Genomic DNA, 265470 nt, shown 5'->3' with positions numbered 1-265470 from the left:
TTTAAACACGTCTAATTTCCTCGATATCAGTCCATGGCAAAGTCACCAAGATTCACTTTCCATTCACCCTTTCCAAAAGTGGCCGTTTCCACGCAATGACAGGTCGTGTGGGGAAAAGACGGGAAATACCCAAATACCCAACCCAACATGAGCGAGGAAAACCACCAATAATAGAGACTAGTCTAGCCAGCAGCCAGTCATACATATCCCACCCCTGTTACAGTAGGTCTCACCAGCGCGAAGCCGTGTGCTCGGCCCTTGTGGATTTTGTGGAAACTTCAACCCCGGATGTTCGCCTTCCCGCGCGGCGGAAGCAACACTGCCGACGCTAAAACGGATGGCTTATTGAACCTGGACCGACGAGCCAACTGGCGTCGCGGTAATGAAATCCCTTGCACGACGTTTCTCGGTAATTGCTCAAGTGCTGGTTTGTGGCCATGGTCAGGCGTTGTTTGCGCGGGGAGTGCGGACCGAATTCAACCGCGTCTGTCACACGAGCGACTTTTCTTTGTTGTGAAAAAGAGCCGCGTTTGCTATTTTGGTAATAGCTCTCTATCGACCGAGAGCAGAAGTTCGCCTCGTAGTGCCCACGATGGGCATGGACGCACCGGCTTGTTGGGGCCCCCTTGCTGCCGTCGGCACGTTTTGTACTGGTTTGAGGAGAAAAGAACTTTGGATCCCCATCAGCCGTTACATATGACCTCATCATATTGTAATTGACTTGTTGGACCGCATCGGGGGGCATATCCAGTTGGCATCGTGGCTAATTGCCGTCCAGGTTCCTCAGCTATCGACACCAAATACTGAGCCAATATGCCGCACTGTCTTCTGGGAATCCCGCGCATATTATGATGATGTCGCCTTGGCAAAAATACTAGCGAGATGTTCTGGAACGCTCAATTACGGTCGTGTATGTATGAGTATGGACCGTCTTTGACGCGTGATACCACCACGCGCAGGTCTATCCCTCCAGACCAAAAACTACGAATGCTTCATAAAGATCGTCACCTCCCTCCATCGGTCGTTGTGCGTCTGATGAGTAAATTAGCACGCCATTTCTTCTTCTGCTGCTGTGTTTGAGGCACTTCTTTTACTAGCATAGCACGAATAGCTGGCTCTTGCTCTCCGCGTGGACCCTGCATTACACCCAAATGTAATCTCGCGGATTTAGATAACGTCGATTGGTCTAACCTCATTTACATATGTTGTGTGCGGCCATTTTGAGTTTTCAGAGCAAGTCACTGGCACAAACTATATTTTTACTTCCATACAATAGCTGAGGCTATCGCGAGATAGCCTTTGCCGGCGCGCCGCGATGAATCACCAGTTTCACTAGCTTTTAACGCATTGAGATGCATTTATAGTATATGACGCGGTTTGTTACTGTTCTTTGGCTTAGGTACGGCCAGGCACATGGTGTTACTTGTTGAGGCACTACCTGATGCAGTGCTTGCACGACTATCAAGATGGGTTAAAAAAAATTACAACTCAATAAAAAATATACTAGTTTAAATACGTGACTATTGAGTGCTTTCTGCTAGAAGAGTATCCCAAATACTAGGCATAGGTAATAATAGTGAGGCTCGAGCCTCGCAGCCTGGCATTCAAGCCCTTGTATATTTACTGTCAGCTTTGTGTCTGTGAGATATTAATTGAACTCGATGGGTTTATAGTATTGCAAGGCACTCTATAGTCCCTTTAATCCTAGCGCTGTGTTACGTCCCAAATGAGACATTGCTTCACCTCTTGCACAAAGAGGTAGACTGACATGCTTCAATTACATTACATTCGACTTTACTTCACCAACTAGCTGCAAGATATATGCCTTATAATACAACATCTAGTTCCGTGGCGTCTCAATACTCTCGTGTTTGAAGCCCAAGTTCTTACCATTTGCTTGTCTTTTTAAAATACGTTAACTTTATGAGAGTTAGCACCCCATTACTATAACAGAGAATTGAAGGGGGAAGATGTATCATCTATAATCAGTTAAAGAACTCTAGTAACCCGCTAATAGTAAAGTCACGGTCTGTACATGTTTCGCGCCACATCCATCTTATCAGGGTCCTGCTACTCAAACACACCAGGGACTTGACCTCACCGTTATACCCATCGAGTGTTTGCTGGTGTGCCTCTGTAGCTATATTCCCGGTTCGGATGTACAATTATCAGAGGCTGGGGCAACCAAGGAACTATCGGGGGAAAACCGGATGCTGCAGTCGCTTGGCCGAGGCGATGATCTTGCCATCGGGTGAAAAGGCGACCGCACAGATATTCTCACTACGCCTGGCGAGCACCCACCGGCATGCTCCCGTGGCCGCACCCCAGAGCCGGACAGTACAGTCACCGGAAGCCGAGGCGATCATGCCGGCGGATGAAAGTGCGACAGCCTTAAACTGGCCCCCATGCCCCTCGAGTGTCTGCCTCCGAGCGTCCCGGTGGTCTCTTATACCTGCAACTGTCGGGATGAAAGGCAGCCTCTCTTGCCACTGCGCTTTTCTGACCAAGCTTTCCATGGGACTGAACACGAGTGCAGAGCCAACCGCTTGCAATGGGGCTCGTTCTATGATGGATCCGTAGCTACTGATAAACCTTTCAGCATCCCCCAAGAAGGCTGCAAGCTCAGAACATGAAAACGACTCCTGGACGCCATTAGTTACCAGGAATAGTGATAACAGTCTTCCTCATACCTGGGCGACGTGCAAAAGCCTCCTCCCTAACAAAAATCCGTCCAAGAGCCTTCCTATTAGTGACAAGGCTGCCAGCCAGTGGAGGAAATGCACCTTAAGAAATTCCAGCACTGGCCCTCTACTACACTCAGACCCGAGGCGCTCAACATTCTGCCCAGAAGATGCACGCGCACCTTATTGGAACTGGAGGATCTGGCTGGGGTGGCATCAGGTTTCAATTTTTCTGGTTTCAAGCCGTGGTCGAGCTCGTAAATGTCCTGTCGGAGCACCGAGGACATGGTTTCGATAGAGCGCTTAGCGATGCTCACATGTCCCGGGACATTTCCAGCCAACTAAAGATTAAATGTCTCTAGCAAATAATCCCTGGCCGACTGGTGGATTAGATGCACATTGTCATCTCTCGTCCTCAGAAACTAGGGTGTAAAAGGTCCACGGGTACCCGTGTGGGTTGCTTACCCGTGGGCTTTAGGTAGGTATAGGTAGGAAAAAAAGACTTAAATGGATTTATAAGGGAAAATGGAGTACCTATAATTATTTATTAAGAATATTAAGTGTTTTTAGGTACTTAAATAAAACCTATATAACTTACTTTCTTTATATTAAATTATAATAATTATTATTATTAATTAAGTATTAAAGTATTATATTTTACTTTATATAATACTTATATAAGTATAACTTAAAACCTTTATTATTATTAATTAATACCTTATAAGAGTCTATTAAGTTATACTTTATTTCTTTATTTAAATATATTAATTCTTATATTATTTACGTTAAGTGTATTATTATTTAATATAAGAATATTTAACTTACTTATTACTTTAGCCTTTTAAGATAAACGTAATTAATTTAAGAGTATATTTAAGTATATTTATTAAGTTTTACCTTATCTTCTTATTTTAAGATACTAATCTCTACTAGAGTATTAATAAAAAAACTACACTACATATAGTTTTTTAGTGTAGTTTTTAGTGTAGTATAGTTTTTGTAGTTTTAGTGTAGTTTAACTATACTACAATTATATTTATAGTGTAATATATAATTATAGAGGGAAATTTTAATTATAAATATAACGTTAATTATAAGACTTATAAGGTTATAATTATTATACTTAAATAAAGCTAATTTAGCTCTTTATAATGCATTAGTTTTTATACGTATAGCTTATAAATTAAGCGAGTTATAATAGGTGAAATCTTAGCTAAAAATTAAGATTTACTTTTTAAAATAAGAGATTAAAAGCTTAATATCTCGCTTAATATTCACATTTTAAGGTTAATTTTTAAAGATTTAAAATCACGTGATTTTTAACTTTATTTTAATATATAACATGCTTATATAAGCTTTTTTTTAGTAAAACTTTTTTTATAATAAAATTTAAAAATAAAAAAGTTAAGTAAGAAATATAAAATCTATTATAATATAAGAAATGATATATATAAAAAGAAAGTATAAAATATTATTCTATATTAAAAATTTTAAGGTATTCAAATATATTATTTATAACTTTAATGTATTTCTTATAACTTTAATATTTAATATTTTATATTTAAGTTATAAGGTAATACTATAAATATTATTATTTTATAAGATATTAATATGTAAATAATAGAAATTTTTAAATTTAATATATTTAGAATATTTCACTTATAATAATAATATAAAATAATACTTGCTTACTTAGTATAATTCCCTTATAATTGCCTTTTATTTTATTTTTATTTTATTTTTATTAGTTTTTTAATCCCTATTTTTAGCTTATTTAAGCTAGCTAATCCCTACTTACTAATACTAATATTAGTAAGTAAATTTAGCTCTATTTTAGCTTATTAATTATATTAGCTAATAATAGCTTATAAATTAATTAATACTATATATTACACTAATTTTTAAAATGTAATGTAGTGTAGTAAAACTACACTATACTACACTATACTAAAATTCACTTAAAACTATAAAACTACACTACTTCTAATACTCTAATCTTTACGCTATTTACGCTAAGTATATTATTATTTAATTTAAGAATACTTAAATTACTTATTACCTTTAAGGTAAACGTAATTACTTTAAGAGTATATTTATTAAGTTATATAATAATTAATTATAATAATTATTTTATTATATTTCTCTTTATTATAATAACTCTCTTTTAATTAGCTGAATATTCCTTTTAACTTATATACGTAATATAATAAATACTAGATACTTTATATATTATTTCTTTTATATATAAGTATTTTAAGCTAATATTAAATTAACTAAATAAGATCTTCTTAACGTAAAACTTATTAAGGCTAAACTTTAACTTAATAATTAAGCTTTAATTTAATCTCTTAAGCGCGTAATAATAGTTAATATATTAAGTGTATTAAGAGAAGTATTATTTTTATTTTATACTTTAAGGTTTATACTTTAATTAATTTCTTAATACTTAGCCTTAATTATTAGGCTAAAGGGCTTTAAGGTATCTTTAAGGGGTAATAAATTATAATACCTTATTATATATAATTAATAAAGAAGAGAAGTTATATAATATTTAACTTAGAATATTAAAGCTTTTTATTTATTATATATATAGCTTATTCTCTTTAAGTTAATTTACGCGTTAAGTAAGTAATTTCTTATTTATATTATAATTAGCTTAATTTAAGTAATAAATATAAGATAAATACTTATATTAATATTATACTTATTTAATAAAAGATAGCTTATATTATTAGGCTTATCTAGTATATTTAAGTATTTAAGCGCCTTTTATAGCTTATATAAGTATTATTATTATATTATTACTAGAATATTAATATTTAAGAAGTAGTCTTTTAATAGTAGTAATTATTAGCTACTCTTATAACTATAAATTAATATAGAAAAACGGTTTATTAATATCTTAATTAATAAATAATATTAATTATAATAATTAATATTATAATAAACACTTTAAAGGCGCTTTAATAATGTAACACTTAATTAAATAATAAGATAATCTTAAGCTATTCTTAAGATATTTTAATATAAAAGTTACTTTAAGATTTATTATTAAAAGCTATAAATATCTTTTAATATATTCTAATATTTATAAAAAAAAGCCTAATAAATAATATAAGAATACTTAAAGTTTATTACTCTTATTTATAAAATATAATATTATTAATAAAAATAATTACTAAAGATAATTCATAAAATAATTATATCTTTTAAGAGCTAAAGTTAAAAACCTTAATAAATAACTTGCTTATAATATATAATTATTAATAAGTTTTATTATAGCTTTAATAATATATTTTTATATACTCTTATATAAATACCTTTTAATAATATAACTTAATTATATTACTTAATTATTTAAAAAATAATAAGCTTAAATACGCTTAATAGTATTAATTTATATACTTAATATTAATTAAGGTAAGTAAAGCTATAATAATATATATATCTTTATTTTTATATAAAAGAATATTATACTTATTAGCCTTCTTCTTTATATTATTAATTACCTATTATAAAATTATATATAAGGCTTTAAATAAGCTAGAATTTTATATATTAGCTTAACTTTATATAATCTCTTAAGTAATATTAAGATATTAATATATAAATTATATTATATTTTAAGAGTTTAAAAGTATTAAGTTATTATTATAACTTATAAAATTTATAAGCTATAAAAAAATTACGTTAATATTAATAAGATAATTAACTTATTTTTAGTTTTTATTATTAAATTTACTCTCTTAAAAAGTTATATTAGTATTAAAAAAAGCGTTAATTAATTAATAAAGCTTATAAGCTTATAATAATATTAAAGTAATTAAATTTTATTAAGTAATAACGTTACGTATTAGCTATAATAAAGCGCGCTTTAAGCGTAAGTTACCTTATATATTTATAAAGATTACTTACGTTTTATTACTTTATTTATTTATTTATTTGAGTACCCTAGAGCTATTATAGCTATTCTAGTACTTCTACATGTAGTTCGAGTGGGAAATCCCTTTATATAGGAAGAAAAACCCCCTCGCTTTTATTTCGGGTTATCCCCGCCCCGCTATAACCTATAGTTATACAGAGCGTGTTCCAGATCGTGTAGGTTAAAGGTGCCTACTAGGCTAGCTATCCTAGTGGCGGTTCGTTGGAGCGTGTGTGGTAGAGGTCCGGGCTCGTTTTATTACTTTAAGAAAGATATAAGGTAAGATTTTAAATTTATAAAAGTATTAATAAAAATAATTAATAAAAATACTAGATTTATAATAATAAGATATATAAGAGTATAAATAAATATCTTATACCTTGAAAATAGTAATTAAAATTAAATTTATATGTATTTTACTCGTACTTTTAGTAATATCTTAAAGATAACTTTTAAAGTTATTATTAAGCTTAATAACTTCCTTTATTTTAAGCTTATAAGTATTATTTTAATAATTTATACTCTTTTTAATTATTATTATCTTAATAGTATAAGTAATCTTCTTAATAATAAGATTTAAAATATACGTAATATAATAAATAAAGTAAATCTTAGATTATTATTATTTAAAAGAAATATACTATAAAATAGCTTTATAAAGGCAGAGCTCTTACGGATATAGTAAATACAAGTGTATTATGTATTGTATTTTATATTGTATTATATTTTCGTGTATTGTATTTAAATATAATACATTACATTCTTAAAATACCTATAAATGTATTATTAGGGAAAAACGCTAGTAAATTTTTTACTTATAAATATAAGGCTAATTATAAGGCTTATAAGAAATATTTTTATGAAGTTAAATAGAGCTATTTTAGTTCTTTAAAATGCATTAATTTATATTATTATAAGTTATATAATAAGAGAGTTATTTATATTTTTATTATTTAAAATATATTATTAAAAATTTAAAATATAAAGTTTAAACTTTAAATATATAAAATTTATAAAATGAAATACTTTAAAGCTATTAACGCGTTAATTCATTATATTACTTAATTATTATTATTTTTAAGTCCTTTTTTCTTAATTTATATAATATTAAACTTAAATTTTTAAGCTTTATTATTTAATATCTTAATAATTATTAAAAATATAATAGTAAATAATATATTATTATAAACCTTAAAATTATATTAATATAATACTATTTTTAATATAATTAATTCTTAATAATATATCTAAAAATATACTATAAAAAGACTTAAGAGTAAATGTTAAATTTAAAAAAATATAAATGCAAGTAACTTTTTAAATATATAACTTATAATATTAATATAAATATCTTTATAAAGCTTAAGCTCTTCTTATTATTATAAAATTCAAAAAAAATATTAAAAGCTTTATTTTATACTAATATAAAGCTATTATACATTATAAATATTACTATCTTCCTCTTCTTCCTTATTTTTAGTACTATTTATAAATTTAACTTTAGAAATAGCTTTATTACTACTAGAAAAAGCTGAATTTTCATCTGATTTAGATTTTTCTAAATTTAAGCTAGAATAAGAGAATAAATTATAATATTTCTTTATTTTAACTTATTTTTCCTTATTTTTAGCCTAGTTTTTTAATAATAAAATTTTTTAAATATTAGAATGTATTAAAGAGATTCTTCGCTTACTAATAACGTTACCTTCTTAGTTAAAATTCCCTTCTATAGCTCTTAAAGTAGCTAGAATAGCTAAATATTTTCGTGCTATTATTAAAAGAATCGGAAAAGCTTTAATAGAATTAGCCTACTAAATAAATATATCTTTCTATTAAAAGTTAGTATTTATTTTTATATAATTAAGCTTATAAATATTAAAAATACCTTATTATCTTTTAAATTAAGCTTATAATAACTAGAAATCTCGTTTTTTTTAGTTTCTTTAATAGCTTTATTTTTTTGCTTAGAAAACAAGTTATTAAATAAACTAGGCTTTAATTTAAGCCTAGAATCTTTATAAGATGTTAATTTCTTAGCTAGTTATTATAAATTAATTATTACTTGATTATTTAAATTAGAACTAGAAGAAGAATCTTCTTTTATTTCTATATTTGGAATAAGCTTATTTTTAGGGTCTTTTATATATAATTTATATGTTCTAAGATATAATTAGTTATAAAATATTAAAAAAAAGGTTATTTTTAATAATTATTTATACTTACTCTTAATATTCTATTTTTAAATTATTTAATAATAAATGTAAAGTAATTAAATTTATATTAAATTAAGTTTTAACCGTTTTAATATTAAATCTAGGGTCTAATATAGTAGCAAATAAATAAGGCTTCTAAAAACTATAATTACTATTAATATCTTTTAGAAAATAGTAATTTAGTTTCTTTAAACCTGTATTTAAAGCTAAAATAAAAGCTCTAGCTAACGAATTATAAGCGGTTTTCTATAAATAAGTTAAAATAGTTATTATTTTAATATAAAAAGTTTAAAAATATAAAAAACTTACGTTTTTAAGCTAACTTTCTTAATCTTTTAATATATTTTTAAGAAGAAAGTATATTTTAAAGATATAAAAAGATACTAAGCTTATAGTATTATAAGCCTAGCTTTATAATTTCTTTATAAGCTTATTAAAAACCTTTAAAATACTTAATAAAGTCTCTAAATTAAGCTATTCTTACGTTATTAAATTAGTATCTTTAAAAGCTACTATATTTGTAACGTTTTATAATAATATAATAGCTTTTTTAAGTATAATAGTCGTATTTATTATTCTAAAAGTTGAATTCCATCTTATTACGTTTACTAAGTTAAGTAAAAATAGTTAGTAATAATTATTAATAGTTTTAAATAGATTTTTAAGGTTTTAATAGAAATAAAAGCTATTAAATATATTATATAACTTACCTAATAGTATTTTTATAATATTATTATTTTTAGCTATAAAGCCCTTAGATTTAGCTTCTTTTAAAGCTTTAATTTATTAAGAATAAAGTTATTAGTTATTTTTAAGAAGAATTACTACTTTTTTAACTTTTCCAATAATTCCTAAATAATAATTAGCTTAAAATATATATAAATATAATGAAAAAAAACTTAAAATACCTGAAAGTAAATTAGAAAATTATTTTTATTTTTTAAAAGATAATTAGTTAAATTCTTCTATTAAAAAGTATAAAAGCTCGCTATTTTTATATTTTTTAATATTTGTAAATGTTATTAATTCGGTAATAAACGTAAATATAATATCTTTAGTAATAATATTTAAAATATAAGCTATATAACGAATATTAAAAGGTTTTAGGTTTTTTTCCGTATAAAAGTTTAACAAAGAGGTAAGAAAAGTATTATTATTAGAGCTATTATCTCTAGTAAAACTATAATTTAAAATAAGTTAATAAAATATCATAAAATATCATAAAATAACCTTATAATAAACTTACCTTAATATTTTTTCTAGTTTTATATTATATTCTAATAATAATTAATTAAAACAAAGATTAATAGAACTTTTAGTGTAAGTATTAGGTAAATATTTAAATCCTTAATATAATTAGTTTAAAAAGTTAAATAATAATATAATATATAATAAAAATAATAAACTAACTAATTAAATAGTATTTTAAATTAAATTTAGAGTTTAGCTAATTAGCTATAACTCTTAAATAAGATTTAGAATTAATAGAAGTCTAAATATTAAGTTAAATAGATATATAACCTAATTTATTAACTTAATTTTAAATTATATTAATTATATTCTTCTTTATTTTTAAATATAAAATATCTATATAAGAAAGTATATTTTAATAGTGAAAAAAGCTCGTATCTTAACTAAAATAAGTTAATATTATTAAACATATAATATTATATTATTAAATATATAATATTATATTATTAAATATATAATATTATATTATTAAATATATAATATTATATTATTAAATATATAATATTATATTATTAAATATATAATATTATATTATTAAATATATAATATAATATTATAAACTTACTTATTATAATAGCTTATCAGCTTTTTAAAGCTTTTACTAGTAATAATAGTAAAAGATAGGTTATTTTAAAGCATAAACTTAATAGCTAGCATAAGAGTAGTATTCTTAGAAAATTCACTAATAATAGTATTATTTCTAGGTCTTTTATTGCCTCTTTTACTGCTAGATATACTAGATTAAGCTAATATTTCGAATAATAAAGGTAATTCCGTAATAATAGGCACTATATATTAATAAATTAATAATTAATATCTTTAAAGTATTATAATATTATATTAATATATTAAAAGAATAGTTTAAAGATAATAACTTACACGTTAATTTAGAATTTTCTTCGTTTTTTAAGGTTATAATAGAAGGATGTTTTTTTTTATAGTATATAACATTATTAGAAGACTAAAAACGCTTTACTTTACTATAAAAAGTAAATAAATAGTTTTATTAAGTGTAAAAACAATAAATTAATCTTTCTTTATTAAAATTAATCTCTAATAATCAAAAATTAAAGAGATTATATTAAAAGATATATGATTTTAAACTAAATTAATAGCTCTTATTATTTTAGGGTCATTTTAATATTCATTTAGCGTTAAAAGACTTATAATAGAGTTATTATTTGTAGATAAATCGGGTTTAAAATTAAAGGGACTTTCAGCCATTTTTAATAATAAGTAAGATAGGGTTTTAAGGTAAAAGAAATAGTTATTATATACCCTAAAAATAGGGTTATTTAGTGAAAGAAAAAGTTTTATTAAAAGTAAGATATTAGTTAAGTTATAAGTGTTAAAGTGTTAGTATAAAAAAAGAGAATTTTAAACTTTAAAGAGGGATAATACAGTTAATATATAGAGTTTAAATATAATGAAAGATATTATAAAAACCTTAAATTTCAGGCATTTTTTTAATGCTTAACTTACCCTTAAAACGTGTATATTCGTATAAAAACCGGTGAAAAATTTGCAAGATAAAATACAACTATTATAAAATAGTAGAATATACTAGTGTAATTATAATGTATAAAGGGCTTTCTATTATATTACGTTAAGGCGTTTCTTTACCTGAAACATACATATATATACTATAAGAAGTATTTATATTTTTAAACTTTAAGTTAATATAACTTTCATAATATTAGGCTTATAAAGATACACCTAGTATATAAAGATAAAGCTTTTTAAGAGCTATTAATTAATTCTATTTTTATTTATTTTAGTCTATTATTAGTAGAGATATTCTAGTTTATATAATATAGCGTTTTTACTAAAGTAAGGTTACGCGAGGTAACTTAAATACTCTACTTTCTTTATACTACTAAATACCATATATAATATCTCTATAATTATTAATTAAAAATAAATAAAAATATTATTTTTAAATAGCCGAGATTATAAGCTTTTAAATAATATTAATTTTATAATAAAATTCGTTTTTTTTATAGAGTTATAATAGATTAAATATATAGTATAATAAAAGTCATAGAATTTATTTTTAATATATATATATATATATATATATTATAATATATATAAGTATATATAAATATTTTATAATTATAAAATATATGAATAAATATAAAAAAAGCTAAAGAATTTTATAATATATAATTTATATATAATTCATATTTTATTAATAAAAATATTTAAAATATAAAATATAATAAATAATTTAAATTAGTAATAAATAAAGGAAAAATAAAAAAAATATATATTATTAAGGATATATTATTATAAAATTATCTTATATTATATATATATTTTTATTTATTATTTAATAATATTTTTAAAATAATTAATATATATTATGTATTTTTTAGTTTTTTATATATAATATAAGTAAGAAAAATTATTTAAAAAATATTTACTTAATTTATATAATATAATATCTTTATAAAGCTTAAAGAAAACCTTATTCTTTAATTTATTCTATATAAAAAGTCATATAATATTTTATATTTATTTTATTTTTAAAGTGAAATATTTTATTAATACGTAGACTTTTAAGTATAATTTTTATATTATTATAATGAGAAAAAAGTCTATTATTATTATATATTTTTTAAAATTTATTATTAAATATTCTGATTATACATTTATAGGTATTTCATTTATATATTGTATTATATTATATTATAATACAATATAATATAATATAGTATAGTAAAAAATACAAAAAATACAATACATTTAGAGGTCTGTATAAAGGCGCTTTAACTTAAGGTAAAAGCTATTATTATTAGTAATAAATTTAACTTTCTTTAATAGGTAATATAATTATAAATTATTCTATTAAAGGTAATAAATAATCTTTTAATTTTACCTTTCTTTAAATATATTCTTAAATATATTAATTAAATTAAAAGTAATTATTTAAAGATTTTACTTTATATTAATAAAGTAATATAATATATTAAGTATTATTTAAGTTTAAATATTTTTAGTTTAATTATTAATTATTAATAATATTTATAATTCTTTTATAATATATTATAAAAGAGATTATTATATTAATATAATATAATTATAAATGTATTTTATTATTAATAAAGTATTAAGAATTATAATACTTAGGTAAAGAAATTTAAGAATATTACTAAAAGTAAAGTCTATAATAATATTTATAGCTAAGTGTATTTAAGTAATAAAAACTAATAACTTCTTTTATATTTACTAGTATTATTTTAATATTTTAATCTATAAATTAATTAATAAAATTAATATATATAAATAATATACTACTTACTTTAAATTCTTATCTTATATCTTTAAAAGGGTTTAATAAGCGGTTAATTTTATAAAACCTAACTTTAATAAGATATTTTAATATAATAAATATATTATTATTAGTTTAAGAAGTAAATAAATAAGTAAGTATAATATAATAATAATTATATATAATTATTAATATACTATTTAACTATTACGCGCCTTATATAAAGGACTTTTATATATAAAACTAGTAAGAGAATTAAAATATTCTTCTTATAGCTAAGCTTAATAATAAAGTTATTAAATAAGTAATTATTTATTATTAATAGAATTTAATTATTAATTATTAAGTTATAAAGTTTAATTATTAAGTAAAGTCTCTTATATTATATAAAAGATAATTAATATTTATAATTCTCTTTAAATTAATATTTAATAGGCGAATTATTAATAAATAAAGAAGAGAAGAATAAATGCTTTTAAATATTATTATTAAAATTAAAATTTATAATAAAAAGAAATAATAAAAAAGATTTAATCTTAAAGCTTTAATAAAAAGGTAATAAGTAAAAATAATATATAAAATTTCTATTAAATAAGAATAAGCACGTAACTTATAATAAGGTAATTAATAGATAATTTCATGTAAAATTTTCTTATTATAAGACTACGCGTTTTTATTTTTTATCTCTTTTTACTTTTAAGTTCTTATTTATTAAATATAAAATAATAATCTTACTTATATAAATATTAATTAACTGAAGTAACGTATAAGTAAGTATTATATATTATATTTCTTATTCTTTTAATTATTTAAAATAAGTTTAATTATAAAGTAAAAGATTAAAATATATTATTATATAATAAAATTTAAGTTAATATTAAATTATAGAACCTATTAAAAGCGCTTAAAAGGTAAGTAAAATATTATATATAAGTTTACCTTATATATTTATTTAATAAATAAATATTAATATTTCTCTTTTTAATAAAACTTATAATAAATCTTCTTAAAAAGGTATATTAAAAGACTAGTATTATAATTAAGTTTATTTTAATATATTATTAAAAGAATTATATACTTAATTAATTCTATAATAAAGTTTCCTATAATAATAATATATATAATTTATAATATACTAGAATTATATAATATAATAATTATTACTTATATAATTAAGTTAAATCTTTAATAATAAGCAGAGCATTAAAAGTAGTGTAGTTTTGTAGTTTTTAGTGAATTTTAGTATAGTATAGTATAGTGTAGTTTTATTATACTACATTATATTTTAAAAATTAGTGTAATATGTAGTATTAATTAATTTATAAGCTATTATTAGCTAATATAATTAATAAGCTAAAATAGAGCTAAATTTACTTACTAATATTAATATTAGTAAGCAGGGATTAGCTAGCTTAAATAAGCTAAAAACAGGGATTAAAAAACTAATAAAAATAAAATAAAAGGGAATTATAAGGGAATTATATTAAGTAAATTAATATTATTTTTATATTATTATTATAAGTAAAATATATTAAGTATAATAAAATTAAAAACTTCTATTATTTATATATAAATATCTTATAAAATAATAATATTTATAATATTACTCTATAACTTAAGTATAAAATATTAAATATTTAAGTTATAAGAAATATATTAAAGTTATAAATAATATATTTAAATACCTTGAAATTTTTCATATAAAATAATATTTTATACTTTCTTTTTATATATATTATTTCCTATATTATAATAGATTTTATATTTCTTACTTAACTTTTTTATTTTTAAATTTTATTATAAAAAAAGTTTTACTAAAAAAAAGCTTATATAAGCATATTATATATTAAAATAAAGCTAAAAATCACTTGATTTTAAATCTTATAAAATTTGCTTTATAGCGTTATTAATAAGTAAGTTATTAAGCTTTAAATCTCTTATTTTAAAAAAGTAAATCTTAATTTTAAGCTAAGATTTAAGCTATTATAACTCACTTAATCTATAAGCTATATATATAAAAACTAGTGCATTATAGAGAGCTAAATTAGCTCTATTTAAAGATATTAATTATAACCTTATAAGTCTTATAATTAACGTTATATGTATAATTAAAATTTCCCTTTATAATTACACATTACACTATAAATATAGTTATAGTGTAGTTAAACTACACTAAAACTATAAAAACTATACTACACTATAAACTATACTAAAAAACTACATGTAGTGTAGTTTTTTTGTTAATACTCTAATAATAAGTAGCTTAAAAAGAGAAAAGGGTTATTTATATTACGTATAATATTTCGTATTACTTATAAGCTATAACCTTATAAGATAATATAAGCTAAGAGTTATTAAGTTTATACTATTAGAAAGCTAAGCTAATAATTAATTATTAAAATTAATTAATAAAAATATACTTATAATTTATTTATTATCTTTAATATTTTTATTTTATAATATTATTAAGAATTTTTTACCTTTAGCTTTAAATTAATATTTAAAATAACTTTCTTATTTTATTTCTTAAGTATTTAATACTTTATATTTTTTAATTCTTTTAAGAGTTACTTAAGGCTTTTAATTACTTTAATAATTTAATTATTAAATATAATAAATTAAAAATAAGCTAAATTAAATAGGTTCTTTTACTTTAAAAACGTAAAGAGTTAAGTTATATTAAGGTTATATATATAACCTTAGCTATAAATATTATAGATTATATTAATTTTACTTAATTATTAATATAAATAATATAAGTAGCTAACCTATACGTATTATTTAATTAAGAACTTTTAATAGATTTTATAATATTACCTAAAAATAATTAATAAAAATAATTATAATAATTAATTACTAAAAGTAAATATTTTATTACACTTAATACTATTAACTTAACTTATATAATATTTTTTTATAATATAAGCGGGTAATAAACTAGTAACTTTACTAGATTAAATATCTTTAAAGTATTAAGTTATAAGAGGCGTATAAAACTAATAATATTAAATATTTATTATAGTATTTAATATAAAGGAAACTTACGTGATATTAAATTAAATATACTTTAAAATAATAATCTCTCTCTTATAATTAAGCGAGTATATATAAAATTATTAAATTTTAAATTAAATTATCTTTAATATCTTAATAGTTATATTATATATAAGCTTAAATATAATATAATTATTATTTTAAATTAATATTAATAAATTAATATAAATAAAATAATATAAATAAAACTTACCTTAATTTTTTTAATTTAAATATCTTAAAAGCTTATTTTTATCTCTTAAATATTTACTTTTAAAATACCTTTATTAGAATTTCTTATTATATTTATATAATTTATAATATTATTATTAATATTCTTTTAATTTAAATTCTTATTATCTTTATTTTATATTAATTTAATAAGTATTATATTATAACTTTAATTTAAATGTAATTACTTCTTTATATTAGATTAATTAATATAAATAATTATTATAATTAAATAATACTTATTATTTTACTTAAACGTATTACTTAACTTTTTCTTTAAAAGTATTACGTATTACTTTTAATACTTTCTTATACTTTATAATATTATATAATTTTTTTAATTTATAATATTACTTAATAAGTATAATATTTCGCTTATTTTCTTATTTACGTTTAATAAAGGTTAATTATAATTAACGTTCTTTTACTTACTTTATATATACGTTTTATAAAAGCTTAAACTTAACTTTATACTTTTTATTATTTAAATTAAAAGGTTAATTTAATAAGTAAAAATAATTAATATAATTGCATATATATTATTATAAAAAATACTAGAATTAATTACAGCTATAATATTAAATTAATATAATATTATATTAAAATAAAACCTTAAAAAAAAGAATTTATATAATTATAAGTATAATTATTAAAAATAATTAATAAAATTTATATTTTATAATAAAAATAATATAAAAAGATATATTAAAAGTAATAAAATAATATATAAAAAGTTAAAATATATAAAATCTAATAATAAGGTAAATATAAGAGTAAAGTAAATTATATACCTAAAAACCTTACTTTTAATATAACTTTTATTAGCTATTAAAATTATATACCTATAAGCCTTATTTTTAATATAACTTTTATTAGCTATTAAAATTTCCCTATTACCCTTTTTTTTTTACTTTATTACCCTTTATTATTAATTTTTCCCGCTTATAACCGCTTTAATAAGTGTTTTTATTAGTTATTTTTATTAATTATTTTTAATAATAATATTATAAAGTATTTTAAGTAAAAATATAATAATTACACGTAATTAATCTAAGAAAATAATAGGTAAAAGGCTATTTAATTAAGTCATTTTAATTAAAAGACTATATTACTTTAAATTTAATAATAAGTATATATAATTATTATAAATAATTATTATAACTTTAACTTTAAATTAATTATAATACTTTAAAAAATTTAACGCTATTAAAGAGATATTTTACTTATTATTTTAAGGGTATTATTTTAGCGCTTAATAAAAGAGATTATTAATAATATAAGTATTTTTATTTCTCGTTAAAATCTTAATGTAATTTAAGTCTTATAAGAGTTAATTAAAATAATATTAATTTAAATATTAATTAATATATAAACTATATATATATTTAATTACTTATTTACTTATTATACTTAATTATAAATATTTTAAGTTAATATATAAAGCGTATTATAATTATATTTAAGAACTTTTATACTTTATATAATATATTAAATATCTTTTAAAAGTAAAATATTATCTTTTTATAAGATTATATAAAAGGTTTATATAATTATATTTATTTATAATAATTACTTATATTAATTATTTTATAAGTAATTATAATAGTTTATAATAAGATAAAGAATTTAAAAATAAAGCTTATATAAAACGTTTATTAATAAATAAAAAATAAAAATATAAAGAAAAATTAAATAATATTAAAAGAGAAAAAATACTTAAACTTATACGTATAAAAGAAAATAAAAAGATAATAATTAAGTATAAGAAATATTAAGAATAAAAGAAAGAGAGAAAAGAGAGAAAAGAGAAAAAAGAAAAGAAAGTAATAATTAATTTTATTAGCTCTTTAATTAACTCTTTAAAATCTAATGATTAAAGTTATATTAAATATTAAAAGATAATACTTTAAACTTAAAACTTATTATAAATATAATTAAATATTAAAGAGTTAATATTAATTATTATAATTAATTATTATAATTAATTTAAGAAAATTAATTTATATTATTATATTATATTATTATACATTTTATAGATATTTATAAGGTACTTATCTTTTTCTTAGGTTACTTATAATATACCTAAATTACCTATATAATAAAATAAGTAGCCCACGAATAACCCAAGAAAAACTTAAATACCCACGGGTGCCCACGGGTACCCGTTTTTACACTCTATCAAAAACGAGCTAAACTCCTCCATGATTGTCAGGAGGTCAATCCCAGGTTCGACACCAGCTATAACACCAATTTCGGAGAGCGAGAGCGGGCAGAGGTGCGGCAATCAGGACGCTTGCAACACTGGTCATCTGTTCCCATCTCTAGCTTCATCAGTTGCTCATACAGCTTTGGCAACCCAGGAGTCGTCTCTTTAAGGATACTCGCGGCGTTCCACCCATGCTCCGAGTCGAGCATTTTAAAGACCAGAGCCACCGGAAGAAAACGGTTCTCGGCTCGTTCACGAAGTAGGCCCGAAAGTATGGCCATGATAATGTCGGTATACCCTTCTCTGCTCCCAAGCTTGGAGAGCTTGTGGCTAATATACTCGTCAACAGGAGCATCCAGCTTTTGAGCGTCAAGCTCAACCGAGAAACATGTCGTGCTCGGAGCCTTGAACTCGAGCACCGAATGACTGTTGACAATCCATTTCACTTATTGCACAGTGTCAGGGAAGCTGAATAAGTTCAACAAAATCACCTCGCCCTTCCTGGCACTCGTCAAGCCCTTCCACTGCGAAGATAGCCGCGAGAGGTAATCAAAGATCGCAGGACGGCTGTAGCACTATTCAAGACTGTGTCTGTGCAGAAGAAGTACGAGAGACTGGGTGCTAGGATAGCCGGCTGAAGGGACAGCTCGCGGACGATGCCAATCATGAGCATTGTCTTGCCCGTGCCTACATGTCCCTTTACCCACAGCAGCCGACATGGTGAGAGTTCGGATCCGGCACCGTACCACTTCATGAATGATCCGTCCGAAAGATCCAGTTGTACGCACCGTCGGCTGCGTCCATTCCCTGCAGATGACTTTTGCAGAGTGGCAAAGCATTGCAGAGTCTGGCAAATGTTGCCAAGCGTGCTCTCTTGGCAAGTTCCCCTAGACCCCCAGAGCATACTCCTCGCGCAGCCCGTTGAACTGATCTGAATCCTTTCGAAGCGATTTTTAGCGGCTCTAATGGACTTGAGATCAGCTTCCCAGTCATGCAGAATTCACTGCCGAGCCAATCCCTTCATGCAATTCTGCGGAATCATGTAGGCCGGCCCCGAGAACGTGCATCAAGATCTTGACAAGCTTTTCCGCATCACTCCCCTTCTCAAAACTTCCATATGCAGGCAGCAGCATGCCAGAGTCTTGGCATGTGGACATGGCGGCTTCAGCCTGCTGTTGTTGGCATTCGGTTACAGAGAGCCCGTTGATTCGAGGCTCAACGGACGGCACAAGCACGGCCACCTTGGCTTCCGTGTTTGTGCCTGGCGCAGGAGATGGAACACGGCTGGCAGACCGGGTGGTTACGGCGAATGGCCGTGCTGAGCGATCCGATCCAGATCCCTCAGTCCTGCATGGCATACCCGGCTGCCCCGAGTCTAGAGAGAGGGTGTTGGGGAAGTGTTGAACGTTTGCGATGGTCCTCCGCCTGGCTACCCTCTTGAAGATTCGCAGCGCCACCTCCTCGATTGCATGCTTGAGCCTGCCATCTACCGTCTCCAACTCGGCAACAACACCAAACAGAAGCAGTTGCAGGATGCCGTCTTTGACCACTGGCTTGTCTGTAGCTTCGTGGCTATCCAGCGGTGCCGCCAGCGTCTCGGGCACCAGCAGGAAGAGAACTGTCCCCAAGGGTCCCACGGTAGCGGAATGAACCGAGAACCGGCCTTTGGATTGTGTAGTAAATACAAATCTCTTACCGAGCGTGTGTTTTCAATGGAAGTAAGTTACAGCAGTGGTGATGGCTACTAATCCGCCTCGGGACGGCTGCAAACTTCTCACCTCTTTACACGAGACAATTCTATCCTCTCGCCGTCCATCCAATTTCGTCCCAAAGCAGAATTCCAGCCTGTGGGAAGCTGCAAAAACTAACAAGTATCCGCAACGTCTTTTCTCGTGTGTCACTACATGATAGTACAATATCCTGGCATCATCTTGAAAGGCGAGATGAAAACTACAAGTACTCTACCAGAAAGCTACGCCGCCGCATAAAGCCAAGCAGACTATTTGCAATAAACACACGTCAGAATATGTCACTCTCGGTGGGCATATTCAAGTCCTCATACTATACCGGCATTAAGTATCTAATGTTATAATCACGCCACCTCTCCACCACGTCACGGTTCATGTTTGCCAGCGCCAAAGTACCCGGGAAACTGTGAGCGGGGACCAGATCATCGTGGAAACGGCCTCTACTCATTTACCTCATTTGTTATCGAACCCTTGATTTGCGGTTTTTTTTTTTTTTTGGTTTTTTTTTTTTTTTTGTAAATACAGTAGCGCTACTGACTGGTCCGGACCGCGGCACAGATTCTTTGACCGTGCAACACGATTGGTCAAGATACGTTTACGTGGCGATACTCTCGTCGTTGCGCTATTAATTACTCGTTAAATGGCATGGCCAGAGGCCGCTCTACATGCATCTTGTACACCCCCGTCTCGTGTGACATCAAGCTTCAATGCTCTCATGAACCGCAGCCATACTCGGATACATACTATTACGGAATTGAGTCCTAGCGAGTCCAGACGTCACCAGGACCAGTTACATTCCTGTCTACAGGGCCGAGATGGACATCATGGCCATGGTAAGTGCCATGGAGTGGAATTTGTCCCGTCGCTTACACGCCCCAAAAAAAGCGGTGCTAAAACCAGCAGCAAACAGTGATACATGACAATCATCAGCGAGGTCTTGCATTGTTCAACTAGAATTGACTTTTCAGGGGTACATGAACCAATCGATCGCCCGCTGTCGTCGGCTTCGGTAGTCGTCCTGCCCGGATATTAATCTGCAACGCATAGTGCATCAAGCGCGGCTCTTTCAAGGTCGCGTCTCTCTTACTCCTCCAAGTCACAAACTCCTCCTGCGAGGTCCCGTCTTTGAGGTGTTTGTTCTGTTCCCGCTGCTGACTGACCGTCATGGCCGAGATGGCACGACCGGCCCTGGCCTCGGGCGGGTAGTCATGTCCAGTCCATATCTTGACATGCGACCCGTGACTGAGCAGTTTCTGGACAGAGTTATACAGCTGCGTCGCATCGCCGCCGGGAAAGTCGCAGCGTGCAGAACCGACGTCGGCGTTGAAAAGGGAGTCGCCACAAAAGATGTTATCTTTTCATGTATGACTTAGCAGTCGGGACTACCTTGACACCGAGTTGCGACTTGCCTTGAATCTTGTATCCAACGTGATCCGGCGTGTGGCCGGGTAGGTACAGCACAGTTGCATTCAGGTTGCCAATCTTAAACTCGTCATCGTCCTCAAATAGCCTGTCAAAGGCATTTTCATATTCGGCCTTGTTCACGCCATACCTATCCCCAAACCGCTTTTGCACCTCGGCTATGCGCTTGCCGATGCCTATTTCGGGTCGAGAGCCTTGACTTTTTTCAAGCTGGTCCTGCAAGTAGGCTGCGCCAGTGAGGTGATCTGCATGGGCGTGCGTCTCCAGGATCAGGTCTACTTTGTAGCCCTTGTCCTTGATTAAAGCGAGCAAAGCATCTGCGCTTTTCGTACTGATGGTGGCGGAGGCAGGGTCAAAGTCCAACACGGAATCGATGATAGCCGCGCTCATCGTAGACGGGTCTGCGACGACATATTGCCAAGTTCCAGTATTTGGCTCATGAATATCGTGAACCGCGATCATCTGATCCATTTTTGCTGTACTGTATGATGATGCGCTTTCTGTGGTGTAATGTTGGAAACAAAATCCCGCGACAGTTGGGAGTGCAGAAGTGTTTTGCCAATGCAGGTCAGCTGGGCACCATTTTCTTGGTGTTTATATATATGGCGGCTTTCAAACATGTTCAGTGGCCGCTTGGGTACGTCCTGAGACGGGCAAGACGTCAAGGTTCAACACCATCAGTCGCCGAGACGCCATCATGATCGGCGACCACAGAAGCAAAGGCTCGGAAGTGCCACGCCACTCCAACACGGCTCACCCACCGATGGTCGTTGAAAACGCTCCGCCAACCGTGACCCAAGGTGGCCGTGGTGGAGTCAGATGAAGACCGATCTAGACAGGAAGCCACACGGTGGCTGGAGCTTGAAGTCCTCGTCGGGTAGGGCACACGAGGTTTCCGATACCCAGACCAGATAGGTTACCCAGCCCGATTGCCGTGCATGAATGGGAGACGGCGCGACTACCAAAGTGAAGCGTGAAGCGTGTTGGCCATGGCTGATGGGCGTGCGACAAGAGATTATCAGATTTTCCCCGCGACACCGTACGTCGTGTCCATGACACGTCTAGTGGAGTTTTGTGGTCAACAAAGAAACCGACTTCGGCATACACAATGTGAATCGTCTCGTACTTGCCTTACCCTACAATGGGGCTTAACATTCGACCCTGACCGATTCGCAGCTGCTAGGCATCCCCAATCTGACTAGGTCCTACCTGCCTGATCCTCTGGTCTCGTATTATTGGATGATCCCAAAACAATGACCAAACTCGCAACTTGGAAAGGGCAGCTCCTTCCCAATTGGGCCAGATATGACCACGAAGACTTCAGAGTTTTGTTACATATTGGTCTCATGCCATCTACAGGCAAACAAGAACTTGGACACTTGGACCTTGTAGCCAGAAGGCTGTGTTTGTGAAAAACAAATCAAGTCGGAAGACTTGCTCTCCAGATAATGCGAATAGTCCTGGATATACAGCTGTGGCAATGGCCCACGTCGGCCGCGGAAAGCTAGGGTGGGCCATAGGGCAAGAAGAAAAAGCCTTCATCCTCGCCGTGTGTGGATTGCTGTGACGGGGTATGCTCAATCACGAGACATGCCGATGGACTTGCTTTTTTTTCCTTAGCAACAGTAGAGGCTATCGTGGTACCTGGTACCTTGTAGACGACTGTTATGGACACGGTATCTACCTGCTTAGGTGTAAAAGTATCCATACATTTCCCGTCACCGCATACTTCCGCGGCTCCACGATCGGATACCCAAAGACAACAAACGGCACGTCTTTCTCAGTGCCTAAGTGTCTTCTGGGCGACCGTTTTCTTCTCGTTACTGTCTTTGAATCGTTCCATGTTGTAACAGATTCTCTGTTACGCAAAGGGCCGTCGCTACCCCAGCTCGAAAGGGCTCGCTCGCCAACCGGCCGAATGCCTCTCATCACCGCTATTATTTTGCAACCACTAAATATCCAACACCTTTTCCCACGATGAAGTTCTTTGCAACCGTCTCATTCCTTGCCCTTGCCGGCCTCGGTCTTGCCACTCCCACGGAGCAGGCTACCTGCGCGACTTGCAGGCGGGCATGTCTTCGCGCCGACACGGGTGACTGCTATCCCACTTGGCCAGAGCCCGTCTGTCACACTTACCACATGTTTCTTGGACAGGGATATTTCACAGTGTAAACGGGAAATGACGATGATCTGGCAAGTTTAAGTGATACTTTCTAGCAAGAACGAATATACCATTTCGTCTAGGTACTACGTCTAGTCTTTACAAAAGAAAAGAAAACATCCATCTTGAGACTCTGAATCGCAGCGAATCCTTTCCATTCCGAAGCGAAACTTCCTGCACACAACTCATATGTAATCTTTCACCGCATCGTAGAATGCATCCGGATCCTCAAACATGGGGAGATGCCCCGTTGAAGGCACAATCCTCAACTCGGCGTCGCCTTGACCCAACAGCCCCCTGAATCCCTCCATGGCCTTGACAACTGCACCTTTTGCATCAGTTTCCCCCACCACGAACAATCCAGGCACACTGCAGCTCTTCATGTCCGGCTTCATATCGTAGTCCCACAGTGCCGTGCAGCTGTTCGCGAACCCTTCAACATCGTTTTCTACCAACATATCTATCATTTCCTGCGCGGGATTCTTCTTGTCCATGGTAGTAGGGTGAAACCAACGCTCCACGGTTTGAACGGCAAGTTTCTTGATACCCTGCCCGGCGTCGCCTTGTGCAATGGCCACGCGATCCTTCCATGCTTGCGTGTTGGTCGGGCTGGATGTAGCGTTGAAGTCGCAGGCGATGAACTTGCCCAGGCGAGTGGGGTACTTGATGGAAAAATTAAGCGTAGTTGCGCCGCCCAGGGACACACCGATAAGGGCGTGCAACTTGGGAATTCGGAGAGAATCTAGAATGAATTTGAAGTCGTCCGTGATCATGTTGAGTGTTGCAGGAACGGGCGGTTGCGGGATGGCGTGTCGTCCGCGGGTATCGTAGCGGAGAATACGAAGATCTGGCCGGTTCTTTTTGAGAATAGCAACAAAAGAGTCCCACATGTGGAGGGACGTGAGGAGGGAGTTTGAGAATGCGACGGTGGGAGCGGTAGGTGAGGAGTTGCCTTCGAGGAGGTAGGGAATGTTCAGGTAGTCCTTGGTTGTGACGTATGACGATATGACCGCATCGGAACCAGGCATGGTTGTTGTTTTTCCGTCAGTGGACGTAAAGGCTGCAGACGCAGGGAGTTCCGATAATGAGGCAAGGTCCCTAGGGGCAGGTCCAAATACATAGAACAGAGACCACGTTTGCCGTCCTTTTGAGACAACACATTTGCTGAACACCTCTGTGCGCCACTGCGTATCCATAGAAGCTTTGTGTTCCGCGCCTCCCAAGCCGTTCTGCTTTGTGTAGTCGTGTAAACAGAAACATACTACCTTTCCAGGATCTTCTAGACTCGACGTCTTGAACAGCCGCGATCGCAGCCAGCCGGGTACTTTCGAAATCAACTCGGCATGCTCTTGGACAAACCACTTCTGATACTGGTCTCCTGCTCCGTCGGCCTCGGACACAGTGATATCCACGGCCACGGTAACTATGCCCTCGGCCTCCTCGTCTGTCAGAGTCTCAATGGGTGTGAAGAGAGGCGACTGCTTGGTGTAGAGCAGATGATAAAAGTAACGCTTGACATCAACCTGGCTAATAGTGTTTGCTTCGCGGCTAGAGCGGTTTTCTCTCAGGGTAGTGTAAGTTTCCGTTTCAAGGTGGTTCATTGCCGTGACATCGTATACTGCCATGAAGGCAGGCTGATCATCAGAAGTGGCCTTATAGCGAAGACCATTGGGAAATATTTTGGGAAGCCGCAGACGAGTCGGACCGTGTTCATTATTGTACCACTCGTGGAATTGATTCAGTGAGAGACCCGGCTTGGGGGTCATGGTAACGAGCAAGATACCAGGAGGAGACATTGTGACGCTTGAGGTTTGCTAGATGAGTTTGATTTGGTCGAGTACACGAATACATTCGTACAAATAGATGGAGGGGGCGATGTGAATTGGCCTTTGTGATGTGGTTGAAGATGAGATTCATCACGGACCTGGACAATCCATCTCAGCCAGCGGCAGTGGATCCGATGGATCGGGGTCGAAATCGGGTCGGCAAGCGATGTCGGGTTTGTCGTCATTGCTGGGAGTTGAGGTGTGGAGGGGTGGAGGGGTGGAGGGGCAGAGGGCAGAGGGGCAAAAGATTTACCCCACGCGTCTGGTCAAATCTTCAAATGCCTGCACATGTGGCAATTGATCCCTTCAATATTGGCACTCACCCTGCAACTGCATGCTGTGCAGGCCGAGCCATGTTCATGTTGCTCATTGTTGTACTCACCAAACTTCAAGGTAGACTTCAGGCCGCCACACACAATCCGTCACCGTGGGACAATTATGGCAAACCCTGCGGAGCTGGAAATTGGCCATGCCCGTCAGGATAATATTCGATGAACCATCTACCAGAAGCTTACTGCGAGACCAATCAGCTCTGCCATTGGGCCGAATAACACGAGATTGGATGTGATCCGCCGTGGCGTGCATGATTGCTTGAATTTATCACAGAATGACAAATTGATGAGTATCGGCATTTCAAGATGCTTAGTGTCTACGCATCGTCGACATCACTGAAGCGGGCAATCATCGTCGTGAGTCAAGAGGCGGCTATCGGACTAAAGATGTCAACTGGTAGAGCGAGAATCGTGTATTGCTCTTGTTTCCTTCTAGTCAAAAGCGCACTTCATTTCAAACGGGGCATCATCAGCAGCCGCCAACTCGCTGCAGATACGCGTTCCAGCCCTCGTCCCTGTACCTCTTGGCTGCGGCCACTGCATCTCCCGCTGCATAGATGCCACGCCCAGCAATAATAAAGTCGGCGCCCCGGCCGACTGCCTCTGCGGGAGTTTGGTACTGCTGGCCGAGCTTATCCCCACGACTCTCCAGATTAATCCCCGTGGTGAAGACGACAAAGTCCTCGTAGCGCCCACCATCCTGGGGCTGCACCGTCGTCAGGGCACGGGTGGCCACGAATCCAAACGTGGATCCGGGGTGGCTGCGCGCCAGGTCAACGCACCGGCTTGTGTACAAGCCCGTCGCCAGGCTTCCCTTGGACGTCATCTCGGCGAGCAGCAGGAAGCCGCGCTCGCCGCGGAACGGGAAGCCGGGGTCTGTGATGGTTTGCGTGAGAGCATCGACGATGCCGTCGCCGCTCAGGATGCTGAGGTTCACAATGTCTGCCCACTCGGAAATGCGGAGAGCCCCGTTGTGATACTGCTTCTGCACCGTGCTGCCAATGTCGACGAGCTTGCGGTCTTCGAATATCATAAAGTTGTGCTTCTTTGCCAGCGTCTTTAGACCTTGAATCGTGGCGTCACCAAAGTCTCTCACAACATCGATGTGCGTCTTGAACACGGCGATGTACGGACCTAAATCTGCGCGTCGCTCGCATCAGCTGCCCAGCTCTTTTTCTTTTCTTTTTTTCCTGCAGCTGAATCAAGTCTGTCTCATCCCGAACGAACCATCTGCGCATTTGAGCAAGCTTTCCGTGTCCTCGAGATCAGCGGAGACGACCAAGTTGGATTTCTTGGACTCGGCGATTTCGAACAACTTCCGCGCAACGGGGTGCTGATGCGCCTGGCCTCTTTGGGCGTACGATTTGCTTGACTGCGATGCCATTCTGTGTGTCGTTTCAAGTTGCTGGCTCGGGATGCGTGCGTCTGTTTTGATGTAATTGCTAAAACTGAAATCGAGTCCGAAAGAGAGAGTATATTCAGTGGAAATTGCAAACTTGGCAAGGAAGGGTACAGTGAGGCAAATAACTTATTTTGGTTGGGTCCCTGATTTGGCAAATTTTTGAGTGCGACGGCCTTGTGCCACTTTTTTGTGGACAACTAGCGTCTAGTAAATCCAGAATCTACCTACTTAAGTAGTCAGGCAGTGAATACTACAAATCATTCTATTGTGAAAATTTGCAGCATTCGCCATCTGGATATATTTCGAACGCCCTTCTTGCTCCTCTTTGCTTCCATTTAAGCCTATTGTGTAAGGTAGCTTTTCAAAACATATTTACACTATTACCGCGCTCGATGGGCAGATTGCCTGTTTGCCAAGAATCTAAAAATGTTTATTCGACTTGCGCAACCACTTCAACCAAAACTCCCACCGACGCAACTCGTGGAACTTAATTTCCTTGTTTCACGACGGTCCTCCAAGGTCTATTGCCTGGAAAATTCAAAGAGGAGTCTGTCCCATCTCATCCGCTGCCTTGCAAGCTGTGAATCGCATCACTTGAATCGCTCGTCTGGGTCCACACTAACGCCATTCGAAATATCCTAAGCCCGGGAAAGACGAACGCACAGAATGAGATTTGTGACGCCATACACTGCCATGGGCGACAGGTATTCAAGTCACAAAAAAGCTATTATTGAGTCGGACATTGATCTCTTATAATGCGCCCGGCAACTGCGTCTGGAATAACACGGTCAGTTCCATCTATTTTCTTCCGAGGCCTCTCGATGACATACGCGTAATTGTGTGAATAATCTGAAACACATTCCCTGTTGTCTTTCCCCGTCTTTGCCAGTTTGTGGCTCGTTAACAGAGAATCGAATCGATATTGCCCTCCTTATCATCTCTTTATCTTTAATAACCGCGTTCACTTTCTTCACGGGATCCTTTTCTCCTCAGTGCAGATGATATGTCTCGCGATGCCAATAAAGCTCACAAACTCCTTGTAGCGAGTGTGAGTTTGTATTCTTAGCATGATGAATGAATTTCCCATTCGGAATTCATTGGCTGATTTAAGCACAATTAGGCGAGATCCAAAAAGAGGGAATCGTATAAGAGCCAGGTCGTCTATTGCAAGTAGCTCGCCCTCAGAAGCCTCAGGATTCTATGCACCAAGAAACATCGATCATAATTAGCAGCCCTGAATATTGAATTGGAGATATTCCCAGTAAGACAAGTAGCCCAGCAAGACAAAGTCCGTATCCCCGAGACAACAGCGTCAGGTTCAGTTACGCGCAGATGTGCTTATTGAATATAAAGACAAGTTCGAACGTATTGCGATTGTGAGATGGATTAGGTCATCATGTCGGAGAATGCAACCGTGAAAACGGCTTCTACATCAACTGCAATAGTATGTTAGCTCACAGCGACGGCAGATTTGAGAGCTCTCGCCACCATTTCGCAGGCATCGTAGGTGTGCTTACCCTTCATTCCACGAATAGCTTCGAGCACATTTGCAAACCCGTCCAAAGTTGCTATAACGTCCTGCAGAGCGTGGCGGAGTTCGTCCACCCGGCGCTCGTAGCTCGTCGTCATCATATCGCCAGCCTCTTGTTGATGCCTCAGATATAGTCGATAGAACTGCATCATCATTACGTAGCTGGCATGCATTGCACAACATAAGATGGTCGGGGTCATTCGAGCTGGAACAGCAGCAAGGCTCTTGTCGGGGTATGGTAGCTTCTTCAGTTGCCGAGACACTTCCAGCGCCGATTCTACGCAGACTTCCGCGGCCTCATCAAATGTAAGAGGCGATGATTCTGGCGGGTTGGTTCGTGGAATGACATTGTCCGTGTCAGGAACGAAGTCTGGAGAACTCAAGTCGCAATGGTTCATGCTGAATAAAGGTATATCCGAAAATGCGTGATATCTATGCAGCCGAATTCTAGCACTGAGACAAGTTTATGTCAGCATGGGCTGAAGCCGCGGTGGCCTATTGAAGTTGGGTTATTTCCTCCCTTCCGACGATCATACCTGGAACTCCTAATGGCTGCAATACTGCGCATCGTTTTGGCAACAAGCGGCTCGCTCGCTGGGTCTCCGTTGGTAGGAGACGCTTTGGATCGCAGGCCGCTCTTAGCACGTTCAATCAATTGTACGGCTCGAGCGTCTAGTGCTGCTATTTTCTCAGACTTCGAACGAAGCAAGTCTGGGTCAGGCTTTGCGCATGGCGGTACTCTGGCTGCTGCAAGCCGAACAGTCGCGAAAGACACCTGAAGAGACTCGATATACAACGGCCAGACCTGCGAGATTATATTTAGTGCCTACTAGGACGTGACTTTGTGGCAGTCAAGGCTCACCTCGGGATCACCCTGTATGGTGGGATATGGGGTGGTGTAAAGACTATCATCCTCCATGATAACGGATGCCTAGTGAGCGGTCATTTTAGCAAGTCGGGAAACGGACAATCGGCAGCAATCGAGGAACGGAGACAAAACTCACGCTCTGTCGAACAACGGAGCACAGTTGGGCTCGAAAGTACTGTGTTATGTCAGTGGAAACACCTACAATGAATCCTTGGATATAAAACATACACTCATCCACCAGGCTCTCCTTTTGGCTTCAGAATATTCGTCCTCATAGCTGTTTAGTTGATGGAGAGACATATTTTTTGCCATGATTAAGGCCTGGCTAGCTCTTGTGGTCATTTTAAGCATATTTCCTCTTTGAGTATGCTCGTAGTTGCTTAGCAGCAGTAGTGCAAGCAGTCCTTCGAGCATCACTGGAGTTCGAGGATGTAATGGAAAGCGAGGGATTGGTTGACCTTCGAAAGGGATTGGACTTGGGTGGCCGCCAGGGGTGTCGTCAATAAGTTCGGAGTCTGACTCCACACGTTCCAAAGCCATTTGGGCCAGTTTATGAGCTATTGATCTTCTTAGAGGTTCCTCGGCTGACATTACGGGTGTGGGTTCCTGGTCCGGAAAGGGGATCAGAGCCAACATGGCCGATATGGCCAGGGCCAGTGGCGAGGTCAAAGTCAGGGAAAAGCATCCCTCAAGACTCGTGATCCGTATCGGATTATCCGGGGTAACAGGCCTAACGGGAGGCGGGAGGATTGGAAAGTACTGATGTAGGTAAATGTAGTAGGCATTCAATCTGTTCAGGGGTCAACAAGGTTCTTTCCGGTGCGTTGGTGACAAGACGTAACCAATAGTACACATACATAGCCTGCTCACTGTCATATATTCTGACAGCGTGTTGCACGAAGTCCTCAGCTCCAGAATCACTGGTTCCGAGACTGCCGGCACCACTCGGCAGATTGATCTCATCAAATGAGAGCAGTCTTAGTCCCGCGCCAGGTGAGGTAAGGTGATCAATCTCGCTCAGAGGAGGAGAAGGGAAAGCTGCAATTTGAGATTAGTTATTAACTCCCGGAGTAGGGATGGGCGATAAGTCTTGAAAAGCACTTACCGAGATCAGGTTGTTCATTGGTAGTTGGTTTCGCAGCCACATTTCTCTTCTTACGTGAGCCTCCTCGGCGACTAGGCGTGTACGAGCATTCCCGGTTTCGAATTCGACACTAAAGCGTTCGTAAATTAGCATATTGAACAAACTGACACTGGGGAATAGCCATGAGGCTTTGACGCACCCCGTGGCACGGCTGGTCCCCATCGCAGCGAATTCTCGATACGCGACTGTCATGTATTTGTTAGTACAAGGCTGATACAAGCCCCCGGGTCCGACCTGAGTCTACAAAGAGAAAACGAACCAAGCCAGACATGCTAGTTTGACAGGTCCGCGACCTGACTTCCGCTCCGGCTGTCCCAACTTTGGCATCGCGAAGGGCTGAGGTATCCTAATCGAATAACTCAGATCAATATCGATGGTGGTTTGTAGAAGTCTCAGTTCGTCGAATGAGTCGTCAGATATAGAGGCTTTGTCAGGATCTGAGTTCAAACACCGCGGCATTTGGCCATCAACACCTGACTGGCCAAATGACGCATATATGTGGGGCCCTGCTCGCCCAAACGGGCACGGCTTGTCGGCCACGCCTTCCGGTCAAGATGGCCTGACATCTGGGCCACTTTGAATCAAACGCCGAATCGGTCTTACGATGTGATGTCAACATTGATTAAATAGTCTTTTTTTACGAAAACGTTCATTATGCATTCCGATCTTCGATTCAGTCTATTCAAGTTCCAATGGATAGATTTGCCGCAATGTCAGAGGCGCAGGCGCACGAGAGCTCCATCACGAAACCTTTGCCACGGCTAGACTAGATCAAAGATGCACAGCCGGCCTCAGCTTTGGAACCAGAGAAAGAGACGCAGACAATCAACCCCAACCTCAACTTCAAGTGTCAAGGGCTGATCCACGGCTTTTTCAAGGATTTTATCCCATTGTAAGCGAACTTCTTCCGCGACTCATGACACCAACCATCACTAACAAGCGGGGGCTCAAAGATGGTTCACCAGACAGCAAAAAATTACACCGGGTATCGCTTTCCACCTTCGCACTGAATTTGTTGCTATTTGTTTTATTTCTCATCACAAAGATTGCCCGATACCTTCTATACTGAGGATTGTGGGCAACTAAATGATGCAACATCCGGCTTTGCCTCCATTTTTGGGCACTATACCCATGGGACTCGCTAATATTATCACAATGATTGTACTTGTGTGTACAAACATAGGGGTACTCGGCTCTCATACTGGTGAACCATCATGGTGAAGTTGACCCCCTAATACCATGTTGGCGTGGGTGCTATGATGGATCGATGCTGTTGTATCCGTCCTGGTACGCTATTTGGTGTCATTCGTCATGTAAGTTGGTTTTGATATTTCTTTTCAGCCAGCTATTACAATATGGCAAGCATGCATGTCCACGACCCCAAACTGCCCTCCACAACAGCAGTCTGGTTGCGACCAATCGCTCCAACAATTGCGGCATTCGGCACCGGCGCAAAAATAGCGCAAGCTTTCACTGGAATGGCATACATCCTTTGGGGTACAACGACAATCCCCTTATCAATGACTTGCCGTGTATTATGCTTCCATCGCCTCACAATGCACAATCCGCCGCCTCGCGAAGCCATCATCTCGGCCGTTATTGCCGCTACACCTCTAGGCGAACGCTTTCGCCATCTTGCAGCGCGGAAAGGGTTTCAGCTCAATTACTCCCGGAGACGAAGACCCTAGCAGCCTTCGGCCTCGCAGCTTCATTTGGCCATGTCTTGTATGTCCTTGGTTGGCTGGTCTGTCTAGCAATGTGGGCATATGGCCTAGCATTGGCTCTTCTTGGCATTGCTATGCATCGTGAGGTATCGAAAAATTTCCATTCAAAATTGGCCGGTAGGGATTCCCAATGGGTATCTGGACCAGCGCGACGTTATCATTGGATAACGAAATGGCTTCAAACTGGTTCAGCTCTATTTTGGGCACAGTACGTATCTAGCCAGTGGTACTATTGCTTAACTATTTTCCATTCGGACTACTTGTTTCTCACCCTTTGAAAACATGACGAATTAACTTATTATAGGCTGCACTGTGCATTGTGACTTTGCTTTGGTCCTTGCTGGTGTTCTTCATTCGCGGCTCCATGAACGGCCACATTCTCGTCGCACCTGATCTCGATAAAGGACTAAAAAATAACTGCCGCTGAAGAAACTCTCTTAGATTATGAGATATTAACTTTTTTTAATCGTCCTATCACAATGCTCGTGCAAGCACGACCTCAGGTAAGACCCAATGAATTGAACACCGTGTGCCTGGTTGTACCAAAACCAGACAACTATGATATAGCGAGTGAGACACTGTAGGCGCATCGCGATGCGTCTTGGAAGGTGATATTCACGTCTTGAGAACGACATCATTTCAGCCTTTGCGGACCCTCGATGAAGGGCTGCCGCATAATGTCGAGTGCAACATCGACGCTCACCTAATGCAATCGGCATCTTGCACGTACGTTTTCTTTGCATGGCTTGAAAGATTGAAATTTTTCGCAATAAAACCAATACCGTACTGGGTTCATCGGAGTACCCAGTAGATTATGGCGCATAATAAGGTCAATCTAGTGTTGTATAGCAGCAACTCGAACTCGACGATATGATCAACTTGTCTCTATATAAAAATACAACGACAGACGATAAATCAAGTTAGGCAATATAAACACTACTCATTATGCACATGTTACGGATCAGGGTTTCATATCTCGTACTAGTTTTCTACGACACCGCGACAAAATTTGGGTACGTGCTGCGCACAACACAGTTCATCATGACGGGTCTATAATGACGTCATATTTCCAATAAATGATGCATCATAAGTACCTTGCCTAAGGTTGGGTTGTCGCAAAGACCGCTCTATGCATTTTACTATCCCTGGGGCTTCCCGCCGGCGCTGCTTTTCGTCCCGTCCGCCACATCTTGAGCAGGACACAAGCAATATACGCAGCGGCAACCACCGCAACTACGACGCAATACACAACAATAAAGGCGTGGTTATCAACAGAGAGGCCAGCGAGCTGCAGTCCAAGACCGCCATTGATTCATTCCCAGAATGATGAGCGAGCGGCCGTACCAGATGTGGAGGTAGCTGACGATGCCACGTTGCTTATTCCTGAGATAATGTCGGTGGTGGAGGTAACCCAGGAGGGGTTGTAGACTGACGAGGCAGACCAAAATGATGCCAAGTTGCGAATGACATTGTTTGAAGAACTGTGACGCCGGCGTCAGCCCAAATGTATGCGGACAAACTCGAAAAATGGCTGTCGGGGAGGGAGCATACCAGATCAGTCCGACGGGCGAGAGTGTAACCAACTCCAAAGCCTGCCCACATGGCCAAGAATGTGACGAGCTGCCAGCCTGCATGGATAGCCCATCTGCCCAGGAGCGACATCAATATCGCGCCGATGGGATAGCCGAGCACGAAGACGACAGCCATGACGATGCCGTGGGCGTACATAAGCGTCTGGATGGGGTCGTCTTGCACGACGACAACTACACCACCGCCAGGTGCTGACCCTGAGCCAGAGCCAGATGTAGAATCCCCGGCGTTGTCGTCACCGCCCGCAAATGGGTTCTGGTCCGACAAGATAGTCGCCTTGGAAAAGTCCACCGAAAACAAGGCATTCCCGTCATGGTAGCCAATCTGGGCGTCAAGGTCCGTCGAGGCCAACGAGCGGCCATGCTTCCACGCGCTCAGCCACGCATTTGACGAACCCAGGGCCAACTTGGAGCAACTGCTACACTTTACATTAGCAACCATCTGGCCATTCATTTCGCCCGACCCGGCAAGCAGCTCAACGCCAGCATTGGTCTTGTACACGGGCATGACATGGTTCAGGCCCCGTCTCGTACTGAGCGTCACGTTGCCAGCGCCGTCAGCATACATGACAAACATGTCCGCGCCATTCATGTGGTCGCCGATGCCCAGGCCAACCCACTGGTAGGACGCTTTCGCGCGGATCTGGATGTAGACGCTGCCGGAGCCAGTAGAGGCAGCGGCTTCGGGGACGCCCCATCGGAAACAGATTTGGCCAGAGACGGGACAGTAGGATGTTGTTGCGGCATAGGCCGTAGCGGCTTCTTTTTCGTTATTTAGTCAGTACCATTGGCCGGCTGGAAAGGAGAAGAAACGGAGCTTACGCAGTGCGGCGAGCCCAGCGACGAGTGCGGTGTCTCTCATGGTGAGTCTCAATGACAGTGCGCTCTCTCTCGCAAATCACTTTCTTTCAGAAGGTTTCGTCGCGATCAAGAAGAGCAGAGAAGCAAGGTTGTCACGGCAGTCGCACAGCCTAAAAGTCGGAGTACTTGGACAGTCATAAATATCTCCCGGTCTTGCGATACTCATCCATCGGCCCCAGCGCAAAGGCAACACAGCAGACTCTGGTAAATTCCGAATCTTCATTTCTCGATTGGCCACCCATTTCTACCGCTAAGCTTGCTTCCGCTACGGCAATTGGTGTTCCGGGTTGCCCCCCATGATAGCTGTGCTTCCTTGGGTGGTGTTTGCCGGGCCAGCAGGACGTAACTATTGGGTCGTTGCTTGTGTGCGTCTCCCGCGACGCTCTAGACTCGGGATTCAGTATTGACCCGCGCTTGGCTGGATTGGCTGCGATGAACAGGCTAGGTTCATCCGTGCCCGGAGCAGCGTGTTCCCGGGGCATTGGTTTTTGTCGTCGTGGCGCAGCGAACGTACGGGTATTGGGCCAATTCAGCCACGGGAATATGGAATAGCGGGCGCTGGAACGGGGACAGCCAGCGTAGGTGGTAGTTGTTTAGAGCTGGTGTATCGGGTGGGTTGTGTTGTACCGACTAGTGGTTTCCGCCGCTCGAGCAAACAAAGTCTGTCGGAATCGACGACGCAAGTAGCACTCGCTGCGCTTGCTGGCATGACTCTTGTGCTTCATCACAAGCGGATGACTTCAGCCGATCATTATCATTGTCGGCAGCCGGCTCAATCGACGGCTTGAGTTGTCCCATGGTGGCAGTGAACTCTACAGACAACTCGACGCCAGAAACCCATCCTTCACTAATACAGGCCGGTGTAAGAATCGATGCAACGCAAACTCCAAGGCTACAACTCGACAAGAAACAGCGCTAAAGGAATAGTGTCTGTACAAAGTCTCGCCGTGTCCCCCGTTTATGTTTCAATATTGCCGAAGTCAGCACAACTACACCACATGTAGGACGCTCTAAGTAAACACCAAGGGAAAGCAATTCCTCTCTACCACGACGGAGGTAAATGCTGTTCTCTCTAGCCTCTTTTCTCTCATTAAAAGCCTTTCTTCCCCGTGAGAACTGACAGAATTGGTTCAGCAAAGGATTTGTGCATTTAGACGTCAAAGCGTGCATCCGCCTACGACGGCTGGTCGTGCACATGGCCGTTGACTCTTTTTACTGGCATTGCCCAAAGTCAAACGGTAATAACAGAAGGGAAAAGTAAAAAAAAAAACCTTCACTCCATTTAGCCTTGAGAATCGTAAACGGCGGAATTTCTCCAAGACACACACTCCAACCCTGTTCCGTGGCCCCGGGATAAGACCGCTAGCCGACGGGAGGAAGCAGAGGCAACGACAGCGCAAAGGGGGAAAAGGCTTGCTGCATGAAATCCTACGTAAATTTATCCTCAAGACACGGCTCAGAAACGCTTGCCGTCTTTCTTGATCCCCATCTGTGCGCCTCTTCTTCCCGCAATGTCTCATCCAGCCACACAGCTATCACGACATTTCTCACGTACCGCCTGCATGATTTTTGACCCAGTGACTTATCATTTACTTATCTGGACCCGGATTGCTTGCTTCGTACACTGCTCAACACCAGTCTCACTTGGATGCTCTGTCAACCTGTCTGAGAGAACATGCACTCCCCATTGCTCGACATCGTATGGGCTCTGAGGCAACACATCAATGCAACCACTCTGAATTATCAGCTGAGACAACTCGTCCTGATTTGTCTTCTGCAGCCTTGTTCATTCATTGGGGTTGTGTGCTGCGATGATGGGCGCAAGACATGGCCATCAACATCGCGGGTAGAGGCTAGAGCTGCCTTCCAATGCTGCTCACAAGTACCATGATTGCCATCATTTCTTCCGTAAATATTTGGCTCATGGAAATCACAAGATCTAGTAAACCTGGTCGGCACTTGCTGGGCCGCAGGGTTTACAAATGCCAACCGACAAATTGGAAACGAGCCTGTCCGTCGGGGGCCAGTTGACCGTTGCGATGCATGGCTTGATTGATACATTAAACTTCGAGCTTCATCTCCAATACTGCGATGACTGCACCAAAGGCAGGGTAGCGTCAGTTGAGACTTCTAACCGTCCAGTCCAAAAAAGGTGTGTTTCTCCCAGTGAAACATGATGGCCGCCCATTTGTGCCAGCTTCTTATGCTGCACGTACTTGGTTCGACCATTCAAACGATATGTCTTGAGTTCATCGAGGACATCACTCATTCCAGCAAGTTCCCCGCGTGTTGGGGGCCGCAGGTCCGAGGGCATTACTGCGGCGCTCCACGCGACATGAAAGATGAAGCATCTGGATGGTGCCCCGGCTAGAACCTGAGCTGGACTTACAGGCCCAACACCATCTCTTACATGGCGCTCAAGGACCAGCCGTCGATAATCTTTCAGTGCTTCCGGTGCATCAGGGACATCTGGACCTGCCCATACGGGAATGGAAAATCTATCTCCGTTCCAGTTGGCATCATATGTGACAAACTCTGGGTTGTCTCGGTCAGATCCAGACGCCTGGCTACCAACTGCAGCAGGACTGTGTACAGCCACCCTTTTGGAATGCAGCACTCGTCTAGCGGGAGATCTCGACCAGCTCTCCATTCGTTCATCTTCAAAAAAACTGAAGACCTTTTCCCCACTGTTCATCAACTCCTCTGGGTCAAGATCTTCTGACGTCAAAAAGCCCTCTTCCATAGAATCAGGTTCGAATTCTAGCCTCAAATGTCTCAGACCCTGTAAGACGCCAGGGCTGCGCCGCGTCGATGCGCTGAATGACGCGTCTTGGATCCCGCGCTCTTGGATGGCCAGTAGTTCGAGGAATTGAAGTAGTCGCGAGATCAACGGCCCGGATGACCGACGAGGAAGACAAGTCAAGGTTAGAGATAGCAGGCGTGGGTTCATATCTGGTATAAATGTTTGGGGATAGGTCGTCTCTACACGTCGTAGAATGGTCGTTTCGGCCAGAAACAATCGTGCCAAGGACGACAATCCCACCACTTGCAAACTCGGTATATTCGTTACGAGAGAATGGTGAATTCTGAGCACACGGAGGTTGGACGAAAATACTGGCCTGAACAAATGTGCTGCGCCCAAAATACCGTACAGGTTAGAATTAGGTGGCCAAGCCTTGCGGTAACTCCCAACGTTGGGGAGCAGAGGCATGGAATCGCAAGTTAGGTCCTCTATATGACCGTTGGATACACGCAGTAGTTTTTGTATGCCATGGGCGGAAAGGCGGTTATACGATAGACGAAGATGAGTGATGCCTGTGGAAAATAGATAGTCGTCAGTTCCTAAGCGGCTTTGATGTTCCTCCGACATTGTTTCTTTCGCAGCGTCAGCACTATCTCTTCGCACCGTTCTGTTTCCATCCAACCTAGGAACTTGATATTCCTGCAGCGCCATGTTAATTTCACTGATATAAGCCGGGGCGTCGACAAAGTATCGCTCTGGGTGACAAAATGATCCACTAAGATCAGACTCTTGTATGCAGAGAAAATGCCCGTAGTCAGCTGTTCCCCAAGACTGTGTAATTATTTTTCCTTCAATCTGGAAATGGTCACTGGTGCGCAACTGTGAAGCAGACAAGCCCCAGTCTTTGAAAATCTGGACTGCATCGTCTGAAATTTTGTTACTGCCCACATCCAAGCTCCAAAGCTGAGGTCCAAATCGCCTCATTAACAGACACAACGCCGAGTCATCCAGTTCTCTTCCTCTCACTTTTAGTATTCGCAGAGCCGGCAGTAAATTCGACTGGAGCAGCGAAATTAGCGAACCCGGAAGATTGGATATGTCCAGATATATCAGTTTTTGGAGATGTGGGGTATTGAAGAACACGTTGGGGAGCTGACAAGAGCAGTCTTTGATTGAGAGAATACGAAGATTATTCAGACCAAGAGCTGCCGAAGACTGGGGCCCTAACAAGGCTGCATGGTCGATATCAGCATGACCATCAAGAAGAATGGTGTTCACATTAGGCAGTAGTGTTAACGCCCGCTGCAAACTGCTTGTTAACGTTCTTTCGTCTTGGTCTGATGAGAAGTCGAAGGCGTCCTTGGCAAAAGATCTTGCGTCTAGAGCTTGAACAAGGTCTCGAGTTGCATGCCCAACTCGATCAAGCTTATTGAATACAAAGTCAAACCACCAAGTCAAATCTAGAGTTGAACAACCGCGTGGTCAACACTGAGTTCCGCCAAAACGCTGAGGAAAGGACATTTTCCTTGCCTGTAGCTATAGTCGCTGGGATATTCTACACACTCACCATCTCCCGGATCAAGACCAATGCGTCTGACCGAACACAAGAGGTCGCTCCACAATCGTGGAGCAAAGATTTGTCGAAATCGATGACTGACCAGACACAAGGAGCGGTAGTCATCAAATTCGCAGAATGGAGCAACCAAAAGGAGCCAATCTGTTTTGGCGGTAGCTTCTTGATATGACGGTAAGAAAGACATGCCCACACGCCCACAACGTATCAACAATACTTTATGCACCAAGACCAGTGGCAGGGGCAGGGCGTACTGGTGAGTCAACGCCCTTGGACAACCGTTTTAGACGGTCTCGGTGTCGTAGGTACTACCGTATTGGAAAGAGGTGGTAGACGGTCTTTGATCAAACGCCAAGTCCCCGTGTTGGACGGAATCAAACATCGTGTCCCCCTGTCAGCTCCCGAGGCCATTCGCCATCAGCCAGTAGGGAGCCGCGGCAAAGGCAGGCAAATGCAAGTGATAAAACTGCAAATGCATAAAGGAAAGAACAGGCCCTGGGCCTTAGCAGAGGCGCATGGCTCTGTGGAGCGTGAGCTGAAGTTTGCTGAGGCACACGTTAACTCGCTGATATGAACGGTTGACAGTTGAGCGAGGGCGACGACGAGGGGCGTCGAGATACAAGCTCGGAGCGTGGCATAAAGGCGGCGGCGTTACGTCACTTCGGACACAAGTCGCCATAGTCCGTCGGTCTACTTTGTGCACTCGGCTTATGCAAAGGCGGAGCTTGGAAGTGGGTCTTCGCCATGTACGGAGTATTCCAAATCGACATTTTGTACTACGTACTAGTTACCTAGGTATTATAGGTGCGCATGAAGTGTGCCTCTGAATTGCACGGCAGGCCGACACCTGGCGGCAAGTGGAACGCACCGGAGTCTGCGGCCGCGGCCGCGGCCGCCAGTCACCAAGCTAAAAGGCAAGCGCGGGTTGTCTCAAGTGCCCAAGTGGGCTGCGCCTGCAACTGGCTGCCTGAGAGTTGCATCGATGTCAGCTTCACCGGCCCCTTGAACAGGGCTTGTGGCCACTTGAGCAGCTAGAATGCAGGCAACTTTGCTCTGTGCAACGCTGGTTATTTTAACACTTTGAGCATCGCTGCAGGACAAAGAAAAGACGGTGCTCGTCATACCGGACTCAGATGAGCACCACACGCTGCGAACCACTGATCGACCGATCTGCCACCCATGTCCCAGGCGAATATCTAATCCACTCAATCGAACTTTGTCGATCCACATACAGATAAAGCACGGCTATACAAGCAAAATTCCATGTCGCAACATGGGAATTTTTCCCGATGGACTCTGCAGGTATGAGGAATTCTCGGATTCTTGAACGAGCGCTAAGCCAGACTATGATAAACTATAAATGATCTGGCGATTACGATTTACCCGGCTCAGCTGAGGCGCTCACGCCCTAAGCCATGGCCGCCCTTCGTCACCACCGGAAATGTGACAGGTCCGATTTGAAGCTATGGCCAGCATCATCAGCATCCGATCTCGAGTTCCCGAGGCTGCCGCAGACCACTATCCAGTCTGATAGATCCCACGCCTAAGTGGATCGCCCGATCAAACCTTTGGATTGTGACTCGAGATGCCAGCGGACTATTAGCCCAGCCCCGGTTCGCCTGATGCCTTGGACTACGGCGTGGCGTACCTGAATGCCTATCCAACTCGAGATGAGAAACACATTGACAAATTCTGACCCCGTTCGGGAATGACGAGCACCCACAAGTGCCCTCGCAAAGGGGAATATCCAGCGAGATCGCCGAAACACATCCATCTAGTCTTCTGCCAAAGTGGCCACCTTGACCAGACGCCCACCTACCAGGCGGATGGCGCTTTGTGATCTTTGCTGCCGCTCCGTACCTAGCGGCACGGCCCTGGAGCACATACTCCCGCCGGTTCAATCGCGGTCACTGCTGTTAGTTCGGGCGGACCCTCGTTCCCGTCCGTCTCCACGAGGAAGCGGCCGTCTGGGTCTTTGTCCTTGCGCCGATGCAGTACTCCGTACTGTCCAATACCCGGACCCCGCTGCTCGAGAGGTTTCCTATCCTGGCGGTCACTAGTCGGCCAACTGGCTCATCAATTCCATGCACTCAAGGTGGGGAGCAGGATGGTTGAATCTCTGCTCCCGGGTCTTGGGGGAAACTAAGCTGCTACAGCAGATCAATCAATCACTGAGAATTGAAACGCCATTGCGGAGATGTCAGGCACTGTCCTCGTTCAGATTTCTACTCCATTTTTCTCAGTGTGGCGTTCGCCCAGGGGGCCTAGTCAGGCTAGGTCTCGTTCATGTTGTGCATCTGACAACAATCATTTTCATGTTGGGTGATGGCATATGATCAGGGTTTCCCCAGATTTTCTCTCAGCCGCCATCGACGGTTCAACTAGCCAGAGCAATGGTGACACAACCGTCAACACTTGGGGTGTGGACATGCACCGTGAGGTGTAGCGGCATATTTTCGATTCAACTGAGAGGAAAAGCCACCAAGGGGGTGGTGCGGTGATAGACCCTGTACCAAGTACCGAAGTATACTATCGTTGCTTTGCGGGAGCAGTACCGAGCATTCTCGCCAGCCCGGTAGTCTGGCACCGGGAAACACATATGCAGGTTTAAATGCCCTTTCTGTGATGGATGATAGCCGTCCAAGTTCCCAGAAAGGGCTCAAGTGCAGAATTTGTTTGAAACCACTACAACTCCAGGAAGGGCATATCAACACACTGAACCCTGCAATGTGCCTCTTTCTGCAGCTACGATAGGACCAGGAACGCGAGCCATTCGCCACAAAAGGGTGGAGTATATTGTCTTTGCTGCATTGGGACCTGCGTCTGGCGCAATATGCTGAGAGACAGAACTGCGGAATTGGGCTGGGTCTGACTCCAGATGGAAGTTTTTTTTCTAGTCAATATGTCCCGATTTGCACAATGAGGCAAAACTGCAATCCTTCTTCCGTACACCTCTATACCACCAGCATTCAACAATATTTTGCTTTTTGGCCTTGATTTTTTTTTTTTCCTTCTAGGAGAAGGGCAGAGCTAAAACCATCATTTCTTTTCGATCACACGCGTAAATACAATAGCATTCGTGGCGCGGGAGAAAACCGTATTCTCCACTGTCCCCTGCAAGCTGGATGAAATTGCCAGAAACAAGCAAATATGGCGAACGGCGCTAGTTGCATCTTTAAGCCACTCGAGCGACTCAAGCAATCTGCCGCGGTTCAAAAGAAGGTTGCATCACCGAATACTTTCAAAGTCAGAAACAAGAGAAAAAGAAAGGTGCAAAAAAAGCAAGTAGATGGAACAAATGCCGGGTCGATGGGACATGCATACACTGCACACCCCCAGCTTTCCACACTTGTTTGTTGCCTACGGGCTCCGATTAAGAATCCCAAAGCAGACTGGGTTGTTAGTTTCCTCCTTGTCTTCATCCTTCTCCAGAACTAGTGCAAGTAGGTTGTTTCAGTCATGGAGATATCTTCTTACAGCTTATGGCGCTATACTACTGGGACTGCACTTGAGAGGACTTGGTATAAACCGCACGGTCACGACGATCACCGACTCGGAGTCAACTCCCCGGAATCCAAGTGGCCACTTGACGGTCTTTCGTCTGCCCCCCTTCTCTCCGCTTATCTAAACCCCGTTACTTTTGGCCCCGGGCGCAACTTGACAGAAGCAAAAATGCAGTTTGTTTCTAATCATGCATGAGAAAACTGAAACCTACCCGATGGCTTTGTTCTCCAATCGAACCCCAAACAGGCGGCAAAGCGGTTAGCATCGATGCAACGTGGGGCTGTTGGAAAACGTGCCTTGGGTTAGACCTGATAGCCCCCCCCCGCCTTTTTACGCCCAGTGATTGGGCTTGTGTTACCGGCCTACTGTGGTGTATCATGAAACCCGTGGTTATCAGTTCCTTAATGCTGGGTACAGAGTCCGGCTGGGCTGTGCGACAGATGTCCTGACGCGGTTCTGCTGCCTGGCGGCAATGAGTGGTCGAAGTACGGAACACAGTATACCGTGGCATGTAGATCTGAGACACTATAGAGAGCCCGCGACTTGTGCTTTCAAAGGAATTCTTGACCCAAGGCTGAAGCTGAATGATCACCAGTCTCCCGCCACTTATAGCCTGATGCACCGACGTTGCATCATGCGCAATGGCAGACCGGCCTGTTGGACTACATTTGACAACTCACACACTAAGATTTCACCTTAGGGAGGAATATGTTTGGTCGAGACTAGATTACATTGTTTGTATACTACAGTACAATACGTTTATGTCGGTGCCCTTTGTAAAATACACTTCCACACTTATGGCACCAATTATGGCCATCAGGGCTGCCGTTGAGGCAGCGTGGCTACCTGTACAGAACCCGGCATTATTCTTGCTTTTCCCTTTGCTTCCACCATCCCAGTTCATTTCCAGCGTTAAAACATGATGTCCGGCCTCGCGCTATCCTCGCAGCCGTGTATTGAGGCTCAATCTCCCGGGTCTCTCTTCCACTGGCACATTGCCGACCCATATGATAATGATGTATGCACCAAAATTGAAAATTAAAAGGAAAAATTCTCTCCTCCTCTCCCGCCTAGGATATCAAAATCAGGCCCCATTCCGCCCAGTTTCGTGAAGGTCGGTACGAAACCCGTAAACAAAACCAAGATGCGCCGAAACATGTGACAAGGTTTGCGAACAGTCAACTAGAAAGTGTAAAGAGAAATAGAAATGGAAATAGGTCAAGAAGTCAAAAGTGAGACAAGGTCGACGTGCGGTCAAAGTGGCGGGGTCGTTGTGCATGTATTGCAGTATTGAAAAGAACATGGTTCAGCCGCACTATGATGATTGCTTTGCTGTTGAATGACCGTTGCAGCACAACGGTTGGAAGAAAGGTCTCCAAGGGTATCTATCCTCCATGACTGAGCAAGTAATGACCCATCGCGGAGCCGTGCAGATTAGCTGCTGCAATTAGATCGACCTTGTTTCTTTTCTCGTCCAGCCTCTATCCTGAACGAGACGACGAAGTACGCTTTAGGCTGCATGTCTCGGCATCTACCCCACAGAGTGGATGCCGAGCCAGGGACAGGGGGTATGCATCATCTATGTAGCAACCTGGCACACGCAAAAGGCAATGGAGAAAAGTGAAATCAGTAGTCATCGCCCCGCTTATCGGCTGACTTTGATTTCGGTGGCGCTCTGCGCTTGCGACTGCGCTCCTCCTGTTCGATAATGGGGACTGCGGCGGGGATGAATTCGACGCCGCGATTCCTGCTGTTGGGGCGGGCGTGTAGCTTGCGGTGATTGTTCAGGTTGTCTTGACGGTTGAATTGGTCTTTTCCACAGAATTCGCAGGAGAAACGGTTTGGTCCCTCGCCGTGGAAGCTAGGTGACTGTTAGTGAGGTTTTGTAAGTGGGTTGGCAACTCGGAATACTCACGTCTGCTTGTGACGTTTTAAATGTTCGTTACGGCGGAAAGCCTTGTGGCACCCGGGATAGTCACATTTGCACATGGCTCGGCGAACCACATCAACGCCACCATCTGACTTGCTGCCAGATGCCTTGCGTGAAGCCCGGATTTGGGCACGTTGTAACTCGTTGGTCTTTCTTTGAATCTCATGTACCATCATTTTTCGATGGGCGCGCAGCCGGCCGGGAGAAGGTGGTGCATGTAAGTGGTAGGTACCAAGAGGAGACTGAGAGTGTCTGTCCATATCTAACCCCTCAAGCTCCAAGGGGCCAAGGCCCTTCTGGGAGAAGAAAGAGATAGGGCTCTCGTTTGAACATGACCATGATGATGTGGACTCAGCAACCTCGGATCCGGACAGGCTGTGAGTTGGTGTCATCATGAACGAAGTAGGACCCATTGTCGTCGGTGAGATTGTGTACATCGGATAAGATCCGGAAGGTGTAATAGATCCAATGGAGTGTCTTGATGCCAGGTTCATCTCGAGCATGTGGTCGTAGTCTGGAGTGACCATTCCATCCAACTTCTTCATGGGAGTTGTTGGAATCGCCTCATTGAATGACAGATGTTCTGGTTCTCCCTTGACAGGACCTCCAAACATATACTTGGACATGTGACCAGAAGGTGAGGTGAGCTCGCTGTGGTGAGCAGCAAAAGGATTGTATGCGCCATCGAAATCCAGGCTGAGTTCATTTGGTGTAGATCGTCGTGATGTAGGAGTAAAAGGCTCGTACGCAGAGGATGCTGATGAGAAGCTTGTGCCAGCCGAAGGGCAGGGCAGGGACTGACTGCACATGCTGAAGCTGTCGTCCATATCGAATCGGAAGTCCGACTCAAACTGCATGATGATGATAGTTGTGGGCGTTGCTGTGATTGTTGGTGGGTGTTGTGATTGGCGGTGTGGTGTTGTTGTTGTTGTTGTTGCTGTTTGCAAACAAGAGAGTAAAAAGAGTGAAATTATTCTCGGCTTTCACGCTCGAGAACAGGTCTAAGTAATGCTTACCGGTAACTCAAGGCAGTGTTGAGAACGGTATGTAAAATAAAGCAAGGTGAAAGGACCTGAGGGCAGACAAGGAGTGGTTCTGGTCGGGAATGTTTTTTTCAACGGAAAGAGGACGGACGCCCCTGAAGATATACTGTCGAGGTGGAATGAGTTGTGGAGGAATATACCGACCGAGTGAGACAACCCAAGGTGCAGATCAACCCCAGTCGATCGAGAGACCTTGTGGTGCTGAGCGAGAGACGCCGAGAGACAGATGGTGTATACAGTCTGTGTGGGAAAGGAATGAATGCAGAGATAGTCGAAAAGCCAACAAATCTCGATGGTAGGTCGATCAAGGAGGGCAGGCAGAAAAGGCTCCACAGGAACTATCGCTGGTATAGATTTGATGTTTTGGATATTTAGTGCCTTGTTTCGTCATCCCTCAAACTCGAACCATCCGACAACTGACAACTGATCTAAGGAGGAAGAGGAAAGAGGGAGAAGTGCTCGCAGAGTAGATATATAGGAATCCAGGTACAAGCTTGGGAGTTGCCGCCTCAATTTCAGCATCCACGTATTGTACGATGCCCCATTCGTCTTGGGGCCGTGGATGACTGACTATCGCTGGGATGCATCGTGCAAAAAGAACAAAGATCGTTCGTGCGACTAGGTATCCCAGCTGTGCCTGGGTACCTAGGTATGCTAAACTGGGCAGTGTGGATGCCACAGGGCTCGGGTGGATAATAGCTGGAAGTGGACGAGAAGGTGGACGAGATGTGGACGAGATGTGGACGAGAAGGTGGACGAGAAGGTGGACGAGAAGGTGGATATGTGTGTGGACTGAGGACGCGGGCCCACTTGATGGGATGGTTCGGATAGGGAAGATGGGATGGGACGGGGTGCAGGGAGTAGCCAGAGACAAGAGGTCCATGTCCCATGTATGGTAAAGTTGAGGCCAGGCCAAGAAGAGGTTTTGCGAGTCGAGGGTCTAGAGAGTTAAGAGCCGAGAGTCGGGCATCTACCTGGTCGAGGGGCGTGGCTTGGAGGTGTGGCGTGGGTCCAGCACCAAGTCGCAACTACTGGTCAACCTGGCTGCTTTGAACTTTGGCGGCTTTGAACCTGGCGACTTTGAACCTGACGCTGGCGACTTTGAACCTGGCACTGGCGACTTTGAACCTGGCGCTGGCGACTTTGAACCTCGCACCTCGGAATGTTCACGCCCTACACCTCGCGACATTTCACGCATCACGCCTCACGCCTCACGCCTCCTACTTCCCACCTCACTTCTCACTTTTCAGTTAACTCCCTTCCGTCCGAAAAAGTCCGCCTGTTGCAGTGGGCGTCGTGTCGTGTCGTGTCCTTCGCTTCCCGCTTGCCGTTTGCCGTTTTAATCCCATCTCAAACGCCGTCCACAGCCTCTGTCGGATAGTGCCACCGTTCTGATCTTGCTGGCCCTCTAATCATCTAAACCGGCATCTCTCCGTCTAGATCCATTGATATCAGCTCCGCTCCTGCGCCGTGATCCGCTCAGCAATGCAGCACAAAGCAATGCAAGGCGAGGCGAGGCACGCCTAGCAGGCACCGTACCGCTCGCTCTGCACTACTAGCAAACCGAGAAGAAATCAAGCGTCTTCCTGTGCTTTTTTTCCTGGGTATTACTGTGGGCGGCGCTCCTACGTATGCATTCCGGATGGAGGCACCACATAGAAAATGATATTTCACAGGCAGCTTTCGTAGCCCGACCAAGGCGAAGATTGATGGCGGCTTTTCCCCCACAGTCAACGGAGAATATGCCCGCAAAATTTTACTTCCGCCGCTGCAAGGTCCGTCAATACATCATCGCCCTGCAGTCGCTCCCCTTGTGAACTATGAATTGGCGCACTACATCCCCGCCGTCAATATCAGCGACTATACGGATAGATTGCCCGCTAGCCAGTCCAGGAACACACGATCGACACCCATGGGCCATGGCTTGCTCGGAACCCCATTGGCGAGCCCAATATCAGGGTACCAGCCACCTTGACCGGAGAACCTTGGGGCTACATCAGACGATGTGCTAGAGAAGGCAAGAAATCAATGGTGGTCACTAATGCTCGATCCTGCGAACAGACGGCGTTTCGGTCCGGCCCCGGCGCACAGTTCTACCATCCGGTCTCCTCGCTTCCAAGGGACGAGAGTCATATAGTTCGCGGGACCACAACCCACATCTGGGGAGACCTATTATTTCCTCGGTTTGTAATCAGGGCCTTCATCGCCCAGCGTCAAATTGCCAGTCTGGGCCAGATCTACCCACTATAAAACATTGACTAACACGGTGTGGGTGGCGGCTCAGCAAACCAGTAGGTGGTTGTCAGTGGAATGGAAAAGATGGCAAATTGCACTCCAAAACATCGAAGGTTGGTGAGACATCCATATCTCACCGGAGGCACGTCTCCGTACCGGGTTGTGAGCCAAAAGAATAAGGCCAGCTCAGATAAGAGAGTTTGAGTGTAGTCCAGCACTTGCGTACTCGCTCATGATACAGTTGTAGTCTTCATGGATGTAATACAACATGAACGTGCCTGCACCAATGCACACCACGCCAAACTTGCCTCGAAATGCACACAGAATCATGTGAGCACACAAGCCGATTTCTTGCAAGATTCGCCTTTGCCTGACCTAGGGGCAAAAAGCAAAGAGAGTTTCGCACTAGCGCAAGTCTCACACACTAAGAGGGTATCCAGAACTGTTTCCTATGGGCTGCCGCCTCGAACCAGCAAGCCAGGAACATGTTGTTTTTTTTTTAAGGAATACTGCTGGAGACGGTCTACGACGCTGGTCAAGTATTCCATCTCCTTCAAACGCCAACGCGGACGACAAATCTCATCACAGACTTACAAGTGGGCCTCAAGAGTTGAAGAGCTGCACTCTTGCCACGGCAATGTTTCGCACCTCATATCAGCCAAGATACCTGCAGTACTCATGAGTTGTTGCTTCATGTCCTGGAAGGCTCGGAAAGTAGACGTAATATGAATATCCCGGTCTGACAAATCCATTGTCTATAAGAGCTGCGTCTCTGGGGATCCGTATTATGAAGATGCGCTAACGAAGTGTGTTCCCCAAACCACATATATGAATTAACCCACACGCAGATGGCTCCAGTTCTACCAACCAAGGGTCTAGCTGTGTAGGGGTTTCTGATAGAGTAATAGAGGTTGTAGCGGCTGTGAAAGCTCAGGCTATACAAACCAACCTCCACATACCCAAACGCTCTCCCTCCCTTGACAACAATTTGCTTCTTTACCAACTGCTTCGCGCAACCAAACCATATAAGAAGAAAGATGAAGCAGATCTATACTTGATCTATGCTGGGTCAATCCACCGCAATAAAGATTACAGAGGCCACGGCCGATTCAAGAATCTAGCACCTTTGAGGCAAAGTTTACCTTCCAAGTCGAGTCGACGTTGAGGCACCTCTCTTGGCGCCGCCTTGGATCGGCACGTACCCGAACTCCGCTGTCCCCAATGGCTTTTTATGACAGGCTACTGAGCAAGCAGGGAGGATCAGTTACGATGGGAGACGACCACTCCATACTGGTGCCATCTAGTGGAAAGATCCTTGTCAGTGGGCTCGAAGTGCCTGCTTGTCACGCTGCTGTAATAAGTGGCCATGCATACATATTCAGTCTTGAGGCTAAGCTGATAGTCGAGCAGCTTCCTCTCGAAGACCTTCAATTAAACACTGACGCTAGATCACGAGAGACGGGGCGCCCAAGGGCACCAGCGCTCCTGAATAGGGCGTCACACCCTGTTCTTTGGATTTATTTCCTACTTGTCTTGGCGACTCCTTTGGTCTTGATAGTTCGTGTTCATGGAAACTGTTAGTCTGGTGCCCACGGCAACAAGGAAGCCACCAAAAGGTGCGGCTGGCGATACTGCATGCCATACATCACGTCGAACCTGTACGCATTTACCCATTTTCGCGCTTACCTGCGCTCGCCAGCCAAACCTGCAGGGCAGCCACCCAAACACCATCTCAGACGGTGGTACACCCTTTCTCCGATCAGCCCGATATCCAAATCATCGGTACTGCGCACGTGGTATTTAATTAATACTTGTGAGCAGACTCTCAGCCTCGACCGGCCACCATCAGCTTGGCGGCACCACATGATGTCTCCCCGAGATGCAGTCAAGCAAAGACAATGTTCCCCGGGCATATACTGTCCGATCCTGTTTACTCCGCGGTCTACCTTGTACTATACATGGAGCTATATCGTCGCTGGAGTGACACGTATTGAAGGAATTCAGCCATGCCGGGTAGAAAATCCGACCCTCGACTCAAATTTATATGATCAGTCACTTGCAAATCGGTCGTAAGTAATAGACTAAGCCCCAGCAACCAGACAGCCTCAACTCAGAATGGACCTTGCGCCATCAGCTTGGACGTCCCACAATGACAGGGTGCAACCGATCTGAACCGAGGACAAGGGTGCTCCCATTATGAATGGTGCAAGAATTCATTGGCAGGCAAAAGAGGGAGGAGAAGACCGTTTCTGAGTGTATGGCATCCTGTTTTGAAAGCATCCCTGAATGGTGGTGTTCCTGATCTGCGCTTCCCGAGGAGCCACAAATGTCGGCTTTAGCGTATTCGCCATCTGTATCGCTTTGTCACCCATCCATGAACGACGGTATTTTTCCAAAAGCCGCATCGAGAAAAGTCGAGGCTTATCCCTTGATTGTTCGTCAAGGGCCCGTCATGATTTGACCCTGCAGGTTCATAAGGCTTCCCTTCAAGGCCCTCAATAAATTCGCCGACAGGTTTACGACTGGATAAAACTTATATTGCCAGACAGCAGACTCTAGACTTTTTTGCAAGGGAAGGAAGGGACTGCCTTGGGAGAAGCTGAAGTGGAGCTCTGGGTATTGCTTGCAATCTCGTAGCGAGTTGTCGAGTTCCAATAATAACTATCCCGTGGTTCGTGAGATTTGCTTGCTCTAGGTTCGTCGTCTGGGAATTCTAAAAGGTAAAGGGTCAACTTGGCATCCGCTGGGCGCGTTCTGCGACTCGAGACCATTTTCTGTGCATCAAGCAACTCACTACGTCACACCTGGACACAATGAGTCATGTGGATAAAATATAAGCCCATTTGATTAATTCTTGATGCAGGACTCGTTCTTGGCGGACCACGGTTGAGCTCTTTGCTGAATCTGCTCATCTTCCCTACACAGGGCGTAGGGATACCTGGTCTCCGCCCCCGCTCATACTCACAAGGAGGCCAGGTAGCTACGTTTGTTTTTGTTTTTTTTTGTGCGTGCGTGCGTGCGTGCGTGCGTGTGTGTGTGTCTCTGTATGTTTTTGGTGTTGAAAGCGGGCACAGAGAGCGATATTGCAGACGCCGGTAAGCGCGTGAAATATATCTGCACAAGGTAATTGAAAGGTTACTGATTGGATACAGGAAAACAAAATGGCGCCCAAAAAGTTTGTTTGGTATGCGTCAGACCCAATTTGACCTCATATGGCGCAAAAGATGGAACAAGACGTCATGTCGCCCTCACGACTCTCTAGCAATAGAATACTTTGAGAACAGACTGTCTCTCATCTTGGCTTCGAAAGAGCGTCGCACGGGACACGATGAAGCAGCCGACGTCACGTAAGGCCAGGCCCGCCAAGTAATACTTTTACTCAGCGTCAATGCACCTATCAGACATGATTCACCATCTCTACGGAGTACAGCTGCAAGAAAATGTCACTCTGATGGATACCCGCTCAGTTGTCAGTCAAGCGTGGCCACTCGGAAGCTGGTGGAATAATCCGTGGCCAAGTAGTTGTTGATTATCTCTCGATTCCAGAAACGAAGGAAAAGTTGGTTACTGGTGATGGCAAAAACAAACGAGGCACTTGCCGCAGCGAAGTTACGCCACTTGCTAGAAGGAGAAGGATATCTAGTGGGATTGCATTCCAGTTCTCCAAAGCGGCTCATTGAGGAGCCCAAAGAAGGATCCCGCGCCGATGCGGACCGGGTCATTATACATGATTGATGCAATACAAGTACTACGGTTCGGTGCTACGGTTTGGCGGCCAGCAGACGGAGGCTGAATAACTGCAGGCAAAACGAGCCTGCCGACGCTCACCATTTGAAAGACGACATTTCACCCAGAGTTAAGTCGGACCTGAATGCGGCTGGTGGCGCTGCAAGATTGTGTTGAAACGTTTCGAATCGGCACAATAGAGTTTGCCCATGGCTTGGGTGCCATGACCAGGGTCCAGAGCTCCAGGGTTTCCGCCCTCATGACTGGCCAAAGATCGAGGTTGGGTCCAAAGATATAGACCATTGACGGTGAGTCCGGCAAGTGGTCCCATACCGCGGTACTTGTGGTGGGAAAGCCTTTTGACAGGAACCATCAGTTTCCCAAAGGCTGCAGCGAGGCAGGGGAAAGCAAAGGCAATCCAGGGATGCAAAAACGTCATGTTGCAGAGGAGACCTCTCCAGCTGTCCATTCGCACTTTCACTGCGGCCCATCGGTGGGAAAGGATCAGCGAGCAGCGGCAATGCCGCAGTTAGGATCCATCTCTACCCACTTCCAAGGTGCGGCCCGGCCTAACATGGGCATGGGGTCATGTCGTGCACCCACCGCAGTGTGTGCGCGTGTGTGTGCACAAGGTTAGTTGTAGTGCAATGCATGCAAAAGATACGGAGCACTCGGCTAAATAGAGTCGCCAAGATGACCAACCTTACCCAGCCCAGCATCCAGGAACGCGAATTCCTGTGAAACGTAAGGGGTAGGGTTTAGAGAGAGAGAGGAGGGGTAAGAGAAAGAGGAGAAGGGGGGGGGTTGGACTATTGTAGCGAGTACGCCCTCTTGACCCATCGGGAATGCGGACAGACTGCCGCGATGGGGGATCCAATATTAGTGTTAAAGCTCAAAGACCATGGGAAGAACCGGAGTTGAAAAGAAAAGCCCATGGGCAGAACTGTCTGGCAATTGAAGATGCCGTGGGCCAGCTCCAATTAGACTCTGAAAAAATCCGAGACATGAATTAACTCATCGGGTCTGGTGCCTGTCGACGCCGCAACCACATCATCACTATCATCATCATCTTCTTCTTCATCATCACCACTACCACCACCACATATACCTGACCATATCCCATCCCAATTTCTCTCCAGCCTCTGGCCTCAACTGGACAGCCACTCATCCGCCTTGATCGTCTCTATTCGATGTAACATTGGATCCTGGGAAATCCCACCGGGAGACGGGCGGGGACGGCATCAATAAAGACCATGATCCCTACTCCAATACAACAATACCACTGGCCGGTCCTGCTCACCGACAACAGTTCGCACGTGCGCAAATCAATCTTCCCTGACGCTCTCTGGTGTTTGTTGCATATGGGGGATGGGGATGGTGGGCAATCGCCAGATTTGACACTCAACTTTGACACCTATAGCTCAACCAAGACTATCGACAAGCACAAGGTCGCTAGCTCTGGATATTTTTGCATCCTCCAACTGGTCCTGTCCCTGCCACCCGTCTAGCAAAACATCGGATTAGCTGGCTTGGCGGACACTCCTCCCCAATCAATCACACGACATGTCACCATGAAGAATACCAAAGCAGTGAATGAAGGCCAAAAAAAAAAAAAAAAAAAAAAAAAACACCCCCCGTTCAATCTGTCGTCGTACACCGCATGACCCTGCCTACCGCACGTTCTATCATTCTTTTTTTGGTCGCTGTCAGTGTCGCTCTGGCTTCTTTTTGCCAAGCGTTTCGTTATCTGGTCGAGACCTGCAAAAGCCCTATCCAGGTCCTCCTATTCTGGCATATTCGACCGACAAAAGGTGCCGACACTGACTGGTGTCCGGTGTCTGGTTCTCCACCGCGCGCGAGGAACCCTGCATTATCTAGATAGATCCAGGATTCTGGTACGGAGTAGACAGGTATCCTTTTTTTTTGTATTCCTTCCTCTGGGTACTGACATGTTCGTCTCGCAAAGGCACTTTGACTACCACCTGGTGGCGGGTCATCCAACATTCTTAAACACCATACGAGAAGAGCGATAATAGGTTGCAGTACGACATAGTCAAATTTGCCGGAACCGAGGCCTAAACGAGGCAACACTGATTAGTGAACTTCCACCCGGTTTGATCACAGTTATCGCTTGCTTTTTCTTCTTTTTCTTTTTTTTTTTGGGGGGGGTGCGTGTGTGCGTGTGTGTGTGTGTGTGTTCCTTCGCTCGATTCGTTGCAGGGACGAAAGGGAATTAGATATCCGTGCATCCCAATATCCCTTCCCCAAAAAGGATTGGCATATTGGCACAGCCCAGCTGCAGTGTTGAACGTGACAGACATGCCTTTTTTACTATCCACATGGTAGGATATATTGCAGCACCAGGGTCGCAAATTGGTATAAGGTGATTAGTTTCTCAGGACTGTTGAACAAAGGCCATAAGTGGGGTAATCACGTCGGGGTCAGGGTTCTTGTAAATAGATGTTGGGATTTTTTGTGCCCGTTTTTTCTTTTTTTTTTTTTTTTTTTTTTTTTTAACTATTTTTGGTGCCTCGAACCACTTTGGTTGATCTAATCCTGGACGGCTTCGTCTGTGACGGCTGCGACATCGCAGTCTACATCCTGTAGGACTTCATTCATCTCGGCTTCCGTTGCTTCCAGGCCTTCCGAGCTCATGAGCTTGTTGTCTTTGTCCTCGGCTACAAAATCCTTGTTAGTATGATGACACAGGCTCAACGGCCATCATAGATGCGGCGCTCAGATGCGTCAAGACCAAGCATATGCAACAGGAACAAGTACTGAGTCGGCCGAAGAGGGGAAAGCACTTACTTCGTGGTTCTACCATCAAGTTCTCTTGAACCTCACAGTCGGTAAGCACAGAGTAGTCCCCAATGACGCATCTCTTGCCCAAGACACACTTTGTCAACTTGCACCCTTTCCCAATCACAACTCCGTCCATCAAAAGACACTGAGACAGCTTGGCTCCTTCGTTGATCTGACAATTGGCTCCCACGACAGATTCCTTGATGGCCGTCTTCTCCTCTACAGTTACGTTTTCAGCAATGAGACTGTCCTGCTTGGTAATAGTAGTTCGTGGCTTGACTCCCTCAGGGTATGCCACTTTTCTCGAGTGGGCAAAGGGCGAGGCTGCATCGGGCCCAACTTCTTCGATGGACTCCAGCTTAGCTAGTTGTAGAGATATGGCGAGCAAGAGCTGTGCGGTATCAACGCGGCGCACAATAGCTGGTTTTTCTTGTCCATCGCCTGAGTGAATGTATGCGACGACGGGAGGGATACTTTGACTTGCTGGTGATTTCAGGGAGGCATCTTTGCCAGTGGACTTGGTTTCGCCAGGTCCTTTGGTGGATTGCTTTCCTGCCCCTTCTGGGACAGGTGGTGGTGAGGTAACGCTCCCCAACGTGGAATCGTTGTCATCTTCGGATCTGGCGGTGTCACAAAGCGTGGTGATATGCAGCTTGTCCGCAAGTCCGACTTGCCATCCGGCCTTGGCCCACCAACCAACCACATCCTCCCCAATGCTGTCCAGTCGTTCATTCTCCTTGACAAAGTCCAGAATCCATCGGGGAAATATGTAAATGTGTGCGTCCCGGTGAGTAGTAAACATCCTGATGCGAGGGTGTGCCCTGAGTAGCGCGTGCCGGACTGGCAATGACTTCTTTTCTTCTGTAATGTCTTTCAATGAGTCTGTAGGCATCGAGTAAACCAGCTTTGAGAGATTGGGGAAAATGGATCCTTTTTGCGTGCCTGGTCGCCCAGAAGGAAGCGGTGAGGTGGCGATGAAATCGGTTTCTTCGCCTTTGACGACCGTACCGGACTTCGTGTTGTACCAAACTCCAAGACCGCCACTGTGATGGCTTTGGTGACCCATTGTGCAGTTCCCATCTCCTAGCAGATCAGTCAGGCTTGCAGACTTGACCATCCATGCTTGGAGGAGCTTATCTCCGCCTAGTTCGCAGACAAGATCGCAGGGTAGGACGACAAAGTCCGATTTGATCAGGTTGCGAACTTCAGGGAGGCGAAGAATTTCCGCAGTTCCTGTGTTGTAGTCCAAGTCTGCCGGAGCGAGGATATCTGGCCTAGGGAGAGGCAGGCCAGTGAGAAAGGGGTTTATGCTAAATGCAGAGTTCATGGCTTTGGATGCTGACGGAGGGCATATCAGGGTGATGTCTGAGAGACATTAGCTTTGTGCAACACACATGTAGCATATTGCAGCAAGAAACTGCAAGATGGTGCAGGCACACACACGCACGCACGTGGATATATATATATATATCCATATGCATACGCTTGTGTCGTATGTTGGCTGTGCAAGGACACGGGTGTGAGTGAAGTGACCTACTTGTGATGCCCATACGATGACAAAAGTCAATGGGATACCACACCATTGGACGATTAGCAATGGGTAGAATAGCCTTGGGGTTCTCATCAGGATTTGACGTGAAGGTCGGAAATGATGATCCCGGTCCGCAAAGGATGAGCGCTTGCAGCCCTGTTGAGGGCATCGACATGGCGTGGGGCATTTTGACCGTTGCCCTGGCCGGTTTGAGGTCGGTTGGTGCTTCGCTTGGTACGCACCTTGTCAAATTGGAATGAGGCTCAGTTGAAGTGTTGAGTTTGAGCTTTGAGAGGTATTCGCCTCCTGTGCCCGCGTACCTGGGCGTTCGTGATCAGATGCCTGACGAGTTCAAGGACGCTTTTCAGAAGGAGTCATAGCCTCGCAGAATTGTTATGTTGGCCGGAGCGAGCTGTGGGAACGAGGGGCAGATGTGGCTGAGTGTGGCTGATGCCCACCACTACTAGGCACCGGATCTTTGGTCCCGATCTCCGTAGTAGCTCTGGGACCTCGGGCCAACCCAAGCGTTGCTGGGCACGGAAAAGAGGAGCTCCACCCCATTGTTGACATTGGACAAGATTAACCTTGACACCCACCAGCCGCCAAACCCGTCCCAGTTATTAACGGTCCGCATCTTCAGTCTGCGGCATCATTCCAACCAACTTCCTTTTTGCGCCACACCTCACGACTGTGCTGCATCTCTCCGAATATTGCCCAGGCCCTTGAATTTGAAAGCACGTCCCTGCCCTCGTCTGCCAGTCTCAAGGCAATGCGATACCACTCCTTCGCATAAATGTCTCCGGATCGGTACGACCGTGGATCCTCCCGGCGCGGTGTCTGGAGCCACTGGGTGCCCCTTGCCATAACCCTCACAGTCGCAACCGCTGGGGTGGCCGCCTGGGTATGGAGCCAGCGCAAAGAAGACGCGGAGGATAATGCCTTTGACCACGAGCCGGGCTTGGATTATGAGAATGCTGACTACGGGGACAATCCCCCTTACGGCGCTTCGAACCGCGATTCGCGAGGGCCCCAACAACCTCCTCGACAGTATCAACAAGGCGATGATGCTGCATCCTATGGCGTAGCTACGGCTCCCAGTGATGTTTCTGGGGGGGGATGGGGAGCACGCATGTCTGGCGCGTTGAGAAGGACGCCCAGCCCTCAACACTTCTTCGACTCGACTGGCAAGACGGTTGCTGCTGGAATGGCTGCCGCTGGCGCTGCTGTGGGCAAGGCCCTTGCTTCTATCCGTGAAGAGGATAAAGCGTACGGAGAAAATCCATGGCAAGAAGAGGCCGATGCGAAGAAGGGTCGCGCCCCCACCACCGGGGAGAAGAGCCGGAAGACTGTCGCTATCGTCGTATCGGCCGATACAAAGATCTCTGATATATCTGATGGGGGAACACACGAGCTGGCTGTAAGCTAACTCACCTGCATTTCTGATCGGCAATGTTATGGCAGAGCTAACAGGTCACGACAGTCAATTCTGTCCCACATTCCACGCCACAATGACTTTTCAAAAATCAAGTTGTACATCCTGATATACGCACCGGATCTAAAGGAGCCCATGTTGGATGGTACTTCTAGTAACCTCCCGCCGCCTTCGTTGAGCTCATCATTTTCTAACATTGGTCATGATCAAGCCCAAGCCCCTGGCGAAGAGACCAAGAGCCCTCTGTATGCTTCCGCACCATTCGTCGCCTGATGGTTTTGTGCCAGCTCCTAATAACATGAACACAGCATCGCTCCGTCAAACACAAATGCGGCCTACGATGCCGTTTATTCCCAGGCTCTTAGCCTGGTGGAGAAGGAAACGACTATCCTGCCATTCACCACGCCAAATGGTCACGTTCATATTCTGCGTCACATTCAACCAGACATCCTGTACCTGCAGGAGTCTCTGAGTGGAGACAATGGCAGCATCATCACTACTCTCCAAACTTGGCTGCGGCACGACATTATTCTGGTCGTTGGCGCTGAGAGTGGTTCTGGAGGGCTGGCAGATAGTGAATCGGAGGCCGAGAAAACAGGGAAGCAAGTAGAGAAATGGTGGCAAAGACCTGAACGAGTCGGACGCGGGCGTGGAGTCGTGGTGGTCGATGGCATGCGGGTACATGATGATTGGGCTCGACGAGTCCAGGGTAGGGAATGACGGGTCGGTGGTATACATGGTGGTTGGGCAATCATTTCATGAAGGGTGAATAAGATCTGTAGTTTACGTATATGTATGGTCTATTTCTTACTTTTACTTATTTTATGACAAATTGACAATGTATGTAGCATTGCACCACTAGTGTGACTAAAGACTCCGTGCAGAATGAACATTGAATATAGCCCGGATAAAAGTGAGCTTTAAAGCACAGCTCACGTTCATACCTTGTTCAATGGTCGATGCACGGACTGATTTTGTCCCCTGTTCAGGTAGTGTTCGAAGCACTTTGATTCTTCGCAATGGGCCATTTCTTTGTTTATCAATCAATCTCGACATGAGGCTCCAAGTCCCAGGGCAGCTAGGTAATTCAAAGCGTTCAAAGAAGGGCCGGGGAGAGGCCAGCACTGTGCTTCGGACAAGGCGGATCACGTGACGTTCATCTGCGCGTGAGACGACCGGCATGGGCATTCAAACGCAACATCAATGATCATTCGTTTGGCATCAACAGGGTGCGAAGCGCTGCGCCAGCGTCATTCACTTATAACCTGGTATCTGCAGAATAGTTGATCCTATGTGATCATATCTCATGGATCATTTTTGGGCCCTTTCTTGAGTTTTTCTGCCGCGCTGCACGGCCAAACTCACTCTATCTCTCTTTGCCCGCAAATATCGAAGTCTCCGCAGTTCACTAGCGCAGTACGACTCTCGACTCTCGACATCAGACATCGCCTTGCCATATTTCCTTCCACCTCCGAGTCGCAACGCATTCGAGTCGAAAGACACCCAACCTAACCCGCCCTGGGTGCGTCGATGACCGCACATTGGGCTTCCGAATTACGATTCGACCTCAGCCGGCAGAGTTGTTGTGCGCGCGTCGGCTGATATCAGCCGTGGACGGCATTCGCGAGCCACCATGGTACCTACCAGCCCCGTCGTTCAACAGAATGGCGCGGCCAAGATAAAACGACCAGTTCCGCCCGGCATTCAAACCAACGGTATCGCGTCGTCGAATTCATCCCCCTCACCTTCCATGTCGGCAAAGAAACCGCCGACGAGCGCGAAACAGGCTCCGAGCTCGGCCAGCGATCGCTCCATAACCGCCTCCACTGTTCGCCCGGTCAATCGGGCGCGCCGCGAAAACTCATCCCAGGCAGCCGGTAGGAATTCGAGAAACAGTGCGGGAATGCGTACTGGCTCGTTTTCTATAGATGCTGGTGCCAAGGATGACGGACCTCTCCCATATGGTACGGAAACCCCCTTGTCTGCAACATCTGACTGCGACGTGACGTTGTCGACTAACAGAGCGTCTCATCATTAGTTGTTACCTCCCAATATATCTTGAACAAGCACGCAGGCAAACCCCCCTCCTTGGTCGTCCACCTACACGCTACCCACTTCCGGTTTGATGGGCAAGATGGAATGTTTCCCTACAAATCGCCAATGGGAAAATTCATAGAGCATCTTAGAGCGCGCACACTCCCGCACGATATTTTAGAATATCTGATCGAAGCCAAGGTACCGTTCTACGATGGATGTCTCATCGTTCAAATCCACGATCACAAATCTGTGGCCCAAACAACAAAGGCCGTCACCAAGGCTTCACGGACGTCCAACGCCGTCTTGCCCTCGTCAATTCACAATTATAACCAATGTCTGACGCCTTCGCCCTACGTACCGTTCCCGAAGGAAGAACAGGTTACAGAAAATGGGATTGCTAGCAAGGATATCGACAGCTCAAAGCAGTCACCTCAAGAAGAAAAGGACAAGGAGAGCGTGACTGCTCCGACACAACCATCGGAGTCCACGACAACAAAGGAAGCGGCGAAGCCCAAGATTTTCACCGCCGTCTTGCATCCGACTCCAGAGTCTCTGCAAGCGGATCTCAAGATCAAGGCCACTACCCCAAAAGGCGACGGCAGGGGATCTTAATGACACTCCATCGCTTGCACCGCCATCGACCCCATTATCCCTCGTTCCACCAACACCGACTGCAAGTAGCATGCCACCTCCCGCAAATAAGCGCCAAAAGAAGGAGAAGACGGAATTGGACAGCAGCACGATATATGCGGCCGAAGGACAGATCCTCTTGGCAACAACTGCGCCCTTGATACTAGAGCCAACACGGAACGCGGAAGAGACCATTCTTTTATTGGAGGCAATGGCGCATCCCAAGCACTCTGAGCCTCCACCTCAACCAAAGACTCGAAAGAGGACTGTTGCGGAAATGGCTGCCGACGAGGCTGCCGCTGCCGATCAGGAACGATACATGCTTGTACTGGATGATAGGCTGTCTGGGAATTCCTCTGGAGCTCAAGGCTCCAGCGCCACTGATGGTGAAGCCCAGACAAATGCAGCGGCGTTTGAGCCGAGATTCGAGAGGTTCAAAGTTATCGAGGACATTAAGAGAGATCATGCTGAGAAGAAGGAGCAGGAGAAGATCAAACAACAAGAGAGTGATCGACGTCTACAGCTTCAGAGACAGGAGCAGTTGGTACAGGCTCAGCGCCAACAAGCCGAAGCCGAACGACAAAGGCGCGAGGCTGTTTTGAAGGAAAACCAGATGCGACAAGAAGCCCAACGGCAACAGTTGGCGGCACGCACTGCTGCGGCGGTTGCGACACAGAGCCAACAGCAACAACAAAACCAGCAGACGGCTCAGCAGCAGCAGCAGCAGCAGCAGCAGCAGCAGCAGCAGCAACAGCAACAGCAGCAGAAGCCGCAGCCGCAGCCGCAGCCCCAAACCCAGCCGCAGCAACAACCACCTCAACAGCAGCAGCCCCAGCCCCAGCCCCAGCCCCAGCAGACGACGCAGCATGCTCACCCCGCACAAAATGGTATTGCTGGCAACATTGCCAATGGGGTCCCTGTCGGTGGACAAAGTGCTATGGCTAATAATATGCAAGGAGCTGCGCAACCTCGCTTCCCGGCTCAAATGTCTCAAGCTGCAGCCGCCTCGTCTCCTGTGATTCGGCAAGGAACACCGCTCAATATGTCTTCGCCGATGGTCGGTAGTGTGCCTATGCAACAGACCAACTCCAACATTGCGACTAGCCCCCCTCGGCCGCCGTCTGCCGTTCAGAATGGTCAGATGTCCGTACCCATGGCGCATAACATGTCCGCTAGGGGCAGTCAACAGAGTCATCCCTCGGGCACTCCTCGTATGCCCAACTCGACGCCTAACGTGCCTCACGGTACACCAATTAATCGACAAACCATGGCGGCCACTCCGCGGATGACACAGGCTAGCCCGCCTCCCAACATGATGGCTCAGAATTCTCAAATGGGCCAGGCCATGATGATGAATCAACAGGGCATGAACCAACACAATCCGCAGATCTTTGCGCAAATGGCAGCACAGCAAAGAGCCATTGCACAACAGCAGCAGATGGCGGCTATGCAAAATGGGGGTGCAAACGCGGGTATGAATACACAGGGAATGACACCTCAGCAACAGCAAGTGATGCAAATGATGCAGAGGCAATTGATGTTGCAGCAGCAGCAGCAGCAGCAAGCTCAGCAGCAACAACAACAGCAGCAGCAGCAACAGCAACAAGGAGGCATGATGACACCCCAGCAGCAGCAGCAGTTTGCTCAGCAGTACGCGCAACTGCAGCAGAACATGCAAGGCAATCAGATGAGGCAGATGCCAGCGCAGATGCAGGCACAGTTACAACAAATGGCACGAATGGGACAGATAAATAATCCAATGCAGAGACAGGTTAGCGGACAGATGATGAACGGTAGCAACGCAAATATGCAAGCCTTTGCTGCTATGCAAATGCAACAAGCGCAGCAACAGCAGCAGCAACAACATCACCCGCAGCAACAGGGCCAGGCTCAACCGCAGCAGATGGGCGCCAACCCTCTCCAAGCCCAGATACAAATCAATGCTCGGCAGATATATTCTCGCCTGATGCAGGGTGCCGTCGCCAAATTTGGCAGCGCTGAGAACGTGCCACAGGACACACTTGATAAGATGAAGCAGTCCTCCTTATTGCAGGCGCAGCAAATGCTTCAACAAAGCATGGTACAACGGCGAGCACAACAGCAGCAAATGATGCTGCAACAACAGCAGCAACAAGCTGCGATGCAAGGGATGGGCGGCATGATGGGACACCCAGGCATGTAGAACAATGCAAAAAGATGCCCAACGACACGCAGTAAGCGACAGGCTATGTGATGGGACGGGGACGAAAACGAAACACCTGGCGGGCTTTTTTTGTGCATTTTTTGACCAAAAGGGGATGGGTACTGGAGTTTATGGTACAGCCGGATGTCACACTATTTTCCCATTTTTGTCTTTCTGTTTTGTTTTCTTCCGCAGAATTGGGCGCGGACTTTGAATACCCCATGGATTTGATTTGAGGTTTTGCTTAATGTACTGAAAGACGGAACAATGGGCGCGGGCGGATGACCACATGGATTTGAGACTGGCGGCGTACTTTCGTGTTAGCTCCAGCATGGCGTTTACCTGGCTTCACCTGGAAGGTGGAGATGGTTGTTTTGTACATTATACATTGTTAGAATATGAATCATGGTTACGAAAGTGTTGATTTTATATGGATACGAGTTTATTGTAACACAGCTGGGCCATTTCATATTCACCGTCCTCAAGGTCTGGACGTAAGGTGTCGGGGAACGGACAGGTGGGTCACGTGTCTTCTCCACAGACGCACAGAAGGGTTCCGTCATGACACAACCGCCCAGACGCCAAGGACGGAAGCTGCTCAAGTGGTCACGTCCAAGATTTGGACTTTGGATTCGACCACGTCCAGCAGCCCTGGCCTAGACTACAGCTCAACGTGACACATCTCACCCGGCCTCCAGGTGGATAAAGTGGTGCATTCTCGTCTCTCTTTTACTATTCTCTTTCTGAACTTTGCATAGCGACCGACTCTCCGCTCCCAATCGTCCCTTTCGTACGCTTTCCCTCCCGCGTCTCGTCGGCATCCTCGCTGTCCTCGTCCGTCTCGTCCGTCTCGTCCGCCTGAAAGTCCGCTCCATCACCAACTAGATCCGATGCATCCGCCACAGGTATCGGCAGTCTTGCTGCCTCTCCTGCTGGCACCTCTGTCCAGCATGGCCATGCTGCACTGCGAAAATATTCTTATTAATGGCTACAAATTCAACCTGGAGAAGCTCAAGGGGCCGCATTCTGTCGTCACCTCCAAGTACGACTCGATGACGCACACGCATCATAATACAACCTATACGTTGGATGTGTGCCAGCCGCTGAAGAAGAGTGGCAAGAGTAAATCCACGGAGGAGTGCCCTAATGGCACAAGAGGTACGCTGTGGCTCCCTGTGGGAACTGACCCGGGCAGGGTACACGGGGCGGCTGTTGTCGAGTGTGATTGCTGACAAAAAACCCCCGGTGTAGTGTGTGCTATTTCGCGATTTATTCAAGACGATGTTGACAAGGTCGAAACGGTTACTGCCATCGCCGGCAGTCTGGAGAATGTGGGCGGGTCCCAGTTTGAGTACGAAGCGACGAGGTTGAATGGCAGCGATTCAAACAGCGATTCCAAGAAGCAGGGCTTGCGGCTGGTGCTCAAGGGCGGCAAGCACCCCCTCAATGGGCCTGTCAAGGATCGCCGCGAGCAGAAGGCTGTTATCGAGTTTCTTTGCGACCCGGACAAGGAGGGCACAGAGGGCGAGTGGGAGTCGGAGGACAAGTACTCCAAGCTTCGCCGACGTGAGGACAAGAAAGAGGACGATAAGGAGGGCGACGGTGACAAAGACGACTCTTTTGCGGAGCACCAGCTGAAAACCGACAAGGCTGCGCTGCTCTGGGAGAGCTACGGACCAGAAAAGGACGCCGATGTCCTGCGACTTACTTGGCATACCAAGTATGCATGCGAGAAGCGAGACGGAGACAATGACAATAAAAATGGTGACGGTGGGGACAGCAGTGCTTCTTGGGGCTTCTTCACCTGGCTTGTCATAGTGTGAGTGGTCCAACCAACCCTGGCTTTTACGTTTTTCCTTGCCAATCTGCTAACGGTATATGCAGTGCCTTCTTGGGCATCGCTGCATATCTCATCTTCGGCTCCTGGCTCAACTACAACCGCTACGGTGCTCGGGGATGGGATCTACTCCCGCATGGTGACACCATCCGCGACATCCCGTATCTGCTGAAGGATTGGACGAGACGCGTGCTGAACACTGTCCAAGGCACAGGAAGCCGCGGAGGGTACAGCGCCGTCTAGGAGGGTTCGTTGGACACTTTAGAGAGGGTGGAACAAATGGGATAAACAAGCGAGTCTACAGCAACGCCGGAGTCGAGAGGGGGCTTCCTGTGACTGGGCCGCTTTTTTGTTTTGGGCGCACTGGAAGAATTGTTTTGCGACATTGTACAGATATTGCAACGGGGATGAAGACGCCGGTCTCGCGTGAGATGTTTGCAGACTGCTTTGACGGGCGGACTTGTCGACGGTAGAATTGATGAAGCACGGGAAGCATCATTTTTGTATACAACCAAGCTCGTAAATGGACCTGGCTGGGATGGTTAAAATATGAATACAGTATGATTACCATGGCCTGTAAGCCACAAGAGCATCAGTTACCTCACTCCTAGACCATGTTGCAATAATAAATTTTGGGGTTGAGAAAATGGGAATGAAGGCACACTTGTGCATTTGCTAGGGTCGTGCAAACCTCTAAGCTGCCATATGGTAACTATCAGTTCGTATCATATCGTGCCGAGTCACTCGACATCGCGGCACAGCGACACCGGAGGGAGATCCCTTATCGATAAGCGGGCATCCAATGTCAACGACAGTCCGAGAATCCCCCCCCCCAGCGGCCACCTCAATCCAAACATCCGCCAACATCTGTCGCCGTTTGCGATTGCTCAACTTCCGAGAATTTGTCATCTGAAAGATTGTAAAGGAGCTCCAGGGGGAAAAAAAAGGGCATGGCCATGAGGCTTCCTGTTCGGCAACTCGCCCTGAGGACGAGGACATGGGCCGCCTCCCCGAGCACGCGGCGCTGTACGTCAACGGCGTCGAACCTCTCCGACGCCGTGAAGAAGACCATCACCGTGAGTCTAAATAGGTCCCTACAAGTCGATTGTTCTTCCCGGACGCTAACGGGGGTTTTGTCGCAGAGGGACGCAGAGCTCCCCAATCCCGACCCGGGCGCCGACTCGCCCTCGGCGGCGCTCGTCGGCGAACACGCGCCGTACATGGTGGCCACGTATGCGCGGCCGCCGCCCGTGTTCGTCCAGGGAGAGGGCTCGTGGCTGTGGGACATTGAGAACAGGAAGTATCTCGACTTCACGGCCGGCATAGCCGTCACGTCGCTGGGCCACGGCGATGCTGAGTTTACCCGGCTTCTGACGCAGCAGGTTTGTCCCCCCTTTTTCTTTGGTATACCCGAGGCGGTGTCGTGTGTAATTGACGAGTCCTTGTTCCCCTTTTCCGGGCATGCAGGCCAAGACGCTTATCCACGCCTCAAACTTATACTACAACCCGTGGACGGGGGCGCTGTCCAAGCTCCTTGTTGAAAGGACGCTGTCGTCGGGAGGCATGCACGACGCCTCGAGGGTGTTTGTGTGCAACTCGGGCAGCGAGGCCAACGAGGCGGCGATCAAGTTCGCCCGCAAGACGGGCAAGGTGGTCGACCCGTCGGGCGGCAAGGTCGAGGTCGTGTCGTTTAATAACGCCTTTCACGGGCGCACAATGGGCGCGCTGTCGGCGACGCACAACCCCAAGTACCAGAAGCCGTTTTCGCCCATGGTCCCGGGCTTCGTGCAGGGCGTGTACAACGACGTCGGTGGCATCAGGGACCTGGTTACGGAGAGGACGTGCGGCGTCATTGTTGAGCCGATCCAGGGCGAGGGCGGCGTCATGACCGCCTCGGAGGAGTTCCTCGTTGCGCTGGCCAAGAGGTGTCGCGAGGTGGGAGCGGTGCTCATCTACGACGAGATTCAGTGCGGTATGGGGAGGACGGGCAGCCTCTGGGCGCATGGGAGCCTGCCCAGGGACGCGCACCCGGATATTATTACCAGCGCCAAGGCCCTGGGCAACGGGTTCCCGATCGGTGCGGTTGTGGTCAACGACTTTGTGAGCGACAAGATCAAGGTTGGCGACCACGGCACTACGTTTGGCGGGAACCCCTTGGCGTGTCGGCTGGCGCATTACCTCGTCGAGAGGCTTTCTGACCCGGCACTACAGCAGGGGGTTCTTGAAAAGTCGAAGCTGTTCAAGGATGGGTTTGCCAAGTTGAAGGAGCGGTTCCCGGAGTTGATTACGGAAGTTAGGGGCCGCGGACTGATACTGGGCCTGCAGCTGACGGAGGATCCTAGTGCTATTGTCAAGGCGGCGAGGGAGAGGGGTTTGTTGGTCATTACGGCGGGAACGAATACTTTGCGTTTTGTGCCAAGCTTCGTGGTTGCGGATGAGGAGATCGCGCAGGGCTTACAGATTCTGGAGGATGCGATTGCTGCGACGAGGTAGCATTGTGCGTCACAGATAGGCTGGCGTTTTGCTATGTGGAAAAGAGGTATAGCGGTATATATACAATTGCCTTCTGACTGGCACGTCCTATTACGAGCCCCCTTGACTACTGACTCTGGATAAAGGCGCTCGTGATCAATCACACGTGTTTGCAGTCATTTGAATGCGTAAACTGGCTTTGCATTTCATAAACATGCTGATATATTAGTGGCGTCTCTTCACGGCAGTGTATCTTTGCCGAAGAGCGAATCTAAATATTGCTTCAATGACATGGCAAGTCAAATTAATTCATTTTCATCGTGTGAAAAGTACTGCCGATTAACAAGCTGCATGGGTCTTGCCAGTCTTGCCCTGAAGGGAGTGGTCCTCATCCTGCAAATTGTCAGCAACGATTCATATGAAAGTAGACAAAATGATGAGACATACTTTGAAATGCTGAGGATTGTGAATAGATTCTTGAGCTCGTCCAGAGGACGTCAAATGGGTTCTGATGTACTCCTCCTGTCGCTTGACCGTCTCTCGATCCATCTCCTCCAACATGCCGAGGCAGAGCTTGATATCGTTAATCAGGACATCGCATCTGCTGCGGGAAAAGTCTTCGCGAACAACAACACGCAGCATCTTCATCTTGTTGGTGTTAGGCGCCATGGTGTATGCGGGAACAACCCATCCTCGGGATCGGAGTTGATGAGCCAGGGCAAATTCGTCGTAGTGGCGGTCTTCGCGACCGCCTTCATTAGGTCCTGGAAAGCGAAAAGCGACAAGCGGTAGGCCCTCTCCGGAACGCTTAGACATGATGATAAAACCGAGCTTCTCGAGGGAGTTGCTAAGGTAGTCAGCTGTGCGGGTGAGGTTGCTCATAATAGCGCGGTAGCCTTGCTTGCCCAGACGTATAAGCTGGTAATACTGTCCAATGACTTGAGATGCTCCCTTGGAGAAATTTAGAGTAAAAGATGACTGCTGAGCTCCGAGGTAGTCGATGTTGAAGACGAGGTCTTGGGGGAGATATTCGGCAGCTCGCCAAATGGCCCAACCAACACCAGGGTAGACCAGACCATACTACTGATTTGTTAGAGAGCTGCAAGGAAAAAGGTTTGAGTGGCTCAGTAATATTGTATCAGCATACCTTATGGCCGGAGACGTTGATGGAGACGACCTTCTCGCATCTAAAGTCCCACTCAAGGTCAGGCACGACAAATGGAGCGACAAAGCCACCACTGGCAGCATCCACGTGGATAGGAACATTGATGTTCTTCTCAATCAACAGGTCGTTCACCGCCTTGACATCTTCATAATCACCAGTGTAAGTAGTACCTAAAATGAGAACACAGCCGATTGTGTTCTCATCACACTTGGCCACCATTTCCTCAGGATCAATGACAAAGCGTGTCGGAGTGCAGTTGATGAACTTCTCCTCAATCTCAAAATAGCGGGTAGCTTTCTCCCAGCACACCTGGACCGCGGATGACATGATGAGATTGGGGCGTTCAGTGCTTTTGCCTTCGGCCTGGCGGCGAATCTTCCAGCGGCGCTTCATCGCCAACACGGCCAGCATGATGGCCTCGGAGGAACCGACAGAGGATGTACCAATGGCACTGCCACTGGGAGCATGGAACAAATCGCCTATCATGTTGACGCATCGGTTTTGAATGTCAGCTGACTGGGGATATTCCTCGTAATCGATGAAGTTCTTGGAGAGGGAGTGAGCCATCAACCTCTCAGCCTCGTCTTCCTATTCGCCAGTCAGTATATGTCGTATGCCAGGAGTTGAGGTCTCCAACCATGTAAGTAGTGACAAAAGACGCTAGACTGCTGATGTTAGAATAATGTTGACGTACTATGCACGCTTGTAAATGCAAACATACTTGAGCTTGGGATTGTTATCCAAACTGAGATCGTCCTTGATCATTCTATAAGCAATCTCGCGGGGCATCGCACACTCTGGCATTGTGAGCTTGGGCAAGTCCTGCTCAGCGAAGCGAGAACCGTAGACGCTCGTGGTGAAGCCATCTTCCTCAGACGACAGTTTCAAAGTACTACGGGCCTTTTTAGTCAAGTGGGCAACTGTGTCCTTGGCAATGCTCGCAGCGCTGCCGCTGTCGTCCTTATTGATGGCACTGAGGTGAACCATGATGACGTGGGGTAGATCAGTGCTGGGTGATGGACAAAGGCACCAAAGGCGGACTTGAACGGAATTGAAATGGTCTCAAGAAGCCGCGCCGCGGAAGATATTAGATAGGGAAGATGGAGAAGTTTGAGGGACCAGAAAGGATTTTCAACACAATTAGAAGAGGGGAACGTGGGACATGTTATAGCTCCGGCCGTGTGCTGAACCTAGACAACCAGGAGCTTAATCACTCGACGTCAGCGATACACAGCCTGAATGTGTGTGCAGTGCGGCCTCTCTTGCAGCATATGCAGCCCGCGGCCAAGTCTAGCTTGCGTTCCTCCAGGTTCGAAACAATAAAATTGACCAATATAATGATTTGGTTCAGCACGACCAGCAGTGACCTGGCTGCGTCCATCATCCCTCTTTGTCCTGGTTCGATAGCCCCTGGTGACTAGGCCAGGGGTCACAACTGGATTTTGCTGCATCCCACCACCAAACTGTGTTGGCGCCTCGGATCTGACGGCTCACCTTGAAGTTGGGGCGGCCAAATATGGGCCTGGAACGAGGCTCGAGGTCGGCAAAGCACGATGGGGCCAGGCCAGTTAGCGGCTTGCCAGAGCGCCTTGAGGCAACAACCCGCATAAAGGTGATACTACCCAGAGCCCCGATACTTCACTAACACAACTCCCAGCCAACACTTGCTTCCTCTCCCCACTCAAGTCGCGCCAGATCACAGCCGCCCTTGCCGAGGGGTGCCACCAGGGTCCATGGGACGACGGAGTGGTGCGGACCAGCTTTTGGAAACCGAGCACCTGGGTCGGCACAATGTCCCGATTTTTCTCTTTGTCTAAACGCTTTGATTCAGATGTTTGGACGGCAAGTGTGCTCGAATCAATCCACCAGTAGTCCGCTTTTTGTCGTGGTACTTGGGGGCTGATTCGAGGAAACACTGTGCTACTGGCCGGAACCAATGCATAGGAGGTTAAATGGTTGTGAGAACCAAGGGTGACATGGCTTAGAAGCTTACATGTCATTTCCGTGAGGCACATTTTTTGCCAAGACAAAAGTGCACAGAGTATTGATGCTTGGTTGGCATTTAGGCACCAACATGGCTCAAGTGAGGTCGCGTATGGGGTCGATGGAGAGTGTAGATGGAAGGATGTTACATCCGAAGCCTCCCCCCCAGGTTTGACGGTCCAGAAAACCTGGAAGTCGTCGGCAGTCGTCTAACATGCAATTGGGCAAGAGCGACACACTTATAGCAGACTCTTATAGCTGACAACCTCGCAACCTGGCAACTACCTATGTAGGTACTTGATACCAAGAGCTTTGTCACTTGCTATTCCGTGGTTGACGATCTAGTATATTTCCCACAAATTGCTTCCAAACACCATCTACCAACACCCACACAGTCAGTCGAGCATTCTGCACGTACAATTAATTGTCCTCCCCTGTCCCTGTCAGCCCGCCTGCCAACCCCTCCATCCTTCTATCCAACAAGTCATCTGCACTGCCTAGCTTGATGAGACTCTTGTTCTTACTCAAAATCCTCTTCCTAGGTTTATTCGCATCGCCATTTCCCTTCTCCTTTGATACCATTTCCACCTTCTCTGCCCCAGAAGCATTTGAGCTCCGTCCCCTATTCAGCTTGGTCATGCTAATCTCCAATGGCTTATCTTCCTCCCCACTAGACTCTGCCAAGTGGTGTTGGTGATGTTGTCGTTGCTGACTGTGGTATGCCATCCTTTCTGTGCGCGGGGAGAGATGAGTAGGGTGTTGGTTCTTGGTGCGATGGTGCTCTGCTTCGAGGAAGAGCTGTTCGAACCAGAGAACGCACCGATCAAAGTGTTTCCAGGCAGGAGGATAAATTCCTGGGAATTGCATGAATCCGTGGGACACTCCGGGGATGAGGGCAACTTCAGCTGCTTCAGTGTCGTCAAAGGGCCGGCCTTGTTCCCTTGCTACGGCCCCTTTGGCGCGACGGAGACGGCCTGCGAAGATGACGGTGTCATCGACGAGAGGATCACGTTCGCCCGTCATGAAGTATGTTTTGGGGAACCTGGCGAGAAGGTTTTCAGGCGCGAGGACCGGACTTAAGAGATAATCCTGCGAGAAGTCAGGTCGATTATGGGGTCCGATGTAGAGGATAATCATGGCTCGCATCATTTCCGGAGTGAGGACTCGGTCGTTAAAGTAGGAAATCATTGAGGATGTTGCGAGACGAGTTTGCATCGGCTGCGAGTGGTGAGACATATTGTCCATCCTTTTGGGTCCGTTCCTCTCCTTATTTGAGGTGAAGGATTGGGGCCCAGTGTGGGAGAATTGAGGCTGGCAATCGTGAGGACTTCTGAGCGGAATAGAAACTGATTCGGGGGGAGTGATTTCGTCTTCGTCATCTGAGTGATGTGGTGTTCCCACCAGCTGGTTGTATTGCATGCTTTTGCGTCGGGCAATAGTTCTATTTGTCTTGCGCATCTTACGGTCTCTAATCAATGACATTTGCTCATCTGTCATCCAGTTTCCGATATTCATGTCCAGGGCTGGATAGAAACACACCAAACCGTCAGGAGCGGGGAGTACTCCTCGGCCAGCAAATCGCCGGAACTCACCATCACTCGTCTCGGTAATCATCAAAGTTGCGGAAACAGCAAGGTTGGCTCCAGCACTATCACCCGTGATAATAATTCGAGGCGTCTCGCGACCTGACAGGCCGATGCAACGTCCTTTTGTATTGATGATGGCGGCATACACATCGAATACCTCGTTGACGGCATAGGGATAGGGAAATTCTGGGGCCTTTTTATAGTCCAGACTAAGAATAGGCAGTCCAGACTTTGATGCCCAAGCAAGGAGCTTGTCATCGTTGCATCGAGGATCCATGGCAACAAAGCCTCCGCCGGGAATATCCAGCACAAGTCTGTTGTGAAGCAGTAAATCCGCTAGTGGCCCGTCAAAATACAACCATGCCAGGATGGGTTCCTTGTAATCACTATTCGATGGCCGGGGAATCCGAATCTGCCTTGGAGGCCATCTTGTGAATCGGGGTCGCATTAGGCGTTGTAATACACTCAAATAAGGTGTCGTGCCTTTGTTCCACGCAACGCGGAGGTGCTCGACCGTGATCATACCTCGGACTTTGCGGACTTTCTCATCCGCTCGTTCTGCCGCTACTAGGTAAAATAGAGAGAATAGAATGCTCGCCAGGTCTCTTAACCATTTGACTTTGATCTTCATCGCCGTCCAAAATCCAGCGTCCAGAGCGGTTAGGACCCAAGTTGCGCGGAAGTAAGTCGTGTCGTACATGTTGGCCATGGGCTCAGGGCTGGCCAGGCCAACAAGAGCGCTGAAATTTCGAGCAGCATAGAGATAGATGATTGTCAGGGCAGAGATTTGCCACGCCGTAAGGCGCTTGGTGAAGAATTTAGAAAGTGACTGGGCCCCGGGCGGTCCATGTTTGTGTCCTCTAGGATGACGTTAGTCTCGAATGCCGTGTACATGATGGGTTGTCGCTACCGCATATACCTATACAAATAAAGCGACCATAGAGATAAAACGGCCAGGACCTGAAGTCGCCTTGACTTTGACGACGGCCGCCCTAATACGTGGTCTATCATGGCTGATTGTTAATACAGGTGATTGTGTAGGGTAGGGTTTTGCCGTCTCAGGCTCTGACATGTGAAAGTCGACGGCAGCACATGAGTATTGGTTGTATCAGCCAGTAGCGACCCAGCTCATGGTGTCAGATAAACCGCTACCGCAATGTAAATGTTCAATTAGTACAATGGAGAAACGCAACAGACGAAGGCATAAATGCGAGAGAGAGAAACAAATGCGTCGGTGGCGTCTCGAGTTCAGACCCGAGACAATGGGTCAAAGGGTGTCAATGGAACAGGAGTAACCCTTCTCTGGCGACGTCTGGGGATGCATCAAACATATATTCCTCGGGAGAAAAGACAATCTGGACAGCCCCAGAAAGAGACACGAGTTGACCATGCAATGTAGGAAAAGTCGGTGGCAGGTTATTCTATGGTTATTTTGCATGCATAGTCTGGCCCGTGAAGGGGCTCGTGACAGTTTTTCGAACAGATGCAGACGAGTGCAAAGGAAGGCGCTGTGGTGGGCTGCTGACGTTTGTCCAGGACTGGCATGTGAAAGTTGCGCTCGTGCCGGTCTGAGCTGGATGTTGCCGCAAGTTCGTGGGGAAGGTACAAGGGAGACTTGGCCAATCAAGTCAATTGTAATGAGTGGTCAGTCCTTTTATCACGGGGTATCAAAACATGGGCTCAACGTTACGTAAGGTATGTAGCCTTGTCGCAATCTGAGGTTTCCTGAGCCAGATGCTGCATCACAGATTACCGTACTTGAGGAACAAATTGAAATGCACGCAGGCGACCCTTCAACTGGACAGGGCAAATTCTCAAGGAACTACGGAGACAATGTAGCAATACCTACACTCCGTACAGAGGGTGCAGATCTGGGGTGCCCCCTGTGCCCCTCCAGTCCTACATTCCAACATGGCACGCTGCAGCCCCTCCCCCGTGCGGAGACAGCCACATGCTCGAAGTGGCAGGATGACAACACTGGGCATAATGAAATGCTTCATGCACAATTAATACCAGCAATTTTTTTTCCCTGCCTTTTTCAATTTTTCCTTTCTTTTCTTCTTCTTTTTTTTTTTAGTCTCCTCTTCTTTCTTGACTTACCTCGCTTAGACTCGGCTGCGAGAAGCAAATAGACCAAGCTATGGGTGGTGACACACTCACGTAGTAGTATCACACGAGATCTGGCAACATGTACTCCGCAATTCCAGAGAGTACTCCGTACTATTCTAAAAATGCAGCCGAGTTTTAAAAAAGGGAGAAAAAATAGTAAAAAAAGGACGACTCTCCTGACATAAATATACGCCGTTAAATAAACCCATCTTCGTTCGTGTTCAAAAGCAAAAGACGCGACATCCTCCATATCGGCCATGAAGGCAGCTTCTTCAATATGCAATGTGGGTGGCGGCGGTTCGTCAAGGTCCGTTTCCGATCCGACCAACCGGCCAATTTGGGGACAAGACAGGACGCACACGCACATGTACACTGAACCCCGTACATAGAAATCGTCACGTCTCCTCACTTCTACCCTCCACCATTTCCCAACCATCATTTTCCCTCCTTTTCATTCCCATCTCATCTTCTCCAAAGGTGCGCGATTTGCATACCCAATGCCTTATTCCTCCGTCTGCAGCTAACAACTGCACTTGTCTAATACGCTCTGCCAAAGTTGCCAGAGCATGTCTACGGCGCAGGGAGGGGGACCCGAACCCCAGGCGATGCAGGCGATGCTGGCGCCGGCTCTGGCCGTCCATACCCCCGAACAAGCTGCGGCAGAATCCAGCTCGCGAGCAACTGTGCGCGAAACCACCATACCGACGAGCATCGATTTGTCCCGAGATGGCGCTTCAGAATCAAGCGACGAGGGAGATCAAGGCGTTCGGATGAGCCCCGCTGCGGCAAGACGCTTTGCTCGTCGCAACTTGAGGCGGACCGCCGCCACGCCAGATCTTGTCACCAGTCTGGTCAGACCACCATCCCCCGAAGCCTTTTATATTGCCCAAGATGCCCGTGGTCATCCTCGACAGCGTGCAATATCGCGTCCGGCTGCCATGTTATCACAACCATACGGGCGACGACATTCAAATGCTGGTCCCGACCGCAGGACTGGCCCTCTGTTACCCCCTCACCCATCCTCTCTCGACATACCCAACAAGTATGGTGGCAACTGCATTTTCGACATGCACACGCTGACCTATGTCTCTGACCCTGATCCGAATCTGCTGTGTCCCATATGTCACGACCCGCTCGTCGACCCCGTCACCACACCGTGCGACCACACATTCTGCTACAGGTGTTTGCGACGGAGTATAGCGTCAAGCCCTTCAGGAACAGCCTGCCCCATTGACCGCGAGCTCTTGCTGTGGGTGGACTGTTTCAGTGCGGCTAGGCTTGTTCGCACACAGCTCAATTGCTTGATGGTCAAATGCCCCAACCAAGGGCGAGGCTGTGAAAGTGAACTGCGGCGTGAAAATGTTGAAAAGCACGCGACAACCGAATGCCGCTTCCGGGAATTTACATGCCCCGATACTGCGTGTGATAAGAAGCTACGGGACAAGCCCAAGGATGATAAATGCCATCACAGGAAAGTAGGCTGCGCCTTATGCCAAGATCAGGTAGAAGAAGCGGACAAAGAGATGCATCTACTCTCGTGCTCACAGGCCAAGACGAGATGCCAATCCTGCTGGCAGCTGGTTTGCCGGTCACAGATGAAATCACATCACGATGTGGAGTGCGACGGGGTAGAGGTTGGCTGTCCCTACAAAGACCTGGGGTGTCCAGTCAGGACAATACGAGGAGAAATTGGGGGGCATTCATTCACATGCGCTTTCCATCCGGACACGCCATCGGGAGTTGTTATTCGTAACCAACGGGAAATTATTCAGTCGTACGGCGATCTAGGAAGCCAGCTTCGAGACATGCAACTTCGCCAAGACGAAACCGCCAAGCGCATTGACGACATGTTGGCGAATCGACGGACAAACGGCGAGGGGGGAAGCCGCAACGACGCCGTGTACAGCGACAACAGAACCATGCAGGATCTGGATGCTGGCTTTGAAGAAGTCCATCAAAACTTGACCCACCTCGAGGCTAGGCAGAGTATGTGGACGCTGAACCAGGTTATGCCCATACGCGAGGAGGTGACGGAGCTACGAAACAACATCAATATGATCCGCATGCATGTGAACTGGCTGCTGAATCGGAGTCGCGAGGAGGGCCGCATCAGAGCCGCGAATAACACGGGGCCAACAGCGGGGATTCGCCGTGACAGCTCTGGCGATGCACCGCCTATTCTGTCAGAGAGACGGAGGTCGTCTAGTGCTGATATGGATGTGCCCCGCTTGTGATGTGTGTCGGAACTGTGACTGCACCGATGGAGAGCTGTATAATGATGTAATGGGTGCCCTGAGCACGACTCTGGCAGGTTGGGGAGCATAAAATGGAGTATGATGTACGGGTATTAGAACATGCATAAGCGTGATTGATATTTGGCGTGAAAATGGGAACGAGGCTAGACAGACAAGTCAATACATATAAATATACATATATAATATATACGTGGGCTAGAAACAATACCATGAGGGGAAATAGGAATTAGAGTGGCGGTGAAATATCAGGAATTTGTGCTGGATGCTGAGCGACATGGCGGGAAGCATGTCTTTACCTTGGATCAAACCCTGCGGGTGGCCAATGGCCGTCATGGGGTCGGCGTAAATTAAGGTAAGGTCTACGCAAGGTAGATAGGATCGAAGAAGAAAATGGATTTCGCCAACAATTGGCAGTGGCCGAGTTGACAGGAATGAAAGCATGTTGGTTAAACTCCGAGCGGACTTTGGCTGTCCGCGAACGAGGACACATCTGGCGCGGAGTTTTTCATCTTGGGATAAGTTCTGTTACGTCCACTAATACTCAGTTAACATCTTTCTGCCCTTTCTCTCTATCTTCATATCCCTTGTTGAAGTCGACAGAGTTCGTCCTGGAACCCGTCCAGTGTTTATATTTGGAGGTGGCTTTACCCGTTGTTGGCATCAACTGACGGCTCAGCCGAAGGTGCACATACGGCGCTGTAGACGGTGGACGCAGCAGTCACTGGTGTCTAGTGGCGAGCACTGGTCATGGAAGCGTCAACCCTGGAGGAACCCTGGAAGCGCCCTGGAAGCACGAGTTTTGGAACACCAGACCTCAGGCTACTCTTCAGCACGCGACATCCAGTCTGGACTCCCCGGGCCGTCAACCGGGTGCTCATGTGTCCTCGTCATTGACCAGACTTGGTTCTTCACCGACATCAAGCATCACACTGAATCACGGCTCCTTCTTTGTTTGCGGAATCATATTGGCCACGGGCGGACCTACAGTGGACAACCTGTCAGCCAGGGCGGGGCTCTTTCGGATTCCATAATCATCGGTGCTCCATCGACGTCAGCCTTGCCGTCTGCTTTCAGATCCCCAGTCCTCGAGTTGCTTGCAACTTGCAACTCTCTTACCCACACCTCATCCATCTTTCCTTCGCACACGGAGAGCATTGGACGTCGTCCATCATGGATCCCAACGACCGACCCCCTCCCAGCGGGCCTGACGATGCCCCAGACAGAGACCACGCAAGTCTTCACCTACCTACTCCATGCTTGCGATGTCGGTGCTTGGAGATGACGAATCACCGACCCTAGCTTGATGGTTTACATGACATCCTAGCTAACCGTGCATGTAGATGCGGGCGCGTCGTATTGCCATGCTGGGCAATATAGCACGCAAGCCCAGCGAAGACAAGACCGACAACCCTTCGAATCAACCCGTATCATCGTCGACATCCACGCCGAAACCCCAGACCTCCGAAGCCCTTACCCCCAAACCGAAGATCAACGTCACCCCGGCCGCAACAACACAGTCGAACCCGAACCCTTTTGCACAACTTGGTGTACAGAACACCAAGATAGCGGGAGATGAATCCGCCGCCATAGGTAGTTCCCGTCCTGCCCGCAAACGGCCCGCGCCTGATGTTGACGACGCCGATTCAGCATCGCCCGCCCATAAACCAACTCCACAGCCAGTACAGCAGCAAAAGCCGGAGACGGATGAGGACTATGCACATCGGGTGCTGTCACAAGTCTTCCGCGTTTCTGTTGATCCGCACCATATGACAACCCCCCAGGGCCAGCGTCTGATCTTTCTACCGAGCTTGAACCAAGAGCTGAACGATTCTGGCGATTCCCTGAAGTTATCCATTGGTAACCTGGATCAGGCCATAATAGAGGCCTGTAGCAGTTGGCCACTGACCAAACCCCTTCTAGAGTATCTGCTGCCGTGTTGGAAACGAGTGGTTAAAGCGTCTAGTACTGCCAGGAATGTTTCGGCTCCGAGACAAGAAATTCTTGACGAGGCCAAGCGGCTTTGCATGAGCAACTGTCTATTCGCTTTGACAATGCCAGCTCTTTATGGGTTCGTTCATGAAGACATACAGAAAGTGGCTACTATGGATTATGCTTTAGACTGACAATGTGTAGTCGTGACCCGAACCCTCAGCATGATACGCTTGTGCCTTACTTGCTAAAGGGCATTCAAGACGATGCTGGTCTTTGTTTTGACTTCATTAGAGAAGCTATCAAACGATTTGACGAAGATGAGGCATTCCCTGCCCTATTCAATGATGCCATGATCGAAATTAGCAGCCAACTGTCTACCCTGTCTCTTGGGGACGAGTACAAACCCCACGTCCAGGTTGGTTGTTTCTACGACCAGCAATAACAGACGCCTCGGCTAACCAATCCCTTTGTATGTATCTAGGCGCTTCTCACATATACGCGATTCCCAGTGCTTATTGCCAACCTCGCCCAACACCCGTCCTTCAACATGGCACAATCTGCTGCTGGCATTGAGCGACATACCATTCTCGGCCCTTTCTTTCGTATTTCCCCCCTTCAACCTGAGGCAATCAAAAGTTACTTCCCCGGAGCCCGATCTCTCGATAGAGTTAGAATTGCCAACGCCCAAGAATCATTACGAATTGTTCTGAGAGCACACCAAGATGACCTGTTCGTCATCGCAAATGCTTTTATTCGTGCCGGTCCGGATACGAGAAGCAGGACGCTCAACTGGTTCGCATACATTGTGAATATGAACCACAAGAGAAGAGCTCTGCAGGTTGACCCTAGGGAAGTTGCCTCGGACGGTTTTATGCTCAATGTGACCACCATCATGGACCGATTTTGCGAACCTTTCATGGATAACGACTTTAGTAAGGTGGATAAGATCGATGTGCGCTACTTCAAGAGACAGCCCCGAGTCGACATCAAAGATGAGACTAAATTGAACGCGGACCAAGCTACAGCCGACGAGTATTACTCCAAGAAGGTCGAAGGGGATTCAAACTTCATCTCGGAAGCCTTCTTCCTGACCCTCGCCGCCCACCATTATGGAAGCGAGGCATTAAATTCACAGCTTAAGAACCTTGATCGTGAAATCAAGTACCTGGACAAACATATCAAGGCTATGGAAGCTGAACGTCCTAAGCTCGCCAATTCACCCCATCAACTTCGATTATTCGAAGAAACCTTGAAACGACACACAAATGTTTTGGAGAAGACGATTGCTCTGAAGCATGCCATTGAGGGCGCTTTGCTTGATGAGCGAATGCAAAGCACGTCACTTCGCTTCATGCGTTACGTTGCTGCATGGCTATTGCGACTCGTCACTGGCTCGGATTATAAACCCGGTCAAGAGACTGAAATGATCAGGTACGTCGAGTGAAATAGTTCAACTTTTCAGCATGCATGCTCATGAGACATCAGGCTACCCCTGTCTTCTGAAAACTCAGAGGCATTTGCTTGTCTTCCGGAATATACCCTACAAAACATTGTAGACAATTTCAAGTTTATCTTCAGGTTGGCTTCATCAAATTTCTTCGGATATGCCAGGCCATTTGCTGATATACTTGCACAGATTCCTTCCAAAAATTATTCCCAGTGCTGTTGGCGACGAAATGATTGCTCTATGCATCACTTTCCTGCGATCATCTGAATTCATCAAGAACCCATATCTTAAATCCTCGTTGGTCTCACTACTATATTCCGGAACGTGGCCATTTATGCACTTGAAGAAGGGAGTCTTTGGCGATCAGCTTATGGCGCTGCCTTTTGCCAATGAATACCTCTTGCATGCCCTGATGAAGTTCTATATAGAATGCGAATCTACCGGTGCCAACACTGCTTTTTATGACAAGTTCAACATTCGATACGAAATCTTCCAGGTCATTAAATGTGTCTGGAGCAATGATGTCTACAAGCAGCAGTTGACACGGGAAAGCAAGTAAGTCAATCAATTCAAGAGTGACGCAAATGTGCTAGTTGGAACGCACTAACAACTATCTAGGACCAACCGTGACTTTTTTGTTCAGTTTGTGAACATGCTGCTCAATGACGCTACATATGTCCTGGATGAAGCTTTTACAAAGTTCCCCAAGATCAGAAGCCTAGAGCGAGAGCTGGAAGACACTTCTCTTTCAGCCGAAGATCGGCAGAAGAAGGAGGAAGAATTGCAAACACTTGGTGGACAAGCCACCTCGTACATGCAGTTGGCGAACGAAACGCTAGAGATGATGAAGCTGTTTACCAAGGCCTTGAGCGAGTCGTTCATTATGCCCGAAATCGTTTCCCGCCTAGCAAGCATGTTAAACTACAACTTGGAGACGCTGGCTGGCAAAAAGGCTGCTGCAGAGTTGTCCGTTTCGAACAAGGACAAGTATCATTTCCGCCCTATCCAGCTCATTTCCGACTTTGTCGACATTTATCTCCACCTGGGCTACTCACCAGTATTCGTGGACGCTGTCGCTGCGGACGGTCGATCCTATAAACCCGAGGTCCTCGACCGTGTGACTCGCATCTTGTCGTCCAAAAACGCAAAGGCTCCCGCCGATCTGGCACAATGGGAAAAGGTAAAGGCAAAATTCGAAGTGGCGAAACACGAATTGGACCAGGCTGAACTCGACCTGGGCGATATCCCAGCAGAGTTTGAGGATCCCATCATGGGTGACTTGATGAAGGACCCGGTGCTCCTGCCCAGTCGACATATTGTCGACAGATCAACCATTGTGCAGCATTTATTGAGCGATGCCAAGGATCCGTTTACACGGCAGCCTATGACGATTGATGATGCTATTCCACAGACGGAGTTGAAGGAGAGCATTTTCAAATGGAGAGAGGAGAGGGTGAAGATTGCGAAGGAGCAGGCTCTTGGATTAAAGGGCGACCAAATGGATACCACGGAGGGTTAGTTATAGACTTATTTAGACGATTGTTATTGTTGACATGGGGTATGATTCACGCCCGTAATTTGATTGTTCTGGTCATCCTGGCCCGTCTGATGTTGCTCATGCCGTGGAACAAGGACCCTTTGGCGGTGGGTTGTGTTCCTCGAATGAATACCTCCAAGTGATTTTTTTTTGTTTCAGACCATACGGAGGAGGTGTTTGATATGCATTACACAATATTAATACTCGCGTGCGTGCATAGCCCGTCCTGCCGGTAGCCAAAGCTCACGGGGCGCAACATCTGTATATGTTCTTGTGGAAAGACGCGCAGGGCAGCATGGGAGGATCGAGGCAGCCACACCTGATGGCTGCTAGTCTAAATGCTCTCTTTTCGTGATGGTCCGGCAAGATGGGCTGCCTGTTCTTTTTTTTTTTTTATGAATCAATGTCATGTCCCGATCTCTATGTCAGTTGCGTCTGGTCTGTCTGGCCTCCACGGCTTATCCTACATGTTGTGCCGGGTAGGTCCCCCCTTTGCATAGTTTTTATCAATCTAGCAATTTTTTATTATTTTTTTTAATTTTTTTATTTTTTATTTTTTATTTTATTTATTTTTTTTTGGGTGACGGGACGGGCTGGTTGTCAGGCACTTTTGAATTCGGCTTCATATGTTTCGTTTTCTGAATGGGCTTGCTTTTAGCCGGTATCCGGAGTCTGTTCGGTTTTTTTTCCTTTGGTTGGTTTTAGCTTCGGCGGAAAGAATGACGGATCTGCATCGCCTCCGTGTTGGGGATTGTAATCATGCCAAGTTCGGATTTAGATTTATTTACTCCGTACGAGGTGCCCCTTATCCATCGCGCGTCAATGTACGGGTGAATCTTTACCCATATCTGATCGTTTGTCGTTTGTTCTCTGAATTACTATTGGACAACTTTTCTACTTGACGGTCCATCCAAGACCTCTCGGGCTTCGCCCCGCGCAGTCCGCTTCCCCCAGATAAGCTGGCTCTGTTCGCTACTGAATGCGTAGAATTGAGAAAGTCTGTCTGGGAATACATCAGCTGCAGTTGCAAATACCAGAAAGCACTCGGGTGAACCAATCATACGTCCATTCCTGAAGGCCTGGTTGTGTTCGTATTGTACGGCATTCTCCGCATGGTGTTCCACGTCGGTCCCCCATGATGATGCTCCTGGCCGTAACGGCAGTCGGACTTCGGAACCCCCCGAGACCATCAATCGTCAACGGCCTGCGGACCACTTGCAAGCAACCGCCTCGACATCTGAGTTATGTCAGAGTTTCACACTTTCGGCCCTCGTGTCGAGAATGTTCAAACCCATTGACCAGCAGACTGTCGGTGTTGCCTCGGTTGACGTGAACAGCAAACCGTGGTGTCATAGGCCAAGCGCCTACGACGCTCATCAACTTTCCCGTCCGCTTTGCCCACATTCGCCATAGTAGAGGAGGCGGGCTGGCCGTCATGCAAGCCATGGCAAGCCATCTTGTCATCGCTACGCTGTTGTCCGCCACCTGGCGCCTGTCAGTGTAGCCGATGGAGGCCGGATGTTTCCATGGGCAAAGATGATGGGTCTGAAGAAAAATCCCAGGCTGTTCGAGAATTGAAAAAGATGCTTGCCCGTGCAAAGGGGGCGTGGCAGAACTGGGAAGTATGTAAGCTACTTCGTGTTGTACAATATAAAGGCAGAAGACGCCGCCGCCTTTGAAAGAGACAATCTTCCAGCGTATAATTCAGAAGAAGAGCGTTTACCCCGGATTGCCAGGGCTTCCCAGTCAGCAAAGTGGGTTGTTCGTTTCCTTGGCCATTGAGCCAGGCTATTCAAAGCTCCCCCATAAACGTTGAGCGTCATCACCGTCTCTCTTCAAACAATTTGGTCTGCTCGTAAACCTTCTCTTCATCTTGAAGCCCCGCCTGGTGTGGCAATTAGCGCGCGGCCCAACTGAGTGAGTGTGGCGGGGAAGGAAGGGCATTGCAACCGGAACGAGGAGTTTCGTGGCTTACGTTGGCCGACATGACAGGCATAGTACTCCGGAATACGGAGTATGTATGTCCAAGAAGCATGCAGGAGTGTGTCACCATCCTTGCGGAATTGCAGACCGAGCGAGATGGGGTGTTTTGGGGGGTAGGGTTCCATTATGGCCGAATGCTGCTCATTCGCAAGGGTAGCATGGGCCTCGGGAACTCAACTCGGTTCAACATTTGTCGATTCCCAGGAGAGGCGGAGGGTGTGATGCTGAATGACTTCCTTCCGATGGCATGCTTGTGGAATTTGGGGGTCCGAAGCTCAAGCTCACGGCCCAACTGAACACAAGCTCAAATGCCAAGCAACCATCCGTGTCTATTTTGGCGCCCTCCCTGGCTTGATGATAGTCTCGGCGGCAAGCCACGTCGAACCCCAAGACCGCAAGGTCAACTAGTCCGTCCTGTCCATCCAATTGCCCCTTGTGTGCTAATCGCTTCGCCCCCGCCGTGTCGAAACCGCCCGGCCCGTTGGCTGAACGCGTGGCCACCAGAAGATGTCACAAGTTGCCTCAAGCTGTCGATGGACGGTTACGCATCTCTCTCTCCCACTGGTCCAGCGGGTAATATGACTGAAGCACAACCAACACCCGAGTCTGATTTGTGCAAGTACGAGCTTGTCAACCATCCGAGAACAGCTTTTGTCCCAGACGGTAAACATATCCCGCTTCGTAACAAGGGTGCTTCCCCCCCTTTGGGGAGGTGTTGGCAACGGCCACTCGCCGTCTAGAGCCCAGGACAGAGCCTCCCGGCCTTATTCCAACGTCAACGTCACCGAAGCTGCACAACGAGGCTCTCGGAAACACCCGCTTGCTGCCACTCCCACAAGGCACGAGGACAATCCCCGGCCATGGTTACTTTCTGCTGGTGCGGGGTGGGGAGGAGAAATACTAATAGTACTACAGAACTTTCGTCACCGCCGCCGCCGCCGCCGCCACAACGACGGAGAGGAGGAGATGAGAGAAGTCTCATCAAGTGTTGTAGAATTTCAGAGAATGGACACATGTCCGCTGGGCGGAGATTTATATGGGCTCGACAAAGCCGGTATGACAATGCCTCTGGTAGTTGGTCATGCCAAAGCCAGGTCCACGCTGATACTGTCGTACTCCGTAAACTCACAGATATATTTTGGGCCGTGGCTTTGCCGCATATCGGCTTCGGCTCACAACTCATCCGTATCCAACCCCGTGGCAGCAAGCACGAGAATAGGGCAACTGAAGCAGCTGCAAGGATGCTGTAACCAGCTGAGTCGGCAGCACCAAGCGCTTCACACAGCAAACTGGCACCGCATTCATGTGTACGGAGTCCCGAGTGCCAGTACCCAAGACTATGGGGAGGCGGGGTGTCAGTGTCTGTTTTGTGATTTGCTATTGGCATCTTCCAACAGGCTCGGGAAGCTCACGCAGCTTTGAACATGAGCCATTCCCATATCGTAGGTGCCGCCATCATAGCCCCCATCCCGCCGGCACACTCGTCTCAGGACCCTTCACCCAAGACTCCGGAAGGCTGGTTATTATCAACCAATGCCCTGCCATGGCGCCACCATTTAGCTCTGCTGGCTGGCTTTCGCACCCGCTGTGGATGGCTGTACTCAAGCCACCAATCTAGTATATCTGTGGGTAGCTTTGTATCCGACGGACGGCGCAAACGGCGCAAACGGCGCAACCCGGGGACTAGGTTGGCTGACAACCAACGTGATCATCAGTCTGTGTGTCCAATGCTGTTAGCGCAAAAACGGCCCTGAGATTGGCTTTCGGGAAAAATTACCCGGTACTGGTATAGTGTGAAATGAGCCGACCTATTGTCCATGTGTTGTGAGCAGAGAGAAGACTCGATATGCGGGCGGCCAAAGTGGACGTGAAAGAGACAGCAGCTTAAGCTTCGCTTCAGTTAAGCACTCGATTATATCCATGGAGTTGTCCATGTAAGTTGAGAGAGGTCCGGGTCCATCAGCCAAGCGCGTACCACAACAGCCCAAACAGGCTTTGTTGAGTGATGCAAGGTTGCCGGGGGGGGGGTGCTCACTGGCCAATTTCAATGCCCATCACCACTCCGGGATTTCCACTTGCAGAATGACTACTGACAACATCTCTCCGTGGAACACCGCATGACGTCCGCGTTTATATTGGCGTTTGGCTAGCTCAGACTGCATGTGGTGGATCTGGGGAGCAATCAGTTGCGGGACCGATTATGAAGCATAAACTCTCTGTGAGTAAGTGGTGTAATAGTCGATCAGCATTGTTGCTCATACGCTCTCAACAGCCTATTTGATTAACCCAGCTTCTCTCGATAGCTCTCCACTGTTTGCGGACGGATAAGGTAGCAAAGAACTCGTGAATGGGAACGGCCTTCTTACGCTAGACATCTGCCGAGATAATCTGATGGACAGAAAAATTAAAATAAAACTACTAGCAACTCAAATGCATGCGCTCGGACAGAGAGGGCTCCCCGGGAATGTGCTAGCAACCACGTCGTGCTGCGTGATATGTTACCGTGCGCGTCTCTGGGCTGGGGCTATTACTACAAGTGTCGATCAGTTGCGTTCAAAAATACGTGCAGACCAGCTTATCGTAAACTATACGAGGGACACATACCTAGTGGCCATGGCTACCAAATACTTGGACAAAAACCAGACCAGCAGTGATTTTGCGTTGAGCTCCAATCGGACTATCGAGAGTATACCAATGCATTGTGAAACCGGGTAAGTATCCTCCCTGAGCCAGTGTTCTCTCCACCTGGGATACTCTAAAGCACTCGCATATGCCTCCTGATAAGAAGCATTATGCATTGGCGTCCTCCATTATCACCAACATGATCTCCTGACATGACCAGTGCAAGCAATATGTGATGTTGCGCCACTTGACCTACAAGACTAGGCCTCTCAATATCTTGGCTGATGTGCTTTGAGTACTACAGTGGGGGCCATACGTATTCGACCCCCTTTGGAGTCACCAGACTCAACGCGACCGCGTGGTCGGGTATTATCATGACCATAGATTGTATACCTGCTGATACCAAGACTATCTTGGATTGGGGTTGAGGACAGAACCTTTGTCCTAACGTGAGTGGGAACAAGTTTTGCTCGCGCGTGAGCGGATGTCTAAAGCTTACGTTAGATATGGTCGCTGCCCAGTATAGAAGCACCTAGGAATTTCGGAAACACTTCAAAGTGTCATCTCAGAGGCGGCGCCCGGGACGGAGTCGCGCCCGCCTATGCCCACTTCAGCCGCTACGCTGGTGTTTCGGCTTCGTGCCAAGTTGCCTGGGATGTCAACACTGCACAGGCCACTTGGCCAGGTGGTCAACGTGGCGGAGGTTAAAGCCCTGGAGCAGATTTATAAACAAGAGCTGACCAAGGCGCGTGGGTCTTACTTTGGTCAAGCATCTGGCGCATACCCCGAGTATTTCCTCCGTAGCTTTTCCAGCGTCGTACTCCATACGTAAATTGATACTAATCGTTCCGATGTAACATAACTCCGAGTGCGCCGTAGTTTTTGCAGCGAGACACCACAGGTAGAACTCGCTTCATTCCGCAAAAGCGTGTACACTTATCAAGTTGTCGCCTGTATGCGTAACACATAATTCTCTGTTATACTAAAGTATTCGGAGATGTTGACAAGCAGCAGATCAAGTAGGCTGAAGACAGGTTTGCGTGGACTTTCAGACTGATGCTAACTAGAAAATTAGATTAATTCACGGGCATTTGCGCAAAGCGTCATGCCGTACTATTGCACTTCCTGAGAGGTAAAAATAGGTTCGGTCTAGTAGTACCTCTTATTGTAATGGCCAGAGGCGGAGAGGAGGCGAGGTATATAGTCCTCGTCAATTTCGGAACAATCTAAACAAACGATGCGCGAAATTCCATTTGGTTGATACAAGGGCCTCCAGTTGACGATATTCATTAGCTTGGTTCTGGTTGGTCTAGAGCGGAGAGACTTTCCTGTTCTGACTCGGCTTTCCACAGCAGATCGGCCCTGTCTAGGTACTTGGAATTGTCCCAGTGGACACCCAGCTGCTGGGGACATGAAATGGCATCCTTACTGCATTGATAGGCAAAGTCTGCAGAAAGCTTGGCCCACTTAGCAGGCATCTCCGCCATATTATCTCGTCGCAACGGCCACAGTGGACTGTTTCCGTATCACGGGTGTCGTGGTCATGAATCTAGGTGTTGACGGATCTCGGACCACGTTGCCGGAAGTTATTTGGACTTCATGGTAGAGATTGGAGTGCTCCGTATCACGTTTGATCATACAAAGTCAGTTGTATTTTTGGTCGTCCCCAGGTCCAGCACGGAGTATGCCATTCAATGACTGGTCCCTCAAATTTGCCATATCATTCGCATCCGAGGGCGCTCAACCCAATGTCCATTTTCGAACATGGGCGAAGTCCGGTTAGTTCGGAGTGGATCGCAGAAATGATCAAGCCTTATAATTTGTTTGCTTTTTCAAATGTTTTCATGGGTCATCCCAATTTGTGACGACTTGATTAGACTGTTCACGGCGCATCCAGTTCCGTGCTACCCTTGCTCTGGCTGCGTCGGTCCTCACATATCATATTTGTCGCTGAGTGCAGTTGTCCTGACGTTAGCCCCGGATGATTTAACCGACTGTGGCTTCAGTGGCGGAGAAATGTGGCCGCCCTTGCCAAAGGTTTCCCGGCAGGCTGGTGGGAAACCTTGGACGTGGCACACCACGTACAATCCTAGACTCCGTACTCCGTATTCCGTACTCCATCCGCTGTCCACGACTAGGTTTCGGCTCATCATTGCCATGGGGTCTCCCGCACCTGGCTGGATAGCGGAGCCCACCGAGAAAGGATTGGTTCGCATTGACAGCGTGCCGACAAATGCTAATAATATCCGGGTAAATTGCGTATGTATGTATTGTTAGTTTAGTACCCCGTAGCCCATTGTTGGGAGCAATGACCTGCAGCCATTAATCAGACCCGCTGAGTGAGGAGGTGAGGGTTCGTAATAAGTGGCAATGTGGAGATGTGCCGTACTTGAGAGTGAGTTGTTTATCGCGTCAATGTTAAGAAATTACCGCATTATTCAAGCATGACTGGCTTGCGAATATCAGACCGAATTCGACATTGGGATTTGCGAAAGCTGAAAGCTGGAGCCTTACGGGCCCGAATTCAGGGAGCAAGGCGCTCGGCTGTCTGGCAATTGATCGCCCATCTCCGTGGGCATTTAAGCAATGTAGGGACTGTAGGCCGAAATGATAGAAGGAATGCGGATATCTGCTGCCGCAGATAGCGAGAAATGACGATACTACAGGGAGCTTGAAGTGCTTGAGCATGTACGATCGGCGTACACCCTAGTTATACATGAAGTTTCGCATAATCGGGTCCGTCGCATCCAGTAGTCAGTTAAAAGGCAACGGTATTTGTCGTTGAAAATGAGGAACTATGGTAGAAATCGGCCGAGGCCAGAAGCCTTTCATGGTTCACAGCGTCAAGGGTTGGTCATTCTTGCATGACGGTGTATCCTCGGCTGGTCTGTAGGGAGTGGTAGTCTGGTTCTCCGCACAGAAGTATGGTAATGTTGTTGGAATGGCTTTTATGCCAAGAGCATGGTGCCCTCAAGTCGCGCTGCTTGGCTGTTGGTGGTTGAAACTTGACAGTCACCCCGAAATACTTTATTCTTGCATCCTGGCCGGCCCCCAAGTGTTGCAACCAGCAACACGTGCTCCGTACCCTGCACTCCTTGACTCCTAGTGCTTGAAGAGTCAGGAGGGAAAGAGCTATGACAAGAAGTACTCATGTACCTTCCCTGTCCTGGAGCCCAGGTCTGAATGCCAAGAGAAGTTGCGGTCATGGCATCACGGCGTGGCCTGAGTAGTACTCACCCAGTAGGTAGGTACCTACAAGGTACCTAGGTAGGTTGCAAATTCACAGTCGCAACTACCAGTTGACCTTTAAGAGCGCAGGCCCCAGAGTCTGGCCATGCTTGTCCACTTGCCGGTAGCCGAGTCTGTGCACTGTCGGAAGAGAGTAGATATGTTACACACGGCCATCCTCTTGAATCTACAACAGAGACCCGAGCAAGCCTTGTGAAGCATGCTCTTGCTGGTCTGTCCACCGAGTGCAATATGCTGTGTCGGGTCATAGCTACCGCCCGCCATATGAGTACATGCCCTGTACCGCGGTACCGGCTCCAGCAGGCCTGTTTATGCCATTTCATTTGTTGTTTCATTGTTGCTAACTGTGGCCAGTTCCACATCACATCAACAACGGTCCCAGAATGATGCGTCAAGCCTGACGTGGCAATGCGATTGGTATCCGGCAGCCAGTAAAGTGGTCCGGAGCATGTGCCGACCGTCGAGATTGCAACAATTTTTATCCATATCTTACAGGAAAGCCCTCGGTTCGACTCGAGTAGGACTCCGGTTCGCCACAGCCGCTGAAGCAGAAGACACACAGTAATGCTTGGCGATATCCGTCAATACGATAACAGTACATTACGGCTTCAATATACTTTCGTAGCCTAGTCTGCCTTGTCAGAATGAAGCCCACGTAGTATCCCGTTTCCCGGCGCCTTTTTGAGCCGAGACAGGGCATATACATATGTACACACACACGCGAACCCCAACTCCGAGGACAACAATCTTTCAGGATACCTTGCTGGACGGAGAGACGAACTCGGCAACTCTATCTATCGATGTAGCAGCTGCCCCAATCATTCCAGCTTCGGATGTATGTCGCTTAGGTCAGTAGTAGGCCGGAAATCGCAGAGTGAACAGAGGGGTGTCATCATAAACCACGACATAACGGCAAGCGTAGGCTTTCATGCCTAGAGGTGCAAGCCCGGCTTTGGCCCAGATTCGGAGTACTACTGAACGTGCATTAACTGGGTTGTCACTCGCGGAAAACCACTGGCTCACCAGGAATCACTATATGGCCGCATGACCGAACGAACCCCCCAGATGTTAACACTGAGTGGCCATCGAGATCCTTGGGTCAGGGGCCGTGTTCCGGCGGCTCACTCGGCTCCAAACCGAAATCTCCACCGCTGATAGACTTGGGAAATGGCCTCGTCACCTCTCTACCCCCCTCTTGGGTCACGGATACTGCCGTGTCATTGGCGCATGCAAAAGCGAGATGCGGCATCTCGCCACCACACTGTCGCCCATACGCTACCATTCTTGGCATTACTATGCTCAGTACGGAGTACGACTGTTACTTTCCATGCCCAGCAATAATCGTCTGGAGTGGTTGCTTGCAGGATTCAAGAGTTCTATTGCAACCTAGAAAGTTCGCCTTGGCAGACCCCAGAACGTCTGCTCAACTAGGCCAAGTGCATCTTCCTAGACCGGGGCCGAAACGCCATGCTCCTGGGAGGCCGCAAATCTTGCAAAAATAGAAGCCGACGTGTGACGAAGGCCGAGCAGCGAGATGCGCCGCGCGTCTGCGTTTAAAACCCGGACACTTTTGACACACTTCACACCCAGAGAAAGGTGAACAAAAAGGAAAGCATGGTCGGATTGTGGCGTAGGCCGCCCTCGTTGGCCAAGACAATGGCTTGCTGACACCACTGTTGGCGATTCCTGCTAATTACCTAGGTACGTATGTATATGCGGCTGGGCTCACAGGTCACGGATAATAATTGCCTGGGTGATATTAGGGCTGTCTACGCCGCCTGACAGCCCGGTGGAGTTTTGGTTGAGACTTGTCGTGACAATTGTGCGGACGACTTACAGTGAAGTTTTGGCGACCTTGGTTTCATCGTCCTAACACGAGAACAGGAATGCCATGACGGGCCGTCACCACGACAAGTTCGGTCTGTGGAGTACCTCTTGGGATTTTGACATGGACCTAGCGTCAGAAACAGGACTCTGCTACACCCAGGTAGTCCAGCGTCTCCCAAAAACCCACGCCGCTGGAGAATGTACAGTGTGAGGCAAAAAGTATTTAGCTAGAGGCACCCGGCTATCACGCTCTATATTATGGCATACTACAGTATATTAGTGCATACTTCTCATTCTGCCACAGACTGTACGTGCGCAACTTCGGAGGATGAAGCGGCAGGGACTCCCTAGGCGGAATCAGCCAGGATATCTTAGCAGCGCGCTGGCCCTGTATACATACAGTAGGTCATTGACGTCCATGTCAGCGAGGACGTTTGCTGCGGAGAGAAACTAGTATGACGAGGTCCAGTGTGAGCCAACCTGGTCTATTGGTGATATCATGAGGCTTGTGGTCCTTGAGGGGTGGTCTTGCGAGCCACCCCTCAGCACGTCTCTGAGGACACTACAACATGCCTGCATGGTGTGCGCCATGTTCAAGCAGACATCAGGCCAAATAGTATGGTGTTTCTGACCCCAGCCAGAGCCCCATGCCCAGGAAAGCTTGGCATGCCCGGGCGAGGGCGCCAGGTCCTTCGGCAGGACAGCCCGCGGTCTAGCCGAGTTAGCCTCTTGGTCCTTGGATGCTTGCTAGACTCGGCGCTCGGGGATCTTGTTGGTCCTGGCGGCCAGGTTAGGCATGGTGGGCGAGACGGATTGCAAAATCCAAAGGTTGACATGTTACAAGACAGAACGACACAGGAAGGTGACGAATTGAAACCATCAGAAAAAATGTCAGGAAGATCGAGGCAGCATTGTCAAATCGGGTTGTATTTGTAGGAGCCGTGCCTCTTGATTACCTACTAGGTACCTAGTTCAACGCTCCGTGTAATTGTAAGAGGTGGAGTTTTTGGATGAGGTGACCGTCTCTTTACTGTTACGTCTACACGGAACCCCCTCCGGAGCTAAGTCGCGATGGATTTGATTCATGGGTGAGGATTTGCGGCACGATATCTCGTCCTTACTCGCACAGAGATGTGAAGGGGATGCACCAGCTGGGTCCCACGTTCATCCAACATCCACAGGCCACCCACAAGATATTGCGAGAGGCAGCGGTGCCACTTCTGGGTGGATTGTGAGGCGTTGGCAATCGATCGCGCCTCGACCACCCTTTCACGCCACATACAGACTAGGTTAAGTTGCTGCTCGGGAGACACACCACACTACGGTACGGATGGGAGATGAGAACCGGAACAAGCACGAGAACAAGTCAAGAAAAAGCGCAAGAACAGACAGACGAGTCTGCTCGACACTGCAAATCGCCGGGCATGGGACTCGTAGCAGACGGGGGCATTCGGAGGCCAAGAGGGTCTCTGGGCGCTCTCCCGAATACTGGACAAGGTTAAGATGGGCGCTGTAGCAGTTTGGCTGCCAGGGCGATGGATGGCATTTGAGCGAGGCAGTGAGTGACATGCCCAAGGACACCCCAGTCCTGGCTGGGGCGAAACACGTTAGTGGCTTTGGCTGATATCTCTCTACAAGCACACAGTTCAGTTCTCGGTAGAGTCATTGGGCACTTGGACAGAGGAAGAGAGACCCAGAAGCCAGCAGGGTTGGACCCGGGCGAGGATGACCCCGACAAACCTTCGACGGACCCTCGACATGGCCAATGGTTCTTCATGTGCACATGCGTGCGCAGATAATATTCCCCGAGTTTTGTTTAATGGCGTAGAGCCCCAGGAAGTCACGGGCGAGCGGCATTATCCTGGCAACCTGGTGCCCTACGTGCCTTCGCGCCTACGCACTCGGTACTAGCCTTTCCAAAGCTGAGTGCCCTGGGCATGGCATCCTGCTGGTACGGAGTACTACATTCCCATCGTGCTCCGTGCTCTCCGTGCTCTCCGTCTCCTCCAGTCTCCCGAGCACTTGCCTACCTTGGGTGCTTAGGTACGAGGTAGTTGGGGTGCGTGGACTGGGACGGACTTAGTAGGACATACCGAGTCGTTGCTCCAAGAAATACTAAACAACTTCGTCCGCGCAAGCGCAGGCCTCGAGTCCTTACTTGCCCCTTCCCAGCCTGGACCGTGGGAACTTGAAGAGCCTTCGCTTGCTTCTTGGTCTGCGACTCAGCCTGGTCCTTGCTCACCATTAGTTACTCCGTACCAGAAGTAGGGCTTTCCAGACTCCGAGGTTGCGAATTCTCGCCTCTGGTCGCCTGCGCCTGCGAGTTCTTTGCGGGCTCCTTGCCGAACGAGGAAGAAGCGAAAGAAGCAAGGACATCGACTCTTCCTGAGACGGTCCCAGGTACCTCTCACGGCCCGCCGGCTCCAAGCTGGGTTGCATAGTTGCAGAACGCAGATGCCATCTCTGATCTCTGAGCAAAGTCTCACCACGCACACACCGGACGCACAAGTAACGCACACACACACGCACACACACACACGCACACGCACATCACAACAACAATAACAACAACAAAGTGTTGCCTATCGCCTTGCCCACAATTTGCGTAGCAGCGATTTCCAGGCCGGCCTCTTTGCTCGTCGAAGACGTTTCCTTGCATCGTATCTGCCGCTCACCACCAGCCTTGGCTGCTGGCGAGCACTCGGGCTAGAATCACAGCTGTGTCGCTCCTTGGCGCATCTCGTCGGAGGTCGCTGTCGACAAGTCGCACAAAAACTGCAGCGCAACCGGATAGACGGAACTCGACCTGCGCCGCTTTGCACCGCTTTGCACCGCTTTCATTTTGCCGGTTTTCTCATCAGACGGGTAGCCTGGGCCAACCACTGCGACCGAACTTGAACAGAATTTTTAACTAGCGAAGCGAGATTTCCATCTTGTCGCATCTTGATTGTTCCGAGCTCTGACTAGCCACTCAATCCTTTTGCGTTTCTCACCACAAAACTCTTGGGCTCCAGATTACCGATTTGAGTAACTCGCTGCACTCTGCCCTCTTGAAGACACGGCAAATAACATAGTGTGTGTTCTTCGATTTTTTTTTTAATTATTTTTTAAAATTTACCTAGCATTTAGCCCGACGGTCTGACAGGAAGCACCTATTCAACAAGCCGGAGCAAACGGGGAACACTGGCACAACCGGTGCCGTCGAGCTCATACCATATCGTCATGGCAGAGCCGTCGCACAACCCATATGCTCGATCTCCCAACCCATCCACAAGGTCATATGACTCCTCTTCAGTTTCCTCCGCTACTTCACCGAGACCTCCGTCAAGGTATTTGGGGGGACTCCTTGGTGCTAGCTCGAGGCCCAGCAACGCAGCTTCAAGCCCGCAGCCACTTGGCATGACTCCTCTCCCGCCGGTCAACCAGGGATTCCCTTACGGCCCGGTCATGAGTCGGGAATCCCTTCCATCTGCAGAAGCTGTTATGGCTGGGCAAGGTCCAAACCATGGACACTTGCCTGGAACACCTGGTGGCCAAGCCCAGAAGAGGGCGTATCGACAGCGAAGAAAGGACCCCAGCTGCGATGCATGCCGTGAAAGAAAAGTCAAATGTGACGCAACAGAGACCACCAGTTGCTCTGAATGCTCCAGCCGAAACGTCAAGTGTCAATTCACCAAGGAGACCAACAGGAGGATGTCTTCCATCAAGCAGGTGCAGGATTTGGAAAAGCAAATCGAGAAAATTAAGCGCGAAAATTCCACCCTACGCCGGCTCCTGGAAGAGCGAGAAGGTCACATGGACATTGATATAGACGCGGCAGACCGACAGTCTACCCTGCTACCATCCATTGGATCTGAACCGAAACTACGAAAGCGAATCCCACCAAATCCAGAGCTGACGAGAGCTAGGCTTCATGTGCGAAACTTCTCCAAGGGCATATGGCAGCCACCCTCACCGCACCGTATGTATCCTACATCGATTACTGAATGCCCTGCGCCAGAGTTGCCTCCAAAGACCGTCACAGACCGCCTATTGCACTCATTCTGCAACTCGGCTCATACCATGTTTCCTATCATTCACATGCCGAGCTTTCAATCCGCGGTGGACGACTTATATAGAGTCCATCCTCCACGCGCCACGTCTGCGTGGATCAGCATGTTCTTTGCTGTTCTTGCCACGGGCAGCTTGTTTAGCCCGGAAGCTCCAACGACGACTACATTTTATCGACCAGCCGAGTTTCTGGAATCTGCTCGCAAGGCGATGGACCCATGGAATAATAACCATATCCTGGATAATGCGAGAGCTCTCGTGCTTATCACCATTTGCCTCAATGAGATGAATCTGAAGTCTGCTGCTTGGAACTGGCTCGGAAATGCTGTACGCGTTGGGCAGGACTTGGGGCTTTATTCTGAATGCGGCTCTTGGTCAGCCATCGACACAGAGATGCGGCGCAGAACATGGTGGGCCATCTACATCTTGGATAGAACCACTGGCGACCGAGATGGGCCACCCGTTTCTCATTGACGATGCTGACTGCGATGTGTCGTTACCAGCAGCCGTGGACGATCAATACCTCCGTGAAGGCGGCACGCGTATACCCAATGGAGCGGAGCCCTTGACGCATTCGCTACTGGCGGTGATTCATGTAGTGCGGTCATACACAGCGTTGGTAAAGGCGTTGGATCAGCCGTTTCTCTCTGCGCCTCAGTTGACCACGTTCGACAACCACTTCAAAAAGTGTCTCAGCACGTTTCCTCCCAGCTTGTGACCCTAGCAGCACCGTGTCCCTGGCACCTCATTTTCTGGCTCCCCTTGCCTATCTCTTCCATGCCAGGCTGCTGCTTCACAGGCACAACTTGTCGCCAAGCTGTTCACCAGAAACCCGCCTCGCCGCCGTAGAGAACTGCACTCATGTCGCCTTGGAAACTGCATCTCTGATTGATCGGACCAAGTCCCCGGCGGATGGAGCAACAGCACTTCTTACTGTGCACATCTTCCGCTCAACATTGTTTTTGTTGCTAACCGGCTATCTTGATTGTGCCATTACTTGCATCAGAGCTCTGGCTGCTATCGATGCTCACCGTGACGTCTCGATGTCGTGTGGTCGGTTTCTAGCATTTTTCATCACGACTTTGGGTGTGAAGCGTACCGACTACGCAACCTACATATCCCGTCGGTCATCTGTTGATCAGACGGAACTCAGTTTATCTCTCGCCCGCGATGAGGAGTTGCTAGTCTATGTTTCCGCCGATATACAAGCTTCTCCGAACCGGTCCTGGCTTTGGTCGTTCCAGGACCGCGATGCCGCTTCCCCGAAGACAAGAATGGGTTCTCAAAGCCATCCCGGCACAAGCGAGAATGTCCTCTTCAGCTCCGAACAAAGAACTGGGCTGAACGAGGAAGAGCGTAGAGATTGGGTTGGATGGACCATACTGGAATCAATGGCTCGAAACATGGGATCGGTAAACGTGCCATACCCACCTCCCTTACCGCCCCCACAGGTGAAGAGCGAATCGCCCATCGCAAACGTCGAGCTTCCAAGACTTTCCGAGACATCCCGATACTCTGTTGGTCATCGAGGCGATGCCAGCCCCCCTGGGCCAAAGCGAGGCGCCGAACGCATTAGCATCGCGAACATTATTTGATTTTGGCGCAGAGTGTTCTATCTTGCACTGCATAGCACAGAAGGAGAGGAGTAAGCCCAGCATTTTGTGTTGTTTTCATTAGGAGGCGCCGAGGGAAATGTAACCATTGTTACACGGTGTCCTCCCCCCCCCCCCCCCCTTTTTTTTTTGTCGCATTCTTTATTCCCTTGATGCGCGTCATAGCTGGCAGTGTCATTTTGGTCGGCATTTTTCAAAGAGCTTGGAGATACCATGGAACTTATATGTGCGGCTGTCTTGTTTATGAAACGGTTGCTCCCAACACTTTTGTGCTAATTCCCCTCCGTTTTCTTATCCCAAAGTTTTCTTGTGTTTGGTTACTCTCTCCAATCTGGTTTTAGTAATTTGAGAAGACCACGAACACGGCAGGTGCCATTATTTCACGATATGATATGTCAATGCTTAGGTTCTGGCTGTCGCTACCGCTGGATGTATATATTTTGTGTGCAAAGTCTATATGAGCTATACCATGTACATACCGTCTGATGAATCGATATGATGTTATAAACCCCCTGGACAGACGCGAGCCCTCTTCTGAAACAATCTGACCGTGTAGAGTTGATTATGACGCGGCTTTATCCGTCTGCCATAAACATGGTTTCATTTTCAAAACGTAGTTGGCCAAACCTGTCCCTCATTGTCTTTGCCAGCCTCCCATTGTCATCCAGGTATTCGGCCAATTCCATAGACTTGGCAGCCCAGACTCTACAGGGTGTCTCTTCTGAGCGAGCATAGTAATCAATCGCATGGTTGAACGTAATGGCGGCTATCCACTCCACGTCCGTCCGAGGTAACAAGGTGCTCGCCTCGCGGCTTTCGTGAGCCACTTTTATTATTTGACTGATGATCTGGAGTGCCGTAGTGTCATTCACAGAGACGGTAATTTGGAGGATGACACGCAGATATTTACATAGTTTTGCGGCGTTAAATTGTTCGAGTCTGTAGATTTCGTTGATGATCGTTTTGAGCGTTGCGGTGAGGACTGAGATATTAGATCTTTTGTAGATGTTCGAAAATTCGGATGAGAAGAGTCAAAATAGGAAATGTGCACTGTACCTTGAACTGGAATCGGGTATTGCAGCAGAATGTCACCTAGACACTTAAAGGCTTGTAAATCTTTGTGCAGTTTCAAATTTCCTATGATTGTTTGAAGATCTTCGAATTGACCAAGCGAGACTGCTGCTTCGAAGTCGTAGACTAAGAGGGTGGTCATTTTGCTAGCTAGGTCTTGATATATTATGATATCTGTCATTGTAGAACTGTCAAAGATATTTTTGTACTCTGCTGTACGTCGTCGAATTTCTGCGTAGCAACAGTGCATTTTTGGTAGATCGTCACAACGCTGCGCTTGTATCAATAGACATACCGAGATGAGAAAATGACTTCTCAATAGGGTTGTAGCCAGTTCGTCGGCTTGGTGAGCTGAGATTGTGGGCGGGTAGCATGATACAAAGAATATACATGAACTGGAAAGCCTAATGATGTTGTCTTCTTGCCATTCGTGGCATTTTAGAATGGCCATATTATATGCGTTCTTGCGAAACCAGTCTAATTCAGAGATTGAAAATGGTTCATTCGCTTCTTGCCTGGGCTTTGCGTATTTTGCAGCTGGAAGATCAGCTAATAAATCCATAAACTAAAGGTGGTTAAATACCTATTTCGAAGATGTAGCATATATCTTCTCTATATTGTGATATATTGTGATGCTCGTCGATCTCGCGATCCAGGTCAGGCGCCTGCATCAGCCTTAAAGCGGAACGCAACAAAAGGGGTACACTGATAGATGGAGGAATATTTTCGCTCAGTGGTTCGAAAAGTGCTCTCAGTGCTTCCAAAGCACACAGTTTGTCTCCGAAATTTTGGGCCTCACTAAAGCAAGCATATAATAAGTCTTGAACTTGATGAGTATCGTTCTCAGCGGCCATTCCCTTCAAGCTGTTGCAGCCTAGCTCGTGATCCTAGCTGAGCAAAGACACTTTGAACATGGCGAAATGTATCAACACTGTATCACCCTGGCAAATTGGAAGCAAATCCTTGAGTGATTCATACACTTCTCGGGCATTGTTTCGTTTTATTCCGCACATAATCAGCCTTCTGACAAACCGTCCAAGACCAGATGTGTCGTTTGTGCGAAATAAAGGTGCAAGAGCCAAGTGGCACCAGAACTCGACCTCTTCATATCGTCTTGCTGAAAAAAGTGATTCCGTGCCCTTCCAAATAAGCTAAATATATTAACACTGATAATCAATGTCGCGCCGGGGCAACATACCGCCAGACATGCTTCCACTTCCGTCCATGGCAGGTGTCTTTGGATAGACTGATGAACTTTTTCGACAACATCACTTAGTTTTCGGTATTCTTCATGACTATATATCATGTTTAATGATGTCCATATCCGCAGAAAGATAACCTTGCCAAGCCGAATCGCATTCTCGCCTGGGAATGCGTGTTGGAAAAGTAACTCGTCGAGAAGTTCTGATGGAGGACATTTAGCCCCAAGCCTTACAAGATGAGCAAGCGCTAGGTGAAATGTGCTTTCCGAAAACCCTGGCGATAGAATCATTCGCCGTATGAGGCTGGCACGGGCTTCTTCGGGAGAGCCACGCTCGTCAGTGACATGTAATACCATCAACTGCCAATGCAGCAGGACCGGATGGTCCCCAATTCGTGAAGAAACACTATCCAAAATGCCTCTGGCCTCCCCTATGTTCTCGTGCAGATTCCTTTGTGTAATAACTTTCATTATATCATTGCATATGGCGAGATGTAGATGCTTAGCCTTTGGAGACAAAATGTTGGTTTTCGAGCTGAGGAGATGGTGTCCTCTTCTGAGCCAATTAAGCCCCAATTGGAAGTTGTTTTTGGAAAGTAGGCCTGTGCCAACATTTTGGAGAACATCCGCTAAGTTTTCGACTGAACTGTCATCGAGGTCTCGCCGAATACGGTCAATTTTGCTGAACATGTGCTCGGCCACGTCCAAGCGGTCTTCTTTCCATGACTGGACTGTTAGCTACTCAACCGATGCCCTAAGTCTCAAATACATACTAACAATATTCTCAAAGAATAATATGCAGCCTGAAGTCGGGTCGCTTGTGCACTATTGCAATTCCGCCTGTTTGGCGTAGACTCAAGAATATTCACGTAGGCAGCGCCTCTCTGCATGGCGAGCCTCGCAACACCAAGCTCAGATTCATTCACACTGGCAGCTGTGACTGGTAATACGAGTTTCAACAAGTACTCTGCTTCGAAGACACTATATCCACGTGTCGTCACCCCCAGTCGGCTTAGATGGAAGAGCAGAAAGGCCAGGAGCCAGGAGTGTAGAACAAGTCTCTGCATGTTGCTTGCCGAGGGCTCCTTTTTCAAATCCCGCCTTCGTCTCACGCACAACTTCCAGAGAGCCCGACTGTGGGCATCAAGTTTTTTCAAAGTTCGTGAGCTGATGACGGTGGGTGCTGAAATACAGAAATTAGCCGTGTGTAGACCTGTCTCCACATAGCCAAGAAGAATATCATGATCGGAAATATGGCTTGCTAGCGCAGTCTGAAGCGTCTTCGAAAGTTCTGCATATGATAAGACGGTCAGTCAAATTCCATAGTCAGTCGAGGTCGCCTTTGGGCGTGGGCATGTACCTATCAAGTCCTCAGTCTTCCTTTCGTTGGAGCGAGAAGACTCCATGGTATAATGCAATCACGCAAGACTTTTTTCCTACTTGCTCAACTTGTGGACGCAGTGTTGTAATGGTCAGTGAAATCGTTGCATTCTGCCATGGACGTGCAGAATGCCACTTCCTGGAGTGATGCGACATGTTAGCGAAGTGTGGCTGGCCGCTCCTTCCTAACTGAATGAAGCCGAGAAGAGGGTCAGTTCATGCCCATGCCCATCAGCTCCAACTGCCCACAAGTCCAGATTTCGCGTCCCAACTTCGAGTAACCCCAAGAACTATTTCCTGAGGCTGCTTTTGTAGGAACATATTGCAACTCGGGTGTTTATTCAATATTTGGCTGTAGAGCCACCTGTGCTAAGCCAACGCCTCGATAACCGATATACAGAAACCAACAGCCCAATGAATACCTGGTCCAGTTAAAACGCAACATGACGAGCGGTCCGAAACCTTGCGCCATCCAAACAGAATCTTTCCCCCAAAGTCTCACCTTGCGCTAGTGTGGCGACGCCTACAAATTAATTCGGTGGGGGGTCGTGAGGCAAGAAATTGCCTACGATTAAGGCGGGCCTACTCACATTGTTAGGACACGAAGGCCAACATATTGGCTTGGAATGATGTGTGCTACTCACAGTTTATGGTCATCACGACGTATCGTGAACGAGAAGCAACACTTCACGACTGGGTGATCTGACGCATCGCTAGGGTTCTTCAATGAACATGCCGTCAATAACGTATCGTGGGCAGGGTCGAAAGCAATAGTGCCAAATTCTTCCCAATATCTAACCATAGAATCTTCAGTCAGAATCTCATGCAAAGCAATTTTGCCCTAGTTTTACATCGGTCAGCTTGCGTACACACCACGGAACAAAGGCAGAGTGTACTCACATCTCGTAGTTGATCTACGGGGACGTTTATGAGCTCGGCCATCTCCTTATTGCCCCTGAAAATCTCTCCAGTTCTCCTCCAACAGCAGGCAGGAACAGCCATGGACGCGAATACACGGTCGTAGTCCATCAATTGTTTCTCGAACCACATCTCCACGATAATGAGTTGCATGTCCGTCAGTCCCTGAGCCTTCTCTCTGAACTTCGGTCGAAACTGGTTGATGGTTCGCAGGATTTTCTGTTTCGAAGACGGTGCTATATGTCCATCCAAGTATTTACCCAGACGAGCATACCCATTGATATAGTTGAACGGCTTCAGTAACCCCGCATCGATTTTGGCGCGGAGAACACGGGCCATGCGGTCTTCAGCAGTGTCGTTTCCGGATGGATCGGCGGCCTGGAGATAATATTCTCGTGTCTTGTCGGCAGTCGAACTGGCTGACCTTCTGCCTCCTTTGCCCTCACTTGGTGGCGGTGGCATTAAGTTGCCTCGGAGGTTGGTGGACGGTGCTGAACCGCCTGTCGATAGGCCAGCACTGCTTCCGAAGCCTGACAGCATGTCAGATTGTCCTAATCGCCCAAGAGCCGTAGGTTGCCTAGTCTCGTCTCCAGTCAGATTGTTATCATCTAACAAGCCGTTGTGGAGAAAATCGTTGAGCAGGTTGAATTCATGTGTAACATGGGGAGCGATCATGTAGTTTGGATTGTAGGAGTTCATATCATTGAAATTCTGTGCTGTGAGCCAAGCATCCGAGATTCCGGAAACTATGTAATAGTTAGCACGACGCCCCATGATGTCTAATCGTAAGACAAACAAGCGTCTTGGAGAATGAATGAAAAGCTAATCGTTGTCGAAGGTAAAAGAGGGGAGCCCTCGGGCAGCTCGGCCCGCGATCGAGGACGACTTGGGATACACAAGGCATCAACTCACATTGATTCGCATTGCCTGTGCCGCTGTTGTTTAGGCCGTTTCCTTGTAAGCCCGAGCTGGCATTCGGTGTTACCAATGGCATTGCATTTCCTTGACCGAGAACACCACCAGCGCTGAATCCTGATGCAGAGCGCTGCCGCATGCCGTCGAATGTCGGTGGGCCCATGTTGCTTGATATCGAACTACGGCCCACGTCTGATGGTGCTTGTGACTGGTTGTCAGACTCCTCTACAGGAGCTGAAGGAGTCTTGCCATTTTTCGTCTTCTTCGCGTCCGCGTCACGGGGCTCGTCATGGCAAAGGTGGCCAATGTTACGCTTGATACACCTTGTACATGGTCTCTCCTGTACACAACGTTAGTGGCGTTGCAGGCCTATGAAGATAAGGGGGCCTGCGGTTGGGGGCAACGGCTTGTTGCCGCCATCTGAGTTGCAATTGTATGGAGCGCCCAAGTTTCCGGCGCGCCCATGGGGTTCATGTATACGTACAAGGTCGCAGGTCATGTGCTACAGGAAGAGCAAGTTAGCCCAAACGTTCGTTCGACAATGAGACAGACAGGACGGCCATAGCGGCGAGTTTCACTTTATCCCAACCCAACGATTCGGGGAGCAAAGGAGAGAGAAACGCGCGGCATGTAGCCAGAAACAAGAGAAAGTTGGTGAACTTGACGTCCGCCTGTCAAAAATTACACATGTGAGGGGGACTTACAGATCTCCGGCAATATACACATGCTGTTGACAGTACTTGGGTTAGCGAGCTTGATTCAGGCCTCAATGCTTGACGCGAGGGTTCGGATACATGTGGAAGATCAGAGCAATGCTAGCTAATGTTGAGCAAGTGATAAGGAGCTTGCGCTGAAGACGGCCGCCGCTCTATTTCTTCGGGTGGGCAAGTTTCAACTATTGCGCCATCAGGGGAGGGAGTTGTTGGCTATGCGTACCATGGTTCACCTTGCGGCGTTTCTTGGGGCTCTTGGAATTGGTCGTGGTCGTTCCATGATCTCTATCGCGATCCTTTGCATCGGACTTGTCTGCTTTGTCCGCCTTTGCGCGCTCAGCGGCCTTGATTTCTTTGTCCATCATGGCGGCGAGGTTCCGAATGCTCTGCTGGTGGTTTCTCCCATTGGTTCTTGAGGTTACGCAGAGCAGCGGGCGGGACGTCTCGTTATTTGCTCTCGGGAGGTTGCAGCCTCGTGCTGTATGTTTTGCCTTGGTCGCTCTACGATTTCGCCGAAGGGCAATACGGCATATTGGGCTGTCGTGGTCGGGATGTGTAGCTGGCAATGGTGCAACGAAGCAACGACGCAAAGCGATAGTCTGGTTCGCCAATTCGGCGGGACACCGTCGACCTTTTCTAGCGGGGGTTGGGCAGACTATCCAGAAAGCGTTGTCATAGCCTCGCGGCGGCTGTACTTCAGCGCCATGTACGCCCCCGGGGATCGTGAGAGAAGACGGAGTTGGAATCGCAATCTGGTGAAGTGACGCGACAAGTGCAAGTTAAGATCAAAGGGCACGGCGACGACGGGGAGACGCTGGAGATGATGAGCACGAGGGCAAGTCGGCGAATGCGGTCAGTGAATCAACCCCAGGAACAGCTGCTTGGTTATCAATTGATGGCCACTCTGGGGACTGGGAACCTTGAAGCACACCAGACCACAGCTTGACCGGCCAGTGGGGACTGGGACTGCAAAATGCGACTGCGGCTTGGTCTTAGACTCTTCACACCAGACCAGTGGAGACCAGGGCTGAAAAGAGAAGCACGTTGATGGGCAGAGTTGAGACAAGGATGGATTCTGGATATTATGCCATCGATTCACTCAGCGCCTCCTTCGTCACCACCAGGTCGCTGGAGATTTACTTCTCAGCCAAACGAGAGGAGAGAATATGGACCAGTTAATGCGAGGCAAAATTAGTGCAACTCATCTCAATCTTCAAAAATTCTGCCCTTTCCCTTGTCTCACATGATGATGGCCAGTGCCGCCATGTGAAATGCGCCTCCAACGACGCACGAGACAGTATTGATCGTCAGCAGGGGCGAGCTGCTGTAGAAATGCCCAATGACTGATTGGGCGGCGCACCTATTACGCCCGGCTCGTTGGCCGCAGCCCTTGGCAGACGACAGAGAAAAGTAAATGGCGCCCGCTTCTCCTATATTTCCGGCTTCTCACGGGCACGGCCTCGGGAGATTACGGCCTCGGCTGCCCACACACATCCCGTACTTTGTCAACACGACGCTTGTCGGCACTGAATGACATGCTTTTTTCAAGTTGACAATGACGATCGGGGCACATGTCACCGCATTCTGGGAGAAATCACATGCGCTTGTACAAATATTGGTTCAAAAAACTTCCCTCCCGTTTCCGTTTTGGTAGGATGCCATCGTTGGTGTGAGCTCGGCTATAATGTACATTGGCTTACATTTCCGTATCCATAAAATCAACCATACGCTACATGAGGTCGTATTCTTTTTGTTTTTTTGTTCAGACTCCCATTCTAAATGACGACAAAAAAACTCTGCTCCCCCTCCTTTGCATGTACTCTCGCTTTTCTCATAATCTCATCCTCACAAGCCAACCGGATCCTCTCCGGTGTCGCAGGACTCTGCAGTCTTAACAACCCCTCACTCTGGTCTGCGCCAACCGTAGCTTCTACGCCGGCCATCTTCCTCGCAGACTTCAAGGCATCTCTGATGGCAAAGAATACTGCACTGCCCATAAACAGAGGCGGTTCTCCCACACCCCTGCTTCGCTGAATGGTACGCAGCTCCTTCCACTCTACGTCCTTGAGGAGAGTGACGTTGAATTCCTGCGGGATGTCCCTGAATCCAGGAATCTTGTAAGCTCCAGGGCCTCTGGTGAATAGGTTGCCGGCCATGGGGCCACCTCTCAGCCAGAGAGACTCTTCCATGGTGAAGAGGCCCATCCCTTGCACAAAGGCACCTTGAATTTGACCATAGTCAATAGCCGGGTTGATGGATTGGCCCACGTCCATTTTAATATCGGCGCGGAGACATGTCCATGTTCCTGTCAACGTGTCGATTTCGACTTCGGCCGCGGCGACGCCTTGTGTGAAGTAGAAGAACATCTTCCCCTTGTTTTCGCCCCAGACGTATCCGATCTCAGGGGTTTTGTAGAAGCCCTGAGCGGAGAGGTTGACGCGATCCATGTATGCTGCGTGGGCAATGTCCTTCATGGTGGCTTTGTCGCCAAGTTTAGCTCGGTACGGAGCCAGTCGCTCGTTGAGCTGTGCGCAGGCGTTGAAGGCCGCATAGCCGTTTAGGTCGGATGACGCAGATGCGGCTGTGGCCGAGGCGTTTGCGACTGTGTTGGTGGCAGTTTCTGAGATGAAGACCGTCTCGAGAGGTACCTGGAGGGCTTGCGCAACAATCATGGTGATTTTTGTGTGCAGGCCTTGGCCCATTTCTGTGCCGCCGTGGGCGACAAGCACGGAGCCGTCATGGTAGATATGCACGAGCGAGCCGGCTTGGTTGAGGAAGAGCGCTGTGAAGGAAATGCCGAATTTGGTAGGGATGATGGAGAGGCCTCGCTTACGCCATTTGTACTCGTCATTGAATTTGGAGACGACGACTTTGCGGAGATCGTAATCTGATTCCTCCTTTACTTGCTTGTACATGAGAGGGACGTGCCAGTCTTCAATGACTTGGTTGAAGTGGGTGATGCCGTGGGGCTCGTAGAAGTTGATTTCACGGAGCTTCTCTACTGGCATGCCGAGACGGTCTGCGATTTCTTCCATATACGTTTCTGCGATGAACATGCCCTGCGGGCCACCAAACCCCCGGAAGGCGGTGTTGGAAACGGTATTTGTCCTGCAGATGCGGCCGCGGATGTACACATTGGGAATGTAGTAGCATCCGTCCGAGTGCGACATGGAGCGCTCGACGACAGCGGTACTGAGATCGAAGGTCCAGCCGGCGTTGCTGTAAACGTCTAAATCGAGAGCTTGGATCTTGCCATCCTTGTTGACACCGACCTTGTAGTAGGCCAGGAATGGGTGACGCTGGCCCATGGTCACCATGTCTTCTTCTCGAGTGAGCATACAGCGGACAGGTCTTCCGGTCTTGCGAGCAGCCAGAGCAACAGCAGAGCTGAGAATAACAGATCGAGATTCTTTACCTCCAAAGCCACCACCAAGCCGCTTGACTCTGACGTTGATTCTGTTGGCCGGCACATCACAGACTCGGGCTGCAAAGGTTTGACTACACGGTTGTTAGAGTGAGTAGCCCGGAAGAGCGTGTTAGGGAGAGGCCTGATAAACTTACGTTTCGTTGGCATTTTGCGTACTGGCAAAGAGCTCCATCTCGCCATCCTCACGCTTAGGAACTGCCAGGCAGGCATTGGTTTCAAGATAGAAATGCTCCTGGCCTCCCATGCGGACAGTGCCCGTGAAGACGTGGTCGCAGTTCTTGAGGGCACCTTCGGTGTCACCCTTTTTTATTTCTCGGTATACCGGATGGAAACTCTCCTTCTCAATAGCTTCCTCCATGGTGAGGATAGCAGGCAACTCCTCATATTCGATCTTCACAGCTCTGGCAGCTTCCCGAGCTCTGTTGGCCGAAGTCGCCAGGATCATGGCAATGGCCTGTCCTGCGGTGTGAACTTCGCCTTCAGCGAAAAATACTTCATCAAAGTTGGGTGGGCCAAACTGATTCGCCTCTGACGAAGGCATATCATTTCTGTCGATGTAATCAACCACACCAGGCATATCCAGAGCCTTGGAATAATCTATTGACCGGATTCTAGCATGTGCCTTGGTGGACAACACCCAGCAGCCGTGAAGCTCGTTCGCCATAGGGGGTATATCATCTGTGTACTGTGCCTCGCCAGTGGTTTGTCTGAGTGCAGCCAAGTGAGGATTGGCCTTGCCCGTTACTTCTCGCTCATAGGCGGCAGTTGATGTCTCGTCGATTGTTCCTTTCGACAATGATCGTTCAATTTCATCAATGGCCTCCTTGTCTACATGCTCGCTCTGGCCATCAAGAATCGTCAAAACGTCGTGGTAAAAGCGATAGAAGAAGCCAAAAGCGAGGGCTTTTCTGTATGATGCCATGCCTCCAGGGACGCTGAATTGCATGTCGAAGTCGGTACCTAAGGCGCTCATGACTCCCTCAAGGGTCTCTAGCTCGGCAAACCTCTTGCCAATAATGTAGGCGGTTGCCGTCTTGGCATCAACTAGTCATAGCAGCCATACCACCGTAGATCAAGTTACACTCAGTAACGATGCCATGATCGTCTATCTTGACTCGCAGCGCTCCTGTGACTATGGCAATATCATCATCCTTTCGCTTAGCCTGCTTGTAAGATCGATAGAACTCATTCTTGCGGGCGGTCACGGGAATTCGTATGGAGGCGACGATAGCGTCTGGGGCAAGAGCCGTTCGGCGATACCCTGTAAAAAATTGTGACACGGGGATTTCTGTCTCCTTAGTAGCAGACTTGGTTACCAGGACGGCATCGGCAGCCCATAGAGCAGGGTTCAGATCAGAAATGGGTGACGCGGTGACTAAATTACCCGCTGGAGTACCGACGTTCCGGATCTGTCGTCCAGCGAAAAATTTGAGCTGCTTCAGGATGCCCTCGAATACCTGACCTTGTTCATGGCCATAATACTTGATCGCTTTTTCGCAGATGCCTTCCAGGTCTGTCAAGGTAACGTTGCCTCCAACCTCAACATGATCCTCTTTGAACTCGCATTGTCGAAGCTCAGCAATATCGCCAACAAAAACTGATTCTGGGTATTGGAGAGCTTTGAACTTGATTTCTATCTGAGTTTCACTACTTCCGCCAATAATCTTGGCTTGGGGGTGGACTCTCTTAATTTGGAGAAGCTGATTCAAGGTAGTTGGTCGGTACCACTTCTTTCGCTTATTTCCGAATGCCAAAGGCCGAAGCTCTTGTTTCTTCAGTGCCGGAGGGAAAATGAGCTCTGTGTCGGGGCTGTATTCGATAAACCCAGAAGGAGTAAATCGCTTGATGGGCTGATCATCCAAGCCCTTCTTTTGCATGCAGCAGCCGCCGGAGAGTGGTCTACCTCCGTTTTGCATGCAACAACCGCCGCCGTTGATCTGAGATGCTCCATCGGTACCGTTGGTCGTGCTGTTGTTGGTAGCACAATTTTCCGAAAGAGTCCCATTAGTGTCACTCTTGCAGCATCCATTGGTATCTCTGGCCTCCAAATTGTTAATTCCATTCTGCCTGCAACAGTTGGCATCTCCATTTAACTTTGGCAGGCCGTTGGGAAAAGACTTTTCGACGCTGAATGTCTGGGCGACATCAAGAATAGGCCTGTATCCAGTACATCGACACAAATTTCCGTCAAAGGCCTCTTCCACGTCGTGTTCTGTGGGTGTTTCATTGTTCCTGAGAAGAGCATATAAACTCATTACGATGCCAGGGGTGCAGAAACCGCACTGGCTACCATTTCCCTTGGCCACACGCTCCTGTGTGGGATGTGGACGTTTTGTGTTGCCGATGCCTTCGATGGTAATGACATGCTTGCCGTCTACACTGACCAGCGGTGCTAGACAGGCATTTACACTAGCATGATAGATTTGTTTTGTGGTTGGGTTATATTGACTGACGACGATGGTGCAGGCACCACAGCCACCTTCCCCACAGCCGCTGTGAAAGAAATCCAGATGTATCAGTCAAGTTTTGTGGTAGGATAGGTAGGCGGGTACGACATACAGCTTGGTGCCAGTCAGTCCGATACCCCGAAGATACTCCAAGACGGTGATTTCAGGATCAATATCGTCCAGCACGACCTTGGTCCCGTTGAGATAGAAGCGCAAGGTATCGTCAAACTTGGCCGCCAGAGCCTCCAGAGTCTCTGGCAGGGGCTCCCGCTCGGGTGAGACAGCCATGGGGGCCATGGTCGATGAACTCACTGTTCAGTGTTGATGCGACGTTGCAGCTATCAGTACGAACAAAGACAAAGAAATGAGTATGCACAAGGACCAGCTAGTGACGGCACGAAACTAGCAGAGTAGAGGCGAGTCCGGCAAGTGCTGCTGGCTGGGGACCGCAGCGACTTTGTAACCTAGTTTGAGGACTCTGGATGAAAGAGATGGCAAATTGAAGATGCGAGGGACGGCGGCGTGGTCCTAAATGCTAGATGACGGGTGGCGACGGTTTGGGGAAACTGGTAGGGAGGACGGAGTACAAGATACAAGGTACAAGGTACATGCGACGGTTGTTTGGCCCGTTTGAGCTACTGGGCGTCAACTGACATGGGCTACGTACCTGGATATCTCGGTAGTGTCCATTTGAGATTGTGCCCAACCGCAGGCAGTGGATACGTCAAGCGGGAGACTTTGACGGGTGCTAGGAATGACTCCCATGTGCGAAACTTGGACGGATACAGAGTGAACGTTGCGCCCTTGGTCAATGGCACCGGGCAAGTTGAAATTACGCACCAGGCGCCCGTCAACGCGGGGCAGCACAGATGGCCTGGGGGCATCAACAGGGGCCATGCCCCGCTATTACGGGGCACCGCCACCTGGGCAGTCTCGATATCGCTGGCGCTGTGCAATAAATAGCTGCCTTCGCCGCAGCCATTGGTGAGCGAAAGCATCGCATATCGGCAGGCTCCGATGAGACTCTTCCCTAGACACGGATCCCCCCCACTATCGGGACTCTCCACCTTTGACCTCTGGTTCTCGATTTGGATCAATGAAGAGGTTATCTACTCCGTAAAACATGCAGTATTATGCGGAGTACCAAGTGCCACCGACTCAACCCGCACAATATACGGCCTACCATGTGTCATGACCGAATGAGGGATTTACGCCCTGGATCCATCTTATGCAAGCCGTCTTAGACGCCCTGGCAGCATGTTTAGCCGTTGACCGGGGCCTGTTTGGTACACGGCGAATTCCATCTGTCTTGATTACGATTCCAGATCCCGACCCATGGTTTTCATGCAATGCATAGAAACTGGGCAATCTGGAGCACAGAGCCAAACTCCACGTGGACTCCCTGCCGAAAGAGGACCTGGGATTGGTTGGTCCATATTAGAAGCCCAGTCTCATCCGCGTTTCTCCCATCTCCCTTTGCATGAGCAACTGCATGGGACAAAGATGTTTCCACACCCACCAGTACTGCGCGTGTGCCAGACGTAGGTGTGCTATGAGTAGGCCAGCAGTGACAACATTACCATCAGCATTGCTACTCCGTACTCGTCATCCATGCGTGGAAGATATTCGCGGCTCAAGAAACAGAAGAAATTTCCGAGTGTTCCCACCACGTCAATGCTGGTGAGGTTGTAACGTTATTTTAATGTCTGGTGTGTTCACCCCCCATATCATACTGTGCGACAGGCTGCCCCACTGCTCCTTGCTCTAGTGTGGAAGGAGCGACTATTAGCTTAAACCGCATGCCGTCTTCACAAATGCCTTTCATTTTCAACTTCTCCCTTGGTCCGTGATCTACGAATATTTAAACTTGGTCATACGAATCCCAACACATGCATGAACTTGGATTGAACGAGCCCAGCGGCGGGCTTGTGTCCGGCCTTGCTCGCATGTCTGGGCTGTATAACGCATGACATTCCACAGGCAAGGGGTTTCATCACATCTCACAATCTTCCGAAATTCGTATTTACCGATTGCACATGTTATCCAGAGCCATCTTCGCATGATTCTGAAGGCCCTCGACGAGCTACACAAGGTCGGACACTTCAACAACACCCTGTTGCCGCCCTCCAAAATGATGCCGACAGTCTCGGGTCTTTTGCCTCATATCCCTCCTCATCTCACCAATGCTTCTATCGTCATCTCGCATTGAGAGTGGGGGAGAGCTTGAAGTACCAGCTCACTTGACTTCACCCAAGATTAAATCGTTCAAGCGTGGCAAGCTCAGACCAAGCAGAACATAAGTCTGACTATCATTCCGCGCAGTAACAGGGAAATAATGAGAATGCTCTTCAGTCAACGGAGATCCGACCTGGTGCGATGAACTCTAATTTAGGGACGATACACAACATCCACTGGGGTCTGGTACCCATTCCTCGCTTCTCAAACTCAGACAGCGACGAAGACGCATGTGAGAAACCCTTGTCAACGCTGAGCGGGCGGGCCGTCGGCTCGGCTCCGAGAGAGTGGCTGTACTGAAGAGAAAGTGCACTGAATACACCGACCTGCACCACAGTAAACTCGGCTATCGAGACGATTAGACCAATTGCGAACGCATTTGTGATAATACGCTCGGGGAACCGCAACTGGACGCTATTTTATTTCCCCATGGTACAGCACAGCTAATGGATTCGCGCGGCCCGAGATGACCGGGTCCCGCATCGGAGATCAATGTCTTGTTTTATTGAGTCTGGTGTTGGCGCCCCGTCTTGGGTACGGCACGGGAAACTAGTAGCCCCTGGACACATGGCACTACATTTTAGTCGCATCTCAGCCTTTTCTGTGCGAGGAGGGATGAGGAGTGATTCGCTCAATAGTATTGCCTCTGGCCGCGGAAAACGTTGTTGACGCCTTGGCACCGTTGGATCTAAGCCTATGTGTCCCTTGAGCAGACTGGAATGGGCTGAAGAGAAAAACATACATAAAGGCCGTGAAGTCAGCTCTTGCGATCAAGGTCTGATCATTCCAATCCCGCATCGTCCAGCTCCGCCTTATTTAGTCAGAGTACCTGGTCGAACTATTGCAGTCATCATGCTATGGCTCAGAAGAACTGTTGCTACGCTGGCGTTGGCAGCAGTTCCAGTCTTGTCACTGCGGGCGTATAGCCATGACGACTCATTCACGCCTGACATTGTGTTGAGTGTAACTCGTCAAAATATCAGCATTGGCGGCATGTATAAGGAGACAACACTGGTCAACAACTCTTTGCCCGGACCAACTCTACGGATTCCTGAGCGAAAGACGATCTGGATTCGCGTCTACAACGACATCGAAAACGACAATGTAACAATTGTACGCTGCGATAAGCATATAACCACTTCCAGGTAGACTCAAAGATGCTAACCATCCTATAAGCATTGGCACGGTCTCGCCCAGGCCGCATACCCCTTTTCCGATGGTACGCCCCTTGCCAGTCAGTGGCCTATTCCGCCCAAACATTTCTTCGATTATGAATTAAAGGCAGAAAGCGGCACCGCTGGGACGTATTATTATCACTCTCACGTTGGATTCCAGGCTGGCACTGCCACTGGTGCGCTTATTGTCGAAGACCCTGCCGGTGCTCCTTACACGACGGATGGTGAAAGGCTTGTATTCTTACAGGAATACTGGAGCCAGTCGGACACACAGATCAAAAACGGCCTAGAATCAATACCGTTGAAATGGCCCGGCGAACCAAATGGCTGGCTAATCAATGGCAAATCGATATCCAACCATCGAGCTGTCGACCCCTCCACGAGAGCTTTGAAGCGTAATTGATGTCGAACCGGGCAAGACATACAGATTCAGATTCGTAGGCGCCACAGCCCTCAGTCTTGCGCTCCTAGGATTCGAAAAGCACGGGAATTTAGAAATTATCGAAGCGGACGGGGAATATACCCAACCGTACCCAGTCGACTTGCTACAAATCGGTTCCGGGCAGCGGTACAGTGCACTATTCCACGCCAAATCATGCCAAGACTTGCGGAAAGACGGTCAGCTTGATTACTACATACAACTGGAATCGAGGGATCGAAACCGCGTCGTGACGAATTATGCTGTCCTTAGATACGAAAACGCGTGCAACATGACTTCACGACCCGTCGCCACAAACAAGAACCCAAAAAGGCCGCCACTGAACCTGCCACCAACTATTGACGGGTATCTAGACTACGCTCTGCGGCCATTGGAGCCTAACAACTTCCCGACGGCAGTAGAAGTCACTCGACGCGTCATGCTGAACGTCCAGGTCGCTGAGAATCGGTACTTCATCTGGACGATTAACAACCATACATGGTCCGAGGACGCTGACGCTCTGCCGGCAACCGTCCCCCAAACCCCGTACCTGGTAAGCCTGTACCAAAACCAGTCTGCCTATCTACCCAATTACGAAGCTGCCGCGGCCAACGGCGGCATCGACCCCAAGACGGGGACGTATCCTGCCAAAATCGGCGAAGTCTTGGAGATTGTACTCCAGCAATTCGGCGGCAAGTCCGCAAGCGGGTGGGGCGGAGGTATGCTAGATACGCACCCTTGGCACGGCCACGGCATCCACCATTACGACGTTGGCGGCGGCAAAGGTGCCTGGGATCCAAATACTGTCGAAGAGAAGCTAGAGGGGAAGCAGCCCGTATTAAGGGACACAACAATGCTGTACAGGTACGAGAAGTTTGTGAAGACAGGTGAGAAGATGGGCTGGCGGGTATGGAGAATCCGAGTCGAGCAGCCGGGGGTGTGGATGGTGCATTGCCATACATTGCAGCACATGATCCAGGGTATGCAAACCGTCTGGGTGCATGGCGATGCGCAGGATATTTTGAAGATCGACAAGCCCGATGTGGAGGGGTACTTGTCGTACGGCGGCAATGTATACGGCAACGAGAGCCATACGCCACAGGTGGTGCATTTCGATGAGATGGATGAACTAGACACCGCATCACTGTCATAGCTTGTAACATACAGCCAATATCGCAAGACGAAACATATTCCCACTCCATCCACACATTTCTATCCACTTGTCCGATCCCGTCTTGAAGACACCAAAAAAAGAAAAAGAAAAAGAAAAAGAAGAGAGAAGAGAAGAAATCTAGTCCCGTCACTGCATATACTTCTTCAGCCCCCTCAACCTCCGCTTAGCCTCCTCCAAGACTCCATCGTCCTTGCAAACCGCAAACCGCACATAATCCTCGGCCAAGTGCGCATTCGCATCGGTGTAAAACTCGGTTGGCGGAATCGCCGCCACGCCCACCTCCTGGATCAAAAACCACGCCAGCTTGAAATCCCGCGGTCTGCTCGCGACGTGTTCGGGGAAGGGATAGTCAGCCGGCACCTTGACTTTTTTCATATTGACGAGCACGAAGTAGCCGCCTTCAGGCTCGGAGTAGGGCAGGTCGAGCTCGGCCCAGATCTCATTGAAGCGGTCCATTTTAGACTTCATGTCGGTAATGGTTTTGTCCCAGAAGCCCTCCGACTCGGCCTGTTCGAAGCCCACGGCGCAGGCCTCCTGGAGCGGCGAGACGGACGAGTAGCAGATGCGCGTGTGGGCCGCCGAGACGTATTTGATGAGGTTGGCGGGGCCCATGAGCCAGCCTGTGAGAGGAATAGAAGAAGCAAAAGTCAGTGATAAGAGGCGTGTGTGTGTATGTTGCGGAAGAAACTCGAGTTGAAAGGAAAGAGAAACGGGAGAGAAGGGGAGGGTGGAACGTACCGACTCGCCAGCCTGTTGCGTAAAAGTTCTTGCCCGCGGATCCGACCGTGATTGTCAACTTCTCAATCTCCGGGGACAGGGTGGCCATTCGCGTAAATGGCACGTAGTACAGGCGGTCGTAGACTTCGTCGGACAGAATAATGATTTCGTTCTTGACGCACAAGTCGCCTATTTTCTGGAGCTCATCGCGCGAGTACACCTTGCCGACGGGGTTGTCTGGCAAACAATATTAGTACACTATACCGTTGTGGTTTTTATTTCAAGTACAATGTGAGGTATGGTTTTTTTTTTTTTTAGTGTTTATCGGGGTAGCAGAGCGTACGAGGCGTGTTCAAGACAATCATCTTGGTGCGTGGTGTAATCGCCTTCTCCAGCTCGGCAAAGTCAATCGTCCAGTCTGCGGCAGACGACGTCTTGGTTGCGCCTGATTCGGGAGGATGCATGGGCACGTAGACGATTTTGCCGCCCGGCATTTCAATATTGCTTATGTACCTGCGCTTATTTAGACCGGATTGCACCTCAGACGTTGGAAACAAATGGGAAGGGGGGTAAGTGAGCTGCGTACTGGTCGAAGAAGGGTTCAAAGATGATGACCTCATCGCCAGGTTCGATGAAGGCCATGAACGCACTCAACATTCCTGGCACAGTTAGCATAGGAATCAGACAGCACCGTCAAAAAAAAAAAAAAAAAAAAAAAAAAAAAAAAAAAAAAAGAAAAGGAAAATGGACGCAATAACAAAGGAAAAGAGGAGAGAGGAGGGGAAAACACGCACCCTCATTGGCACCCGTGGTAATGGTAACCTCCGTCTCGGGATCAATCCTGCGACCCCAGAAGGGCGAGTACGCATCCGCAATGGCCTTCTTGAGCCGCGGCCGCCCCTTGGTAGGGGAGTACTGGTTGCACTCGACGCGGTCGAGAGCGTCCTTGGCAGCATTGAGGATGAAGTCGGGGGGGTTGTAGCCGAAGAAGCCTTGGCCCATGTTGACGATGGGCTGTTTGGGGGAAGCGGCGGCTGCTTCGTTGATGATGGACCTGATGGCGTGTTAGTTACTTTCTTTTCTTTTCTTTTTACTCTTTTTTATTTTAAAAAAAAAGAAATGTTGCGTCAGGATCGTAAGCTCAGGAGGGGGGAATATAAAAATTCAAGGCGGGATTGCGTACCAGACATCTTGCTTCTGGCCAGATACCCTTGCTGCGGGCTTAATCTTGCTACTGCCTTCCATGGTACTCTTGAATCGCTTCAAGGTGAGAGATGGCGTGGGTTTGAATAGGCGTCTGAGGAAGGGCTGCGCGAGTGTACGAGACATGGGCCCAACGGCTATGAGGCAAATAAGAGGACTCTGTCGCCGGACGAAGAGAGGTCGGATGAGGAGCTGACGGATAAGTAAACGACTCAATCGACCACCTCATTGGGGTGAATTGCGAGGCAGCTGAGGCAGGGCGCGATGTCGGACGTGGATGAGATGACTAAGATTTGGCTGCGTGTAAGAAAAAGGCGAAATGTCGTCAACGCCCTGGTCGGGAATGCAGCCGTAGCGGGTAAGGGCGGCATTTGCTCCGCGCGGGTGGAAAGTCGACGAGTAAATACGGAGTAAAGCGGCGGGACAGTTGTACGGAAAACCCGTTTGAGTGTCGGGGATCGGGTCTTTTTCCGCCCACCCTATATACAGCCTGACCAGCTAGCTACCGTTGACGTCTTGTTATGGTATATAGTTATTAGCAGCCCCAACACTGGCAACATGTCCTAATAAATGCACCATGATAGTGAATCAATTGTTCCCAGTCTCGGATGTCACAGCCTAATCAGTCTCGTGCGGAGAAGCTGCCACATTAGGTACCAGTGATAATCAAGTCCTTACTCCTCGCCTGGCAAGGCTTGGCGAGGCATATATATCACACAACCTCAACCGTGATCTCCATCTTCACCACCCTCACCAAAACGACATGGGCCGAAATGCCTCGGGCGACCTGATCCCAAGCTCCTCTCCCCCTTCCGCCCCTTCCAGCTCCCCCACCGCAAGCACACACTCCTCCGCCCTCATCCTCTCCTCCGCCTCCCAAGCCAACAGCCCCGTCAACAGCCTTGTAATTCCCACGCCCGGATTCAGCTCCCCCAACCTGCACACATGCTCGAAGCACCTCCTCGGATACATCTCCAGATCCCTCACAGTATACACCATCTGCGGCCACTGCCCAACCATGCCCAGAAGCGTCACTCCCAAAGCCCACATGTCATCCGCAGGACCACAGTGCGCCCTCGTCGTCTCCATCTCCGGCGACCAGTACGCCGGCGTTCCCTTCAACTTGCCCTGCTGCCCGAACATCTTGACGTCTGCGCAATCCGCCAGCACGACGCGGACGGGATCAATGTTTTGTAGGAGCACATTGCGCGGCTTCACATCCGAGTGGTACATCCCCCGCGCGTGCATGTACGCCAGAGCCCGTGCAATATGCAGCCACCACGCTGAGCACTTCTCCCCGTGCCATGTGAGGCGTCACCTGGTCGATCCGCGCCTGGAGGGTTCCGTAAGGGCAGAGTTCCATGAGAAGCAGGCCGGAGACAGGGCAGAGGGGATCGTGGTATAGTTCGACGAACGCCACAATGTGTTCCTGGTGCAAGTCGGCAAGCGGTGGATAAAGCGTTAGAGGCCGTGTGCTGGCATTGCGAGGAAGCGGAGAGCAACGTACATGTTGCAGGAGCCCGAGAATGTCAGCCTCCCTCTCCAGGTCCTTGGGTGCTTTGGACGACTTCCCAGCAAGCACTTTGCCGTCGCTGACGCGCAGTGTCTTGTACACGATGCTTGAGCCACCAAGTCCCAGTCGACGTCCGCGGACGTACTTGTTGGTGCTGAGCCCGCGGTTCTCAATCTTTGCCCGCTCCGCGTCGTCGTTGGACCACGCGGCGGCTTCACTGGTGTTCATTTTTGGTAGGTGTGTATCGGCGAAGAGACTCTAGGAAGCTTTCTCGTGAATGAGGAAAGCTGCACAAAGGACGTCCCCAGGAATTTGTTAATCACCTACCTACTAGGTACCTAGGTAGGTAGATAAACATGGGCTCCGTTGGCACTGTTGCCAGCTGCGAGGCTCCCACGGCCATTTGCGCGATACATTTCTCAGATTGTGACTGAACACCTCAATCAAAGCCATTAATAGCCATGTCAGATAACGCAGCTCTTTCTTTGCTACTAAATACCCGGATATTTGAGCTCGAGCACAAGCCGGCATAATGTACATAATTCACGTAACCACCCCAACCCTGCCAACTGCCGACCACATTCATGTCCGTTTCCCTGTCATAAGCTATGTCGTTTCCCGTCCGAAAAAATAAAGGAGAAAAAAGCAAGCCCCCCGTGCAACGCCGTCTCGTTCAACGCCGTCTGTGTAATCCTGGTAATGCCTCCCATTCGTCTATAAAACATTTGGAAGGGAATGGGTATCGATTCGCCTGGGTGGGCAGGATAGAACCCGCCCCCGGTATATTTCACATAATAGTGTTACAATTCCGTTAGTTCTATCCCCTTAAATGTCCGTCCTGTCCGTCCCTCCATTCATGGAGGCTCTGCGCAAGTTCTGCATCATCCGTTCCACAAATTGCATAGATTCTGACCCAGGGACATCAGTAAACTCTTGCGGTGTTAGTCCCACTGGCGTTAACGAGTTGTCTCGTCCAGGGTGCTGTTGTTGCGCAACAGGAGTGGCTGGGAAAGCAGGTTGCGGTTGATTTGCCCACGTCGGTTCAGACCCGGACGGCTTTACAGATGGCTGATTTAATGGCGGTGTAGGCTCCACCGAGTGCGTCTGTGTTGGCTGAGATTCATCCTTCAGCAGCTTTGGCTCCGGTCTTGGTGCTTGTTGGCTTTCGGAAGCCTTGGCCATGGCAGCGAGAACATTTGGTGGCAATGGCACTGGAGACACCTTTGCTGGAACCTGCATAGCTGATTTAGTCGTTTGTAGGGAGAGATGAATAGCGGCGGGAAGTCCAACCTTGAAGGGCTTTGCCGCTGGCGCTGGCGCTGGCGCTGGCTTGGGCTTAGGTGCCTGCGGGAGTGACGACTGCTGAACTTGCTGTGCTTGGTGCATTTGGTGCACTGGGTGTATTGGCTGCCCTACCGGTGATTGTTGCACTTGTTGCACATGCCCTTGGGGTCCAGGAGTCCCACCAAATGTCGAATGTTGTATTGAATTGTGCTGGGTTGCCATCAAATGTGCCCGAAGGTTTCCTTCATATCCATTCGTAAAGCCACCCCACGGAGAGTATGGAGTCCGATATCTAGATGAATCCCTATGCGGTACTAGTCTATACAACCCCTTTGGGGACACTGCGGTCAACACATACCGATTGTAATTCACTTGAAAGAAGGGGTATTTTTGATACACCGACGAGTGGACTTGCCATGCAGGCTTGCTATGTTGAACAGATGGTGTGTTGGCAGGCTTTTGGTAAGCAGGCTGGCGGCTTTGAGGTAATGAGTTTCCTGCCGCCTGGGGCATCTGAACGTAGTGCATGATTTCCACAGGTGCCGCATTCTGGTTCTGCGGCGTGCTGTGTGTCAATGTGGGTTGCGGTCGAAAGTTCGCCGTTTGATGATCGTAAGTGTGGAATACTGGTGCTGAGCCAACTGAAGATGTATGGGTAGCAGCGAAGCCTTGATTCGCAAACGTCGTGGGCTTCGTGAAATTAGCCTCAGCCGGCTTTCGGGGTTTATATATATAAGGCTTTTCAAATGAAACTTGCTCGTTTGCCGCGGCGTAGTTGCCCGCAAGACTGTAAGAGTAAGCCAAGGCTTTGGCAAGGTATGACTGGTGGTTGTACATGGGCTTGGAGGTAGGGGCTGGCCTGGGAGGCTTGGGTATCGTATCCAAAAAGTTGCTCTTGGGATTGTGACGCTGCTGTGTAGGGTCCTCTGTATACTGTGCCCTCGCCTCTGTCGATGTCTTGCCGATATAGTGCCAAATCTGATCTTGCTTGTTGAAGTCGACTTTAGCTTGTCCCTTGTTTGAAGCTTCATAAAGCTCAAACTCTGCCCATCTGTAGCCTTCGGCAAACAAGTCATCCTTTCTTGGTTTATCGGCATGAATTCTCTTGGTATTGAGTTTATCCTTGGCCTTGCGGGAAGCTGGCATGGGCAAAGCCTTTGCTGATGCCTTCGGAAGGTGGTAATCGGCAGGATCTGGCAGAACCAGCCACTTCCATTCGACTTCCAACCGGTCACTTTGACAAGTTAGCATTTGCTGCCGGCCTGGTAAGTTGAATGTATATACGTACCCCGGAGGAAGTAGATCGATTAAGAGAGTCTCGTCCTGCAGGCGGTTTTCGACAATGACACCGGCAAAGATTTCACCCTTGAGGTACTGAAATTGGCAAATTTCGCCCGTCTTGAGCTCCTTGGCTGCGCTTCGAATGTTGGTGTCCATTTCCAGGGCGTCGCCATCCGTCTTCTTGTCCCGCCTCACTCGGTGGAACCGACAACTGAACTCGAAAGCTTGCTCCTTGTACTCCATACCATCTTCTCCAAAGACAGGAATATCTTGATCTTCGACAAAAACGCCAGCCGCAGCCGCGCACGTAGCGTGATAGGCCCTTGCACATTTCTGGTGAGAGCACTGGAAGCAAGCACCGCGTCTCGAGCGGCAGAGTAAGCACTTGAGATTCAGTCGATCCTTATGCACGCTTTCAACGTTGCAGATGACCTCCTTGCCATCCACAGAATCTATGTACGTTTCAGGGATGTAAAGGGCGCATAGCTTGTGAGCCTTGCGACCATCGTCTGTGGGAAGGATGTCAAAATGGGGAATGTCGTTGGGGCAGAGGCAGCATGGTGGTTCCACTTTAGCCTTGAGTCGTAGCCTGACCCTCTTAACTCTGGTCTTCTTTTCACCTGGACCTCGTTTTCTCTTCCTGCTTGCATCCTTGAACTTAACACCGTTGGTCGCTGGCGGCGTGGGCAAGCCAGATAGATCCTCGTCGTCCTCGTCGTCCTCGTCCTCGGTCTCCTCATATTCTGTTTCCTCCCCGCGAAGTTTCCGCTCAATTTCGTAAACATTGATCCAGACACTGTCTTGAGCTTGTGCGCATTCGCATCTCTTGGCAATTTTGCCCATCTCCAGCCAAGTGTCTAGGGCGAAATTGACGGCCTCGGCACAGTTGTAGCCCAGATTATAACCCGAATGGTAGCCGTAAGGATATGTCACCACAAACTCGCCGGGGTACGACACCACCTTATTCACCTTGATTCCGTAATGTTGCAGCAAGTGATGGGGAGAAATCAAAAAGCCCTTGTGCCGCAAAAACTGGTTGCACGCTTTAGCATCAGCAGGCCACACGCTCTTCATGGCACCTTCAAATCGACGAGCGTCAGCCTGAGAAATGCTATACCACTGCTTGGGCGCACCAAAATGAAGATAGTTGATGCTGTAAAGATCCACATCTTCGAGATGCCAGGCAAAGGTAGCTTTCCACATGCCTAAGTAGAGATATGCCGTGTTGACTCCAGGGATTTTTGTACCAAGGACATCCAACAGATTCGGAAGCTTGTTAAGATTCCAAGTGTCTGTTCGGTCATCGAAAAGGGTGCCCATCATGTCGGCCCCATACAACGGCGCGGCATAGGTAAGAGTCTTCCAGTATGCTCGTTCCAGTTCTTCGCATCGCTCCGGGGTAAACTCGGAAATATCCATACGATAATCGAAATCTTTGAACGCTGCCTCGTCAATCATGGTGGATCCCTCGCGTCGGCTGTACTTGCGACGAGCCGACACAGACTGCGTCTTGGGTTTAGGTGTTTTAGCGCCGCCCATTTGACCGCCCATCCTGCCAACAGTGGGCTCGTCATCTTCTTGGACATCTTCCTCGAGTTCCTGCTCAATGGAGTCAACAGCCTTGTCTTTCTCTTCCTCAGGCTCTGGCTTGGGCGAGACAGGAGTCATGGGACGTTCATCCCCATCATCTGACCTCTTTTTGCCCTTGTTCTTGGCTGGTCGGCCCCTACCACGCTTCTTTGGGGTTGATTGTTTGGGCTCTTTTGAGACGACATTTCTCGACCTAGCTGGCTTGAGCTTATCGGCATTGGCTCGGCGTTCACCGCGTCTGGCGGGAGGCTGGTGCTCGCTCTGTCCACAGAGTTGTCGCCACTGTGGAACATTGTAGGACCGGCCATGAAGAATGTTGACTTGACGGTATGTACCATTGGATCCCATGATATCTTGCTTGATGGGTTCTCGAACTCGGATGTGCTTGACAAGTTCGTCCAAGGGGGGCTGGGCATCTTTCCATTCCCTTGGAGGGATGATCTTGATGATGCCGGATTTCATGCCATAGCGGTCAACCTTTTTCATCTGCAGGGAGAAAGTTAGCATAGTGGGCAATGATGCATTCATGCCCAGGAAACATACGAATTTCTGGAAATCCTTGAATTGGTGCCATGTTGGGCGAAAGATGGGGACTGCGCCAGACCAGTCGTCGGGAAGTACTTCTCCGATGTCCTCTTCGTCTTCTTCTTTTGCTCCCTCGGGCCTCTCAGTTGGCGAATGCACAGAATTAGTCGTAGCCTCAGGCGCAGCAGGTGCAGATGCAGACGCAGGTTGGGGCGTGGGTGCGGATGGTGCATCGTCGAGCGTTGGTTCTTCTTCAAGTTCGCTCAGCTCCGAGTCGCTAGTATCGGACTTGGTCGCATTGTTACTATCGGGCGGCGAGTTCAAAAATACGGCAGCAGTCGGCTTTGCACATTCGATCTGGTCCTCAGGGCCGGTGGCATGTTGATTGGAGACTGGTGTCGGAGCAGGACCTGCTGCATGTGCATTTGGTTGAGGGTCAGAGCTGGGTCCTGATCCCTGGGACTGGGAAGCGGGAGCCCCAGGATCTAGAGGCGCTACGTCGCTCACGACGTCGGTCGACATGGTGGTTGCCTTTGAGTCGCTACATGCGACCGGTCGGCAAGACAGGCAGCTCGCGATTAATTGTGCACAGCAGTGGACATAAAACAGAGGTCCCGGACGACTGATGGTGGGAAACACAAAGTGACGACGGGAGCTGTGCAGGGAGTCTGGTGTGCGAGGGCGAGTGTGGTGCGTGTGTGTGCGTGTGTGTGTGTGTGAGAGTGAGAGCGTAGACGGCGGATGTCGAACGGACCAGTTGACGGCGTTCGTACGACGTCGGACCTCGTCTCCTTCAGTCTCGGCTGGGTTGGTTGGCTGGAGGCTCAGCGGCCGCGAGCCTGGTACCCGTCAGTACTTGGATAGGTTGCTGGAGCTCACTGGTTAATACGGACCAAGACTACCTAGGGAGTACCTGCTAGGTACCTACCTTCCTAAGCTAGTACCAGTTTGCTAGTTCAGCGAAAGCAGCACCACCGCACGTGTGCCAGTTCAAAAGACCCGGACAGCACTTCAGCGCCAGCGGCGCACGGTACTTGGAGTCGCTGACGGGTAAGTTACATTACTCTGTGCTTTTCCCCTATTACAGGACGAAGAGTCTGCAGAATCAGGCCACTAGTCGTCGATCTCGATACAGTTGGCAGGCGAGGCAGGAGCGAGGCGGGTGCTTGTCGAGTCCTCGGAGATGTTCGCATGTATCGCATGATTGCTGACTGTGCTCGCCTCGCTTGTTCTGAGGCGCGACTGCTATCCCAATTTGCCGGTTCCTCCAGTTCCAAGGTCTGTTTGCCTTTTACCGCTGCACATCAGTAGTAACTGGGAACTATTTTCATCTCTCCGAACCGATGCCCTTGGCATATCCATGTGTCCAACCACTGCAGTTCGTAATGCACCCTGCCGCTGTAGGAGCTTCGTACTTCTATTTATCTATTTTAAATAAATCTTGATTCGCAGCGGCCATCTAGCTCCATCTCCTCGACTTGGTGCAAGCTATCTGCATTCCACGGGGCACAAGAACAACAACACATCCCTGCGCCACATCTGTCCCTTGCAGGTCTCACCTTGTCTGTCACATCGATTGATAAGATAATCGTTTACTACTAGTACTCGGAGTTGAACATGGGAGTACTCCGCACGATCACAGTTAACTGCTTGGAATTTGCGGATCCAGGTCGGCTTGGCTTCATCGTCAACGTATTGCCTGTTTCAGCCCATTACATAGAATCTGTCCCTGCCCCGTTAGCTAACACGAAGTGCTCTGAAAACACTCAGCATGTGCAATCAAGTACGGCTGTTCACTTCTGCGGTTTGCAGGTCAGTAAGCATTTGGGCGGCGTCCATGTCCGTGCTTGGACTATTCCGTCGTTAACAACAAGGAACACTAATAGCCGAGAGATTTAGAGATTGTTCAATCGTTGCAAGACGCTTCTCAACTCTGAGCAACCGGCATGCGGAGTAGAGGGTTACAGAATGATATGTAAACCAGGAGTTAAGGAGGCATGCCCGCATGCCGTATCAGGAGTAGCCAAATCGTTCAGGCATGCTTGGGGACATGTCGCAACTCGACCGCAGCAGCATGCTTTCAACACTAAGGGGCTATGAGACTCTTATCGTCACCACTCTGCCTATCCACGTGCGAGCAGTCACGCAAAGGATGAGGACTTAGGTGTCATCCACGTCGTCACGTCATATTCGCAGTACACAACCATTGTTGGAACCTGGATATTTTCGTTACCTCCCTACTCCGCGTTCCTATGGTAGAGGAGGTCCGGTCCGATCTGGTTACGAGCACAATATATATGGAAATAATACCGCCGTCCAGCATCAAAATACCTACCATGTGAAGTGGATCACCGCTTCAGCCGGTTCCATGGTCTAACGGTTATGACTGCGGATTCTGATTCCGCCAGCGAGGGTTCGACTCCCTCTGGAACCTCTTTTTTTTGACTCTTTTACCTATTCATTTTGGCTCTGGCAAGTAAATGGCCGCTTTGCGTTTTTCGGCGAGGACCGGGCTATCATGTTATTTGTTCTGAACAAAAGTCTGAACAGCAAGCAATATTTTAGCTTACTACAACATCCGATTCCAAAGCCTCTGCTATCATGACCACGGAAGAGGCGTGAGAACGCCGTGTAGCCGCAACCGGCAGCCAAGACTTACAACATGTCATAGTGGAATCACAACTTTAGTCCAGAGAGAAAAGAGGCTGAACAAGGGGAGCACTCTGTCGTCAGAGGTGCAGCTCAGGCTCACACAACCAAGCCCAGGCGAATCGCGATGTCTGCAGTTTCGATGAATGACCCCGCAGTGGCCACCACCCGCACCGGCACCGTCAAGCCCCTCACCTAAACCGTTAACTGTTTATCCCAACCACACACACCAGAACGAGTCTGAGCTGCTGAGATTGGAGCAACGATTGGGTTTGGGGTCCATAGAGCTGAGCTTGCTTAGCTAGTCGAAGCTACCAGCCATTAGAAAAAGAAGTAATTACTAAAGTTTGTCTCGCAGCCTTGTCTCGATTTTGTGTCTTGGCTTTGGATGACCTCGCGCCCATCCCAAGCGTCTTCCGAAGGTCCGAGTGAGTCGTCTTTTATTGAAATTCACCCCATCTTCGCATGTGGTGATTGATTAAGACCATCGTGGTTACATCGGACATGGTTTTTGTCCTGGTGCTTGCCATAGGATTCCACGCAACATGATCTCGACCTCAAGTCTTGTCGCCGCGTGTGGCTTGTTGGCCCACGTCGCTGCGCAAACTACAAACTCAACGGTCCGAGCTGCCGTTGTGTTCGTCAATCATGGTGAGACTACGCCTAACCTCATCAGTGATCATGTCATCCTCACGCCCAACGGTGCTCAGCAAATGCAGCGACTGGGGGCAGCTTTTCGCAATCGATATCTAGGTGGCAGCGCGAGCAATACTACTGCCTCGTCAAATAGTACAGACACTGCTCCCATCCAGAGCTTACCAACCGACAGCATTGACAATACCCAAATGGCCATCATGGCTGCAACGCAGGAGTGGTCGACAAGCAGTGCTGCTGCATTTATGCAAGGATTCTACCCTCCCAACCCTAATACGAGCTACGTGGGACATAATCTTGTCTTAGATTCCAACACTACGGATTATCCGCTAAATGGGTATCAGTACGCTCACATCATCACATATCCGAACTCGGACAGTAATTCTGTTGCGTAAGTCTTGTCTCGATTACACGGACAGGCGAGGCGTGCCTCGGAGGGAGATGCTAATTCGACGTCTGAATAGTATTGAAGGCTACGAAGCGTGCACCGCGTGGCAAAGCCATATGAGCCAGAATCTGTCTCAAAGCCCTGAAATCAACCAGAGAGTCAACGACAAGGCCTATTTCTACACCAAATTGTTTTCTAACGACCCCATGCAAGGCAGCTTGCCAGCGGGCCAAGCAACATACCTTAATGCGGAAGAGATATATAATTTTGTTGACTTCAATTATGCCTATAATGAGACTGTTCATAAAGGCCTCCAGGACCCCAATGGCACTCTTTCTGTTTTGCAAAACAATGCGTTTTCGCTCGAGCAGTCCAAGACCAGCTATAGCGGCAATATGAACAAGGATGATCCCCTCAATGTGCTTTATAGCATTGCCGGACGGACATTGGCCAACAAAGTAACGGACCAATTCAGCACCTTCCTAGCAACTAGCGGGACGAGGGGGAAGCTGACATTCATGTTCGGATCTTCCCGGTCCCTGATGGCGTTCTTTGGGGCGTCAGGGCTCATGAATGACCAGAATGCTGCGGCGAGCCCGTTTTCCCAGCTACCAAAGCCTGGCTCTGCAATTGCATTTGAGCTCATAAGCGAGAGTGACCACAGCAGTAGCACCGACAGCCTTCAAGTGCGGTTTTCATACAGACCGAGTGCGGACTCTGGCGATCAATTCTCAACGTACCCTCTATTTGGATCTGGATTTGGGGGGGCCGCTATGTCTTATACCTCTTTTCTCCGCAAAATGAACGAGATCAGCACAACCGCCAGTGAATGGTGCACAATCTGCAGCCCAGGAACAACGTCGACATTTTGCTTGACCCCAAACCTTCGGGACAATCAGAGAAGTGGCTCATCTTCAAGCGCCATCAGTCCTGCTGTTGCCGGGGTCCTTGGTGCCGTGCTTATGGCCGTTCTCATTGCATGCGTCACAGCGGGGTTCATAGCCCTTGGTGGTTGGCGTTTCAGTCGTAATGGGAGGCAGGATGGAGGGCCTGCAGGCTCTGCTGCGGGAGGATTCAAGGGCAATGACAAAATGGCCGGCGATGCGGACGTGACGGTGTCGAACGCTGGGCGGAATGAGGAACGGGTGGGAAGCTGGGAGCTTCGGGATGGCGGGAGGGGGACATATACAAGCCCGTTTGGTTCCGACATCGTGACTAGCGAGTTTGCTCAAAGAACAAGAGCAATGGACGAGGACGGGGTGAGCGTTACTGGCGCGCCGGTCAATGCGAGGGAGAGTGTGTGATTGTGTGATACCCCTAGAGGCTGTGATGAAGGGCACGTACAGGGACGTACAACTTGCAGGCCGTAGTGGTTTACTTAATGCGCTCCCATTTATGCGCTCTCGAAGCAACAAGACGGCTTGGAGGTTTGTAATGAGCTGCCGGCGTTTAAGGTCTATCCGTTATTTGTTTTGCATCGTACGAGATGAATGATGATTCACACGCAATACTTGGATGTCGATATGGACTTTCAGCTGCACATAGCATCTGTCTTGTCTGGAAGCAGTTGCTTTGTCGTGGTGACCTGCTCAGGGCGATCGGTCTTTGTGCTCCTTCCTCCCTTGATGTCGTCAAACTGCTCGTCAACTCGATCTAAAGATAAGTTCTTTAGTCTCACCACTTAGCTGTCATTTTCTAAACGTTTCCTACTTCACCTTCGACCTCATATAACTCCATAGTATTTGCCTAATCGAGCAAGCAGCATAGCCCGTCACCAATTCCGTCACTACAGACAAGTGGATTTTGAGCAGGGCTTATTTCGTCTCACCTCACCCATGTCCCATCTCAAGTAATTTTTGCAATGACGGGACTCATCAACGCCATTCGTCAAAGATCAATATCAATTCTTTTCGTTCACGTTCCCCGAACCTAGTTCCATGGACAAGATTCCCCGTCCGACACTCCAGCCCCCCGCTCACATTTATCTGCCGTTCCCATATACCCGCTCTATACGGATCCTCACTCTACAGCCCTCAGCGCAGTGCTTCGCCCCTCTAATAGGGTCGTTGAGCATTGAAAATCTCGATTCTCTCATCAACTGCGAGGCGAATTCGTCGTAAGAAACGATCTCGTATGTCTGGGGCACAGGTGGACGCTGCGAATGCATAGTATGCGACGGGGAATACCTACCGCTGACCAAGAGTATTCACGATGCGCTCTGCCGAGTGAAACTGGACGCCAAGCCGAGGAGGTTATGGGCTGATCAGATTTGCATTAACCAGGACGATGTCCAGGAGAGGAACAGCTAGGCACGGCTCATGAATGAGGTCTACAAGGCGGCGGCGAGGATGTTGGTATGGCTGGGACCCGATGAAAAGGGGGACGCTCTACGGGCCAAGGACACTGTCGATTATCTGCATGTTGTTTTTGGGGATGAGGACGCGCATAGGGAGTTCCGCATCGCACATTCAGAGCAGCTGTATAGACAAGACCATGTTCCTTGGATACCGTTTGCGAGTTTGACAAAGCTGCCTTGGGTGAGTTGGGCTTCCTGCATTGCAGCATCGCCAACATGTTTCTGCTTGCCACCACCCCCCTCCCCCCTCCTTCTCCCTCAGTCCAAGGCCGATATACTACTAGACTAACATGACAAAAAAACAAACCCGCCAGTTTGGCAGAATATGGATCGTCCAAGAAATAGGGACTGGCTCCCCGGCATCCCTCTTCTGGGGCAGCCCCGAGCTCGACTGGGAGAAGCTCTCCAACGTCTGCGGCATCCTCAATCAGCAATACAACTTCCTCCGCACACGCTTCCACATCAGCACCCCCAGCATCCGCTACCTGTACAACCGCTTCGTCGAGCCCCAGGACGAGTACGACGAGAATCACAACAGGGCAACTTTGTCTACGAGCTCCACCGCGCGCGATACCTGCTTGCCCGCGATCCAAGAGACCATATCTACGCCTTCCTAGGCCATTTCTCAATATGAAAAAGGGGAGGCACATGTTTGCAGCTTCATGCTCCATGACCTACCTGTCTGTATTGTCCAAAATCATCAGAAGAACAGACCTCCCAGCCGCCAGCTGAAATATACAATTACCCACCACTCCACGCCACGCCTTTGAGTTTTACAAGACGAACCTCATCCATATCCATAACATCCTTCCCCCCAAATCGGCAAGTACACAGATGGAACAGGTGGGTTCGAACCTAGGAGTGGTTGCACAAACAAGTCATGGGTTGTGTGTGCATGGGTGAGAAATTCTACGAACAACAGTATTGGTTGGCTCTTGTGTTTCTGTATCCCTGGCGCAACTATGGGATACAGAGAGCATTGCAGTCACAGTGCCAATGTGCGTCAAGCTCGAGTAATTTGACTTAGTTGATTGATCGAGTGGCGTAAAGCCTGGCTTTCGCCTCTTATCTATACAAAAGTGCCCAGATTCAAACATTCTGGCCGCTGCATTTAAAACAAGAACAAAAAGAAGATTCCCGGAAGCCTATACCATCACATTGTCCCGTGATTTTGCCAAACGCCATTGAATTCGCCCAAATGCCCAGAAGAAAACAAAAAGAATCACAAGAATATTACTCTAACCACCGATGCTCACTAGCTGTTCTGTAATGAATGTCTTTATAAGTCCATGGTCAGAAGTGCTAACCTTGACACAACTGAGTCAATGTTGGCACTTATTCTTTGGACACGGGCCATGGCGAAAGCAGCAGTGGCCTCTTCCTCCGTAGCATTGACAAGTTCGTAACGTGCAAGCATCTTCTCAGACTCAATGCCGCCAAAGAGATCGACACCAGTCAGGTTTTCGGTGTCAATGTCCTTGAGCGTTGCGGTAGTGGTAGCAGGTTCAGAGTGGAACAGGGCGAATTCGGGGTCAGACTCAAATTCCTCATCAACAGGAGTCTCGGATGTCTCAATAGCCTTTGTCTCGAGAGGACGCTCAATAAAGGGCACTTCGACCTTCTCCTCATCAGAGCTATAAGACTCCTCCACAAAGTTGGAGGTCTTGCCGGAGAGGACAGAAGCGTCAATGGCATTGGGCACTTCGGGAGTGTCCACAAAAAAGACTTGAGGCTGAAAGTTGTAAGTGTTACCGAGGCTGAGAAGTGAAAAGTCCATGGTCTGCTCAGGGATCATGGCCATTCCAATTTGCTGCTGAGAGGAGAATTGGCCGCTGTAGGCGTTGACGTCCTTCGGGACCTGGTTTTGTTCCTGCTGCGGGTTCTGCTCAATTTTGACAGGAGAGCCTTGTGGGAGTCCGGTAGGGTTGGCGCTGAGGTTGTCAAGAAAAGTAGAGAATGACGGCGACGAAAGAAGCATGCGGGTCAGATCTGACAGTCGCTTGTTCTCATCCATCAGGGCACGGTTCTGTGATCTCAGGTCACCATTCTCATTGACCTTGTTTGCAATTTCAGCTTCAAGCTGGGAGATGTATTCTGGAGCGGGTGTTAGCGAATGGCCAAAGTAGGATGTAAAAAGACAAGATGAAAAAGCTTACCCTTTCTGCGTGAACGGAAAGCACGAGCGGACACCTTGTTTCGAAGTTGTCGTCGCTCCTTGCTGCTGAGCTTCTTGCCTTCCTCACTGGCGAGAAGGCGCTCATCCTCATCCATTTCCTCCTCATCTTTCTTGGCCTTGGGCAGGTTGTTGAGGACAGACTGAGACTCGGGCTCATTGGAGGCAGGCCTGGCCCGCATCGAATTCAGGAGCTGAGTAATCTTCTGCTCGACGATGGGGTCAGTAGGTTGAGGAGCCTTGCCGCGAGACTTTGGAGGGGTCTGGCGCTGAGTCTGCTGGATGAGCTGCTGCTGCTGTCGTTGCTGGGCCTGGGCCTTTGCGAGAGCGGCTTGCGAGTGGGCACCAGGCCAGAGACGGCCAACGCTGCTAGTCTGAGAGAGAGCGGAAGTGTCGTGTTCGATGCTGCTGGGGTTCACAGTGGAAAAGAACTGCGAGTCAGCAGGGGACTCGAACTCCATCTCCATGGTGGCCTGCGAGGGTGAAGCGTTGAAATCAAAGACATCATTCTCGGGGCTGAAACTAGAGAGATAGTCTAGGCTACCGAAGTCCTGATAACCAGTATTATTGGTCTGGTTTACGGCCATGGTGTTTGTCAGGGCGCCAGGCACGAATCCCGTCTGCTGGCGGTACATGTCATAATTGTGACTAGGACCACTCAGTGTCTGAGTTGTTGAGGGTAGGCTGGGAGTGCTGACAGCGGCTGTGACTGGACTGGCGAAAGTAGGCTTTGAGGCTGTCGAGGGTGACAACGACGGCGAGTTGTAGCTGCCATCACAGGCAGAAAAGTCGAGCAGGGCATCGACATCGATGGTCTGGCTGGAGGTCGACATTTTGGAAACCTCGAATAATGACTACTGAGGGGGCACGACGGCCAAGCTGCGAGGCGTCTCGAGAATTGCAAGCAGGAGACGGCGGGGTCGGAAGTGCGTGTCGCAATTGATGCGGTGGCGGTTGTTATCGAAGTGTCTTGGGACGACGATGATGTATCGGTGTTGGATGCAAAAAGCCGTGGTGTAGCAGACAAAAAAAAAGCGTGGAAAGAGAACAAGAAGTGAATCGGAACGAAATCAGGCAGAAAGGGGGCCGAGGATAGCTATGAATGGAATGGGTGCCTTCTTGATGGTGTGTTTCCAGCCTGGCAAAGCATCCCTGGCTGGTCTGGGTTTGGGTCCGGCGCTCCTGGCGAAAAGTCCTGCCCGAGCGGGCTGGGCTGGGCGAACAGGGATGATGGGGTGAAGGGGGGCAGTGACGCGTCAGCTCCTTTCACAGAGGGAAGGCGATGCCCTGACGGAGAGAGCCTTGATTGGCTCATTTCGGGCGCCGTGATGGACAAGTGCCCCATGCAAGGTATCTCGCCACGCATATCCCTTTGGCTGTGCTAAGGTGCAAGTCAGGTATCGGCCCCATTTTTTCTGCGATACCTAACGGGTACCTTTTTAGCGTCAAAAAGGCCCCATACGCTATGTTCGGCTGTAATATGTGCGATGTAGCTCTTTGTAACTCACAGCATTACTAGTACTTCTATCATCATATAATTTCTTAGTGTGGAATTAGGTACCTTTCAATAATTGGCTTCTTATTGGCCCATACCCCGGTCCGCTACAAAAGCTGCACCTTCGCACATTCAAAGGGATTGGGCCGATACTTGTCTGGCCGTTGGGGCTGAAGCGCCATGGACGTCCTCGCCCCTCGTGCCGTCTCGTGGTATTCCTCGCCGTTGAACCGTCTCGTCGCCCACACGTCGATCGATAAATCCCTTTTTGGAACTCGCTCTCCGATGTACCGCGTATTGTAGCGCCGCGGACTGCCTGACGATGACGACGCCCTCGACCCGTTTCTCGACTAGCCCGGTCATCAACATGCTCCCATCATGCTGGTCCCCCTACAGCGCCAACAGCATCGACAACCAATCCGACAGGTCATTGCCCTTGTAGGTTCAGTTTGGATGCAAAAGAGCCAGTAGCCATTGCAGAAGGACGCCCGGCCTGCGTCAAAGCAGCGGCCAGCCAGCGATTTCAACAGTAGGGCTGACGAATCTCCTCGAAATGAACACGACAGCTGTCGCTCGAGAGTGTAGATGACCCGGGTATGCATTCTCTTGTTGTCATAGCCCTGCCCTTCCTCCATGCAACAATAATGCATACAATTCTCACTCAGCCGTAGAATTCAACTGTTTGAATCCTAAGTACGCAGCACGAGAACTCAGTCAGGTGCCAACGCTCAGCACGGCGTTTGACACCAGTTCCGTTGCCGGGAATGCCGTGTCACAGATAGCAGAGCCAACCCGATGGCTGGCAACGGGCGTTAACAATTAGGGAAGCCAGGCTACAGGACTGGACATGGCACAAAACTAGTTTTCAGTCTTGTGCCAAAGGCTCCGTGCTCCGTACAGGCTAGGGGATTGCAGACCGTGGTTCGGGTTTCCGAATAGCCCGAACGAGGACACTCTGTACGGCCACCGCCCGCCGCTGGTGGCATGAAGGATCCTGTGTGCTGGACTGACCAGACAGCCTAAAGCCTTTCGGAGAGGTGCTGGCGGTCAATGCTGCTCATCATCCAAGATGACGCCCTAGTGCCTGACGGATTGTGGCTGTACGGAATAGCCGTATCCCAGTTATTACGGACATGGCCGGCCTCTCTCGCATTTGCCCCACCCGACGATAATTGGCTGCTTCTAAGCTCGTCAGGGCTCGGTCAGGTGATTCTGCACGTGCTTGTCCGCAACCTGCCCAAATCCGGAGTCACAGCTGGAATATTGCTGTGGCAGTGCTGTCAATAATAGCCACCCGCGCAGCCTACGAAAGTACTCCGTGCTGAACATTTTGATTGCAGAGTACAGAGTACTCCGTATGTCCATGCTGAATTCGTCTCCCTGTGGAGTACACGGCGGAATTGGCTCAACAGGGCTGCTTAATTAAGCTTCCTACTAATTAAATCATCGTGGTTTCCTGAAAAGCCCCGTAATAAATCGACATTTCCTCCTTTTTCGAATCCTTGAGGCCTGTGGGTTTCGAGTCGAGTGCGTATGTTTTGGCCTGAAACATTTTGTTGAAAGTCCTCCTCTCCCAGCGGCAATTCACCTCGCCCCGTCGATGTCGTCGCTGTCCAGGGATTCGGTGCCACATTCCGAAACACGGATTGCTGCTATATTTACACCAAGTCGAAGCCTCAATCTAGTCCCGGTACTTTGATACTCTTCTACGCCATGAGCGAAAGACTAGATAGACCCTTCCAACTTCCGACTTCGTTGTGTCTGTACTAGTAGTAGTAATAATAATGAAGAAATGATGAAGAGCACTTGATGTGACCGCCTTCATCACCTCCCTGGACCCTTCCTGACCCCGCGGGCTAAAAGCCAAGACGACTAGCAATTCATGCCATCCCTGTGTCTCAATGCCTTGTCGCAGTCCTATGCCGACGGCCGTAAATTAAATATGTATCCCAGTGTCTGCCACTGACTGTCATCCGTACTTGCCGAGGGCCTGCGTTGATGTCTGGAATTCTCGCTCGGTATTCTGTCAAGGCCGTCGTCAAAACCCGACGAGGTCACGACAGTGTACGGAGCAGTGACGTGGTGACGGAGTCGCAATGGCATTTCTGCCGTCTCATGCAATCACGACTGTCTCTTTTCATTGGAAAGGACGATGAGCTCCTTGGATAATGGGTTGCCGCGGCCGCAGAAACTCGGAAAATATTCTTCACGAATCTATTACACAGTCAGATCCCAGCCATGATGGATTCAGGTTCCCCCCATATCCATATCCTTGGAGCCACCAAGACTAAGCGTATGAAGCCCGCATCGCTAGAGGAGTCACTACCTTGCTGTAAACGGAATCGCCTGATTTCGCATGGCTAGTGAATGTTGTGGCCATCCAATTAGTATACGCTCAACACCCGGAGGCCTTCTATCTGTAGATGTCGCATCCACGTGATTGTTTCATAGTAGTCCACGTTGGGTCTCTTGGTGTATGCCGCACGAGGTAGCATGCGCCAATCAGATGCGATTATGTAATCAACCAGGCACCGGATCGGTACCCAAACTTAAGACCGCCAGTTAGTATGGTTGATGCTTTCCTTTTGCAACTTCAAACTGGCATATTTGCCAGTCGACGTCTAAGCTTGTTGTCGCCAACCGTCAACGTCCTGCAACTGTTATTCTGCAGCGACCACGGCGTGTGATGCTGGCATTCCGTCGCCTCCGCCCCCAGCAAGTGATCTGATGCAGCCTGCTGCCTGAACACTACCCTCAGAAAAAAGTTGCGAGAAGGGAACGCTTCTAGTCCGGCCGCTACTGTGGTTTCTCCCACCTTTGCGCGCTGTTTGACGCTCTTCTTAATGCTCTGAGGAAATTTGTGCAATAGCAAACGCTACCCAAGGTCTCCCAGAAACCAGAAACGCTGTCTCACTGCATGTGGCTTGCTGTGCTGTGTCCAAGGTGATCTTCTTACCTCGACTACTGACTGGCCCTAGTATTGCGCTTCAAAGTTTTCACAAGCCGCATCATGGTAAGCTCGGGGAAAGGCCTTTGAAATCATGGGGAGGGAAAAACGAAAAGTCAAACCTCCTATTCGAGCGAGCGGGTTCAAGGATAAACGCAGACGAAACCAGAGATTTCAGTCTGACCATCTAGCACCCGCTCCTGCTCCCCAAGGCGTTTTGGCAAAGCCAACACTACCAAAATCCAGGCATCACACATACTTTGAGTTTGTTGAGAATACAGACAAGAAAGAGAAAATCCTTCAAGTCAAGGTAGAAATGAGCCAATGCCAGCTTTCAAAATTGTACCCTTGCATGAGGCTCACCAATGATAGGAGACCGAAGACAAAATCCCGCCTCCAGGCTTCGAGTTTGTCCCCATCGGTAACCCAGGACTGACAAAAGCATGCAAAGATCTTTCCCGCGAGAAAGATGCCATGATATTTGTAGTTTCGGTACGCATTCTACAAGAGAAAGAAGAAAAAAGTCCCCTTGTAGGCAAAAGACTGACAGTGGTCAGCCCGTCACTACCAATAACAGTCTATCTCAACAGGTCAATCGACTAGGCCACCACATCAGACAGACCATCGTTGAAGAAGCCAAGGCCACCATAGCGGACTTGCCGGAATCCGGACCAGCCACACCAGATGGAAACCCGGAACCAATTCCTGAGACCCAGGCGGAATATCATGCCCAGGCAGATGCAGCGCTTCGTGACCTGTTCCCTCGCATCCCCAACACTGACCGTCAGATAATCATCGAACATGCTTTCACACGGGTTAGTATCTCCAACAATCGCCATTTTCTGTGCTCTTTGACGAACCGTAATACTTCTCAGCGTGCGAATACAAAAGGAGAGCTACCCGTTGGATTCTCTGGTGATATTCCCCTTGCCCGACGCGTCCAGTTGGCAGTGCTGGCTCACATTCGCCACACTCACACAAGGTATGATGAATTACTGAAACAAGCCGGATGGCAAGCTGCTCGAAAAGCCGTCGAAACCCTTTGTCTCGACATCCTTGTCAAGTGGCGAGGAGACGAAGAGACCGGCCGTGACCAACTAGATGAGATATTGCGCGAAGTGGTCGTCATTTCGGACTCCGAAGATGACAGCTCAGACGAAGAAACAATGGATGACTCCTCGACCGATGGTGATGGCTCACCCAGTTCCGTGTTGATATCTACAAAGCCAACAACGGCAACGGTTCTTCCACAAATGGCAGTCGTAGAACAGCCTGGATCACCGGGACCAACCACGCTGGCAGAAGGACGCACTGCGCGGGCTAAAGGAAAGGCCCCCGCGAGACCCGTGGATCATGTACAAAAGACTGACCGCAATGATAAACGTGGCTTTAAGAGGTATCACCAAATTTGGAAAGAAGCTATTTTGCGGAACCGCGGAGCAGACGATGATCGCAATGGATTCATAGTTGGTGGTGTGAGCGAATATAACCCACGCCATCCACAAATGCCTGCCAGGCAGCTGGAGGCTCATCAATCCACAACCTACGACGGCAGCCAAGTCGAGCGAGCTGCTCATTCTATAGGGTTCACAGTAAGCTCTGGCCTTCCACCTATGGACTCTCAATCGTATACTCGCCCAGTTGCTACTCCTCCGCTGTATGCCAATCAATCCACCGAGATTCAAGCTTCTCGTGACGCTTTGAGCTCTTCGGTGTATGAATTCTCAGCGAAAAGCCCCTCGTCATTGAGGATGATGTCCCCTATCACAAAGCGTCTGGGGGATATGGCCGTCCCTTCTACTGAGCCAGCCTCGTCAGAGATGGTGATGCAGCCAGCGTTTGTAAGGGCTGTGCCGCCGAGACAACAGGGTCATCTAGACCCTTTGCCTTCTCGGCCACCACCTCTATTCCACACCATCCGCAGTATGTCACCTATGGATAGCGAAATTCGTAACTCCCTAGACCGGGGAGACCGTCGGATAATTAGCGACTACCCAGTCGAAAGGAGATTTCAACCTAACAGCTTTGCTCTCGATGCTCCCATTTATGTTCCTCAAGAGCGTGTTGACTATTCGTTCATCTCTGGCGGCCCCAGTCATGCTAGGCCCGCGCTTCAAGGCTGGAGCAGGCCATATGAACATCCCATTTGGGCTGATCCCCCAAGAGATGACAGAATCATTGCAAATCCACCACGGCCCGGGACACGCACTAATCCAGTCCTTATGGAGGATCGGGATGGCTTCATTGAGAGGGTTGCCTTGCCACCGGAGTCGAGGGTATTGACACATCAGAAAGAAGACTCCCTTACATTCCACTCAGAACCGTACAGAGCGACGGGGTCTCATCTCGTATCCTCTGAGAGAGATGCAAGAACACCGCGAGACAATCGAGGAAATGATGGCATCGAAGTGATGCCCATAAATTGGCCAGGTGCTTTGCATAACTCGCATCACTCGGCACGCTTTTATGGTCATCAGCCGCAATTGTACCAGCCATCCGTACCAGAGGAATCAGATATTCGAGATGTAGAAACCCGAGACAGGGCTGGACATTGTGTGGCTGGCAGATATTGGCCAGCCCAAGAGGTGTAAGTACCACCACATCATCCATAGCTTACAAAGTTTAGTAGCAGCGGGCCCTCACACTAGAACAGGAGACGATATCCTCAGACAGATGCCCCTTTGCAGAATCACCAGCCGTCATATCGTTCACACCACGGTAAACGTCCCGCGGCGGAAGACTACTACCAGAATGTCTCACGGGGACGTCGGCGAGTACGGCCATCTGACAACGTCATTGTCCTGGAATAAAGATTTATTTTTAATAGAGGATCCCACGCATGATTGACTGCATTTATTTCCATTCAATTAGAAACGACTCCAAAGCATAGCGACGGTGTTGGCATAGAACGATTTCATGACGATAAGGAAATGAGTGACGACATCACAGACTCTTTTCTTACGAGCCTGGCATAATCGATTGTGCGATGGAAATACCCGGTATGAGAATAGGGGAGGCGCTGAGATACCAGGAAGGGGTCGCAGGGAGAACGAGGAGGGAGAGCGAGGAGGGAAAATGCGCAGAGCTATTTTTCATTCTATGAGAGGGTCTTTTATGGCTTGGTTTTGGCATGGCGACTGATACACGTTAAATGCTTCGTTTTAGTTTTGTTAATACGTTGATCAATATGATAAAGGTTGTGCATCACTTCATTACATGTCATATCTTTTCAGGCCTGAATCAACCGCTCCGCATTGGAGAGAATGCAATCTTGGCAGACGAAATAGTCCGACGTCATATTTATATATATACAAATATTGCTCTACTTTTATCGATGAAACGCCCAGGACAACATTGCAAACCAGCCACATACACCATATCGTGAACGCGGGTATCCCATTTGCCATCTAGCCAGTATTCCATAAGAATGGCACCCCTCGCAAATTTCAATCAAACTCAGCCCCGACCATTTTTAATTCCGTCCTCTCCTCCCCTTTCCGATCCCTTGCGCCGGAGCACCATGTCTTTTGTCAATGCCTAACCCTCTTCTCCCTGCCGAAATGCCCCCCTTGCCACTTCGTCCAACTTGTCCACCACGTCCGCCCCTCACACCCCCTCTGCCGCGGAACTTGAACTTGTTGCCCCTATCGGCGCGGCCGGGACTAATCTTGTTCTTGATTATGGCGACGTCGTCCCCATCCATCTCGTCCATGTCGTCGTCGTCTTTGGAGCGGCGATTTGAGAACTTGAGCTTGCCGCCTCTGCCGCGCTTCGCTGCGTCTTTGCCCTTGAGGGCGGCAACGTAGGCACCTACTCCCGAGGTTTCGGGCTTGTCAATGTCCATGCCATCTTCGGCTGCAGGTTCGTCGTCGCTTTCTGCGCCAAGGATGAGCTTGCCGTCAGGGTCGAATTTGGCTTTGGATTTGGTAGGGTTGCGGTTCTTGAGGGGCTTGGTGGAAGAGATGTTAGCCAGGGCTTTCTTGTCGAGAAGATCGAGCGGCTCATCGTCATCTTCGATGATGTATGTCTTGCCGCCCTTTTGAGACTTCTTCTGTCGGGGGTTGGTTTTTTCATCATCTGATGCGGCAGAATCGTCGGAGTCGCTACTGTACAGGGCCTGGTCGTACTCGTTCTCATACTGACGCTTGCCGGACTGCTCTTCGTCAGACTCGTCACCGGCATCATCGCCTTGACCGGTACGGGTGGCTTCTCTCTTCTTCTTGGTGCGTTCCTTGGTCTTGCGAATATTAACGATGAGCTTGCGATCGGCCTCGGGGCAATTCTTGTGAATGAGGTCGTAGCCGAAACGGCGTACCATGCGTTCAAGAATGTGCTTGACTTTGGCTTTGAAGTGGCCTTTGTGTTCGCGACTCCAGATGATGAGGTTGGGGACGAGAGTGGCTAGGCGGGGAATCATCAGCTCCAGAGGGAGACTGATGACGCAAATTTTGACGAAGCCGAGACAGCTCTTCACGATTTCGCGGTTATTGGAGGTGAGGAAGAGGTCCATGGTTTGGACCAGGTCGGAAAGCGTCTGCTCCGCCAGGGAGGAGCGGAACTCATAAAGGAGACGACTGATGGCAGTGATGGATGCTGAAATCATGTGAGGCGTGCTGCCAGCCAGACCGGCGCTAACCATGGTGAAGTATTCCTCGATGTTGGCAGTTCCAGCTGGTGCGTCGCTGGGCATGTGACGAACTTTACTGTTGTCAATTTTGGCTCCGTTGGCGGCAATCATGCGCTGGCCCATTTGAACAAGTAGATCGTAGGCAGTCTCCCGAGCACGCTCGTTGTTTTCCTTGCAACAGATGACCACTTCACTAAGTACAGAGGGGATGAAATGGAGGGAATCGTCAGAGGTAAACGGGAGGAGAGCGGAAATGGCTGCCAGTCGTTCGCGCCGAGCGGGAGCAGATACCTTTTCAGAGCTAGACAGGATTAGCTGCTGCAACTCAGTATTCTTCTCTTGAAGAGCAGCTTTGCCGAGCTCAGAAGTGGCCAAGCGGGGAATAAGTCTATAGGCCTTCTTCTGAAGCTGTGGTTCGTCCTCTCTGTAAATAATTACAGCGGCAATCTCAAACAATGAAGCGAAGCTGTCGCGGGGAAGGTAGGTTGACATCGTAATTACGAGATCCATCAGAGTCTGAGCGGTGGATGGCATGTGGTCCTTGGCCTTTGAGCCCTTTCCCTTCTCCTCGGGCTTCTGTGTGTTCTCGAGCTCTGCAGCCAGCATCTTGCTCACACGGCCAAAAGTCTCAACAACCTCGTGGAGTGGTGTGATGCTGAGGAAGGCATTGACGGTTTGGAGGATAGGACCCCTGCTTTGAGGGAGTGTCTGCGTGTACACGTTGAATAGGACAGCAAGCATGTTGCCGGCAAATTGTCCGAGATACGTGAGATTCTTCTGGGCGGTGTCGCGGGAGACTCTGCTTTGGAGCATGAAGTCCTCTTCTTCGTCTCCTATGCTTGCAATAGCCTGATTTGACTCGATCAAGGTCTTCAAAGCTCGGCAGATATCCAATCGTAGCTCAACCTGCTTATACAAGAGGTTGGCGAGCATTTCGGCAAAGCCTTGGTCAAAGGCTTCAATGAGATCCATGGGAAGGTCGCAGTATCCAGGTAGCGTAGCCCAGATTTGTTGCACCAACGTCTCGTAGATTTTGATTTCCATAGTCTTATCGGCTGAGCCGTGATCCAAAACTTTCTGGAACATAAGCTCACTAAGGGGGACCATTTCAGTCTTGAAGTGGTCCAACTCAGTGTTGCTAACGTAGTCTCGCAAAATGGGGAACATCCATGCGCGTCCAGCCTGTCCCTTGACTGGTTTGATAATGTTTAGGGGAAGAGCAGTAAGAACTGCTTCAGGTCCCATGGCCTGCACGGCTTGTCCAATGATTTCATCAGCTTCCCTTTTGTTTCTAAATGAGGAGTTTTCGCGAATTTCGCCAATGGTCTTGGTGATGTTCATCATCCTCGGGTAGGACTGCCATCGGAAGGAGGTGAACATGGCGCCGAGTACGTTGAAGGTCTGCAACCAAGCAGCCTGATACTGCACGGTAAGTAGAGACTCGGCAGTCTTTGTGATCTTGTCCAAAATCTTTTCTTCGTATATCGATGGTCCTAGGATGACTTGCTGGGGAATGCAGTTAGCCATGAAAGATACTAGACACTCTGAAGCTGAGATTCGAATGTTTTCAGAATGTGATTCCAGGAATTGTGCAATCATGGCGAACAACTCGGGCAACTTTTGAAAAGTCTCATCTGGCTCGGCCTGAGCAGAAACATCGAGTCCTCGTGACAGAATGGCCAACCAAGGTGGAACAAGTTGGGTGTCGTTAGCAGCGGGGCGTAGTTCTGAGATGATCTCCATAAGCCGTGGCAACTTGGATGAAGATACCTCGGCACTCATGCTCTCAAATATTAACTCGAAAATTTCAAAGCCAGCCATGGTCATGTATTCGTTACCAGTCTTGGCGATGCCCAGTAACAGCTCACACAAAGATTCAATCTTGGTGCTGGGCCAGCCGCCGCTCGCCGTCGCCACAGTCTTGACTAAGTGAAGCGCATGGATCAGGGCCGGATCGTGAGTAGTATCGGATAATTTCTTGCCCTTGCGCGCATCAGCAGCTTTGCCAGCCAGATCCTCCAAATTCTTCAGCGCAGTTTGCGCGCACATATCGGCAGCCGGGTGATCCAGTGACGGGCTAGGAGGAGGATTCTTCAGAACCTTCTTGAGAGCGTCTTGTGCTCGCTTTCGAATCTTTGGCCGATGGTCCAGAGAAAGGTTGAGCAAGCCGGCAACAGCGCGGCGCGGTCCAATCTGGGACACAGAGAGCTCCCACGACGGCGCATCCTGGGCGAGAAGCAGGGATTCCAAGCAGCCGATGGATGTCCTGAGCAGGATAGCTTCGGCATCTTGCATCAATAGTACGGGTGCGAGTAGCGTGAGGATCTGAGTGAACTTGGATCGGAGTAGAGGCTGCGGCGTGTACGGCGTCACAACGTCCAAGAGGTAGACCACGGGCGTGGCCAGTTCGGTGTTTACACTTCCATTACTTATTGCCTGTTGCAGCAAGGCTAGGAGAGCTGCGAAATAACCGGTCGGGGTCGGGGCGGCATTTTGTTCTTTAATGGTTGACTCGACTGCTTGGAGTACGACCACATTCTAGGGGCGAAGATATTGCGATGTCAGTCCAATTGTTCTGGGATTATGGAGCTACATTTTTTTTTCGTTTCAATGGAACCTTACCCTCTGCTGACCTTGCAGACCAGGAGATTTGATCTTATCCAACTTCTCAGCCAAAGTCGGTGTCGACATCTTGTCGTAGACACACAGGCAGAAAAGATGTAGATGGTGATGTTGGGCTGCGAAAAAATGAGGCGGTGTCCCTCGTGTCCGTAATCCTTCTCTGCTTGTGCAGTTTCCATCGCAAAAAAAATCATTATCGATAACTAGCGGGGCTGGTTGGCAACTGGATAACAGAAATGTAGGGTGGGGCCTACGGTACAAAAAATTGTGCTTCTCGATACCCTACACGTCTCTAGCCAAAAACAGCGCCGAGCAATGACTATGCTATCTACATGATTGTTCCCTGGAGCTCTTCCTTGTTAAAAAACACATCACAGGCGTCGATGGTAGTTCCGCTCGGGAGAGGTTCCTCAGTGTAAAAGTACCTGGTGCTAAAATTTTCTCAATAGTCTCTCTATCTAGGCTCCAGCAAGCACTCTAGCAACATACGTCCGCGTTTTCTTGGAGCCAACATCAACTACACGGAACGAGGCTTGTGCCCACGTCTCCCTCCGTACCTGAGCATCCGCTTGGTCGTCCTATTCCTTGGCCTTGAGGTCTGTAGATTTTTTTTGTCCGAGAAATAAAATGAATTGAGTCCCCCAGAGGAGAAACCTCAAAGCTCTCAATATCTTGCATATGTAGTCAGGGTTCCGGGTTTCAACCGGTGTTGCTCACGTTGGATATCCGTGAGGAAATGGTCAGTCGGAATTCGCCATGAGCGGCTCTTCACGTTGCATTTTAACATCGGCATGGCTCCAGGTCCCGTCTACTCCTAACGAAGTCGAGTCGTTGGATCGTTGCGGTATGCATGTATAGTGGGTCCCGCGAGGCTGATGACGATTGGCATCCCAAAGGTGCTCAGTTCAACCCTGGAGCTCCCAATGCCCCCTCCAGCTCCAACATCCCGACATCTGTACTTCGACTTCAAACGTCCACTAAGACGTCGCACCCCCTCCAGTCGCGCTCCCTCCTCCGTCCGCATCGCCATGGCCTTCCTCATCCTCGTCATCGGGGACCTACATATCCCAGACCGCGCCCTCGACATCCCAGCCAAGGTACACCCTGCTCCTCCTCCATGTCCTCAGTCCCATCACCAAGCTCTTCTCGCTCTTAACCTCGCCCCAAAGCATTAGGGGAAAACTACATTGCTAACCCGTGCAGTTCAAAAAACTCCTCGCTCCCGGAAAAATCGGCCAAACTCTCTGCCTCGGCAACCTTACCGACAAGCACACGTACGAATACCTCCGCTCCATAACGCCGGACCTCAAAATCGTCAAGGGCCGCAACGACGTGGAAGCCACCTCCCTCCCGCTCACACAGGTTGTCACCCATGGGAGCATCAGAATCGGCTTCCTCGAAGGGTTCACTCTGGTCTCCAGCGAGCCCGACCTGCTGCTGGCGGAAGCAAACCGGCTAGATGTCGACGTGCTGTGCTGGGGGGGCACGCACAAGTTCGACGCATTCGAGTACATGGACAAGTTTTTCGTGAACCCGGGGAGTGCAACGGGGGCATTTTTGAATTCATGGGGCGGTGTAGGGGAGGATCCCACGCCGAGCTTTTGCTTGATGGATGTACGTTGACTGTGTCGTGATGTGCCTGCCCGCGCTGACGGCGTTGCGTGCCTGAGAATGCTTACATTGACAAATAAAATAGGTCCAAGGTATTTCGCTGACGCTGTACGTCTACCAACTCCGCAAAGATGACAAGGGGAATGAAAATGTTGCCGTGGAGAAAGTTACATATACGAAACCAGTCGAACCGGCCGCCAATTCATCATGATGAATCGACTCATTCCGGAGTAATCGCCCCTCCCCTCTATATTCGATAACTTCACCCATATACCAGCATACTATACTTGGAGCGGACAAAAGGCTTGCCAGATACCCGCACAATCATAGCAGACATAATGTTGAATCTAGCTATCCAAGAATTCTCCAAACGGAGATGCTCTATTCCAACTCAACGGGCCGCAAAAGGCAAAGGAAATGAAAGCCAGAATATGTAAATACAAGAAGGAAGCCACAACTTTCATCGCTTGGTATCTCGAGCATTCAAAACAAAACCAATACAATCAGTCTTTCGCCAAAATAATGCATCCAATTCCACGCCATGAGTTAACTCTCCGTAAACAAAGCAGAAACGCCAGTGCTCATGAGTCGTAAACGTCGCTCCGATTTGTAAAATGAAAAAGAGTGTCAAACGCCCAAATGTGGAAGTCATCATTATACCATCATGCTTCGCCGCCGAGACATACTTCGCTCCTTGACAGAGCTGTCCTCCTCACTATCAACGGCTGCCGATCGTCGTCGCGTATTTGCTCCCCGACGTCGTGTGGCTCTAGTCGTCTCCGCAGGTGCGTTGTTATCGATCTGTGGTGATGAGCTGGTAAACTCATAGACATCTACGTCGCCGCTCTCGTTTTCATCGGCCTCGAGGTTGAGATCTGCGGCAGACTCAGCCGCTCTTGAGGCCGGCCGACGACGTTCTGTAATGACTGCTGTAGATGCGTCTTGGGCCGAGCTCTTCTTTGCCAGAGGACTAGCTGGAATGCTTCCCGGCTCTGGCGCACCCAACTCGTTGCTGGCTGGGGGAATGCGCCTCAAAGAATCCCCAACGTCAGATTCACGCTTAATCTTGGGACCTTCAGACGTTGACAGATCGCATTGACTCGCTCTTCGAGCATATTTGCCCTCTCCCGCCACTGCATCAAAGAGCTCCTTGGTTGGCCGTCTCATCTTATCTCTGAGGTTTGGTTCTGCGTAGCTGATAGTTGTCCTATTCCTTCGGCTCGCCCGCGCAGTCTCGCCATTCAAAAAGATATCAGCAGGTGGCGGAGTATCACCTCTTGGGTCATCCCCTCCAGGTGCTGGTTCCGGTGAATTTGGCGACATCATGACTGGTTCCGAGACCGCTGTGGCCAGGTCAGCTGTCACGGTCTTCGTGGTCGGCGGGGCAAGGTCTAGTTTGGCGGCAGCATTGATCTTGGCCTTGGATTTCGTTCGTTCCTTAGTCGGCTTCGACTTGGCCAGCTCTGCTTTTGCCGTGCCAACTTCGTCTATCGCGATTGGTTTGGGATTCTTTCGGGGCGAGCTAACGTCGTCATTTGTACTCTTTGAAGCCAGGGGTTTGCGACCATTGCCAGTAGCCACATGCTTCTCTCGAGCTTCTGTCCTCATATGCGCAAGTTCTTTCAATGTCTTGCCTCCAGCTTTTTCTCGAATAGAAACCTTGCCTACCATACTTCGCGGTGCTATATTCTCATTCGTTAATTGTCGGGGTGCAGCGTTTTCTGTCTCATCCTGTGCGAATTTCCTTTTTGATCCAGTCTTCACTGGGGCGACGATATGCTCTGGTGCCGGTGTGCCAGGTTGTGGCACAGGATTTTGTCGTCGGTTACCAGGTTCTGTTCTCTTCTTTTCCGGCGATGGTACCGGTGCATCGGCCACTTTACTGGCTCTGGGAGATGGAAATGAAATCGGGGGCTCTATTAGCTTTCTCGGACTGGATGCGTCCTTTGTTGCTAATGCAGGTCGTGGAGGAGAGTCGACTTTTGTGGGCTCTTGTTCAGTATGTGGTTGTTTGGCGGGAGCCTCTAGTTCGGCAGAGTCGGCCTCAGATCTCAGAGCTCGGATTTGTTCAGGGCTATGATGCACCTTATTAGCGTTTATACCCAAGTGCTGGTTCGGAACAATAACCTACTTCAGGGATTGCCGTGAAGATGACCTGTTTTCAGATATGTGGCCCAGCTCTTCGATATCCCTTGCAACATCGCGCAATCTTCGTTGAGAAGGGCTAGGTCTACCTGCAATGTAGCTCATGCGTTGTTTGATAGATTTCCGAATTCGAGGAGAATGTCTTTTCATAGGGGGTTCCAAGCCCAACCCGGACAAGAGCGTCCCCCATTCCGTTAGTTGCGATTCCAGCTTGGCCTTGATCGCCAGCGCATGATCTGCTATCCGTCTCGCCTCATTGTCTTCGACCTGCTTCTCGAGTTCCAGGATGCGACTTCGAAGCTCCAAGTTCTCGGAAAGCATGAGGGCGCATTCACTTTCCAATTCTCTGATCCGCAAAGCGCGTACATTGTTTGATTTTGCAAGATCCCTATTCTGCCGTAACATCTTCTTGCGAACTATTGCAGTATTTCGTCAGTATCCAAGTAAGCATTGAGACAGGAGATGGAGTGGCAAATGGCATTGTACGCACGCGTTTCGAGGGTGTCCGAAGACATTGGTGCTTCGTTGAGCCTCGCCATAGCTCATAATGTGCGATGCCCTGTGCGTACGGAAAGAGTTTGGCTTATATCTTCGAGTGGATCTGGGATTGTCGATGCCAGGGAGCAATGGAAGTTGGAGGTGCTGTAGAGTGAGTTATTGTGTTAATCGGTCTACCGTGGCGGCCAGCTCCCAGGATTTCTGGTGTTGTCATTCATATTTACATTTTGGGCCGGTCTGGCAACAAATCAATGCGAGGCCCACAGCTGGTTGCTGGGTTACTGGCGGCAACGCACGTGAGTGGGTGAAGCCCCACCAACCCGTTTGGGATGCAGACTGAAGAAGACTGAAGAAGCGTGGGGGGAACAAGATCTGAATGTCACGATAGCATTTGTGCTTGATCAAATAGTTTGCAGCCAGCACACAGGCACGCACATTATGTCATATCCTACAAGGTCGCTTTCGTCGCAAATGCGAGCCCCCAGTAGCTCCACATCGTCTGCTTCACAGTCGCCAGCCTTGCTTGCCCGAATCGAAGAAAAGAAAGCCGAATTACAGAGCTTGAGAGAGCTTCGGGACCTCAGTGCTGCAGTGTCCAATCAAATGGAGGCCCTGGAGCAGAAATTGACGACTCTGTCTGATGGGACTGAGGGTACGGCTCATAGCCTCTATCTAACGTTGATGGACGCAAGGACTTTTTGCTTACTTTTGTGCAGCGGTAGCAGCCGTCATGGGCAATTGGCATAATGTGCTACGAGCGATTAACATGGCGTCCAGTACGTTCAAAAATAAACTTGGATCGTCTACTTTTGCTAACCATATCTTTTTTCCGCAGCAAAACTCGCAAAACCATCGACCGACACTCCCATGGAAGATGCGTCTGCATCCAACGAACCACTTCCTCAAACTCTCGTGCGAATACCAACTGAGCATGCACCAACATTGCAAGCTCAGGCCGATGCCATTGAAGCTGCCGCTGTGGAGGGCGATTCAACTGCGAGCACATGAGTTGGCCGTGCACACGAATGAATTTCTCTAAGCGGATAGGTTCCCACGATCCCTCTCTCATACCCCGCGGTCACCAAAGGCTGGCAGCTTTCTACATTGGGGGTTTGAAAAAGCAGGGCTATCGCAGTTGCTCGGCTCTGTGCCGACCAAGTCGCTGCCACACTCTGCGCAATGAAGCATTGGGCGACAACGTTGAAGCAACCGTTGAAGTGGGGCCATTGCCGAACACAACGCGATGAAACGCGTCTGGTGGCGTTGGTGCTGGTGTGGCGGCCACGGGTGGTGAGTAGCGAGGAAAATGAGGATACCCGCATAACCTGCCCAACGGGAGGGACCTAGATTTATTATTGCGCTTACTACTCGCCTGCCGTCAGCAATCGAAGAGGGGCTTGAGGGGAAAGCACTTCCAACGCTGCCAACCGTATGGAGTAGGGGAAAGAAGGGCTGGCGTACGGAGTAGCTCAGCAACACAGCTCCACTGTCTTGTGTAAACAAACCATTCCACACTCAACTCTCCTCCAAACCGTTCATTGCTTCCGATAGCTTGCATTTGTCTTTCAAACTCACCATTGCTATGCCCTTGTAGCCTAGCAGACATAAGCCAACATTAAAGACCGCATCCTCATCACTTGATACCGATTGCGTAGAGACCCGGTTGGGCCCCGACCATCCCTGCCTCGTCCGGGTTGTCCGCGAAATTACCCGCCACCAATAATACCCTCTGGGCTACACAGAGTACGGGGTGTCTGCCCCTGACTGACTGCGTGGAATCCTTGACGCATTACCGAGTATTCCAGGGTCATTTCAAGGCATTCGTGTCCTGGTTACAAGAACATGTCACGAGTCGTGGCTCTCAATTCATCGTATCGCCATGATGCCCAAAGCTTCGACATTTTTGACGACAGGGCTTTGACCCCGGATAAACACGTTCATGTCGACGCCACTGGGAACATCGACGTGCTTAAAGAGCTGTCGCATGGCCAAAGCCAGAATCGAGTAACACCAGCAGGTGAAATTGTCGTCGGATCACCGCTGGCAAAGAGTCCAGGAAGGGACACAACTTCGCCGGGGAACAAGGCAGCCAAGGCTCAGAACAACAGGCGAGCAAGCCGTGCCCGACGTCCCCAAATTGATTCAGAGACGTTTGAGCCTCTCGGTGCCGTTCCAGAAGAAACTAGCAGCCTCATAGAGCCTGAAGAAAATCTCGTTGCTATTTCACCAGCCACAAAGGATGACAAGGTGAAGGGTGAGTTACAGTTCACTTTGCGCTCACTACTGAGTTGACGACACCTTTTATCAACATTCGTGGTCTGACCTCAGCGACCAGGTTCTCATGCAAAAGTGAATGAAGACCACCCCCCTGGTATCCTGGACTCTGAATCTGCTCTCGAAGAACAAGTCGAGAAACATCTCGCAGGTCAGTTCGAATGGATCATGACGTATCCCGCAGAAGCAAGTTCTCAAACAGTCAATGGCCCTCAAGACGAGCACAATGCGAGAAGCGAGTCTAGGAGTAAACTTTATGGCTGTAATTTGCTGCCTGTCAGGCAACGTCGCACCTCTCAAACGGGAGCTGGAATCACAACTGACATATATACCCTTTTAGCAACACCACTTAACAAAGATTCATACCCTACTTCTCAGACCATGGATGGCACAAGAGCCGCAGACAGTTCCATCTCTTTGGCAATGTCGCAGGCGCCGCCACCTCCCTATCCGGGCACTCCGCTAAAAGCCTCGGAAGTAGTGACCATGGTCGAGCAGGCGATCTCGCCGTCTCTCACGGTCATGAGCGAAAATAGTCCGAGCGTGGTGGCTGACTCGTCACGAACCGGATCCTTTTCAATTCCCCGAATTGAGGATTCCCTGGAAGAGTTGGACAGACTTGAAGAGGAGCTCGAGGCAATTCGCGATCTGACTCTTCCTCGCGGGTCTACAACCGCCAACACGCAGGCTTCCGAGCCTAATCCCGTAACTCCTTCTGGTGTGACGCCATCGGCCCCAGCGAAATCCAAGGGAGCTTCTGTTGCTGGATACTCTGCGACAGTCCGTGTAAAGTCCTCCCAGAAAGCCGGGCCCTCATTGAGGAGATCCGCATCCTTGACGCTCCGTGAAAAGAGACGCGCGCAGCAAGGATCATCAGAGAGCCAGAAGTCAGAATCCAGCGTTTCTCGTAGCCAATCCAGCATTAATCGCCTCAGTACACCAAAGCATCCTATAAAGTCTGCCAAACCACCTACTGTGCCCAAATTTGAGCTGCCAGGCGAGGCTGTAGCCCGCCGCCTGAGGGAGCAACGTGAGGCTCGTCAAGCTCAGCAGCAGGCAGAGGCCCAGAGAAGTCAGACTACTATCCCGAAACCAAGAGTCATGAATAAGCCCTTGGCCAAACCGACGTTTGAGCTGCCAGGTGAAGCCATCTCTCGCCGCAAGCGAGAGGAACGGGAGGCCAAACTGAGAGCGGAGGAAGAAGAGCAGCGAAAACGACGAGAGTTTAAGGCTCGACCTGTACGCAACAGTATTGGGCCGTCTACGCTACCCCGCGAAACACTGACAAGCCGTGCTCGCCAGAGCAGAGCATCCCCAGAAGCAAATGGCGAGAATGACAGCCAGGTTGCTCAACGAAAGCGCATGTCCGTTGGTGTTGTCCGCTCCCTCCCAGTGCCCTCTCAGGTTGATAACTCCTCCCAGACACGGGGACGAAATTCGACCACGACTTCTACCACTGAAGAGAGTCGAGCAGCTTCGACGTCAACGGGTAGTGCAGGTGGCAAGCGGACTTCGGTATCTTTGGAGGAACTACACGTGCAGAGACAACGAGGCAAGGACATTTTTACACGAGACAACTGCTACACGCAGGACAGGGAAAAAACCAAGCGAGAGAGAGAGCTTGCGGCCAAGACGGCACGGGAACAAGCTGCTGAGCGTTCTAGAATTGCGAGTCGGGAGTGGGCCGAGAAGAAACGTCTAAGAGGGTTGGCAGCCAAGCGGGCGAAGGCGACACAGGAAGCCGGAAAGGAGGTGAAGGCGTGAAATTGTCTGGCTTTCAGTTTTGACACTTGATTGTACAGTATTGGCCTCGTGCCTCTTTGAGCCGTTGTGTCTCTCTGTTTCTGCCGTCTTGTTTATCTGTTTGTTGACGGAGGCGTTTACAGTACCAAAAGGGTTACCAGGGCATTGGCGTTTATTATTGTTATTTTGGCATGTATTTATAAGATTTGGATTATCAGCCGAAACATCACAAGCCGAAGGCGTATTCGCGCGGCAGCACAGAATGCATAGAGCAATGCAATCGTTTATCTTAAGACTTGTGGAGATTCCAGCCCCACACGGAACGATGACGTGACAACTTTACTTCAACGACACGCCATCTACTTGCCGTGAAGTAAGACACAGCACACGCCCGAATTTCAGATCCCTACGATCCCTTTTGCAGTCGCAGAGCCTGTACTGGCTTACAGTCAGTTTGGGGCGGTGAAAATGGCGGGTCAAGCCGGGGCAGGTGAAGCCATCGTTGCGGTCCCGGCCAACGAAGGCGTGATAATTGGCAAACGTCGGCCCGCGTCCGAGGCATATCCTAAACCCCTCGACATCTTGTACGGAATTCCTGACTCGGTATGCGACAGCCGAGAGGTTCCGGCCAGCGCAGCCGTGTGTCCCCGTCGAAAAGGGCCTTGTCCTGGACGCCCAAAACGAGGGCAAGTAGGTGCCTTGTCCCATGGCATCCTTTGAAACCGAAAAGGGAACACCAAGACTTGACATTCTCCGCCCGTCCAAGCAGCCATTCGACTCGCCGTCTGGGGATGGCTACGCCGGGCAAGACGCCAAGTTGCCCGTCGTGACGTACATCCACGGACGGGCATACATGTTCAGTTACCCGCTCGAGCGGGATCTCGCGTCGCTGGTGGCGTGGGCGCCGAGAGATGTGGTCCTGGGGGCGGCCGGATACCGCCTTGGGAAGTTGGGGTTCAAGTCTGGCGATGGCGGGGAGGGGGCCCACGCGCGCCGAGCTGAATCTCGAGCTGAGCGAGGGACCAGAGGGCTGCCGCGGACTGGTTGGTGAGATGGGCCGTGGAGTTTGGCGGCGGGGGAGACGTGACGCTCGTGGGTGTTGGTGCCCGGGGCGCATTCTGCGAGTCCCTTGCATGGCGGTTTCGGGGTGAAGGAGGCGGGTTGTTGTTGCTGCCGGACAACTAGGCGCCGAAACTCGGTGTAGATTGGCCACCATCTCGTGCACCCGGCTCCTCGGCCCTTCACCGAGGCCATCCTCGAGTCCGGGTCTCCGACTGCCCGGTCCGTCCTTTGCCCCTGGCCGCGGAGGGCCGTTGCCTGCGCGACCTCCCGGCGGGCGTCGTCGTCGACGCGTCCATGGCCGTCTTTGGAGAGCACGCCGCGTGATCCCCGGCGTCCCCCTCCGCCGGGTGGACGTGCTCTGCGGGTCGGGCAGGGCCAGTACGCGGCCACGTCGGAGCCGTTTGATGCCGCCTCGCACGGGGACCGGGCGCCGGTTGTCGCGCACGACATGGAATCGCTCAGGGGTCGGCCGGGGCTGGTGGCCGTGGCGGAGGAGATGACGTCTCGCTGGGGTGAGTTTGTGGCTTCGCCGACGGGGGAGATTGGGTCGTGGCCGACGTTTCAGAGCCCATTGGGGACGGGCGGGGAGGCCGGGAGTCGCTGGTGTTTGGAGAGGGCAATGACGAGGCTGCCGGCGGCAAGAGTGAGGGCGTAGCTGTGCGCAAGGGGATTTTGACCGACGAGGAAATGGCTCAGTGTAAGTTTTGGTGGGAAAGGATGGAATAGAGTCAAGGGATGGGCGTGCGCGGACAATATAGGGAATAGAGCTTGGGTAGAATATTACTTTCATCACGCAGAGACACCAAGGTAGAGCTTGTGTTGAGAGTGCAGGATATGCCGTCACCATATTATATATATAATGGATTCTTAAGGGAAGACGCTTTCTTATCTCCCTTTTCCTTTTTCTTTTCCTTTTTTTTCTTTTTGCGCAACTGTCGCACCTGACACAACACTTTCAACCAAGTCTACTGTATCAATTGATGCAACTACCAATCCATATATACACCGACAGCGTCACTGTCCTGCTTGCAGCCCATCCCGCTCAGAAATATAAAACCAAACTCTTCCTCTATACACGACGAATCCATCTCATTACAGCCCAAACGAATGACGTCCTCCGCATTATGTCCCCCGCCCTTCCTTCCCTCGCTGCTTCGCTGTTAAAGGTAGTAATAGGTATGATATGTTTTTCCCACAGAAAAAATTAAGACTTCTCGAGATAGAAAACGTGAAAGCCGCTGTTTCGATAGAGTATTATGTACATGTACATGTCCTCATTGGGTGCTGAGGCAGTTGTGTAAAAGAAAACTTCAAGTGTGCGAAGCTGCATGTTGTCGAATATTCCGCTTCAATACCCCGATTTTGTTTGCGGCTTGCTCTAAATCGCCGCTACGTGCCCATTGTACTGTAGAAAGTTAAGCCATCATTAAAGTTGCTTCAATCGAGAATGAACTGGCTGAAGAATGGTAGATGCCAATGAAATGCCAGCACCAAATATTCAAAAGCCTAGAAGCCCCCATTCAGCTCGACTGTAGGTTTCCCTTATATAATCGTAGTCTCGCAGTGTAAGAAAAGTGTTGAAGAGAATGCTAGGCTTGGGTATCTCTATGGACGGTGGATGGATATAGTAAACACAGCCACCAAGTGTTGATAAAGGTCTGAAACGATGCGAAGCGCCTCAAAAGTTTTGGGCAATACCAGCACTCTGCTGAGGGTAATGCGACGGATTCTCGATACGAGTGTTGCGTCGTGCTGGGTTATCCCTAATGACAGCTTGGCCGCCAAGCTCCTGGGGCCTCTGGTCCGCATAAGGGTTCTGGCCATACTGGTCATAATAACCACCGCCATTAGCGTAGATTCCGACGTCTGAGCCCTCAGATCGACCTGTAGCGCTGTAGGAAGATGAAGCGTTTGATGGGCCACGGTGAACATCACCACCTCGATTGTTTGCGGCTGAAGGACCCATGGCACCAAGTATTTCGCCGTCCGGAGACGAGGAGCCATCCATGGTAGGGTCGGTTATAGTCTCGGAAGGGTTTCCACGGGTATGTCCGCCGCCATCCGAGAAGGCGCCGGCAGTCATGCCACCAGACATTGTGGTTGAAGCTTTACGGCCCATGGAACCTGCTGCAGTAGTTGAGCCCCAGCCACGGTATCCCGACCCGCCTTCATCCCGCATCTCGTACGTATCAGTACCCAGACCGACAGCTGGAATTGTAGGGTCGGCATTGGGATTGTAGGAGTAGTCCTCGACCTCCTTGCGGCGTTCCTCTTCGGACTCCTGGCGAGCCCGCCTCTTCCGCCACCAGAACAAGCCCACCAGCGCCAACAAAGCAATTGCAGCAATAGGTACAACTACTCCAATGGCAACCTTGGCTGGTTGGCTAAGACCACCACTACTTCCATCGCCGGCCGGGTTGATAGGCGTAGCAGTGGAACTACTCGATACACTTGCAGAAGTAGACGACGGTCCCGCGGTCGGCGTTGTCGTAGACACGACAATTTTAGTAGTTGTTGATGAAGCAGAAGGCGTAACAGTTACAACCGCTGAGCTGGATATCGTAGGCTCGGGAGTAGGAGTTGTTGGTGCCAGCGCGGGTGTGCTTGACGTCGTAGACGTAGAAGTAGGCGTAGGAGATGGTGCTGGTGTCTCTGGCGGAGGCGTACTAGAAGATGATGATGAGGAAGTGGTAGGTGCTGGTGCTGGTGGCGGCGAGGAGGAACTTGACGTTGTGGTCGCAGGCGGCGGCGACGACGACGACGACGACGACGACGACGACGACGGCGATGGCGACGGCGACGGTGATGATGTTGATGGCGGTGGAGATGAACTAGATGTCGTATTTGGGGGCGACGAGGGCGGAGAGCTTGGTGATTGTCCCGGTGACTGTCCCGGTGAGGTCTCTTGGCCACTGGTCTGGGCACCCGAGCCACGGGAAGTGTCAGACATGTTGGAAGCGCGAAGAGTCAACTCGTGAATCTGCCTAATATCAAGACCGTTAGCAGGATGAGGCGTTGATTGCCACCACTGCAGCGTTGGAACCATGCCCGACGTCCTGATCAAGACCATGGAAAAAGGGGAAACAAGAGAGTTGGGCATGGACTGGCAAACACGAATTTAGTTTGCGGGGATAAAAACGGCAAAAGAGACGAATTGCCCGTTTGAGAAGACAGCAGTATGGGCTTATAGTAACGCTGGCACGGACATGAAGGAAGCAGTGCAACGGCGAAACTTGGCGCGGTACTACTAAGCAGCCGTTGAAGTTGCAAACATACCTGTCAAACTACGGCTCCGACTCGGACGCGAGGTGGCGGCGACAACACACCAAGGTCGAGGGCAATTGAAGACGAACCGAATCGACGGCGGCCAAACAAGAGTCGAAGGCTCGCAACAAGCCGGCGTGCCTGTTTCGTAGTTCAAACGACGGTCGCCGACGTGGTCTCCTGTCGAAAGGTGTGTATGGAGAGGAAGAGGATGAAAAAGTAGCAGACCGGGAGTGGACCGGAAAAATGTACGGTCGTGACTGAACAATGGGAGGCGTGGGATAGCCGACGGGGGGAGAACAAGAGGCCGCTTGAGACACGAATGCAACAAATGGAGCGTTGGCTTGGTTACTCTCGCATCAATTGAGCGAACGGTAGCTTGGACAGGGGCTGGGTTTGGATGGAGCTGGACCAGCGGAGAAGGACCAAGATTGGGTGACGGGCCCGTCCTGAGGCCGCATCAAACTCAGACTGTGAGGGTGCCTGTCAGCAAGCGGCAGCGGCAGGCCTGAGACGCACAAGCGCGTGAGAGTGAACCGGGGTGTCGGGGCTGCGTGCGTACATGTCAGTAGTTACTCGGTAGGAGGTGTGGGTTCCAATTAATTGTGGTGGGCTGTGGTACGATGGCCGCAATTGCTCACGTCCCCAGGCCCAGCCAAGCATTGAATGCGTCCTACGCCCATCACACTTTTGGCAGCACGGGAAGACGCTGATGGTGAAAATGACGGCCGAGCGATGGAATGAAGCTGCTCGTACCGTCGCGTTGTCGCCGGGGTGGATGAAGATGGAGACAGTATAATGAGAATCAGAAAACCATGGCCCAGTCGTGGTGTTTTGGTTGGATACGAGGAAATCTGACTGCATCCATCAGATAAGTTGCTCCCGTACTCTTTACGGTTGGAGGAAAGCGCGACACGGGCACTTTCCCGGTCCCTGCCATGGCCATTAGCGCCTTCCCGTTGTCGAGAGCGCTGAGCCCGCCCCATCCTGTTTGTCTTCTTCTACGGAGTAGGCCGTGCGCAGTGCTCTCACGTCCACTGAAGATTGCCGCCACCGACCGGCTCATGCTGTGCCATTGGACGAGGACGCATGTAATAAACGGTGCAACATTGGCTTGTGTTTACCGTCAGTTCACCTTGTGCAGCCCTGCCATGATGGGCCCGGGGGCGTCGATGCGCCAAATGAGTTGCGGCGGAGGCGCATCCTCCTCGACTTTGTAACTCCGTAGGCTCTGCCCTTTGGTCGTCGCGTCGCGTGTCAGACACTACCCACCAGGTACCTACCTAGGTAGGTAGTTATTACTAAGCTACGCACGGCGGGAAATGGGCTAAATGGGATAAAAAGGCATCAGTTCGGGGTACTTCGGACCGAACGAGGCTGCCTTCGGACGAAAGCGTACAGCCAAGCACACGGCCGTCTGCAATGCCCATGTATGCGCGAGCAGACGTAAAATGGCATCAGATTCCCTCAACTTCTATTTTCGGAGCGCGACGTGCCGCCAAGTTAAAAATAGGGCGAGGTTGTCCCTAATTGATGGCTGAGCCGAACTCTTTGGTCCAGCTCGTGAGGTTGTTGCCACCGACGTTCTCATCCGTGATTTCTGACGCTCCATTTCAAGGCAAAGAAAAGGGGAGGGTTTGTTCCTCCTCTAGCGCTTTTAGCACCACCGTACCGGGCCCACCTTTCTATGGATAACCTGGTACATGTGTACAAGTTATTTGTGTGGTCCCATGAAAGCTTAATTTCAACTGTGCACGGTTACTTGAAGCTATTCCGAGATTTCCATCGTCTGCACCGGCTGTCGTACACAATCCGGCACGTGACTTATTGCCACGTGATTTACTATATCGTACTGGATGTGTCATAGTAGTGACGGTAAGTAAAATCCTACCATCCAAACGTGTTGTTCTTCGGCGGGCTTAGACTATTAAAGGAAGATTGACTAACTTGCACAAGGACCTTGGAAATAAAACAGAGCTCAAGCTTAATAAGTCAATTGTAGAAATCCACCTACCCGTTGGCAACTAAATGGCTCGTCCCACCTAGTCGCTGACGGGCAGTAAAGAAAGTAATACTAGATAAAGTCTAGGCTTATCGCCTGCTATCCAAGTACCCTTAGTGGCGGGCATATAAAAATGTGAGAGCCCTGACCCGGTACAACGACTGCATTGTGTTTGTCCAGAGCGAGGTTTATACCAAGTCAAGTTCCCGTACGTGCTGACGTCACAACCGCTTAGGCTGAGCTGGCATAGCTCTTGGCATACTTTGAGGCACCCTTAATAGCGAGCTGGAACTCCTTGGCGATGAGTCGTTCCGCGGCGGGTGAAAGGTGGAGGGCGTTATTTCTGCATTTTATTTTAAATGGTTATTCCAGTTTCTTACAAAGGTGCCGAGGACTTGATATAACTTACCACAAGTAGTTCGACTGGGGGTCGCTGGCCTTCTGACAGACTGTTCCTTTGCAGGTCTTGTACGGCGCGGCCACCTGGGTAAGCTGTGAAGCGCTGGGCGAAGCGATAACATTCGAAACGGGCGAATACGCATCGGAGGTTGTCAGTTGCTCCTGCTTAGTTTCCTTCCTTGGTCCTAGCCGCAACAGCTTAATCGTATTATCTATTAACATTATTGACGTCCGCGCTCAATCTATCCTTTGATTCCCAATTGGCGTATAGAAGTGCCTTCTCGAGAGGTACTAGTTTGAACAGGACGAAGTTTCTGGCGCCTGCGTTGTAAATTTGGTTGATAGCGTCCCAGACACATTTCAGATAGTCGTTAACTGTTGAGGTCGGGTCCACGTTGTTCTTCTTTTTTGAATCACTAGCCTCCCTTCCGAGAAGGCCATCTTGACCCAAGTCGTTTGTGCCGATCCAAAGCGTGTAAACGGTGTTTTTGGCGACCACTCGCCCCCATATACGGCCTCCACTGAACGGACTATCAGCTTCAGGAAGCATCTAGCCTTCTGGGGGCAAGCTCTCATGACTGTCGATGTAGACATGGCGAGCTTCATCCGAGTAGCTATCGCCAAAGACGACGTTTTGCAAGTTCGTCAAGGCGGCAGGAGCCGAAATGACCCCGGTGGTCAGAGCTAGCGCGGTGAGAAGCTTAGTGGCCATGATGCGCAAAGATTGGAAGAGTAAGGTTGAACAAACTTGTACTAGGATGGGACATTTGCTTGAGGATAATGGCGCTGTCCGAGAGACTTGAAGGCGGGGAGTAGTCTGTTTAACTATATACTTTAGCACAAGACTGGGGTTCAAACGAATAAGGACAATCCCACTCGGACTAGTTCCTCCGGTCGATATTGTCAGCCACTCCTAGTCCGAAGAGAGCCTTTCCCAGTCCGAAGAGAGTCTTTCCCGAGTCTCATTCCCACGAGCATTTTCTCACCACGCCTCAACTCAAGAAACATTACCGATTCTTCCGGTCAATGTTGCCTCTTGCATAGGACATGTCGTGATTCTTTACCGAGACATGATGTGATGCAGGAGGTTAGCAATTGTCCTCGTGGGAGCATTAGTAGGCACTAGGCCGAACTGAGGCGAATGAAGCGTGCCCGCAGATACCGTGTTAATGCCGCGATTGCTCCGCAAGAGTTTTTTGTGAGGGTGAAGCCAGCCATCACCACCACGGGCCTGCGATAATCAATGTATAATCATTCGACTACAGTAAAGTTTCCACAGTATTCTAGGGCTGTATACGGAGAGGGCTATCATTGGTGCCTTCGCATCAGCATACAGATGTGCGGGGGCAAGTTTCACCAAAGGTTTTATACCAGTCGTATCAGTTGACATCTCGGAGCGTCTCAAAAATATCCTAGGGCCGTATAGGGAGGGGGTTATCATTGCCAATTGGTGCCATCGCATCAGCATAGCGGGGTAAAGTGTTTTATTACCAGACATGTCGTAACCTCCAGGGCTGAGAGGACCCAGTTCGCGGGCCTGACGGCCAGTTACATTTACTCAATACCATATTATACGGCTCAACCCGGGAGCCCCCCACTGTCCCAGGACCAATTGCACAAAGGTTAAGGCAGGGTTTATGGCCACCCCTCTGGCGGAATGAGCCACGATCTTGTGGCTGGGCCCTGTTGGCTGCTAGTATTAGAATTTACTAGTACCTAGTAAGGTAATTTAAATAAGTTTATTTAATTAATATTATTAAAACTTAAATATAACATTATAAATAATAAATTATAATTTTTAACTTATTATTTACTAAAAATTAATAATTCTAATTATTAACTTGTTTAAAATAAGATTTAAAATTATATTAGGAATTATAGCTAGCTAGCTTCTCTTTTATTTATGTATATACTAAATTAACTTTATTACACCCACCTATAGATATTTATAACTTTTCCCTTATAAAACCTGCATGTATATTATACGTTTATATTTAACTTTATAGTGTAAGTTACTAGCCTAAATTATATTTTACTCCACGCAATGAATAGCTTAAGCTATCTCGTAGTAGCCTTTACTGGCGCGCGATATAAAATTACTAATCGGCTAATATACTTGACGTATCGCGATACGTTTATAGTAGCTTACGTGGTTAATTACGGTCTCCTAGCTTAGGTACGGCTAAAACATAGTGTTATTAGATGCCCTTTATTTAGCCTATTTTTTGATTATCTTAAATCAGTTAAGAACAAGTCATTTTTTAATGAATATATTTAATATATTATAATGTATATACTTATATCGATACTTTAAACCTCGTAATAGCTAGAGAGTTATTGCGGCTCGGGACCCTCAGCATAAGACAAGCCCGAGGAACATATTAATGTGACGTTAGGTTCTTTATACCGCCCTTTAGCATGAATCTAGCTAGTGCTAGACTAGATAGGCCGACGTAGCGGTAGCGTGCTATGAGCCCTTAACGGTGTAAGACTGTAAGAGGGACTAGGAGTTAAGTAGCTAAAGTAAGGGTAGCTGTATTGTAATAACTAAAGCTTATTCTATTTTCTAATTATATAAGATATAGGGGATATAGTCCTAAAGCCCTCGTTTCACGTGATATTATTAATCGCGTTATAGGTAAGTAGGGTTTCTTAATTACCTTATAATTATCCCCCTTTACTTTAGCTAGGCGTTAAATAGCCTTAATAGTTACTTATTAGCTATATAGTAGTGTATTATTAATTAACATATAAATAATTTAAACGTTTAGTTAAGGTTAATTGCGTTATCGCGTAATTAATCGTGTATATAAATTAATATAGCCTCTTTATACTTTTACTAGTTATTTCTCCCTTAAATATTACTACTTATCTTATTCTTTCTTACCTCGCTTATTTAATCCTCTTTTTTTACCTAAGAAATCTTATTTTATTAAGCTAATTACCTATTATTTACTATAAAAATAGTAAATATTAGTATTAAGCGTTATTTTTATATATATTATTTACGTATAATAGTAAACGCTTACTATTATAGCTTTTTAAAGAAGCTTAAACTCCTTTAAATTCCCTATACTTTTAATAGTAACTTAAGCTTAAATACTAGCCTCTTTAAGCGCTATTAATAATATATTACACGCGCTAACACGTGTAATTTAATTAGTCTATAACTTTAAAGGGTTTCCCTATAGTTTTATTATATTTTTATTAACGTTTATATAGCTTATCCCTATTATAGCTAAAGATATAGTTAATCTCTTATACCTTTTAGGCTACCTTTAATAGCTTATAATTACCTTAATCCTAGAGAATAAAAACGATAGTAATAATAATATTAGTTATATTTTTTCGCGCGTAACTTACGTGCGCTTTACCTAGCTTTTACTAGGAATTATTTATAGCTTTAACCACGTTAAAACCGCCTATTATATCGCTTATAAGCTAACTAGTATAGTAAAGAGCTTATAAATACGTTTTTCCTTAATTTATTATAATATATTTACTAGCTAATTCTCTTCTTTTAATTCGCTTAAAGTGCTTATTATTAGTATATAATAGCCTAAGAGTAGCTTTTAATTACTTAAATTTCTTCTTTATAATTTAATAGTGTAAGTAAACTTCTTTATTAGGGACTCCTTATTATTTCGCTTATTAATTATTATTAGGCGAATTATAATTAAGTCTTTAATAAATAAAAAGCAATTTAAGTCTTATATTTACGTTTATTTAATTTAGGTTATATTACTTAAGTAGTAGTAATTCGCTATTTTTATAATAGTATAAAGAAGGTAATTACTATTAATAAATTTAGTAATAACTTACTTAAAAATAATATTTTAAGTGCTTTTTCGTTAGTTCTTTTCGCGCTTTAAGCGCCGTTTTATTTATTTTTTATTTAGTAGTTTATTAGCTTAAAAGTTAATATAAATAAAATTAATAATAGTAAGAGTATAGCCGTTTAATTTTCACGTAATAATCTCTTACTTATAGTTTTCTTATAATATTTTATTAGCTCTTTATTTATTCTTATTTTATTAGAATATAATAATTACCTTAGGTATATTAGCTATATCTTTAATAGCTACTTATTAATTATACTTTAAGGGCTATTCCTTTTACTTTACTAGGTAATAAATACCTTCTTAAGACTTTCTTTAATTCTTAACTTCTTTAACTTTATACTTTTTATTATTCTCTTTAAGGTCTAGTATTAAAAGCGAGTTTTTACTAGTATTTCCCTACCTTTTTTATAGCTTTAATAGGCTAATATAAAAGACGTTATAAAGGTAATTATATTATTTTAATAGCGCTAAGTAATATACTTATTTCTTAATAGTTTTTAGAATTTAAAAGGGTTTAATATAATAAGAGATAAGCTTTTATTTTCTTACCTTAAATTTAATATTCTTTATAATTAGGCCTACTAAGTCTCTCTTATATAAGGTAAGAGGTATATACTATTAGTTATAGTACTTTACTTAAGATTTTATAGCTTTTTACTAGTTAATTTAAAGTTATTCCTATACTTTCTTAAGCTTAATTATATAAGTTTTCGTGGTAAGTACTCTCTTTTAATAAGCCTTAGCCTTAAGGTAAAAGTAAAACTTTAGGTTATACCTTATTAAGCTATAGCTAGGTAAGTAGCTTATTATATTACTCTTCGCGTTATTATAAGCGAATTAGGCTTATAATAGTAATTATACTTATATTAATTAATTACTTATAATAAAATAGCGTAGGTAATACTTTATAGTTTAATTTATTCTTTTTATTTACCCGTTTATTTATAGGTGAAAAGCTATTAAAAGCCTTCTTTTTATCTTAAATAGGTAATAAAGGTTTAACTAAAATTAGCTAGTAAATACTAGCTCTTTATTAAAGATAATACCTTTTAATGCGTTAAATTAAAGTTTAATCTTATAGTAAAAGAGTTCTATTAATTTTATAGTATTAATAATAGTATTAATTATTAAGAAAAGGGAATACTTAATAAATTAATCTATTATTATTAGTATTATATTAACGCTTTACTTAAAATACTTTATCTTAAGTAGCCTTATTATAAAGTCTATTAATATTTTAACCTAAAATTACCGTAAAATTAATAATAATTTAAGCGCGTTATATAGGTAATACTATTAGGTTATTATCTCTTAATAAATTATATAGCTTATAATATAATCTTTTACTTTACCTTATATATATAGCTAGTAAAAGTTACGCTATAATAGTTTTAAGATTCTTTTTATTTTAAAGTAACCTATTAATAGATTATTATAATATAATTTAAGTAACTTTTAATATATCTTTAAATCTTAGGGTATAGCTACTTTATTCTTATATAATAAGAGACTACTTTTATCTTTTATTTAGTTTTTCTTTTCTCTTTATTTTACTATTAGCTTACTAGTAAATTACTTTTATATATTTAAGTTATAGCTTTAAGCTTAAAGTAAGAGTTCTTTAAGTAGTATAATTAATTTATTCTTATAAATTAACTATTACCTTATAATATACCTTACTTAACTTCGCGTAATTATACTTATTACACCTACTTTCTCCTTAAATTTATTAGTAAAATAAGTGGTAATTACTAGACTTATAGTAATTACTTAGCTTATATAAGTTAAATACCTCTCTCTTAAAAGCCTTAAAGCTTTATACATTTAATTAAACGTTAGCTTTTTACCGTTACTTTTATAATTTCTTAGGGTATTCTTTACTTTTTCTTAGATAATTACTAGCTTCTTTTATAAGTTTAATAATAACTCCCTATTAAATATAGCTTTACCTTTATAATTAAGTTTGTTAGGATAAACCCAGGATATGGGACGATTAGGTAAGGAATTAGGAAAGAACTTTATTCTTAGGCCTCCTAATAATACAAGACTAAAACTTGTCCGAATCATCTAATATTCGGACTAATCCTTTTATACTTATTTATTAAGGGTTCCAGCCCCAATTCGTGCCCGCTTCTCACGTGATAATACTTATGGGATTCGGACTAGAATCGGTGGGGATTCGTACCCCGTTTTGGGATACAAGCGGACCCGATTCGGTCCCTCTTCACAGGTGACTCCTTGTGCGCGTTACAAAGTTACCTTAATAGCTTATTTACTAGGTTACTCTTATTAGATTAATACTTAATAATAAAGTTAAAGAGTAATAAGAATATATACTAATAAGCTTAACGCTTATTTAACTTAAGTTACCTTATAAATATTTAAAGATTATAATAGTTAAATAGAACCTTAATTAAGTTTATTACCTCTTTTATATAATATTATTAGTATTTAAATAATTCTATTATAATAAATAGTTCTTAATTAAGTATTCTATAATTTCTTTTTATATTAATAAACTTTTAAGATTAAAACGTAATAAGGTAATATTACCTCTTATTATTTAGCTATAAGAGAATTTTAGCTATTATAAAGTTAAACGTGTTTATCTTAATTTAAATTACCTTACTTAGGTTATAATATTAGAGAAAAGAGGCTCTTATAAAGGTATTCTTTAAATAGCTAAACGCTAATTATTCTTTACTTATAAAGGTTAAGTAACTAGGCTTTTTACTATTTTAGCTTCTCTTTAATAAGGCGTTTAAGGGTACTATTATTCTAGAGTAACCTTATATAAATTATTAGTAGAAGTTATAGAATTCTAAGAATACCTATACCTTATAATACGTGGTTAATTTCTTTTATTCTTAAATAATTTATACTTATTTTAAATCTATTAAAAGGCTATTAATTAATAGAATAAACCCTAAAAATTCCACGAAGATTTAATAAAAGGTATATTTAAATAGCTTTATAAATAGCTTAATTACTTATATTTATTTTAATATTTAGGTGATATAAGAGGTATATTTCTCTTTTATTTTTAAGAAGATTAGAATATTATTTAAATATACTATATAAATAATATTAATTAGCTCTTATAAGGCTTAGTAAATATAGTTTTAGAAAGTAATAGGCGCGTTTATAAGGCTAAAGGGTATAATTAAGTATTTATAGTGCTTATAATAGGTTTAAAAGGCTATCTTTTACTTATCCCTCTCTTTTATTTATATTTTATAATAGGTATTCTTAATATTAATCTTTAAGAAGAACTTAATCTCTTAGTATTTATTAAGTAACTTTAAAATTAAGGGTAACGCGTAGTAATTCTTTTAGGTTACCCTATTTAATCCCTTATAATTTATATATAATCTTAAGGTTTTATTCTTCTTAAATATAAATAAAATTAATACTTTAACTAGGCTTTTTAAGGGTCTTATTCGTTTATTCGCTAGGTTTTTATTAATATATTAATAAAGCTCCTTTAATTTAGCTTAAAATAACGGGTAAATAGGTTTATAAGGTAATATAATACTAGGTAAAAGATTAATATTATAGTTAATATTCTTATATAATAGTAAGGCCTTAAAATAATTATTTATAAAGATATTCTTAAAGCTATAAAGCTCTATTAAAATATTATTTATAAAATTATACCCTTTTATTAGCTCTTTACCCTTTAAGGTAAGAAAGTCTTTCTTAAGTATACTAATAATAGCGTAAATTTAAGCTATATTCTAATACTTCTTAGCGAATTTACGGGGATTATTTAGTAAGAAACTCTCTTTTTAAGACTTATACTATTATTTTTAATTATATATAATTATATATATCTTTTATTTAACTAGTATATATATCTCTATTAAGATAAGGTTTCCCTTTAGGTTTAGGTTTCTTTTAATAGTAATATATAATAGTTTTAAGATACGCTTATACCTATAAGAGTTAATAGCTTAAACAGGTACTTTATATACACTATATAAGGGAATTATAAGGGTTTTAATTAACTGTAAAATAAGAGCTATTACCTTTACTTAACGTAGTTCTTATTACCTTATAAAGTTAATACTAATAAGGTTAAGTATTATATAATTATTAAGATTAGCGTAGGTTTTTATAGCGTTACACTTATATATAATAACCTTTATATTAAAGTATTAGCCTATTAATACTTCTTAGCTTAAGGTTAAAGTAAGGGTAATTACTTTAACCTTTAAGCGTTTTCTTAATTGTTTAAGTTATTTTAAGTGGTTTATTATAAGTAGGTTAAAGGTAATTCTTACTATTATAATTATAATAACGTAGCCTTTCTTATTTAATTAAGTTTAGGTTTTAATTATAATAATTTAATTATAAGAATCTCTTATTATTAAGATAAGCTCTTAATAAGTTACTTCTTTCTTATTAGAGTATCTTTAAAGAGCTTTTTAGTTAAGATAAGTTAATCTTTTACTTATTTCTTCTTAATATAATATCTTAAAATTATTAAATAATTTAAATTACTTCTTCTTAAGTTTTTTTAAAGATAAAAGTATATAGGTTTATATAATCTTAAAGTTTAAGTTATAGCTTAATAAAAAGAGTAAGCGCTTATAACTTTTTATTAGCTCTTTTTAGGTATTTCTTTAATAAATTTAAGTAAATATTAAAGTTTATAAGGCTTTAGTCTTTACGTTACTTTACTTATTTTAGCTATAAAGCTATTTAAGCCTTATAATTTTTCGTGTCTCTTAAAAGTGTAAGAGTTTAATTTTAGAATGTATTTTAATTATTCTTAAGGTTTTTCTTTTAATTTACCGGTTATTTATTAAAATATTAGTTTTATCTTACCTTATATTTTAAGTTTATATAATTTAAGGTAAAGAGAATTTTCTAGTAATTCCTATAATACTTACGTTTCGCTTTATTAAAAGTATAATTTAAGTTATTTATTTAAATCTTATACTTTTAAGGGTTTATTAAATAATAAAGAGAGTTAATATTCTTAACCTATACTTTTTAATTATTACTTCTCTTTAAATTATAAGAGTTACGCCTCTTTTTTACTATTAAGTAAATAGTTTTAAGAATTAATTTTTATAGCTTCTTTTTCTTTATTTAAAGCTCTTATAGCTTCTTTAATTAAGCGATTTAATTCTAAAGAGCTATAATAGCCTTATTTAATTATTTAAGTGTTTTTCCTTTACTTAAGGCTATTATATTCTCCTAGTCACTTAATAATTCTATTAAATCCTTTATTATTAGAGGTAAAGGCGCCTATAAAATAAGGGTTCTTTAAGTGCTTATTCTTATTATTTTAACTAGGTAACTTTTTAAAAAGCTTTAAAAATTATAAGATTATAAGAGGGACTAGGAGTTAAGTAGTTAAAGTAAGGGTAATTATATTATAATAACTAAAGCTTATCCTATTTTCTAGTTATGTAAGATATAGGGGATATAGTCCTAAAGCCCCCGTTCCACGTGACGTTATTAATCGCGTTGCAGGTGGGCGGGGTTCCCCAACCACCTTACAAACGGCAGCAATACATTCATGTTTCAATTTAAGCAGGCGAGACCACAACATAGCATCATGTGGCGTGAGCCTAATGCAAATTCCTAGGAATACGTTGGCCAAGAATTCCTCCGTATTCCGGCCGAGAGCCACCGCGCCTATTGAAGCCGATGAATCCATAAAGTGGACTCGGTCATAACCCGAGGCACAATTTCAGAGACGATGGGGTTGGATGCTTGGATACAATACGGGAATGACTGGCGTGGCTGTATATCAAAGCGTGGTTTGACCCATGGTAAACAATTGACAATTCATGTGCACTCCAACAACCCCTGTTTGATTCACCACCCGTGACCTTGCCAACAGTCAAGTGTTTTGTACGAATAGTAATAAGAGCACTCATAAATCTTGGCAAGGATGCGAGGTTTTGTATTGCTTCTCTTACAAAATCAGGTGCTTATCCCCCCCACTTCCTCTCTATAACTTATATCAACTCTTTATTCGCTGTGTACCCCCCCGTGAAGTCACAGGTGGTTCATTAAACAGGGGTTGGAATGTATTGTATCTGAATCCCAATCCCGTAGTCTCCGACTCACAGGCGTATAATCACCTATATGTCGTATTATCATAATAGCAATGCAAGTCGTCACCGCTCCACACTGAACCAGGTAGTGGAATAAATGCCGCCGGGGGAAGATGGTTTCTTGACGACGAGTCGGGATGTGGGTAGAATAAGCGACGAGACTTTGCGGAAGAGGACATCCCAAGTATTTAAATAGCTCGACTGCCCCCCAAAGTTGGACTCTTGCTGCATCATTCTTATATCTACAATCAACTTTACTAAATAAAACTTGACATCATCACCATTTCATCTCCAAAATGAAGGTCGCCATCCTCTTCCTCGCCGCCGCGCTGGGCTCTGCAAGCGCTTCACCGGCCCAAAACTCGCAGAATGCATGTGTTTGCGGGGAGCGTTATCAAGTCGCTACTATCAGCGAGCAGGAAGGGTGTCCGCTTGGCTACACGACGACCCTGATTTCCGGGGAAATTCAATGCGTTCAATCCGGTTGCTCTGCTGAGGAATACGCGAAATGCCACAGCAAATAACAACAACAACACAACACCAACTGCAACTGCCCAAAGCGACCGTCAAGCACCACCAAAATACAGAAATTGTGTCAAATCAAGTCGTCCTTTCAGCGGCTGAACGGAGGCGCCACGCCAGGCTCGCGCCTACCTGACGTGAACCACGGACTACATGGGCATTACAGATTTTCGTTCTCTCTCTAGATATATTCATAGTCCATCTTTAAAGGTTTGCGAACAAAACCGCCAGACCTTCAATACAACCACCATCATTCAAGTACAGACACATTGTCAACGAAATGCTTAATTAAGTGCCTTTGAAAAAGAGCCCATGTTGGCCGAGTTATCTGCAGGTAGAGCCCACCGTGTGGTTGCAGCTCTGTTCAACTCTACACCGGATACTTGACGCTGAAGAAAACCACCCTACTACCAGAGAAGCTACGCATCATCATTATGCTCAAGAAGAAAAAGCCAAGCGTACATATAATGCCTTAGTTGGCGCAATGGGCGGCCGTGCGTCAAAGGCCAAGTAGGCATATGACGATGGCTTTGCAGCGAATTGGCACGTAAATAAAAGGCAATAGAAAAGATTGCTGTTATTAAAGAAAGTAGCAGCTCCAAGTGCTAATTATTGACAGTGATGGAGGTGCGTGGCGTTTCGGAGTTGGCCATGTAGTAGGCCACCGACACGCCTCTATAGTTATTCTTGTCTGAATGTCGCGTAGAACATAAGCTACTAGCAATGCTGCTGCGAGGATTTCAGTAGATGTCTGATTTTGCTCTTGTTTTCTGACATGACTCGCGATATTTACTACAAGGGCGATTGAGGTTATTCGTGCGCGAGGTTGGTATACAAAAAAATAGTAAATGCCAATCACGGGGGATTCTAGTCATCATGTGCGTGCGCCTCTGCACCTTGTATTCGGTACTGGAGTGCTGCTATGAATACATTGCCTCGCATCCTTTGGTAGGCTGACGGCTACATGTCCCGACGAAAAGGTCCCCAAACATATTTTGGAATACCTAGACAGACTACGTACAGTGACAACAACAAGCGCAGACTGCCCCCGCTGCCCAACTTGACTATGGTTTCAAAATACAAGCACCATGTATCCCGCTCAAGTAAATCCTCCTCATGACTTTTGGGCTTGGAGGCTCACTGACTACCCAAGTATTCTCCTTGGGCGGACGGCCATGCCAATGTAAAATTGAATTTCGTAAACTAGATTCGGGAACTTGGATCCAAGTGCGTGCCACATTGTCTTGGAACAGTCATGTGCCTGGTACAGGTTGCGTTGCACCGTCAGAGCTCAACAACAACGCCCAACAAAGGGGCATCGCCGATATAGGACCTAGAGGTTACACAGACTGAACACATGACCCGCTGGGAGCCTGGGCATGGCTGTTCCTTTCATGTATATATAGTGGTCTCTTGTCCCTTTGCTTCCCTTAAAAATCAAGGACATTTGACATCCTACAAGATTGTTATTGAAGAGAGTCATTCCGCTCCGAGCCCTTGATATCAAGTCCCTGTCACAGGTTGGCAAATCTGCCCTCGCTGTTCCTGGTTCCTGGCTCGATGTACACTGTACCTCAGCTACGTGTTGGTCCCACGCTGTCGAAGCCGTCTGATTTGGTGGGGAGAATGGCGCCTCCCAGATTCTGTCTGTATTTCCCCTCGCTGCGTGGACATGTGTTGAAGCCCGGTCATGTGTATATTTGCCAAGTGGAATCTACCACTTAGCTTGTGCGCAAAATCACAAGACGACTGGTAATGGAATCGGAGAGACAATCGTCCTTGAACTCGAGTCACCATATTCATAGTATAAGCCTGGTGATCTGGTTCCAGTTTATAGGTTGGTTTACAAGCCAGCACATTGAATAAAGTTGACCCAGCGTACGGTAGAGTATGAGCCTCCCGCTTTCTGGCCCTAGATTCAACAAAGTAGCATCAAAGGGATTCACACGGCAAGCCAAGATGACTTGCTTCCATGCAAGATCTGGTGATGGAGAAGGGAGCCCAAAGGGAAGTCTTTAGGCATGGTGGTTTTTCTTCTTCTTCTTCTGACCAGTTGGCCTGTTGGATACCACCGCCGACTTGGGTTTCAACCTGAAGCGTCCTATTTGATTTGGGTCCCTACGAGTGTTTCCCATGGGGCCGCGCTGGTAACATTGTTACTTGCTAATAAAGGATGATTTTCTTTCCACACATGATGTTTCATTGCTTGGGAAAGAATCAAGTTCAATGTCTGTGAACGACCGCGTCGTGGATTGTTGTTGTAAGCGACACACTGGAGTGGCGGCGCGTCACTGCCGCCGGTATGTTACGCCGCCTCATCTCTTCCAGTGCTTTCAACTAAATAAATATCATTGCTCTCCATGTCCCATGAGGTGCTGACGCAGAAACAGTCAACGGAGGCGTTTTGGCTATTGGCCAATGGCAGTCCACTTGTGCTATTCTTGGCATGACATCTGTCGGTACCCCTTGCGCCTGTGGCGGGAAAGAACCTTCTGGTGGCATATGGCGGCGATACGAGGCATTTGCAACGGCGGAAGATGCCGCATTGTACACGAAACTGCCGTTGGCGGGTGAAGTAGGGCTGGGCTTTGTGATTAAGCCACTCTCACGCTCAGACGTGACGCACAAGTGCACGGTAGGGTTAGGGTCTCGCGGCAGGCAATCTCACGCCCAATCCCACCCATGAAGCGAATAAGTCCTTTTCAAAAACTCCACCGCCCTCGTAAACGCCTCATCCTTGACCTCCTTCTTAACAACCGCATCAGGAACCAATCTCGTCAGCAGTACGTTCATTCGCAAAAGCCCCAGGTGAACCCATCATGATGAACAACTCACCCTCTAAATACCCGTGAAATCCGTCTCGCGCAACAAACGTCTCAACCACATTCCCCTCTGCCTCGTTATTTATCCTCTCCTTGAACGCCATCTGCTCCGCATACAAGATGTCAATCGCCGCAACCACCAACAGCATTCTCTCCGGAAGTGTCTCCCTCCTTGCCAGCACGGGGTTCAGCCGCGGATCATCCATGTGTTTCGCCCTCGCTAGCTGCGCATACGCATCGAACAGCGGCAACAAAAACTCCAATGGGTCCGGTTTGGGATAGTTGGCGGGTTTGGGTTCTTTCCCGGCTCCATTCGCAGGTCCAGGGCACCGTAAAATGCAACGGCTGCTTTGAACGAGGTTCTTGCCGCCGCAGGAAAACCCGCTGACGGTCATCAAGGTAGCGTCGGCGCCCCATCTACTCTGAGCGTGGTCCTGGATCCATTTTATAGTAGCGTCCGCGTCGTCTATGGCGCATAGGAAGATGTGTTCAGGTGCAAAACGGTACGTTATGCTGACGACCACTGCGCCCGTCTCCTTGGCGAGACGCTCGTCGAAGCGTGCATTGCTCTCTGCCAGACCGCCAATGAAGGAGCCGCCGTGGATTTCGACGTGTAGAGGCCGGAGGGAGCGGCCTTTTCCTGTGCCGGGGTGTTTGAAGATGATGGCGCGGACGGCGCGTGAGGGGAAGACGGGGAGGTGTTCGACGGTGAATGGCCGGGAGAAGAAGTAGGGGAGGGCGTTAATGGAGTAGGTTAGCAGTGTGATGGGTTGAAGGAGCAGAGTTCGACAGCGAAGATGGAAGGGGATGCTGGGATTGAACAGGGCGACGAGCAGAGGGCGGTACCAGGTGGTAATGGTGCGGTAACTTAGACGCTGAGCATCATGATGGTGACAATGGTTGCGATGGGTCTAGACCAGGTCGCTGCGATCCGAGACACAGATGTAGACGCAGATCGACGTCTTTAGTGAGCAGTGCAGCCAGTGAAGCGATATGGAAAATCATGGTTGGGTGAATTTGTCTTGCTGCTTGTTCCGATAAAACTTCCCAAGGCATGAATGGCTGCGGCTGAGCGGTCGCGTTGATGATCGACAATACGGAGTAATCATGGTGCGAATATCTCGTTACCTATGTCTCGTCGAAAACACTTACGAAAATCTCGCTATGGAAAGTCAACATCTCGACCGAAGTAACAAACCATGATACAGTCCTGGATACTAAACTACCTAATTGATGATTAGAGGGGGCCTGGCGAGCCGAGAAGCGCTTCCCAAGACTACTGTGGTAATTTCGACTTGATCCAGAAGTTTCAACAGCCGTCATCCGTTTGTTTTGAAACGATAGGTCCTCGGGTAGCGCACATCGCTGTTCATGCACGAGATGCTAACGAACCATGAACTTGAGCCCTGCGAGCCTTGTGTGCCACACGTTGAGTGATTGGCGCTGCCACACGGCGCCGTATCCGGATCATCACCCATTGGAAGATGAACCTGTGGGGTCTGGTTTGACATGCCAGGACCTGAGACCCTGGGCTGTATATTTCTTTGTGTATTACAGTGTAACAGTGTAACAAGTTGGACTGAAGATCTGCCATCTAAGCTAAGCCATCTCAGATCTCGCTTGTCCGTCTTCATATCTGTTCATAAATCCCATCAACGGCCAAACGGGTCGTCGAGGGCTAGGTGCCAAGTAAGCACAACCAACCCAGTGAAACACAACGAAACTTGGTCTTTATATAAAACAAACAAAACCCCACATGTCTGCTCCAACTAGTTTTGTGAAACAGCTTACAAGTCCTCGCAAAAGTCGGCAGTAACAGTGACGGTAGCGGTCTTGGTGGGAACGGGAGCGGTTGTGGTAACAGCGGTGATGCCCCAGCAGGAGCACGCAGAGGAGTATTTGCCGGGGTTATTACAAGATGAAGCATAGGCAGGGACGGCAGTAGGCGCCTCAGTAGCGGCACGGTACTCAATATCACGCTTGGTCAGGGAAGCGGGCTCATCAGGGTCAACGGTGACGGTGACGGTGACGGTGCTGTTTGACAGGGTTAGCTTGGGCTTCATCAATGCTTGGGGAAAGTGAGAGTCCCGTATTGGGATCCGAATTCGCAACATACGTAGCGTCGGGAACCACGGTGGTCTTCATGAAGTTGGAGCAGTCATTCTTGCGGGAGGTAATGGCAGTGAGGCCATCACGGGTACCGGTGACCTGGCGAGCGCAGTTATCACCACCGCAGTGGCCATCACGGGCCTCGATAGCGCCAGCAACGGCAGCAGCAACGAAAGACAGAACAACGGCAGCCTTCATGTTGAGGTGTAGGTAGGTAAAGAGCTACTTTTGATTGATACGATCGGCGACTTTGAGTGTAATGTGCGAGGGATTGTCCTGCATGAAGTCGGTGACAAGACAAGAAGGGCCAGGCCATTGGGATTCAAGACAGCAGAGGCAGTCTATATATGAGAAGCAGGACCAACGGACCAAGCACAACCATGCCACTAGCCTACTGGGGCATTGGGAACGAGCTCAGACGGAGGGATCACTCAAAAGATGCAATTTTGCGATTCTTGGCGGATGCAGCCGAGCCGGCAGCATGCTCAATACAACCTCAACGTGGTGCGGCCCTGAGGCTGGGTTTGCAAAAGCTGTTACTACTGGTGCTTTCAACGGAGCAATCCAACGAGGACATGGGCAGGGGCCCATGCATAAGCTGTACAACTCGAGTTGAGTCAACTAGCCGTTTATCGAATCTCACAGGTGCGGTAGCCGATAGAGGCGGACGTGAGAAGAACGGTCACAACTGGGCACGTTGACTAAGGCAGGACAAAAGGCACCGAGCCGGGGGCTCAGGTCCTGGCCCAGGGTCGAATCCCACCTATCAAATGCACCACCTCCCACATGAGGCAGGTCAAGGTGCCTTGGATGTTGGGTCTGAGTCCAGAGGCAACGTGAGCAGGCAAGCAAAAGCTAGCTGCACGAGAGGATGTTGGGTCGGCGCTGGTGCTATTGCGGCGGGGGCAAATGGGGTCTGCCTGTTAACACCCGTCTATTCGGGGTTAGTGTTGTACGGAAAGTTCTCAAAGCAAAGAGGAGGCACCCTAGGACGAACCCATTGAACCCCAGTGTCGATTGACGACGCGTCGCCTTGAAACGCCGAGGGTTCAGCTCAAAGGTGGTTAGTTTCCTAGACATTATTCCGTGCGATACGAAGACTGCAGTAGGGCTGGCCTGTGCACCATGGTTGTCACTTTGGAGGTGTGCCGAAATAGGTGGTTGGAGTAGCGAGAGCGTGTGGAGAGAAGAGACGATGCGTAGCACGGGAGCAGAAACTGACTTGGAGAAAGAAGGAGAGGGCAGGGAGGCGGGAGGACAGAAAACAGAAGCCAGAGAGTGTACGAAGCATTCGCAGGCCATAGCAGCAAAGCCAATTGAGCTTGATTCGGTCGGAAAGCGACTCGACGTTGCATGATGGGCTGCGCGTTATGAGGGGAAAGGAGGCCTCTGCGGAATACGGAGTAGTGATGCAGCAAACAGGCTTGACCCCGTCGTTCCTGCCTTCTTCGACACCAGCTTACTCCGGCAGGCGCCACTCACGCAACAGACCAAGGTCTGGTGCCGCTTCAAACGTTTTTCTTCCTGCTTATCCGTCATCTCCCACATGATTGAACTTGATACGACTGCCCGGTCATGCCGTTGCTTTTTTCTTTTGTTTTCCCTCATCGATTCCTTGTATCACTTGGACAATATCAGTTGGCTCTCGCCAGCTCTCAAGATGACTCAATTGGACGGGCTCCTCACCAAAGTCTTTGAAATCGCCGTCTGACCTCATCAACTCGACGTCTTGTGTCTGCTTGTATTTGCGAGTTGCCCGCTTACTAAATAGACGAGGGTCTCAATCTGCCACAAGCCGTTGGCGAGTCGACTTTTGGCGATACACATAGCATCTTGATCTCACCATCGAGTCTTTTCCTGTCTGCTGCCAATGTTGATCAAGCTCTTACTCGACTGTTCGACAATGCTCGCGTGTTATATGTTTCGGCTCAAACAACACCTTCCACAGCACAGAGTCAATCAACTAGGGCAAATGATGAGGGGGCATTCGGCAACGCTCCCGTCGACTGCCCGGCGACCCGGCGCAGGATCATTGTTACATCTGTCAGGATAAGCAGCGAATGATCTTGTGACGTCCCCTCGCGCCGCTCACTTATGCATGATGACAAGCTCCAGCCACTGGCAATGGGCAATGGCATCAGCCGGATCGGCGGCTTTGGTACTCAAAGTGCTTTCCCCACCGCACGCCTAAGGAGTATTCAACTGAGGAAGCATAGTAAAAATGGCGGTCCATGGCAGGTCGATATCGGAATTATTTTTTCTTTTCCCGCCTCACGTCACATTAGCATATCTCATGTCTTTCCTGGCAAAAGCACTACGGGTCTCTCTGTCAAGCACTTGGTGCCGGGTTGGGCGGGTTGCTCGGGCGTGGCGACCGCCGAGCGCCACCAGGCACAAGGAGAACCTTTGCCCACAGCGGGGAAGTCGGGGTTATTTACTCTGTACGGGTTGGCCTACTCTGCATGCAAAGCCAACGCACCCTAGTCTTTGGAGGAACGAAGTCGTTTAGGAGACGCCCAGACGCACGTGGAGAGACTCAAAACAGTATCATCATGTCAGCGGGTCGTACACATAGCGTTTCGGTCACCCTCTGCGTTTGGTTAGCAGTGCCGTCTTCCCAAAGACACAACGACAACGTTAAGAGTAAGCGCGCCACATGGCTAGAACTGGGCAAAGAAAGATGCAAGCTTATTCCCCTGGTTCGCTCACACCGGCTATCTCCATCTTTGTATTACGGGCACTTGGTCCTCGGCGTTGCATGGGTTTCCGCGTGCCAGCCATTATTGATGTATGCTATGCATAAGCATCGCGGCTTTTACCCTAAGCAATTGTGGTGCTACTATTCAATCTTTAAGCGTAATGATGGTTTGCCTGAGCATAATTGCTTGGAATTATCTGCTGTTTTATGCGAGAATTACGTCTCGTCAATAGCATGCCATTTCGTGCGTCTGGGGTGTGCACTTGCAAATTTGATCTTTGTCGACTGCTTGTACGACCAAATCTATCCGTCTGGTCCGTGGCACAACCGTGGCAGACAATATGGACTGGATTCTCGTAACAACTGTCTTATAACAAAGCAAGTGGGTGGCTTCTGGTTCATACGGAATGAGCCATAACGATTCTCGTCGTCTGAGCTTTACAGTATCTTCTGTCAGAGGACCGTTCTTATCATCCGCCTTGTCCAATGCCATGCTGTTGTTTTACTTCTCCTTTGTGATGTTGACTTTTCATCTCCGCTCTTGGAATAGGAACCGTGTTATTTCTGCCCCCATGTCTCCGATTTCTTGCGGCTGTTTGAACCACCTTTGCCGCGACTTGCCCTCCAATCCCCTCTCTGCCCACCAAGCCTCCATCTCAAGACGCCGTCGCACCACAGCCGCGTCCACTCATCTGCCATACCACAGCGGCGGTTCCTGCTTCTGGTCACCGCCTCTAAAGCCTGTATGTACCTCGCTGCAAATCTCATCTCGCAGGGGCTGCCGAGTGTCCGTAGGGCACCGGATTGCAATAGCTTACCCTAGGGCGTGTGGGATATGGAAGCGTGGGATACTTTTCCCCATGCTCACTCACGTAGTTGGGCCCATGTCCCTTTTTTTATATCGCAAATATCTCGCCCATGGTGAATTTTTTCCTAGTACGGAGTTAAAGAGCTCATGCGTCTCTAATAACTGCCCAAGTAAGCCCGAGCCGCGCTGAATAACTGCTCAAGAGCAAACGAAGATCCACCTGGAAGAAGTATGCTAAGATCATGATAGCCGACATCAGCAGCTGCGCCGTGAGCATGCAGCAGCCGGACAAGGTCGACATCAACCAGGTAGGCAACCCCGACGAGTGTCGGCATGTACTCGTCTGGTTCGGGGGGTCATAGAGATGGATGTCTGGTCTGCATATTGCCACACCAGTTCCCAGTCCTCATTCTGCCCACCGGCAACGTAAAGGGACTCAGCGACAGCCAACAAAGCGATATCCCTCTGGACACTGGTTGCCTCGCCCACGCTCAAACCTGAGAAAAAAAGCCTTCCAAGCTGTCTTGGTTACGGCTTCTTTGTTCAAAGCATAGTAAGAGCTTGTCGGGCTTAACCGCGAGTTCATGTTCCCTCCTTGCAACTTTTCACCAGTCAAGGCCGTTGAAAATATTCATGAGCTTCGATTCCAGACGCTCCATTTACACCTAGGCGGTCCTCGGGTCTACGAGCTACAAGCTTGCCTAGAGGACCGATGTCGCAGAGAACGACGTGTCCAACGGAATCTAGGGGTGATTCTTTAGCCTCGATTTCGCGATAAGAAGCGTCTACGTCATGAAGCTGCTCTAGGGCGATGAGAACCTCTGGCGTACAATCTTGCTCGATTTGCCTGGAAACGCTGCGCCACTTGCAGACGGTAGAAAAGGTGCCGGTCGGGAATAAATGGCCGACATGAACAAAACTGCGAGCGTGACTGCGCGACGACCATACGTCCCGGCTTCCATACAAACTAGCCAGACACTTTATGTAAGGGCATTTCGCTAGTTCCTCATGTATCAAGGCATCAAAACCTCTTGTCATAGATCTGCTCGGCCCACTTGTCTTTCTCCGGTTTCCATACCGGGCTTTCTCTTGTTCCTAAAGTAGCGGCTATAGAGGCTTTGGATCCTTCGAATTCTAACATGGTAAAGGGGGTAAGTCGATGAATGGAGAGCGAAGGCGTCGCGCATTCAGTTTCAGATGCCATGTTGGAGGGATGCCCGTTGTGCTGAGAAGCAGCCGCATTGTGGGACAGAGAGACCAAGACCATTGTGAATTGTTGCTACTAGCACTCCATTAGCAGGGTATTTCTGTAGCTTAATAGGAAGGATATTGGGCTTTTCATGTATCCTGAATAAGTCAGGGTTGATGACGTCGGTGGTTACAAATACGGCGTGGATTATCGTATTCGGGAAGACGACTTTATGGCTTGATTCCTGCCAAATAGGCCACCTCGAAACGATCAAAACACATCATTCCGTCAGTATCCGTCAGAACTCGGTCCCGGGAAGCGGGTATTCTTGTGGTGCTATGTGACATTGCTCACGTGTATACAAGGAAACAAGCCACTTGGCCGAGCTTTGTGAAGCTCAAGGGGGAGCGACCAGTATCACTTGGCCAGGTGGTGACTGGCTTGACTGCCCCTTTCCGTATTGCTAAATCCAGCTACGAATATACACCATTCGTTGTATAACGAACACGAAATAATATCGTCGGATATCGCAGCATACGGCATGATTGGTCGGTTGCCAAGGATGAACTTGAGCGGTGGTTTGATCAGTCCAGCGTTACAAGCTCCGCGGACGCGAGCCAACATATACATGACCTTGGTCTCTGGCTCGGAGCAAGGGTACAATATCACTTTTAGCTTTGGAATACCAAGGTGGCGCAATGTCTGGGTTTGGGTTCCTACACCAGCGTTCTCGGCCCTCTCGCTTCCAGACCAAAACGATAAGGGTAGCTGGCCTCCGAAGACAACGATTTTTTACACGGAGCAGCTAGTTCCTGATAGTTTGGCAATATAAAACAGCAGGCGTGAGACAGAGGCTCATAATTTATCCAACTTCGTGTCGAGACTAGACTTGGACTCTTTTCTTAAAAACCGGGACATGTGATGTACAACACTTGAGAAACCTAATGGCGTCAACGGAAGCAAATGGCATAAAAAAAACCTGTACCATGTCCTCCCGGCCCAGGTTCATCATGCCAAGGCGACTGTGTGGCAAATTGAAGCAACAGCATGCGTAGAAACTACAAATTTAGATACAATCACGAAATCCAGATATTACAACATCCAGTAATCAAGTCAGTCTGCGAAGCAGTCGAAGAAGGGTAGTACTTTCAGAAACATCCAAAGGCTGGCAAAAGCCCAACATGCCAGTCTGTTTTCCCTCGTGCCGCCTACATCGACCAACTTACCACGCACCCAGCCAATACCGTCATAAAACCAATTCACCCATTCACCACCACGCCGCCATTACAGTGCAGCGTCTGCCCGCTCACACACGAGCTGTCCATGGAAGCGAGAAACACGACGCAGCTCGCAATCTCGGACGGTTGAGCCGGCCGACCCATGGGGCTAGTGAATTCCTCCTGCGCCTTCTTATCCATAGTCGCCGGAATCAGCGGCGTCCAAACTAGAGGCGGTCAGCTACTAGCTCACGTTTTTCTTTACAGTCTGCTACTGTACCGGGTCCCGGGGCCACGGCATTGACCCTAATGCCCCTCGATATGTACTGGTTACTCAGGCCTCGCGTGAAGGAAACGATGGCCCCCTTGGTAGAGGTGTAGTCCAACAGGTCCGACCGGCCAATGTACGCATTGATCGAGGCGTTGTTTATAATGACGGAGCCGGGCTCCATGTGCCGGAGGGTGTATTTGGCCATGAAGAAGTACGAGTGCATGTTGATGTCAAATGTATGAATCCACTGCTCGTCCGGCAAGTCGAGGATATCCTGCACCATCATCTGATCTATCTAGGGTTAGCTTTGTGTTTCCCCCCCAAACAAAAAAAAAACTCTTTCCTCAAGCCATAATGCCCGACTTACAGGCCGCGTTGTTGAATAGAATGTCTATGCCGTCCATCTTTTCCATGGCAAAGTCGATTGCCTTTTGGCAATTCTCCTTCTTGACAAGGTCTGCGGAAAAGAGGTGGCATGTGCCGCCCGACCCCTCGACCTGCTTCTTGGTGTCTTGGGCGTCTTGCTCTTCTTCGGGCAGATAGACGATTGTTGAAATGGCGCCTTCCTTGGCAAACAGCACGGCCGTGGCTGCGCCGATGCCGCTGTCGCCGCCGGTTATCAGCGCCCGTTTCCCCTTTAGTTTGTTGGCCGCTTTGTATGTTGTCGCGGTTCCGCCGGCCTCGGGCAGCTCCTCGCGAGTGGGCTTTGGCGACGGCATGTCTCGTTCCATGCCCGGAAACGTCTGCTTGGAGACGGGGATGTCTTGCTCTATTGTTGATTTGTTAGACGGACAGGGGCTGGAAAACTGGCCAGAGGGGTCGCGCATACCGTCTTTGAATTTGGATGTCATGGTGGTTTCAATGTTAACAAATGATGAATGCCTCGGTACGGCGAGAGTACAAGCAAAAAAACACCCCCCATGGCCGTCTTGGAATTACAAGCTTAAATATTGTCGCAGGCTCTAAAGAATACCGGGCTGGTCCCTCAACCTCGACCCTGTGTATTGACCTCATGGTGACGAGCACACCTAACATGATAGCAACCTGTCGTCATGGAAGTGGGTTCTGATGGCTAATTGGCTGTGCCGTGGCTTGTATTCCTGCTTTGGGCACATCTAACTGTCCATCCAAGACTTCTGCGACCGATGGATGATTCATAAACACCCAGACTCGTCGAGGCCATTGTATCACAAGCTAACGGGTGACGGGTTTTCCGCATCCACCAGCACTATCACGCATCAATATGTAGCAACTGCAACGGAATTAGCCAGGCCAATAGTAGAAAGCCATCTTCTGGTATACGCCACGACCACTAGGCTCATATTTTAGCACTAGCCTGGCTCCTTGAAAATCCAATTTGGAAAGATAGAAGCGGCGGATGAAATCCTCCCAAGCGTTCCGTCCGCAATACCCGCCTTCGAGCGCACCGTGACACAATGGCACATACCCTATCGAGCGTCATTCACGCGGCCCTTACAAACCTAGGCGCTCGCCGCGGCACAAATAGCACCAAGGTGTCGACGGCGATGGGTTGCCGTGTTCCCGTAATGATTCAGATCAAAGCTGCGCAATGAGAGAATATCCCATGTGGCAGGGGACAAAACTAGTTTGGTCAGGGCTGGAGCAGAGTGTTGCATGCCGAAGCGCTAGTTTGGTCCATAGTGGCCCCGTAAAGCCTTTGCGTATCAGTCGATAAGAACCTGAAGCCTAATGAGCGATGTCGACGACATCCGTGTCACTTGCAGGGCTGCTTCATGCGCGGCACGGTGGTTGGAGACGGCCACGAGGGAAAAGGGCAGTTGGACCGGATCGAGCTCGGTTGCAACAAAAGGGATTTTTTTTTTTTTTTTTTGCAAAGGAGAAAAATGAAATTTATTAATTTCCGGTCGGATTAGTGCGCTCGGAAAAGCCTGTTCGCCACAGGCTGTGATCTGGGCACCCCGACGTTTGGGAGACCACGTTCGGATAGTAATATCTCATTTCTTGGCCTGCCCGTAGCGAATCTGGGGAAACTTGATCCTCTCGGCTGGGCTCCCGAAACATGTTGGTTGTGGAGATGATTGTGTGGGAGATGCCGTCCCGGGTCGCACATTCATCCATCATTGCGGTTTGATGAGAAACAGCATTTGAGCCCTTCGTAGCGAGCGGCGCCCAGCGGCAAATGCGTCGCGTCCATGTCGGCAATTGATGATTTTCATAAGCGAGACATATGTACGTTGCATGCCTACGCCACATTACACTAGTCAGTATCGTCCGACGGGTAGGGCAAGACGCACGTTAATGACGGCTGCGGACTGCTCGTCAAGCGACACGAGACCATGGCTTGCCAATCGCATTTGCCGGACAAAGGGTAGCGTTGTAGTATGAGGTAACCGAGAGAGCCCAATAACATAGGACAATATGAGCCTCATGCAACAAGATGCTTGTGATACAACATGACAGGTCCGCCTCTCAAGCTGGGAAAGAGGCTCTGCCAGGACCTCTGCCAGGAACTCCCAAACGGCTCGTTGGTGAAGCCGGCATCGTCCCTGGATGTCAACGTGGCCGACTCCACAAGCCCAACGAGCCGCTGTTGATCATCTTGCATCTGTCGTCTCCGAATTCTAGAGCAACTCCCGCAGTCCGCAGCATCAGTTGGCTCATGGCGAAGTCGGTAGTCAGGGGGCTTCAGAAAGTTCCATGCCCTTTCTTCCAAATTACCCGAAGCCTCATCCCTCACCATGCCGCCACAGTTCTGTATACTTCAGATGATGGGTTCATGCCAAAGACCTTGGCGCCCTCATAAGATATCCTTGGCCGAAAGCTATCAGGGATCCCCGCAGTGTAACCCAGTCTCTCCACCCGAGAAGCTTCAGCGAATACAACCATGGGCGCCAGGTCGGTGAACCATGCCTGTTTCAATTCTAGTTCCATGCAGGAGAGGGCCTCGGGGCTATGGTTCGCACAAAGCGTTGATCCCCCTCGTTGCGCGTTTGGTTGTCACGCCGAGTACGGTGGATTGTGTAAGTGGACCTTTCTCGTCCGACGATGCCAACAGGACCAGGCCATGCAAACAATTCGACGCCATGTCACGATGTTGAGTGGACGAGGAGAACAAGTCCAGCGCCACCCTCACCTTGGAGAGCCACGGCCTGCCTCTTCGTCTCAAGGGTATCGCCTGTTGATGATTCCATATTTCTTAAGGCTTCATCCTTGACAAATCGGGACCTGCCTTGGGCTTACTTATCTTCCCTCCCCCCTGAGGCCTTGCGGAGCTACAACCCCGTAGTCGGATTACGGGCGTGACGACGTTTGCCTCTGGCGGGCCAGAACTTCTTGAAACCATTCATATTCAATCGTGGTTGGCTCACCCTGTTGTGGAAAGCCTCGCTCATCCAACTCAAAGCATACGCCGTACCCAGTGACCACCCTTCGATACGACGCTATTTCGGCTGCTGGTTTCACTCAAATCTCAGCAGACCACTGGAATCGCCAGGTTCAAATTAATTAGGCGAATCGCAAGGGTCGCAAGGGTCGCCAAGGCTACCCTCAACTGCCGTTTTGCCTCGATTGAATGACTTCGAAGACTACCGTGCAACTTCGCAGCTCTTCACCGCCTTCAGCCGAAAAGATGCTCCTGTACACAAGGCTTGCTGTCCCCAAAGTCCCCAGAAAGCGATCACGGGCTGGTGAGTCTCACAAGTTAGTTTAAGCTGTGCAGCGGCCTGTCAGTCCGCTCTATGCGCTCATTAAATCTCGCTGCTAATCGCTGTCCCACACTCGACACAGGTTGCAACTATTGGTGAGTATTCTCCATGACTTGACGACTTCGTAGCCAGTCTTCATCGCTAACTCAACGCAGTAAAGATAAGGTATTATTCTGCCTTCGCCGTGTAATGTCGTCGGTGCCACTAACAAGATATACAATAGAAGAAGAAGTGTGATGAACTTCGGCCAACTTGTAGTAGGTGTCGGGAGCATGGCGAGGAGTGTCGGTATGAACCAGTAAAGCCGCGTCAGCGCCGCAAGATCGAGGCTGCCAACAAGAAAGCATCAACTGAAGAACCCCCCATACTTCCTGGGGATCCCAAGAGCTGCGTGTCAGTCCAAACAACGTTGGATCATCAGCTGACGTTGGCGAGGACATCGACCTCCCACGAAACGCAGCACCCCATTCCTTGGGACACCTCTGAGTCTATATCAAAAGATCGTGGACGCGACTCTCTAGGCCCCTTCGGCCATGATTCACTATCTCTGTTGAGTAATGGGACCCAACTCTTATCTGAGAGCCTCCATGTCTCTTCAAAGTCCAGACACAGCCCATCCCTCCCCCTCACCGCGCCTGCAGCCACCCCGTCACCGCTGTTCGAGTTTTATGCCCCTGCGTTTGAGGAATTCTCCGACGACTACCATCACCGAGTCCTTGTGAATCATTTTTGCAATACCATTTCCCATCTGATAGTTTTGAGAGAAGATGAAGGAAACCCATTCCAGCAACTTGTTCTTCCACTTGCGTACAACAGTCCGGCTGTTAAGAGTGCCATTTATGCCCTTGCCAGCGCCCACTTAGAAGCAAAAAGGGTTTGGAAGATGGACAACGACCAAAAGAGCATTCAATTTCACAATGAAGCCCTTCGTAGCCTGGCAAAACTCATAGAAAAGGGCAATGATGCAGACAAGAATGAGTTGCTGGCAACCATTATTTTACTAGTATACTACGAGGTGGTGAGTCGGATAAACCTTTGTCTTTATCGTTTCGTCATTGATTAACTCACAGTATCATAGCTCGTACAAAGACAGCGTTCGAATCTGGTCGAAGGTCATTTGAAGGGTGCGATGGCAATAATGCGGAATGGGCCGAGCAGAAATGACCAGACTAGTTTGTTTTTAGACAGAGTAAGTCCGTCGTAAATCAAGTGCATGAGGTAAGAACCTAACTTGTCCAACCAGGCGTTCCGATTTTACGATGTGATTGCAGCTTTGTCATCTGGTACGGCGCCAGTGTCGGATCATCCAAGCTGTGACAGTTTCACGGGGCTCCTTGAGCAGACAGACTCACAAGGCTCATCATCGCCACCTGTCAGTGTGGACGCGTTGCTCGGCCTCGCTACATCTCTATGGCCAGTCATTCACAGACTATCGGGTCTCCTTGCTCTAAAGAACTGTATTGAAGAATCAGCATCTCGTGGTGACTTCTCGGGTATTGCCGACCTGCGTGCTAGATTGGGCGTAGAATGCGCCGCCGTTGAGTCTTCTCTCGAGGAATGGCGGCCGATGCTGCCAGTAGAGCGTGGTCCGCAGACCAATCTCCAACAATCAACGGCCAATTTCGGGGCTAGAATGAAGCAGTTCCAAAGCATCTTCAATACGGCCTTGGCCTACAGGCACTCGGCTCTGGTGTACCTGCATCGAACCATTTATGATTCTCCTAGAGATGACCCAACGGTGCAGCGCCATACCTCCATCAGCCTCGTGCACTGCGAGGCGACTGTGAGACACGAAGGACCTATGGGTGCACTGCTATGGCCCTTGTTTGTTGCGTCCTGTGAGGCTGTTGAACCAACAGATAGATATTTGGCCAGAAAAGCTTTCAGGGGCATTGGCCAAAGACAGGGAATGACAAATATCGACAGAGCTTGGGAGGTGGTGCAAGAAGTCTGGAACCGGGCGGATGAGATCGGTGACCACAGCCCAGGGGCGATCATCACTCCGGGACAGGGTAAGAAGGATCTATGGAGAAGGGTGAGCGAGGATATGGGCATGACTATCGTTTTTGGATAATAATAACTTTTTGTTTTCCTGCAGATATGGGAAAGGATGTGAAATTGCTGATGGGCTTGATGAGGAGGCTGTGGACGGGACTGTGCAAAGGGAAGCGATGCCTATGTTTCCTGGAACAGGTGCCAAAAGCAAGCGATTCCGACTCCCCAAAGACCAAAGGACGCAGGGCTTTGGTATAATATTATTGAGTGCCTTATTCCCCAATGTCCCTAGGTGACACAATGTCCAGCGTAACCCCTGCAATGAAGCAGATTCGTCACTGAAAAAAATAGTTAGCATTCTGCCGTGGTCTGACAACAAAACCTGTTCCGTAGTCTACTTCGCTGGCGTGTCGTATCCCTTTCATGACACCGTATTACAGAATCAATGGACCACGTGTATTATGGTGTGACATGAGGTGGCTCCTGTTGCTGGCGAAATTGCACTGCAGTATCACTAAAACAAGCTCTTCATATTTTCCTAGATGCGGTATCCTGACGGGCATCAGCCGCATCTTACTTCCGGGAGGTTTCAGCCGAGACTCCAGTCAGCTAGTATGACTACTCGAGAGGCCGATCTGTGTTGCTGAACTACCCTTGTGAGAGAGGTGATTGCCTCTCCCTGTTGACGGCCTCGCATTGTGAATCGACCCTATGATGACTCCACCATGCAAGCGATGTTGATGCGCAAAGTGAACACAAGGTCTGATCGACAAACCATGGAATACCTGTTGGCTGGTAGTGTACATCGATTGCCAGGAGTTTAGAGGGTCATGGGGAGCATCAAGTTAACTGGCCAGGCGAGCAGGCCCGCAAAGAATTTGGCAAAGATCCTTACATTGAATAAAAATTCCTTCGTTTGCAGATAAAGTGTAGGCTATTAGGTTTTAAACCGGGCACTGTTATCTAGGATTTTGTACATTTAGTAACACGTTAAAGCTGCCCTTCAGACACAGACCTTTAGACCCCCCTGCTCGCAATATGCCTTGATTGCCACAGCCGCATAATGAGCGAATGGTAGGGGAGAAAGACGAGAAAAAGGTACGTATCTGCGAACTAATAGCCAGGAAATAATGCGGGATGGGAGAAAGCCACATGTTCGGCCAGGCTACAGGTAAACCTTCTTCACAGCTCGGGGGACTTTACGGAGTATGGCCTGCTGAATTCCGGCCCGAGATGGATGGATCACTGGGGAAGCCTGGCCACAAGGACTGAGCCAAGGAGTCGGCATCTTTTCGTGTTGTACAAGATAATGCCGACAAGCCAAGCAAGCGTTCCGCCGATTCTGGAGCCGACACTGCCCCGGTTTTTCTCAGTTTAGGCTCCGTTCTAATGCCATGAAGAGGCGCAGGATGTTGCAGGGATCGTCGTGATGCATTCTCTACATCAGGTTGCCTTGTTTGGATGGTCCCAGATAGGTCAATGGTAGTGTCTGTATTGTAGTCTTGGTAATGAGACGCAATTCACAAGCAATTGAACAGCAGAGGGTCGTCTGGTATCGGAAGACTCGGCATGCTTTAAAGTTTCCACTGGTAGTCGCACATCGAGCGGTGTTGTACTATTATATGCCGACGTTGTCGAGTCGAGCTGAGGAGGAAGGATGTGCGGACCAAACGGTGCGGTTGGGCGGAGTCGAGTCAACCCAGCCAACACCAACCAGAAGTGACAGCGAGGTTGTCTCAGTCCGTACAGGTTTTCGGCTTCTTGTACGTGCATTTCTGCAAGTAGGCACTTGCAGGAAATGCAAGTGTCTCGGGACTGCACCAACCGCAACCTTGGAGAGATGATGGGTTTTGTTGAGGGGGAATGATTGTGGCCAACTTTAGAAAGCTCATGGTGCAGAAAATGACCAGTCACCTCGAATACTGCTGTCAAATATCCGTCTCGAGGTCTTTCTGTGTGTCTGCAGCACGAGTACAAGGTACAACGGCAGGGCAATAGAGTGACTTTGTGCACATATCATGTGTCGTGCCTATTATATGGAACCCCTTGGTGAGGCGCTCGGTACATGGGACATGCGTACTTGGTCGCTCGCAGTCCAGGGCAGGAGCAACCCGCCCGCCGCCCACATCCCACACACCCCTGCCTCCCGCCTGGGCCCGCTTGTGGTTGCACCTTCCCCGGTCTTCCGCCGGTCCTCGCGAGTTGGCTGGACTCCATGACCCTCAATGTCCAGGAGTGACCCTTGCAACCTGAGAAGCGTGACTGGCACCCGGCGCCACATGCGCACTCTGGGCTTCTCTTCAAAGCTGTCAACGGTCAACGCCATCATTGAACGCCAGCGCCAACGCCAACGCCTCGGCCAAATAATAATAGCCAACAGCTCTGGCGGCCCGCGGGAGCTGAAGACGCCTCTATTACACGTCGGCATCGCTAGGTCCTATCAGGTCGTATTGGCCTTTAGCTGGAATTTCTGCACCTCTCCGCCTCGGGCTTCTTGTCCAACCAGCTCGACAAAGGCCATCCAACAGTCTTGAACGTAGGCCGCCACAAAACCACCACCTCATCGTCCCTCTCCCGTCAGCCGTCAGCCATCAGTCTGTCATCCAGCGTCCTTTGTTCGTCTGCCGTGGTCGTCCTCTGCCCTCTGCCCAGCGCTGAGCACCACGGCACCATGTCCGCTGACGTCTCGGTTTAAGCACCCCCTCTTTCGCCCTCTCGCCATTTATGCTTTGCGCTGGCTTCTTCTGAACTTTGTGCGCCGCACCCCTCTGCTGCCTTGGACCCGTACTGCGCCAAGTATCGTGAACCACGACTGGGCCGACCCGCGACGCCCAACCCGAGCATTCCCCACGAAACAAAGGCGAGCCTCACCCAGTGTCCCTCTCGTCCACGACACCACAACAACATACACCTTCACACCACACCAAACCGTCATGGTCATGGTCTAATCAAACCATGACCTCACTGCTCAACAAGACAGATTCCGGTCCTCCGCCGCCTCGCCAGATCCGCTTCGTTAACAACCAAGGCCAACCGCCGTCCAAGCGGCGCAGAATCAATGCCGCGTGAGTCTACCGTCCTCTTGTCTCAGCCTCTGCGACTCTGCATTGCGTCGCCAGCCTCACCAAAAAAAGCTGCCATTTATGTCCTTTCCCACTACCCCTCGTGTGCCTCGCCATTCACCGAAACACAGGATGGCCTGAATATTGCTCGAATCCCAACCACAAGGTCCAAATCTAACTAGTACCGCAGTTGCTTGACCTGCCGACGACGGAAAACGAGATGCGCTGGTGAGCGACCGGTCTGCTCGACATGCACCAAAAATGGACATCAGTGTCAGGGATATCCAGAAGATAGCCGAAAAGACGCTCCTGTAGAATCGCTTGAAGCCAAACTGGCTGCTGAAGACGATGACGTCGCTTTGGATGACATTCCAACCGAGGAGGACAGCAAGAAAACGGTGCGCGCGAAATCCGATGCTATACCCACACCGCCAACCACCAACAGTGTCGCCAACGTCAACGGCCATGAGACTAAAAAACAAGGCTCCGTATCCCCATATCGCAAACCTTCCGTCACCCGCCCTGAACTAGACACCCTTAAGCCTCCAATCTCTCCGACACAGCACTCATCACACCCTTCAGCCAATTCGGACGACACCCCAGGCTCACCGACTTTGCGCCGCAATTACAATCATCGAGTGCCATATTTTCGATATTTCGGTCCGACTGCGATTGTGCCCGGGTTCAAGCAAATGGTCGTATCTGTCCGAGATAGGCGCAGATCTACAGGAGGATCACAGTCCGCAGCATCGCCATTGTCAAATCCGAGTGGCCTCCGTGGAAGCAGTATTGCCGTAGGTAGTGATTTTGCCGTGGAGGACATGCCGGTTTATGACCCCAGTAGTCACCTACCCGTCCATCCACTCATTCTGTCTCTGGTCAAAACCTTCTTCCTGCACCTGGGCTGCAATTATCCTTTCTTGAAGGAACCCAAGTTTATACAAATGGTGATGGAGAAGCGAGTCGAGCCCATACTCGTTGATGCCATATGCGCCATTGGAGCCAGGTTTTGCGACATTCCTCAATCTACGGGCTGGAACGACAAGATGCCCAGGACGGAGAGGGGGCAGGTTTTCGCACAACGAGCCAAACAAGCCACTGTGGAAACGTTTCCATGTCCCTCTGTCGGAGCCGTCCAAGCATTACTTCTCATGGCTTACGAAGGCTTCGGCGCCAACCAAGACAGTGCGTTATGGATGTATCTCGGCCTTGCCATTCGGATGGCTGTGGATTTAGGCTTGCAGAAGAGGGTCGGCATCCAATATCAGGGAGAGAAAGATTCCTGGTACACAAGACACAGAAGCCGGGGAAATGGAGATTCTGAAAGTCCAGGGGATAGGAAGACGAGTGACTCTGATGCCCTAAGTCTTGACGAGCAGAAGGAAGTGGAACAAGAGCGCATCGACACGTTTTGGGCCGTCTTCTTCCTGGACAGAGTCATATCCTCTGGTACTGGACGTCCAGTAACGTTTCGGGACGACGACTTTGAGCTGCCCTTTCCAGCCGCGAGGGTAGACCCTGCAACCGGGTGGCCGGTGCTCTTTCCAGTGCTTTTGGAAATCATCCATTTGTACGGACGAGTGTCTGACATTCTAAATAACATCCGCGATATCCGCGACCTCACCGAAGACAAATGGCGCAAGCTTGCTACAATGGAACACGAGGTTACCAAAATGTACAAAAATTGGGATGCCCGGCTGCAGTTCAATGTCGGCAACTTCAAAGCATATTTAGGCATTGGGCAAGGGACGACATTTATACTTTTACATTTTTGGTTTCATGCCCTATTTATTGTGCTTCACCAGCCCACACTGTTAACACCCTTTGGGGGACTGCGGAGTGAGCACCAACTCCTCCCCGACAGTCGCGAGCTGAGCATGAGCAGTGCGAAAACGATTTGCGACATATTGTCATTTGCCGATCTCATAGACCCAATAAGCTTTATTGGTAACCCGTTCACCAGCCAGCCAATCTACATTGCTGCATGCGCTTTCCTCATGGAATCAAGTGCCAATGCGTCTGAAGGCCCATGGAGGGAAAGTTCCCCCCGAGCGGTGACGAAGAAGCGTCCAGCCACGCAGACACAGACGACAAGCTCTAAGCATTCCAGGCACTCACTCCTTGCTTCTGCAGCAAACCAGAATTATCAGCGCTGCTATAACTCATTGCAACAGATGCATGCATACTGGGGAGGCGTTAAATACATTCTCACGGCCCTGGACCAGAAGGCCAAAGGTATCTGGGATTGTGAGACATTTACTTCTGAAGAGTACGAAAGCACAAAGATGCCACCTATTCAGCCTGGAGTTGCTGGTGACTTTGGCCATTTGACCCAGACTTCTCCGAAAGTTGGCGGGCCACCCATTGCTTGGAGCTTGGCTGGCACAGCGAACTCACCCAACTCGAATCTGACTTTGATGTACCAAAATTCAAGTGGTCATCTCGTCAATAATGCTGCTCATCAACACGCTCAAGGTGTTCAACAACGTCAAGCAAGCACACCTCCTGGAAATATGCTTTACGACCCCATCAGACAAAGCATGCCCGCAGAACCAGGTAGCATGTACCCGCCAGCGGTTCCACCATCAAATCTAACTGGGCCGACTACTTCTCCTCGCTGGACTCGGGCTAGAAAACCGTCTACTCTATCTAATGCGGCCGGTCAGAGCCATGCTGCAGGGGCCAGCGACGGGTTCTCCGACCCTGGGGCCGAAGGATCAAAAGTTTACGTGCCCTCCGGGTTTACTCCCGTCAGCCAACATTCTGCCAGCTATGAAGGATATGCCGCGTCGCCAGCGAGCAATTTGACAGACGGTAACTCCCAAGGCCGCGGTGGGGGCACAGCTAACAATAGTGTGTATTACGCACAGGGCATGCCATATCAATCATCCTGGGCATTTGGGAATGGAAGCATGGATGGCATTACATTCGACAGCCAGGATATCGATATTGGTGCCTTGGGCTTACAACAACCAGATCTCATGGGTGGATGGCTCGAGTACATTCCGAGTGATGTCCTCGGCCTATTCGAGAACCATGACATAAACAATGGGCAAGGAAATCAGACTGGTCAATAACCAACAATCCGAGTCTTTTACACGTAGCCAGTTGGTTATAGAGAATTTCGAAATTGTCTTTTGTTTGAATGATGTATTGGATGAAACCTGATTATACTTTGGATGCAGTATAGAAACGGCACCTCGATCAGTTTGGCGTGGCGTTTACAGCGGGGGCCATTGGGTTTTTGCTTTCTTGATTGTATCACATGGGACTATATAGTATCTTATGACTCGGGGACTGGCATGGGACAACAGCAACAAAAAGGGAGGAATAGCACTGGGGGGTTTTGTGACTTGGAAATTCAGCTTGGGAAGCGGAATACTGTACGGATACGGGCTTTTGATTTATTTGTCTTGTATAACGAATGACAAATGGAAAGTTGAGGCGTAGTATTTATCGGATTACAGCAGCATTTGTGTGTTTCGGCATGCAACATCGCACACAGCATACGGTACATTAACTTGAAGAATCACTTTTTGTTGCAAAATCTTTGTTAAGCCTGTGGCGAAATACATTTGTGCTGCTGTCTAGAATGAAATATATTTCGAGCTATCTTCTGGCTCAACGCCGAATCTTGTTTTGCAGATATCTAACTAAACCAAGTCACATATGCGTCCGTAAACTTTCAAACTTTTTTTTTTCTTTTCACATATATATATTCGTATCCAGTGATCACGGGCGTCACTTGTGCTTGGCCATCTGGATGCCCATCTGTCTCGCGTGCTGAGCCATGATGGCATCAGCAATAGCCAACGCCGCCATGCCCTCCACAAGCACCGCGCGGGGCACCACGCAGGGGTCGTGGCGGCCCTTTGCCGACAAGACACCCTCGCCCGTGGCGTCGTACAGGGCCGTGGTTTGGTCTTGGCTGATGGTCGCGGGGGTCTTGAAGGCGACGCGGAAGAAGATGGGCATGCCGTTGGAAATGCCGCCCTGCATGTCGCCGGAGTTGTTGGTCTTGGTGTGTGCAGACGGGACCGGGGGATGCCCGTCTTGTGGGCGGCGGCGTCGAGGACGGGCGCGGGGACGAAGGGGTCGTTGTGCCTGCTGCCGTTCATTCCGGCGCCGAGGAAGCCGGAGCCGATCTCGAAGCCCTTGACGGCGGGGATGGAGAGCATGGCGTGGCCGATGAGGGCCTCGAGCTTGTCAAAGGCCGGCTCGCCGAGGCCAGAGGGGGCGTTGCGGATGATGCACATCACCGTGCCGCCGGTGCTGTCGTATTGGTCGCGCAGCTCGGCAACGCGGGCCTCCATGCGCTTCGAGGCTTCGGCGTCCGGGCACCGCACCGGCAGGAACTCGTCGACCTTGTCGCGGGTGATTGTGTCGGCTAGGCTGAGGAAGGCAGGGTCGGCGCTCATGGCGACCGTGTCGCCGAAGAGCTTGATGTTGCCAACCGACGTGGCAAAGGCGACAATTTCGACGCCGTACATCTCCGTCAGCCACTTCTCTGCTACGGCACCGGCGGCCACGCCGGAGATGGTCTCGCGCGCACTGCTTCGGCCGCCGCCGGAGCTGGCCTTGACGCCGTACTTCTCGAGGTAGGTCCAGTCGGCGTGGCTGGGGCGCGGGTAGAGGTCGATGGTCTTATTACCATAGTCTTTTGGTCGCTGGTCCTCGTTAGGGACCGTCAGAAGTGGATGGTGACCCTGTCCTTTTCACTGCGCGGCGTAGTGATGGCCGATTGGCCTGGTCACCGGCGGTTTAGCTGCGGCTGGATATCATCTTCGACAGGCGCAAGGCCCGGCGGGCAGTGGTCGATGATGCAGGAGACGAATTTGCCGTGGGATTCGCCAGCGCTGGCGATGTCGGTGTCAGATGGGGTGGATTGGCGAGACGAGGAGAGGGGAAGGGGAAGATGTGATGCTGACGTGGTGACCCGGAAGTAGTGTCCAGAAGTGAACATGCTGGGCGATTGATGCTGTTGAGGCTTGTCTCGTGAGATGGTGAGTAGAACTGGGGAAGCAAAAGCGGATGTTTTTTGACTGATGTCAGCCGATCTCGGTGGTGAAAACTGGCGAAATCTTGGATTTGGCGGGGGAGGGGCAGGACGAAGGGCGGCTGGCCAATGAGTTCTGGTGCCGTGCCGTTGGAACGGGTACTAGACCTAGTGAAGCATCTACAATTGACTTTGACGATTAGAAAATAATGTGATAATCAGGTAACTTCAAGAAAAAGAATATTGCGCGAGATACCAGCGGAACCAGCGGCCTCGCAATTGAATTTCACAACGGAGTACCCGCGTACATGACACACCATCCTCCCGTCAGGGTAAAGATTTATCCATTGGATGTGGGTCCAGGAGGTAACTACGTACCCCCAGACGAGAGCCGGAAAAGCTCGCGTGGGACGCCTTCACCAAGCCCCAAACTACCTACCTAGGTAGGTATTGATCTGATGCCGTATGCTCATTGTGCAACAAATAATCCTGCAGGTATCTTTGAAGGCGTCAATCCTGTCTGGTCTGGGACGAGACGCAGATAAACTTCCTTGATCTCCTTCCCAGGCAGGAATATCCTGTCTGGTGAACAGCTCGCAGTTGGTAGCTCAAGTCTCGTAATATCTCCTCGACCTGGAGCAACATCTCATGGCCTCGATGCTGCTCCTTCGCTAAGCACTTCGTCCTCGCAATATCGTCGGTGGCATGTCTCGCTGGGCCCCTTCGGTGAGGCGAGTCACCTCGGCCCTCACGACAACATGTCATCAGACACGCCTCATCTCTGTCGAGGCTGCCGCTCACCACGCCAACAAGACACAAGTCTACATATCTAGGTCCAATGATCCTCTCCTAAACCTCTCCGTCGAGCATAGACTGCTGCAAGTAACTCCGCCAGAGTCGACCATTTTATTGCTCTACGTTAACTCGCCTTGCGTCGTCTTTGGCCGGAACCAGAATCCATGGCTCGAGATCAACCTACCGCGACTTGCGCAAATTGTGAACCGCCCAGACGAAATCGGATGGAAAGACTCTGCGGTTAAGCTTGTTAGAAGGCGCTCTGGTGGTGGAACAGTGTTTCACGACCTGGGCAACGTCAACTTCAGCGTCATCTGCCCTCCACAGGCGTTTGATCGGGATAAACATGCGGAAATGATAGTGCGAGCCCTTAGGGCACTGGGACGACCAACTGCCAGCGTTAACAAGCGGCACGACATCGTCATAGATGTACAAATAGACGGCAAGCCAGCTCACAGCACATTCAAAATCTCCGGCTCTGCGTACAAGCTGACACGTTTGCGATCTTTGCACCACGGTACATGTCTTCTTCGCAGCCCCAATCTGTCAAACATCTCCGGGATGCTTCGGTCGCCGGCAGAACCCTTTGTGAAAGCTAGGGGTGTTGATAGTGTGCGTAGTCCAGTGAGGAATGTGGACTTGGATGTCGAGGTGTTCAAAGACGCGGTTGTCGGAGAGTTTGCCAAAATGTATGGTGACTTTGACGTGCAGACAGAATTCGACAGTCGCGCATCACAGGATCAAAGGATAGCCAGTGGGTATGAGGAACTGCGATCCAAGCATTGGATATATGGACAAACTCCGCGGTTCACGTTTTGCACTCATCCTTTTGAGGAGGATCCTCGCCATCAGCCTGAACTACCATTTGATGTAAGCATGACAGACACATCTCAAAGCAACTTCTCCTACTAACACCGGGATAGCACAAAATTCACTTTGAAGCAAGGCATGGCATCATTGAACGATTTAGCATTGCCGGGCAGCGAAACTTTGACGAACGGCAGCTTATCAGCAGATCTCTTCATGACATTTCCAACTGGCAGACGCAGCTTTTTCAGGCTGGCCTGGGAGGGAAAGACTCCTACGACGTTGGAAGCTGGATGAACCGAATTCTTGGCACCGAATTTACACAAATCTCGTCGCCTGCTACCATCTAACACACCCAGCAGCCGTTGCTGTCATGTGGGACATTCAATAGAGCCTTTGGATCATAGAGCGTGTATAATAGGCACATCATTTTCTTTGCAACAAAGCACCGCGCACTACATACTTGGCAGCCATCCTTTAGATGTCCCAGGAATATGGTCTCCATTGGCTACCATTTCGCAAAGCATGTTAGCAGCGTATGAGCAGGTATGAAATACTGCGTGGCGTTTAGCTGAGACAGTCGATTGAGAAGTCCCCTTTATCTGATGGCTATGAAGGACCAAGGCCTTTTGGACGTAACAGATTGCTTTTTTGCAATCGGCCGCAATTACTTTGGTAAGGTTGTGGTCGTGCCAATGCAGCCATGAACTATGCCATCTGGGATTTTCAATGCGGCCGTCACACGTCTTTAGATACCCGGAATATCATCAAGGCCCACATATACGTGTCTAATTATTATCGGCCTACATCGTTCAACGTAATCATCATAAAAGCTATTTGCCTCAACCAAAGGGGCCTGGGCAGTCCGAGTTGCCCATACGACCTACCATTCCCAATAAAGTAGGAGATGAAGGGCCCGAAATAGTTAGGGGCCGTCCTCACCGTTGAGTACGCTGAAATTCAAGTCCTGACGCAGATTTTTCGTGCAGAGCCAACCTAGTTACAAGGTCATGGATGCGGCTCCGGTGTCAGAGACTGTTTGTTGTCCATGAAGAGGTCCGAAGCTATTACCACTCTGCGCTACCGATACAGGAGGTGACAAACTCAATGGTGCAAGAGCGAATCAACATCTCGGCATGCCTAAAGCCCAAATCATGGAGGAACCCGTAGAAACGAGAGTCTTGGACTTCGTGTGCTGGCCTCGGGACATCACCGGGGATCCATCTCATTTACAATTTCGTTTTCTTGCCGTCGGCCTCGGATGAAAGCTGGGTAAATGAAAATAGAAGAGGATATCTCTGTCGAGTATATGCGTTCCCCGCATGGACATTTAGGGCCCAAGATGGTTAATTCCATGCGTTTTCATCGATCTATGTCGTTAGGGAATTTGCTCACCTTCGGCATCGAGCAGGTCCATGGGGATGGTATCGAAGACCATTGCTACGACGCACATTAAACTAAATAGACACCGTCAGATAACTGGCAGGGGTTTGAATTAGCCCCTTTGTCAGCTTTTTCACTCGCGGCATTGCCAAGAGAACAATCGTCTGAGTATTCGGCTGTACGCGACGTCGCCTGTATGCGGCTTCCCTGCCGTCGTTGGCTGCAATGTGTATATCTGCCTTCGCCGACGCCGCCGTGGAAGGGGGGGTGCGATTTCGAGCTTTTCATGCCATTGTTTCATTCAGCCTTTGTCGCCAACTGTCGTGACCCGCTTCTACCCAGGTTATAGCCATGGTGAGGCTCGAAATTTTCACGTCGCTCCTTACGGCCGCTGCGACAGCCCTAGCCGCATCAGCTCGAGTTCCTGGAGGATATATCGTGGAACTTCAAGACGGCCATGTAAGTAGCTCTTCTACCCATGTTATTTATTTAGTTATTTATTGCAGAAAAAAAAAAGTGGTCTGACCTAGGCTCAAGACGCCTCAGTTGTGCTCGGAGCTCTGAACGACGCGGCCACCACTCGCATGAGGCTTGACTACAAGCTTTTCAAGGGTGTATCTATCCAGCTGCACGACATTAAAAATGCTGAGAAAAAGGCAGAAAAGATTGCTCAAATGCCAGCTGCCAAAAATGTCTGGCCAATCGACCTCTTTGGCGTGCCCGAATACAATGTTCGAGTTGTTGGAATACCAGAAACCGGCAAGATCTCAAGCCGAGACGGTATAAACGCCAACACTTTCTCTCCCCACGTCATGACTCGGGACAAATTAAGGGCCACTGAAAAGTGTAAAGGTAGCCGTTATTGATACTGGCATCGACTACACGCATCCTGCCTTGGGCAACAATTGTGTTGGCAAGGGCTGTCTCGTGGCATTCGGCACCGATCTCGTTGGCGACGCCTACAACTGGATAAACACACCGGTGCCTGATAACGACCCAATGAACTGCAATAGACACGGACCACACGTTGCTGTATTGTCGCTGCTCAGCCAAATCCCCATGGGTTTACTGGCGCGGCCCCTGATGTCACCCTTGGCGCCTACCATGTATTTGGATGTGACGGCCTAGCCAGCAATGACATTCTCATTTCCGCCTTTAATAAAGCTTTGGAGCATGGTGCCCAGATTATTAGCGCATCCATCGTCGGGGCCCGCGGCTGGACTGAAGAGCCCTGGACCGTCGCCGTTTCTCGGATTGTTGAACAAGGCGTCCCCTGCGCCATCTCGGTCGGCAACGATGGCGATCATGGACTCTTCTACATCAGCACTGCCGCCAACGGCAAGGAAGTCACCGCCGTCGCGTCTTACGACAACATTCTCACGCCCTCTGTGCACTTTCATGCCGGCTACAGCGTCGATGGCGGCAGAGCGACAGACTTCCTCTGTCCCCAGACCGCCGACCCTTCAAGGAGTTTCCATGCCGCTCTATGCCACCAGTCTCGATACCAACATTGCCAATGACGCTTGCACTGCTCTGCCGGATAACACGCCTGCTCTAAGCAAGTACATCGTTTTCGTCCGTCGTGGTACCTGTCTCTTTGCAGACAAAGCCGTCAACCTGGCCGCCAAAGGAGCCAAGTACATGATTGTTTATAACAACGTTGCCGGCGACTTTGCCCCCACGCTCGGCGACTCTGCGTCTCTCATGAAAGGCTCTGGCATGGTCACCCCTGAAATCGGTGCTTCGTGGGTGAATAGCCTCAAGGCCGGGTCCAACATTGACTTTGTCAGCTTTTCCAAGTCCCAGGCTGTTACAAGGAGGTTAGCAACAATGTCACCGGCGGCGCAATTGTCTTCTTTTCCTCCTGGGGTCCGACCTGAGAAATGGATTTCAAACGGCAAATCGGCGCCCCTGGAGGCAACATCTTGTCGACGTACCCTGTTGTCAAGGGCAGCTATGCCGTCTTGTCTGGTACCTCCATGTCATGCCCTATCACGGCTGCCATTATTGCCCTAGTTTCGCAAGTCAGAGGCACGCGCGATCCTCAACTCATCAACAACCTTCTCTCTGCTACCGCCAATCCTCAGCTATCCAATGACGGCAAGCAGTTCTACAGCAGACTTGCTCCGGCTGCCCAACAAGGCGGCGGTATGGTTCGGGCCTTTGACGCAGCGTACACGACATCCCTACTGTCGCCCTCTAGCCTTTCTTTCAATGACGCCGACCGTCGGATTCGCGAGCTTAATCTCACCATCACCAATACCGGCGAGGAGCCGGCAACGTATCGACTCGGCCAAGTCTCATCCTTGGCCATGTACACACTGCAGAAAGCCTCGGTATATCCAATGGCCTTCCCCAACGAGGCAGCGGACTCCTACGCCAGTCTCAAATTCTCGCAGGACAGCGTGACCGTCGCCCCCAGCGAGCATGTAGTGGTGGACGTCGTGGCCATACCACCCAGCGGCCTTGATGCTACCCGTCTCGCCCTCTGGTCCGGCTACATCACAGTCAACGGAACAGACGGCTCGTCCCTCTCGATGCCGTACCAAGGCCTCAGCGGCTCCCTGCGCAACTCTACAGTGCTTGCCTCGGACCAGTCCTGGATTTTCCACTCCAACTACTCCAAGAACTACGTCAAGGCGCCCGACAACACCACGTTCCTGCTTCCTGCCGCCGGCGACGTCCTTCCAGCAGTCTACGTTGGCCTCGCACTCGGGTCGTCCCAGGCGAAAATCGACGTCGTGCCCATGACTACGTGTCCGCCCAAGAACCCCACCACCAAAGCCATGGGCATTAAGACCATCGGCCAGCCCTTTGGGTTCCCCAGCTTTTGGAACTCGAGGGGAATCAGCTGGTGGTCCTGGGACGGCAAGCTTGATTCGGGCAGGTACGCGCCAGCAGGGAACTATCAGTTTGTAACCAGGGCTTTGAGGACGTACGGCGACGAGAACAAGAATGAAGACTGGGATGTGGCCGAAACACAGTCGTTTTATATCAAGGATCGCAACTAACAGGCCACGGTGTGTTTTGGGTACGATATACTCCGTAGGCACTAGGTAAATATCACAAAGAGAACAGTAGGGAAACACAAATCCCAGTGCCCCCCTACCGTTGTCAATCAATCAGTTTCTCTCCTCCACTTGGAGAGAAGTGTCCGGCGCACACTGCGGTCCGTCCGTCCGTCTAGATGTCATGTTGGACGCGTCACTTGGCAGATATAAAATAGCAATGGCCGCCCGGCGCACCCTCCTCCGAGTCATGCGGGGTAAAACCAAGTAGTTAATGCCCAAGTGAACGACTTCAAAGGGTGAGGAAGGTAGGATAACCAAACTTGAAACTTCAGATCAAGTTCATCGTCTCGGATCATGGACATGCGCACATTCCTTTCAGCCTTGCAGCGAGCGCATGGAGACGTGGATGAGTCAATGGGTCGATGGCCAGTCCCAGCAGGGTAGGGAGTTTACTTAGCGACGTCGCACAAGAAGCTTACACCCTTGACCGGGATTGGGAATTGCCGGATCAACGGCGAAGCAACTCAGAACTATGCACCAAAAGCCATGATGCAGCGATTGTGGGGGAGTTTGTTTCAACTTCCCGGCCGTCATTCAATTTCGATTCCTCGCCGTTTCCTTCTCAGACTGCTGCTTCGCCCACTACATTCCGACTTATCCAAAAACATGGCAGTCTTGCGGCCGTTGGACATGGCAGTTGGGCTGTTGATCCTTTCAGTGCCCGACGGGAAGCCGCCCGGGTGATGCCGCGGGCTTCGGGAACCCATTCACAAGTGAACTTGGGATGTATGTCAACAACCTGCTGGAAGAGTGAAAGGTGCCGGGGCTGTCGGCTGCAGTTGTCGACGGCGACGAGGAGTACGCCCAGGCGAGTGACGATGAAAAGCCATGGCAGCAATATTCGTAATGGGCGATTGACGCTGACATGACACCAGGGTTATGGATTTGCCGTCCTCCCAGACAACCCAGCAACTCCGGATACGCTGTTGCATGGAGGCTCGACGACCAAGGTCTTTGTCGACGCGGCTCTGGCTCAGCTGATATTGAACGGGTCCTATCCTTTCCTCAACGGGGGCTGGAGCACGCCCATCTCCTCGATTATCCGCGACGACTTCGTCTTGCAGGACGAGTGGGCGACCAACCACTTGGCACTGGAAGACGCCGCAAGTCACCGCACGGGTATGCCTCGCCACGACATGGCGTGGGCTCGTCACTAGGATGGAAAGAGAGTGCCGAATCGGGACCTTGTTCGAAACCTTTGCAATCTGCCGTTGACCGCCCCCCCGCGGGTCATTTTCCACTACTGCAATCTCATGTACATTACGCTCTCGCATGTCGTTGAAACCGTCACCGGCAGGCGGCTCAAAGACGTCCCACGCGAAGCCGTCTGGGCCCCCCTGGGCATGAAGTCAACCTACCTGGACCTGCAAGAGGCCCGGGACGCCGGCAAGAAGCTTGCCCAGGGCTACCTGTGGAATCAAGAGGACAAGCAATACATGGCAGTCTTTGACCCGATCCAGGAATCAAGCGGCGCAGGCGGCATCGTCTCCAACGTGCTGGACTACGCAAAGTGGCTCAAGTGCCCGTTGCGTCAGACCAGACCGTTTTCCAGCCTCGCCCACGGGGAGATTCGAACTCCCCGTGTGATTTACGAAGCAGCACCAGCGGCCGGATATGACGTGACGCTCTACGGCCTCGGCTGGTCACGCACCGTGTTCCACGGCCAAGCCATGTATTCGCACAACGGAGCGACAGGCGCCTTTGGCGCATTCGTCTTCTGGCTCCCAAGTCTCCAGTATGCCATTGCCATATTTGGAAATGCCGCCGGCACTTCGGACCCTCCTCTCGCGGAGGTTAATCGAGGACAGGCTCGCGGTTCCCAAGGACCGCCGCATCGACGCGTCAGGCCAGCAAGTCATGATGTTGTTTCAAAATGGCCTGCCTGATTTTCGACACATCATCTAACCGAGCCACCAGACTGAGGGAGGAGCTCAAAGACCTCCGGGACAGAATCGTCAACGCCGTCGACGTGCTATACCCCGAGAGACGTCGCCCAGCCCACCGACCCAAAACACCACCCGTCTCGCCGGCACATACCTTGACCCGGGGTACGGAACCATACAACTCAAGGAGATGACAGACCCCGAAGACGCGGCGTCCGCCGTCCTCGTCGGCGACCGCAGCGGCATCATCATTGACTCCGACGTGCTCCTGCGACACGTCTCGGGGGACTACTGGGTCCTCCATCTCAGCTCCGCAGATGTGCCCCTGGAAATGGGCGCCGCCCTCGCCGCCGAGTTCAAGTTTGGCAGCGACGGAAGCGCCCCTGCCCTCGAGGTCATCTGGGGCCAGGCCAAGCCGGGGCTGCGCGAGGTCAAGGTCCTCTTCAACAAGATGGAATAGTGCAATAGCCAGGAACCAACTATCCCACTGCACCGTGCGGTCGACGTGTGGACGCCAGAAACCCCGTCAAGCGCCAATTATAGACCGTTGCCCCAGTCTCACGACGCACATCACCATTCAAATGTATTTCAAGTATCCGCGGGCTCCCTACGTGTCCGTCTTTACAAGACAATCACAGTTCAATAGCGGAAGCCACGGACAAAATCTTCAGCTCCCCGCTGTATCTACTATCGTATATGTTTCCATGATGGGCTACTACCACCAGTGCCCTGGACTTGGTTGTAGCACTCTCATCTCCCCTAAAAACCTCTACGACAGAGAGTCGGGCATATTGTAGGGAAGACGACGGCCAAGTCTAGGGCGCCAGTGGTCACTACAAACGAATCGGCCCAGGACAAGACGAGCCGGGAGATTCGTTCAACAAAGCCTCATCTCACCAAAACAAAAAGCAGCCCGATTCGCCGGTTCGACCACCCCTGATTGGGCGGCAGTTCTAAAATCCCCCATTGGCCGATGGACCTACAACCTGCCCCGAGAAGAAGAAAAGAACAAGAACACCAAAGGCTTCAAGCTTCATACCCGTGGCAGGCGCAGCAAGTAGCTCGCTCACCCACACTGGACGATCACCAGACCACACGGCGGTGGATCCCGCTGCGACGCTCGCCAAAACCCGACCATCCACCACGGGACGCGTCGTGGTGCCCCGGGCAGGCACCGGGCCTGGCAGGTGTGGGATGGGGGAAAACCTGGCGGCCGGGGTAATTTGCTTGCCACGACGACTGCCGACTAGCCATGTATAAGAGTTTGGTGATATAGGAGTCGGGTGATTTCTTGTGTTTCTTTTGGTGGCAAAGCATGTGCATTGCGCTTCTCGGTTACTACGCAGGGAGGTCAAGGAGGCTCGGTTTGGCCCAGTAGCCGTCTGTACTGCGACCATTTTCACAGGGCAGATGGCACGGCCTTGGGTTGGTGGTCGACTGGTGCTTATGACTTGGCTACCGGCTGCCTGCCGCCTACAATTCCGCAAGTTTGGATGCGGAGATGGCGTGTATTCGAAAACCAACACCAGTCACGGCGTCGCAGGGCAGTGCTTCTCCGCGTGTGCGAGCACCATGTTTCGCCTTTGGCAGGCAGGGCATCTTCTGCCTTGAAGCTACAGCCATTTCCAAACATGAAGGTTATACTCTCTTTGCCCGCAAGTGACGCAGTGCATTCATTACGCTACATCCCGATTGCCGAGCGCACGCGTCGATCTGCAGCGCCTTCTCCGCAAATGAAACAGGCCGCTACGAACTCCTCCGTGGCTACCTAGGTCTTCAACCAACCTGTTGGAATGCGGCATCCAAACACCGGCGGTCCTGAAGCGTGGCTGAAGTATTGCTAGGCTTGCGCCACCAACGGGCGAGGACCTCATCGAACCAACCGCGGGAGCATCTCCTCCGCGTATCTGGCAGGGAGCTTGTGTGCATGACGCCAGACAGATGAACCCAGGGATGAAAAATAGAGCAGTCGAAGCAGACGTAGCCCGCTGTGTGATTGTGACGGAGAGAGAGATGTGTGATGCTTGGAAAATTCGTCTAAGCCGAGTCTGGGCTTGCATTTGCTGGGCAATCAGTCTCGCGTGGCAGTGGAGCTGAAGATTGATTATTGACAACTCGTCTGTGAGGGAAAAAATGGGGCACTGATGATTTATTTTTTTTTTCAAGGGGGGCGGTTAAAGGACGGTCTGTTGACGACGAGGACAGGTCGTTTTCTTCTTCTTTATCCTGGTCGATCGAGCCGCGCCAGGCGCCTTCTTGCCATGCAGTCAGCAAAAGACGCGCCATCGCCCATCGCCATCTCATTCTGTAATCTACGTAAGCTGATACTGACTCACGTATGCCGTATGTACCCAAGATACGTTCGTCTCCGCAAGGTCGTAAATTCTGATGGTTTACACCAGGCGGGCACATGGTTCAACTCATGCCGTGCTCAAAGTCTGAAAGATGCATCCAGTTCGCACTGGCTTGTGACTATGGGCCACCCCGGACAGTTCGACGGGATCCTTTCAAAGCGTGCGAATGTGACGAATCACAAATGCAAGACTCCTAGTTGCGTAACATGCCGCACTAGTAATACAACGGCCTCCAGAACCAAATTTGGTGGAGGCCAGGGCAAGCAGAGCAAGATGAGCAAGAGGACTGGGCACCAGAGTTATTTGCACTTGCTGCCACGACACGTCGTACAATGCAGCGTCTTCAAACGGCACAAGCAGAAATATCGGGAAACGCAGCGAGGACGTACCTGGGAAGACGATACAGGCACAGTGCGTCAGGTACATTCCGTTTCTTCAGCCTCTGCTCCAAGACGGAGGGCCAAGATCGATCCGCAGAGGAAACACGGGTTACTGCGCCTCACCGTGTCTATGCAGGATTCTCGCCATATGAGCTTCTCTCCTAACCCTTGTACAAACATGTGAAGCTGCTCCTTGGCCTAACGGACCCATCGTCAGTAATACTCCAAAGCCTAATGATAATCTGAAATTGTCAACATCCTTCCATGTCTGAAACTTTGATTTTTTCCTGTCCACCTACAATGGTTGAAGTAAGCCGCGTCATCCAAAGGTTGTCTCCGCCAAAGAGTAGCAAGGGAAGACGGTGACCATTACACCTTTGACGTCTTTTTGGTAACGCACGATGTGACGCCCACGCAGAATATCCAAGGGCAAAGGCAAAGCCGCAAACCGTTCGTCTCGGACCAAAGTGGCAACTACCAAGAGAGACAGCACTGGGGTTCTGAGACCCTGTGGTCCTGGCCGGAGCGGGACGAGCGGCTCAAGCCTTTGTTTCCTTTTTCCCGTCGTTAGTCAACAACGCATGAATATGGTTTATGTATGGAGCCAAGAGCAACTTCAGACTCCTCCTCCGCATTCATCCATTCCTACCCACAGGCGCGCCAGCCGTCACGTCTCTTGAGGGGACACTCTGTAACATGCCCATCGTGGACCTGCGTGGGGAAGTTGAGAGGCTAGACCAGACGTCGACTCTTCATGGATGCTTCGAAAATGCACAAAACGCAACCCTAACAGGCTGTTCAATCACTTGTCGCATCGCACTCGCATCAGGGCTGACCACCTTTCCTGTACGCTACACCATGAAACACCTCCTCCATCCGTCTTCCAGCAGCACCAAGGCTTCCTGTACTTGGACAATGTCGGAGGGGCCAAATGGCTACGAGGCATTTAAAACCCATCCATCTCATGCCGTGTACAGGCCTGCGTTCGAGCATCCAACATGGCGCACATGCCAACCAATTGATTATGCAGGCAGGCGTAGAACTTACTCACAGGTAGGCAGACTCTTGGACGAAATATTTCCCGACCCAAGCCAGGCGCACAGAGTAGGCATGTTGTAGCGGCCCATCGTTCGACAGTAGAACTAATGCAGTCGCCAGAACAACCTTATTGCTACATCGTAGCATGTTGGCCTGTATCGTACTTCGTAGTTTAACGTAACGTCCGGCGCAGAAGTAAAAGCGGGAGACGCGCTGCCGGGCCAGTAATATTACCACGAAAGTCGATCTACTCGGTAAATTTTCTCGGATCGCGGGGGGCCTGTGGATTGACGGTTCATTCATCTGCAATGGTACAGGCAAGCCCTGGAAACCGTTTCTGATGCATCATTTCGACGGCTGCACGTTTGATATTGTATAACACACAGCAAGCGGTTGTTGAGCCACTGATTGTGCTGCACACCTTGACCACGATCGGCAGAAAGGCCATGAAGATGACGTGGCGAGCGCAAAAAAAAAGATCCTTTTCTTGTTTTTGCTATTTCCGGCACGACCATGAACGATAGGGTCTTCCTTGAACCCTGAGGCTCTGGCACGATGTGGGCGCATCGCCTATGTTATGGAAGTCGCATTCGACCATGGACAAAATTAAAAATGCATGTCGGCCTGACAAAGGCGACGACCTCGGTGCGGATTGGTACAGTAAGATTGGGCACCATAGAACAGTGCGAATGTCCAGAAGAATCCTAATATACTCCGATTGCAATGGCAGTGTCTGGAAGAAGAAGAGCCGAATGCGCGCCGTCCCTCGCCTCCATGGTTAGAATAGGGAACCGTTCCCGAACCCAAGCCTACTCGAGTCGTTGTGATAAGCTAGCATGCCGGGCTATACCGAGAGAAGACGGGATCCTAGGAACCTGAATCCAAGAACATTGGCATGAGAGATCGTGAGACTGACATCTAGCAGACAAGCTGGGCGAGGCGGTGGCGCCCGTGTGGACCACTGCCTTGGTAGGTGGCTCCCTAAGCTTTGCTGGTGCACGAATTGGTGCATCCAGAGTAATCGTTATTTGCCAAGTTGCAAGAGGGCTCGAGCCGATTGGAAGGCCGATGCTCTGTGTCTGTAAATTGAGCCTTACAACGGCACTCCTCTGAACGGCGTGGTCAAGTGGCTAAACCATGACTTTTGTGAATCTCACTTTGCCACTTCCACTTGGGGCATACGCCCGAAGGCTACCATCCCAATACTCAGCGCCAACACCTGAGATCAAGGCAAAGGCAATTGTCATCTTGCATATAATCGTTTCGGAACCAGTTTGAAAAGACGTGACGATACGGCGTTGTTCCTGCAGGCAGATGCAATAATAAGGCAATAGTAAGGCAATAAAAACCCTGGCGTGTCCAGAAGATACTCTCGGCCTAGGCAGCCCACAGTCGGTCCGCATCTATCGTGTCCCGCCATGTGTAGATTGAGGTGTGTGTTCTGTGCTCGGTATGGAATCCCAACAATCCGGCGACGCGGACAAAAGTGATGCTGGGAATGTTGCCAGAGATATGATGTATTGTGTGCACCATTGCCAATTGTGGCAGACGTCGCGTCTGGAAAAGGCAAGCTCTCCAACTCAGCTCGCACTGTGGCAGTCGCCTCCCTTTTCGACGTATGGAGCAGTCGGGACTAATATTTTGCTGAGAAAAACGGTGGAAGCTGGAGAATAGAGATCCAATGCCGGAACTGTGCATATGCATGGGAGCTTCTCCATCTTCTCCATGCTGGCGGTCCCACGCCAGCTGCTTTGTACGGAGTGCTTACAACCCGATATCCCAACAGAAGAGCAGGCGACCAGTCCCAGTCGAACGGGGACAGAGATGCACCTGATTCACCTGATTCACCCCTTTGTCCTGTTCCTCATGATGAGTCCGGTGCAACTCTGAGCTACCAGTGCGAAGCGAATAGCAAGGCGGAATGCAATCGAGATTGAATGAACGGCCAGAGCTCCACGATGTGCCACGGCTCGGCCCAGGCGGCACTCCGTATTGGAGCTAAGAACATTTCTGTGCCACTTGCTGGTGTGTTTGTACCTCTGCTCAGAGCAAAGATGATCGAATGGGTGTCATTTACCTCCGAGGGCATGTGAAGACGATGAGATGGCTGGCATGCTTACCATCAGATAAAGTTTCACGGGCAGCTGGACAGTGGAAAATCGAAACGCCTCCCTGAGGAATTGAGATAGTCCGGGGCGGTGTTGAGAGGGTGTTGGGTCCGCACCCAATACCCTTGGGTGATTGGCTCCTTTCCTTCCAGTGGTTGGTTGTCGCTAACGCGGCAGGAACCATTTCCACAAATAGTATGTACAATTGCACAGCTGTGATTCCTAGACTAGGATGCGGATCCCCGGAACCAAAAAAAAAAAAGAGGTCGAAGAGAGTGACTAACAACTTGTACGGAGTACTCCGTAAAACAATCGAACATGGCTATCATTGGGGCTTTATCTGGATTATTCAAAATCCGATCCTCGATTGCACTGCTACAACCCAGGGATGGGAATCGATGAGGGTATCGTCTTTTCACGACGCTTCCTGGCCTGCCGAAATTATAACAACACTCGCAGTCCAATAGTAGTTGGCAAACAGCGCTGCTTATCACTGGTGCTATTTCAGAGCACATGTCTGGTCAGATTTGCGGCATGGCGTTCGCCGCCCAACTCCCCAAACCCGCCAGATAAGATTGACTTTGGGTTGGTCAGCTTTGGCAGTTTGGCCACTCCCCACGGGCCATGGCTGCCGATCAAACCGCCTCTCAACTCCAACTCGGACTTGCAAGAATTCAGGCAAATCTCTCTTTGGAAGTGAGATGCAGGTTTACGGCGGCGGCGGCCAGCCACAGGTGAAGCCACCGAAGGGGCCTGCGATGTCGCACAAGAGGACCAATGGCGACGGGGCCGCTGATAAGCCCCTTGGGGACAGACCAACGAGTTTGGTGAGAATTGCCCAATCCCAAGGCGGGTCAACACTCAACCCATTGTAACTAATAGTCCCCGTTCTCCGTACCCACGACATCACAGCCCGAGCGACCTAGCACACAAGCGAAATCACGGCCAGGCGGCGTCCTGGGTGGCTGACTGGGAGAGGAAGAGTCGAATAGGTAATAAGTACTCCGTACGGAGTAGTACTAGTATTCTGGATAGTTAGCTACTTTGCCCCGAGAAGTTGGAGGAAGCGCTTGAAGACTTGACCCATGCCATCCATGCCATCCATGCCGTCACATGCTGCAGCTGCTGCACCTTTCTGTTCTACTAAAGACCCCTTGTCAGCCGGCCCAAGCGGTACCAAGTCCCACGGAGGCACCCACTTGTTATCGCACGACGATGTTTCCACCGGATACGTGAGTTGGCTATTATCGCAAGCAGTCGTGGCAGAAGGAAATGAGAAGGCTCGAGGACGCATGGCAGGAGGCAAAGATCGAGGGATGGTCTGCGAGCGGTGGCGTCATGGCTGAGGCTTGTAAAATATGTGTTCCCCATGGTGAGCTGAGCTGGACACAGCACAGGAGCAACAAAGTTTAGTAGGCCGTAGTCCGTACTCTGAGGACGCAGCACCGTCGAGACGGCAATCATCATGGAGGGCCAGCGTCGATGGTTCAATCGCCTCCGTGCTCGGTACACCGTCGTGCGTATGGCGACGTCGGCGCACAGTGCCATCAGCAGCTGCACGACCACAAGAAGTCTTGGCGTCGCACTACCGCGTTATCAGCGCCACGGACAAGCTGAGTGGCCGGGAGAGTTGGTATCTGCGTTGACGCATGTAGCCAGCCTCTGCACTGTGCGATCTGGCCAGTGCTACGGTCGTCTGCCGCCGCCATTGAACCTTGGGGCCCGGAAGCCTTGGCCCGGTCCAACCCCGTCCGTCCCATGTCATGGTCGCCGACGAAGGAGAGTTTTGGGAGGCCAAGCCAAATAATAGCGTGTCTTTAAAAAAAAAAGGCCAGCCCAAGCCTCCAGCCCCTGTCGAGTTGCGTGCCAGAGAGCGGTACCTGCACTGTGCTGCAAGTGACTGCACTTGTTCACTCGCGTGTTGCCCTCGTTAACTGCTCACGTTCACTCCATGTGCTCATCATGTCTAATCGAGCTGCGTGTAATAACATTGTGGTCTCTCGCCAGGATGCTGCTCTGTATGGAGGAAGCGAGTGAGTGAAATTGGCACTTGGAGAGATACCTACCTAGGTAGGTACCTGGTCATCTACCTCGTAGGCACTTTGTCGCACATGGCGCAAGTACCGAGTACCGAGTACCGAGTACCTCGACGCCTCAGTCCTCGATCGCTCCTGCCACCCAAGCTGATGCTAAACTTGCTAACCTTGCGCACCAAGACGTAGTAGTGGGGGTGGTCCTCTTTCCCTCCCCTCCTCTCCCCGGCCAGGTCAATCATTTCCTTCTTGACCAGCCCGCATCCACCACTTACCCATCGCAATCCAAGACAAACCTCTGCTGCCAATTTGCTCGACTTGTACGAGACTCTACCCGTACTTGCATCCCACTCATCTTCATCACTTTTCTCTTAATACCTGTAACACCTCGCCGCCGACGCCGCCGCCGTCGCCTCACCACTCTTGTGAGCCTCGCAACTTCGCTGACACGCCTCTGCTTCACACCGCTCTGCTCCAAGCCGCCGTTGCGACCTCGCCCTGCCTTTGCTGTATGCCTTGATCGACTCGACGACGACGCAGCTCACGGTCATGCGGCGATAGTATTCTGGTCGGCGCTCATACCCAGCCTCCTTGGGCCAGCTTGCCCACCAGCATGTCGAATCGAGCGACGACCATCTTGTAAATGGATTGCACGATGGACTCATCACACAGACCACAACAACAATCATCACAACCCCCGCCGGAGCCGACTGCGCTGCAGCCTCTGCATACTCATCTCCCGCAGTCGACATCGTTGCCGCTTCGTACCGCCAGCAGTACGCCCGTATCCTCCCCCGGCCTCTTCAGCCCGTCTGCCTCGCGACCCAACCTCACCAACCTTCCCTACACTTCCGTCTCCGAATGTAATACGCCGGCGCCAATTGGAAGCAGCCCGTTTCTTCACCCGTTGCAGACTCATCGAGTTAGAGAGTAAGTCGACTACCGCCCACCATCGCCTCATGATCATCCCCCACCCCCCCCTTCTCCGCGCCGCCGTCCGTGCCGTCTCCCGAAAACGAAATGTTTCACTACGAGAGGATGCGGGAAACGTCAGCCATTCTCTTGCTCTTGTTGCCTGCTCCCTCTTGCAAATCATTGCGTGAATGCCCGTTTTTCTAACCTGACGCCGCTCTTCACAGAACCCACAAAGCCCTGATCGACTCGGATAACATCACTGGCCGCAAGTCAATCAACCAGTATGAGGTCATTGAGGAGATTGGTCGTGGAATGCACGGCAAGGTTAAGCTTGCCCGGAATCTCGAAACCTCCGATAATGTCGCCATCAAAATTATTCCTCGATTCTCAAAGAAACGACGACTGGGTAGAGTGACGGCCCTGTCGCCACAGGACAAGACCAAAAAGGAGATTGCCATTCTCAAGAAAATCCGTCACCCCAACGTCGTCGCCTTGCTCGAAGTCATCGACGACCCCGAACTCAAGAAGATCTACATGGTACTCGAGCATGTTGAACTCGGTGAGATCGTCTGGCGAAAGAAGGGTTTACCGCATATCTGCCAGTATGAGAGACGCAGGGTCGAACGAGAAATGGGCGGCCCTGCGCCCTCCCCCGAGGAGGAGCAATACAATCAACTTCTCGAACGCCGACAAGCCATCAAGGAATTAAAGCGGGCCAAGATGGCCAGGACTTTCGCCGGTCCCTCTGATTACTGGAGCGTTGAGCATGGTGCAGCCGACGAGGGCAGCAGCGTAGGGCACTGGTCTCGCATTTCGTCCCACGAAGACTTCGCCCTCACTGACGGGCCCTCATCGACCTCGGGATCGCGACGCTCATCCGTGGCCCCCTCGAGGTCAATGTCAATTGCGTCAACCGGGTTGATGCCTTCTGAACTAGCCGAGGACATTTCGTGGGTGGACGACATGGAGACACCCGGCCCTCTTCGCTCAGCTCCGGGTTCTACTACGGCTCTCGACGGCACTATGCACGGAGCGCACACCGAGGATGGTCCTCGAAGGGAATTCCGAGAGCGATCTCCCAGTATGGCCGATTCCATCATTTCTCACATGTCTTCTGTTGACTATAATCCCTACGCACACGATCCCTTTGCCGAAGACTATTCCTTTGTCCCCTGCTTCACGTTTGATCAAGCTCGGTCTACATTCCGTGATACAGTTTTGGGCTTGGAGTACCTCCACTACCAGGGCGTCGTTCATCGAGACATCAAACCAGCCAACCTCCTTTGGACCAAGGATCACCGTGTCAAGATTTCCGACTTTGGTGTTTCCTACTTTGGGCGGCCCATTCGCGACGGTGAACCCGACGATACCGTGTCCGAGTCGGAAGCTAAGGACTTTGACGACGACCTGGAACTGGCCAAGACTGTCGGCACTCCTGCCTTCTTCGCCCCTGAGCTCTGCTATACGGATGTTGACAGTAAACATCAGCCCAAAGTCTCGGAGCAAATCGATGTCTGGTCACTTGGTGTGACGTTGTACTGTCTCATCTTCGCTCGTATTCCGTTCCTGGCCGAGGATGAATTCCAAATGTTCCGAAAGATTGCAACTGAAGACGTACACATCCCCCGTCGCCGCTTAAAGCCTGTTGATCCTTCCACTTCTCCGGCAGAGCACTCTCTTTATAAAAGACAGAATGCACATCCATACCGGGATGACAATGATCTAGAGTATGAGGACGTGGACAATCTACTGTACGACCTCCTTCGCCAGATGCTGACCAAGAATCCGGAGAAGCGAATTCGTCTCCGGGATATCAAGCGACACCCTTGGGTTGTCCATGGCATCAGCAACGTCGTGGGTTGGCTCGATGACACTGATCCAGCACGTCCATCACAGGGCAGGAAGATCCAAGTCGACGAGAAAGAAATGTCTCACGCTGTCGTTCCTCTCACCTTTTTGGAACGAGCCCGATCAGTCGTGAAGAAGGCGGTGGGCAGGGTCATACATCCGCTTGTGGAACGCAGCGACAGCAAGTCACGAAGACGAGCCACCAGCAGCGTAGCAAGCTCTGCTGGCGACAGCATACTTAAACATGGGGGTGCTAGCCTACATCCCGGCTTTGAACGGCGACCAAGCCTTCGTGGCGAGGACTACTTTGGCAGCGTTGCCAAAGACGTGCTTGCAGGATCCAGCCAGCCGACCACCACATCTCCCTCGACTGCTACTGTTCAGACCGATGGTGCGTATGACCCCCTTGCCACGGTTTTGCGGCCAGTCGAAGGTGCCAAGGATCACCGCCACCATCAGCTATGGACCGTTCCCGGAAACAACGATGCCAGCAACGGCGCTTCTGACTTCTCCTCGTCAACCGCGTGCTCTCGACGATTTCAGCGCCATGCTGGCCACCGCAAAATGGCGCCACAGTTTCTGCAGCTTGCCCCAGCTCTTCCTGAAACGCAGTCCACCCCAGTCACGCCCCATGTAGATGTGCATCCACAGCTCCCGCGGGATGGCAGTCGGAGGTCCCGTGCTCTTGAATCCCAAAGCGAAGACAACTCCCGATCTGCGTCGGCTGAGCGGGGCGTCTTCATGAGTACAGATAAGCATACCAACGGGTCTTGTTCTGTTTCGACCGCCACAGCAGCTGGAACCATGCATCGCCATCCCGGTCCCATTAGATCTCTAGACTTGGGAAGAGGCACTAGAGGGGGATACAACACCCCTTCCCCGTTGTCTTCGTCACCGCAAGCAAGCTCTGCTACGTACCAACACGGCCAGCCTCGCTCCGATTCAAACCTCCAAAACCGATTAGGATTTGGCGCCAATGCTCAGCAAACTGCTGCAGCACAAGGCCACGGGGCCAAGGCCTCACCTTCCCTGATTGAGCAGAGCAGCATTATATCTTTGAGCCCTGAAACAATCCAAGCTGTCGAGCCTCTCTGCGAGTCTCAAGTATTGTCTCCCCAGAAAGTCGAGCCCACCAATGTCCCTTATCCGCCATCACCAGGTCCGCAAGGTTGGACGCAGCACCCGACAGCGCCGTCGAGAGATGACACCATGACCACGACCAAGTCATCTAGCCTGGAATCAATGGATGGCATGGGAACGCCTCTCACAAGTCCAAGCGAGACGACTAGCCCTATGCATACGGATCCCCCCAAGACCGCCTCTGGACGATTTCTAGTGTTTCAGTCGGATCCGTCACTCCCCGCTCTGCTAAGTGGTGCCAGTTCCGTCTCTGCCGACATGGAAGCTGAACTCTCGGCTAGGTCTGGCACTGGTGGACAGACGTCTCGATATGAAGGATCCTCCGAAGCGATCACGCCACCTGCACTTGTCAAGGAACCAGCTAGTGGATTTCCCATGACTCCAATGTTTGAGCATAGCCAGAGCTTGGGTGGCGACTCCACGCTACACCTGCAGCTTGATCATGACGGAACACACACTCCTGACGACATGGACTCTCGGACGCCTCGTGTCGACGAGGACGACGATAGTGATGACGGAATTTTCCTCATGGCAAAGTCCAAGAAGAAGGCATCGCCAACCAGTGCGTCACACTCCCCTCGGCCGTTTGAGGCTAAAAGACGCGACACTGGCGCGAGCACGGCTAGCGACGAGACAGCCAAGAAGGTGTCCGTCTATGGCGAAGATTCCATGCGTCTTCGAGACTCATGAAGCTGGCGCTGGTCCTTATATTTGCACCTACGCAAGTCCACATAATGGATGGGTTGGTGCACGATTTCGTTAGACGAAAGATGGTTACCTGGATGCTTCCTTGCTTTGCAAAGAGTCAGGAAGTCTGATATACCCGAATATTAGACGGCGATACCACTCTTAGTTTTGCCCCTTTAATGGAACTGGATGCAAGACGCAACCAGTGATAGATGGGCCTTGCGGCCTTTCAAACTTCTTTCTTGTTACTCAAGTTATTCAAACCAATATTTCTCTCTTTCAGCGTCGTACGCATCAACGGCATGATGTCAAGACGGACATGGAATTGATGCCACTTCCTAGCCGGCATAATGATGAATGAATGGCGCAACAGTACTGACTGACGACCTAACGACATGATGTACCTTGCGTAGAAGAGGCATGGCGCTCGATGAAGCCATGTGTTTAAATATGCAGGCATATTTTGGAGACGAGTGGAACGAGATGGCCCAAATCTGCTACGAGCAACTGGACTCGGATTGCATTAGGCGATACGGCGCGTTTGGCCCTTGAATTTTCTTTCTTGCCTCGTCTGTTTTTGCATTTTTTTTCTCTTTCCGCTGGGACTTTGCAGGCCCCCGGCGTGACACATTAGAATGGATCTAGGGTGGTATTTGTCTCTCAGCAGACGGGGTTAATGGACGTTTGGATCCCGTCAGGAGGTTTGTTTCATTTTTCTCTTGTTCTTTTGACTTTTTTTTTTTGAAACTGTCCGTGGGCGGCCGGGGCAGGGATGCTCCTCGGGGTATTTTGTTCAGCAGGGTTTGAATATTGCATGATACCGGCAGCATTGCATATATAGATACATCTGGGAGGTTAGCTGTCGAATGAGCCAGCCGTCGGCAGGCGCACGAAATCAGTATCTGTTTTGTTTTATTGTTTTTTGAAGAGACTTAGCCTGTGTATTGATGTGGTGTATATAATGAAGAAGTCACAATGTATATGGGACTGCAAAGGACGTGTTACTGTGTTTGTGTGCATAACCGTGCTGACCTTGGTTTCTATAATGTGCTTTTTCTCTCTATAGAGTCCCGCGTGTGTGCTATAGATTGTCACGTACCACTCCGTTATTTGCTTTCACACGCCTACAAGTCAAGGTACATGTTCCCGTCTTTCCATGACAGGCACAATGCACAACCCAGGACAAAAGCAATTCTCGAGGCTCCCACGCAAAAAAGAAAAAGAAAAAACAAACTAGTCTATTAAACCCATACGCATCAAAATGCAAGAAACCAGGCGGCCAAAAGGGCGCACACGGCGATAAACCCCGCCACAACACCAAAGCCCACGCCGCCACCGGACGCACGCCGCTCCTCGGCGAGACTCGCAATCTGGTCCAGGCTCTCGTCCAGCGTCTGGGCCATCTTGGCCCGGCCAAACAACTCCCTGACGCGGCGCTGGCCGGCGGCGCCCATGGCGGCAAGCTGGTCGTCGGGCAGCGCCAGGCAGCGCGCCATGACGTCGGCCCAGGCAGGCGCGTCGCCCGGGTCGCGCAGCCAGCCCGTCTCCCGGTCGGCGACGGTCTCGACGGGCCCGCCCGTGTTGGCGGCCAGCACGGGGACGCGCGCGAGCATGGCCTCGAGGGGCACGATGCCAAAGTGCTCGTTTGTCGGGGTGTACACGAGCAGGCGGGCGGCGCGGAGGAGCGCCGACTTGAGCGCGTTGGGAACGCTGAGGAGGAAGAGCACCTGCGCGTCGTCCGGGAGGGCGGCCGAGCTGAGCCCCGAGGGCGTGACGGTGTGGTGCGCCAGCGAGAGGGACGTCGCGAGCGTCTGGAGCTCGGCGTGGTAGAGGACGTTTTCGGAGACGCGGGCGTCGTAGCCGCCTTTTGCACGGTCCGGTTAGTATTCCGACCCGGGCCGCGGGGAGATGGGAGGGGGGAGGGGGGAGGGGGGAGGGCTTACCGGCGAGCACGAGGCGCGCGCCGCGTCGCTGCTTCTCGGGGATCCGGGCAAACGCCTTGATTGCCAGGCCGATGTCCTTCTTGCGCTCGAAGCGGTTGATGCTCAGGATTAGTTTCTTGCCCGCGGCGAGCTTGGCCTCGTCCGCTGCCGCCTCGGGTGTGGTGTGGGTGTCGACGCAGGGGTAGACGACTTTTGTCGGCACCTTGTTCTGTAGGTTGGGCCAGGTGTTTGCCACGATGCCGCGGGTGAAGTTGGAGTTGACGGCCACGGCGTGGGCAAAGCCCATGCTCCATTCTTCTAGGCGGTCAAAGGGCACGCGGTAGAGGCGCTTTATGATGGATTGGCGGCCCTGGGCGAGCAGCAGGTCGGGGAAGTGGCAGTAGAAGAGGATGGGCACGTCGGGGGCGAGGAGCCGCATCAGAGGGAGGCCGGCGGAGAGCTGGTCGACGATGAAGGCGCGTGGACTGAGGGCCGCGAGCTCGCCCGTCAGGTGGATGGTTAGGAGGAGGTGGATGTGGCGGAGGATGGCGCACAGGATCATCAGGCGCGAGAGGATAGAGGGCGGGACGACGGAGTTGCCGCGGACGCGGACGTCGAGGGTTCCTTGGGGAGGGTTTCATTTAGCAGGGAGTCTTTAAGGGCCAAGGAGGGAGGGGAGAGGGTTACCATCGCGACACTCGTCGAAGCAGTGTGTCGGATCGCAGTGGTTGGTGAAGACGACGACTTTATGGCCGCGGTTTTGCAGGCCCACTGCTGCGTCGACGACGAGGCGTTCTGCGCCGCCAATGCCGAGGTCGGGATGAAAGAAGACGATTGTTTTTGCAACAGCATCGGTGCCTAGGGGAGGCGGGTTGGGCGTGCTTGCGTCCATGACGGCGGTGATGGGAGCGTCATGGACGTTGGAGAGGGTGTTGAATGTGACGCTTCATGCCAACGGGTTAAATTAGAAGACAGCTTTGAGCTGGTGGGGTGAAGCGGATCGAGTGACAGGCACACAGGGTGCAGGGGTAGCTCTGCTTCGGGAAAGTGGGGCAGGATTTGGACGTGAAGATGAAAAGGGCCTGATGCCGTGGTAATTAGCATGAATTTATCTTGGCATCAGCCAAAGCCGTGTGACATTGTGTGGCCCGGGGCGATTATTCTGAGTTACACGACACAGCAGCTCGGCCCCCTGTCGGGTAGACCCAAGACAAAACACTACGGCACACGAATCAATCACCAAGTCGACATCAGTCAGGCAAACTCCAATAGAACCGCCTCTTCCCAATGCACGGGAAAATCACCATTGAAAAGGAAAAAAAAAAAAAAAAAAAAAAAAAAAAAAAAAAAAGCCGGCAGTCCTGAGCGGTTGGCGGCCCAACACTCCCGGCCGGAGTCACATGTGGACGGATCCACCCCCGTCTCCGTCACCCCGTGCCTACCCCGGAGCGGGTCCGTCGCAATCACAAGCCGAGGCTCGCAGCTCAACCCCAAAAATCCCCAATCCTATATCTCAACTCCAGTCGCACTCTCCCTGTTTCGCCAATCTCCCCCCCCATCATCCTCCTCAGCATCATCCCGCCGCCAACATGTCCCTCTTCACCGTGCCCGTCCCCCCCTGCGGCGCCCACCCAGGCGGCTCCATCACCGCCACCCAGCCGCAACCCCAAGTCTACCTGCTCACCTTCGTCTCGCCCCCCGACAACCGCCTCACGACCGCCCTCTGCCGCGCCCTCCTCCAGGCCCTCGACATCCTCGAGTTCGGCGGCTACACCCCCGGCGTGGTCGTCACCACCAGCGGCATCCCCAAGTTCTACTCCAACGGCCTGGACCTCGAGCACGCCATAAACACCGACGGCTTCTGGCAGCTCTTCTTCGACCTGTGGACGCGCCTCCTGACGCAAGTCGTCCTCTCTTTGCATCTCATTCCCACGACGCAAAACGCCGACTAACCGAAACAGGTACCCGATGCCCACGGTCGCCCTGCTCAACGGACACACCTTTGCCGGCGGGCTGATGCTCGCGCAGGCGCACGACTACCGCCTGGCCCCGGACCCCAAGGGCTTCCTGTGCCTCAACGAGGTGCTCTTCGGGGCGCCTCTCAAGCCGCCCATGGCCGCCATCTTCCGGCACCGCCTGGCGCCGCAGGCGTACCGCACCGTGGCCCTCGAGGGCCGCCGCTTCACGGGCCAGCAGGCCGTCGAGTACGGGCTCGCCGACGCCACGGCCGCCTCGCTCGACGACGCCCTGCGCTTCATCGACGAGAGGCAGCTGACGGAAAAGGCCAAGGCCGGCGTCTACGGCGTCATCAAGACGGAGCTGCACAAGGACCTGCTCCGGGAGCTGCGCAAGGAGGGCGTGGACAGGGAGGAGGCCCGCTTCAACGAGGACCAGAGGCGGGAGGGCGAGAGGAAGGAGTTTGGGAAGGTGTGGTTTGAGCAGTGGAGCAAGGAGAACAAATCTAAGCTGTGAAAAAAAAAGAAGAGTAAAGTAAAGTAAAGTAAAAGGAGCAAAGAAAGAGCAGAAACTTGACCATCATGGCACACTACTACATGTCATGTATGGCGTGTACTTAAATAGGATGGGATAGAAGCGGCTTGGGTGTTAGTTACCTGCCATGTACATTAGATTCATGGTCCGACTTGACCGCTGAAAAACCACGCTTCACGACAAATCCCCGCTTCTTACGAGCCACATACAAAATTTTTACATGACACTAGACAACAAGGAGACAAAGGGATGTATATATGGGTATCATCTAGCCAGCTCTATCCAACCACCTCTTTTATCCTATACGTTTAGGCTTCCATCGGGCCGTGGCTCCTCGACACTCAATCCTTCGTCTTCTGCTGCCTTCTGGGCGGTCTTCTTCTGAGTATTGCTCTCCCGTTCGGCCAGCATATCCTTCTCCGCCTGTATCGCCTTGTTCCGTCGCTGCTCAATATCCTCGCGCCGCACAACTCGTCGCAGTGCTTCGCCAGCCTGAATCAAGCCGTCGATGCTAATTGCGTGTTCCGTCATGTGGTGGTTGATGTACGTGTAGACTCCTGCCGGCGTGTCGCATTGCAAAAGATTCTGCTCATTCAGCTTCAGCAAGGCCAGCGCAATCTGGAAGAGAAACGTGCTCCCGTCATTAGTACACAGCACCACATCCCACACCCGGAAAAGCGCCTCGGCGCAAAGACAGTCCGTAAACACTGACAGGAACCACTGGAATGTCAACGCCTCGAGCTCGATCGAAAGCGAGTCGAGATGTGCTGACAGTTTGGGAAGCACCGTCGAGACAAATTGCCGCAACACTTGCTGGTCGGCCCGCGACGCCATGAGCGATTGGTCGTAGTAACCATGCGGTAGGATGCTTTCAATAATCGATGCCAGGATCCAAAACGCATCTTCTGCCGAAGGCATGATGAGGAGAAGATTCGCCGCAATCAGGTTCATGCCCTGGCAGTATCCAACATCCTTGTTCCGGCGCGAGTACGCAAGGAGCAGCTCGTTCAGCTTCTGTACTCCTGGGCCCTTTCGAAAGAATATGTTGTCTGTCAGCGTTCGGTGAATATCCATTTGAATCTGGCTGACCACTGCCGCATCATCATCCGCGCCGTTTTGTGCGACAAGGTCTTCGTAGTATCCGGGAACACGCAGCCCATTGGCGCCAGAACATTCAGACCAGACCTTGGCGCGAAAGGCAACAGGTATGCCGCCAAGCACCAGTGATTTGAATTCGTTCCACTTGGCCCGGCCCACCTTGCCCTTATTGCCCTAGACCCGAGATGCCAATTATCTCACCGTCTGCCACCCGAGTCTCGGGTAGAATCACCGCGGGCGTCTCGTAACGAGCCTCGGCGACCGCTGCAGCGGCAGCCACGGCAGCCTGGCCTTCACGTCGGCGCTCGGCCCTCACCTTGCGAAGAAAATCGTTCCATTTCACCGTCTTGTCGCGCTGCAATGCGTCGTGGACATCGCTAAGCTGTTCCAGTAGTAGCTTAACCGGCTCCGTGTCTTCCTTGACGACCGCACTAGCGTTCGCGTCCCTCTCTGCGGGCTGCGTAGTTTCATTGTCAACTGCAGGTTGTCGTGCTTGGCTGAGGAGGAACCAAGCCAGCGGTTGTGGGCACAATACTTGGCCCCTTGAACGGTTCTGGCTCGTGGATTTCGGGTGTCAAGACACCAGTGCCCTCCAGTACCTCTAGTGCAGACGCACTAACACTTGGTGTATGGCTCAACAGCTCAGTAGGAAAAGTAGCAATCTTGAGATAATCCTGCCATCGCTTCGGCTTGCTGTCGTCTTCGACTCGTTCCTCGTGGCTGTTCGGGCTGCCAGGTCTGCCACCACTTGAGACGCTCCATTTAGGGCTTGGAAGGCCTTCAACAAGATTTGGAGATATGCCGGTGCGGCCATTGGTGAGCATCTCAGTCCGGCCGCCTTTGATCTGATCCGCCATATGTGCCGCTTCCCGCTGTCTCCTCTTCCGGCGCTGATCGTAGATGAACCCAAATCTATCCGTTAGAAACTCGCCTTGAGCATTGTTCTGATAGATATGGGATAGAGTGGGAGGTTGCGATTCAGGTGGCAAAATAGCATCCATCTCAACAGGGCCGCAACTTTCCTGGCGTGCATTCATGGCATCCGGCGGGCTGCTCGCCATATTCCTCCACATGTCTTGTGCTTGTGATTTTGTGCTAGTCAGTGCTTGTGGTGTTTGAGAAGTCCGTCGCATGGCCATCAAGGCCTTGGGGTTTCCAGCCATGGACGCAACCCGCGCAGACTGGGCTGTCCGAACACTGGCAGTTGATCCTGCTCTGGAGGCGTCGCGAACAGATGCACTCACAGCTCTGCCTCTGACTTCAGCATCTCGAGGAGTCGCGGTGCCTCCAGCGACGAGCCGCAAGGCGAGGCTTGCCAGAGAGACCGACGACTTCCGCTCAGAGACTGCGGCGGAATGGACGCTAGAAGCGCGGCTTGAACTGGTCGGGTTTGTGGTTGTGTTGGGTTCCGGCGGAGGTGTGAATAGATCGTCCTGGATTGTCGGCCGCCTGTCCATGCTTGACTGTGAGCGAACTATAGTAGCCGGGTTGACGTCCTCGCCACTGACACTGCTCGCACAGGTTCCTCGTTTTGCGGTTCCGCTTCCCCATAGGTATTCCTTCCATCCTCGAATGGTTCCCTTGCTATTGCCGCCTGCGCGAACTGTCGCGTCTGTTCGCTCCGTTTTTCCGTATGCATGCGCTGTCATGGTATCTTGCATCGCATCGCTCATGAGATCCATCAGCCCATTCTCCCCATCGCTATGTCTGCGTTCGTTCGATCGCATCTCAGCCTCGACCGTCTTTAAGCGGTTCTCCAAGGTCCATGTTAGACAGACCACACTCCCTAACGATTTTCCTTAGCGCTCGCTCCCTCTCATCGGCTCGTCGACGAAGCGCAGCAATTTGAGCATCCCTCTGCGCCAAGTCCTCGGCAATTGAACGAACGAGCGGGACCGCTCCATGTCGGGAAATCAGTCGCTCGATGTGACTGTCATCAGCCCGGTGTAACGCGCCCGGGATCGATTGTCGCAGTGGTGCATCCTCAAACAAGGCATCTCGAGACGCGTCCTTGCCTGTCAGACTGTCGACTATGGAGAGACCTCTATTGCTGAGGTTCCTCATACGGTTATTCTCTGTATCCTGGGTGGCCGTTTTGAGGCGCTCCTCTTCGTTGTGGAAAAGGCTCGCATCAGTAGGGTCGGGGCTGAAGCTAGGAAAGCTCGTCAAAGACTTGTCGCTCGCAGCGATGCTGCTTGCTGAGCCATTCGGCTGACTGAGGAGCCGGCGACTGCGACCGGCACGTAGCGTAGTGCTCCGGTTACTTCTAGTGCTTCGGATGGAACGCGTAGATGCTGCGCTGTGCTGCGAGAATGAGCGCTCGAGAGGACATGACGACGTGGGGTCTGTCGTCGTGTCCATCGCTCAGGGGGAGATTTGTGATGCGGTAGTGATATCGACGATGCACCTGCTGCGGCACAGTGTGGTGGTGGTTCAAAGGATATGTAGCTATGCCCCTCCCCGACAGAGGTGCCTGTCGAGAGGGCAGAGGACTGTCCTCGGTATTAGTTTGTTCGTTTTAGCTGTCGTGTTTCTTCTGCGAGCTTTATTGTTGAGAACGGCGTTGTGTGCCAGGTGTGATGGTCGAGGCGAGAACGACTGGCTGAGAGGCAGCGAGCCTGTCCATGTGACAGCCTTTAGTAGCGGATGTGGACATTCAACAACAACAACAACATCAGCAGCAGCAGCAGCAGCAGCAGGATGACGGTCGTAGTAGCAAATGTTTGCAAGGGGATGGAAGAGTTGGGGCGTGGGATTTGAGGGATGGTCGCGGGCAATAAAGCGCATGAATAGAGTCCGTCAGAGGCAAGTCGAAGCGGAAGCGGAAGCGGAAGTGGACTCGTCAGTCATGCTCGTGTTTCTGCATGGCGACTGCCGTTTGAGTTGACGGCGGCGCCACTCCTTCCCTTGATAGTGGCGTCTACATGTGGGGGACCAGGGCGCTCGTAAGGCAGCAAACAACATGCGGTACCTGCTAGCGCGACAAGACAAGCGCGGGAAGGAGCGATCAAATAGTCTGTATTCTTTACTGCTGGGGAAGGAGCACCCCGTGTGCTGGCCGGCACTTGAGCACTCTGCTCTGGCATCGTCTTCACCTATTCACCACCACGACTCAGTCATTTATTGCTACCGGGGGCAATTCCCGGAATACGGTATCCACGCCACGCGCACGACTGCTGCCAACCCGTCCACAGCGCCCGTGACGTGATTGTGACAGCCAGCGCGGGCGCGTGGCATGGCCGACGCAAACCCGCCTAGCCCCCATCACACACCATCTTTCCACGCGCACCAACCACCACCAAAATAGTCTGCTCGTCATTCGCGACCAACAAAAAGTTTCACAATTCGCAACTTTTTTTCTTTTTTTCATGCTTTGGCAAGCCGCCCGTACCCACCGCAGTCGCGGCCCCTGTGCGCCCTGTCCGTTCCAACAAGGCCAGCCACGACATGAGACAAGCCGTCAACAGGGGCCGACTGAACACCGTGTTGACTACCTGCTGCCCTTGGAATCCTCGCCGTCTCTTTTTCTCCCTAGGCAAATTCGTCAGGCGCCGGTATGTGGTGTAATTACACTGGCACCGAGAAAAGAAAAACGAAATACCCCAGGAGTTGGCGAAAATGCTTTCCCCCCTTAGCCTTCCCCCTCCCATTGTCATGGCTTCACAGATCCAACAAGGGGAAAAGAGGCACGGAACAGGGTCGCTGATGCACGGATATTCTTGACTAGTATATGCATGCAGGCTCGCCGCCTCCCTTCTCCACAATGAGACACGCAAACAAGCATCTTCAGCCCTGTCTTTGCCTGACCATTCTGCCGGGCCCCAATCAACCTCCGCTCACCCCAGCCTCCGTAATCCATGTCATCATCCATCATGCAGTTTGACGCCAATCAGACCTCTCATGATAGGACGGCACGGAGTCCTGACTCATCGTCTGATTCGACGCGGGCAAGCAGGATAGCTCATAACTCATCATTGTATACCATCTACTCATACACCTTCCCAAGCATGTGCAAAGACTATGTATAAACACAATACCCAAATTACCCTGATCCAACCGTCCATGTTGCGCCCAGTAAAAAATGCATTTGCAGAAGCAAACCAAACGCCATGTTCCTTCTTGTCTTCCACATTATCCTTTACTTTGCCATGTCCTGTTTAGTCTGTTTTCTCTGCTTCGCTACTGGTTTTCGTGAATGGTATTGTGCCACGCTGTTTCAGCTTCCTCCTCAAGCTGTGCTCTAGCTTGTTCATCTGCCATAGTCTCCTCGTCGATTGCACCTGGACCGTTTAGATTCGAATCGACAGGTTCCGATTCCTTCTCTTGCACCTGCGACCGCTCCGGGTCGGGAACGAGCCCGTCATTGATCAGTGTTTGCAGCACCTGATCTCGTGCTAGGACTTCTCGTCGACGGACGGCAAGACCATCCAGCATTCGTAACCGCCCGCAGCTCGCTACGAGAACGACTTGGTGCAGCCGTCTCCGTAGTCTTGTAGCCTCGTCTAGCCTACTTGCAAACAGGTCATCCCTAGCAATGTCGGCATCAGGCAGAACAAAGGGATCCGCCACGCCTGAGCCGTCAGTCGGTACCAGAACTTGCAGCGGAGCGTAGAATCCGAGCGTTACTGGGTTGTCGCGAACATCAAGCCGTGTCAAATGGGGGAACTCTGTCAACAATTGTGTTACCCGCGTCGAGTCGGCCAGTCGGTTTCCCGCCGCGAGAAGCTTCTTGAGTCGAGGGATGAACTGCAGAGGCGACAAGTCACTTAGCGCATTGAAGTTGATGTTCAGCGTTCGCAAGTTTGGCATCAACTGGCCCATTTTGTCTGGAAGGCGCTGCAGCCCGCAGTTGGATAGCTCGAGAAGCTGCATGTTGAGAAAGTCGACCCGTGGCTCAAATTCTTGCATATAGTTGCCTGACAAAAATAGCTTGCGGACTTCATATGCACTGGACAAGAAACCGAGATCCAGTGGGCATTTTCCTCGTTGCTCACGAAGGGATAGACTGTCTAGCCGACGAGTTCGATCAAATCCACATACCTGGCTGATGTGGTTTCTGTCCGCGTGTATTGAATGGAGGTTGGGGAATGCAGCAATGTCTAAAGCAAGCAACTCATTGTCACTGACATCGAGGTGTCGCAGTGACTTCATGCATTCCGCCATGGGAAGAGCCGTTAGTTTGTTCTTGGATAGCTTTAGACGGGCCAGCGCCGGAACCATGTCCAAGTTTTGCACAGAACTGATTCGATTGCCGCCCAAATCCAAGTCCTCAAGCCGTGCAAATCGCGACACCGCAAAATCGACTTCCTCAATCATGTTGTTCCTGGCCCGCAGATGCAACAATCCATCGTGAGCGTCTAAGCCATCCAGACTTGTAAGCTGGTTATTATCAGCCTTGATGCTTCGTAGGTGCACCAGGTTCTTCAAAGCCGACAGACTCGTCACCTCATTGCCAGAAATGTCCACATATTGCAGGTTCATCAGATGATCCCACGATGTCAACTCCGTCAATAAGTTTTGAGACACCTTAAGTTCTCGAATGGTTGAAGGCACGCCCTCCAAATGGTTCAGCTTATTTCCCGATACATCAAGCGTAACCAGCTTGCCGCAAAACTCATCCAACATGTGAAGGCTGGCAAGACGCTTGTCATGAAGGTCAAGCTCCGTAAGATCTTCCCAAAAGGATTCATGCGGCTCTGCTTCACTGAGTCGGTCCACCAGTTCTCTTATCGTCATGGACAAAACTTTATTAGAGCCGTCCCCTGTAGCCATGTGTCGAGGACCCATGACGTAGCTGACTTCAAATCCAAAAGATTGGTCGGCATTGTTGAGAGTGAACTCCGAGAGGGGGCTTAGCGATAGCTTGCCAACATTTCGTCCGATAAATTCACTGTCTTCGGCGGTTAGAGCAAGCGCCCTGTTCCCTGGCGTCTGACTGAAGACAAAGCTCAGGCTGGCACGCCGTCCGTCCGGTGTCTTGTGGTTCATCATGCTTTGCTCCCCAATGATGCTAAGTTGGCGGTCTTCATTTGCAAGCTCAACAGTGCTCTCTTCGTCTTGCTCGTCGATACGAGATACAGGACGAGGGACAAAAGCTGGGCCACGGAGAGATGCTTGTCTCAATGGAGCGTGGCTGGGGTTTGCGCGAATATGCTGAGAGCCATTCCTCGGTTTAGCTTCCACCTGTGACGAGGATCTGTGCGGTGACCTATGAGTCGATGCTTCAGCGTTGTTAGCCTCGTCATGGCCGCGCGATTCCTCCAGGTCTTCAGGAGATATGTCGCGAATCACAGATGCAATGGGTGAAGAGAACGAGATGGTAAGGTTCCGGCGTTTCGTCCAAGATTGAGCAGTGCCCTCTCTGTGGTGGCCAGCTTGGAGTTTGGTCGTAGAATCTCCTTTGCGACGGTTGGAAAGACCCTTAACTTTGTCAACTTCTTCATTCGTGAAAGCCACGGTCCGAGGACTCATATGCTGGCCGGATGACAGAGTTGCATAACCTCTACTCGCCGCTCGTCGAGGGGGACTCCTTGGTGAGCTTCGCTCCTCAGGGTTGTCTATCCCTGGCTGCTTGCCAGCAGTAGCAAGTCTAAGATTCTGCATCTCCTTTGTCATGTCAACTGAAAGATCGGGAATACTGGCGAACGGATCCTCTTCACTGTCCTCCGAGGGTAGAATCTGGCGTTCCGGCAACGACGCTGACTCCTTTCTCTTGATCCACACGTTCTTGTCTTTATCCAAACACATGCTGCCAACTCTGTCGGGAATTAAATGGGATACGCTCTCTGGCATTATTGTGCGTCTAGATTCGGATCCCCTCGAAGACGCCGATGGGTAATTTTGGCTTGTGGATCTGTTCGATGAATGTGAGGGATAATCTTGTGACGAGCTCCCCTGCTCTGCATTGGCGAGAGGATTGCTGGTGATTCGCACATTCGGCAGATCACTAATTACTTCACCCCGCACGGGGATCGGCATGACATTGGATCGCAATTGATTTCGTCCATCAATTTGTCGCTCAGGATCCTGTGATGCCGGCATGGCGTGCTTCGCGAGACCCAAAGATCTCACCGAAGATGAAATGGCATCGCCCATATCACTAAATTCCTGGTATTGTTTCAGCCGGTTCGCCAACTCTGGGTCGTCTTGACGGGGAGGCACCCAAGATCTGGGATTTCCTTCTCTGCTAGGAGGTCGGGAGAAGGGCTCGCTTGTAGAATCTTGGTAGGAATCCGCACCTGATGATAGTCGTCGATCTTCTGCCTCAATATACTCCTCAGACTCTTCAAGGCTCGCCAGCTCTGGCTGCACTTGGTTTCGAATCATAGCCATTATCTGAGCCGCTTGGTCCACAAAGTCCTGTGTGCGTATAGATGGCTTGCGGTCCGTCTCGGTCGGAGCATCACTTGGTGGAGTTGGGAGCTCGTTTACAGGGTCCCGAAGAGGTGACTTCTGGGCTTGGCCATATGACGCTGATGAACCTCTGCTAGATGTTGGACTTCGTGGCTGCAGCATAGGCCTCGAAGCTAGAATGTTGGGGTCTGCTACTTCATAGTTACCTGGCAGAGCATCCTTGCGTTTTTTACTCGACGACAGCGAATGCATCTGCAGATGGGCAGTATCACCTACTTCTTCTTTAGGTTCTCGGCCAAACGCAATATCTGAACGATGTAGCGTTCGCCTTCGTTTCGGTGTCGGGTTTTTCGATGGAGAAGTTCGCGGCCGCTTGCTCTCTGACCCGAGGTCCCGTCTGGCTGATCCAGACGTGACTGGTGCTCCATTTGGCGATGTGGGAGTCTCGCCATCTCTTACACGAGATGGCGTTTCGTTCTTGCTGCGTTTCCGCTCGATGACTAGACCAGAGTAGCCATCGGGCGAGGAATCTTGCGCTCGAATTCCTCGGAGCGGATATGATGGCAGGGAGGGCTCGTTTGGCGTAACGTTTTCTTTGCCAACTACGTCAGAATCCTCGTAGATTTCGTCGGATATGTCACCTTGAAATTCAAATCCGTCCAAGTCGCCTCCACCAAATTTACTGATATTTCTTCTCTGGGGGATGGGCGCAGATGGCGCACTTTCATCCCCAGGGTGATGGTCAGTAATATCGGACGTTGCGGACCTTTGGGATGGGCTGCCCGATGTCTCTTCAAATTGACTAATACGCCTGAGCAAGGTTTGGTTGGTAAATGTGTCGTACGGGCCAAATAATTTCAGGGGGCTGGTTGCTGGTGGCCGAGTCTCTTGGGGCACAACAAGCTGCTTCTTGTCAGGGCTGGGGAAGGGTGCTCGAGGCATAGAAGGACTTTGCGTGACCTGAAACGTAGGGTATGGGTTCGTTCCCAGAGTCCGCACCGATGGGAACTCTTTAGGAGTACTAGCTTGTAAAGACTCTTCCGGGAGCATTTGTGATGTGTCGGCAGCGAGTTCTGAACTTAAACCCCTGTTATAAAACGAGCCGTCGCCGGACCTCCCTCCGCGTTGCACATTGATGAAGCCTCCGTTCTGGATATAATCATCGGTTGTTTCTAATTTGGCTGTAGACCTGGGACTCGCATCAACACCAGCCTGATGGTCTGCCTGAGAATCAAGCAGCAATTGATTCACTCGTAGTCGCTCGAGCTTTTGCCAGAGCTGATCGACAGGAACCTCAATCGGGGCAAAATTCACATTCCCGTTTGTGCTGCTGTGTTTGCCGATCAAGATCGGGCTGAAATCTTCATTTCGAGTATCGCTCTGACCACTGGGCTTTCTTGATGCGGCTTCTTTTTCAGGAGGGGCAGTCAGACAGCTCTCGTCGTGGGATATCTCGTGTTCAGTTTGACGCTCCGGCGTGTGGTCGCCTCGAGGCTGGCTCGATTGACGAGAGTCAGGAATTGGCGAACTTTCGTTCAATTTATACTTGATTTCTTTTTGCAGGCGCCTGGGGCTTGGGCTCGGCGTAACGTCCTCGGGGTATTCTTCGTCCTCGTCAAAATCTGGAAATTCGTCAAGGTCCTCGTCAGTGACAGGTTGGGGGCATGTTGGTGGGCTTGACGGCATCGTCATATCGACATGTTGAGATGTGTCACCACCGATTCTCGACCCCTCTTCGCCTTCTTGTGGAGGCTTGAACATATCTTGAAGACCAACTGCAGCTGAGCAAAAGAGGTCTCGTTGTTCGCCATATGCAACGTCACCGTATACCAGGCGCCTCTTCCATTCCGGAGTCTCGCTGTTTTTATCCGGGGATTCTTTACTTGACAGTCTGTTGTGAACAACAGATCCATTTGTCTCATTTGATATGGGTCGCGATACGTCTGCGCTGACTTCTTGCGACAGTTTCGAAGGCTCCCTCTTGATAGAGATGTTGATGTCGTTGGCGCTGCGTTCGCCCAGAGCGTGGGGACTGTTGCCGTCTATTGAAGGCAACGAAGACCTGTTGCCGGCTCTGCGCGGTATGCGACTAGCGAACTGTTTTACTTGTGGCGTCTCGATTTCGTCTGGCGGTGGCAGCGGTGGGAGCTGTCCATCGGATGCATCTGATCCAGGCTGAGAGACCCAGTCCTCCGACAGAGAGTCCAGCCAAGCATGCGCCATGACAAAGCAAGTGATCTGAGGATGGAAAACGGATTGGAGTCAATTCACTGGAGCGCCATGTGGTTGAAAGTCCGTGAATGCTTGCTTGTGGTGGGGTTGTGGATGAAATGGGCTGTTTTGTTGCGAATGCGCCGGTTTAAATGCAGGCGACGAAAACCTAATATAAGCTGAATATACAAGAGGCTTTAGCTTGCTAGAAGGCCAGGTACACTTGTACTAGAGAGCGACCGAGGCAAAGGTATGAATATGCGGCGTCAAATGGCAAAACAAGTTGTTCAAAGGCGAGGCCTTGTGTGGCGCGTTTGCTTGTGGCAGACAAGTCAAGTAAACAGTCAAAGCCCTCTGATTGGCTGGAGATCGTTGCTGTGCCAACTGAGCCCAGAATAGCTGCATCACGTGGGCCAAGATACTCATGTTCGCAGCAAATGTTGCCTTGCAGCTGAAATTTACGAAAAACAGTCTTGTTAAAAATCTTCGGGCCCATCAAGAGCAATATTGTCTTTTCAGGATTCATTTTGTCATCTATTCAATGCAAAGTGGCTTCGCCAGTGATTAAAAATGAACAATGACACCCCCGGTCAACGCTCAATTAACGCGATGTCACGTGCATCCGTGAGACGCGTGACGCGTCAATGCTTCCTCAGGAGGCTGGCCAATTCAAGTCATTTTCTGCCTGTCTCAAGCTTCAACAATTATTGAGTGTCCGAGCAGTCAGCCGCTTTGCCGCCAAGAACACCAGTTCCTTCGCACATTGAACACATCAAATGCAGCTTTCACAGACTATCTTGGTTTGTCCATGTCCTCCTGAGTTGGCCTGTGCCGTAGATCGACAAGATGGCAGATGACAGGGGCATGTCGACTGAGCTAAAGGAGGTTTGGGGTGACGACACTGTATATTCAGCATCGTTCTACCAACCAGAAGATGTATTGTATGAAGGTTCAGAAGATGAGGGCTACGAGAACTCAGCTACGAGACGACGCCGTTACGAAGCGGCTGGGCAGCGATTTCTAGACGGTGCTGTTCCTGCGCTCATCTCCGCCGCTTTAAGGGGCCCATTTGACAGACGTTCGGGTTTCATCAACCCATGGATATCCCACCGTCACGAGGGGACAGCCCGCAGCTTGACAGGACCCTCTAAGCCCGTCGAAAAAGCTACGTCGCAAAGCAAGAACTCGGTCCGCAAGCCCAAGCCAGATCCTACGCTGCAGGCCCGTTACGCCGGTTGCCATCTACCTAGTCCCGAGAGCCTTAAGCAGGCTCCATATACCCAAGAGCATCCATATCTAGCAGCAGACAGGCTTGAAAAAGTCAACAAGTGGAGGGAGCAGATTGACCCTTTTCCCGATAACAGGAATGGTTTCTTGGTCTCTGACGACGCAGAAGCTTCAACATCTATCAGAAAAAGAAGTGCGCCTGGGTCCGAATGGTTGAAGAAAGTGTCTACAAAAAGACATCGGTCTGCCACCTCACAAAAACAGCCCCATCGTCAAGAACAAGAAGATGACGAGCCTGACGAACTCATGGCGGATCTGCCGTCGTCTAGTTTTGAGAACGTGGCACCAGTCATGTCGCCATCCAAGCGGAGATCACCAAGAAACGCCATGCGAAGAAACAGTTGCAAGGGACTGGTGGAGTCTGATGATGAACTCAGTCCTAACAAGGCAGCAGCTGCAACTCTTTCATCTCCTGTGTCACTGCGAAATTGCCCAGTCATATGCTCCTCTTCCAAAGGAAATCAGCCGCCGGACTATATTACGTCATCTATTGGAACTCAAACTACCCCATCTCGCCTACGACATGTAAGAGTGTTAGATACGTTGAGTAAGAACAGATCGCCTTCACAGGAAGACCAGACGGGTGACGGACCCAACGTCAAACCACAAGCCGCAAGCGGGCAAGTCATTGAGGCCACGGTTGAAAATATATCCGAAACTGGCTCCGTTACCGAATCCGAGCCCGAAACCATAGCGGATGAAGACGATAATGGCTCAGCAATGCTGGTTGGGGATGACTGTATTGTTGTCAACACAACCTGTGAAGACATAGCTTGTGAAGACGCGACTTCGGAAGCTACGAATAGTCAACCTGAAAACCAGCGCTATGGACCTGAGTTACCTCCAAGCAAGCTCAAGGCCGAAATGGACGGTAACTCGGACCCCATCGCTCAGAGGACCGATTCAGACGTCAAAATGCACGATCTGCCTAGCATGAAATCGGAACCGCAAGGCGTAGCGCAATGCGCTGTTCCAGGCTCGACTCGGAATCCTACTGGACCCGACAACAATGGAAACCCAGATAATGCGCCTATGAAGCAGCTCGATATTCCAGTTGCACAATCAGATGATGACAGGGTCATGAACATGGAATCAGGAGATGAAATCGTGGCCCATGAAGGTGGTGCCGACGTGAAACTAGAGAACAACCTCTCAGACATGGATTCGGAAGATGATTCAGGAAACTCAAGTGCTGCAACCCACAAAACCTTTTCGATGGGTAATATTGTACCAGACCGTTCACAAGACACAAACCACGCTTCTACATCAGACGACATTGCAGTTGATGATGGGAAGACTGTTTCCATAGAAAGCAAATCCTCTACAACTTCCACAATGAGGAAAGATATGCAAAGTGATTCGGAATCCGTCAAACCTGAAACTCCTACAACTCCTCGCCAAGCTGAACGTGTCAAAGAAGACGCATCTGAATTCAGGTTTAAGACCATCTTCAATCGATTTGTTCTTTCTAGCCCAGGGAACAGACTGACACGACTAGCTCTTTCACCTTCGTCATCTCCTTCAGCAACTTCCAGCAAGAAGTTTGCGGTCACGAATGAGTCTGCAGATCAAATCGTGGAGGCAGATGCTCAAGCCAGCCAGACACATAAGAAAGAATTACCTAGCCCGCGTCGTAATGAGCTCATAAGTGACTTTGGCCACTTACATGAGCCGGCTCAGCCAGAACAGAAAGTCTCATATAGCCAAAGCGACAGGCAGCTGAAGGACCCAGAGACAGAAGATCAGCGCATCCCCGAGTCCCAGCAGAGCCCTTGGGTCAATACGGATGATGTCATATTGTCCAGGTCACCGTTGGGCATGCTATCACTAAATATCTCCGGAGCGAAACCATCCAGGAACGAGGCCGAGAATATTGCAACCGTATCCCCATCTGATATCCAAAGCCCATGGATACAGAATACATCATCCTATGTCGCGTCATTCGGTCAGCCATCATCAAGTCCGAGCAACGAAAATGTCGAACAAAGCCCGTTCGCCAAACCATCAAGGCCCCGACCAAGGACCCCCGAACCCCAATTTTACCTCAAGTCTTTCTCATCGTTTATGTCCCCGTCGCCGGATCGGAACCGAGGGGAAGGCATGTCAATCTCGGCGTCTCGACAGGTATTCAGAAGTACCCAAGGGTCTCTCCCGTCGTCTCTGAAAAGTCGATGGAGCCAGAAACACCCGGGTCTGCGTGTTTCATGGGCGGCATCGCTTGAAGAGTTCGAAGGAACGCCAGGGCGAGAAGATGCTTGCGCAGCCCGTCATATGCCAAAGAGACAGAACTCGCCGCCACCGGAGACCCTTGGTGGCGATTTCCGGCAAGCCCACGACACAAAGTTCGCAAAGCACTTTGAAGCTGTAGCAAACCGCAGAGACGGACAGTCACAGAATCTCATCCCAACAGAATCCCAGCAACTACAGAGTCCTGGCCCCTTCGCCATGGCTGAAACTTTCATGACAGCTGACACCAATACCGCGGGACCAGTGTGCAAGGATATGAAAAGCGAGGAGCATATTGAATCCCTTGCTTGCAGTCGGGCATCAGAAGAGCCGATGGATGTTGTCGAAGACATGGTTCGGGAAATGGGAGATTTTTGGGACTCCTGGAACATTGATGCGGAGCTGGAACAAGCACGAAAGGGAGTGTCAGGAGGGCAAACATCTCTATCATTGGGACGTGAGGGATAATGGGATATCAGTTATGGACACTGCAGATGAGATTCTTGGTGTTTGGCGGGATTGGCGTTTGTAAAGTCTAGGATTTTCTCTATACCACTATTACATCATGTGAATAATAGCGCATATTTTCAGTAACCGTTTCTTATAACTAACTGTGGCACACGATCACGATCAGACCCCGATATTTAATATCGATGATCGTATTTATTCGTTTATATCTGCTCCCGAGCATATCTGCCTGATTGTATTCCACTCGACCGCCCAGATCTACTTCAAGACCATATTCCCAGCTTCTGAAGCTCTTGCGCACCGTACATTTATGTACACCGTTCCTACTCCCATTGTGTATCTTGCCCAATCGTTGCTGATCCCTCCACTCCTAAATTTTAAATGCCATTTATCGCGCGGTTCGGAAAGGCCGGAGGATTGGGACGCTTGCTCGGCGGCACGGAGCCGATTGTACAGTCTGCGGCGGAATATTTCTGCCCAGCGAGAAGTTATACACTACTATGCTGTAGTATATTATAACATAGAGCGCGATAGCCAGGTACCTGGTCTGATTTAATACATTTTGCCTCCCACCGCAGTGTGCTGCGCTGCTCCCACGGTCAGTCATGGTCCTTGAGCGAGGTTGATGGAAACTTGCATTGTGTAGCACCGGAAAATGGAGTGTAAGCACCGAATCCTTCTCTGGTGAATCTCACCGCTGGGCATATTTTGCCAATGGAAATACGTACGTGATAGACACATGTCGCTGCACATGGCTTGTCTTACCCATGGTCGGGGCAAGGGTTACATGGTTCTTGTGTTGTGTATCTAATCACTGCGTCCGACGTAGAAAATATGTGTACCTTGCGATACCTTTTCCTTCGTTTTGTTCCTTGGGGTGTCACTGCGTAAACTGAAGGTTGGCTTTGGGAAACTTGGGGTAGGACGCTGGGCGTGGTTTCTACTAAAGTGTTACTGATACTATGAGTTTGGGCGTCGGTGGTTTATTGCAACCGTGATGCATGTATTTCATGAGCGAAGCAGTTCAAGGAGAGAATGCGATTCCGTCTATCCCTTTGACAGAGGGCACCTCTCGATGCCGGCCAAAGCTGCACTTAGCTCCAGGGTAGTGGTCAATTCTGCGGTTTTCTCGCCGACGTGGATTAGTTTACGAATGCCGAGCGACCCCTCAAAGTGATTTGAGAGGACTTTGGTATGTTCAAAACCAAAAGTGGCACGGCTTAGCGTTTGAATATCGAGGCCATGAACCGACATGTTTGATCATGGCGGATGTGACCGCTTCGAAACAGCTCGTTGGTCAACACAGATTCTTCTAGCCACATTGTCCAGGGCAACGCGTCAAGTATGTACGCCTTCTCAAGCTCCCAGGACGAATTCTGTCCGTATCAGGCGGTCAAAGACACCCTTGCGCAATGGTTTCCAGTACTCGAGCCGCCCCGGATGCCATGCAAAACACGCCGAGGCGTAAACGTCACCAAAACAACACCAGGCACTGACTTTTACAAATTGCATTATAAGCACGGACCGGCGCCAGGGTACAGGTCGAAAATTGTACTCTGTGCTGTAACAATTGTCAGCCAGTGAGTGGCCAAATGGCTGCATCCGGCCCAGAATAAACACTCTGAAAAGTTGGATATCCAATGATGGACGCCAATGCCGCAACGTGGGGTGCAATTGCCTGGAATCGATCGAACCTACAACCACGTGTTACTCTCCATATCGCATTGTGGGCGGAATAATGTGACATAGACAGCACTTTCCCCTTTCCCTTTTGTTTTCACATGGGGGTTTTTGACTCGTCCTCTGTCCATGTTATCCCCACGCCTCGCTCGGTTTGGGTTTGGTCATAGAAGCTTGGATCACTTCCATGACCGATTGACAGCTCGTCGTGCGCCCTCGTGGACTGCTAAAATTGGGTTTCTTCTCCCTTTTTGACAGATTGATCCAAATTCCGGCGAGGTGTTCCGGTGTTTGGGGTAGGGATGGTTAAGTTAGTTGCAGTCTAAGCGGCCCCTTGGAGGAATGGTGCCGATGGCGAGTCGTGAGATTTACTCGGTGAGACAAGAGAGCACAAGGCTCTCCTTTTTTCGGAAGATAGGAAGAGAAATGTCCTGGTGACATGTCGGGGGCCCAATAGCCAACCGGCAGATGCATGTGGTCGCATGACAAGGGGAGTGAGTTGTCAAGATCATGGTGAGGAAGCAAGGTTTCATTGTTCTCGAGCAATCTTTGCAAATATGTACCCGGCACGGAATAACTCTGTCTGAATGGGTTCATGCACCTCCGAAACGACCCTTTCAAAGCAAGATGACGCTCAATCTTAGTAGCTACTGGGAAGCAAGCATATTCTGCCGCCGTCGGTAAGAATGACGGCTCCATCAACGTACCCCCCTGGCTTTGCTGGCCAAGAATAATGCGACACCCGCAAAATCCTCCTCAGTTCCGATTCTCTCTAGTGGCACCATGCTTGAAATTAGGGCGCCCTCTTCCCTTGGGTCTTTTTCGGTTTTCATATATGTATGGCATGTCCTGGGTCATCTCACTAGGGAAGAGCCCTGGAGCAATAGCATTGACTCGGATTTTATACTGCGCCAATGTGGATGACAGCTGCTTGGTTAGCTCAGTAATGGCTGCTTTGCTGGTGCTGTAGGCAAAGCCAGCGAGGGGCATGCGCGAGAAACTAGCAATGGATGAAGTCAGAATAATCTGAGACTTTTCTGCCACGATGGCTCGCTTATTTCCCTCGTCCAACAGGTCAAGAAAGGCAATAGCTGTGTAGAATGCGCCAGTGACGTTCACATGCAAAGTGTTGGTGAAATCCTCCATATCGGGCTTCCATAACTTTTGTTGGAGGCTCTTGATGTCGTCGCTGGCGTCAAAAGGTGCCGGGGCCGCCTTGATCACGCCACTGTTGGCATAGAGCACATTGATATAGCCAGTTTCCTCGCGTACCAGGTTTGTTGCGGCAGTAAGACAGTCTTTGGAAGTGACGTCGCAAACAATGGTGTGAACCACATCCGTATTGGATGCATTCTTCTTGGTTGCGAGCAGGGCCTCTTCCCGTCGACCAAGTATGTACACTGCCTTGGCGCCATTGGCTACCAATGCATGCGTGGTAATGGCACCAAGGCCAGAACCACCGCCAGTGACGACAGCTACAAGGTCTTTGACCCCAAAAAGCGAAGCTGCATTGTAAGGTGATGATGATGTCATTTCTACGAACCCTTTTCGTAGCAGTGTCGAGTTGTCTCTGTCGGCTTCAGTGCGAGTGAAGGATGAACCAAAGAGTTTTTTTAAAAGAAAGAAAACTTTTCCGAAGCGAGTATCTAAGCTAGATTCCTAAAAGGGCATTAATGACACCTTTGCGTCGCTCTTTATTGATACAAATAGCGTACTAAAACAAGATAACGTTAGTAGTTACGGGGCAGATGCCTACCCTAGGTAACTTATATGCCAATGAGGCTGCAGCATGACGGCCTAAGACTGCCAAGTTGGGACAGACTCTAGTTCTCTCCGTGATATCTCCACCGATCAAATGCGGGGAATAAGTGCTCATTCGTCGTGCTGTCATATCGTGAACTTTTGTCGGGGGAAGACAGCGAAGCGACTGGATTGGGCAAATTGGAATGTCGGAACGGAGAGCGAACGGAGAGTGCATACAATCCTCGGCACATGGCAACGGAAATAGCAGCAATATCGAGGCGCAGAGGAGGGAGGTTCTCACAGCGTGAATCCGCTACTTGTTGATCAAGAGACTATATTAATTCGCAAAGGATTTTTGGATTCGACAAGATTTGGGTCAAGTGCGGGCAGAGCGCATTACATAAGTCTCGTTGAGGCAGCGCATGGAAGGAAGGAGCAACCGCGGACAGATGCCAACGCTCAATGTATGGGCTACGATCAGAAATTGCGACGCGTAAATTACTTCGTTCCACACCTTTACGGCCATTTCGACATGTCAGAATATGTTCTTAGACATGAGGCGAGCGATTCGTTCAAGTCCGAGTCACCTTTCCCTCCCTTTAGAACTGAGACTGGACGCAAAAGTGGGTTGGTTGATAGGCAAGAGAAGTCGGTTCCCTGCCACAATGCGCTGTTTTACGAGGCATTTATACTTGATCAGGACACAATAACTACGACCAGCTTGGGTGGCCGAATGACTCCTAGTTGAAAAAAAAAAGGGCCGCCGTATTATTCTCTTTATTGACGCAAATTTCAACAGTGAGGATGATGACTACCGAAATTACTTCATCCAGAGTACCTCAAGGTCACCCCGTGGAGATTTGTACGGCCCTTTTTTTAAGCATGCTGCCAGCTGTGGCCTGACAAGCAAGGGAGTGTGAATGCAAACAAGGACCCGTGGATGTATGAGGGATATTGAAAGGCAGTGGAGCGAGACCTCGGACCTTGGATGCGCAGGCGTTGCAGAATTAACTTAATAAGGTGCGTCAAGCTTGATGCATTGTGGTACCGACGCCAAGGGTAGCTGCCGAGCTCCGACGGATTCTCTTGATCAGCATCAGGAACGATGTTTGTCTTGCAATACCATTCATCGCCTTGCTCTGCCTTGCCTTGCCCTATGCGAGAAAATCTCATCCGGGACGTGGAGTCGTGGACACTTGCGCAAGAAAAATCAGATGCCGCCAAATGAGATTTTGTTCATTCGTCGATCTCATCTATGTGAAGCGCCAGCAACACTGCGTCGGTGCAGCTTCTAGCCAATTGCATCAGACTGACGACCACGACTGGGACAGCAAGCTGCATAAGAAACGAATTTGTCTCTGTGGACAGTTGTCGGTGAGCAAAACCTATGATGCCGTCTTTGGCTTTCGGTGAGTGCGCTCCATTCGGCACCTTGTGAACCCACGTGGAGGCATGGAGACAACTTCTGGAGCCAGAGTAGTTGTATCACGGATGTCGCTTTACGAGCACGGACTCACGGAGTACTCTGTACAGGAGAGCAGATTCTGTGATTGGCTTGACTGGCCGACGATTATGGCGGTGCATGGGATGGGCAATGCGAGGGATGGGCAATGCGAAAAGATAACAACACACCCCTCGAGTCTGGTAAGCTGCAAGCAAATCAGCGAACCGGCATTGCCACAAGTCCGCCAATGCAGCTAATGATAGGCTTGCATGTTCATGGACACAATCTCTGAGACACATCGATGCCAACTCGGGCCCTCCTGCCACACGCGTATTCCCGTGCTCATGGTGTTTGGTACTTGGTTCGTCGCTTCTTTCGCATCTCCGACGTCTATCAAGCCGGGGCGACGTAGGAGGTACGCAATACTCAATAACACCTGGCGAGTTCTTGGGTCCTTGGGTTCTTGGATTCCCTGTGGCTCTGACTTGATAATGATGAAAGCATCAACTGGGTCCAGCCACGGAGTCTTGGAAGCTCAGACGTCAACCCCGACCTTGTTGGTTGCTGGTGCTGCATGAGAACCACTGAAACCCCGCGATCAGCCCTTGTGGCCGCATGTTGCGTTCCCTCTTGCAACTCACTCAAGGCGGTGCTTGGGTGCCACATTGACAGGCAGTTGGCAGAGAAGGAAGTCTGTGTTTGCTAAGAAGAACCAGTTCCAGCGCGAGAGGCTGTCGCTTAGCGAGAGTATATCACTCCGTAGCAGAAGGGGTTTCATACTTGCATACTTGTCCGTGGCTTGTGATGGTACTAGAGTTCTCAAACATACCTAGGTACCCACCTAGGTAGGTAATTAGACAGCCCAACCGACATTCAAAATACATGTGCTGATGGAGTACACGCCCCCATGCGATACGGCGTATTTGGATAGATAAGTTCCATACTTACCTAGGTAGTTGGCTGCGAGACATGTGCTCCTGAGCGGCGCGGCTGTGGTAGTTTCAAGGGTGGTCTTGCGAAAGTCAAATGTTGACATCTGGATGTGGTCCGTTGCGCCATTCAATGTTGCCAGTCCACTGCCTCGCTCCTTCCCTCTCTGCTCTGTCAAGGTTGCCATCCTCTGAAACGGGCGGTACTCACTCAGGCCTGGTACTGGTACTCCCTGGTACTCAGATCTGCCATGGGTATCTGCTACTTGCGGCCGTACCCTGTACTCTGGGCAACGGCCGAGCCAAGCCAAGCCAAGTCAAGCCAAGTCAACCTTCGCAAACACCGTCGGCTCGTGTCTTATTTTTCCTTCCTCCACCCTCGCCGCTCAACATCACACCCTCGACACAAGTCCTGCATTTGCCGCGAATCGATCCTCCCACGCTGCTGCCCTGCCGCGCCCAATGTTTTCCTCATGTCCAGCCCGAGTTCCCAGCCCGAAAATGCCATACCCCCTGCACCCCTAGGTCAAGAGGCTCAACCCGCCGTCGGCGCTGTTCCAGATCCAAGTTTGACTGTGCTGGTGCCAGCGTTGAGCAGTGCAGATGAGGTGTCCGGCCAGACCCCGGTCTTTTCCCAAGTCATCCAGTCTTCCTCCCGGACACCGCCCATCCGTGCCAGGGATGCAGACCAAGCCTCATTCAAGGACGATATAAAGTCTCGCCGCCCCAGCCAGCATGGTCCAAGGCAGCCTGGCACTTCACTCTTGACACAAGCCCTGGCATCTGCTCGTGGTATCCCTCAAGGTCAGAAGCAGAGCAGCAATAACAACACTCCAAGTCATAATACCCCCTCCACTCACGACAACAGCGACAGTAGCAGTGCTAGCGGCGGCGGCAGTGGCCCGTCATCTAGATCCCAGTTAAACGGTCATCTCCCTCCCCCCGATCGCGAAACGGAGTCTACCACCTCGCATACCCACACCGCAGGTCGCCCAACGCCTACGAAGCATGGAGAGCACCAAGCCTCCGTAGGTCGCCATCCTTCCCTGTCCTCTTCAGCCATGGCCACACCGGTCATGGTTCCGGTAGCCTCTGTTGCGATACCAACCCGAGACTCTACCTCTATTCCACGCCAGTTCAACCCTTCCAATCTGTCCCAAGCCAGAGAGATGCTCATGGAGCACCGAGATTTCCTCGATAGAGCTAGGGGCCGTGCCTCTACCTCTCTCGACCTCGACCGCTCGACGACCGATATACTCAAATCTCGAGCCTTCTCCCTTTCTGCGAGTCCTGAAGAGGCCGCCAGGCCGTCTTACCTGTCCAATGACCCACTCCAATTGCCTCCCACCAAAACACTCAATAACTCAGCTTTGAGTGTCGGTTCCCGGTTGTCGCACCGGTCATCTCTGGAAAGTAAAGTGACGGTCAGCCCTGAGAAGACTGGAAAGATCTGGTCTATTGGTTCAGGAGGCGGTGACGAGGAGGATGGCTTGGTTGAAAAGTCAGTTGCCGAGGCTATGGCTGGAGTCGAACCCAACGCCCGAAGCCGCAAAGCGAGTTACAGCCTACGATTTTTTAAAGAAGGCCTTCCACCTGAGGACAAGCCGAGACGGAGGGACACCAAGACAACACCTCGCGATAAATTATCGCCAACTTGGGAGGAAGGCGTGCAGGATGACTCAACAACAGTCCCGGTGACCCCGCCTGGCCATCGCAACGAAGAGCTATCTACAGCCCAGAGTATGCGTGGTGGTACCGATTGGTTTACCGGCGACTACTTCAACTTAGAGTCCACCGATGCCGCCGCCCAAGTTGACAAGACTACCGAGGCACTCCGTTCGAGATCGCGGCCAGAGGGTCATGAGGCACCACCTAAGCCGATATCGCCACCTAAGGAAGTGGGGCCGACTCCGGCTTCACAACCCGACGTTGTAGAGGGGCAACGGAGGTCAGCTGTTGACGAACAGAAGGGTGAACGCCCGTCTAGCAGCGGTATTGTCGGTCCCAGCTCCCAAGCCCGCGATAGACATGATGGTACTGGCCACGACGCCAATGTCGATGCCGATGCCGATGCTGAAGATGCTGATGAGTCTGGCGAGGAGAAAATCTCGTCCGCCATCTTCCTGCCCCACCAGGAGATACCAGATAACCGAAGCGCTGCACCAGAATTGTCTGAATCAACCCAAGTACAACGACCAAGATCCATTTCACACAGTAGCGCTCATCCGTGGCTCGTGAAGGCTGATGAACCTGAACCTGAACCTGAACTGCATGGCAAGGGGGAGACAAGTGCCGCTACCGACAATTTCCGATCCGAACATCGTGACAACCATGTTTCGCCCGGCCTTGCGTTTCCGGAAAAGTCCACCGAGGCTGCCAGTGTAGTTGAACCTATTTTGAAGAGCCAGAAGGCTCCAAAGCCCCAACCCACTGTGACACATTACGATGATCATGTCCATCACCACCAACACCACCCTCGCCAACCACTTGAAGCCATTGAGCTAATCCCTTACAAGCATCAAGTGGGTGGTCATACAACGATTTGGCGCTTTTCCCGCAGAGCAGTATGTAAGCAGCTCAACAATAGGGAAAATGAATTTTACGAAACAATTGAGCGGTATCATCGTGATCTGCTTCCATTTCTTCCTCGGTAAGTGTAAAGTAAGGTTGCAGGAGTGTTTTACTGCGCACATGGGCAAGTTGTTGAGGCACGGCTAAATGTCTTGGTTCTCGAAAGCTGCCCGGCTCTAGTCCTGACGATGCATCTGTTAACAAGCACTGCTCAGATATATAGGTGTTTTGAATGTGACTTTTCAAAAGCAACCACGACGGAAAAGCACGGTCAGAAAAGATGAAACATACTTGTCCGGACGCAAGAAAGCTCTAGACGATAATAATGACACAGAAAAAGTGCTGAATGGGACTGATCATCTGGCTACCGACGTGCCCGGAAACGAATCGACTGATGCAGCGCCCACGAGGATTATCAGCCAGTCGCTGGCAAATACCGCTTTGCAGATTCCTACAGTCACATTCGATGACAACAAGCATATTTTGCCAAGAAATCTGCTGCAGCCGACCCCGCCACCAGAGTTTTTTCGACGTCGCAGTACCTCGTCTACGAAGATATATCAGAGTGTATCCAAGCCTCAGACGCCGCGGCCTCATATGGAGGAGCGGCCTAACAGCTGGGGAGCAACGACAATAAACAAACGCCTTCGGAACGAGGTCTTCAACGACGCGTTTTTGAAACAGCCAGTTGAAGTCCAAAAACACCGCCGCCCACACCAGCGTGCAGTACCCCGACCTACGATGCAGCGGCTTCTCAGACCCACAACTTCTGACCCAAATCTTGGTGCGTCTGACAAGCAAATTGAGCTCGAACAAAGGCCTCCCATCAAGGTTCAGCCACCTTCGCCGCATATTCGTCACAATGGACATGCCCAGAGCGAACTTGGTGCCGAAACTGCATCTCCTCCTGGACAACCAGAAGATGTGGCTGCTCCTACCAAGGACCTTACTGGAACTAGTGCCCCAGAACCCGAGATTTTAAAAGCAACCCTCGCCACAGGTAGGAGAAGACGAAGGTACTCAGCAGGCGGGCTTAGACGGCGACCGGAAGATGTTCGGGAGTCCCGGGGCGATCTCAAGTACTTCGAGGAAGCTGATGACGCAGAGTATAAAACCGACAACGAACGGCTAGCTGCCGGAATATCTACAAAAGACACCGAGGCCAACGCCACTGGCCATCAAGCCGTGTACGACGACGCACCAGTCCACGGTCCGGCCCTCATTTCACCGCTAGATTTGACTCACTCTGCAGTGCCGTCTTCTGTACCGTCTGCTCTTCCAAGTCCTACAGTTGAATTCAAGAAAATTCCCCGACCTATCAACCCGAAAGAAGCCAAAACTCGTGGAGATCGTGTAGAATATTTTCTCTTGATGGAAGATTTGACTGCTGGCATGAGGCGACCGTGTATGATGGACCTCAAAATGGGCACGCGCCAATATGGCGTAGATGCAACTCCGAAAAAGCAAAAGTCGCAACAGGAGAAGTGCCGCGCAACTACCTCTGCTGAGCTGGGTGTGCGTATTTGTGGCCTTCAGGTCTGGAATGCCAAGACGCAGTCGTATGAATTCCAAGACAAGTACTTTGGCAGGAAGTTGAAGGCCGGGCCAGAGTTTCAAAATGCCCTGCAGAAATTCCTCTACAATGGGGTCGACTTGGATAGCGTCCTCCGCCACATCCCCGTTATTTTGAAGAAGCTTGCTCAACTCGAGCAAATCATTCATGGCCTCAGGGGCTACCGATTTTATGCTGCCAGCCTGCTTATGTTTTATGACGGCGACACATCTGAGGAGGGAGGCTACGAAACAATGTACGACTCAACAACGGATGTCGCGACAGATACCGAAGAAATCACTCGTCGGGGACGGAGGAATCCCCGAGAAATCGACTTCAAGATGGCCGACTTTGCCAACAGCCTAACGCCCCTGGATGATATACGGGACAAGGCCTGTCCCCCGCAGCATCCAGATGAGCCAGATTCGGGCTTCTTGAAGGGGCTGAGGAGCCTCCGACAGTACTTTATGCAAATTCAAGCGGATGTTCGGGCAGAACTGGACTTGGGGCCTCGCAATGGTCGTGGAAAAAGTCAATGGCTGTCTGGTCCGATGGACGATTTGCAGCTCGATTTTGAAGACGATTTGGACTCTGGTTCACTTAGTCTTTGATGTGCACAAGTTCTTACCTGTTTCTTTTCTCACTGTCACGAGATGTTGTATTGTTCAGATACCCCACTCTTTCTTGTTCTGACAGCTGGACTTGCCATGTTGTCATGTTTTTGTTGACATTCCGGCTGCAGCGTTATTTGTCTTTTGCGGAACTCGGTTTTCTTTAACTCTTCATTTTTTTCTGGTTCCCTTCTCTTTAATCATGTCCCCTGTTTCAGAATGTATAAATCGGAACATGGCCGACCTGCGCTTGCGACACGCTTATTTATACCACGTTACATACCCTGCATCGAGTTTGGCGTACCACTTTGTTGGCATGGCTCGGCCATGTTGATACGAGTCTCGTTTTATAAGTTTGGCTTTTTATCGTGTGCGAGTGCGCGTTTGGAACGATAGGTCAGGAACAGACGGTGTTTTGGTTGGCTGCTTGTGTGGCGTTTGAGTTCAGGGAGGTTACAGGGATCGAGAATGCCAAAACAATCATGTATTGAATGTTCATAGTTGGTGGTTGTCTGATGTGGAACTGAATGACCTCTCCTATTTATTATTGCAAGCATGCTATCCGGGGGAGGGAAAAAATGGGACGGGCACGGGATATCAAATCAGGCGTGGCATGACATGACATGGCAATAGAGTATGTTAGAGAAAACTATCACTAGACTTCTATATATGACCGCCCGCAGTTCCGCGGATGAAAGGATACGGCTAAGTGCGCAGCTCCTGCAGAGTCAAGGAGCGGTTGCTGCTGATGCCATGCTCACTCAGCTGTGTTTTCGGCCTTTTCAAGAGTTCGGTTCACTCTGTTCATTGCTGATACGTAGTTGAACGGATCCCACATGCGTCGTCGTTCATGGCTTTTATTCATAGAGTGGCACGGTGCACTTTCGGGTATGCATGTTGGGGATGTCCTTTTCCTGTTCAAAAATGGTCAGCGATGTTCAGTAGTAGTTTGGACGAGCCTGGTATGTATGTAAACTGATAGCACCACCAGATTCCCACGTCATCTCCCCTCCTTTATTTCAACAAGCTCTTGCACTCTTATACCATCGCGATCTACCAGCGACAGCGGCAGTCATTGACATCATATTATACAACACCATGTCTGGCACCTCAGCCGAGCGACGGCATGTATGATGGCGACACCGTGGTAGGCAGCGAGGGCTCGGTCGATGGCGACGAGATCGGCAGTGAAGACGACTCAGTCAAACGCAGGGCCTCGGATCCCAGCCTCCCCAGCAGCAACCCAACGAAATCGTACTGGCAAGACAGCCCGCCTTTTCCACACCTCGACACCAGTCCCGACGATACACCTGCTCGTGCCGACGTCGTCATCATTGGCAGCGGCATGACAGCCGCGGGAGTGGCTCTGTCCTTCCTCCCACTCATGGCCTCAAAGGGCAAAGCTCCTGTCGTTTTCGTCGCCGAAGCAAGAAAGATATGCAGCGGGGCGACGGCTCGAAATGCCGGGCATATCAACATTGCGCCGTACCGAGTAATGCCCTTGCACAAAGGGCTGCAGGAGCCAAGAAGATTTTGGATTTCCAGGTGGAAAATGCAAAAGCACTGAAGGAGCTAGGGTCGGTGTACCCGCTTGCTGAGGTGAGAGAGTTCGAAACGGTGCATCTCCACCATGATCGTGAAGAATTCGAAAAGGACAAGGCGTCCCTGGAGGATCTGAGGCAAAAGTATCCGCAGTATGAAGTGGAGGTTTTGGGGGGGAATGAGGTGAAGGTGAGTTACAGGTACATTCCTGCCTGCTTGGACTGTTTTGGAGTGCTGACCTTGCAGACTTATGCAAATTCACCTGCGTGGGGTGCTATATCCCACAGGGCAGGATCATTTCGGCCGGTTCACTTCGTCACGAGTATATGGGATGATTTGCGCGGCCAATGTCCCAACCTCCGCATCAGCATCAACAACCCCGTCGAAGATATCACAATTACTACGTCTTCGTCTCACCCCTACAGCGTCACATTTTCCCGGGGGACTCTTCAAGCTCGACACGTCGTCCACGCTACGGACAGCCACGCGACGCACCTCCTGCCCGGTCTGGAACCAGGCCTAACGGGTAATTTGATGCACATGCTTGCTCAAATACCAGGCGCTGGTTTCCCAAAATGCGAGGGGACGCGCTCTTGGACTCTCCGTTTTGGCGATAATTATTACAACGTGATCCAACGGCCTGATATGCCTTATGAGGATGGCAAATGCGGCGATTGCTGATGATTTGGAAGCGTAGGGTTTCATCACGCTGCGTGGGATGACGGGGTGTATGACGGAGATACGGTGAATTGTCTCAAGGAGTGTATGAAGAGCGTGTTTGGACCGCAATTGGTGGAGCCGACGGCGATGACGAAGATCTGGTCGGGCACTACAGGGGTGACGGGTGATTTTCTGCCCTTTGTGGGAAGGATTCCTCCCCAGTTTACCGGTAGGGAGAATCCCAGTGGTCAGGCTGCTGTTTCCGAGGATAGTAGCTTGGTTACACCTGGAGAATTGGATTTCCGCTGGTTATCAGGACAGGGTGTGACATTTGCGTTGCTCTCTGGCCAGGCCTTGGAAATACAGATTGCTGGTATGGAGGACAAGGGGTGAACGGAATACCCGGCGGGAAGTTGGATGACTGGTTTCCAAGGAAGGAGTTGAGTTTGGACGACAAGTTGGTGAGGGCGGATGTGAGGAACTTGCTCAAAGTGGAGGAATGGCTGTTCTGAAAGCAGTCCTGAGGCCGACAGTGAAGTGAAGTGAAGCTGAATGGAAAGTGAAATGTAATTCAATTTTGACGGAGATGCTGCATGGTCTCCACTTTGGTTGTTTTCCCTTTGTATAAGCACAGATGGATAAATAAATCTCACTCCAAATCTTGACGGCAACCACAAGGCTCATGTGATGTAAAAGCACGGCGCATTGTGAAATTCCAATCAGGTAATCGACATGAGTGCCGCCGATGCAGCGTGGATTGATTCCTGGCGGCACTCAGTCCCAAGCCGTCTTGAGCGAGAAGATCCCTTTGAAAATGACGGCTTCGAGGCAAGATGCTCAACCAGACTGGTGCGTTTCCCACCTGCCGCGTTTCTATTCCATCCATGGCTTATAAGAAACGCAGACATTCCGAGAGCCAGGTCCGCCGCCTAGGTCAGCAAATCGCGGCTTCCTCCGGTCCATGACGCCTTTTCGACGGTCGACCGTCCAAGAAGCCACAGACGATCGACCTCAGGCAGGACATGAAGTGCTTGAACAAGACTCACTACAGAAATGCGACACAAGGACGCCCACACGTTGCGATAACAAGGGCAAACGAAGCATTCTGGCCCTCTTCTCAAGGAAACGGAAACAGACGAGTCCCAGTCCGGCGCGTGGTCTAGCGATGGGTGTTTCGCTGCGACTGAAGGTTCTGTGTGTTGGCGACAGACGGTGTGGACAGACGGCGCTTCTTTAGTACGTTTTTCTTCTTTCCTCTCATGGTTTGCTGGAGAGGGAGCTGATCTGAAAACTCGAGTAGTCGTGCGAAATTTGGGAGGTTTGTAGACGTACGTTTGATATGGTTTGACCCCAAGATGGTCCAAGATGTCCAACAAGATGCCGATGGGATGTGGAAAAGGAGGATAGCTAACACGTATAGACGGCGGTGATTTCCCGAACGCCGTACGAGACATATATCCTGGACAAACAGTACGATTGCCCGGCCACCATGGAACTATAGGATACTTCTGGCACGGGGGACCTAGAGACTGTTTCGAGGCTCTCGTACATGTCATGGGGTGCGATCCTTCTGTGCTTCGACGTCAAGGAGAAGATGGGCATGATCAGGGTGCTCCACTGGGTATTTGTCCCTTGCTGCAAAGACGCGAATCGTATTGACCTAGGCAGTGGCAAGAGGCTGTGAAGAATGGGTTCTGTAGAGATTCACAGCCCATCGTGTATCTCGTCGGCACAAAGAAGGATCTGCGCATGGAGTGTTCCTTTGAGGATCATAGATTGGCAGCAGAGGGGGTGGGGATGGCGTTTGGGGCGAGCTGCTGCGTGAGTCGGCGCGAGGTGAGATTATGCGTTCGCATGATGTTGATGAATGCTGATGATGATAGGCGAATTGGCATGCTGGACGAATCGGGGCTGATGCGTACATTGAGTGTTCGGCGATGACGGGAGAGGGTGTTGAAGCCTTGTTTGGGACAGTTGGGAGGGCGGCGATGGGGGTTGGTGATGGCTGTGATGGGGGGAGGGTGACGAGGCGCAGGTTAGATTGTTGCGTAAGGGAGGCAGGTAGGCAGCTACATTACTAATTTGTTTGTACGACATGAGAAATGAGAACAATGAAGCCGAAATCAAAACATGAAAATAAGCATAAAAATAGCCTTGTCTACTTGAGCAAATTTATCGACCCAAATCCATGGTTGCTTTAAAGCATGGCATTCAAATTGCCGCTGTTTTGAAAACTGCAACGTACCTACCCTGTACAGAAAAGGCCCCTTGCTGGCTGGCTGCACCAACGGGCTACTGGACAACTTGGCCACAAATTTAAACCTCCTCGTTGTTTTGTTATGAATATGAGGTAGTGTGTGGTGTTAGCGGGCGCGTCACGTATGCTGGCTGGTAGCCTATATATGGCAATACTCCGTGGGACAGCAATTAAGAAGCCCCAATACCAAACACAGCGGTGGATTCTCCCGACCCTCATCCTCCCTCTCATGGACCTACCATTCACATCATGGTCGTAACAACCACAAAGCTTGTCTCCCTCCTCGCGGGCTTCATCAGCCTTGCCGTCTACGTAACTGTAAGCCCACGTCCTTGCACGAAAACACCTTCCAAAACCCCGTCAACGTCGGACACTAACCCCATCGACACAGACACGTCACATCCAGCTGTCTCGAGCCCGCCGGTCCAGGACCTGGCCCAAATCACCACCCTTTCAAGCAGAGACCCAACCCCCCCAAAATGAGTACTACCTCTTGGTCCTAGGCTCAGGCGGCCACACCAAAGAGATGCTCATGATGATGGACGACGGCACCCGCGACTTTGGCAACTCGCACCGTCGCTATCTCATTTCCAGCGGGGACAAAATGTCCCTCAGTCACGTAGAGGACTATGAGGCAGAATTGAAGGCGACGTCTGAAATTCCGGGCACCTACGACACCCGCGTCGTGACCCGGGCTCGCAGGGTTCATCAGCCGCTTTGGTCTACGCTGTTTTCTGCCCTGCGAAGTATCCTCGACATCTTCCCCGTATTGCTGTCCCCGCCAAAGAACGAGGTTGGAAAGCAGCTCAAGTACCCGGGGATTGTCTTTTCGAATGGTCCGGCGACGGGCTTCTTTGTAGCGCTGGCGGTGCATTTATTGAAACTCTTTTGGGTAGTGCCGGATGACTGCTTGCGCTTCGTGTATGTGGAGAGCTGGGCGAGGATCACGACGCTGAGCCTGACCGGCAGATTGTTGTATTACACCGGCTTGGCGGATGCCTTCTACGTGCAGCACGGGGAGGTTGCGGAGCGCTATGGCCTTGTCAACGCCGGGGAGATGGTGTTTAATTCACGGAGGAGGCAAAATCGGCCTGGCTTAGATCGCCAGTCGTAATGCGTACAGGATTCGGGTGAAGTGATTCGCAACATAGACGCGGCATGCTGAGACGGAAGGAAAAAGAGTTCTAGTCTTATTAGACAGATGTTGTACATGGTAATACAGTGCCGCTTATCCCCATACTCTTACGGCTGGGCTAATTATACAGACGCAGCCTCAGCCAGCTCCTCTTCACTCTCTTCGACTTCAAACGTCTCGATTTCCGAATTCGATCTTGCTGCCCTGTTCGCCGTTTCTTTGCCCGCCCAAATCTTCCAGTTTTCGAACTCCTGGTCCTCGAGTTGCATGCCCACGTCCAGCCGGGACTTGCCAAAGTACGCCCCCACGTGCTTGGCCTCCTCGACGGCTACCCTCTTCTCAATCTCCTCTTCCTGACGGAGTCTGTAGAATTCTTTGCGCGCCGTGTCGTAGGCTTTGCGTTTGCTCATCTTTTCGGCATGCATTAGATATAGCTGGCGTTGGACGACGCTATATGCGAGTTAGCTCGCCAACCACTTGATTCGCCTTTTTATTTTTTGGCACGTTTTGCCTTACCATTCGCCAGTCAGGGGGACACCGGGCTGTCGCAACCCCTTACTCCAGTCGCAATGCTGGTGGTCTTTTCCGTCTAGTTCGAGGATGATTCGTGGCCGGGCTAGCTCCCACGGGTGGTCTTTGTAGAAACTCGTTCGGAGAGCGTCCTCGGGGTAGCTGATACTTTGGGGGCGGTACAACTTCTTGGGCTTCTTGGCTTTGGGGTTCGGCATGCGATGTCTGGGCGTGACTGTGCGGACCAGTGTCTCGGCGGGGGGAACCGAGTTCATGACCTGGTACCATGGTGGTTGGGCGACGGTGTGGCCCGCGAGCATCTGGTGGTTCAGCTCTTGGGAGACGGATTGGAAGACCCGCGCGGGTCGTATCTGTCGGCCGCCCATAATGCTGTCCTGGAGGGAAGGGGTGTGCGTTAGAGATTGAAAAGCATCGGTACTTGGGTCGCAGATAGCACGTACAATGGTCTCTGGGATCAATTGACGATGTTGTATGAGATGGCACGGCTGGGCCGTTGATGGCGTAGTCGCATACCCATGCGCGGGTGGAAATTTTGGGAGGTCGGCGAATTGTATGGCCGATACGGACCATCAGCTATAACTACAACAGGACGCTGTGGCGGATTGGCGCAGCGGAGATGACCATTAGCTATAGTGGGACTGGCAAGCTGCCAAAAATTAATTCAATGAGAGCAGAGTCCCACCTCCAACTCAAGATCCGTCCTTCCATCGCCCTTCATCCTGCGTCAAAATTTGCCGTCAACTCATGACTGACTGCTCGTACATGCATGTATTGCTGGGCATGTCATCATGAGGACCAACCCATGAAAATATCCGGTCGAGTGGACGGCTCTGTCCGTGGTGCGGTCCTCAACCGCCCGTCGGCGGGCTTCAGAAATGCCTATACGTCAAGGGGAATCATTTGCAGACCAATCGACCTTGCTGTGGAGAGCACGAGATTAAAACCAACGTCCTGTATGAAGAGTTCCCTATGGATTTTGTCTACCTTTATGCCAGAGAGCCGTCGACCGCCTGTTATGCAGCCTCGGATTGCCTGTCGCTGCTACAGCACCGCGCCGGAGGCAGTGACAGCTACAGCAAAGAGTTTACCCTTCTCGCGTCTGCTTTCAAAGGACCAAGAGAAACGACACTTGATGTCTTTTGTCGGAGAGATAGGAGGAGGCAGTGTGCAGGAACATTTCGACTTCCACAGGGACCCTTATCGCAGGGGATATGCTCAGCCGGACGGCCCGAATCTACAAGTCTCCGAGAAGAAGCACGATGTGCAATATCCATCGAGGGAGGAGACATTTAGGATAAGCGACGAATTGCAAGCGCACATATCAAAGTTATGCGCTGCCATCGGGCAACGACTGCGTCACCCGAACCGAATTACGCTCGAAACAATTTACAAACTATACTCCCAGCTGCCAGAGCCTCGCATGCTATATCTCACCTGGCAATGGCGAAGCAGGCTTCTGAAAGTAATGGGAACGCCCCCCAAGCGAGACATGGAGTCCATGCTGCGGTATTTCGCTTTGGTCGCTGATGTCAAGAATGCTGGTCTCACACTGCGACGTACGCAGTGGAACTTTGCCCTTGCTTTTGCAACCAAGTACGCATCACGCCCTACAGCGCAAGAGATGGAATCGGCACTCCGATTATGGAGAGAAATGGAAAAAGAGGCCAATGTCATGGGCAACGACGTGACGTTTAATGTTCTCTTCGACGTGGCTGCCAAGGCGGGCAACTTTACGCTTGCCGACATGATTTACAAAGAAATGGAGAGCCGGGGGATTGAGTTTAACCGTTTCCACCACGTCAGCCTTATTCATTACTTTGGACTACGACTGGACTCGGGCGGCATTCGAGCTGCCTACAAGGAAATGGTTGACTCGGGAGAAATGATTGACACCATTGTCTTGAATTGCGTCATATCCGGGCTTTTGCGCTGTGGAGAGGAGGCAGCAGCCGAGGACACCTACGAACAAATGAAGAAATCGCACAATTTGGCATCAAACATGCCGCAGAGAGATTACATGATGAACAAAGTTGTCACCAGAGTCTTGATGATGTATGCAAAAGTTGGGAAACAGCATCCTCAGCTTAAGGAGTCTCTTCAGACCAATATTCCACTTGCGCCTGACCTGCACACGTACAAACTCCTGATCCAACATTACGCCATTCGAGTCGGAAATCTGGCAAAAGTGGCACAATATCTCGACGAGATGAAGCACCTGAATATTTCTGTGCATCCTACCATTTTCCTCGTCTTGTTTAAAGGATTTTATCTGCACGGTGGCTTTCCCAACTCAGATTGGAGCGAGCAGCGGTTGAACGGCGTTTTAGCGTCGCTGCACCAAGCTAAGGACAGCTACGGCAAAGCGTTCCGCATTGAACAGTGGCTTGTCATTTGGGCTTTGAGAGCTACGAAAAAATGCTCCTCGAATGAAGCAGTCCTCGAAACCTTTGATGCCTTGGCTCCACGTTGGGATATTGCAGGCGAGCGGCAGCAATTTCTTCATGCCATGGTGGAAAACATTTTGCAAGATAAGAATATGAAGTCAATGCCGATATAGGGCAGAAAGATTTGAGTCGGGAGGGAATATTGGCTTGTATATGATATACTGGCTTTTGCCACTGTACATGCAGTAAACTTGGTGCATAGAGTAAAAATACCCCTTGGATCATACTTGTAAGATAGGAAAAGAATTAACCGTTTTACCGAACAATTGACCCGACATGTGGCCGCGGTCCTTCACATATGGTTCCATGGATTCGCTCGTATCGGCTCGAAATTCAAGTTGAAGACCATATCGGGATGAACAAATGGAAATTTTTTGTTTACAGTGGTATCGACTGCTCCGACGTCTATCGTAGAATTGTCACAACAGTTGCCCCATCACCCTCTTTATTTCCTCAATAACCGATCATGAGATCCTGTCCCCGAATCGCAAGCTTACTGCTCCTTGTAGGTCTGGTAGACTGTATTTTCTCGTTAGTATCGACCGCAGGAACCATGTTTCCGAGTCGGCGAAATGACGCACCAGCAATGCCGAAGGGGGCAAGAAAACCAGTGGCCATGAAGGCCCAGTAACCAGCGCCGAACCACTTGCTGCGAGGGTTGAAGGGAATGTTGGTGTAGGGACCCTCGGGGTAGTGGTAAGGGGAGGACATGCGAGCCCGGGTGGCATGGAAGCCTCGGCGGGAGACCAGCGAAGTGGTCGTACGAGCGGCGGCACGGGAGAGCATCTGCGGACGAGAACATGGTCAATTAGCTGTGGGCGGTGTGGAGGCGCCGAATTGAGGGGCAAGGCGAACCTTGGAGACGATTATCGCGATGCGAAGCGGATGGATTGGAGCTTTGGTGAGATCGACGTCGTGACAGGTCCGAGGTAATGGTGGTGGTCTGAGGTCAAAAGCAAACGGTTCGGCGGCAGCTCCTGGTCATGTGATCTCAGTAGGTTCTTTCGCTCAGAAGGAGCCGGCTATACTTCGGCGTAGAATGTGGAACTTGACTCTGCATGCATCATCGAAGCCCGTAGTGTCTCTCACCGCCTACGTTTCCATAGCCCAGGAATTTTTCTTTTCTGCCAGCTAAACTGCCCAGCCCACATGGTTCAAACGGCCGAAGATTTCCAGTTCGATCGCCGATTTGTCGGACGCACTGCCTTTTCTGATTTCGTATTTTCATTGCATATACGAATTTGCGCACCTCGGCGGTCAATTATTACCTTGGAGCGCTGTAATTGTTTGCATTATATCTTGGGATCTATGTCCTAATTTTGACTGTCATTTGCAAGGGCTGCCATTGCGCAATACTAAACCCGTTCATAGATGCGAGATAAGACCACCGCCCGCCATGGATGAAATGTTCGATGTTTTTGAGGGCCAGGCCGGGCCTCAGAGCGCTAGCGATTCCGAAAGAGAGCCTCAAAAGGCTCGAGCCCGCGACAAGAGCAAGAAGCGCAAGGCGGATGAGGCCATGAATGGCACTGCGGCTGTGGAAATCCCAAAGGAAGGTGATGACGGTGATATGGGCGACGCCACCGAGATATCAAAGGCTGAGGAGTCCGAGGAGGAGGATTCAGATACCCCCAGTCAACAAGACAAAAAGAGACGAAAGAAGGAGGATGGTACCGGGCCTGTTATGACGGATACCTTCCAAACAGCCGAGTCAAGAGAAGTCGCTGGTGCGGCAACGCTGGTACCACAAGATTCGTCCTTGGTTTTGTCGCATAACATTCAGCATCAAGTCGCTCTGCCACCCGACCTGGACTACGAATACGTCCCCTTGTCGGAGCACAAGTCGCCTGACGAGCCTGCGAGAACATGGAATTTCAAGCTAGACCCTTTCCAAAGCTTGTCGGTGGCGTCAATTGAACGGGATGAAAGTGTGCTTGTTTCGGCTCACACTTCTGCTGGCAAAACAGTTGTTGCTGAATACGCCGTAGCGCAGTGTTTGAAGCGCAACCAGCGAGTCATCTACACCAGTCCCATCAAGGCGCTCAGCAACCAAAAATATAGAGATTTCGAGGCAATCTTTGGAGACGTCGGTCTGATGACTGGTGATGTTACGATTAACCCCACGGCAAGTTGCTTGGTCATGACTACTGAAATTCTGCGATCTATGTTGTACCGTGGCTCAGAGATTATGCGAGAAGTCGCCTGGGTTATTTTCGACGAGATCCACTACATGCGAGATAAGACTCGAGGTGTTGTGTGGGAGGAGACCATCATCATGCTTCCCGACAAGGTCCGATACGTCTTCTTGTCTGCCACGATCCCCAACGCCTTTCAGTTCGCCGAGTGGATTGCCAAGATTCATCACCAGGCTTGCCACGTCGTTTACACAGACTTCCGGCCCACGCCTCTGCAGAACTACTTCTTCCCCTCTGGCGGCAAGGGCGCGCGAATTGTGGTGGATGAGAAGGGCAACTTTAATGAGCAAAACTTCAATCTCGTCATGAAAGAGGTTGAGGATAAGAAGGGTGCCGACTCCAACGACATCAACGCGAAGCAAAGGGGCAAGGGCAAGAACAAGAAGATCAACAAGGGCGGTGTTGACGAAGGCTCCGATATACACAAGATTATTCGCATGACCATCAAGAAGAAGTTCAACCCTGTCATTGTGTTCAACTTTAGCAAGGCAGAGTGCGAGAATATGGCTTTGAGAATTTCCAACTTGTCGTTTAATGACGATTCTGAAAAGGCCATGGTGAAGAAGGTTTTCCACAGCGCTATTGAGAGTTTGACGGAGCAAGATCGAGAACTGCCTCAAATTCAGCACTTGCTCCCTCTCCTGGAGCGAGGCGTTGGTGTGCATCACTCGGGTCTGCTGCCAATTCTAAAGGAAACCATTGAGATTTTGTTTCAAGAGTCCCTTATCAAGGTTCTCTTTGCTACCGAGACCTTCTCCATCGGTTTAAACATGCCTGCCAAGACGGTCGTCTTTACCCAAGTCACCAAATGGGATGGTGTCAAGAGACGGCCTCTCACGTCGTCCGAGTACATTCAGATGGCGGGTCGTGCTGGACGTCGTGGTCTCGATGCTCGCGGTATTGTCATCATGATGATTGACGACAAGCTTGAACCCGATACCGCCAAGGATATTGTGACGGGCCACCAGGACAAGCTTAATTCCGCATTTTACCTAGGATACAACATGATTCTTAACCTGCTGCGAATTGAGGCGATTTCACCCGAATTCATGCTGGAGAGGTGCTTCCACCAGTTCCAGAATGCCGCCAGCGTCCCCTCATTGGAGAAGGAACTGATGTCGCTGCAACAAGAGCGAGACGGACTTTCAATACCCGACGAGGCGACAATCAAGGACTACTACCAGATTCGACAGCAACTCAACACGTATACCAAAGACATGCGGGCCGTCATCCAGCACCCCAACCACTGTCTAGACTTTCTTCAGCCAGGACGTCTGGTGCAGATATACAATCCCAAGGAAGCTCATGATAACGTAACAGGCGGCCTCGATTTTGGATGGGGCGTCATCGTCAATCACTATCCTCGACGGGCCCCCAGGCTCGGCGAACCCGAGTGGGAACCGCAGGAATCGCACATCATTGATGTTATGCTGCCCATCTCGGCATCAAGTGCCGATATTACTCCTGGCCAGCCGACTGGAGACATGCCGCCTGGACTTAGACCTGCTGGCGCAGACACTGCAGACACTGCTACCATTAATGTGGTAATACCCTGCCTACTTACGTGCATAAAGGCCATCAGTCAGATCCGCATCTTCATGCCCAAGGATGGCCTGAAGGCCGATGCGGACAAAGACCAAGCACGCAAGTCATTGGCGGAGGTTAAGCGCCGGTTCACCGACGGCATCCCTATCCTGGATCCCCTGGAGAACATGGAGATTGTCGACGACTCGTTCAAGAAACTCCTACGCAAGATTGAAGTGCTCGAGTCTCGACTTCTCGCCAACCCCTTGCACATGTCGCCCATGCTCCCGTCCCTCTGGGACCAGTACAGCAAAAAAGTCCAGCTCATAGAGAAGGTCAAGGAGAAGAAGAAGGCCATTTCAAAAGCTCACAGTATCGCGCAGATGGACGAACTCAAATCGCGCAAGCGTGTTCTCCGCAGACTAGGTTTCATCAACGACTCGGAAGTGGTGCAGCTCAAAGCCCGGGTTGCGTGCGAAATCTCGTCCACCGAGGGCCACGAGCTGCTTCTCTCAGAACTCTTGTTCGACCGCTTCTTCAACGAATTGTCTCCCGAGACGTGCGCGGCCGTCCTCAGCTGCTTCATCTTTGACGAAAAGGTGGAGGCGCAAGCTCTCAAGGAGGACTTGCAGAAGCCGTACCGCGAGATCCAAGCCAAGGCGCGCATCATTGCCAAGGTCAGCCAGGAGTGTAAGCTCGATGTCAACGAGGAGGAATACGTGACGAGTCTCAAGTGGCAGTTGATGGAGACGGTCTACACCTGGGCGCAGGGCAGGCCGTTTATCGAGATCTGGTATGTTTTTTCTTTTTCGACCCTTGTCTTGTTTTTATAATACTAAGCTAATATCGGTGTAGTAAAATGACAAACATTTACGAAGGCTCGCTGATTCGTCTCTTCCGAAGGCTGGAAGAGTTGTTGCGTCAGATGGGGCAGGCGGCCAAGGTCATGGGCAATGAAGATCTCGTCAAGAAGTTTGAGGAGAGCTTGCAGAAGATTAGGAGGGACATTGTGGCTGCGCAGAGCTTGTACCTTTAACTTTCTCGGCCTTGTTTGTTGTAGGCGTGGGCATTGGACTGGAGTTTTGGAGTGTCTAAAAAAATGGCATTTGGCTCGACTAGGTGTAGTAATTGGAATACACTGCGCATTCTTGCCGTGTGACGTGCTTGTCAAGTGAAGCTGTGGAAGAGTTTTTAGCTTTGCTTTCTAATGAAAGTCTAGAATGCTGCGCTCCAAAATTAGTGTGACTGATTGGGCCTAGAGGACCCGAAGATTATTAGTAGCTTAAATTTTGATGACGGGACGTCGCTTTCAAATCATGGCGAGGCTGCCATTTGGTGTTGAGGGCTGACACATTCAGTCTCACAATAACGTCGTCGAGCAGCCTAGGGCCCTCGGAGGGAAAGTTATAAGGCTATGGGAAATTTGATAGATGTATTCTGGGGTGGTTTTGCTGCACAACCTGCGGCAGCTGAGTAGCACTTACTGGCCAGACATGGCAGGGAGTCTGCGGTTCGACACTGCGCTATTCATTTAGAAACCAATCAAGTTTATTAATATGTATTCTAATAACGCGCTTAACTTCCAGTATACGCTTCAACAACACCGCCGGATGAGGCTCATTCACCGGCAAGAGGCCTTTCACTGCTCGCAAGGCCAGGTCTACGAATCCCTGACCATGATTTCGAAAGTTCTACAGCGCATGACTGATGAGTGAAGCAGATATTTGCTCCAGCTTTGCGGTTTGCATCGAAATTCCCTGGGAGGGGGCGATTAGGAATCCGGCCCTGGATCTTAGTCCACCCGGAGGGTACCAGTTCGGTTCATTAGTGTGGTGTACTATACTGGCGATGCAGAAAGATTGGGTAGATCCGCCGCAGAGCTATCTTTGCCGGCTTCCTTGGCCGAAAAGTCGAGCCGTATCGGCTCCAACATGGGCAACTTCTGCCAGATTAGTGCGTAATCGAGCTGGGTAAGGCGACGCAAGTTTCTGGCAGGCAGACTGGTTTGGCTGGTTTGGATGTTTGAACAAGGCAACTTTTTTACAACTCGACCATGTGTGCAGAACAGGACGTAGTTGTCGGACAGTTGGCCGCGTTTTGCTGCATCATCACACCGTGGCGCAACAAACAGACTGTGGAGGTGTATTATGAAACAAATAGCACAATGCACATGCCGCGCAGAAACTGCATGCAGGCCCCAGACTGCGTGGAAAGCCTAGTGTTGACGTTGCTGCAAAGCTCAATTTCAGTACCCGTTCGGGTCCTTGCCCTAGTCAATATGTTCCCCCCCTCAAAAAGACCCAAAACTCCATGCTACCTCTCCCCCGATATACCCATGACAATGCCAACCGTGACGCTCAAAACGACGCCAGAGCCCACAAAGATCTGCCACTTCTCGCTCCAGAGGCCCTGTCTCAACAACCACGTGATGCTCCCCAGCGGGAAGAAGAAGCCAATCATCATGCCGCGGATGAGCACGTCCAGCACGGTGGACATGTTGCTCAGCTCGTCCTCCAGCGGACTAGCCGCGCTGGGTAGCTCGCCCGCATTGTTATCTATCCACGCGTCCTCGAGCCGCCTCATGCTGTCCGGCGAGGGCATAGAATCAGGCGTGAACCTCTCCGTCTGTATGGACGCAAACTGGGTGCGGAGGGTGGAGATCTCGGATGACGTGAAGCCGGCCTGCAGCAGGCGATCGAACCCTCTTGGCCGGGGCCGCGTGCGCCCAGCCGGATTGGTGGGCGGTTCCGGGCCTGCCTCCTGCGGCGGGTTTGCGGCGGAGGCTTCCTCGGCGGCGAGTTCCTGCGCGGAGAGTTCATCGCCGATGGAGCAGTTGACGTATATCCTGACGGGGGCGCCGTCGACGGCTTTGCCCTTGCCCTTGCTGCTGGCGCTGGATGATGGCGGCGGGGGAGGAGGCGGCTTGAGGACGGAGCTGAGCGCCGAGGAGTCTGGAAGGATGCGGCCCTGGTAGATTAGGCGGAGGCGGTTGCGGGTGGTGAGACGGGTGCGGAGGAGGTGCTTGAGGGAGAGGACGGTGGTGGTTTGCGGGGATGGGATGTCGAGGTCCAGGTCGGGGATGGAGGCTGAGAAGCGGATGGTGAGGAGGAGCGGGCGGATGCGCGCGGGGGTTGTCATGGCGGCATTTCGTGGTTTGGGGGTGTGGCGCGAGGGTTGAGCGTCGCGTTGAATCTGCTCGGGTGGTGATGACGAGGTTGAAGTCGGAGGTGAGAGAGCGAGTTGAGTGAGATGGGGGTGACGTCGAGAGGAGCATGTGATTGGCCCATGTGCACGGGAGCCAAGGTGTTGGACCCACTGGCATAACGGCGCAGATTTGGACGCATAAATTTCCGGGTCTGGAGTTGTAGAATGAACGAATGAAACAAATGTTAAATCAGCTCCACGCTTTATTCTTTGGAAGCTCAAGGGAGCGCATGGTCCATGCATGAACTCGGCGCCGTGTTTGCTTAACCCTTGGACAGACCTTTTTCGGTTGCCCAGTCTGGTGGTCTGGTGCCAACACGTGGATTATCGACATGTTTAGAAACAAAACTGGAACAAGGGGGCGTTGCTTTTTACAGGTACTCCGTACTGTACGATCCGATTTGGTTCGCTAGTAGAACCCGAAACCAAGACATATTGTGCGGCAAGAGAGCCGAGAAGACCACGTTTGCCCTTCCATGTCAGTGCGCAATCCGATCCAAGACATGATCGGTACTTTTTTGGTCCCCGTTGTTCTAGACTTCCGCCTCTGCAACCTAGTTGGTGCGGTCGGACGTTGCGTTGACTGGTAATCAAAGCTGGCTCAAACCTTGACCCCTATTGTGTACTCGTTCATCTCCCTCCGTACTTCTGACAAATGTAGCAAATTGCCCTGGTGGGCGTGTTTCCCAAGATGCCCCTCGCTTGATATCTTTTCCTTTGCAAATAAATCTACAATGCTCCTCAAACAAGTCGTCTCTCCGCGGAGGGCGAGGCCGGTCCTCCGAAAAGCGTACCGAAGCGTGCCCCTCGCATCCGCCATCACCATCTTGGTCCTCCTTGCGCATTATTTCCAAACCCCCCTTCACGAATTCATCGATTACGCACGCCAGACACACCCGTGGTCGGGACAGCGCCAGATCGAGCAGCCCTTCACCCCGACCGAGAAGGAGTTGGCCTGTCTCCATGGCTCGGCAGCCTCCTCAAACACCTCCAACCCGGACAATATCCCCAACGTCGTGCACTTCATGTACATGTTCAAAGAGCCGCTCGCCCAAGCCCACGGCATTCAATTCGACTTTGTAAACTACCTCGCTGTGCGCAGCGCCATGATATCCCTCCGCCCCGACGAAATCCACCTCCACTACGCAATTCTTTCGCCGTCCGGCAACTCGGCCAACGCAAAGCTGCACCCCGTCACAAACCCGTGGATCAGACGTCTCCGGGCCGACATCCGCCTCGTGGAACATAAAGTCGAGAACCCACACGGCGAGCAGATCCACCGCATAGAAGACCTGATGCGCCTGCAGATTCTGCGCGACAACGGCGGCATATTTCTCGACGCCGACTCCTTCGCCCTCAGGCCGTTTGCGAGCCTTCTTCGCCCCGCGGGCTCTCATGACGCGGTGCTAGGGTACGAGGGCGGCAACCGATGGGGCATGCGCAACGCCGTCATGGTCGCCCGCAGAAACAGCACCTTTATAAACGACTGGTTGCACGAGTACATACACGGCCCGGTGCGTCGCCAAAGCAACTCCAAGGGCGTCGTGCTGCCCAAGGAGCTGGCGGCCAGGAAGCCCGGTGCGCTGTGTGCCTTGTCGCCGGGTGCCTTCTTCTGGCCGACCTGGACATGGAGGCACGTCGAGTGGATGCACGAGGAGCTCAGCGAGGGGGACACGGAGTATTGGGAGCGGGAGATTGAGAGGAACGGAGGCGCGCTGTTCCACGGCCAGTTAGCCTACCATGCCTGGAGTCAGGCGGCGCGGGAGAGACACCTGTCGAGATTGAACCCGGAGGTGGTGAGGAGGAAGAACACGCGGTTTAATTTGTTGGTGAGGAGGTTTATGGAGCAGGACTTATAGCGAGCACTGTGCTTTTTGTCTTTTTAGCGTGTTAATGAACCTTGTTATTTATTTGGTAACCATATTTGTGGATGGCGCGCGGTTCTTGACGAATGTGTATTAGAGAAAATACTACGCCACCCCTTGCACGTTAGAGCTGTGGGTGCAAGGGGTACGATCATCCGAAGGCTGGGAGTCCTTGGGCCAAGCAACTATTAAGCCATTACATTTAGCTAGCTATCTAGTTATGCAGAGCCGTGGTCTGACCTATATGGATTCCGTGTAAGGACCTGTCGTCTTCTATGCCGCTCATCCCTCATCTTCATCTTCATACCCTCTGGTGGAGACTCGTAAAACAGGTGACCACGATCAAAGGGCGCATCCAGCATCAAGCCCTGGAGCGTTTTTACGCGAGAGACAGCTACGTAGCTTAAACCAGTCTGAAAGTCCCGACAGGAGAGATCTGTCACGATGACATCTTCAGTGATGCTCTGCGACTTGTGAACCGTAATGGCGTAGCATACGATCAGGGGAAACTGCGTGCGAGTGCAGAGAGTGCTTCCGATGAGGAAGTCCCTGTCTACTGGGAGAATCGGGACAATCTTTCTGCCATCAGCGGTGGTCAGGAACACAGGTCCACTGTACTTGTCAAACTCCATCATGATAACACAGGGAGGGTCTTGGACTGGGTCAGCCCCCGGTGCCCAGCCGATATCGTAAACGGTACCGCGAGCGCCGTTGCAGAGACCAACTGGCTGCCAAAGGTTAGATGTCAGCATCAGACGGGCGCCAATGCATATAGGGATCTGCTTCGCAAGGTTGCCCGCCTTGTCATCAGGCGCCGCAGCCGCGCCAAGGCCGACATTCTTAGCCTTGACCTGAATGACTGGCCGGCCGAGGCGGTCGAGGTGGTAGTGGTTATATTCGTTCACCCTATCTTTCGTGGCGTATACTCGCAAGGCGTTGGCGAACCTGGCGACCTCCAGATCATCTAGCTTCGCCTGTACTCGACCGGAAAGGAGTTTCCAGGACTCGACTGACAGTTGGAGGAGCCGCAATTCCTCGAGAGCTGTGCGAAACGCCTTCTGATCGTCGCCCCGTTGCCGTTGGACAACCTTCAAGAAGACTGATTTATCGAAGCGTCTATATGCGTTCCTGCCTTTGATCTCCACTCCCTGCACCTCTTTATCGTAATAGAGCGGCTTCTGTAGCACGGGTGGAAGCTGGAAGAAGTCGCCAACCAGAAGGATGTTAAGACTACCAAAGAACTCCTCATTCCTACTCGGGAACGCCTCGCGCAGGCGGTCATCGATCCAAGAAAGCTGTCGCAGTCCCAGCATGCTCTTCTCATCGATGATCAGGTAGTTGATGTCCTTCAGCTTCTTCTGGAGCTGGGCCATGTCAGTGGGCGAGAGGGGCTTGAAGTCCTTGTTGATTGGAAGGTGTAACAGGGAGTGCAAAGTAGTGCCCGATATCTGATTTCCCGCGACGCCAGTGGGCGCGGCACGCCAAACAGGTGTCCCTCTCCCGGCAGCAGCGGCTTGGAGGTGCGCGGAGAGCAAATTAATGAGGTATGACTTCCCGGTACCACCTCCACCATCCACATGGAGCAGCAACTGAGAGGGTTCCTGATTCAGGAAGTGGTCCATCACGGTATCGTATACTAAGCGCTGATCCCGGTTTAGGGAATCTCGAGCTTCCAAGGGCTGATGATCCACATCAAGGTCAAGGCGGTTTGCCGCCTTGCGTTGCTTCCAGTAGTCGCCCTTGAGAATACCGTCATCAGTATACCGTCCAACGTGAGGGGTCCAATCATAATTGATGTCGATGTCTCGGCGGCCGAGCATGTCGATATCCTCTTCCTCCAGCGGGCGGTCGGGAAGCATGCGGGCGAGTTCATGCCAGTCTTCATCCACAATGGGCTCTTCATGGACCTCAAGCTCAAATTCGTCGTCCTCAGCCCTCAATTCATTTGTATCTGGCTCCCCATAATGATCGTCCGCATGGGTGTCACGGTGCTGCTCTCTGCAAAACCTGTACGCAGCCGCGAAGGAATCGAACCGCTGCCCGCCCACGGTGAGCAACTCCTCTGGAGAGCGATGCGGATGAGCCATCATCAATTTAACACGGCAGAAGTCACCAAACTGGGGAGATGCCTCCACGGACCTGTATCGAGGAAAGTAAGACAGGACTCTCTTCTTCGCGTTGGCAGCGAGTCTCCTCCACGTCTTGAGATTATACGATTGCAGGTACTCGAGGTAAGTTGCATCCTCGTGCTGGTCATTTCTCTCGAGATACCTCCTGTAGCTGCCGACGGTCTCGTTGACATCTTCATCCACGCGATACGAACGTGCATGTTGCTCCAAAGGACGGCAGTCGACAGAGACCACCATCCGCGTGCCTTCCTGCAGAGGAATGTTAAGGAGAAGATGGGAAATCTCCTGCGCCGAGTAATCTCTCTCGGCAATCAGCTTATTCATCAGGCGAGAGGAGAAGGATAATAGCGGCTGAAGGTGTGCCGTGTGCGGCAAAACCTGGTCTGCAAGCTTACAGTAAGGCTCAGTCTTCTTCTCAGATTTGCTGCAATACTTGGCAGCGTACGTAATAACCGCCTGTAGGCTGGTGCAAGGAGATATGTCGATATTGGCTAGCCAGCCTAGTATAATGGCGGGATTGAAGTGATTCATGAGGTTGTCATTCCGCGCCGCCTCGAAGACATAGTACGACTTGCCTTCCTTCCTGATCACTGCGGCCAGCTCCCGCAAGGCACGAGGAAAGTCAAAACGACACTCCCGCTCTGGATTGGCCGCATTGGCCGCCTCGATATCTGCAGCAGCGCCTTCCATATCCCTCGCCAGATCAACGGTTCTCTTCCTTACGCGTAAGCAGTATGTGGTATTGCATCTGTGGCGCTGGCAGCGGTTGACGATTTGTGAGAGACGCAGGAATGTCAGTTCTGTACTCAGTGGATCTACGCTCAGGGGGTTACCCTCACCCTGGGGCATAGTCCTAGTCGGCTCAGGATTAATGGCAGTGATGTGGAATCCCCACGTGCGTGCAAAAACATCACGAGCGGCTTCATCCACCATGTCGACTCTTGGGCAATTCTCCATCCAGTACAGGCCATGGTTGTGCGGACTGCCACGCCCTTGCCATTCATACCGATCCCAGTAATCCGTAATGTTGAACTTCTTGCTTAACACGATATCTCGAAAGAAACAGTATCGGCGGTAGAAATGGAAAGCAGCAATGTGAGGATTCTGACGCAAAAGTTGGCGCGAGAGACCCATCCTCTCGGACTCGGACGCAGCCAGCCATTCATCATATCGGGGCATGTGCTGGTAGAGACTCCGCCAGTGTAAATCTGCCGGGCTGAATGTGATGAATGCACCAGGACATCCAAGGTTGTAGGCATAGGCCTCGAGGTCCTGCCTCTTCCTGTTCCAGAAGGGGCGCGTGCCGCGAATAGGTACCGCATGTCTTGTGATTGAGTTGATTAGCACCTGCGCCTCAGGGCCCTCGCTGTGCTCCAGTGCCTGAACAAGCTGCTCCCGTGTGAGCGGTTCATGACTACCATCGTGTTGCTTCACGAAGAATTTGGACCGTGCACGGGCCTGTGACCGCATCAGAGTATTGAAGGCGACGAAGCGGAAGGTCGGGTGGCGTGCAAAACGCCCGTCATGCCAGCGCATCGCGTGCTCGATGTAGTCCTTGTAGTCGATTGACCGTAGCCGAGGCTCAACAAAGTCGGCTCTCCCGTCAGGAAAGAGGCAGGGAAAAGCTAAGGAGAGTAGGGCATGAGAGCGATTGAACTCATTAATGGGTGTGCGCCGTATATTCGGAAGCTGCAGCTCGTGCTGCACCTGCTCCTGGAAGCTTGTGGAAAGCCTTGGTTCAGCTTCTGGTTCTCCGGCAAGAATAGACCGCAGAGCATCGAGCTCCGTGTCCTTGGCCAAAAGGTCCGGCACCGCAGCCTCGTCCTCCAGGTCCGGTTCTGCCTCCTCATCTTCCTCGGGTCCAACTTCGGCAGCCTCCACCTGGCTCTGGGGGATGTCGTCCAGGACATTGCCATCTTGAGGCAATTGACTCAGCCGCTCTTCGTCGATGACGATGCATCGATAGCCAGGATGATGGCGCCGGAGGTAGTTAAGCCATATGGCAACTGGCTGGCGGCGTACACGGAACTGGCGGGTGAATTGCCGGCTAAGGTTTGCATGGGACGACGTATTGGAAGGACGGAGTAATACAGTGTTCAACTCCCGCGGCAAAAGCGGGAGTTGGTTGTACACCAAGCCAACCTCGCGGAGAAAGTGAACAACATGTCCCCGATATTTGTACTGCTGGCCCCGCACAAGCATAATATTCACGTGGACGTGAACACGGCCTATTAAAGACTCTTCAGTAGGTGTAAGCTGAGGCAATTGAGTCGGTACGGAGCCAAAATCCAACTGGTTGTCCACAGAGAAGAAGTACGGCTCTTCAGGGCCGCGTTTATCATCCTTTCGACAGCAACGCGCACAAATGCCATCAGAATCGATCTTCATCTGGAACCAACGCTCTTGACATCGACCACAAAATTGCATTTGGTCATTGTCCAGCTTTGTCCAGAACTCACGGAGGATTGCTTTATCACGACAGGTCAAGGCGCAAGCGTCCAGGTCCCCATTCCACACCGGATCTTGTGCGTGAAATACGGCCGATTCTTCAGGTGGAATCATCACTGGACTCCGGTACCGTCGTGGCGGCCCCGACGATCGAGTTTGCCTTTGAGATTTTTTTGGCCGCCCTCCTGTACCAGGGGCAGGACCACGGCGAGCACGGCGACGAGGCCCTGACTTTCTGGAAGGCTGCCGCGAGCAATAGCGAAGAGGGCTTTCGTCCAAGGCATTGCTATTATCGTTCCCGTCTTCGTCCCCTAGATCGGAATCAGACTCTACCCCTAGGTGTTCGAGGTACTTCCGTGGTCGAGCAGGTGAAAGCAGCAAGTTGAAATAGTCCTCGACGTCAACATCAGATTCAGAGAACTGTCCCCTGTCATCCGCTTCCTTGGTCATTCCATCCCCATCTGGGAGCTCATTTGCCTGTAGTCGATCTTGACTCCCAGCTACGTTCCGTGGTTAGCTTGAACAAACTGCCGGGACCACAGCACAAGGATACCTTCTCCAGGACCATCAGAACCTTCAAAGACGCCGAGTTGAGAGATTGTGGGAGTTAGTGACACAGCCTCCCCTGCACGGCGTCGTGAACGATGGTCGCGCCGAATAGTGGCCTGCTTGGCCCTGGCGCCGGCCTTGGAGGCATCATCTTGCGAGTCCTTCCCGCCCTTGTGGAACCTAACAGCCAGGTAAGAGTAGTCCACACCAGTCGTGCTGCTTCGGACAGTAGATGGATCAGAATGTGAGGCGACAGGATCGGTCGAGGGCGGCACAGGCGGTGAGGGAGCTAGAGCCCGGAAGAGCCGCGAGCTCGCTTGGGTTGGTGGGATCGGCGTCCCCAGCACTATCTGCGGCTGGCTGCCTGGCTCTCCGAACAAACTCCTAGCTGTATGTTGTTGCCGTAGCTTCTCTGGCGATGTAGGTTGGGTTCCAGATCTCTGGTTAGGAGGCGATAGGCCAGCGTCTCTGTCGGTTCTTTTCGGGGCAGATCTCTCAGCTGAGGTAGGACGGACAGCCAGCTTTCTCAATGCAAGGACGGCACCTTTGGACCTGGCACGCTTGATCAGGTTAGGGAGGCATATATAGTATATCAATGGTGTCAGTTACCTCGGAATTGCGGTGGTCCCGGCATTCCAGACAGGTTGTAGTTGGATTGGCAGATTTCCTCCTGCTAACGAAATTACTTGGTGATTTTGTTCGGTCGCAAGACGGGCAATGGACTGCCAATTCAGATCTAGGACTAATATTACCCCTAGAATCATAATCCATACCCAACCATGCGGTACATCTGTTTCAATAATGGAAGAAAGGCTGCTGGCCAAGCAAACGAACAGATCGCTGGGCAAATTTAGCGATTGTAAACGATTGTAAACGATTGTAAACGATTGTAAACAGAGAAGTAAACAAAGAAGCACCGACAGACGGTGGCTGTCCTTTACCCACTTTTCTAGAGCCACCAACCAATCCAGCCTTCTTTCGCGATTTCCCATACAAAATTTGGACCAATAGAAACTTATTTGTCAAGCCTGCACCAAACCCTCATTATTCGGAAAACTTATGGATTAATGTAGAGTCAGCCTTCGGCTGAATTAATTGGTTATTTAGTGTCATTGTATG

General features: G+C 49.1%; 77 protein-coding genes across 82 annotated transcripts; 38 read left to right on the top strand and 39 right to left on the bottom strand.

Annotated features, from left to right (window-relative positions):
* Nucleotides 1–19800: 19800 nt before the first annotated feature.
* On the bottom strand, nt 19801–20627 carry J3458_011762 (uncharacterized protein; the record flags this gene model as incomplete). The annotated part of the gene is made up of 2 exons (XM_066119985.1): nt 19801–20500; nt 20590–20627. The coding sequence occupies 2 exons, from the start codon at nt 20625–20627 to the stop codon at nt 19801–19803; spliced, it is 738 nt and encodes a 245-aa protein (XP_065975103.1).
* A 1282-nt stretch (nt 20628–21909) lies between these two features.
* J3458_011761 (uncharacterized protein) lies at nt 21910–22452 on the bottom strand (the record flags this gene model as incomplete). The annotated part of the gene is made up of 1 exon (XM_007813900.2): nt 21910–22452. The coding sequence occupies one exon, from the start codon at nt 22450–22452 to the stop codon at nt 21910–21912; it is 543 nt and encodes a 180-aa protein (XP_007812091.2).
* Nucleotides 22453–24327: 1875 nt separating this feature from the next.
* J3458_011760 (uncharacterized protein) lies at nt 24328–25938 on the bottom strand (the record flags this gene model as incomplete). The annotated part of the gene is made up of 1 exon (XM_007813901.1): nt 24328–25938. The coding sequence occupies one exon, from the start codon at nt 25936–25938 to the stop codon at nt 24328–24330; it is 1611 nt and encodes a 536-aa protein (XP_007812092.1).
* An 831-nt stretch (nt 25939–26769) lies between these two features.
* Nucleotides 26770–27684, bottom strand: URA3_2 (orotidine 5'-phosphate decarboxylase; the record flags this gene model as incomplete). The annotated part of the gene is made up of 2 exons (XM_066119984.1): nt 26770–27440; nt 27528–27684. 2 exons carry the CDS (start codon nt 27682–27684, stop codon nt 26770–26772), a joined length of 828 nt encoding a protein of 275 aa, XP_065975102.1.
* Nucleotides 27685–29088: 1404 nt separating this feature from the next.
* On the bottom strand, nt 29089–31704 carry J3458_011758 (uncharacterized protein; the record flags this gene model as incomplete). Its single annotated transcript, XM_066119983.1, has 10 exons — nt 29089–29138; nt 29220–29686; nt 29770–30038; nt 30096–30164; nt 30238–30276; nt 30330–30891; nt 30959–31139; nt 31207–31315; nt 31385–31430; nt 31505–31704. The coding sequence occupies 10 exons, from the start codon at nt 31702–31704 to the stop codon at nt 29089–29091; spliced, it is 1992 nt and encodes a 663-aa protein (XP_065975101.1).
* An 896-nt stretch (nt 31705–32600) lies between these two features.
* Nucleotides 32601–32933, top strand: SSU1_2 (Plasma membrane sulfite pump involved in sulfite metabolism; the record flags this gene model as incomplete). Its single annotated transcript, XM_066119982.1, has 1 exon — nt 32601–32933. The coding sequence occupies one exon, from the start codon at nt 32601–32603 to the stop codon at nt 32931–32933; it is 333 nt and encodes a 110-aa protein (XP_065975100.1).
* A 1413-nt stretch (nt 32934–34346) lies between these two features.
* J3458_011756 (uncharacterized protein) lies at nt 34347–35420 on the bottom strand (the record flags this gene model as incomplete). The annotated part of the gene is made up of 2 exons (XM_066119981.1): nt 34347–35317; nt 35381–35420. 2 exons carry the CDS (start codon nt 35418–35420, stop codon nt 34347–34349), a joined length of 1011 nt encoding a protein of 336 aa, XP_065975099.1.
* Nucleotides 35421–37493: 2073 nt separating this feature from the next.
* On the bottom strand, nt 37494–40302 carry J3458_011755 (uncharacterized protein; the record flags this gene model as incomplete). Its single annotated transcript, XM_066119980.1, has 2 exons — nt 39730–40302; nt 37494–39622 (listed from the first exon to the last, which is right to left on the bottom strand). Exons 1-2 carry the CDS (start codon nt 39920–39922, stop codon nt 37494–37496), a joined length of 2322 nt encoding a protein of 773 aa, XP_065975098.1. The 5' UTR covers nt 39923–40302.
* A 363-nt stretch (nt 40303–40665) lies between these two features.
* J3458_011754 (uncharacterized protein) lies at nt 40666–42990 on the bottom strand (the record flags this gene model as incomplete). Its single annotated transcript, XM_066119979.1, has 1 exon — nt 40666–42990. Exon 1 carries the CDS (start codon nt 40963–40965, stop codon nt 40666–40668), a length of 300 nt encoding a protein of 99 aa, XP_065975097.1. The 5' UTR covers nt 40966–42990.
* Nucleotides 42991–44865: 1875 nt separating this feature from the next.
* J3458_011753 (uncharacterized protein) lies at nt 44866–46026 on the bottom strand (the record flags this gene model as incomplete). The annotated part of the gene is made up of 2 exons (XM_007813905.1): nt 44866–45100; nt 45155–46026. The coding sequence occupies 2 exons, from the start codon at nt 46024–46026 to the stop codon at nt 44866–44868; spliced, it is 1107 nt and encodes a 368-aa protein (XP_007812096.1).
* A 2673-nt stretch (nt 46027–48699) lies between these two features.
* Nucleotides 48700–49176, top strand: J3458_011752 (uncharacterized protein; the record flags this gene model as incomplete). The annotated part of the gene is made up of 1 exon (XM_066119978.1): nt 48700–49176. One exon carries the CDS (start codon nt 48700–48702, stop codon nt 49174–49176), a length of 477 nt encoding a protein of 158 aa, XP_065975096.1.
* A 3966-nt stretch (nt 49177–53142) lies between these two features.
* Nucleotides 53143–56880, bottom strand: GCD1 (Translation initiation factor eIF-2B subunit gamma). The gene is made up of 3 exons (XM_007813906.2): nt 56513–56880; nt 54982–56340; nt 53143–54851 (listed from the first exon to the last, which is right to left on the bottom strand). The coding sequence occupies exons 1-3, from the start codon at nt 56691–56693 to the stop codon at nt 54724–54726; spliced, it is 1668 nt and encodes a 555-aa protein (XP_007812097.1). The 5' UTR covers nt 56694–56880; the 3' UTR covers nt 53143–54723.
* Nucleotides 56881–57104: 224 nt separating this feature from the next.
* On the top strand, nt 57105–58788 carry J3458_011750 (uncharacterized protein). The gene is made up of 3 exons (XM_007813907.2): nt 57105–57923; nt 57987–58183; nt 58247–58788. Exons 1-3 carry the CDS (start codon nt 57300–57302, stop codon nt 58656–58658), a joined length of 1233 nt encoding a protein of 410 aa, XP_007812098.1. The 5' UTR covers nt 57105–57299; the 3' UTR covers nt 58659–58788.
* A 783-nt stretch (nt 58789–59571) lies between these two features.
* On the top strand, nt 59572–60587 carry J3458_011749 (uncharacterized protein; the record flags this gene model as incomplete). The annotated part of the gene is made up of 2 exons (XM_066119977.1): nt 59572–59902; nt 59977–60587. 2 exons carry the CDS (start codon nt 59572–59574, stop codon nt 60585–60587), a joined length of 942 nt encoding a protein of 313 aa, XP_065975095.1.
* Nucleotides 60588–60657: 70 nt separating this feature from the next.
* J3458_011748 (uncharacterized protein) lies at nt 60658–62787 on the top strand (the record flags this gene model as incomplete). Its single annotated transcript, XM_066119976.1, has 1 exon — nt 60658–62787. One exon carries the CDS (start codon nt 60658–60660, stop codon nt 62785–62787), a length of 2130 nt encoding a protein of 709 aa, XP_065975094.1.
* A 607-nt stretch (nt 62788–63394) lies between these two features.
* ATG27 (type II membrane protein) lies at nt 63395–65273 on the top strand. The gene is made up of 3 exons (XM_007813909.2): nt 63395–63945; nt 64039–64606; nt 64672–65273. Exons 1-3 carry the CDS (start codon nt 63678–63680, stop codon nt 64865–64867), a joined length of 1032 nt encoding a protein of 343 aa, XP_007812100.2. The 5' UTR covers nt 63395–63677; the 3' UTR covers nt 64868–65273.
* A 206-nt stretch (nt 65274–65479) lies between these two features.
* On the top strand, nt 65480–67117 carry ARG8 (acetylornithine aminotransferase; the record flags this gene model as incomplete). Of its 2 annotated transcripts, XM_066119974.1 has the most annotated exons (3): nt 65480–65700; nt 65767–66006; nt 66092–67117. In XM_066119974.1, the coding sequence occupies exons 1-3, from the start codon at nt 65575–65577 to the stop codon at nt 67115–67117; spliced, it is 1392 nt and encodes a 463-aa protein (XP_065975092.1). In that variant the 5' UTR covers nt 65480–65574. The 2 variants fall into 2 exon arrangements, with proteins under 2 accessions (XP_065975092.1, XP_065975093.1); XM_066119975.1 differs by having other exon boundaries at nt 65767–67117.
* A 192-nt stretch (nt 67118–67309) lies between these two features.
* Nucleotides 67310–69579, bottom strand: J3458_011745 (uncharacterized protein). Its single transcript, XM_007813911.2, has 5 exons — nt 68983–69579; nt 68899–68926; nt 68244–68849; nt 67544–68176; nt 67310–67489 (listed from the first exon to the last, which is right to left on the bottom strand). Exons 1-5 carry the CDS (start codon nt 69246–69248, stop codon nt 67436–67438), a joined length of 1587 nt encoding a protein of 528 aa, XP_007812102.1. The 5' UTR covers nt 69249–69579; the 3' UTR covers nt 67310–67435.
* A 510-nt stretch (nt 69580–70089) lies between these two features.
* J3458_011744 (uncharacterized protein) lies at nt 70090–73356 on the bottom strand. The gene is made up of 2 exons (XM_066119973.1): nt 72750–73356; nt 70090–72690 (listed from the first exon to the last, which is right to left on the bottom strand). The coding sequence occupies exons 1-2, from the start codon at nt 72839–72841 to the stop codon at nt 70665–70667; spliced, it is 2118 nt and encodes a 705-aa protein (XP_065975091.1). The 5' UTR covers nt 72842–73356; the 3' UTR covers nt 70090–70664.
* Nucleotides 73357–74505: 1149 nt separating this feature from the next.
* Nucleotides 74506–76173, top strand: J3458_011743 (uncharacterized protein; the record flags this gene model as incomplete). Its single annotated transcript, XM_007813913.1, has 1 exon — nt 74506–76173. The coding sequence occupies one exon, from the start codon at nt 74506–74508 to the stop codon at nt 76171–76173; it is 1668 nt and encodes a 555-aa protein (XP_007812104.1).
* Nucleotides 76174–76382: 209 nt separating this feature from the next.
* On the top strand, nt 76383–81164 carry UFD2 (Ubiquitin conjugation factor E4). Its single transcript, XM_066119972.1, has 5 exons — nt 76383–77784; nt 77842–79557; nt 79612–79704; nt 79763–80128; nt 80192–81164. Exons 2-5 carry the CDS (start codon nt 78674–78676, stop codon nt 81090–81092), a joined length of 2244 nt encoding a protein of 747 aa, XP_065975090.1. The 5' UTR covers nt 76383–77784; nt 77842–78673; the 3' UTR covers nt 81093–81164.
* Nucleotides 81165–81988: 824 nt separating this feature from the next.
* Nucleotides 81989–82300, bottom strand: J3458_011741 (uncharacterized protein; the record flags this gene model as incomplete). Its single annotated transcript, XM_066119971.1, has 1 exon — nt 81989–82300. The coding sequence occupies one exon, from the start codon at nt 82298–82300 to the stop codon at nt 81989–81991; it is 312 nt and encodes a 103-aa protein (XP_065975089.1).
* Nucleotides 82301–92701: 10401 nt separating this feature from the next.
* Nucleotides 92702–95315, top strand: J3458_011740 (uncharacterized protein; the record flags this gene model as incomplete). Its single annotated transcript, XM_066119970.1, has 1 exon — nt 92702–95315. Exon 1 carries the CDS (start codon nt 94014–94016, stop codon nt 95313–95315), a length of 1302 nt encoding a protein of 433 aa, XP_065975088.1. The 5' UTR covers nt 92702–94013.
* Nucleotides 95316–95884: 569 nt separating this feature from the next.
* Nucleotides 95885–96436, top strand: J3458_011739 (uncharacterized protein; the record flags this gene model as incomplete). The annotated part of the gene is made up of 1 exon (XM_007813915.2): nt 95885–96436. The coding sequence occupies one exon, from the start codon at nt 95885–95887 to the stop codon at nt 96434–96436; it is 552 nt and encodes a 183-aa protein (XP_007812106.2).
* A 593-nt stretch (nt 96437–97029) lies between these two features.
* Nucleotides 97030–97667, bottom strand: SPO22 (sporulation-specific protein 22; the record flags this gene model as incomplete). The annotated part of the gene is made up of 2 exons (XM_066119969.1): nt 97030–97436; nt 97511–97667. 2 exons carry the CDS (start codon nt 97665–97667, stop codon nt 97030–97032), a joined length of 564 nt encoding a protein of 187 aa, XP_065975087.1.
* Nucleotides 97668–100358: 2691 nt separating this feature from the next.
* Nucleotides 100359–104034, bottom strand: RDS2 (Transcription factor). Of its 2 annotated transcripts, none has more exons than XM_066119968.1 (7): nt 102876–104034; nt 102644–102754; nt 102424–102441; nt 101937–102279; nt 101007–101770; nt 100751–100947; nt 100359–100688 (listed from the first exon to the last, which is right to left on the bottom strand). In XM_066119968.1, the coding sequence occupies exons 1-7, from the start codon at nt 102876–102878 to the stop codon at nt 100637–100639; spliced, it is 1488 nt and encodes a 495-aa protein (XP_065975086.1). In that variant the 5' UTR covers nt 102879–104034; the 3' UTR covers nt 100359–100636. The 2 variants fall into 2 exon arrangements, with proteins under 2 accessions (XP_065975086.1, XP_065975085.1); XM_066119967.1 differs by having other exon boundaries at nt 102644–102666.
* Nucleotides 104035–104427: 393 nt separating this feature from the next.
* Nucleotides 104428–107025, bottom strand: J3458_011736 (uncharacterized protein; the record flags this gene model as incomplete). The annotated part of the gene is made up of 2 exons (XM_066119966.1): nt 104428–106150; nt 106214–107025. 2 exons carry the CDS (start codon nt 107023–107025, stop codon nt 104428–104430), a joined length of 2535 nt encoding a protein of 844 aa, XP_065975084.1.
* A 94-nt stretch (nt 107026–107119) lies between these two features.
* Nucleotides 107120–108823, bottom strand: J3458_011735 (uncharacterized protein; the record flags this gene model as incomplete). Its single annotated transcript, XM_007813917.2, has 2 exons — nt 107120–108572; nt 108639–108823. 2 exons carry the CDS (start codon nt 108821–108823, stop codon nt 107120–107122), a joined length of 1638 nt encoding a protein of 545 aa, XP_007812108.2.
* Nucleotides 108824–111613: 2790 nt separating this feature from the next.
* Nucleotides 111614–112339, top strand: J3458_011734 (uncharacterized protein; the record flags this gene model as incomplete). Its single annotated transcript, XM_007813918.2, has 2 exons — nt 111614–111874; nt 111938–112339. 2 exons carry the CDS (start codon nt 111614–111616, stop codon nt 112337–112339), a joined length of 663 nt encoding a protein of 220 aa, XP_007812109.2.
* Nucleotides 111996–115741, bottom strand: BNA3 (arylformamidase). Of its 2 annotated transcripts, none has more exons than XM_066119964.1 (4): nt 115040–115374; nt 114832–114904; nt 114589–114758; nt 111996–114482 (listed from the first exon to the last, which is right to left on the bottom strand). In XM_066119964.1, the coding sequence occupies exons 1-4, from the start codon at nt 115245–115247 to the stop codon at nt 113986–113988; spliced, it is 948 nt and encodes a 315-aa protein (XP_065975082.1). In that variant the 5' UTR covers nt 115248–115374; the 3' UTR covers nt 111996–113985. The 2 variants fall into 2 exon arrangements, with proteins under 2 accessions (XP_065975082.1, XP_065975081.1); XM_066119963.1 differs by adding an exon at nt 115429–115741 and having other exon boundaries at nt 113252–114148; nt 114267–114482; nt 114589–115299.
* J3458_011733 (uncharacterized protein) lies at nt 112647–113507 on the top strand (the record flags this gene model as incomplete). Its single annotated transcript, XM_066119965.1, has 1 exon — nt 112647–113507. One exon carries the CDS (start codon nt 112647–112649, stop codon nt 113505–113507), a length of 861 nt encoding a protein of 286 aa, XP_065975083.1.
* Nucleotides 115742–116198: 457 nt separating the features above from the next.
* On the bottom strand, nt 116199–116591 carry J3458_011731 (uncharacterized protein; the record flags this gene model as incomplete). Its single annotated transcript, XM_066119962.1, has 1 exon — nt 116199–116591. The coding sequence occupies one exon, from the start codon at nt 116589–116591 to the stop codon at nt 116199–116201; it is 393 nt and encodes a 130-aa protein (XP_065975080.1).
* A 40-nt stretch (nt 116592–116631) lies between these two features.
* J3458_011730 (uncharacterized protein) lies at nt 116632–117189 on the bottom strand (the record flags this gene model as incomplete). The annotated part of the gene is made up of 1 exon (XM_007813920.2): nt 116632–117189. The coding sequence occupies one exon, from the start codon at nt 117187–117189 to the stop codon at nt 116632–116634; it is 558 nt and encodes a 185-aa protein (XP_007812111.2).
* A 597-nt stretch (nt 117190–117786) lies between these two features.
* Nucleotides 117787–122163, bottom strand: J3458_011729 (uncharacterized protein; the record flags this gene model as incomplete). Its single annotated transcript, XM_066119961.1, has 3 exons — nt 117787–119479; nt 119534–121602; nt 121660–122163. 3 exons carry the CDS (start codon nt 122161–122163, stop codon nt 117787–117789), a joined length of 4266 nt encoding a protein of 1421 aa, XP_065975079.1.
* Nucleotides 122164–122854: 691 nt separating this feature from the next.
* J3458_011727 (uncharacterized protein) lies at nt 122855–127156 on the top strand. Of its 2 annotated transcripts, XM_066119960.1 has the most exons (4): nt 122855–123453; nt 123541–124941; nt 125001–125335; nt 125409–127156. In XM_066119960.1, exons 2-4 carry the CDS (start codon nt 124939–124941, stop codon nt 126634–126636), a joined length of 1566 nt encoding a protein of 521 aa, XP_065975078.1. In that variant the 5' UTR covers nt 122855–123453; nt 123541–124938; the 3' UTR covers nt 126637–127156. The 2 variants fall into 2 exon arrangements, with proteins under 2 accessions (XP_065975078.1, XP_007812113.2); XM_007813922.2 differs by having other exon boundaries at nt 122885–123480; nt 123541–125335.
* A 389-nt stretch (nt 127157–127545) lies between these two features.
* On the top strand, nt 127546–128634 carry J3458_011726 (uncharacterized protein). The gene is made up of 2 exons (XM_066119959.1): nt 127546–127869; nt 128003–128634. The coding sequence occupies exons 1-2, from the start codon at nt 127651–127653 to the stop codon at nt 128303–128305; spliced, it is 522 nt and encodes a 173-aa protein (XP_065975077.1). The 5' UTR covers nt 127546–127650; the 3' UTR covers nt 128306–128634.
* A 62-nt stretch (nt 128635–128696) lies between these two features.
* Nucleotides 128697–130994, bottom strand: MBZ1 (BZIP-type transcription factor mbz1). Its single transcript, XM_066119958.1, has 2 exons — nt 129845–130994; nt 128697–129782 (listed from the first exon to the last, which is right to left on the bottom strand). The coding sequence occupies exons 1-2, from the start codon at nt 130692–130694 to the stop codon at nt 128968–128970; spliced, it is 1665 nt and encodes a 554-aa protein (XP_065975076.1). The 5' UTR covers nt 130695–130994; the 3' UTR covers nt 128697–128967.
* Nucleotides 130995–133961: 2967 nt separating this feature from the next.
* On the top strand, nt 133962–137844 carry J3458_011724 (uncharacterized protein). The gene is made up of 4 exons (XM_007813924.2): nt 133962–134613; nt 134676–134795; nt 134861–136890; nt 136957–137844. The coding sequence occupies exons 1-4, from the start codon at nt 134398–134400 to the stop codon at nt 137111–137113; spliced, it is 2523 nt and encodes an 840-aa protein (XP_007812115.2). The 5' UTR covers nt 133962–134397; the 3' UTR covers nt 137114–137844.
* On the bottom strand, nt 137776–141621 carry RRP12_1 (pre-rRNA processing protein; the record flags this gene model as incomplete). Its single annotated transcript, XM_007813925.2, has 2 exons — nt 137776–141468; nt 141553–141621. 2 exons carry the CDS (start codon nt 141619–141621, stop codon nt 137776–137778), a joined length of 3762 nt encoding a protein of 1253 aa, XP_007812116.2.
* Nucleotides 141622–142580: 959 nt separating this feature from the next.
* vps29_1 (Vacuolar protein sorting-associated protein 29) lies at nt 142581–143374 on the top strand (the record flags this gene model as incomplete). Its single annotated transcript, XM_007813926.2, has 3 exons — nt 142581–142649; nt 142756–143166; nt 143249–143374. The coding sequence occupies 3 exons, from the start codon at nt 142581–142583 to the stop codon at nt 143372–143374; spliced, it is 606 nt and encodes a 201-aa protein (XP_007812117.2).
* A 327-nt stretch (nt 143375–143701) lies between these two features.
* On the bottom strand, nt 143702–146002 carry J3458_011721 (uncharacterized protein). Its single transcript, XM_007813927.2, has 3 exons — nt 145799–146002; nt 145295–145724; nt 143702–145237 (listed from the first exon to the last, which is right to left on the bottom strand). Exons 1-3 carry the CDS (start codon nt 145845–145847, stop codon nt 143818–143820), a joined length of 1899 nt encoding a protein of 632 aa, XP_007812118.2. The 5' UTR covers nt 145848–146002; the 3' UTR covers nt 143702–143817.
* A 242-nt stretch (nt 146003–146244) lies between these two features.
* On the top strand, nt 146245–146814 carry DAD2_1 (DASH complex subunit dad2; the record flags this gene model as incomplete). The annotated part of the gene is made up of 3 exons (XM_007813928.2): nt 146245–146458; nt 146523–146582; nt 146642–146814. The coding sequence occupies 3 exons, from the start codon at nt 146245–146247 to the stop codon at nt 146812–146814; spliced, it is 447 nt and encodes a 148-aa protein (XP_007812119.2).
* Nucleotides 146815–147648: 834 nt separating this feature from the next.
* Nucleotides 147649–149844, top strand: J3458_011719 (uncharacterized protein; the record flags this gene model as incomplete). The annotated part of the gene is made up of 3 exons (XM_066119957.1): nt 147649–148060; nt 148142–148231; nt 148421–149844. 3 exons carry the CDS (start codon nt 147649–147651, stop codon nt 149842–149844), a joined length of 1926 nt encoding a protein of 641 aa, XP_065975075.1.
* Nucleotides 149845–150529: 685 nt separating this feature from the next.
* J3458_011718 (uncharacterized protein) lies at nt 150530–150874 on the top strand (the record flags this gene model as incomplete). The annotated part of the gene is made up of 1 exon (XM_066119956.1): nt 150530–150874. The coding sequence occupies one exon, from the start codon at nt 150530–150532 to the stop codon at nt 150872–150874; it is 345 nt and encodes a 114-aa protein (XP_065975074.1).
* A 1689-nt stretch (nt 150875–152563) lies between these two features.
* On the bottom strand, nt 152564–153955 carry J3458_011717 (uncharacterized protein; the record flags this gene model as incomplete). Its single annotated transcript, XM_007813930.2, has 1 exon — nt 152564–153955. One exon carries the CDS (start codon nt 153953–153955, stop codon nt 152564–152566), a length of 1392 nt encoding a protein of 463 aa, XP_007812121.2.
* Nucleotides 153956–156758: 2803 nt separating this feature from the next.
* J3458_011716 (uncharacterized protein) lies at nt 156759–157100 on the bottom strand (the record flags this gene model as incomplete). Its single annotated transcript, XM_066119955.1, has 1 exon — nt 156759–157100. One exon carries the CDS (start codon nt 157098–157100, stop codon nt 156759–156761), a length of 342 nt encoding a protein of 113 aa, XP_065975073.1.
* On the bottom strand, nt 157101–157262 carry J3458_011715 (uncharacterized protein; the record flags this gene model as incomplete). Its single annotated transcript, XM_066119954.1, has 1 exon — nt 157101–157262. The coding sequence occupies one exon, from the start codon at nt 157260–157262 to the stop codon at nt 157101–157103; it is 162 nt and encodes a 53-aa protein (XP_065975072.1).
* Nucleotides 157263–169749: 12487 nt separating this feature from the next.
* On the bottom strand, nt 169750–170815 carry J3458_011714 (uncharacterized protein; the record flags this gene model as incomplete). The annotated part of the gene is made up of 2 exons (XM_066119953.1): nt 169750–170677; nt 170751–170815. 2 exons carry the CDS (start codon nt 170813–170815, stop codon nt 169750–169752), a joined length of 993 nt encoding a protein of 330 aa, XP_065975071.1.
* Nucleotides 170816–171597: 782 nt separating this feature from the next.
* Nucleotides 171598–172117, bottom strand: J3458_011713 (uncharacterized protein; the record flags this gene model as incomplete). Its single annotated transcript, XM_007813933.2, has 2 exons — nt 171598–171844; nt 171927–172117. 2 exons carry the CDS (start codon nt 172115–172117, stop codon nt 171598–171600), a joined length of 438 nt encoding a protein of 145 aa, XP_007812124.2.
* A 382-nt stretch (nt 172118–172499) lies between these two features.
* On the bottom strand, nt 172500–173377 carry J3458_011712 (uncharacterized protein). The gene is made up of 2 exons (XM_066119952.1): nt 172917–173377; nt 172500–172853 (listed from the first exon to the last, which is right to left on the bottom strand). Exons 1-2 carry the CDS (start codon nt 173219–173221, stop codon nt 172811–172813), a joined length of 348 nt encoding a protein of 115 aa, XP_065975070.1. The 5' UTR covers nt 173222–173377; the 3' UTR covers nt 172500–172810.
* Nucleotides 173378–174013: 636 nt separating this feature from the next.
* On the top strand, nt 174014–174403 carry J3458_011711 (uncharacterized protein; the record flags this gene model as incomplete). Its single annotated transcript, XM_066119951.1, has 1 exon — nt 174014–174403. The coding sequence occupies one exon, from the start codon at nt 174014–174016 to the stop codon at nt 174401–174403; it is 390 nt and encodes a 129-aa protein (XP_065975069.1).
* A 3160-nt stretch (nt 174404–177563) lies between these two features.
* J3458_011710 (uncharacterized protein) lies at nt 177564–179509 on the bottom strand. Its single transcript, XM_007813934.2, has 3 exons — nt 178470–179509; nt 178112–178393; nt 177564–178058 (listed from the first exon to the last, which is right to left on the bottom strand). Exons 1-3 carry the CDS (start codon nt 178951–178953, stop codon nt 177874–177876), a joined length of 951 nt encoding a protein of 316 aa, XP_007812125.2. The 5' UTR covers nt 178954–179509; the 3' UTR covers nt 177564–177873.
* A 1790-nt stretch (nt 179510–181299) lies between these two features.
* J3458_011709 (uncharacterized protein) lies at nt 181300–184172 on the top strand. Of its 2 annotated transcripts, XM_066119950.1 has the most exons (6): nt 181300–181883; nt 181944–181953; nt 182012–182806; nt 182867–182977; nt 183032–183823; nt 183887–184172. In XM_066119950.1, exons 1-6 carry the CDS (start codon nt 181822–181824, stop codon nt 183902–183904), a joined length of 1788 nt encoding a protein of 595 aa, XP_065975068.1. In that variant the 5' UTR covers nt 181300–181821; the 3' UTR covers nt 183905–184172. The 2 variants fall into 2 exon arrangements, with proteins under 2 accessions (XP_065975068.1, XP_065975067.1); XM_066119949.1 differs by having other exon boundaries at nt 183032–184172.
* Nucleotides 184173–186097: 1925 nt separating this feature from the next.
* Nucleotides 186098–191954, top strand: J3458_011708 (uncharacterized protein). Its single transcript, XM_007813936.2, has 2 exons — nt 186098–186848; nt 187036–191954. The coding sequence occupies exons 1-2, from the start codon at nt 186739–186741 to the stop codon at nt 189920–189922; spliced, it is 2997 nt and encodes a 998-aa protein (XP_007812127.2). The 5' UTR covers nt 186098–186738; the 3' UTR covers nt 189923–191954.
* Nucleotides 190499–191335, bottom strand: ARO2_3 (bifunctional chorismate synthase/riboflavin reductase [NAD(P)H] aro2; the record flags this gene model as incomplete). The annotated part of the gene is made up of 1 exon (XM_007813937.2): nt 190499–191335. The coding sequence occupies one exon, from the start codon at nt 191333–191335 to the stop codon at nt 190499–190501; it is 837 nt and encodes a 278-aa protein (XP_007812128.2).
* A 330-nt stretch (nt 191955–192284) lies between the features above and the next one.
* J3458_011706 (uncharacterized protein) lies at nt 192285–194373 on the top strand. The gene is made up of 2 exons (XM_007813938.2): nt 192285–193506; nt 193560–194373. Exons 1-2 carry the CDS (start codon nt 192547–192549, stop codon nt 193791–193793), a joined length of 1194 nt encoding a protein of 397 aa, XP_007812129.2. The 5' UTR covers nt 192285–192546; the 3' UTR covers nt 193794–194373.
* Nucleotides 194374–195177: 804 nt separating this feature from the next.
* J3458_011705 (uncharacterized protein) lies at nt 195178–196346 on the top strand (the record flags this gene model as incomplete). Its single annotated transcript, XM_066119948.1, has 4 exons — nt 195178–195285; nt 195357–195606; nt 195683–195774; nt 195840–196346. 4 exons carry the CDS (start codon nt 195178–195180, stop codon nt 196344–196346), a joined length of 957 nt encoding a protein of 318 aa, XP_065975066.1.
* A 750-nt stretch (nt 196347–197096) lies between these two features.
* On the top strand, nt 197097–198802 carry J3458_011704 (uncharacterized protein). The gene is made up of 2 exons (XM_066119947.1): nt 197097–198705; nt 198773–198802. The coding sequence occupies exon 1, from the start codon at nt 197139–197141 to the stop codon at nt 197835–197837; it is 699 nt and encodes a 232-aa protein (XP_065975065.1). The 5' UTR covers nt 197097–197138; the 3' UTR covers nt 197838–198705; nt 198773–198802.
* A 348-nt stretch (nt 198803–199150) lies between these two features.
* J3458_011703 (uncharacterized protein) lies at nt 199151–200240 on the top strand (the record flags this gene model as incomplete). The annotated part of the gene is made up of 2 exons (XM_007813940.2): nt 199151–199738; nt 199815–200240. 2 exons carry the CDS (start codon nt 199151–199153, stop codon nt 200238–200240), a joined length of 1014 nt encoding a protein of 337 aa, XP_007812131.2.
* A 5161-nt stretch (nt 200241–205401) lies between these two features.
* On the top strand, nt 205402–206360 carry J3458_011702 (uncharacterized protein; the record flags this gene model as incomplete). The annotated part of the gene is made up of 1 exon (XM_066119946.1): nt 205402–206360. Exon 1 carries the CDS (start codon nt 206049–206051, stop codon nt 206358–206360), a length of 312 nt encoding a protein of 103 aa, XP_065975064.1. The 5' UTR covers nt 205402–206048.
* A 1588-nt stretch (nt 206361–207948) lies between these two features.
* J3458_011701 (uncharacterized protein) lies at nt 207949–213844 on the top strand. The gene is made up of 2 exons (XM_007813941.2): nt 207949–208623; nt 208833–213844. Exons 1-2 carry the CDS (start codon nt 208337–208339, stop codon nt 212284–212286), a joined length of 3741 nt encoding a protein of 1246 aa, XP_007812132.2. The 5' UTR covers nt 207949–208336; the 3' UTR covers nt 212287–213844.
* Nucleotides 213281–215226, bottom strand: ALG2_1 (Alpha-1,3-mannosyltransferase-like protein). The gene is made up of 3 exons (XM_066119945.1): nt 214893–215226; nt 214227–214829; nt 213281–214147 (listed from the first exon to the last, which is right to left on the bottom strand). The coding sequence occupies exons 1-3, from the start codon at nt 215095–215097 to the stop codon at nt 213540–213542; spliced, it is 1416 nt and encodes a 471-aa protein (XP_065975063.1). The 5' UTR covers nt 215098–215226; the 3' UTR covers nt 213281–213539.
* Nucleotides 215227–215605: 379 nt separating this feature from the next.
* Nucleotides 215606–216677, top strand: J3458_011699 (uncharacterized protein; the record flags this gene model as incomplete). The annotated part of the gene is made up of 2 exons (XM_066119944.1): nt 215606–216105; nt 216167–216677. 2 exons carry the CDS (start codon nt 215606–215608, stop codon nt 216675–216677), a joined length of 1011 nt encoding a protein of 336 aa, XP_065975062.1.
* A 318-nt stretch (nt 216678–216995) lies between these two features.
* J3458_011698 (uncharacterized protein) lies at nt 216996–220154 on the bottom strand (the record flags this gene model as incomplete). The annotated part of the gene is made up of 4 exons (XM_066119943.1): nt 216996–217967; nt 218026–218250; nt 218324–219500; nt 219577–220154. The coding sequence occupies 4 exons, from the start codon at nt 220152–220154 to the stop codon at nt 216996–216998; spliced, it is 2952 nt and encodes a 983-aa protein (XP_065975061.1).
* A 657-nt stretch (nt 220155–220811) lies between these two features.
* NUD1 (Leucine-rich repeat protein) lies at nt 220812–227629 on the bottom strand. The gene has a single exon (XM_007813945.2). It carries the CDS (start codon nt 227367–227369, stop codon nt 221973–221975), a length of 5397 nt encoding a protein of 1798 aa, XP_007812136.2. The 5' UTR covers nt 227370–227629; the 3' UTR covers nt 220812–221972.
* Nucleotides 227630–228203: 574 nt separating this feature from the next.
* Nucleotides 228204–231453, top strand: J3458_011696 (uncharacterized protein; the record flags this gene model as incomplete). The annotated part of the gene is made up of 1 exon (XM_007813946.2): nt 228204–231453. The coding sequence occupies one exon, from the start codon at nt 228204–228206 to the stop codon at nt 231336–231338; it is 3135 nt and encodes a 1044-aa protein (XP_007812137.2). The 3' UTR covers nt 231339–231453.
* Nucleotides 231454–233533: 2080 nt separating this feature from the next.
* Nucleotides 233534–234551, bottom strand: J3458_011695 (uncharacterized protein; the record flags this gene model as incomplete). Its single annotated transcript, XM_007813947.2, has 1 exon — nt 233534–234551. The coding sequence occupies one exon, from the start codon at nt 234549–234551 to the stop codon at nt 233775–233777; it is 777 nt and encodes a 258-aa protein (XP_007812138.1). The 3' UTR covers nt 233534–233774.
* Nucleotides 234552–237200: 2649 nt separating this feature from the next.
* Nucleotides 237201–242548, top strand: KCS1_1 (inositol polyphosphate kinase kcs1). The gene is made up of 2 exons (XM_066119942.1): nt 237201–239784; nt 239921–242548. Exons 1-2 carry the CDS (start codon nt 237386–237388, stop codon nt 241866–241868), a joined length of 4347 nt encoding a protein of 1448 aa, XP_065975060.1. The 5' UTR covers nt 237201–237385; the 3' UTR covers nt 241869–242548.
* Nucleotides 242549–242994: 446 nt separating this feature from the next.
* Nucleotides 242995–244463, top strand: J3458_011693 (uncharacterized protein; the record flags this gene model as incomplete). The annotated part of the gene is made up of 4 exons (XM_007813949.2): nt 242995–243360; nt 243414–243599; nt 243657–243936; nt 244108–244463. 4 exons carry the CDS (start codon nt 242995–242997, stop codon nt 244461–244463), a joined length of 1188 nt encoding a protein of 395 aa, XP_007812140.2.
* A 568-nt stretch (nt 244464–245031) lies between these two features.
* On the top strand, nt 245032–245571 carry J3458_011692 (uncharacterized protein; the record flags this gene model as incomplete). The annotated part of the gene is made up of 3 exons (XM_066119941.1): nt 245032–245306; nt 245371–245398; nt 245491–245571. The coding sequence occupies 3 exons, from the start codon at nt 245032–245034 to the stop codon at nt 245569–245571; spliced, it is 384 nt and encodes a 127-aa protein (XP_065975059.1).
* A 1005-nt stretch (nt 245572–246576) lies between these two features.
* Nucleotides 246577–247441, top strand: ALG14_1 (UDP-N-acetylglucosamine transferase subunit; the record flags this gene model as incomplete). Its single annotated transcript, XM_007813951.2, has 2 exons — nt 246577–246645; nt 246719–247441. The coding sequence occupies 2 exons, from the start codon at nt 246577–246579 to the stop codon at nt 247439–247441; spliced, it is 792 nt and encodes a 263-aa protein (XP_007812142.2).
* A 143-nt stretch (nt 247442–247584) lies between these two features.
* On the bottom strand, nt 247585–248358 carry RSM25_1 (mitochondrial 37S ribosomal protein mS23; the record flags this gene model as incomplete). Its single annotated transcript, XM_007813952.1, has 2 exons — nt 247585–247912; nt 247979–248358. The coding sequence occupies 2 exons, from the start codon at nt 248356–248358 to the stop codon at nt 247585–247587; spliced, it is 708 nt and encodes a 235-aa protein (XP_007812143.1).
* Nucleotides 248359–248795: 437 nt separating this feature from the next.
* On the top strand, nt 248796–250550 carry J3458_011689 (uncharacterized protein; the record flags this gene model as incomplete). The annotated part of the gene is made up of 1 exon (XM_007813953.2): nt 248796–250550. One exon carries the CDS (start codon nt 248796–248798, stop codon nt 250548–250550), a length of 1755 nt encoding a protein of 584 aa, XP_007812144.2.
* Nucleotides 250551–250930: 380 nt separating this feature from the next.
* On the bottom strand, nt 250931–251223 carry J3458_011688 (uncharacterized protein; the record flags this gene model as incomplete). The annotated part of the gene is made up of 2 exons (XM_066119940.1): nt 250931–250956; nt 251019–251223. 2 exons carry the CDS (start codon nt 251221–251223, stop codon nt 250931–250933), a joined length of 231 nt encoding a protein of 76 aa, XP_065975058.1.
* A 310-nt stretch (nt 251224–251533) lies between these two features.
* Nucleotides 251534–255387, top strand: MTR4_1 (ATP-dependent RNA helicase mtr4). Its single transcript, XM_007813955.2, has 2 exons — nt 251534–254949; nt 255012–255387. Exons 1-2 carry the CDS (start codon nt 251834–251836, stop codon nt 255190–255192), a joined length of 3297 nt encoding a protein of 1098 aa, XP_007812146.2. The 5' UTR covers nt 251534–251833; the 3' UTR covers nt 255193–255387.
* A 308-nt stretch (nt 255388–255695) lies between these two features.
* J3458_011686 (uncharacterized protein) lies at nt 255696–257362 on the bottom strand. Its single transcript, XM_007813956.2, has one exon. It carries the CDS (start codon nt 257292–257294, stop codon nt 256470–256472), a length of 825 nt encoding a protein of 274 aa, XP_007812147.1. The 5' UTR covers nt 257295–257362; the 3' UTR covers nt 255696–256469.
* A 732-nt stretch (nt 257363–258094) lies between these two features.
* J3458_011685 (uncharacterized protein) lies at nt 258095–259219 on the top strand (the record flags this gene model as incomplete). The annotated part of the gene is made up of 1 exon (XM_007813957.1): nt 258095–259219. The coding sequence occupies one exon, from the start codon at nt 258095–258097 to the stop codon at nt 259217–259219; it is 1125 nt and encodes a 374-aa protein (XP_007812148.1).
* Between the last annotated feature and the right edge of the window lie 6251 nt (nt 259220–265470).

This window comes from Metarhizium acridum (assembly GCF_019434415.1).
Source record: "Metarhizium acridum strain ARSEF 324 chromosome Unknown scaffold_234, whole genome shotgun sequence".
NCBI classification, from domain to species: Eukaryota; Fungi; Ascomycota; class Sordariomycetes; order Hypocreales; family Clavicipitaceae; genus Metarhizium; species Metarhizium acridum.
Note: the sequence above shows the minus strand (reverse complement) of the source record. Positions and strands in the feature narration are given on the sequence as shown.

What these genes read in the sequence shown, in the direction of transcription:
- KCS1_1 (XM_066119942.1), top strand. Translation starts at nt 237,386, where the DNA reads ATGGGTATCTGCTACTTGCGGCCGTACCCTGTACTCTGGGCAACGGCC. An exon ending in CTGCTTCCATTTCTTCCTCG is followed by an intron (nt 239,785 to 239,920) that starts GTAAGTGTAAAG and finishes AGCACTGCTCAG; the next exon opens with ATATATAGGTGTTTTGAATG.
- MTR4_1 (XM_007813955.2), top strand. Translation starts at nt 251,834, where the DNA reads ATGGATGAAATGTTCGATGTTTTTGAGGGCCAGGCCGGGCCTCAGAGC. An exon ending in AGGCCGTTTATCGAGATCTG is followed by an intron (nt 254,950 to 255,011) that starts GTATGTTTTTTC and finishes ATATCGGTGTAG; the next exon opens with TAAAATGACAAACATTTACG.
- J3458_011686 (XM_007813956.2), bottom strand. Translation starts at nt 257,294, where the DNA reads ATGACAACCCCCGCGCGCATCCGCCCGCTCCTCCTCACCATCCGCTTC.
- J3458_011701 (XM_007813941.2), top strand. Translation starts at nt 208,337, where the DNA reads ATGGATTGCACGATGGACTCATCACACAGACCACAACAACAATCATCA. An exon ending in CAGACTCATCGAGTTAGAGA is followed by an intron (nt 208,624 to 208,832) that starts GTAAGTCGACTA and finishes CGCTCTTCACAG; the next exon opens with AACCCACAAAGCCCTGATCG.
- J3458_011750 (XM_007813907.2), top strand. Translation starts at nt 57,300, where the DNA reads ATGTCTCCGGATCGGTACGACCGTGGATCCTCCCGGCGCGGTGTCTGG. An exon ending in GGGGAACACACGAGCTGGCT is followed by an intron (nt 57,924 to 57,986) that starts GTAAGCTAACTC and finishes AGGTCACGACAG; the next exon opens with TCAATTCTGTCCCACATTCC. An exon ending in GAAGAGACCAAGAGCCCTCT is followed by an intron (nt 58,184 to 58,246) that starts GTATGCTTCCGC and finishes ACATGAACACAG; the next exon opens with CATCGCTCCGTCAAACACAA.
- GCD1 (XM_007813906.2), bottom strand. Translation starts at nt 56,693, where the DNA reads ATGCCCCACGCCATGTCGATGCCCTCAACAGGGCTGCAAGCGCTCATC. An exon ending in TCATCGTATGGGCATCACAA is followed by an intron (nt 56,341 to 56,512) that starts GTAGGTCACTTC and finishes AATGTCTCTCAG; the next exon opens with ACATCACCCTGATATGCCCT. An exon ending in CTTGATGGTAGAACCACGAA is followed by an intron (nt 54,852 to 54,981) that starts GTAAGTGCTTTC and finishes AGGATTTTGTAG; the next exon opens with CCGAGGACAAAGACAACAAG.
- MBZ1 (XM_066119958.1), bottom strand. Translation starts at nt 130,694, where the DNA reads ATGTCGACCTCCAGCCAGACCATCGATGTCGATGCCCTGCTCGACTTT. An exon ending in TTTCCGTTCACGCAGAAAGG is followed by an intron (nt 129,783 to 129,844) that starts GTAAGCTTTTTC and finishes CACCCGCTCCAG; the next exon opens with AATACATCTCCCAGCTTGAA.
- J3458_011744 (XM_066119973.1), bottom strand. Translation starts at nt 72,841, where the DNA reads ATGATAGACCACGTATTAGGGCGGCCGTCGTCAAAGTCAAGGCGACTT. An exon ending in TGGTCGCTTTATTTGTATAG is followed by an intron (nt 72,691 to 72,749) that starts GTATATGCGGTA and finishes ACGTCATCCTAG; the next exon opens with AGGACACAAACATGGACCGC.
- RDS2 (XM_066119967.1), bottom strand. Translation starts at nt 103,017, where the DNA reads ATGATGGACAAAGAAATCAAGGCCGCTGAGCGCGCAAAGGCGGACAAA. An exon ending in CCGTAGATCAACTACGAGAT is followed by an intron (nt 100,948 to 101,006) that starts GTGAGTACACTC and finishes ATGTAAAACTAG; the next exon opens with GGCAAAATTGCTTTGCATGA. An exon ending in CGTCGTGATGACCATAAACT is followed by an intron (nt 100,689 to 100,750) that starts GTGAGTAGCACA and finishes CAATGTGAGTAG; the next exon opens with GCCCGCCTTAATCGTAGGCA.
- J3458_011708 (XM_007813936.2), top strand. Translation starts at nt 186,739, where the DNA reads ATGACCTCACTGCTCAACAAGACAGATTCCGGTCCTCCGCCGCCTCGC. An exon ending in CGGCGCAGAATCAATGCCGC is followed by an intron (nt 186,849 to 187,035) that starts GTGAGTCTACCG and finishes CTAGTACCGCAG; the next exon opens with TTGCTTGACCTGCCGACGAC.
- J3458_011727 (XM_007813922.2), top strand. Translation starts at nt 124,836, where the DNA reads ATGATCTCGACCTCAAGTCTTGTCGCCGCGTGTGGCTTGTTGGCCCAC. An exon ending in TCGGACAGTAATTCTGTTGC is followed by an intron (nt 125,336 to 125,408) that starts GTAAGTCTTGTC and finishes ACGTCTGAATAG; the next exon opens with TATTGAAGGCTACGAAGCGT.
- ALG2_1 (XM_066119945.1), bottom strand. Translation starts at nt 215,097, where the DNA reads ATGGACGCAAGCACGCCCAACCCGCCTCCCCTAGGCACCGATGCTGTT. An exon ending in CTTCGACGAGTGTCGCGATG is followed by an intron (nt 214,830 to 214,892) that starts GTAACCCTCTCC and finishes ACCCTCCCCAAG; the next exon opens with GAACCCTCGACGTCCGCGTC. An exon ending in CGCGCGCCTCGTGCTCGCCG is followed by an intron (nt 214,148 to 214,226) that starts GTAAGCCCTCCC and finishes ACCGTGCAAAAG; the next exon opens with GCGGCTACGACGCCCGCGTC.
- J3458_011710 (XM_007813934.2), bottom strand. Translation starts at nt 178,953, where the DNA reads ATGACATCCAAATTCAAAGACGGTATGCGCGACCCCTCTGGCCAGTTT. An exon ending in TCTATTCAACAACGCGGCCT is followed by an intron (nt 178,394 to 178,469) that starts GTAAGTCGGGCA and finishes AACCCTAGATAG; the next exon opens with ATCAGATGATGGTGCAGGAT. An exon ending in TGCCGTGGCCCCGGGACCCG is followed by an intron (nt 178,059 to 178,111) that starts GTACAGTAGCAG and finishes GACCGCCTCTAG; the next exon opens with TTTGGACGCCGCTGATTCCG.
- BNA3 (XM_066119963.1), bottom strand. Translation starts at nt 114,865, where the DNA reads ATGAGGTCATCATCTTTGAACCCTTCTTCGACCAGTACGCAGCTCACT. An exon ending in GATTGTCTTGAACACGCCTC is followed by an intron (nt 114,483 to 114,588) that starts GTACGCTCTGCT and finishes ATTGTTTGCCAG; the next exon opens with ACAACCCCGTCGGCAAGGTG. An exon ending in CGCAACAGGCTGGCGAGTCG is followed by an intron (nt 114,149 to 114,266) that starts GTACGTTCCACC and finishes TTCCTCTCACAG; the next exon opens with GCTGGCTCATGGGCCCCGCC.
- ATG27 (XM_007813909.2), top strand. Translation starts at nt 63,678, where the DNA reads ATGCATCCGCCACAGGTATCGGCAGTCTTGCTGCCTCTCCTGCTGGCA. An exon ending in GTGCCCTAATGGCACAAGAG is followed by an intron (nt 63,946 to 64,038) that starts GTACGCTGTGGC and finishes CCCCCGGTGTAG; the next exon opens with TGTGTGCTATTTCGCGATTT. An exon ending in TTCACCTGGCTTGTCATAGT is followed by an intron (nt 64,607 to 64,671) that starts GTGAGTGGTCCA and finishes CGGTATATGCAG; the next exon opens with TGCCTTCTTGGGCATCGCTG.
- J3458_011726 (XM_066119959.1), top strand. Translation starts at nt 127,651, where the DNA reads ATGAATGAGGTCTACAAGGCGGCGGCGAGGATGTTGGTATGGCTGGGA. An exon ending in GTTTGACAAAGCTGCCTTGG is followed by an intron (nt 127,870 to 128,002) that starts GTGAGTTGGGCT and finishes CAAACCCGCCAG; the next exon opens with TTTGGCAGAATATGGATCGT.
- J3458_011724 (XM_007813924.2), top strand. Translation starts at nt 134,398, where the DNA reads ATGGGGAGGGAAAAACGAAAAGTCAAACCTCCTATTCGAGCGAGCGGG. An exon ending in AGAAAATCCTTCAAGTCAAG is followed by an intron (nt 134,614 to 134,675) that starts GTAGAAATGAGC and finishes CACCAATGATAG; the next exon opens with GAGACCGAAGACAAAATCCC. An exon ending in TATTGGCCAGCCCAAGAGGT is followed by an intron (nt 136,891 to 136,956) that starts GTAAGTACCACC and finishes ACACTAGAACAG; the next exon opens with GAGACGATATCCTCAGACAG.
- J3458_011704 (XM_066119947.1), top strand. Translation starts at nt 197,139, where the DNA reads ATGTACACACTGCAGAAAGCCTCGGTATATCCAATGGCCTTCCCCAAC.
- J3458_011706 (XM_007813938.2), top strand. Translation starts at nt 192,547, where the DNA reads ATGTCTCGCTGGGCCCCTTCGGTGAGGCGAGTCACCTCGGCCCTCACG. An exon ending in AGCCTGAACTACCATTTGAT is followed by an intron (nt 193,507 to 193,559) that starts GTAAGCATGACA and finishes ACACCGGGATAG; the next exon opens with CACAAAATTCACTTTGAAGC.
- J3458_011721 (XM_007813927.2), bottom strand. Translation starts at nt 145,847, where the DNA reads ATGGCGAGGCTCAACGAAGCACCAATGTCTTCGGACACCCTCGAAACG. An exon ending in TTCGGACACCCTCGAAACGC is followed by an intron (nt 145,725 to 145,798) that starts GTGCGTACAATG and finishes ATACTGCAATAG; the next exon opens with TTCGCAAGAAGATGTTACGG. An exon ending in TCTTCACGGCAATCCCTGAA is followed by an intron (nt 145,238 to 145,294) that starts GTAGGTTATTGT and finishes GGTGCATCATAG; the next exon opens with CCCTGAACAAATCCGAGCTC.
- J3458_011712 (XM_066119952.1), bottom strand. Translation starts at nt 173,221, where the DNA reads ATGGCCTGCGAATGCTTCGTACACTCTCTGGCTTCTGTTTTCTGTCCT. An exon ending in TCGACACTGGGGTTCAATGG is followed by an intron (nt 172,854 to 172,916) that starts GTTCGTCCTAGG and finishes AACCCCGAATAG; the next exon opens with ACGGGTGTTAACAGGCAGAC.
- J3458_011745 (XM_007813911.2), bottom strand. Translation starts at nt 69,248, where the DNA reads ATGGTTCACCTCAGTGCCATCAATAAGGACGACAGCGGCAGCGCTGCG. An exon ending in CTTTTGTCACTACTTACATG is followed by an intron (nt 68,850 to 68,898) that starts GTTGGAGACCTC and finishes ACTGGCGAATAG; the next exon opens with GAAGACGAGGCTGAGAGGTT. An exon ending in TCAACGTCTCCGGCCATAAG is followed by an intron (nt 68,177 to 68,243) that starts GTATGCTGATAC and finishes ACAAATCAGTAG; the next exon opens with TATGGTCTGGTCTACCCTGG.
- J3458_011709 (XM_066119949.1), top strand. Translation starts at nt 181,822, where the DNA reads ATGCGCTCATTAAATCTCGCTGCTAATCGCTGTCCCACACTCGACACA. An exon ending in TACTAGTATACTACGAGGTG is followed by an intron (nt 182,807 to 182,866) that starts GTGAGTCGGATA and finishes ACAGTATCATAG; the next exon opens with CTCGTACAAAGACAGCGTTC. An exon ending in CTAGTTTGTTTTTAGACAGA is followed by an intron (nt 182,978 to 183,031) that starts GTAAGTCCGTCG and finishes TTGTCCAACCAG; the next exon opens with GCGTTCCGATTTTACGATGT.
- UFD2 (XM_066119972.1), top strand. Translation starts at nt 78,674, where the DNA reads ATGGCACAATCTGCTGCTGGCATTGAGCGACATACCATTCTCGGCCCT. An exon ending in CAAGAGACTGAAATGATCAG is followed by an intron (nt 79,558 to 79,611) that starts GTACGTCGAGTG and finishes ATGAGACATCAG; the next exon opens with GCTACCCCTGTCTTCTGAAA. An exon ending in AATTTCAAGTTTATCTTCAG is followed by an intron (nt 79,705 to 79,762) that starts GTTGGCTTCATC and finishes ATACTTGCACAG; the next exon opens with ATTCCTTCCAAAAATTATTC.
- NUD1 (XM_007813945.2), bottom strand. Translation starts at nt 227,369, where the DNA reads ATGGCGCATGCTTGGCTGGACTCTCTGTCGGAGGACTGGGTCTCTCAG.